The following is a 279253-nucleotide window of genomic DNA, read 5'->3' on the forward strand; positions in this document are numbered from 1 at the left end:
CGGGTCGGGCGGCGGCGGGCGCGGGCGGGGAAGGAAGCGCACCGGCCGCTAGTTCGTGGCTTCGCCTTGGAGGGGAAGGAGGCCAGGCCGGCGCCCGCCCGGCCGGGAGGAGAAGAGGGAGCAGGAGGGCAGAGAGGAGGGGCAGCGGAAGGGGCTGGAGGAGCCGGGACCTCGGCCTCCCCACCCCCAGCCGTCCCGGCCCCGGGCTCCGGCCAGGCCCCGGGAGCGCTGCTCCGCGCCGCGGGCCACAGCGCGGGCCTCCCGCACGTCAAGGGGGCGGAGGACACCGAGGGTGGCGCCCCGAGTTTGGGGACCACGGGGCCGGGCGCTCGGAGGGCCGTAGGCCAGGGCGCCTGACCGGACGCCTGCCCGGAGGGAACGGCGGTCCCGAGGCGGAGGCCCGCTCGGGGCGCCGGGTCCCCCAGCGCGGGGCTGGGGACGCCGCTCGACGCGGGCCGGAGCGGAGGAGCGACACGCTCCTGCTCTCCGCAGCCGCCTGTAACTCTACACCAGGCTCTGCGCCGGGTGGACGCCGAGGAATGCCTTTTGTGTAGACAACTTTTTGGCTGACATCTCGGTCGCGCCATCTCCGTGGTCTTAGGGCGCCCTTCCCTCCGAGGTCAAGGTCATTGTCTCCCGCTTTGTAGAGGAGCTAGAGTAACCCGCTGGGGACGTGGGTTCGCTGGTCCGGTCTGCCAAGGCGAGAACTGGTACCTGCGTTGCCCGCTGCTTTGGGCGGGGATGGGTTCTCAGGATCCTGGGGACTCGTGAACAGACTTGTCACTTTCTCCATACCTGGGAGAAAGGAGCAGCAAAGGACTTAGCCTACAGCTGTGATCCAAACTTGCGATGGACTTCTTTCTCTCTCCTGGAAGGAGGTGACCGAGTCTTACCTATTACCGAGCCTATTTTTCCACAGAAGACAGAAACAGTAAGAGAGGATCCAGGAGATTCCAGAAATCTCTACAAAAAAGGAAGTGTTTGTTCATCCATCTTTCCTTTCCTAAAAAGTTTCACTCTCAGGAATGGCGTACTTGAACCTGTGAACTGAGTCACCTCTCAATGGCAGGTATAGCAACAGGAAAGGCCATGGTAGTGTCAAGTGCATGAGCAGAGCATGGAAGGGGAGGTTCCCAGAGGGGCTGGCCTCCAATAAGGAGGATTTCCCTGCAGAAGGTGGGGAGGGGCAGCTGGGCAGGCAGAGGCATCCAGGGCTGACAGCCACCATTGGGGAACTGCCAGTAGTTTACAGTTACTTGGCCTGGGGCCAATTTAGGAACCTGAGAGATTATCCAGGGTAAACCCTCTATGTAAAGGAACAGAGCCAGGGTCACATTGCTCTGTTACGGGTAGTCTTCAGGGTCTGTGACCACTTCCTCCATGTTTCTAGAACTAGTAGTTCCTTAAACTGGGCCTTTACTGCTCTGTTTATTAGTACTGATCCCATCACAATATGGTACCATCTGTGGATGGTGTACCTTGCACCAAATGTATGGCTAAGCACTTTAATCCGATTGCAATCTTAAGTACTGTGGTCTCCCTTTCTTCAGATAAGGAAACTGAGTCTAGGTGAGTGTCCAAGGACATAGGGACAGTGAGTGGCAGGTCTTCTAGAGTTCAAAACCCTCAGACAACACACTGCACAGCACTGTCACCAGTATCTACAAGTTCAACATGGAAAGACGAGTTAAAAAAAAAAAAAATCAAAGAATTTGTGAAAAAAATCACGAAGGGTTGTGATTCTAAAAACATGCTGCCCAGTGCTCTGGCCCGTCCTTTCTAGTTTCTCTGATTTTCCTTATTCTTGTAGTACAGTGGTCAAATCCTGCACACCACACGAGACCCCTTCTTTTCTTCTACAGGCAATGTCAAACCTAACAACATTGCTGTTACTATTACTGGGAACCTCCTATAAGCGAAGGCACTTCAAAGAGGTTCTTCTAAATCTTTACAACAACCCTGCAAACTAAGAGTAGTGGGTCTCCATTTTAGGGATAAGGAAACCTGGGACACAAAGAGATTGAGGGGCTTACCCAAATCCACACAGCTAGCAGAGATAGAATCTGGACCCAGTTTTGCCTGCTTCCAAGATTTTCAGAGAGGCTTCTCTGAACTCAGACTCCAAGAGGTAATTTCTCACCCTCCCCTAGAAGTTAATGATCTGTAAGGAATTTCTGAAAATTCCAGCGAAGGTTTAATGTTTAAAGGAAACCTGCCCCCCCCACCTTTGGGGATGCAAATAATCACCTTTGGTTTACTCATTAAATTTGTTATTTTGCAAGGAGAGGGATGGGGTATCACATCTATTCAGAGGCTATAAAAGTCACCCCTCCTAAAGATACCAATAAGCTTTGTAGGATGCTATCAGATTATCATGGCATCCACATTTCAGAGGGCATTTCTTATTCATCTGTATTCTGCTTGGTTCAGCAGACATTTGTTGAACTCCTGTGTGTCAGGGACTGGGGAACAACATGTAGCACCACAGATCCTGCCCTGGAATTCTGGTCAAATTGAGCAAGGCAGGGGCCGGGGCAGAGAGTTCTGTATAAGTGCTCCCATCTGGGGTTAGCAAAGGGTGGCACAGGTAACTCTCAGGAACAGCTAGGTTGAGGTGGGAAGGGTATGCTGGGTGGGATGGAGGTCAGGGAGAACTGGGTCTCAATGAGCAGATAGAGGGGGAGAGGGGTGGGAGAAGCCATTTCAAGCAGAGATTAGCATGTGCACTAACATGGAGGTATGTAGGCCTGATAAAAATGAAACTAGAAAATGCCCAGAAAGGACAGGATGAGACTGTGGGGCAGGGCTGGTGTGGGCCTGGTTGAGGCCTCAGGAACTCTTCAGGTTGAGAAGCTTGGTCTCCAGAGTCCTGTGAAGTGGGAGCCCTGGAGGGTGGTCTAGTCCACCCCCTCGCCTTAAGCTTGGTGCACTCTGGGCTGGGGCTACTTATTTCCTTGTAGATCAGACTGTTTTGTTACTACCTTTTGGAGAGAAATCAAGGAGAAAAAACACATGGCAAATAGTGACCCTGTAGCCCTCTTCCTTCATCTGAATGAACAGGGAAGGCCACCATATCCCGAGAAGCCTCAGATCAAGCGCAGCCTCCCCTCTCCCCGCCTCCCCCAACATGCCCTGAACACTCAGCCTGAGCTAGGAGGAGCAGTGTGGTATGTGAATTCAGGCCCCACATAGGATGAAGGGAGAGATGAGAGAGATGGCCGTCGAGGTCATGCAGTAAGGGCCCAGATGGGGTAGGAATGGGGTGGGGCAGGGACATCTCTGCCATGCCTCTACTGTACAGTATAAAGGAGTTTGTCCAACGGAAAACTTGAGTTCCACCGTCACTCACCTTAGCCATGGGCACGTGTTGCCATGAGAACAAGAAGGCTGTGCAGACATTATTCACAGCTCCAGGGCCTTCATCAGCCCCATTAACAGAGGGACAAGAGAAGTCAGGGCAGGTCAACCATGCACCTGCTTTGTCCCTGCTTGAAACCCTCCCGGGGCTCCCTCAGAATTCCAGGGTGGAGACTGCCCAGTTCCTGTGTAAACTCTCTGGGGTGCTGCTTAAGGCTGATTCCAAGGTCTCACTAATGGAGATTCCAGTTCTGTAGGGTGGAGGAAAGCCCAGGAATCTGTTTTCCAGTAATGCCAGGTGATCTGGAGGCCGTTAGTTTGGGGAGGAATAGGTCCTTGGGTCCTCAGCCTCATCTCTCACTATCACCAACAGTGCTCTTGTATTCCCGCCATACTGAGTTGCCTCTGGATCCTGACAGGCTCTGGTGGTGCTTGTATCCTTTCCTTTGTCCAGGCTTTTCTTCAGCCTGAAAGACCCTGCTTCATTCCCCACAATACACATCCTGCTATGACTGAATTATGCTCCCCTAATTCATAGATTGAGATCTAAGCTCCATCTTGGGTTCTTGGGAGTAAAGTGCATCATGAGGATGGGGCCCCCATAATGGAATTAGTGGCTTTATTAAGAAGATACACCAGGGAGCTGGCTCCCCACCTCCACCACTATGTGAGGGCACAGCAAAAAGGTGGCCACTTGCCAGCCAGGAAGTGAACCCTCCTCAGAACCTGAGCAGGCTGGCACTTGATCTCTGCATTCCCACCTCCTGAGCTGTGACAAATACATTTCTGTTGTTCAAATCCCCAAGTCTGTGGTAATTTCGTATTGCAGCCCAAGCTGCCTAGCACACAGCCCCATCCCAACTTGTCTATCTCCTGACCTTCCACACGCAAAGCTCCAATGTCCCCTCCTCAGGGAAGCCTACCCCCAATACACCCTTCAGTCTTAATACGGCACTCATTATATGGAGTTGTTCACACCTGGTGCTGTGTCCTCCATGATCCAGAGAGCTTCTTGGGGGAAGTATTGTGTCTAATCCTTATTGTGTCCCTGGTCCCTAACGTGTACTTGCCACACAAGTCTTGAATAAATGACAGATGGCTTAATGAAGGAAAAATATTCCCACTGGGTAAGGATACCTAGCTAAGAGAATCGAGGCTACTTCCAATGGATTTGGTTTTTCCATTCAGTGTGGCCAATCCTATCCCAGGCCCTGTGACAAAAGTGACCACAGGCAGAGCCAGGACCAACCAGTACCTGGGCTTCCTGAACAACCCCCAGGTACACACTGATCACAGAGAGTGATGGGAGCTTTGCACTTTGATTCTGAGTGAGCCTGAAAATTTGGGGGTAAAAGAGCTCTCCGATGAGATGAGGGATGGGAGAGGAGATGACAACGAGAGAGAGAAGCACAAATAACAGGCTGGGAGAGAAGACCAAGATGAGTGCAGTCAGATGACATGACAGCCGGACAGCCCCAGCCAGCAGCGCTAGGTTTTCTTGCTGTGCCTCCCCATGCACTCCAACACACACACACACACACACACACACACACACACACACACACCTCACCCAAACCACACCAGCCTGGATCCTCAGACCCAGAAGTATGGTTCTTACCTTACCTGGTCAGGGTCAGCCTGCTCCACTTCTCCATGCTGGCAGGAAGGAGCCCACTGTGAGGGGACAGGGACCTTCCCCAGGAACTTTGACTCCAGACTTTATTGCCTTTGATGCCTGCTCACCCTGTAGGAAGCTGACTCTGCCAGGCATTGTTCCCTGGCCAGAACCCAGGCTGCAGCTTTTCATTTAATATCCTCATCCCAGGCAAAGGTCAGGATTGGGAAAGTATTGTAACACTCTCCCTCCTAGTTCACCATGCCTGTTCAGTGCAAGGTCATCATCAATACGAAGAGAGGACGTCTGAGTTGGATCTGTCAGTCACTGTATCTTGGCCAAGTCAGTTTTCTCATCCATGACAGGGAGGAAGATCTTGTGGGATCACTGAGGCCTGATGGTATTTTTGTGACACCTTTTGCTCTTGAGAAAAGTCAGAAAATGATTAATACTGTACTAATGATTGGCTTGATACCCATGAGAGACTATGAAAAACTATATTAGTCAGATACTCACACCTACAGTTAAGTGAAAACAACAAATACTTCAAGGGAAGCTGGAAGAGTATTTGGCAAAATTCAATACTTGTATGGAGAAGTAGAAGCCTTTCTTAACACGGTAAAAATGTCCTTCTCAAATCCAAAATGTAACAGCCAACATGTTTCAAGATGGTACAACTCCAGGATAGGCCCATCTTAGTGAGAATGTTTCCCATCACCATATCCATCTATAGTGGTCTTTGAAATGTGTCATTATTTAAAAGGAGTAGTCAAATCATACACTGTGGTTGATCTGATTGTTTACATGGAAGACTGAAGCAAACTGGACACAAGAAAAATGTTAAAATCTAGTTTCCCTAATACCAGCACTGATAAAGTAGAAGACAGAATTGAAAGAAAAAATACTCAGAAATATAATCCCCTATTTAGAAATAACCTTTATGCTAAGACATTTACAAAAATGTTAACAGTGACATTGCTCATAACATGAAAACGCTGAAGACACCTCAAATGACCATCAATGGTAGAAAGGATAGTTTTAGCATAAATGAAAAATGAAATACAATGCATCCATGGAAATGAAGAAACAGTAGCTATGCTGAAAACATGACTGATTCTCACCAACATCTTGCTGAACAAACAAAGCAAGTTAAAAAAGAAATATAGAACTAAGTGATATATTTTTGGGGACATACACATATGAAGGAAAACTAACAAAAAGCAAAAGAATTATTAATAGAGATTCACGGTGGTATCCTTAGTGTGGGATGAGAAAGCAGATGGCAACTGGGGAGAAGGACTCAGAGAGGTTTAAGTGCAGAGGTGAGGGCAAGGGACAGAGCTCAGTGGTAGAGCACCCTGGGTTCCATCCCCAGCACCACAATCAACAACAAATGCAAATGAAATGCTTTATTAAGTGGGTGGGGATACATTTTCTTCTTCTCATTCACATTGTCATACATATATTTATTATATATAATATTTCATATGCATATAGAATACATTTCATAATTTAAAATATGTGGAAGTCATATTTTGAAAAAACTTTACCATGGATATGACTAAAAAATCAACAAATGGAAAAATATTTACTCAGTGCTGCTGGACATTTACTAGATATGAAGAACATGGTGCTTTTTTTTCAAGTTAATTAAACTATGTGATGTAACTTCAGTCAAAATTCCATATATCAGTAAGAATATTTGAGAAAAAAACTGTGAAAAAAGAAATACAAGAGGGGCTGGGGATATAGCTCAGTTGGTAGAGTGCTTGCCTTGCATGCACAAGGCCCTGGGTTCAATCCTCAGCACCACCAAAAAAAAAAAAAAAAAAGGAAATTGCATTATAAGATTACGATAATTAAAATAGGTAAGATGTAAAAAAAAAACAGATTGATATAACGTAATGGATAGCATTACTTTGAGATACCTAAGTTTAGGTATCTAAACTTTGAGATACCTCTCTGATAAAAGGTATCTTTTAAAAAACATGAAGTTAATCTGATACTTTGGTGAGATTTTGAACATTTCCCTAGTTCAGGTACAAGGAAAAGATGTTCTATTTCTATTTAATATTGTAACAGAGGTCTTCACCAGCATAATAAAGCTAGAAAGTATAAATGATGAAAGAAATAAAAGTGTGATTATTTGCAGATGACATGATTTTGTATGAAATCCAAAAGAATCTCCAAACTCTTAAAATTAAGAAGTAAACTATCAATTTTTCTGAATGCAAAGTCACAAAAAATCAATTATAATTCTATACACACTTGGCAACAAATAAATAGAAAATGAAATTTATAAAGCAATGCAATTGTCAGAAAACATCAAACACCTAGGAGAAACCTAACTAAAGGCTTTTAGCAAGACCTTACAAAACTACATAACATTACTGAGAGAGATTAAAGGAGATAAACAAGGAGACAAATAAATGGAAGGATATCTCACATTCATGGATTAAAAGTACCATAAACTGCACGATTTAAACAACAGAAATTTATTGCCTCACAGTTCTGAAGGCTTGAAATCCAAAATCAAGATGTCAGCAGGACCACGTTCCCTCTAAAGATGCTGGGGAGGGTTCATTCCAGGCCTTTCCCCTGGCTTCTGGTAGATGGTTATGGCAGCGTAATTCCAATCTTCACGTGTCATTTTCATGGTGTGCTGCTTGCCTGTATTCGAATTTCCCCTTTAGATAAGGACACAGTCATGTGTCCACCCTACTCCCTTTATCTTAACCCACTACATCTACACAGATCCTGTTTCTAAACATCATTACAGTCTAAGATACTAGGTTTGTGACATATGAATTCTGGGAGGAAACAATTCAATCCATGAGAGTGTTAAATGTATTCCCGTGTTAGTTTTTTTGTTGTGGTGACAAAAATACTTGACACAAACAACTTGGAGGAGGAAATGTTTATTTTGGTTCACAGTTTCAGAGCCTGAGGCCAAGCAGAACATCATGGCAGAGGGCATGGTGGGGGACAGCTGCTCAACCAGGAAGGGTGGGGGAGACATAGTCCCCAAGGGTGTGTTCCCAGTCACCTGCTTCCTCCAGTCATGCCCCACCTGCTTATAGTTTCCACCACATCCCAGGAGTCCATTCAAAGTATTAATCCAACAAATAAATCGATCAACTGATAAGGTCTGAGAGCTGTCCTGTTCCAAGCATTTTCTGAATGCCCACCTCTAGACATTGCTGCACTGGGGACCACACCTTCAACACATGAAGGCAGAGGCACAAGTCTTCTTGAAGAAGTGAAGTAGTTTTCACAGGCAAAGGGCAGAAGGGAGAATTCTCTGGAGAAATCGGCCTCATGCATGGAGGCAGGGAGAGATCTCTTTTTTCTTTGGTACTGGGGATTGAATCCAGAGTCACTTTACCACTGAGCTGTACATCCCCAGTCCTATTTACTTATTTATTTATATTTTGAGACAGGGTCTAAGTTGCTTAGGGCCTAAGTTGCTGAGGCTGAGTTTGTGATCCTCCTGCCTCACCCCCTGAGTGGCTGGGATTACAGGTGTGCACCACCGCACCAGGCTCATTTTGAGGACAGACAAAGATGAGGTTGGACTGCATAAGGGCCAGATCCCATCCTACACAATATAGGATTCATTGTAGCTAACATTTTAAATTAGATAAAAGAGCAAAATTGAGCCTTTAGGTCAAAAGTATGTATTTTTGGCTTCTCACATCTCCTGGTACACCTATCAGTTGTGGCCCAGAAACTGCCCACAGCTGTAGAGGCTGGTTCATCTTGCTAACCTCCCCCTCCTAAGCTTCCCTCAGGAAGAGGAACCCCCAGAATCCTGCAGGAACTGCTGTTGAATACAGTGGACAAGGGAGCCACGTGGCACAGAGTGAACTGAGGTGGACACAGCAGTGCACGGCCAGGTCAGAGGTCTGTCTTCTAGGAGGGCCTTGCTGGGGGGAGAGGAGTGCCATGAGCACACGGGCTCCACTGGCCACAGCTGCAGGGGCTGTCTCAGCAGACAGCCACTATGCCCCACACTATGCTACTTCTAGTGGCTATGCCCAAAAGGCACAAAGCCCAGCCATCTTGTCCCAGCACTTGACCCTTCCAAGGGGCAACACTCGCTGGCGAGTTCCACACTGGGTTGCCTGAGGTTTTGTCTGATCTCAGTGCGGTTCAGTTTCTCCCTCTGCCCCACCCTGCTTCCTCCCCACCACTTCACAGGTGTTGTCCTCTAATAAACACTGCACACTGCACACCTCAAGCTCCTCTCAGTGCCTTCTGGGGAATCCAACCTGTGGGGCTAGGCCTCTTGCTTCTAATCCCACTAAAATCCTGAGTTTGTTTTTGAAAACACAACCATGTCATTTCCAGGCTCAACATGACATTTTTTTCTACATCTATGTACCAGATATATTCCTCCTTTTTCTCATTGTGTAATAGCAGACCCGCCTTCTTCTAGTGATCAGGGCCAATTACCCTGCCAAAATGAAGTCACTCTCTGCCTGTGGTCCCTGGTCATGGGCAACCTAAAGATCCCTACCTCATAATGCAAGAGGCCCAGGAATTCCCACTCTGCAGCTCAAAGATAAAGGGACAAAAAGAGAAAGTGAATTAGTGGCCATGACAGTGAGGGGCTACTTGGTCCACTTCATGCTACTTAGATCCAGGTGTCCGTCCTTGGGGGTATAGTAATGGAGTCCTTGATTCAGTGCATACACTGACTCTTGCAGAATATCGCTCATGCTCATGGAGTCTTGTTCATGTCATCAGTATACCATTCCGGTGCCTTTCAGATGGTGCATTATGTGCAACCATCACTAAATCCCATTTTCATGGGCTCATTGTCACCCCACCTATGGCTGTCAAGTTGGTTCTCTGGTCTGAGGTGGTGTTATATGGAACCCCACAACAGTGGATCCAACATTCTCTAAGCCTTTGGAAGGTCGTTCAGGGTGAAGCTCTGATTAGGAAGAGCAAATGTTTGCCTGTTCTTGTGAGAATTAAGAACAAACTGCTGGGCCTTCCAGGAGGGCAAGGTCTCATTTTGCTGATGAGACTTGGCTGGTTGGTTTTCTTGAGAAATTGTGTCATGTTGAGGACTTTGGTAGCAGCAGTAGACAAATTAGTGTCTTACTAAATGACACTGTTTGCTGTTGCCTGTGAATAGTTACCATCTCTGCCACCACAGTCACTTTGTTCATCTAACCATTGTGTCAAAATTGGAGTGGCCAATGACAGAGGCTGGCTGAATCAGGGGGTTGAGGCCACCACTTGGCTATTCAGTTTTTTGTCAGTGTTAGCTGCATAACTTTTGGTAGGATAAGAATCTTTTCCTGCTTCTGTAAGTCTGTCCACATACCTCTACCCGACTACCTTCCCTGATCTACTTTTTCTGACCAGAAAGATGGGCCATTTGCTACTAATATGCAGACTTTAGGTCACTTCTTTTTCCCTGAGTGGAGGGGAGGTGCTCTATTCAAAGCTCTGACCACTGGGAGGATTTTTTTTTTTTTTTTTTTTTTTTTTAACTACCATCTGATTTCAGCTTGCAGCTTGCATTACTCCCGTGTGGAGCTGACCCACCCATAAAACAAACTAAGGATTTTTTCCTTTTCTTTCAGCAGGTCTAATAGGATCCCCCATAATGCCATCAGTATGTCCTGAGGGAGGAGCTTTGGTGCAATAATTTGGCAGGTGACAGGGAGGTTTAGATATCTGCTTATGCCCTCTGATCCTGCTCGTGCTCAATCCTGGAGGTATCATTTCCATCTTATGGTGGATTGTGGCTGGATCTGCTGATCAGCATTTGTTGGGAAGTTCTAGTCACTAGGTCCTTGGTGACCTATGATCAGACATTCTTTACCAGGTTAGGAGTTGTCTTTCAAAGGTATACAATTCTTCACTGCATGGCACAGTCTTGCTCTGAAGCCTGAGGGGCTTCAGTGGGAGAGGCTTTCACTAAGGCTTGCCACAAACTCTATACTTTCCCACCATTTATACTTCCACAGGGTCTGTAGATCATAAGCTGCAGGATTACTTGCATGAAAGCCTGGGCCAACTGCAGAGATCTTTCTTGTTCTGGTTTCAAAGATGGGTCCCAGAACAAGAAAGAGCAAGGATGGTGTGGAATATGTTAAGAACTTGAGGCTTATCTATGCTGTGCCACCTTCTTCATAGCAGGAGGTACAATTTAATAATTTGCTTTGGGGATGATGTCTGATTACTAGACCCATGAAAACATTGACAGGTTCCTAATGTTTCTAGGTTTAATTTTCAACCCTCTGGCTCATGCATATCTTACTTGTCTCCAGCATGCTAGCCATCTCTTGCTCAACCCATCCAATTAACAGTGTCATTGATGTAATCAATGTGATATTCTGAGGATGTTCATCTGGTCCAGATCTCTTTGGACTTACTATGACTCTTTGGAGCAAAACTATTAATGTATATTGTTATTTTCATGGAAATGTTAACCATTTCTGATTGTTTTGATTAGAAAAGAACACCACATCTGGTGCTGCATCTAATCACTCCCCCTAATTCATTTAGCTTCTTCAGGGACCAGATTTGTACAAGATGTGTGATCATTTCTATTCCTCTACCTCTTCCCGCACAATATGGCCCACCTCCCTTCCTGCACTGTTGCCACTTCCCTGACTGGAATTTCAACTTTGCTCAGCCCAGGCCATCACATTTTCCGTGCCTCCAGGGGCCATGTTAGTAGCAAGTTCGCACCAAATCCTGGGATCCTAGCTAGGGAGTTAAATTCTGTGTCTCAGGGGAACACTTCCATATAAAAAACTGTCCTCTATCAAACCTGCTCTGCTCTAGTATTTGTTTCTTCATAAAGAAACTGCAATGGTTCATTAATCCCCATGAAACTTCAATGCTATCTATTTGGAAAACGTAAGACTACAGGCATTCAGTGTTGAGTATGTTATCAAACTGTAGAAAGAGTGTTCAGTATCAAGTGATTCATATTCATAGCCTATCTTGACTTTGGCTTGGAGTCTCCATATTAATTACATTATTGTTCAGCCTACATAGAAATATAGGAAAAACAGAGCTTCTGGTATTAAAATAAAATAAAAAGTACCCCCCGCCCCTGCACTGGGGACTGAAACCAGGGGTGTTTTTTCATGAGCTACATCCCCAGCCCTCTAATTCTTTTGAGACAGGGTCTTGCAAACTTGTCCAGGCTGGCCTTGAACTTGTGATCCTTCTGCTTTGTATGCCACTGCACCAGGCTCCTGAAAAGGCTTTAATGCTTTACCGAATAAATTACTTTTCTCTTTTCATTTTTGGAATATTCATCTTATGGTCAGGTAATTTTAGAATTTTTTCTAGACAGATCTTGGAAGTACTAATTAGTTGAGAAATTCAGCAGAAAATGCTATGCTCCCACATAGGGCACAGAAATGTTGTGACAAGTGTCCAGCTTTCCAAGATGTAATTAAACATATCATTTCACCTAATACTTGAGATTCTTTGTTTTGTGAGTTACTAAAAAAAAAAAAAAAAAAACCCACCAAATTTGTTGGATTAATCTCAGTGCTTTAGAGTCATATCTCATGTAAAAGGCCCTTTAAAATTATTTTTTAATTTAGTAAAATGTTTTTAAAAAATTTCACCATGGTAGTCTCTGTTTTCCCTAAACTTATATGCTAGTAAGTCCCAAGGGGAACCAAGTTCAAGAATTTAAGACTCTCAGGCCAGGCATCATGGCACATGCCTGTAATCCCAAAGGTTTGGGAGGCTGAGGCAGGAGGATGATGAGTTCAAAGCCAGCCTGAGCAAAAGTGAGGCACTAATCAACTCAGTGAGACCCTGTCTCTAATAAAATACAAAATGGGGCTGGGAATGTGGCTCGGTGGTCAAGTGCTCCTGAGTTCAATCCCTGGTACCAAAAAAAAAAAAAAAAAAAAAAAAAAAGAATCCCAGAGAGAAAAACACAGTAAGACAAACCATTCACTAGTGACAAAGGAGTCAGCAAACTATTAGAAAACCGAGAGCTTGTAATAATGAAAAAAGGACAAAGTTTTGTAACCAATCACTTATTTTCTTTTAAAAACACATAACCACATTAACTTTTGCTTTATACAACCATCTAGAAACTATAAAACAGTACCACATTGTGCATTTAACCTACTTATCAAGAAGGGAAATCCACGTCTTAAGAATTCTACCCATATAAGAAGGAAAAAGGAGACAGCTAAGAGCACAGTCACAGATACATCATGGTCCAAGCAAGCATCAGTTCTTTGACGTCACCTTTTCCATTTACTAGAGTGGAGAGTAAGAAAGAAAGCAAGGGAGAAAAAAGAGAGAAAGAAAGAAGCACCCACAGAGGACTAATCACAATCCATAGTTACTTTGACAAGGGTAGTTCAGGGTTTCATAGTATTATTTACCAACACAGCGTGGAGGAGGTTGGGTATGTGAAGGAAACAGAGGGAGAGGGTTTGAAAAGAAAAATACATTTTCCCACCCCATTCCTCTCCTAAATACTCTTCATTGATACAAGCTTCTGTGCTAATGTAGAAAATGGCAAGAAATTAATCTTTACAATCTGATAAAGCTTAGTTTTGTAGTAAATGAACTGAGTGGCTCACAATTTTACCGCAGTTTGGAGCAATAAGTGTCATGAATAATTACTCTTCAGTGATTTCCCACAATTTCTCCCTGTTCCCACCATGCTGGTGTTGCTACGGACAATCAGGGAAATGCAGGCAGGGATCTGAGGTAACAATCAAGGGACAGTGAGGTGGAATCCTTGCTCTCTCTTAGAAGTCCACATCTATCTAGTAGTGCTGCAGTCTGTCCTCTGATTTGCCATGTTACAGAGAAAAGGGAATAAAAGGCAAGTAACATAACTGTTCTGAAGGTACACAAGGTGAAATTGTGTAGCTTGCAGACATACTGAATCCAAGGCAGACAATAGGTTATTTGATTGTCCTTCGGTTGATGGCACCGTACAAAAAACTGAAGGTAGCATTGATTTAATAATAAATAGGCCAAAGTTTTGCTACAAGGAAACACACTTCAAAGGAAAATTAGCATAACGATTTTCCCCCCTTCAGGGAAAACTCTTGTCCCTCATGCTTCCTCTTCCACCCTAAATAAGAAAGATTGTTCTGAAAGATTGTTTATGAGGGGCAACTCAGTGCCAGAGTTTTGACAGTCGGTAAAAAAAAGGTTTCAGGAGCCATACCAATCAGCAGGTTCTTTCCCATTCCCAGACAAGATCCTATGTTGCTTAACTTAAGCTTTTCCAAACCTAATGAGATGCTTTTACTTTTTCATATTTGTTGACTGGTGTGTGGTTAATGCTGGTTAGAAATTGTTGATCCGTAACACTGAGCAGCAGACACTTCTTACGCTATAATACAATTAACTCTAACCCATATCACCATTGCCTTAACAAAAAGACTTGAAATACAATACAGAAAATCAGGAGCTTTTAAGATTTAGTATCAAGACTGACATTTGAAATGCAGAAGTGTATGTATAAGTAATTGAGAAAACTTTAAAATGACGAGCAAAAAAAAAAAATTATATCAAGGAGGAAAAAAAAAACTAAGCTGATGTAATTTATTTTTCTTTACCTTTTTCAAAAGTCCTACCAAAACTTCTATTTCACCTGGTCACTTTAGATATTATCTGTAATGTACTGGTTTCTTATTAGATTTGAGAAAAGTATGGTGATTTTTGTAGTTGAGACAGCCACGGATTCAACATGATTTTGCTTTAACCTAAAAAGCTATTTTAATTTAAAAAATTCAATATGTTGTTTATAGTAAGAAGTACTTATTTTTTGAAAATTAGGCACTTTTTATGCAAACTGTTAAAATAACAATAACCTGAAACGTGTTTATCAAATATAGTGGTAATCATTTCCAAGAATCCCAAGTTTCTGAATAAAATAACACTACGGATAGGGTTATTTTCTGAATTCTTTTCTTTAGAATAAGAAAATGTTCTAGTTACCTGCTTAGAAAATTTCACGTGGGGATAAAGAACAATTTTGTGAATAATACAAAGTAATGGAAAATAATGATAGGAGAGTAATGGCAGCTCTTTCTGGGCAGCACAACAACTACTGGTGAGGGATGGAGATTAATACCTGCATACTAGGCTCACGTACCTCCTACGCCACCCTGCTTCTGCTGCCAAGGGCCAATATCCTCTTGTATTTTGCTATTTCCAAAATTAATTTACTCCTCTTCAACTAAAGGTCTGTTAATCTGCTGTTTGACTCAGTACCAGGTGACTTTCTTCTATTCTTATCTTGCCTTAGTTTATCACTTCAGAAATGGATGAATTGTTTCCTCTAGTTGTGAATGTACTTCAGTCAAACCATGGGGCAAAGATACAATGTATCAACAAATTGCCATAGTAAGAGCTCAGTTAAATAGTAGAAATCTCATGTCTAGTATATTTAGGAATTGTGGATCCCCATTCTCCTTCCTTAAGGGTTTATACTGGTCTCTACTGGCATTCTCCTCCTATACCCTTGCTTCTGAATCTGAACTTACGCAGTTCACTTAAGGAGTCTAACAACAAAGTACTGGAAAAGAAGATTGCAGGTAGGGTTTCAACTTCTTCCAAATTAAAAATGACCATCATGATTAATGATGACTTAATCTTTGACCATTTTTTTCTCTCTATATGATATGAAATTGCCAATTATTTGTTATAATGGTATGGGCAGTCTTAAATATAGGCACTCATTTGTGCATAATAAACCACTTTTCTGTTTTTCCATTTCTCTATGTACATCAATGCTTTCCATATTATCATAAAATAAAAAATAAATTTTAATTTTTTATTAAACACCTTCCTTTTCATTCTTCTGGGGTAGGATTTTAACTGATATTAAAAATTGAGTGGCTCTCAAAAATAAAACTAGAATTTTAAACCTAAAATCAGATCAAGTTTCTTTCACCTTTGGTTAGACTGTAAAATGACTCTGTGACAGTTGTTTTTAAGAAAGCCATTGAGAGTTTCAGTGTACAGGAGTCTCCAGTAAAATTTTAGGTAGGACAGAGCATTCACACTGCTTAGGCATATACAACTGAGGAGAGAAAAATGAATATAGACTTTTTTGAAGGAAAAAATTTAAATATATACTTTGTCTTCCAAAGTCTCTTGATGAGAAATTTCCTTTTTTCTATTTACAGCTTTAAAAGGAATGTGGAGCTGTGTGTTTAAATACATATTTGAGCATCTGTCATGATAAGCTGAAAGTTACATATGCCTATTTTTGAGTAGACTATGCCAGTAGGACAAATGCAGCAGAGAATACATTCTATCATTGTATTTTATATTAAGAAGTAATATGGATGAGAGCCTAGAATCATAAGAGTTGGAGAAAGACCGAAACGGCCATAGGATACACTGAAGTAGAAACACTGGGGGGTTGAAATACCAGAAGCTAAGTGTAAGATTGTGTGTGTGACATCATTTAAATTTACTAATAGAGAATGAAGCTGACAATTCAAATGGCTCTGGATACACATTAATATCACCAATTTTATTTGTATAAGAGATGACTGGTCACTGGACTTTCTCTATATCCTCAGGATAATTACTGCTATTGCTTGACAGACCAGTGATATCTCCCTCATAGTTTTAAGGTACAAAACCCAGAATAATCAGGGGAAAAAAATCCTAAATAGAAAAATGCATTCTTTAATCCAACAAGGATCACTAAATTGGTACCACTGATTATTATCAAGGATTCAATTTATTTAACTTTTTTTCTTTCTTTCTTTTTTTTTTTAATAAGCACTTTCTCTTCAGTTTTGGGACAAAGGGCATACTTGGCAAAACAAACAAACAAAAAAGCAAGAGAGGCCACAAAATTGTATGATTTTTTTTTTCCAGAAAAAAAAATCTTGATTCAGAAAGGGAACAAAGGGAAATTTTGGAGAGTTGTCAGAATAAAGATGGAAGAAACTCCTTTTAAAAGAAACTGTCAGTTAATTAGAATAATTTTGGTAATAACAGTGACTTTAATGTAATCTACTGGAATTATGACAAGGGTTGAGTAAAGATTTATGATGCACACAAGAAGAGCTGGTGACAAAAGGGGTGAACTAAAGGGCAGTAGCCATTTGTTTTTAAGACAAAACAAGTGACAACAGCTGCCTTCCTACTTATTTGTTCCTTTGACTTAAATGAAGCTGAAAATGACAGAAGTAAGTTCAAGTTAACAAGTCTACAGATGGTGACTCTGGAATCTTCACCTGCGTCTTGGAAGGGTAATTAAAACACACTTTACTTTTTCCTGGTATTTATGTTAATTTTGTTAGATAATGAAATGCTATTTTTAACTATTTTTGCCAGGCTGGAGACTGAGCCCCAGGGTCCTGGGCATGCTAGGCAGAAATTCTACCACTGAGCTACATTCCTCACCAGGCCTGAGATGATAGATTTAATGCTAATTATATTCAAGAAAGTAAAATATCTTATAGTTTCAGGGCTTATTTGGGAAGAAAGGGAATAAATGAGACAAAAAAGTGAAAATGGGCACTGCATATAGACTATCATAGACTGAAATTTGTAAGAAATATATGTTTTATGTCTGACTAGTTTTAGGCCCTCAAAAATTTAAAAGCAGGTTTCTATCATGGAGGGCATGAAATTCCTGCATTAACACTGCTGGGAGAAATGGCTGCCAAGATCTTCTGTATAAATGTAATATGAAGGAGGAAGGATAATTTGTTTCACATGCTCAAAAACATCCCATTAATGGACTTTTAATTTGATCAGACTCTGGCTTAAATGGGTGAGACCAGAGGAAAAACTGTCTAAAAAGGGAGTAAAATAGCCCTGCTTTCCAGAGTTAGTAAAGATTACACTACAATCACCCTACATGCTGAAGCATAATAAAGTGTAACTTCAGTTGTTATGGTTGGAATATGAGTAAATATTCCTAAACGAAAAAGTATCAGATTCTCTTATGTGAATTTCAATCAGTGGGGTAAAAGTGTGTGTGAAATACGTGCCTTGCTATGAGAGATACTCTACAGCAGCAGCAACTTAAAAATTTAGTAATAAAATTTTGGCTTAAATTGAAAAGAAAAAAAAAAAAAAAGTCAAACTGGTGCAAGTTGTCTCCCTAAAGAGGTATGTGGGACTGACCCTCATAAATGTCATCCACATTAGTTTCCCCCATCATCTTTCACTGTTATCATTTTCATTGCACAGGAGTTATAGCATTCTTTTATGGTTAATTTCATAAATAATGAGAAAACTATATGTAACAAATACATCATATTTCCCACCCACCCAGCAACCCTTCCCAAATAAGAAAAGTTACATCAAATTAAAAAGTAGCTTCATGAATGAAGGTACTGCTCCAAGTTGCACTTTCCCTGCAAGTGCAGCCAGTGCCTTTGCGCTGGGTATGAAGGAAAGGAAAAAGATTCTCCACATAAACTGACAAAAAATTTAAAAACCAATGTCCGGTTTCAACCAGTCAAAACCGGGCCAAGCAGAAGCCAAGCTATCTCAGTACCATCCCATCAGAAGGTCCTTGCAGTGCCTGTTCTTCCTGATAGGTATCTGTGTCCTTGTGATTGTAAACAATCCATAAGGTACAATGTTTTTGTTCCTTAAAACGTCCTCTGATTGGCAAAATGAAGTAAATATTTGTTTTAAAAATAGAAAATTAAAATTAAACCAGAAGAAAAGAAAAGAAACACAGTGAGCTTGTTTGGAGTCCATAGGATCCGATCTGGAAGAGCTCGGAAAATGTGTTACGTGTTTTCTCCTGTTTTCAGCTGGAAAAAGGTACTAGAGGTTGCGTTGGTCGAGGAAAGAATTGTAGAGTAGGAAAACCAAGGATGTTAATCTAGACTTCAGAGAATTCAAGTGTTAGCTTCATCATCTGTGTCTTCTATCAATACCTTAGTGTCACGAGCCTTGGATCTGGTGGTAAAAAAGGAAAAGAAAAGCATTTAGTTCATTACTACATTATAAACACACCCACTCACAATGTTAGGTACATTTCTAATCTCACCACCATTAATATATATCCTAAACAGGTACCATCTATTGCACAAGACGATCTATTCCTGAAGTTATATGCTCAATTTCTGGCATTATTAGAAAAACACTAAGAGGAATGTAATAAGAACAATAGCAGGACATGTTTAACAGAGAAGAAATTTGAATAGGACCATCTGAGTTTGAGCACTGAATTTGATTTATGACATTAAACTCTTATGAGTGCCCCTTTCCATATCCCTAAGGAAGGAATAAAAATAACTATTTCACTTAATATCCCTTTTACCCTATGTTCAGTATGCATATCAGGTGAGAAAATAGATGTAAAAATCAATAAAGCATAAACAAATAAATCAGGATGAAAGAAAGAATACCATTTGAAGTATGCCTGAAAAACTAGGAGCTGGCTAGCAGAAGACAAGACCTAAGGAAAGGCATGATAGTTGTTTGTCTTCAAATAGTTGTCAAAGCCTGATGCAGAAGAGGGAGGAGACTCATGTGAGAGAGCCCAATGAGAATCAAACTGATGAAGTCATGGTTTAATCATAAGGACATACATTTCAACCCAATATAATCTATCCACTGCTATAATTATCCAACTATAAAACCAGGTCCCTCAGATTATTATACAGTTCATTAACAATGTTGATTTTCAATCAGCATAAAATGATCATCTATTCATTTTATACAGAAGGGATTCCTAAACTGGCTGAAAAATGGGATTAGGTAACATTAAAGTATTCTGGAACTTCTTAAGAGTCCATGAAGTCAAGTAGCAATTGGGGAAATAACAGTTAATATTCCTACTTGACAGAAGGGGAAATTTAATTCCAAAAGGTTAAGGATGTGCTAAAGGTTGCATGAGTCGTAAGAACTAAGATCTTATTTTAGATTTCCTTCTCTCTCTCCATCACACATAACCTATTCCAATCTAAATGTCTTTCCTTGGTTGCAACCTAAATTCTCAATGTTTTCCCACTAAAAACCTGAAATTGAATATTATTTATTGCCAAAGGGTCTCTGTGTTTTTCAAACGGAAATTGTGTATGTTCAGATTGCCCTCTGCTGGTAACTAATAAGGATTAGACTTTCAAAATCAGGAGCTCAAGAAGACTCTAGACTATATATAGCATTTTCTTCCAGCCTGCTGTGCTACTTACCTTTTCTCTATGAAAAAAATGTGATTTTCCCCCATGTACAAGATCAAGCTTTAACTTTTTGATATTTGATGATATTTCATCTAGTCAACTAAAATTTTCTCATTATAGTTCTGTCACATGGTTTTCCTTTCTGCCCCTCGTTTCTACCTTGATAGTCTTCACTATTTCTACCTTGATAGTGTTCTAGCCTATTCAAACACTCCTTATCCGCCTCCAAACTGCTGCTCATGCTTAAATCTCCTCCTTCATTTCAGTCTACTGTGCTATCCACTATCTCTAAACTTCAAATGCAGTCACCATATATCCTACATTCATTATTTCGGGAACATACAAAGTCAATGACTGATAAAAATATTGTAGGTATTTAATAAGATAAAATAGCCATTGCTTATATTTATTGGGGACTTTCTGTGAAGGAACTGGAGTAAGTTCCATGTGATAATGAACTTAATCCTCTTAATCACTGTATGAGCACAGGCTGTATTAATCCCAATTTATAAAAGAGAAATAATATTAAAGAATTTAATCAAGGCTACAAAGATGACACGATTCCTATAGTTTATAACTGTATAAGTTTTATACAAAACAACTGAAGAGTCAAGTAAATCCTTCCCCAACAATTTTGTCCCCAGTGTACCTTGTAATGTTCATTAGTGCACTAATAACATTTACTCTTTTTTAAGAAATATTTTTTAATTATAGATGGACACAACACCTTTATTTTGTTTATTGTTATATGGTGCGGGATTGAATCCAATGTCTCATGCATACTCAGTAAGTGCTCTACCCCTGAACCACAACCCGGCCCTATATGCGCTAAGACATTCTGTAAGTTGGATCATATGAAACTGCTATTACTATTTTTTGTAGGTGAACAATGGTTAAATGCCTGTAATTTCATTCAGGCATTTAACCATTGTTAATTTGATAGCTTCTTAGTCTAATGTTACTTAATGCTAAAAAACAGAGGAATGCCTTACACTAGTAGCAGCTATACATACTGAGAAGCGAGGCGAGGCCGGCGCAAGGAGATGCTCTGGTTGTACTTCCATGACCGATTCTTCTGGCGGTTTCGTACCCCATCATCCTGATCCATCATCTGTTCTAGCAGTGTCTGATCATCTGCGTTCAGGGGGGCCACAGAGATGTCTCGCACAGCACGAAATTCACCACAGTTATTTAGATGTTCGTTTTCCAAGCGGAAAAAGTTCCACACAAACCGCCTTAGTAAAATGGGGTAGAGCAAACACACTAATTATGAAAGTTGAATATACTACTACTATCTGTAAAGCTCCCAGAATATCAAGTTTTTACTGATGAAAACAAAACAAGGAATTAAGAGCTAGAATATTTAAATGAAATGGAGAAAGACAGCATAGAGGTGGGAAAATAAGAGTGGACTATGCAAAAGGAAAGCAGTTTTAGACTACTCATTCTTTCACTTCATCCAACAAATATTTACTGAATGCCAACTGCAAGGGAGGAAAAGGCATTGAATGGGATAGATAAAACCTTTGTTCTTATTTTATGGTGAAGACAGATATAAAAATCAACTGATGAAAAGCTGGGGAAAGTAAAGCAGGAAAAGGGCACAAAGTGTGACATATGGCTGGTGAAGGAGAGTTGTATGCATCTAGCAAAAAATCTGAATATAAGTAAGCAAGTCATGGAGAAAAATATACTCATTGTGGGCCTGCTCTTAAGAGTATACTGGGATCCCTGCTGCTTTCCTTCTCTTTCTCTGCCTTCTGTCTGCCTGAAGGTGAACAGCTTTGCACCATCACATGCACCTGCCCATGTTCTGCCTCACATTCTGGCCTGGAAACCATGGAGTCAGGTGACAGAAATCTCTGAACCATGAGCCAAAATAAATCTTTCCTGCTTTAAGTTGGCTTTTATCACAAGTGTAATAGCTTTAACTCTGGGAGACTGTCTAGATTCAAATCACGGTTCTGCCACTTACTAGCTATAATGATCTTGGATGAGTTTCTTAGCCTATGTTTCAGGGTCATCAGTAAAATGGGATAATGGAAGCTACTTTATAACATTGTTGTGAGGATTCAATAACTTATTAATTATAAAGAGCTTAGAACAGTGCCAGAGACATAACTGGTACTACATATAGCATTTGCTCTATCATCATCATCATTAGTACAGTTATTAATAAAAATGATATAGTTTGAATATTGGGAACAAATACTTGAATAGCAGATGATAAAAATGGAGAGAGAGAGAGGGAGTGGAAACAGGAAGTGTAGACATTTCTTGAAGAATTTTGTCATAAAGAAGAACAGATAGATGGGCAAAGTTGGAGGGGGTAAGAAGATTCTAAAGTGTTTTGTTTTTGTTTTAAATGGGTGACAGAAAATTAAGCAAATGAGTTCTTTACATTTTTTTTTAATTTTCTTTTTTATTGTTGCATTTGAATTATACAGAATTATGGGTTTCACCCTGGATATTCACACATGAAATAACATACTTTGAACATATCCACCAAGCAAATGATTTCTTAAAAAAGACTACCAAGAATTTTAAAAAAACTTAAAAAGAAGTGGGTGGAAGAGATGGTGGCATGATATAAGATTCAGGCCCTAGACCTAGATATTTGGGAGAGTCAAGAAGGGAAGAAAGAGGAAAAATGCTCTGGAGAGAACACTGATAGCTACAAGAACACTGATTCCAGAGTTATTCTTTAACTTACAGGCTTTTAGTTTTATGTTTCCAGCTTTGATTATATTTTTATCAGGCAGTGTATGCCCACCCTGACTCAGAAATGTTATACACCTATCTGAGAATATCTTAGTATCATTTCATTTGTGAAAGATTCTCACTGGGTGAAGAGTTCTCATTTTCTTTTCTGCACACTGAAGATTTCATTTTAATGATTTCTGACTTTCATTGTTGCTGTTGAGAAGTCAGCTGTTAGTCTACTGCCACTCCTTTAAAGGTAAACTTTCTGGCTGCTTTTTTTTTTTAAATAAGCATTTTTATTTTATGTAATATACATATATAAAAGTTTATAAATCAGAAGTATGCAAGCTTAATTATCATCAAATGAAAATCTTACGTAATTAATATCTAGAAATATGAAATTTATTAATTACCATATAACTCACTGAAAGCTACCTTTAGAGCACCCTATTATGCTAACTTGATTTTGTAGACAGTATACAGTAGAATTCAATATTTATTTTTTTCCATATAGATATCCAGTTGACTCATTTTTTTGAGGGGGTGGACTGGGGTTTGAACTCAGGGTGCTTTACCACTGAGCTACATCCCCAAGCCCTTTTAAAACTTTTTTATATTTTAAGACAGGGTCTTGTTATGTTGCTTAGGGCCTCACTAAGTTGCCAAGATTAGCCTTAAACTTGTGGTCCTCCTGCCTCAGCCTCCTGACTCCCTAGGATTACAGGTGTTAGTTAACTCATTTTTAAAAAAAGGTCTTTCTCCTATGTTATGTAGTTATCTTTGACATAAATCAGGCAGTGTCAATATATACATGGGTATGCGTCTAAATTCCCTGTTCTGTTTCAGTGGACTTTCCTTTCATCAACATAGTACACTATTTTATTCACTATAGTTACATGATCAGTTTGTATCTGAGAGTATAAATTTTTAATCTTGTTCTTTTCAGGATAGTTTTGGCTATTCTTGATCCTTTATGATTCCATATAAATTATCAATTTTTACACACATAAATTTTTCATTAGATTTATGTCTAGGTAATTGATATATTCTAGTGTTATTCAAATGTATTCCTTGTATTGAGGGGTATGGAAAAATCTAATAATTTATTTGTAAACTCTTTTGAACTTTCTGTATATGTAATCATGTCAGTGAGTAGTTTTATTTTTTTCTTTCTAATCCTTATATTAACTTTTTTCCTCACTATACCAGCCATACTTCGAGCAAAATGTTAAATAGAAATGGTGATGGTAAATACCTGCCTCATTCCTAAGCTCAAGGGATATTTCATAGTGTTTTATGTGGAAAATATTTTTTTCATGAATAGGTGTTGAATATTGATTAAAATTTCTTTCTTTCTTTCTTTTTTCTTTTTTGAGACAGAGCCTTATTGTATTGCCCAGGCTCACCTTGAACTCCTAAGTGCAAGTCCTACCTCAGCCTCCCAAGTATCTGGGACGATAGTCGCACAGTCCCGGCCAGGTACTGATTTTTAACAATGGCCTTTTCTATATATAGAGAGGTTCTCTGCACCCCCCACCCCTTTATTCAGTTAAAGTAGTAAACTATATTAATTTTTGAATGTTAAGTATTATATTTCTAGATGAACCTAATATGCTGGATTCATTACCTAATATTTTATTAGAACTTTTGAGACTATATTGCAAAGACAATACAGTGGTTGAGACAGATTAGTATATTTTCTTAGAATATTTTTATAGGTTTAAGTAATAAATGCTCTTTCACAAAAACAAACTGGAAAGTGTTACCTTTTTTTGTCCTTTTTCTCTGAAGCATCTTCTTAGTAAAGGGTAATATTTCACCTTCAAATATTTGGAAGAATTCCCTGGGCCTGGAGTTTTTATTGTGGGAGGTACTTTAGTAAGAATTTTATTTCTTTAATATATTCAAGTTTACCAGCTTATCTGTTTCTTCTTTATTGGTTTTGGTGAATTATGCTTTTTGAGGAATTTGGCCATTTTTTGTCTAAATTTTTAAATTTAAGATATAAAGTTGCTTCTAATATCATCTTACTCTTTAAAAAGAAATCTTTAGGATTTTTTAAAATAATTTGTGCCTTTTTTTCTTTATTCCATCAATTTCTATTCTTCATATTTTCTTCTGGGTTTGACCTGCTGTTTTAGTATTTTTTTTTTTTTTAAATTTCTTACACTATATATTTTTCCAATATACACACCCTCTAAGGCTGGCTTTAACTTCAGTTGACATTTTCCTTTTGCTATATTTTTAATTTCATTCTATTCAAGATATTCTGACATTTGCATTATAATTTCAACTTTGATCCTCAGGTTATAAATTTCTAAATATTTGGGAATTTTATCTTTCTGTGATTTGAATCATCTGAAATCTGTTGTGACTTCTTTTATTGTACAATATGTGCTTAATTTTGGTAAGTGTCCTATATGCATTTAGAAAAATGTTTGTGTAGTAGTTTATGGATGCAATGTTCTATATATGTAAATCATGTTAACTACTTATTAATCTATATTAAAGGAAATACATTAAAAATCTTCCATTAAAATTCATCTACCTATACTTTTTAGCAATGTCAACTTCTGCTTTCTATATTTTCAACTTTTATTTTACATATTTCCAAGATATGTTATTAGGTATATATAAATTTAAATTGGCAATCACTCTGAATCCCAAAGCCATCAGATCTAGTAAATTTTTAGTAGTGCAAAAGTAGCTTTAGTGTTCTGTTTATCTTGGGGTTCCTATTTTCACTTAGATTTTGTGCTATTTTGGCAGAGCACTGATACTTTCGGAAGACTTATTAAACCTTTTTTTTTTTAAATTTTTTTTTGGTTGTAGATAGACATAATACCTTTATTTTATTTATTTATTTTATGTGATGCTGAGGATCAAACCTAGTGCCTTACACATGCTAGGCAAGCGCTCTACCACTAAACCACAACCACAGCCCCCATATTGAATCTTTTATCCAGCATTTTTGCCACTTTCAAGTGAGAAAGTTTGTCTGAATAACTGAGGCTACCAAACTGCAAAATATAGTCCCAAAATATTTAAATTTCTTTTTAACTAACACCCAATTTTAATTTATCACTCTCAAATGAATTAAAAAAAACTTTAAATCATCATCAATAATTATTTTAACTATAAGAATTAACCTCTGCTAGGTGTGGTGGTGCATGCCTGTAATCCCAGAGGCTCAGGAGGCTGAGGCAGGAGGATCGTGAGTTCAAAGCCAGCCTCAGCAAAAAGTGAGGTCCTAAGCAACTCTGTGAAATACTGTCTCTAAATAAAATACAAAACAAGGCTGGGGGTGGTCAAGTGCCTTGAGTTCTATCCCCAGTACCAAAAAAGAAAAAAGAAAAAAATTAAAAAAAAAAAAAAAAAGAAGAAGAAAGAATTAACCTCTAAGTCTTTTAGATAGGATTTTCCAACTCTGGGGCTGATGAGAAGTTTGAGAAAAGTTGGAAATTTAAACTTTTTAAGAATAAGTTATATTAAAATCAAATTTGTAAGTACTGGGCATTTTTTTGGTAGAAAGAATCTTTGATAAACTTTTCAATGGTTTGCTTACCGGAAAACCTCGAGAGGAGCAAAGACAGTAGCAATGATGTCCCCAGCATGAGGCAACAAAGTTGTAGAGGTAATTGAGATTTGGATAGTCCAAGCAAAGCGTAGTATCACATCCTCTATGATGGCACAGTAGTAGTAGGCCTAAGGAATAATAAGCAAATTGAGTATGTTTTCCATTATCTTTCTCACAAAGAAGCATACCTACCAAAAGACTCATGCATGTTCTACCAATAGGCATAGGTTCAAGAGGAAAAAGTTATATTCTATTTAATTTTGCATAAGTATATACTATATTTTAGGAAAAACTCATCAATTAGTTTTCTTCTTAAATGATGTAATATTCAAAACAAAATATTACTGAGTTTCAGTAATCATTTAACAAATATATTTCATTCCCATATTATATACCAACTCTCTTCTAGGCTCCAGAAAGACAAGCTAGATGAGAAACTTGATCAACTGAGGTTACATTCTAGCAGCTACATGACAATGTCTTAACAGATAATATTAAGGATCATTAGCAGATTTACTAACTGTGCTTTTTGCATTTGTGTTTTCAAATTGCCTTACCTTGTATCTGAAGAAAGTTTTGCCTTGTTTTTTGCTGTTAGTAAATGAAATTAAACTAGGATAAATTTTTATTTGTTCTAATTAGTTTGGATGAGTTTTTAAAATGATCTATTTTTTTTACATGGAGAACATAGTACTCTATTAATACTTCTAGGTACTCAGCATGATTTAGGATTCTAGTTCTAGCTATACAAATGTCTTAATACACAAAATGCCAACATATATTTCAGGAATTTGCTCATTATTAATAAAAATTACCTCTTTAATACATTTATTTAAAGGTTGTGATATTTTGGGAACTAGAATTGCTATTTATTAAGATATAATATTAATTTAATTTTAATATTATAAAAAGTAATACTAGTCGTTAGGCTATTAACTAAAAATAAACAAAACAATTAACCTTGTTACCTTCTTTTTCCATTTCCTAGAGATATTTTCAAAATTTGTAGTTACTCTACTAATTACCCTGTATATTTCTAAGTAATGTGTATATATGACTTCATCTTGATTAATCAATTTTATACAATTTCCGTTTAATGCTGGTTATTTAGATTTTATGAGGATTTTAACACATTCTCATATCTCTGTATCCTTCCCCATCTTCTCTCTATAGTGATAATGCAATTTTTGGACAAATCCACATTCACTACATTCCTTCTAGACTTAAGCAAATAACTACAATTTCATGAATCTTTAAGAGCCAACTGATATGCTATCTATAGCTGAGTGCACTGTGAGCTTATGTTATCAAAGAGGTGAAAGAGTTTTGGGAGAAAACACAAAACTTGGGATAAAGAGACACAAAACTTAAGTTTGAATATGGAGATAACAAAAATGGTTCCTGGACCTGGGTGCTCAGTATGCATTGCTAATTTCTAGGAACTAATTAATTTTTAATGAAGGTTCATTGAATTTCACAAATAGTTTCTTCACTTTTCAAACTGGATGGATTTTTACCTCAATAGTTTCCTTTTTAAAACTGACAGGGATATGGTGATTTAATAGAACATTTTTCTTATAAATTTACAAACTAAAATACAGGAAAACATATTCTTTTATTTCCTAGCACCATGAAAATATATAATAATCAAGAAACTAAAAAGATTCTATTCACTTTTTAAAATAATATATTTTTTTTAGTTTTAGGTGAACACAAAATCTTTATTTTATTTTTATGTGGTGCTGAGGATTGAACCCAGTGCCTCATGCCTGCTAGGTGAGCACTCTACCACTGAGCCACAACGCCAGCCCTATTCATTAATTTTATTATATAGAAACCAATGTCATAATTATTTGAAAAAAATTAACATTTATTTAAAGATATAAATAGTTCATCTAAGCAATCATTATAGTAAAAAACAAATATAGCTCTAAGGCAAGAATAATATAAGCAGTAATAAAATACAACATTTTGTGTGCATAAAGGGCCAGTTTTATCTGAATGCATGCTTATTCTCTGATTACTGATTTTTTTTCAAATGAGATTTATAAAAATACATCTGAGGTCTTGAGCATATGTAAATTTTCACATTGGGATTATTGCTATAGTTTTAAGCTTAAAAAAAAATATATCAACATCAATGAATGCCCATGCCCATCCCCTTCATTTGCTTATCTGAAGTTAACTTATATATACATCATTTATCTTTGCTTTCCTATCATTTATCTTTTAATCTTCAGGCTTGAAACAGCCCTCCCTACTTAGCAATTGACACATTCACATACTTTTAAAAATATAATTTTGAGTTATTGAAGACATTTTGGTATAGTATAAAATATTTGTGGCCCAATCTATACTTTCTTACCATAGAGGAATTTCAGAACTGGAAATACCTAAAGAAATAATTTAATCTAACACTCTTACCTTTTAGAATCTTTTGTAGTCTGGATGCCCAATGAGACACAATTGGTTAGTCAGAGAGCTGGGACCAGAATTCATGTGTCAGGATTCCCAATTCATTGTTTAATCTCTTTCAAGGTTATTAGAACATCTGAGTAAAGATACTTTTGGTCTTTTGACTTTTAAATTCAGCCTCTCTTGTCCTTATTTGTATGTAGGTTTAAATAAATGAAAGGAGAGTTAGGCCCTCCCTTTCCTTTGAGTGTAGAGTTAGGCCCTCCCTTTCCTTTGAGTGTCCATAACACTGCTCCTTCAGGGATGTAAACATTCATTCATTGCATAAACATTAAGTGTACCACACACCAGGAACTATGCTTGGCAGTGAGAAATAGAGATACCTAAATAGATAATTATAATACAATGTGATAATTGCTATAATAGAAGTTTATATAGGTCAAAAAGGACTAGTATAAATGGCTAAATATGCTAGGAAAAATAAAGGCTTTTTAGAGACAGTAACACTTAAACTAACTTAAAAAGGAGGAACAGGAATTTATAAAGCAAATAAAGAGGAGAAAGGGTACTTCAGACAGAGGGAATTCTATCTTCAAAAACAAATCACAAACTGTAGTAAATTATTTATTCTTCTAGTCTTTATCATACTGTACTGCAATCTATTTATTTATCTGCTTAGATATAGCTTATGGCCTCCTGGAAAACCAAAATTTTATTTTATTTTTATTTCTTATAGTGCCTATCATATAGTAAGCATTTGATACAATTTTGCTAACTGAAAAATTAGGTAATTATTCTTCTTCTGTATTAGTTTAGTATAATTAGGGACTGGGTCTATAATTCTGATAGGACTTAACTAATGATTATTTATTTATTATTTTTATTTTTTAAATGAATACAAACACTTTGTACATACTTTTTGAGGGTATACAATCTCTTCTCGGAGGAAAGTATTTTCTCCCGCATTCCTGTCAAAGAGACCCCAGTCCATCTTTAGATCCCAGATGAGGGTATAACAGGAACTAATGATATAAAAGACAATCCACAGGTAAAAGAATACCATGGTATCTGAGTGACCTCGTTCTGAAGAAGGAAAGGGGAAAAGGAGAAAAAGAGAATTACTAAAGTTAAACAAAATTCTTAACTAAATAAAACTATAATTAAACAGCTGATAATTTTTATAGTGCCCCATAAAGAAGTAAAACTTTAAATGAATCTCCTTAGTAGTATCACTGTTTAACAAAGGTTAAATAATACCATTTTTTTCCCCTGTGGTCCAAAGTAATCATAAAATAATCAATGGGGCTGGGGATGTGGCTCAAGCGGTAGCACGCTTGCCTGGCATGCGCGGGGCGCTGGGTTCAATCCTCAGCACCACATAAAAATAAAATAAAAGATGTTGTGTCCACCAAAAACTAAAAAATAAATATTAAAAAATTCTCTCTCTCTCTCTCTAAAAAAATAATAATCAATGAACATACAGAATTTGTACAATGTGAATTTGGAATTTAGGAAGCTCTATACTGAATACATAAAAATCCAAATAACTGCAAAAGAGGTTTTAAAAATGTCATTTTAATTTTTACCATCAGGTGGCAGCTTAGGGTAAAAGATGAAAAAAAAAATTAGAAACAAAGAATGTGTTGCATTTGCTTTAAGCAAGTGTTGGGTTGTTTTTGCTTTAGAACATTTCCTTTGTACACTTACATCTTGTCAACACTTAATGTGGAAACAATCAAATAATCCTAGAATAAATGTCAGAAAGCAAATTTTAAGGACATATGAAAGTCAAATCATAAAGCAAAGCATGATATTTTTCTTTTATGGGTATTATTGATACAGAGGCCTAATTTGGCTTTATCCTGGAAACATGATAAAATAACTTTGACTTTGTGCTGAGAACACTATCAAACACACTAAATCAGAATAAAAATATTTTTCAAATGTAGTTATACAATTTAATTTTTTTTTTGGCTTTAAGTGTTTCACATATTCTCTAAAATATTTCTTTGGTAAGTTCTAGAGTCATCATGATGCTCTAAGTGTTCTTTAGATGCAGGATACAGGTATAAAAATATTAATTTGGTTCTGAATTATCAGAAAAAAAAATGTAAAACATCTAAATTTTTAAAAAAATGTCAATTTTGATCAGTTTCTCAAAGGTAGAGAAAACAAAGTCTATATCATGCATTATCCATAATCTTTTCTATGTACCTAGATAAGCATTTATTAATCATTTTAAGGCTATTAATATTATGTATAGTATGATTTCAAAGGTAATTATTGTAAATTTGTAATCTAGTATGTGAAATAGACATTTGTTATCGATGATAAATTTGAGCTCAAAATGAAGTACACACAAAGTTCTCTGAGAACATCAAGAAGAACAGGAATATTTCCAACAGTAGGAAATGAGAGGAAGTAGCCTTTGAGTTATTTCTAGTAGAACAATAAACAGTATTATAAAAGTCAGATGAGGTAAGATCATTCAAGAATGAAGGAAGATAAAGAGAAGGCATGGGGCAGGAAAGCACAAGGTATGTTTAAAAAGCTACAAGTAATCAACATCAAGTGAAAGTGACATACCGAGGATGTGAGAGAACTGGTATGATTTGAAATGAAAAGGAATTTTGGGTCTGACTGTGGAAGGCCTTCTTGGGTCTTAGGAAAGGGGAAAAGATCTGTATTTTGTAAAAATAACTGGTTGGTAGGTTACTCACATCTGTATTACTTAGTTGTTTTAAAAAAATAGATACCTCAGAGCTCTAATGTTATGTCAAAGTCATTTTGTATCAGCTCATAAGAATGGATTTGCTGAATTTTTAGAAATTTTGGATGCTGGTCGTTAAATACAAAATTAAAAATCAAGTCACAGTGATTTATTATCAGCTATATTAAAAATAAAAGTAATAAATATAGTTCATCACTTCCTAATAGTACTAAATTTCACTATTATCTATTTTTTGAGGTTATATATATTTATTCTATTTGTATGATGGAAATACAGTGCTGTGTTCCTGTATACCTTTTCCTAACTCTATATATTCAATGTTATTATTTTAGTGACCTAAAACTGGCTACAGTGGAAATATTTATACCATGGAAATCAGCAAACACTACAAATCAGTGCTCCCTATCACCACTCCCAACTAAGAGCTGGTTTGTTAAAGATATACTAGTATACATCACTGTTGAGCTTCTTCTCTTAGAAAGTTAGTGGTAGGGAAAAGCATCTGCTATTCAAAAAGTGGTTCACAAGTGATTCTTATGAACACCCCAGCTTGGATAAACATATTTTCAGGTTTAATTATTTCCATAAATACTTTTCTTTATCAAAAGCATACTGGGAGTCGGGTGCAGTGATGCATGGCTGTGATACTAGCAATTCAGCAGGGTGGCGCAAGAGGGTCACAGGTTCAAGGCCAGCCTCAATGAGATCCTGTCTCAAAAAACAAAATCACCATGTTGCTGCACACATGTAATCCTTGTATCTCTGGAGGATGAGATAGGAGGATTCCAAATTCAAAGCCAGTCTCAGCAACTTAGTGAGGCCCTAAGCAACTTAGCCAGACCCTGTCTCAAAGTTAAAAAAAAAAAAAAAAAAAAAAAAAGAGGGTTGGGGGTGGGGGTTGAGTTCAATCCCTGGAACCAAAAAATAAAATAAAAATAAAAACAACTAAGATATAGTTCAATGGTAGAGTGCCCCTGTGTTCGGTTCCTATTACCACATGCACGCGCACGCTTGCACACACACAAATGTTGAATTGGATATCTATACGACATTGTATATATGAATTATTAATTTAAAATGTCAAATTATTTATAACTAAATAGAGTTGGATGTATTCTGACACGTTTATTTCATTCTATACAGAAATACAGTCTTGCTGAGTAGAATCATTTAATCACTCCTATCATGGTTGTTTTAAAAAAGAATGCTATAATTCATATACAAAGGTTTGCAAAGAATAAAATAAATTTAGCAACTTAATAAAATTCATTCTTCTCATGTTTCCACAAGATGAACACAAAGAGATGAAGACAAGCAACTTAACTATAAATTATACCAACAACTTTTAAGTTGAATTCCTAGCATGTGCCACTTACTCTACAAATATTACTAACTTTTCCAACACAATGATACCATTTTGTTTGCTAGTACAAGTGAGGACATGAGAATAGAGTAATAGATACATTAGGTAGGAAATTACAAAATGACTATTTTCAAATGAGCATAGGTACTATCAAGTCCTACTAGTGAAAACTGATTCTTTCCTTCTTTACTAATTACTGAAGAAATAACTGAGTTTAATTTATCAAATAAAATGAGATTGTAGAAAAAGTGAAATAAAAACAATAGATAATGAAACTAAAAGCAATGTACTAATTTTTCAGTATTCCTAGATTTTTAATCCTATCCTTACAGTATAATTCTTAAAATGGCACAATGGGTCAGGTATTTCTCTTATTCAAGCCCATATTATTTCTGTGAAACTTTAATGAAACACATGAGGAATGACTTTTAAATAAATATGTATTCTTACAGAATATTTCACAGGAAGCAATATTTATCTTATGGACTTCCTCAACAATTAGCATATACTTGGTCTACATTTTAGTCTCATTTTAATTATTGCCCTCATTTGATCTTCCCCATTTCCCAAATGAAGACTGCCTCTCCTTGAAATCATCTGCCTTCATTGGTATTCAGAGGATATACTGAAAAGATATTATCACTTTAGGCAAGCAATTACATCTTATTCTCTCTTGGCTAACCCCAGTAGTCCACTTTAGTGATGTTCAGAATCACAGAAAATCAAGTCATTGCTATTCTACCCTAAGCTTATATCTATTACACACCTGCCACATTAGAAGCATAATTCATACTGAACATATTTATGGTAATAACATCTGCTGAATCAAAAACAAAAAAAAATAAATTTCTTAGAGCTGTGTACCCATAGTCATTGTAGGAATGATAAAAGTGAAATAATGAGTCAGGAAAAGTGGTAATAGAGAAACCAGAAAAATTACATACAGAAATTATTCTAAATCATGTTTCAGGAAAGAAATTTTGAAAAATGAAAAAAAAAGCAACACCATGTAAAGAGAGAAAGTAAATAGTTTTCTTTTCACCTTGTATCTTTCTGCTGTGGTAAGCTTATTAGTATTTAATCTGAAATTAAACACAAAAATGAAAGAGTAGACATACTTTCAAAACCCCAGCCTATGATTGAGCTTTAATATCTGGCAAATCCTCAATCTATTCTTATAACCTAAACAAACAAAAAACTTGCTGAATTATAATTAGTGATGTTTTCTGAAAAATGAATTAATACACAATAGTTCCCAACTTATGATGGTTTGACTTCCAGTTTCTGACATTATAAGAGCGTGAAAGCCATATGCATTCAGAAGAAATCATTCTTTGGATTTTGATCTTTTCTTAGGCTACTGATGACAGGCAGCAGCAGTGAACACAAATATGGTAAACCATGAGACTGTGATTGTAAACAATTAACACTATATTATATTGTGTTTCTAAGCAATGATGTTTAGATGGTTAGGTGTATTAAATGCATTTTTTCACTTTGCAATAGTTTCAGTCTACAGTGCGCTTATTGGGCTTCAAACATACAATAAGTTGTAAGCTGAGAACTCAGTAAATATTCTCCTGATCTTTACTGTGTTTTATTTAAAAGGGGAGATCACATGTAATTACTCCCTTGGTGATTACCATTTTTAGCCTGAGGGCATTATTATTCCCATTTTACAGTTTAAGAGTGTCAGTAAGTGGGAAGATAACTGAATTTGAAATCAGAGAAGACCTGGGTTTGAATCCAGACCCCAACTTTGTGATTATAGAAAATTTATACTCTTAAAATGATTGACACAAAAATGGAACTGATTAGGACTAAGTATAAAAGGGAGAACCAGAAATAGGAATCCTCATGCAAGAAGTGTTTTGTACTAGATGGTGTTGTTTCTCCAAGTTCATCTTGACTTGAATATGAAAAAACAGTTTCCCAAGACTATGAACATTAAAAACATTTCTAAGAGTACTGGGGGAATGAATCAGAGGTCAAGTGCTTGTTTAGCATGCAAAAGGCTAGGTTTGATCTCTAGCATTGAAAAAAAAATTTAAGATAGTGTAGAAAAATTGAATTTAAAAGCCAAGCACATGGGCTAAGGGTATATAATTCAATGATAGGGCACATGCTTAGCATGAGTGAAGCCCTGAATTCCATCCTTAGCACCAACCCACTTCATCCTGCCCCTCCAAGAAACCCGCAAAATCAAAACCCATACACAAACCCCCCAAACTATATACATATTATTATTTCACATTGTATGGAAAATTATGTCTATAGGAAATGATTAAAGTGGTCATCCTAGATGAAGGATAAGATTAAAGGGTCTCTATTTCTAAATTATTTGAAGTTTATAGTCATATATGCCTATCCATGTTTTAATTATATAATTAAAACTAAAAGAAACAGCTAAAGTTCAAGAAATAAAACCAAGAATTAATAAGTATGATAGCATAAAATTAAAGTTTCTTCACAGTAAAGGAAACAGAGCATGAATAGAGAGCCTAGAGTGAGAGAAAACCTTTGCCAGTACTCTTCCATCAGGGATTAATATCCAGAATAAAGACTTCAAAAAACTTCACACACACACACACACACACACACACACACACACTCCCCCAAATAACCCAATCAAAAGACCTGTTTAGATAAGAAATACAGATCACAAAAAAAAAAAAAAAAAAGCTTGACATCCTTAGCAATCCATGAGATCCAAATCAAAACTACACTGAGATTTTATCTCACTCCAATCAGAATGGTAACCATCAAGAATTTAAATAATGACCATTTCTGATGAGGATGTGAAGGAAAAAGATAAACTTGGACATTGTTGGTGGGACTGCAAGTTGGTACAACCACTGTATTCCTAAAAACACTAGGAAATGGAACCACCATATGACCCAGCTATCCTACTCCTTGGTATTTATACTAAAGAACTAAAATCAGCATCCATAGTGATCAATGTTTATAGCAGTATAATTCACAATGGCCAAGTTATGCCTAAACAGCTTTTTTCTTTTTCTTTCCCTCTCACCTCCTCACCCACTCCTCTTCCTTTCTTCCTTCATGCCAGGCAACTGTTCTAACACTGACCCTATAATAAATAACTCCTATAATAGCCACATTATGGAAACAACCTCGGAGTCAATCAACAGATGAATGGATAAAGAAAATGTGGTATATATACATATAATGGCCTCACACGAGCTAGGCAAGTACTCTACTGCTGAGCCACAACCCCAGCCCTGATATATTGTTTTTTATAGTAAAAAATGGCATGTAGGTACTCCTTTATTAATCTAACAAAGGTTTACTGAGTGTCTACTATAAGCTGCTTTGTTTATTTTTTATTTTTGGTACTGGGGATTGAATCCAGGAGATTCAATCCTAGATCAAACCTAGATTTACCATTGAGCTATTATCACCAATTATAAGGAAGAATTATATTATGTCATTTGCTGGTAAATGGATGGAACTAGACAACATCATTGTAAGTGAAATAAGCCAGACTCAGAAAGTTAAAGGTCAAGTCCAATGAACTTCTTCTATTTTCCCCTCCCCTCCCTTCCTTAATGGATGTTAGCATCCGCATATCAGAGAGAACATTCAACCTTTGGATTTTTTGGGATTGGCTTATTTCACTTAGCATGACAGTCTCTAGTTCCACCCATTTACCAGCAAATGCCATAATTTCATTCTTCTTTATAGCTGAGTAATATTTCATTGTGTACATATACCTCATTTTCTTTATTGACAAAGGGGAATGAAGAGAAGGGGGGAGGGAAGGGAATAGTAAAGACAGGAGAATGAGGGAAGGGAATAGTAAAGACAGGAGAATGAATGGGACCTAACTTTCCTACGTCCATAAATGAATACATGACCAGGTAACTCCACATCATGTTCAACCATAGGAATGGGATCCTAATTAGAATAAATTATACTCCATGTATGTACAATATGTCAAATACATTCTACTGTCATACAGAATGACAGTATATTTTAGATATACTGTCATGTATATCTAAAAAGAACAAATAAAAAATTTAAAAAAAAGAATTTTAAAGGTGGAATATTTTCTCTCATATGTAGAAGGAAGGGAGAGGAAGGAAGGAGGAGAAAGAGAGATAGAGAGGGAGGGAGGAAAGAAGGACACTGGGAACTACCGGGGTACAAAAATCTACCAAATTATGCTATGTCTATGTATGAACATACTACAATGAGTCTTGCATACATATATGAACATATACATATTTATAATCCATTAATGAATATATAACATGTATAGTACACTAACTAAAATAATAATAATAAAAGGGAGATTAGTGGATGAGGGAGAGGGAGGAGGGGAGAGAAAGTGAAGGTACTGTGGCATAAGGCTGATCAAATTATGCTATATATATGAATATGGCATAATGAATCCCAGTACTATGTAGAATTATAATACACCAATAAAAAGAAAAAAGAAAAAGGAAGACAGTGGACTAAAAGGAAACAGTTGTTATTAGGGTGGTTACATTAGTGATTTAAACAAGTCTTTAACATATTGGTTTTTTCCCCTTCACCTTTACACCCATTGTATTATGACACTGTTAACAATAGTCAAAATGTGAAATCAGCCAAGGTGCTTAACCACATATGAACAGACTAAAGACTGTGTTATTGTGGTGAATAAATTGATATTACTTGTTGCTATACTGTTTTTTAAAAAAATATTTATTTTTTTAGTTGTAGCTGAACACAACACCTTTATTTATTTATTTTTATGTGGTGCTGAGGATCAAACCCAGGGTCTCACACGTGCTAGGCAAGTACTCTACTGCTGAACCACAACCTCAGCCTTGATATATTGTTTTTTATAGTAAAAAATGGCATGTAGGTACTCCTTTATTAATCCAACAAAGGTTTACTGAGTGTCTACTATAAGCTGCTTTGTTTATCTATTTTTTTTAAAGAGAGAGAGAATTTTTAGTATTTATTTTTTAGTTTTCAGTGGACACAACATCTTTGTTTGTATGTGGTGCTGAGGATCGAACCAGGGCCGCACGCATGCCAGGCGAGCGCGCTACCACTTGAGCCAGATCCCCAGCCCTTGTTTGTCTATTTATTTTTGGTACTGGGGATTGAATCCAGGACCCCTTTACCATTGAGCTATTATCACCAATTGTTTTTTATTTTTTATTTTGAGACAGGGTCTTGCTTAATTGCTGAGACTGGCCTTAAATTTGTGATTCTCTTGCCTCAGCCTCTAAGTTGCTGGGATTACAGGTGGTGTCTGACTCCTGTTTCGTGTAATTTATTACCTAGATAAACACTTAAGATTAAATTTAAAGGAAAAATCTGCAACCTGGTATGTTCTGCAAACATTGGCTGAATGTCTACGGGCAAAGTAAGTATATTCTGGTGAATTAGGATGTACAGAAGAACCATTAACGGTTAGCCTAAAAGAGGAGAGACAAAAACACAATGTTTAAATACAATTTTAGAACTATGCTTAGAGGATTTAGTTAGCCAGGCTTTTAGGAGGGAATATAGCTAGGAAAGGCTTCCTAAAAGTTTTGTTACTTGAGCTGAACCCTGAAAGGACTTGAGTTAAACAGGTTTATGGAGCAGAGACCCATTTCCAGCAGAGTAGAAACCATTCATTCATTCAACAAATGGGCACCTGCTATATGTCAGGCACACAGTAGTGAATATTTTTCACAAAAGGGCAGACATATTCCCTGACTCACTGAGGCTCACTATTTATCATGGGTAGATAATCATCATATATACACACACAAAAATCTAATATTTCAGAGAGCAGAAAGTACCACGATGAAAACAGAAGAAAGTGATATGATTGAGATGGGCAGAAGTGTTAAGGCACAGGAAGAGAAGATCTTTTTTTTTTTTTTTTTCCTGATACCAGGGATTAAACTCAGGGGTACTCAACCACTGAGCTACATTCCTAGCCCCATTTTGTATTTTATTTAGGGACAGTGTCTCACTGGTTTGCTTATCACCTTGCTTACAGGAGTGCACCATGCCCAGCAGAGAAGATTTTAAGTAGGGTCTGGAGGAAGAAAAAGGAGCCAGTTATATGAAAAACTGAAGCAAGAGTCATATACGTAATAATATATTTTTTCAGTGGCCATATTTGAAAAGGTAAAAAGAAACAGGTAAACTTAATTTTAATAATATATTTTATTTAATTCAACATATTTAAAATGTTTTCATCTTAGTAAACATTTGATATACATTCAATGCAAAATTATTGAGATCTTTTACATTATCTTTTTTATACTAAGCCCTTGAAGTTGAGTTTGTACTTTATACTTACAGCATGCTTCAATTTAGATCAGGTATATTTTAGGATAGGGGAGCTAGAACTCCGTGGTAGAGCATTTGCCTAGCATATATGGGGTCCTGTGTTTGACCCCATGCACTAGAAAAAAAAGAAAAGAAAACTGATAGACTAAGCACATTTCAAGTGTCAATAGTTACATGTACTAGTAGTTATATCACCGAGCAGTACAGTTTAAGATATTGTAGGGGAGGGGCTGGGGTTGTGGCTTAGCAGTAGAGTGCTCGCCTTGCACACATGAAGCACTGGGTTCCATCCTCAACATCACATAAAACTAAATAAATAAAATAAAGGTATTGTGTCCACCTACAACTAAAAAATATTAAAAAAAAAGATATTGTAGGGGAGATGAATTGGGGGGTAAAGACTGAAAGGGCCCTGCTAGGCAAATGCTCTATCACTGAACTACGTCCTAAGTACCCAAGTATGTTTTAATTATTATACTAATAAAGTTGTCAGTTCAGTGAGAGAAATGATGAGGACTAGAATTGAGCATGAGTATAAGGCACAAATATGGAAGGTAAAATCTGAAAAACATTTAGTAACTAAAACGGGCAGAACTTGGTACATTTTGAAGGTGAGATAAAGGATGCTTCCTACTTTTTAACCTGGGTAACTGAGTGGGATGGTACCATGAACTGAGAGACAGAACATGTCACCTAAAGCAAGCTTAGGAAAAAAAAAAAAAGAATTTTGTTATGAATATTTTGACTTTGAGGTATCTAAGGGACAACAAAGTGCAAGATGTCCAAAGATCAAATAGAAATAAAAATAAGAAGCTTAAAATACAATTTTGGGAGTCATACAGACAGAGATTGTAACCATTTGGAATCATCATAATAATTGATACTCCTTCAAGTTAACATTTCTGAGATAAATAAAAACTCAATAGTATAAGTTAGCAAAGGACAAAATGTAAATTTAGAAAGAATCTCTCATTCCTATGATATTCATTTTTGCACAGTTCCTTACATTTCAACAAACATTTGGAGAAGGCAACAAAGATACTGAGCAGTCTACACATAATGTGTTCCTGAAAACGTGTATAAAATTAATGTGAAAAACACAATGAACAGACTTATATGTTACACAGAGATTGTTTCTCCAGAATTAAAAGAAAGTAACATAAGCTGAGCATGGTGGCACATGCCTGTAATTCTGGTGACTCGGGAGGCTAGCAATGTTGATGTCAGTTTCAGAAATTTAACAAGACCCTGTCTCAAAATTAAAAAAAGGAGAGGGTGCTGGGGATGTATCTCAGTGGTACAGTGCTTGCCTAGCATGAGCAAGATCCTGGGTTTAATCCCCAGTACTGTAAACCAACCAACAAACAAAAGTAATAACAAAATTTAATAATACTGGATAATACTAGGCTGGGATTGTGGCTCAGGGGTAGAGCGCTTGCCTAGCATGCATGAGGCACTGGGTTCAATTCTTAGCACAACATACAAATAAATAAAAAATAACAACTAAAAAAAATTAATACCACCATACTTTCCCTCTAGTACCATCTTTAATGAGATATTTATAAAACTTTATATCCATTATTTGTTTTTCCCTTTACAACAAACTACTGTTGAACTTGAAATCCAATAAGCACCATATTGATAAAAAAAATTTCTGATTTTTTAACGTCTTATAATTTACATCTTTGTTTAAATTGTGTTTATGATATTCTGTATACTAAGAATTCCCATGCATTTCAAGAAAAATGGACAAAATACAATAAATATTCAATTACATAAATTCATTAGTATTTGTGAAGAAGTGATGTTGCCAAAACTCACTAGTTGGCAGTTAGTCCTATGAAGAAAAAAAAAAAAGAAAAAAAAATCTTAATCATAAGAGGTGTGTGTGTGGGTGTGTGTGTGTGTCTTTCTTTCACCCTCTCTTTCCAATCTCATAATACCCAAATGTCCAGGTTTCAACTGAAAATCATTAGTCACACCATTAACCAAGAAAGATCTCAAACTGGATGAAAAAAAAAAAAAAATTAAAAGCTGTCAAAACTGAGATGCCAGTGATGTTGGGATTATTGGATAACGATTTTAAAGTAGTCATGATAAAGAAGAGCCAAATGGAAATACTAGAACTGAAAATGCAATAAACAATCAAATAAATAAAAAAACCCAGGAGCTCAGCAAAACAGAGGGGCTAAAGGAATAAATCAGCAAGTGAAAAGACAGAACAACAGTAATTTTATAACTTTAATAACAGAGAGAAAACAAACTCCAAAACAAACAATGTGCCCCTGCAACTTGGGGATCAGTGAGAGCATAAAAAATGATCTAATATTTGTTTTATTAAGATCCTTGAAAGAGAGGAAAGAAAGGATGTGAAAAAGTATTTGAAGAAATAGTGACTGAAAATTCCACAAAATTGGGAGGAGATATAAACCTATATTTCAAGATGAGCAAACCCCAAATAGAATAAATCCAAAGAAATCCATGCCCGAACACATAACTGAACAATTGAACTTCTGAAAAGTAAAGACAAAACAATAACAACAACAAACAAACCAAAAAACCTCAAAGTAGCTTAGCACCCCCACCCCCATTGAGGAATAACCATTTGAATGACAGAAACCTTCTAGAGGCCAGAAGGAGGCAGCACAATATTTATCAAGTACTCAAACAAAAGTCCTGTCAACCGAGAATTTTATACCCAGAAAAATATCCTTTAAAAACGAAGGAAGCCAGGTGCGGTGGCGCACACCTGTAATCCCCAAGTTTCAGGAGGTTGAGACAGGAGGATTGAGGGTTCAAAGCTAACCTCAGCAACAATGAGGTGCTGAGCAACTCAGTGAGACCCTGTCTCTGAATAAATACAAAATAGGACTGGGGATGTGGCTTAGTGGTGGAGTACACCTGAGTTCAATCCCCAGGACCAGCCCCCCACCCCCCGGCAAAAAGGAGAATTCCAGACATCTTCAACATAAAGGAAAGCTAAGAGAATATCACAGCAGCAGACATACTTAAAAAAAATAATAATAATAATAAATAAACCTGTGGAAATTCTCCAAACAGAAAGGAAATACCAAGAGAAAGAACCTTAGGACATTAAGAAGGAAGAAGACATTAAGCAAAAATATGGGTAAACGGGGCTGGGGATGTGGCTCAAGCGGTAGCGCGCTCGCCTGGCATGTGTGCGGCCCGGGTTCCATCCTCAGCACCACATACAAACAAAGATGTTGTGTCCGCCGAGAACTAAAATAAATATTAAAAAATTCTCTCTCTCTCTCTCTCTCTCTCTTTAAAAAAAAAAAAATATGGGTAAACACAATGGGCTTTTCTTCTTCTAAATTCTACATTACACTTAACCATTGCAGCAAAAAATATAAACACTGTTTGATAGGGTTTTAATATGTGCAAAGAAGGCATTTAAAACCATTATAAATGGGCAGGGCCAAAGAGATCAAAGGGAGGTAAGATTTCTACCACCATTCAAATTGGTAAAATGATGGTTAACAGAACATTCAGTCATGTATATTTAATGAAATACTTAGAACAACCTCTAGAAAAGCAACATGAAGAGGTATGCTAAAAAGTGCTATACATAAATCAAAATAGAATTATAAAACAGTATAAATAAAATCATAAATAAAAAATAAGAAAAAAAGAACATGCTTCAACATCTAACATTCGATAATTACATTAAATGGCAATGATCTAAATACACCAATGTAAAGAGAGATAGGCTGAATGGATTAAAAAACATGATCCAACTATATTTTGTCTATAAAAGGTTGGATGTAAAAGAATGAAAAATACATATTATACAAACATTAATAAAAGGAAAGCAGAAGTGGCTGAATATATAAAACTATCAGATAATATAGACTTCAGAGCAAAGAAAATTACTAGAGACAAAAAGGGACATTATGATACAAGAGTCAATCAACCAAGATGCAACAATCTCAGTTGTGTTTGTACCAAACAATAGAGCAACAAACTATATGAAGGAAAATCTGATAAAGAGAATTCAAAAAAGAAGCTGACAAATCCACAATTGTAAGTTTTGAAATTTCAACATTCCTCCTCAATAATCAATAGAACAAATATAGAAATAAACAAGGAAAACTCAACACCATCTACCAACAAGATCTAATCAATATTTGATACTAACTCACCCAATAAACAGAACATATTTTTCAAGTGCCCACAAAATATATACCAACATAGACCAAATCCAAAGCCACAAAACAAACCTTGACAAATCTAAAATAGTTCAAATCATACAGAGTCTCTTCTGTGATTATACAAGTTAATCTGAACTAGAAATCAATGAGAAAAAGAGAAGAGGATTTGAGCCAGAAATTAGCATCAGACAGATGGTAGGAAAATCTCCAAACAGTTGAAAAGTAATCAGTATACTTTGAATTAATTCACATGCCAAGGAGGAAGTCCTAAGGGATATTTTAAAAATAAAGAATTTAATAAAAAGGGAAGTATGTAATCAGAATTTGTGGGGAATAGCTATAGCAATGCTGAGAAGAATTATTGCATTAAATAGATATATTAGAAGAGAGGGAAGTCTCAAGTCAAGAATCTAAGCTAAGCCCCTATCTGAAGAATCTAGGAGAATCTGCTTCCTGGTTGCCATGTCCTGAACTGCTTTCTTCCTCCATGTCCTTCTGCCATGATGCTCTGCCTCACCTTGGGCACAGAGCTACAGAGTTGCCCTATGGTCGGAGACTTCTGAAACCACCTGATTTCACCCAGTACAAAACAAAATAAAACACGAGAAGTCTGAAGAGTGGGATTTTTCCAGGAAGGCAAAATAGTATATGGATAAGAGTCCCATTTGCTCCCCCGCCCCCAACTTACCTCTGGATCTTGTGCCCTATCCCGAAGCCAGGTCATCTCACAATTGTAAGACCATGGGTTCCCATGGACCAAAATCACTGGGCAATGATGATAATCACTGTTGAAGATACACCCCAGAATAAGGAATGGAGCTCTGAACCATACTGCTACATGGATGAACCTCAGAGACACTTGGAACTGAAGCCTGTCACATATTGATTAATTCCATTTATAGAAGATATCCAAAATAGTTAAATTCATAGAGACAGAAAATGCATTGGTGGTTTTGAGGAGGGAGAAGGGGAAACAACTCCTTATTAAGTACTGGGTTCCTCTGGGGATAATTAAAAATTTTGGACTAGATAGGTGGATGCACAACAGTATGAATATACTAAATGCCACTGAATTGTACATCTTAAGGGGTGAACTTAATGTTATCTGACATTGCCTTTAAAAAAAGCAATTTACAGATTAACTTTGTATGTGACTTCAGGATGTGGTTTGCTCTATAAACCAGTTCCAATGCTTTTGAAGATGAGAAGTGAAAAGAAAAATAATGGTGGTACTTGAATTTCTCTCAATTGAAATGGTACTTGGTGCAGAACATTCCTGATGTGAAAGCCACCAAGGATTTCCTCTATTTATTCAATGCCTATTACTTGGGTTTGGGGACTTCTTTTTTCCTTTGGTGCTACAATAAAGTTCCATTCCATTAAAAAAGAAAAAAAAAAAAGGTATCTAGGAAAAAAGAACAAACAATCCAAAAATAAACAAACATCCTACAGTAAGCAGAAGAAAGGAAACAATAAAGAGCATAAATTAGTAAAACTGAAAATAGAAAAACAATTGAGGGGAAAAAAATCAATGAAATAAAGATCTGGTTCCTTGGAATGATAAAAATGACAACTTCTAGCAAGTCTGACAAGGAAAAAAAGACACAAATGATCAATATCATAAATGAAACTGGAAATATCATTAAAGTCTCTGCAGAAGTCAAAAGGATAGCAAGAAAATACTTAGAGCAACTCCATATGCATAAATTTGGTGACTCAGATGGAATGGGATAATTCTTCCAAAAAACACATATAACAAATTAACAAATACTAAGTAGATTACCTGAAATAGCCTATTAAGAAAATCAAATATATAATTTAAAAGACTCCCAACAACCAGTCTCCAGGCATGGATGATTTACCTTGAGTTTAACACTGTATCACTGGGAAAGGATCAGAAAATTCTGTAAACTTAGAAAGCAGTATTGGGAGAACAAAAACAATCACAAGGTCTAGGTGTAAATTCCAGCTTTGACACCTACTTGCTATTTGATTTTGAAGCTATATTGTCTGCATCTAGATTGATATCCCAGGTTCTTCTACTTCTTAGCTGTATGAGTTAAGCAAATAACTTACCCACTCTGTTTTCAATTTCCTTGTCTGTAAAATGAAGATCAACTGCTGACCTATACTCTCTTTTACCTAAGTCTTACAAAGACTCTTTTTTACCTAACTCTAGTCAGACTTCTCTACCCTCTAGATCTCTACCCTGGCATCTTAGTGTCTGCATCAGCCAGTTGCATAAGAATCTTGCTAAGTCAGTTGAGAATCCTACCACACTGTTTTTCCACCCTAGGTATCTGATCACCATATACTGCCATCAGCAAGAATCCTGTCAAGTCAGTTTAGCCAGAAATTCCCCCTAACCCTAATGTTTTCTTTTAGTGTTTCCCACCCAATGACCCTCACTCTGCTTCTTGGCTAGAAATATACACTTTTTAATGACACAGTTCTATGTGGAGACCATTTTTCTTCAAAGGCAATAATTCCTAAATAAAATGCCATTTTACAGTTCTGTCCAATTCTGGTTTTAAGACCTCAGCTTTCTGTGAGCATTAAATGAATTAATACATGTTAACTGCCTTAAAATAAAATATTCCATAAACATTAGATTTCAATAACATCACTATTCTTTATCTACCATTTGTACATGCTTTGCATTACTTTTTTATATATATATATATTTTTTTAGTTATCGGCAGATACAACATCTTTTGTTTGTATGTGGTGCTGAGGATCGAACCCGGGACGCACGCATGCCAGGCGAGCGTGCTACCGCTTGAGCCACATCCCCAGCCCATTTGCATTACTTTTTAAAAGGCTACCAAATAATATTTTTGTTACTATACATAAACTATTCTATTGCTGGACGCCTATTAGATGATTTCAGTTTTTCACTATATAATGCCATAGTGATACACTCATTTTTGTCAACTTTTTTACTTGCTTCTGGAGAAGTTATGGAATGGGAGTTACTAGGTCAGAAGGAATGAATGATTTTAAGACTCTTACCAGAATCTCCAAATTGCTTACCACTTTTTACTCTAACAATAGATTGAGGGTTCATCTCTCCATACCCTTGTCAACAATGAGCATCATAACTTCTTTGATTCAGTATTATTTTACCTTTCATTTCTTTGACTATTAGTGAAGTTTAATATTTTTCATGTTTTAAAAAAATTTTTTAGTTATACATGGACACAAGATCTTTATTTTGTTTATTTATTTTTATGTGGTGATGAGGATCAAACCTGGTGCCTCACATGTGCAAGGCAAGCGCTCTGCCACTGAGCCACAACCCTAGCCCTATTTTTTATATTTATTAGCTATATGTATTCTGCAAAATGTTTATGTCCTTTGCCCACTGAAATCAGTTAAATTGTTTTCCATATAATAGTGGATTAGATTATTGCTAAAAAATAGCATCTGGACCACAGAAATATTCCACAAATGGGGGAAGATAGCAGATATAAAGCAAGTACAGGTTTTAAATGTACTTGTGAAGTAGGACTTGTTTTTGTCAGTGACACTTGAGAAGCTTCCCTGGAAAAATGCTGTTGCTTTAGTTGGGGTTCTAGTATGAACACAGAGCAGACCTGAACCTAACCTGCAGTGAGGTGCCAAGTTCAGTTGAAAAAGAAGCTGGAAGCAGTGCTATCAAAATAAGCCCAGTCTTGTTCAGTCAATTCCTAGCAGTCCTGAAGATGCCCAAACAGGAATAAATTATAGCTGTTTTAAGCTACTGAGTTTTGGGGTTGGTTTAATAGGTAAAAGTAGCAGATAAGCATACTCACCATATTAAACTATAAAACTCTGATGGAAAGAGATTCATATACACTCGATTACTAAGTACCCTAGAGTAACACATAATAGTTCTTAGCAGAAATTCAAGGCCTATTCACCTATTCCTTTGTTTCCTTTCTCTTTCTCTCTCTCTTTTATTTATTTATATTTTTTGCTGAGAACACCTAGACACAATAACATATTTGATGTTTATTCTGATCACCAATAGCATTCTCATGTAAAACTATGTATGATATAAAACAGTACATAATAAAAATTAAAATTCTGTTTTCAAGCAATGGTCTTCAAATGTCTTTCCAACAGACATTTCCAACATTTAAAAATGTCTTTTTAAACAACAAAATAGTATAATTTTTTGTGTATGAGTGTTTTAAAGAACATAATTATACATGGAAATGCTAACTCTATCAGTTGTAAGAGCATTTAAGAAAACAAAGGTGACTAGAGAAAATACAACAAAATGGTATCAGGTGTAAGCACATGTGTCATTTTTTTTTTAAGTCCTTTTTTAAAATGACAGAGCAGACACAAAGGGAATTTAATTTACTCAAAGCTATAATTTTTATTATACACACATATTTAAGCATATTTTAAACATTTTTTTAAAAATTTATTTTTCAATCATTTTATAGAAACAATTTTAACTGATTTTAATCGGGAAAGGACATATATTTTATATACTTATTATTATTAATTTTTTTGTATGATTAAATCCAGGGGCACTTTAGCTTGAGCTACATTTCCAGCCCTTTTTTATTTTAATTTTGAGACAGGTTCTCACTAAGTTGCTTAGGGCCTCACCAAATTGCTGAGATTGACCTTGAATTTATGATCCTCCTGACTCAGTCTCCCAAGTCCTGGGATTACAGGCTTGTAATTAATATTTTAAAAGTTATTACTAGATATATTATAACCATTTTAAAATTAGTACAATGCCAAGTAGATAAAACTTACTCAAAAAGCATTTTTTAATTAAAATCAAAATAATCAGAAAAAAACAATATCTTTTTTGGCTTTATGATGTCAGTAGGTCTCAAGCAATACTGTCAAGATGAATACTAAAACAATCCATTTCTTTTCTGCATTATTAGTCAGACTAGGACAATTACAGCAGAATATATCAAGTTCAAAAGCATTAAAAGTTTTGAGCTTCTTTCAATAATAAGGGAGAAATGGGAACATTTGTCCAAATGAGTTAAAAAAGTTTTTAAAAGCTAATGGAGCAAAAATTTCCCTAGAGAATTAAAAAAAAAAAATTACCATTTCTATTAAGACTAAAATTTGAAAATATGGCATAGTAGCCTATTCCCAAGGGTAAAAAGAGGGTAACAAACTGACCATACCCCAGAGAAGAAGTACTTCTGGACTACGTGGATTCAATCAAACCAGTGAAATGGCTATTGCACTGAAGGCACTTGACTCCTGTAGAGGAATCCTTATTCGGTAGCACAAGACCCCTAGGGAATGTTAAACAAGAAGGGATCTGGACGCTAGAAAACAATCAACCTCTCAGATATAAATGAACCCGGAATGTGCACAGAACCTCTCTTTATTTTTAAGTATTTAAAAAAGTTTAATAGCAATGCTAACAACAAAAACAAACAAACAAGAAGTCTATAGGAAAATATGTAATATTTTTTAAAAGAATGTCCCTTCACCTAGTTAAAATAGCAGCAAAGAATTTAAAAATTAAGAATTTATAACTATTTGAGAATGTTAGGAACTAAATAAAAAACAGAAAACCCAAGAAGTGCTCTCCTTTAAAAACTGGTTAGAAGTAACAACATAATGGCCTTTTCTGTTATTGTACCTCCCACAGGCTTTTCCCTTGCCAAAGCCAAGAAACCTCAAGGACATTTAAAAAAAATATTTAAAACAATTTCCTGTTTCCTCTAATCCCAATTCCAACACTTGTGAGTTGGCTTCAAATTTAGCCATGTACTGAAATGTGAATTCTTAAACACAGAGACTGGCTGCTTCCTAAATTCCTTTGCTTTTGAAACTCAGTGAAATATTTCAAATGTGCTTTCTTCTTAATATAACAAATGAGGACTGACTACAATATTATATTCAGTCCCCCTAAAATGGGTTGCCTAAACCTTTTCCTTCACTTTCTAAAAAATGATTCTAAGTGCAGAGCTAACTCTTATAACTCCATCAAAAAAAAAAAAAAAAAAAAAAACAAGTCATGCAGTATAACGTAAAATACAACCTTTGAAGCAATCTTGAAAATTCCCCTAATATAATGCTGTTACTATGGTAACTCTTGCAGGCTAGTTCTTTGACTAGATTGTTGAGTGTGAACAAGGTTACCTCACTATCTTTTATTCTATTCTTATGAAATTTTATCCTTTTTAATAGCACACACATTTAAAAGAAAAGTTATCTACCCAGTTAGCCATACTGAACCTATTCTTTTGATTCAATGCTTATTTCTAAAGTCTATGTTTTCTGATGACTTTTCTCCTTGAATACTATTCAAGAAAACAACAGAAATCAAATCTTAGCTGTGATCATCAATCAACACCATATTTTCTGTTAGTCATCCCTCTGAGTTTTCTTTGTGACATTTTCCTATTCTAGGCTTTTTGGGTAGAAAATTTCAGTTATAAATATTAAATATGTGGCAATTCAAATTATTTTTTAAAATTTTGTTGTTGTTGATTGACCTTTATTTTATTCATTTATTTATATGCGGTGCTGAGAATTGAACTCAGTGCCTCACACATGCAAGGCAAGCATATTATGTTAGTGAGCTACAAACAACCCAAGCCCTGAAAATATTTTTAAAAACATTAGGGATAGGATTAAGGTACATAACCAATGATTCCTTTTTAAAAAAAGCTTTAAAAAAATTGATGGGTATGTGAATTGTGTTCAATGAGTAAACAGCTATATTACTTAGGTAAAATGCCAAAGACATTCCTAACTGATACTTCCCCTGTGCAACCTCCCAACCCATGACAATCATGAGTTTCTCTTAAAAAGACTACAAAGGAAGACACACATAAACCAGCTCTAGTCAGCAAAAGGAGCTATATTTCATTTTAGCCTAAATTCCACTGATGTAGTACATTATAGTCTATAAGGTAATTTCATGAGTACTCCCTTACTGAATCCCATGACCAATGTGTAAAGTATACAGGATAGGTACTATTACCTCCATTTTAAAGATGTGGCTTTTTGTGAAGCACCTCCCCTCCTCCCCCACTAAAAAAGCCCTAGCTGATGAACAGAAGTAGGAAACTATCACTTCTACAATGCACAAATCACATGGCTAGCTCCATGGCCGAGGATTGTCTAGCATACAGGAAGCTCTGAATTCAATCCCAAGTACTACCTACACACACACAAAAGACAAAATAAAAATCATGGCTTTGGGCAAAGCACATGATGAGATAATTAGAGTCCTCTTAATATAAACAATAGGATGTAGTTCTCACAGATGTTACCTTACATACACAGTTCTTCTCTAAACTTCCTGATTCTATGGCATACAGGGCTGGGTCAGAGACTTGTGTTATTGGCTCTTCTGGTATCTTGTTTCTCTCACTGCATTCTATGTAAAGTTTTTTTTTTTTTTTTAATATTTATTTTTTAGAAGTAGTTGGACACAATACCTTTATTTATTTATTTATTTGATTTAAAAAACCAAAATTTACCATTTTAACAATTTCCATGTGTACCATTTGGTAGTGGTTAAGTATAGTCACATTGTACAACCAATTAATGCCTTTTCAGTTGTCTATTTTCCATTTTCCCCTGGTAAATTATAATTCTTTTTTTTTTTTTTTTTTTTTTGTAATGCTAGGGATTGAACCCAGGCCTTGTGTATGCAAGGCAAGCACTCTACCAACTGAGCTATATCTCTAGCCCTAAATTATAATTCTTAAGGGAAGAACTATGCTATGTTTTTAGTGCCTAGTACACCCTATTACACAGAATAGTCTTATATACTTCTGTGTGTATGTGGGGGTGGTACTTGGGATTGAACCCAGGGGTGCTCTATTCCTGAGCTTGACATTCCAAATCATTTTTATTTAGTTTTTATTTTGAGACAGAGTCTCACTAAATTGCCCAGGCTGGCCTCAAATTCGCAATCCTCCTGCCTCAGCCTCCTGCGTGGCTGTGATTACAGGCATGTGCCACCGTGCCCAGCTTAATAAATACTTTCTGAATACAAGTTTCTGCTGCATGTTTGTCTGTGTCTGTCTATCTATCCATTCACCTAATTCAGAATCAGAACTAAGGAATGAGGTATTTCCACAAAAATGATGCAAATATGTTAACCAGAAGGAAAAACTTTTTTGACTAGTTTCCCAATTAGGGTATGAAGAGAATTAGATTATGTCCCCTCAAATATGCCACCTTGTCTAAAGACTAAACTAGAGCAACTGAAAAAACAGCAGATGCAAGAGAATCTCTTTGCCCTCTTCTTTTCTGTCTAAAAGCAAGGCAACAGAAGTTTTCATTCAAACAGAAGCAAGGCAACAGAAGTTTTCATTCAAAGTTGTCTCTCTCTCTTAATTATTACAGAGAGATACCACTTGAGTCTGCACAACAAACATTACTAAAAAATCTTTTTCTTCTGTTAGTTTTCCCATAAATTTAACCTCCTACCATTTATATTCCCTAGAAACCCAATCACCTCACCCATGTCTACTTACTTTTCCACAATTTATTGCTCTCTGTAAAAATGATATATAAGCCCCTTGGTCTAACCACTTCTTTGGATCTTCATTTCTTTCCTATGAAGACTTCTTTATATATAATAAACCTTTTCTCCTGTTAATATATCTTCTGTCAATTTAATTTGCAGGACATCTGTCATTAATCTAAGTTTGGATCTGGAGTGTCCTCCAAAGTTTCATGTGTTAAAGGTTTGGTCACCAGTCTGTGGCACTAGTGGAAGGTGGTGGAAAGTTTAGGAGGTGGGGCCTAGTTGGAGAAAGTAGGTCACTGAGGCCATGCCCCTGAAAAGAAAAACTTTTCTCTCCCCTTCAGGTAAATTGCAGATATTTTCATAAATTTGGATGAGTATAATCTGTAGTTTCAAGATTTTTCTCAAATATACATTTAAATAATGTGATAAAATCAAAGTAGTTTAGCAAACAGGTATTGATATTAACATGTTGCCAGGTATGGTGGCACACACCAGTTATCCCAGAGACTTGGGAAGCTGAGGCAGGAGGATTGCAAATTTGATGCCAGCTTCAGCAACTCAGCAAGACACTGTCTTAAAATATAAAAGGCTGGGAATATAGTGAAGTAGTAGAGTGTCTCTGTCGTCAATGCCCAGTACCCCCACCCCTCCCTGCCAAATTAATATTTTAACTTTCCTATTATTTAAATATGTGGGGCTAAATAAGGATGGACTATTGTTGAGAAACTAAAAATGTTAATAACTAATGACTGGTTAACATATCAATTTTTATTCAGTTTATGATCAATTCTTTGCTTTAGTTTATTTCTAATTCTGTTTTCAAAAAGGAAAACCTGCTTAGTATAAATAATTCATAGACTACTATGTAATTTTGTTGGCATATAACTGAATTTGTTCAAACACCTGAGTGACATCTTCAACATTCTCCTCTTCACAGCAATGTTAATAAGATTTTTCAGACTTTATCTAACTGAAAAAGGGAAAAGTAACATAAATTTATTTTATCAACAAATATTTATGTGCACCAGACACAGAGGCACATGCCTGTAATCCCAGCAATTAAAGAGGCTGAGGCAGGAGGATCACAAATGCAGGTCAGCCTCAGCAACTTAGCAAGACCCAGTTTCAAAATAAAAAATAAAAGGGCAGTGGATATCCCTCAGTGGTAAAGCACCCCTTGTCAATCCCCATATAAAAGAAAAACAACAACAAAACAAAACAAAACAAAACAAAAAAAAAAGGAAGAGGAAAGAAAAGAAGGAAGTTTGGTTGACTTATGTACAATTTTTATTTTATTAAAACTTGTAATATATTTGTAAAGGTGCTTTGATCAACCGTAGATAATAATCAGGATAATAATAATTACAACCCAGAAAAGAAAAAAAATAATCTTTAATCAGCACCTTGTAAAGAAGTAAAGAATTTAATTTCAATTTATATACATACATAGATGACAAAAGTCATTAAAATATAAAAATGTATTACATTTGTTACATATAGTTTGGAACTGGAGTGTCCCCAAAGTTTCATGTGTTAAAGGTTTGGTCACCAGCCTGTGGCACTAGTGGAAGTGGTGGAAAGTTTAGGAGGTGGGGCCTAGTTGGAGAAAGTAGGTAATTGAGACCATGCCCCTGAAGGATATATTGGGATCTCTCTCTCTCTCCCCCTCCCCTCTCCCCTTCTCTCCCCACTTCCTTGCCCCCATTTCTGGTTACCATGAGCTGACCAGCTTTGCTCTACTGAACATTCCCTGCAACGATGTTTTGCCTGGTCACAGGTCCAATATTGATGGGAACAAGCAACCATGGACAGAAACCTCTGGAATTCTAAACCTAAATAAATCCTCCTTTAAGTTGAATTTTTTTCCCCAGGTATTTTGTCATGGTGATGGAAAGATGACTAACACAACATTAAAATAAAAATATATTACATTAAAATAAATGGGAAAGAGATAAACTTTCTATCGTAGACTGCTTAATTTTTTAATAAATTATGCTAAATATCAGACTTTTTTATTTAGGCAACCTGGATATATTTAGTAGAAATACTTAGCAGTTTTATTTTAAAATATGTTTTAAGTGTACTAGTAATGACATATTTTGTATTTTTTAAAACTTCAGATGAAAAATTTCAGCTGTAAATTTAAAAATGTTCAAGAGATAATATAGTATATAAAATTAATTGTAGGGACTCATGAATGGCCAAAAATGTCTAAAGACCAGAAAACTATTAAAATTATTATTTTTCTAGCTTTGACTGTTTTAGATTCGGAGTGCCCCCCAATCTTACCTCCATACTAGGGATTTAACCTAGGGGCTCTCTACCACCAGGCCACAACTCCAGTCCCCTTTTAAATTTTGAGATAGGGTCTCACTAAATTGCCCAGGCTGTCCTCAAACTTGGAATCCTCAGCCTGAGCATCTTAAGTAGCTGGGATTATAGAAGAATGCCACCGTGCCTGGCAGGACTTAAGAGTGCTTACAGACTTAAGGAATTCAGGTTTTTGGCTTCTTAATGAATGGCATTAGTATAGTCATAGCTACATTATATTCTAAAATATTCAACCAAAAATCCAATGTTTATTTTCACCTAGGAATGGGAGAATGGTTCTTAATAATTTAGTAAAAGGAATCATAAAATACCATGTATCAAATCAGCTGGCTAATTTATAAATTTATTATAACAACCTTCAAAATAATAATGTATTCCAACACTGAAAGATGGCATTTCTCAGCAAGAGTTAAAATTATGGGAGCTATGGGGATGTGTTTCCTTCACTGAGGTCCTTAAATTATATCAGTTAACACGAGTACCTATTAGTAGTAAAATTATTGGCACATTTATCACTACTACTCTAACCACAGAATCTATTGCAAAAAAATACAAGTATGTTATAATGTGTTCTGCTGGACCAAATCTCAAAGCTTACTAAAATAATGCCCTAATCTTTCATGACTATCAGACACTTTTGGTAAGTATTTTGTAGCACTGGCTAAGGTTCTAAAAATACAGTCTTTCAATTAAAAAACAAAAATCACTAAAAAAATTTTATGCAAGTATTTAAAAATAACTACAATAATTTTAATTAGTTACATTTCCTTTACCAACTATAGATGAGAAGCACAGTATCTAAGGTGTGGGCTAATATTGATTTAAATAGATAAAGAAGGAATGCATTTTAGTAAAAGGAAGTGAGATCGTTGATTGACATTTCTTGGAAAAAGGTTAAAAATTCAAAAGGAGTGACTGCATGTAGTTCAGAACTTAAAAGCTTTTTTCTCTTCCAAACAGAAGAGCAGGAGCAAGTAATAACGGGTTGCCATGGAGACAAAAAACTAGAGGGATCTAGGAACTCAATTTGCAGTTAAATGGGCTGGAAACAATCTTTACTACTTGGTGAAGGAAAGCGATTAAAAGTATACTTGATTGTCAGAGGGACTCTTTTTTACCTAGCCATTTCCCCACCTCATTAATGAGCAAGGAAGTCTAAAAAACCAAATGAAAACCCAAGGTATCCTTAAACTGAACCCATTAAACATAATTCAGAATTTCAAACATTATCACAATCCTTCCTATTCTAAGTGACTATATTACTTTTCAATGGTATTCATCAGTAAATATTAGAATGAGACTAAAATTACGTTTAAGAACAAACTGATATAAATGAAGGAACTATAACTGCAGTGAGAAAAAAGAACATGACCAATGGAAAAGTAACCAGAGTGAGAAATAGATGCAAGAAGTGAAAATTCAGACCCTGAAAAGTCTCTTTAAGTCAATTATAGTATACCTTTGTGAGTGCTGTAAAGGGCTGCAAACGTCACCATGAAGAAAGTTGTGGAGTATTTGCCAGCATTAACTAAATGAGGAAAGGCCCTTCTTGTGTCACGGTATCGACGCAGGCACTGGATGAAGCGAAGCCAAGCAGGAATGCACTGAACAATGGCTCGCACACCATATGAATATTTATGGCAGATTTCTGGTTCTGTGAAGATTCCAAAAAAGAAAAAAATTACAACTAAAAAAATAAGCATGTTTACAACACTTAGTCATACAGGGTAACCATTAGCAAGTTCACAAAGGCAAAAGGCTTAGGGTTCAGAATTACTTCCTTCCCTGCAACTATTATATTCTCAAGCCTTTTAGTGGTAGTTAAACCAAGGAAAAGAGGTAAAAATCTATAGAGTGAACTAGAAGGAAAATCTGCTCTCAGATTTATGGATATGTGTTCTAGAATCACTTTCTTTGGAGTTTGCCAGACCTTTAAGAAAATTAGAAAATGAGTACACTATAAAGAGGGGAAAACTAATTTGCTCTATAATTTGAAACATCTGGAAAACTAAAAAATGTCACAGGTGACTTCAGATAATTCTGCAAACCATCACAGATAATACATCCAACAGTACATGTTCTTGTGCTAAAAACAAAACAAAACAAAACAAAATAAAAACCCCAACCAAGAATAAACGTTCTATTTTTAAATGAAAAGAAAAAGTTAATAAATTGTTTCTTGAATTCTGGTTATATATTGTTTTGTGTTCAACATACAATAGGGTTGTGATCCACTGGAAATCACTGAAAATGTGTATGACACAGACTTTATCAAACTTTTATTAGTCAGATGTTACATAATCTATCTAGATGCTTGTCATGAACATAAAATTGAATTCCTGGCACAAAATAGGAGTGGGACAAAGAGCCAGAGGAAAATCAAGGTCCCAAGTAAGAATTAAAAGTCATTATCATGAATTACTTGAAGCACTTATTCTGATTCCATATAATCAGAATTTTTGATCGCTGGTATAACATTCTAAAGCATACTGTGATGACACTTCGTTGGCATTACAGTATTTGTGATATATTAGAGCTTTAAAAAAATGGTTTTAGAATTCTTTAAGTATAACTTGTAAATCTCTTGGCAAACAGATGACTAAAATCATAGCACAATTTAAAAGCCAAATTATTTCAGATAAGGAATTGTTAACATAGTGCCAAGTACATTTAGTTAAGTTTGTAATATTATTGGATGAGTTTTCACCATGACCTTAACTTTCTCAGTTATCATTCCCGATATTTCTTGGTTTACACTGGCAATTTTGTAGTGGGAATGCAAATTCATATCCTACCTTCTGAATCATTTGGCAACAGGCCCTTACTTTTATTCCATTCAAGCTCAAAACTGTAGAAGCAGATCATATATTCCAGGTCCATTAGGATCACTGACAGGCTGTTCAGCTGATCAGCCAGCCAGAAATCAGCAAAGCCTACCTTATGAAAGGGGGCAGTAAATACTCGAAACTGAGAGAAAGAAAGAAAAAAAAAATCAGAAAACACAGAAAGAAGAAAAGACATATTAGATTTCTCTAATTCATGTCTGACTACTCAGCATTATTACTTTAGTTGATAAAATGAAAATCAGTGGATCAATCACAGACAAACACAAGGACCAGGAAACTGGCTGGGTAGGGAAGGGAATGAATTCAATGGACAACTAAGAAGGAAATGGGCGTGGAGGCAGGATTGCTACAGTTAACGAACAAAGTGAAGAGGTAGAAAGAGTTGAAGCTGAAAGTGAAGAGTGGCTGATGGTATAGTACTGAGAGGAAGTTTAATGTTAGGCTCTAATGGAAAATTTACTGGACAGGTGATACTATGATCATTTCCAGAATGTTTTACTATCTTAGATAAATGAATACAAAGCTCTGTGCCTGCAAAAAAACAGGTAGGAAGGAACACTATTTGAGGCACACTTTATTCTCTAACCAAAGTGAATTTCATTTCACTAATGTCATGGTAATAGTTGTGTTCATTTTGAAATCAGCCCTCTTCACACTGTTCTAAAAACAGTGATAAATGTATTAAACAAATTAAACATTAAGATAATAAGTTACAGGGCTTATGTGTGCTTTAACCCTCATAACAATTCTATAAGTTAGATACTATTCACGTTCTCATTTTCCAGAAGACCTACACAAACTTAGTCTGCTCTATTCTGTGGAAGCCTGTTTACCATGGCAAAGGGGGGGATTAATGCAATCATCAGAAACAGGTTCAATCTGCACAGACTGCCTTGATAAGCCTGTGTGAAATAAAGATGAGATGAAGGTAGCTTTATTCACTCTTGGACCTCTGCTATCTTACTACAACAGGAGAAAATGGACTCCTGAAACAAGGAATTCTGACAAGCAGCAGTTTTGAAAAAATGAGTAATTCTCTTGCTCCCTAGAAATCTAGCTATATATATTCTTTTAGTAAACAAAATCAACCTGGGAGTCTATGGCATTTCCCTTTCAGACTTGTTTTTTTTCCCCCTAAATATTTCTCTTTATTATTTTAGGAGCATAAATGGCTATATATAAATGGCTACATTATGAATCAATCCTGGGTGTCAACTTTCTATGACAGATATTGTCTTGGATCCTTGGAGAATTGGAAGCTAGACCAGGTATTTGTGGGATACAAAGCGGGTTTTGAGATGTTATTTTTCTGGAGCTGATATATCTTGGTTCCATGACTCAGTCTCTTGATTACTCTGATACTTTTTCAGTGAATCTAATAAACCAGAGAGAAAAGTTATACTATTTGTGACCATAAGCTCCAGATACAGAAAATTCTTTTGGATGGGTGTTGTAGGGTAGTGTGGGATGGTAGTTATCTATGCAAGTAGAGATTCTGGTGCCAGTTTTTATAATATTTTAAGAAACTCTAGGGTACAGGATAGACTTAAGACCAAAGAGACAAAGACTGGAGGATAACTAAGGATATTAATGCCAAAAAAAAAAAAAAAAAAAAAAAAAATCAGGAAGTTTACTCAATCTCTTTTTTAAAAATAAAAATATATTTTTAGTTGCTAACAGACCTATATTTTATTTATTTATATGTGGTGCTGAGAATCGAACCTAGTTTCTCACACATGCTAGGCAAACGCTCTACCATTGAGCTACAACTCCAGTCCAAGTTTACTCAATCTCTAGTTATAGACTTTAGTGAAATTCATAGCCTAGGAAAATTCTTCTGACATAAAGACATTCTTTCACAATCTGTCAACCCCATCCTCAAAACATGGCTGATATAGAAAGTCTCCATTGGAGCAGTAGCAAAAGATAATGCATTAAACAAGAAGCCAAGGGATGGAGAGATGGCCTAGAAAAAAAGACTGTTATGAAAATAAAAATGAGAGGAAGGGAAATTTTACAGAAGATGAAAAGAGGAAGAAATGAGGGAGTAGTAAATGTTGGTTTAAGACAACTAATGAAGGAAAGAATGCAGTTATAATCATTAATGCATTTAACAAAGACTTATTAAGTATTTATGTCAGGCACTGTGGAGGTAGAGATAAATAAAACATAATCTCTATCTTCAAAAACACAGTCTAGGTGAGCAAATAAATACCCAGACATAAAAATTATAACACCATATAGTAAGTGCTGTAATAGAGATAGACATATACTACCCTGGACATACAGAGAAGGGAACAAGTACATCTGTTAGAGGTAAGGTGACATGGAGAAAACAAATAGATAATACTTACTCTGACATTTACACATAGTCAAATTCATTTCAGATTTATCTGAACTCTCCTTCTGAGTGAGAATCTAGTAACTTGCCTTTCCTTTTTCTTGTTCTGGCTAAGGCCTTTCAAGTTCTCCACTTCTACTTTGTGATTATGATAAAAAGGATAAAGATTTCTAGAGTAGTAGTAGTATGAAATCTAGAGTCAGTTCTGAATATCTGATGTTTTACTATATACATATAAATTACCAATAATAAATTAGTCTAGGATGAGTATTCCTTATGTGAAATGCTGGAGGGCCAGAAGTATTTCAGATTTTGGAATAGTTGTATAGATGTAATAAGATATCTTGGGGATGGGACTCAGGTTAAAGATGAGACTGAGATTCATTTATGTTTTATATATACCTTATACACATAGCCTGAAGGTAATTTTATATGACAGTTTTAGTGTGGCTGCATTCTGACTATGAAATGCAGAATTTTTTTCAAGTAGCTTAATGTTAGTGCTTGAAAAGTTTTGAATTCTGAAGCATTTCAGCTTTTCAGATTTGAAATATTCAGCCTTTGCAAAGAATATGTTAACATGATCTTCTAAGTTAATATGAATAAACAGATAAGAAGACAAAGTTTTAATTTCTACTTTTTAGAGGTTTGTCAATAAATACAATACCTTTCCAAATTTGATTTTTATATTCCACTACTTTGATCCACTAGATCAAATAAAGTATTTTAGATAAAGTGACTAACAGGTCTAACTGCTAAATGTTAGTGTTCAATAGAACAGTTTATGGAGCCAGATGGCCGGGTTTCATATCCCATCTCCATTACTTACTATGTGATTTTACACAAGATGTTCAATTTTTCTGATATATAAAAAATGGGGATTAACAGCAACTCCAATCTTAGGGCTTACTAAAAAATTTAAATAAATTATTACATATAAAATGCTTTATTAACTAACAATACATCTCTATACACTTTTTTCAGTGCTGGGAAGGAGCCCAGGACATTGGGTATGCCAGGCTAGTGCCCCACCATTGAAGTACATCCTGAGCCTTCTATTATAATAGACATGTAAAAATTTTACTATAGAACTAAAGAAAATACTGTTAAAAACTGATTTCTAAATTATATAATAGAGAACTCTTAAGTTAAAAATGAATTAGCCTATTTTAAGTTCATGTTTTTGTTAGAAAATTGGATTTCTGATTGGGGCAAATACAGATTTAGAGAAAAGAATATATGATTTAATGGATGTAAATAATCTGCAAAAAAACCAACTTGCACTAAATTTGACATACAATATCAATATCAAAATAAGTCAGTATCTCAAAAAATTTTTTCATCTTTTTTTGGGAGGTGGGGAAAGAATAGCATATATCAATTTCATAGACTCCATTATAAATATGAATATAATCCAGCTGCAGTGGTACACGCCTGTAATCCCAGTGACTGCGTGGCTAGGGCAAAAGGGATCACAAGTTTAAGAACAGCCTCAAAAACTTAGTGAGACCCTGTTTCAAAATAAAATAAAATAAAAATAGGTTGGTGATGAAGCTCAGTGGTAGAGTGCTCCAGGTTCAATCACCAGTACTGGGGGAAAAATACACACACACACACACACACACACACACATACACACACACACACACAGCACCCAGTGCCTACCATTATGGTCAAGTGACAAATGGGTTTTTCCCACTAAAAATTAAAAGGGGGGTAAAAAAGAGGAACTAATGAAATATAGTTTATTTTAGGATGAGGCTTTACAACATAACTAAAGTGAAAACATTCTTGTTAATTTACTAAAAATAAACCTGGATTTCTCAGTGAGATTTGAATTAAAATAAGTCAACAGGTCAATTGATATTAAATGACCTATACTTAATAACATTAATAACAATAATAATAACAAACCACAATGTTGCTTTCTGTATCTCACTGTTTTTTGAAGGAGCATTTTATTATTCTATTATTTCTTCTTATATCATCATTGCCAACCTGTTTCATAAACAAGTCCTCATTTATCAACAAACATACAGCAGATACATAAACAAATGTCTACTCAATGGAAAACCCTTCTCTAATAAGAGTTGGTCATGCATAAATCACAGCTTGCTATTTAAACAAAGAAGAATGCAGGGGGGCATGTTCACTTCACACATAATGAACACAACTATATTATTATCCTGTTGTTAAAATGATGTAATTACAGAAACACCTGAGTTTTCTGAGTCTACTGAAATCTCATTTTACAATAATTTTACAGGGATTTCACATTGAGGCAATAAACAATAGTGTTTATAATCTAAAAGATATTTCTCTGGAACTAGAATAATACTACATCTTTTGTGGAAATAACAGCTGAAAAATTCCAACTCTAATAATAAAATGACAGATCATCTGAAAGAAGAAAGGTAATCTAATATTAAACTGGCAATGATTTATTTTTTTGTACTGTAAACCTCAAGAGATAAATAAAGGTTCAAATTTGTCTTCTATCTGCAAAAACAAACACAACCCCTGACAAAATGTACTAAAGAGAATGATTTTCTCATGACTGATCAAAATGCTTTTGTACATTTAATTTCCACAAGCAGAAGTCAAAGGTGGGTCTAGTGGTACTATTACACTTAAGGTTTATGTCCCACTCTCCAATGAAATGGGAGAAAATCCCTATTTGTAATAAAAATCTTGATGAAAGATGAATAAATTCCTATAAGAAACACAAATAGAATTCAGTCAGCTTTGGAAAATAAAAGCCAAGGATCTGAGGTCCATTGCTTTGCCATAAACACTTGTCTGTAACAGGAATTGAGCCCAGGGGTGCTTAACTGCCAGGCTACATCACCAACCTTTTTTTGTTTTTTATTTTGAGACAGGATCTCACTTGCTAAATTGCTGAGGCTGGCTTTGAACTTTCGATCCTCCTGCCTCAGCCTCCTTAATCAGTAGGATTACAGGTGTGTACTTAACATGCTTGGCTTTTTTTTTTTTTTTTTTTTTTAAATCATAGACTGTTAAAGAGAAAACAAACAGCAGCAACAACAACAACAACAATAATAAAAAAAACACCAATAACAACTCCTCTGCTAACCCAGAGGGGCATAAAAAAGGCAAACAAAACAAAATCCAAAAAAACCCTACATTTTTCAGGGAGTTATACTTGTGTGGTTAAAGAGAGAAGAAATTATGGCAATTCTAAAGTTTATATGGGGACTTGTCATTTTAATCACTAATTCTCACTCTTGCTGGTTACAGTTTACAATCTAAGAAGTAATTATATGGGCTGGGGTTGTGGCTCAGTGGCAGAGTGCTTGCCTAGCACGCATGAGGCACTGGGTTCAATCCTCAGCAACACATAAAAAGAGATAAATAAAATAAAGGTATTGTGTTCATTTTTAAAAAAATTTAAAAAGAAGTAATTATATGACAGCATTCTTAATTGATTTTTAAACAGAGCTGGCCTAACTTAGGAGTAAGCAGAACAACTCTTCCAGAGCTACCTTTATGCTACCACAAAACATACAGCTATCATTTTTATGGAAAACTTCATATCCTATTATTGAGAATAAATGATTTTGGAGACCATTAAGAAACAGGTAAAGTGGAAGAAATGATATTTATTACAAACAACAATCAAAGTTTGTTTCTCAAACTGATTGTGGTGATCTGATAAGAAATCTATCAGTTTTAGAAAACCAATCTTTCCTAAAATAAAGTACTGACTACTTATATCAATAACAAGAAAGTCACAATAGTTTTAACAATTTTTTTTAAAAGAAAGAAACTGACAAAGCCCTACATGTTATCACAGCTGGTTAAATAATCTGTGTAATGAATTCATAAATCACTATAATTTGCAAAATAATTTCAATATCTGACCACTTTCCACTTCATTATAGGAGGAGGGGAAAAATGCATGAGCCCTTTTTCCAAGGGCCACCTTACTACACACCTTTCAGGAATCTCTGCTACATACATTCTTTGCTTCTCAAGCTGAGGTGTCACTCACACAGACACAATGTGAATAGTGCCTCTGGAGTTGTACAACCACACAGCCTTAGTTTTATCTTAGAAGAAGCCAATAACCAATATACTATTCTAAAAATACTACCAAGTTTCTGGACTTACCAGCAGTTTAAGCAGCCAAAATCGGGACTTATAATAGAAAGTTTTAGTGGGATTGATAAGAAAGAAAACCATAAATCCATAAAGGGCAAGTGGATACACATATGTGGGGATGACACTAATTGGAGAAAAGAAGCATGCCAGAAGGCTCAGGCACCACAATATCCCCAGGAATCCAGCAATCTGGTAAAGGACAAGGAAGACAAAAAGAGAGAAAATTATTTCTGTTTTTACCACTTACTCAGAAATATCTCTAATAAACAAAAGTAAGAAAAATAATTAGTAATTAAGCCAATAATTCCTTTTAAGTAGAAGATGGATTTCAGTACTCTAATAAACTAGCTATACATATAAAGCAAACTACATTCACGGGTCTAATGTCTTGCTTTGATTACCTCAAAGAGATGCTGATGAGACAAATTGTTTCTTGGATTAAGTTCAAAGATGAGCACATGATTTACTCCAGCCTGTCTCCAACCATACGTGTTGATGCCCAGTAGAAAAAGGAATTCGATCAGAAGAAAGCCACCCCGATAGATTCTTACCAAGGGCCATATACTTTGATTTGTTTCAAGTTTAAAAATAGCTGAAAGAATATTAATATATTAGTTAGTTATAAAACCCAAAAAGTCTCCTTTAATTATTTTCTTCATTTTCAAAGACTCCGCTAGGAATTTTTCATGAATAAAACCCATTCCTATGTTATTTCAAGAGCTGATAAAGTTGCCTCCAGATTCTTTCCCTTCCTTATTTTACTCTGCAGAATATTATTACAATAATTTTTTTTATTCCATTGGTTTCTTATATTAGAGTGAGGTATGGTGAAATAACTGAGAATCATAAGATCAGCTTTGTCAGTTGGGTATTTTGGGTATGCTACAAACTCTTTGGTTTTATTGTCTTAATGGTGAACTATAGTTGCACATAATGATGGGACTTCTTGATACCCATTCATAAATGTACACATACAATATAATTGGGCCAATATCACTCCCTGGCATCTCTCCCCTCTTTCCCCACCTCTTACTCCCTGCTCCCTTTCCTCTACTGGTCTCCCTTTGATTTTCATGAGATCCCTCCCTGCTTTTCTTTTCATTTTTCCTCTTTGGATTTGTTTTCTCCACCATCAAACTAGATAGAATAATATCTACCTCACAGAGTTGCTGTATAAAATAAATCTTTGCCCCCTGCACCTCAGAAAGAGCATTAATCTCCAAGATATATAAAAAAACTTAAAAAAAAAGTTAACACCAAAAAAACACAAATAACCTAATCAATAAATGGTCAAAGGAACTGAACAGGCATTTCACAGAAGAAGTAATACGATCAGTCAACAAATATATGAGAAAAAATTCAACATCTCTAGCAATTAAAGAAGTGAAAATTAAAACTACATTGAGATTTCATCTTACCCAAGTTAGAATGGCAATTATCAAGAATACAAGGAACAATAAATGTTGGTGAGTATATGGGAAAGATACACTCATACATTGCTGATGGGACTGTAAACTGGTACAACCACTATGGAAAGCAGTATGAAGATTCCTTAGAAAACCTGGAATGGAATCAGCCAATGACCCAGTTACCCCACTCTTCGGCATATACCCAAAGGACTTAAAATCAGCATACTATAGTGATGTGGCAACATCAATGTTTATAGCAGCTCAATTCACAAGAGCCAAGCTATGGAACCAGCCTAGGTGCCCTTCAACAGATGAATGAATAAAGAAAATGTGGTATATATGCACAATAGGATATTACTCAGCCATAAAGAAAAATGAAATTATGGCATTTGCTGGTAAATGGATGAAACTGAAAACTATCATGCTAAATGAAATAAGCCAATCCCCACCAAAACAAAGGCTGAATATTCTCTCTGATATGTAGATGCTAACAAACAATAAGAGGGTAGGAAAGGGAAGAATTGAAGTTCATTGGTTTAGACAAAGGGGAATGAAGGGAAGGGATAAAGGTGGGAACAGGAAAGACAGTAGAATTAATCCGAAATAACTATCCTATGTTCATATATGAATACACAACCAGTGTAATTCCACATCACGTACAACCTCAAGAAAGGGAAGTTATAGTCCATGTATGTATAATATGTCAAAATACACTCTACTGTCACATATATCTAAAAAAGAACAACAACAAAAAAAGATATGGAAAATACAAGTTTGGTGAGAATACACAGAAATAGAAACTTTATAAACTGCTAGTGGAAATGGAAATGGTGTTGCTTCTACAGTTAAGAGTTTGGTGGGTCCTCAGAATGTTAAAAATGTACTCAAATCTAATTAGATCCATGTTTGCAGCAGCATCATTCAAAAAAGCCAAAAGGTAGAACTAACCCAAATATCTGTATATAAACAAACTGTGGTATGGAACCTTATTCAGCCACAAAAGGAATGAAGTACTGACACATGCTAATGGACACTGAAAACATATTTAGTGAAATAAGCCATACAAAAATACCACATATTATATGATTCTAGTTATATAAAATATCCAGAATAGTTAAATTTATAGAGACAGAAAGAAGATTGGTAGTTGTTAGCAGCTGTGAGGAGAGAAACTCAGGAGTGAGGTTTCTTTTTAGGGTGATGAAAATGTTTAGTTAGATTGCAAAAGAATGTCAATGTACTCAATGCCACTAAACTGTTCATTTTAAAATGATTAATTTCATATTACATGAATTTCATCCCAATAAATAAAAATAATTGCAGAGGGAAAAGTAATAGATACAGTAATAATACAGTTAGCATTACTAACTCCAATGCTAGGCACATGCTCTGAACTGGTAGTAATGATAGATTATGATTCAAAATTTTCTAACTGTATCTAGTTCGCATCTGTGGTCATGGATAAAAGAAAGCTAAATAGCTTACTCAAGTATTTATAGCCCTAATAGCTGGAGTGTTCTGCTCCACATATGAAGGAAATTTCCACGAACAGGAAAATATAATACATATTTATAAAACCTAAATGCAGTCTGGCACAGGGTGCACACCTATAATCCCAGCAGCTCGGGACACTGAGGCAGGAGAATTGAGAATTCAAAATCAGCCTCAGCAAAAGCAAGGAACTAAGTAACTCAGTGAGACCCTGTCTCTTAACAAAATGCAAAATAGGGCTGGGGATGTGGCTTAGTGGTCGTGCACTCCTGGGTTCAATCCTCGGTAACCTCCTCACCCTAAAAAAACCCTATTAAGTTCTACTTAATAGTGTAAAAACTGGAAAATCTCTAAAGCTTTTAGTAACTATGATCTTAAATAAAATAATATCCTTGAATTCCACAATTGGTAAGAAAAGTTAGTAAAACAAAACAAACAGCAACAAAATACCAAGGATTATTTGTAAAATAAAAAAAGATAAAGCCTTCTGAATGAAAATATAAAACTACATCTTGTAAATGAACTGATTTAGTTTCAAAAAATACATCACAATCTTAATGATTCAGAGTCAAGTTATTAATCAAAGACCAGAAACTTCAAATTGCTCAAAATATAAAATCTAAGAATATAGATTAACTTCTTTCTGAAGCAACATTTTGTAGAGGTACTGGAGATTAAACCACAAAAATTCTTGCTAGGATACTAATAGATAATCTGGGAAATTCCAATATATTAAAAAACAGAATGAATTAGCATCATTCTTTTAAGAATAAGGATATCATCTCTGTGATCCATTGTTCCACAAAATAAAACATATATATTGTTCCATTTCAAACTCTCCATGGCTTTATGAATTTTTAATTAAAAAACCCTAACATTCATAAAGCATTTATTCTGGGCTAAGCAATGTGCTCAGTGTCATACATGAATAATTTCATTAATTCTCACAGCAACACTCTAAATTGGTTTTCCTTAGCAGATACATGAAGAAACTGAGGCTTAGTTAAATTAGGTTCCTTGCCTAGGGCCACAAGGATTTAATATTGGCAATGTGGCTCCAAAGCCTGCACTTTTAATAATAGGGTTATACTGTATAGAAAGTAATATGTGCTTACAGAAAAACAAAATAAAACAGAGGCTCATCCTAAAACTTTTTAAAAAACTAGTCTTCTCTTTACTGTACCAAGTTGCCAAATCAGTTTTCTTTAAAAGAACATTAAAAAATTTTTGAACAATTTTAAAATTAATTTTTTTTTTTTTTTTTGGTATTTGAGAAAAAGCTGTTCAAATCATTAGAAAGGAGATAAGAAGCCTCTTTGTGCTCTAGATCCTATTCCCCTCTTCTGGAGGTTAACAATTTTGTTTATTATCTTCCAAGAAATTCTTAATGTACAGAGAAATACTCACTGAATAACTTTAAAAACAAAACAACTCTGGGCTGGGGATGTGGCTCAAACGGTAGCACGCTCGCTTGACATGCATGCGGCCCGGGTTCGATCCTCAGCACCACATACAAACAAAGATGTTGTGTTCGCCGAAAACTAAAAAATAAATATTAAAAATTCTCTCTCTCTCTCTCTCTCTCTCTCTCAAAACAAACAAACAAACAAACAAACAAAAACAACTCACCAGATACAGTAGGAAGCATGCTACACATGGTCTAAAACTTGCTTTATTCACTTATATTCTGGAATGACTGTATCAGTACATAAATTCCTTTCTAATGTAAAGTTCAAGTGTTACATGCATGTAGAAAAATGGATAAATTGTAAGTACACAGTATAATGAAAAATGGGAAAGTATATTATGCTGGGAGCCATCAGCCAAGTAGGTATGACAATTTCCTTGCCAGCAAACCCCCATGTTTCTTTAGTGGAAGGACTCATGGAAATAGGACATTCTGCAGGACATTGCATGTAAGGTGACCTTGCTCAAGGACCAGGGCGGATCCGTGTTTAGGGTGTTCCTGGTTTAGCATAATAGGAGACTAGGGTGTTTCCCCTTTAGAATAGGGTGGTTTAGCATAATAGGAGATTAGGGTGTTCCCCGTTTAGAATAGGGCGTATCCTGCTGCTGAATTCCTCTTGAGTTCTTAGGGTCAGACAGTATATTTGGGAGACAGAAGCCCAGGAGTGGTGGATTTGGGCAGAGAACGTGGATTTCCCCAGAACGTGTTTGTAGACTGCCGGTGTGAGTTCGGGAATAAAGAATTGCTGTTTGAATCTACAAGCTGTGTGGTGGCTCGTGATTTGTGCCCAGCCAGAGACTGCGGCAATATTAGCAACCAGAAGAAAAAACAGTATAGTACACTGTAGCATTCCAAGGCCCACTGTAATCCTCTTTGATGGTGCTGTCCATTCCAAGGGTAAACATAATTCTTTCTAACATTGAACTAGAAATTGCACCCAGGGGCCTTACACATCCTAGGCAAGTACTCTACCACTGAACTATATGCCCAATCCTTCTTTTTTTGGTGGTGCTGGGGATTGAACCCAGAGCCCTTCTTAGTTTATTTTTCAGACAGTATCTTGCTAAGCTGCCCAAGTTGGTCTCAAACTTGTGCTCCTCTTGCCTCAGCCTCCCAAGTTGAGATGGAATTACTGGTGTGTACCACCATGCCCAGATGTGTCTGGCTTCTTTTGCTCAATATCTGAGATTCATCCATGTTCTTGTATGTAGTTAAATTTAATTATTCTCACCACTATATACTATTTCACTGGGCACAGATGTACTATAATTTATCCATTCTATGGCTGATGAAATTAGGGCCTGTTTCCAGTTTGGGGATAATTATAAACAGTAGTGTTATTAATGTTCTCATACCTGTCCTTTGGTGAAAATACGTAGGCATTTCTATTATTAGAGCTGGATCATAAGTTACTATATGTTCGGTTTTGGTAAACAGTGCCAAAGGGTTCTCCAAAGTGCTATGTCCATTTTCACTTCTACCACTATCTCCTTTATTTTAACATCTCCATTGTATTTCATTGTACAGGGACAATATAATTCATTTAAACAGTTCATGACTGAAAGGTATCTAAAGTGGTTTCTAGGATTTTGCTATTATAAATAAAATGGCAGTGAATACCCTCCTTGGATATATTTTTTTTGCAACCATGTACAAGTATTTCTGTAGGTTAAATTTCTAGAAATAAAATTACTTAACTGTATTTAAACTTTTTACATAGACTACTAAATTACCCTCTAAAGAGATCACAACAATTAACATTATTACCACTAGTATACAAGTGCCTACTTCACACCCTTGTATCTACCATAAATGGTCATACTAATAAGTGAAATACGGTATATTGTTATTACATGAAATTAAGGTTACTAGGAATCTGTAAGAGAGACAAGTTTTTAAAAATTTATATAGGAAACATAATTTCCAAGAAACTAAATTCTGGAATATGTGATTTTTCAGACAAATTATCAAACACCAGGTCATCTCCCCTTAAGAAACCATAGCAATTATGCACATAATTTTTTTGATGTGAGTGCTGAAAAAAAAAAGACTCATGCTTGTACATGCATTATTACTGCTGTGTTTCTTTGAGACTCTCAACACTTATCTTCTGAGCACCAGCTGTGAGACAAATAAGGATTGACAGCTGGTTTTCACAATATTTATCCCGCCCCCCCATCAAGACACACAAAGATCAAACAAAGGTAGGTTCTGAGGTGAGAAAATACAATGCACAACACTAAATGCATAAATCACATACATTTAAAAAACACACAAAATTGTATCACAAAAATATTCTATACTTACTATACAAAACTAAACCTCAGATTGTCCTGAATTAAAAAGATAAACCTTTCTTTTTAAAAATGAAAAGAAAGAAGTTTGTTTTTTCTTATGTCGTACTTAACTATGATGATGATAATACCACCATAGCATCTTGGAAATAAAAAACAATTCTACTCACAAATGATTAAAGGTGTTTTCCAACAGAAATAACAACCTCCACCACAAATACCACATATACCTTTTATTGATGTACTGCTCTGCAACTAAAAGCATATTTTACTAACACTTCTTATCTGATCCCTATGAACTGTTATCAAAGCTAGATTTTCACCCTTTTCAACTAACATTCCCTGCTGTAGGTGCATTTATCATTTTTCTCTTTGATAACCATTTGCTCCTCCTGTGTACCTCCCTTACCCAAGATCAACTAAGTATGCTCATTTCTTTCCTCCTCTTGGAATGCCTTTAATCCAGTAATGTCTAGCATAAATTCCCTTTCTTCCATAAAACCTTTCCTAATGTTCTCATTTCAAAGTAATCAGGGCTAGCTTGGTGGCACATGCCTGTAATCCCAGCTGCTGGGGAGGCTGAGGCAGGAGGACTGTGAGTTCAAAGCCAGCCTTAGCAAAAGTGAGGTGCAACTCAGTGAGACCCTGTCTCTAAATAAAACACAAAATAGAACTGGGGATGTGGCTCAGTGGTCAAGTGCCCCTGAGTTGAATCCCTGGTACCCACTCCCCTCCAAAATTAAAAAAATAAAAATAATCAGTTGTTGGGCTGGGCTTGTGGCTAAGTGGTAGAACACTTGTCTAGCATGTGTGAGGCACTGGTTTTGATCCTCAATACCACATAATACACATAAAAAAGTTAATTAAAAAAAAGTAATCAGTTGTTCTTTTGAACTGCTAAAATATTTAACATCTTCAATATCATAGTGTATTATTATTGTTTTAATACATACCTTAATCTCTTTAGCACAACAAAGTTCATAAGGAAAGTGATTTTCTTTTCTATTTCACCGGTATCAAGTATAATCATGAGACACATAAAATTTACTTGTTGAATAAATGAATAAAGTCTAAAACAACCCTGTAAATTTAATATATTAAGTTCATTTAACAGATGAGAAAACTGTTTTTAAAAAGTTAAGGAATGCCCTTAAAGCCAAAACAACTAACAAACAGTGGAGCTGGGACCAAAACTCAGGCAGACCTTTCGTTGTTTCCACAACAGCTAGCTAGACAATCTAGACTTAGATTTTTATAAATTTCCATGTATTGTAAATATGTAAATTGTGTTCACCCTAAAGAAACAGAACAAGCTTAAAATGTTATTATAAATTACATCAATATATTAAATCATAAGCTTAGGTGTATAATACTTATTAAAGTTAATTTTTAGTAACTGGTCAGAAGAACTCAAATACAGGTAAAAACACACTATTAATAGGTTAAGTTCATATATTCTCCAAAAGCATTAGAACTGTAAATACAAAAATTATATATATATATATATATATATATATATATATATATATATATATATATATACATACATACACACACACCCCCTGCAAATCAAGAATAGGAATACTGTGATAGTATATTAACCGTCTTTGTTCAGGTATTATTATGATTACTAAAAATCCAAAATGGAGTATCATGGATATTTATATAGTAACGTCTATTTTTAAATCATATTTCTTTGCACACTTTACTGAGCAGAATTTACTTTAATTAATAATCAAGCTAACATAAACCTAATTCTATGACTCCTGAGGTACATCATGATTACTTGCTCTTAAATTTATAAAAAAAAAAATACTTAACCTTGACAAGTTTCTTTCAGTAACATTGGTAGATGTACACTTGATTCTTTACAGAGGAACAGAATTTGACACAGAATTAATTCAAAATTTAAACTACTTGCCTGCAAACACAAGGGTAATATTCAGCACAATGAATATTCCACAAAATAGCCCAACTCTAAAAGTAGTCCATGCTGGTGCAGGCTGTGAGCAGAAAAACAGAAGTGTAAATTAAAAAAAAAAAATCAAATACATTACTTATATGCTGTAAATCAATAGTAATAAGCCTCAAAATTTTATCATGAAATAGTACATTATGATCTGAATTTTTATAATCTGAACCAGAGAATCATTCACCCCTCATTATCCTATAAATAACTACAGAGTTGCCAGTTGAATTCTTTTACAGAAACCTGAGTCAAGAAATAAACAAGATTATAATCTTAGGCATCAAATTATATATACATTGCAGTTTTCTAATGAGATTTAAAATGTCATTTCATTTTTCCAATGTACATACCTCTAAAATTTCCCAAGTCATTATTACTCAGAGCTTACATATCTGGTACTATGAATAATTAGAGACCTTGGTAAAATTAAACATTTATTTCATGAATTTTCTGCTAGTATTTAATTATTAGGATAATTTTAAGTAAAATTTTCAAGACATACTAGAGATTTTTGACAAACTGGTATATCAGAATACACAGAGTGTGCAGGTTCAAGTAATATTTTTCTTTATTATAATTTAATTTTATATTTATAATTGCCTTGAAAACTACTATTTTCTAAAAATAAAGAACAGAAAGAACAGATTTTAAACATAAAAGGATGAGAAACACAGATAATCTTATGGACTTTTCAGAGGTGATATTATACTTCCTATATTTTAAATATTTTCTAAAAACTTTAAGCCCTCTCCCCCCCAAAAAAAAACATTGAAACTTTGATCTTTTCAGTAACAGATATCTGAATTAATGAAAGCATCCAAAAGGAAGATGGTCATAAATCTTAAAAAAAAAAAAAAAAGCTATCTTTAGTTTCAAAAATGATTCAACATATACATATAAAGGAATGTATTTAATGTATTTGGATTATAAGAAATGATAAATAAAATAAACCTATATAATGCCTAACACTCATCTTTTTTTAAATATTTTTTTTAGTTGTAGATGGACACATTTATTTTATTTGTTTATTTTTATGTGGTGCCAGGAATCGAACCCAGTGCCTCCCACATGCTAGGCAAGCACTCTACCAATGAGCCACAACCCTGGCCCCCTACCACTCATCTTTAGAAGGAAAATATTTCCATCAACTTTGAAGTCCCTTATCCCTTATTAAAAAAACCTTCCCTACTCATGGGAGAGAACTACGACCATGTTTTCTTCAGCTTCACCTCCTCTAAATACATTCCTATTTTCTTCTTCTTCTTCTTTTTTAAAATAGTTTTAATTGTATATGAACACAATATCTTTATTTATTTATTTTTATATGGAGTGGAGAATCAAACCAGTGCCACACATGTGCTAGACAAGCACTCTACCACTGAACTACAACTCCAGCCCAATATGTTCATTTTTTAAAAATTAATTTTCTAATTTTTAACAGCTTTATATTTATCCAAATATAAATGACACGCAACAAACTGCATATATTTAAAGCATACCATTTGTGATTTTTCCTCTCTAGATGCTTTTAAGATTTTTCTCTTTATCTTTAGCCATTTGTGATATAGCTATTTTTATAGTTTATTGAATTAATTGATATGCAATAAACTGCATAAACTGTATTTAAAATATACAATTTGGTAAGCTTCAATATATATATAAAAACACCTATGAAACCATTACCACAATCAAGACAATGAACATAATAATGACTCCAAAGTTTCTTCAGGCCCTTTTGTAATCCTTTCCTCTCAGCCCAACTCATCTGCATTTAACCACTAATCTACTTTCTATTATTATTGATTTGTCTGTTCCAGTCTCAGTAAATAAAATCATGCAATCATCACTTTTTAAAAATTATTTATTTATTCTAATTTGTTATATATGATGGCAGAATTCAACCCATTTCATAGTAAGTACTTTATTTTAAGTCTTCTTTCTTTCAGCATAATTATTTTGAAACTCACCTTGTTATATGTATCAATAGGTTATTCCTTTCTATTGCTGAGAAGTATTCTGTTGCATGGATATATCACAAATTGTTTATCCATTCACCTACTGATGGATGTTACGGTTGTTCAGTTTCCGGCTATTATGAATAAAGTTGCTATGAACATTCATGTAAAAGTCTTTAATGTACATATGCTTAGATTTATCTTGAGTAAACACCTAAGAGTATAATGGCTAGATCATATGGTAGGTGTCTATTTAACTTTTTTAAAAATTTTTTAATATTTATTTTTTAGTTTTCGGTGGACACAACATACTTTATTTTTATGTGGTGCTGAGGATGGAACCCAGCGCCCCACGCATGCCAGGTGAGCACGCTACCGCTTGAACCACATCCCCAGCCCATCTATTTAACTTTTTAAGAAAATGCTGAACAGTTTTCCAATGTGGTAGTAACATTTTACATTCTACCAGGGATATGAGATGAGAGTTCCTGTTCCTCTAACATTTAATATGATTGTTTAATTTTAGTCATTCTAATAGGTATTTTCTCACTGTCGTTTTAATTTGTGCTTTTCTATTGCCTAATGATATTAAGCATCTTGTGACATACTAGTTTTCCACCTGTATATTTTTTATGAAGTATCTGTTCAGGTCTTGCCCAGTGGAAGTTGTTTTCATTATTGAGTACTGGAGTTCTTTATATATATTTTGTATACAAGACCTTTATCAGATATGTTTTGTAAATATTTTATCCTAGTCCACCGATTTCCTTTTCATCCTCTTAACAGTGAATTCTCTTATATATTTATTTATTTATATGTGGTGCTGAGGATTGAACCCAGGGCCTCACGAGTGCGGGGCAAGCGCTCTACTATTAAGCTAAAACCCCAGCCCTTAACAGTGTCTTTTAAAAAGTGTAAGTTTGAGCAACCAAAAATCACTAGGATTTTCTCTTACATGTCCTTCTAGAATTCATAGTTTTAAGTTTCTTTTAGGGCTATGGTACATATAGAAACACATAATGTAAAATATGGATAAAAGTTCGCTTTTTTTTTTTTGCATATAAAATCCAATTGTTCTAGTACCATTTGTTCAAAACACTGTTCTTTCTCTAATGACCTGCTTCTTTGTATTGAAAATTAATTGCTCATATATGACTATGTTACTCTATTTTTGGACTCTATTTTATTCCATTGAAGTATTTGCGTACCTTGATACTAATATCACATTCTTTTTTTTTTTTTGGTATCAGAGATTGAACCCAGGCATTGGTACTTCACTACTGAGCCATATCCCCAGCCCATTTTTATTTTTTATTTTGAGACAGGATCTCACTAAGTTACTTAGTAGGGTCTCGCTAAGTTGCTGAGGCTGGCTTTGAACTTGCCAAACTCCTGCCTCAGCCTCCCGAGCTACTGGGATTACAAGTGTCTGCCACTATGCTTGGCTCACACTCTTGATTACTGCAGTTTTAATAATAAGCTCTGATACAAGGTAGGTAGTGTGATCTTCTAACTTATTTGTTTCAAAGTTGTGTTGGCTGTTCTAGGTCCCCTGAATATCCATATGTACTTTAAAATTAGCTTGCCAATTTTTATATGCATACTCAAAAAATGCCACCTGCTAAACTTTTTAAGCTGAATTGTTGGTATCTATAAATCAATTTAGGAAATAACATCTTAAAAAAACTGGGTATATCCATTAAATCTACATGAACATGATATGTTTCTCATTTAGGTTGACAATGTTTTATAGTTTTCAATATAAAGATCTTTTACATCTTTTGTTAGAATTCCTCCAAAATATTTCCTATTTTGATGATATTATAAATAGAATTATTTAAAAAGTTTTGGTTTTGTAATTTTTTTTTTTTTTTTTTTTTTTTTTTTTTGGTATTGGGGATTGAACTCAGGGGCAATTGACCACTGAGCCATATCCCCAGCCCTATTTTGTATTTTATTTATAGACAGGGTCTCACTGAGCTGCTTACTGCCTCGCCATTGCTGAGGCTGGCTTTGAATTAGCGATCCTCTTGCCTCAGCCTCCCAAGCCACTGGGATTACAGGTGTGCTCCACCACACCCAGTGATTTGTAATTATTCTTCCTAATTCACAGATGTACAACTGATTTTTTTTTTTGTAAATTGATACTGTATTCTGTAATCCTGCTGAACTCTCTTATTGATTCTAATAGCTATTTTATAGATTCACTGGATTTTTTACATGGGGAAAATTTACACTGGATTTTTTACTGGCAAAACAAACAAACAACAAAAACTCAATTCACCAGTTTCACTTCTTCCTACCTATATAGAAACACATAATGTAAAATATGTGTTTTTATATAAAAATCTGAATGCCTTTTATTTCTTTTTCTTGCCATATCACACTGGCTAAGTCAGTACAATGTTGGATTAAAAGTAGTAAGAGTTAATATGTATTTTTATTTCTAGTCTTGGGGAATACGTTCTTGGTGTTATACCACTAAGTTTGATAGTAACTCTAGGTTTGTTCATAGATATCTTTTATTAGGTTTTGGAAGTTTTTTCTGTTATTAGTTCAATTCCACTCTGGTCACAGAAGATACCTTGTATCAGTTAAATTCTTTTAAATTTATTGAGACTTGTTTCTGATACAGACATGTTTCATTATCTAAACCTTCCATACCATCAAAAAAATCTCATCTTGATGGTTTAATGAGACTAAGAAGTTCACATGTTAATAAGAGTAAACAAGAGAAGGAGTACAGAATAACAGAAAAGCCGGAAGGAATTTAAATTTGTCATGAAGCAAAAGCTGACATCTAGTTGTTTAAAAACTTGAACAACAATAGTAACAACTATTTATAAGTTTTGGCTCAAAAAAAATGTAAGATAATAATGCCAGTTAACAACCAGATTGTGCTGATTATTAAACAAGCAGAAGCAAATACTAACCTGAGCAGCTCCCAAAGGGGGGACACGTAAACGCTTCATAGCCTTTTGTCTGTCACCATCTTCAAGTTCATTGGTCACTACAGCCTAAAGAAACAAATTATTAAATTTCAACACAAGTTATTCTATACTTTAGTAATGCATAGATAATTCTGTACCATTCTTATAAACTATATTTTGATAACCTCTTGATTAATGTACACTGACATATAGCAAAAGAAGACAAATCACAAGTAAGACTATACATATCCAAAGCTAACAACTATTTACAAAAGAATAGAAATGCAGACCTCTTTCTTTCAAGTAAGACATGAATGTTATTGAAAACGAGTTTTAAAAGGTAGGATTATTATACCTCAGTTTCAGAGATGAGCTGGTTGATTTTTTTGCATGTATAAAATGGAGCCACTTCTACATGAGCCACTCGCCAATCTGCTCCACGAGAAGTTTCCAGGATCTTGTCATGCTTTTTAAGGATTTTTCTAAACCCTGTAAAATTCAAATTCTACAGAAAAAAAAAAAAATCAGAAATACAACTGTAATTCTTCACCATCAAAAAAGATGAAAAATAAAAATCACTAAGCACTGACAGAGGTGACTGGATAAAGATTGAGTACCCAGGGAGATAGCAATATTTTCATAAAAGTACTCACTACTAAAAGGATAAGATTCTTCTGTCTTATTTCACTCACTCGTTTCAAAGTAGTATGTTACTAGTAACACAAAGAGATACTGAACTACCAACAATTTCCCTTCCAAGTAAATTATTAAAGACCTAAACTGAAAACATTTTTAAAAATAGTTTTCTTTAGTTGTAGATGGACACAATGACTTTTAGTTATTTATTTTTATGTGGTGCTGAAGATTGAACCCAGAGCCTCACACATGCTAGGTGAGTGCTCCACCACTGAGTCACAAGCCCAGCCCAACATTTTTACTTTCATATTTTTTATATACAACTATTGTCAAATTAGCTTAATTATGTTACTTTACTGTTTTGGTCAAAAATATTTTCAGAAAATGCTTTTTATTTATTGTGCTCAGAACACATTTATTTAGTACTTTGCTTTTTGAAGGACTGGTATAGAAGTGCATTTTCTCTTCTATCAGGTAACCCATGTAAGCACGTGCAAGGAAAATGGATGCTCATTTAGTTTGCTCAACTTTCCTTTTCCTTTCATTTATCTCGATTGGGGATAGGAATGCAAAAGTCAGTAGGAAGAAAGAAATGAACTCAGTTGATAGTGTAGAAATTGAGGAAAAGTGGGTTCGTACCCTATAAAAATAGTATAAACACTAAACTTTTCCACATTTTCAAATTCTGTTGTTGTTTGCCCATTGTTTGAAAAAGCTAGAAATCATGGATTTCTAAGGCTAGATCTATAAACTAAACATCTCTCAAATCTGATGATTACACACTTCATTAATAAAAAAAGAATGAGCACACACTCTAAAATAAGCTCTGCTTTTGTATTTTTAAGATTTTTTTTTTCCCTCTCAGGCTCAGTGGTAAAGTGCTTGCCTAGTACTTGTGAGGCCTTGGGTTCAATTCCTACCACTGGAAAAAAAAAATTTTTTTTCTTACCATATTTTACTGTTTGATATTAAACTCTCTTTGGGTACACATATTATAACTTGGACACCACTTTTAATTTCCCCTTTTCCCTGATTCTCAAAATAAATATACTCTTATAGTATAGAAACCCCCAAAGAATAGAGACTAGAGCAGAACTTTGATGATTAACAATTACTTTTGTTTTCCCAAGAAGCTTTTTTATAATTTCCCAAACAAAAGTTGCTGGAAAAAATTGATAAAACAAAATTTAACAGGGTATTTTCCTGTAACATAAAAGCATGTTAAGGAACTATGAAATATTGTTTTTATAACATATGGGAAAGTATTTTGTTTCTTTTAAAGGTTATGAACTATAAATTTAAAAATTAAAATTAAGTTATAAAGCTATGGGTAAAGTTTCAAAACAAAGGAGTTTATCATTATACATATTTTATTTCTTTTCTACTGTTATTTTCCAATTGAGTTCTTCTTTAAATGATAAAATATTAAATCATCAAAGAAGGTAGAATTATGAGGGGGCAAGTTAGAAATAAGTATATGCATTAATGACAGATTACTATAAATATGGGACTTTAATTATTTTTTATTTTAAAATTCGAATTCTTATCTCAGGCAATACTTCTGTTTAACTATCTTTACTTCTTACGTGTTACACCATCCTATGATGGTCTTAATCACTCAATACAATAATCACAAGACTAATTAGATGCATTTGCTTATTTAGAAGTTTATAATTGAAAACAGATTTTTAAAAAATATATTTTATTTTTTAGTTGTAGATGGACACAATGTCTTTATTTTATTTTTATGTGGTGCTGAGAATTGAACCCAGGGCCTTGCACGTGCTAGGTGAGCACTTACCGCTGAGCCACAACCCTAGCCCTGAAAACAGATTTTTTGTTCAATAATCTTTTATAATTTAACCATGTGAACAAACTTATAAAAAATTATAAATGAATAAATGCTTTGTATTTCCATAATTTAGCATACTTGGAAGTTCAATTTTTTTCAGACAGGTTTTTAAAATATTAAGTGATATAACAGCCGAGATGTTCAGGCTCAACACATCTGCTTCTAATTCCTCTCTTTAGATTTTTTCTTTTAATTTGGTTATATTGAAGTCTGTGAACAATAAAATTGAAAGGATTCTGTTAGTGGCAATCTGAAAAAGTCAAGATCTTTTGTTTTATTAGTGCTAATTGCAGGAATGTTAACTGTCCAAATTTTTTTGTGGAAATTTTGCTATTGGTTAGCAGGAACATAAATGCTCTTACATAGCCCAAAATGGTTAGATAGATACTACCAGAACTGCTTTAAAGAATAGAGCGTAAACTGTTAGTCCCTGAGTCAAGGGATAACCCCTCATGTAGAATGGTTTTTAGAAAATTAATGTTCAAAAATACAAGTCTTTCCTACCATTTTTTTTGCTCCATGGTTTTTAGTCAATAAGGACATCTAAAATCCCAATAAGAACATCAAGAATAAATGTATGCTAATGACTTTCCTTTTTGGATTGACTCATTCGTAGAGTTCAAGATAGTTCTATTAGAATTTCTCATTTACTTAAAAATACAATTCTCCAAGATGAGAATCTAAGTACCTGATAGTTCTGCAGCAGGATAAGACTGAGGTAGAACTCGCTGAAGGCCAGTTTAAGGTCTTTAATATTCCTATGTTGGACACGCTCTTCATGGGACAGGTGGAAGACTGGCTTTCTGCGTTGTCGCAGTGTAGTAACACCAGTACTTTCTTTCTGGGCATCCAGTGATGACTGAAGCTCATTCTGAAGTGTAGCAAATCTACGCTGAGCCTCTGCGAGTTTCTCTAATAGAAATAAAACAGAATTGTCAAATCAGTTAAATATTTGATAATAAGAGTTCTCACTGGCTTATGAAGTTTTATTAATGATTATAATTTGCTTTCCTAGAATTTCTAGGGGAAAAATGTTACATGTAATATTTAGAACTGGATAGAAAAAATATTTTAATGTAGTATATTTTTCATTCTACCCCATAATTCCCTTCAAACAAAAATGCTAGTACCCTTTCTTTATACAGATGAAGAATAAAATGTAAAGAGTTACTAAGAGTCAGAATGCAGAATGGTACCTCCATTCTGAAATTTGAAAAACAGTTTGATCTCAAAAAGTAAAACAGAATTACGATATGATTTAGCAATTCCACTTCTAGGTAAATTACCTAAGAAAACTGAAAACATACACTGAAACAAACAAATATACAAACTTGCATTCACAATAGCCCAAAGTGGAAACAATTCAAATGTCCATTAATTGATGAAAGTATAAACAAAATGAAGCGTGTGCACGCGCAAACACACACACACAGTCTCTCACAGGAATATCAGCCAAAATGAGTACTAATTCATGTTATGTTGGATAAACTTTGAAGATATGCTGTGAAAGAAGCCAGACACAAAATATCACATATTGTATTATTCCATTTATATGAAATGTCCAGAACACAGACATTCATAGACATAGAATATAGATTAGTGATTGCCAGTGGCTTGGGGACAAGGATATTGGGAAATGACTGCTACCAGGTATGTAGCATCTTTTGGGGATGATGAAAATATTTTGGAATTAGATCATGGGGATGGCTGTATATCCTTGTGAATAAAAAGAAAACCACTGATTTATACAGTTTAAAAGAATATCTTAATTTAAAAAAACTAATATGAAATGTTTCTGTTTGTACAGTTTAGTAGAAAAACAGGATTAGAATTTGGGGCTTTAGGTTTTTAATCTTGTATTTCCTACCATGTATTATTACTTCTCTAAAGCAGGTATTCTAGGAAAAGACCAAAACTAAAAAATTATGTGTTTAAAAAAATTAGGTATATCTGGATGTATGTGCTTATACAGTTGTCCCTCAGTATCCCTCAGTATTTACTTCTAAGGACATACCAGAAATGATTGTGGGGAAATGATTGTGGAACCCCAAATCTGTAGATGCTCAAGTATCATTTAAAATGGTATAGTATTTGCATATAACACACAATTTATTTCCCAAATACTTTCTTTCTTTGCAGTGCTGAGCATTGAACCAAGGGCCTCATACATGCAAGGCAAGCTCTTTACCACTGAGCTATATCCTCAGTCCTCTCCCATAATATAAAGTGTCTCTAGATTACTTGTAAAAGCTAATACAATGTAAATTATTCATTATACTGTATTTTATTTAGGAAACAAGAAAAATGTCTGTACATATTCAGTACAGATGCCATTTTCTCCAAATATCTACCTATTTATAGCTACATATCTAAAATATTTAATTTAAAAATATATATTTCTTTTTGCAGTGCTGGAGATTGAACCTAGAGCTGCACTTATGCTAGGCAAGCATTCTACCACTAAGCTACACCCCCAGCCCTCCTAAATATTTTGGACTTATAATTGGTTAAATTCATAGATGCAAACCCACTGACATAGAAGGTCAACTGTATTTAAAAATAATACTCTGGGGGAAAAAAAACCAGATAAACAAACAATTACAGCAATTACAGCAATTAAGAATAAAACTCTGTAACTTTACTTCCAAGGACATACCGGAAATAGGCATATTTGGTTTCAAATCTTTGACTCATTAACTAGTCAATTTTAGTCTGGAGATTTTTTTTTCAATTTTTCTATTCCTTTCATAGGTGAAAGAGAGAATGCTAACTCCTTCATAAAATGGTTGCAAAACTGAAAAATGACAAGGAACTTGGCACTCAGTAAATAATGATGTTAATAATTATGTAATAAAAAGCATTATTTATGACTCCTTTCTCAAGTTCTTCCCTTCCTTTTTTTTTTTTTTTTTTTTTTAAACTGTTATATGATCTTGTCTTACCCTAATCTTTAATACTGTTGTCTTGTCTGGCATTGCTTCTTTATTATTCATTGCTCTTTTTCTTTCAGTATCTTTCCTTTTTTTTGGGCAGTACTGGGGATTGACCAGGCCTCACATGTGCTAATAATAATAAGCAAGCCTTATCCACTATCATGGTATTCCATGTAGTCTTGCTTTTAAAGAAACTATTTACATAGCAAAGGCAACAAAGCCATGAGTTCATACCCATGGAAATAAACTAGTCACAGAAGAACTTATTTCTCATATTAATGTCTGTATGTGACAACCCAAAGCCAATGTCATACTGAACAGAGAAAAACTGAAAACATTTCCTCTATAAACAGGAATAAGACAAGGATATTAACTCTCAACTCTCCTAATCAATACAGTTTTGAAACACAAACCAGACCAATCAGACAACACAGAAGCAAATTAAAGAGATGTGAACAGGAAAAGAAGTCAAATTCTCTGTTCGCTGGTGACATGATTTTATACCTCAAGGACCCAAAAAAGTCTATCAGAAGACTTCTAGATTTGACAAATTCAGCAAAGTAGGAAGATACCAAATCGACATACAAAAATCAATAGCTTTCTTGTACTCCAACCATGAATCTGTCAAAAACTAAATCAAAACTACTCCATTCATAGTAGCCTCAAAACAAACAAACAAACAAAACAAAACAAAAAAAACCTTAGGAATAAATCTAAGAAAGTGAAAGATCTCTATGAAAAGTATTATAAAACAGCAAAGAAATAAATTCAAGATGACCTTAGAAGATGGAAAGACCTACCATGTTCATGGATAGGTAGAATTAATACTGTCACAAAGGCCATATTATCAAAAGCAATCTATAGATTCAATGCAATCCCTATCAAAATACCAATGACATTATTCACAAAACCAGAGGGGAAAATCCTCCTAAAACTTATAGAGAAGAACAAAAGATCTAGAATAGCCGAAGTAATCCTGAGTAGCAAGAGTGAGACTGATCTCCAATTATACTACAGAGCTAATAAATATAGCATGCTACTGGCATAAAAACAGATGCAAAGATGAATGGAAGAGACTAGAAGACAGAAAAATCCACAGTCATCTGATCCTCGACAGAGATGCCAAAAGCATACACTGGAGAAAAAATAGCCCTGTGCTGGGAAGACTGTATGTAGAAGAATGAAACTAGATCCCTACCTCTCATACTGTACAAAATTGACTCAAAGTGGAGTAAAGACCTAGGAATTGGATCAGAAACAGTGTAACTTCTAGAAGAAAACATAACTCCAAAATACTGGCACAGGTACTGACCTCCTTAATAACTCCTAAAGTTTAAAAAATAAATCATGGGGCTGGGGATGTGGCTCAAGCGGTAGCTCACTCGCCTGGCGTGCGTGCGGCCCGGGTTCGATCCTCAGCACAACATACAAACAAAGATGTTGTGCCAGCCGATAACAAAAAAATAAAAATATTTTTTAAAAAAATCATCAATCAATAAGTGGGATGGCATTAAAATAAAAAGCTTCTGCACAACAAAAAAAATTTTTAAAAACACTGTGAAAATTAAATAATAATAAAAAAGAAATCAAGAGCATGAAGAAAGAATATATAGAACAGAACAAATTCTTTGCCACCTACTCTTCCTACAGGCGATTAGTAACAGTAATATATAAAAAAACTCAAAAAGCTTAACCTCCCCCCCAAAAAAACTAATAACCAACTCAGTAAATGGGCAAAAGATCTAAAAAGACATTTCTCAAAAGAAGAAATACAAAACATTCAACATCCTTAGCAACTGGGGAGATGCAAATTTAAAAACTTTGAGATTTCATCAATGGCAATCATCAAGAATCTAAATAATGAAAATTGTTGGCAAAAATGTGGGAAAAAGTATGGTAGTTTATACATTGCTGGTGGAATTGCAAATCAGTACAATTAGTTTGGAAAGCAATATGGAGATTTCTCAAAAGAACAGTAATGGGACCACCATATGACCTAGCTATACCACTCCTCAGTATTTATCCAAAAGAATTAAAATCAGCATATTATAGTGATACATGAACAACAATGTTTATAGCAGCACAATCCTCAATAGTCAAGTTACAGGTACCCATCAGTAGACAATTAGATAAGGAAAATGTGTTATATATACACAATGGAGTTCTACTCAGTCATAAAGAATGATATTAGGGGCTGGGTTGTGGCTCAGTGGTAGAGTGCTTGTCTGTCATGTGTGAGGTACTAGGTTTGATCCTCAGCACCACACTAAAAGCTATTGTGTACATCTACAACTAAAAAAAAAAAAATTTTTTTTTTCTTTTTGCTAGGTCCCCAGCCCTTAAAAAAAAAAAAAATGTAAATAAGAGATTAATGCTTTAATGGAGGTGGCTATGGTAAAGATTTTCTCCCAGTCTGTAGGCTTTCTCCTCACTTTATTGTTTCCCTTGCTGAACGAAAAAAAAAAGGCTTTTTAACTTGAATCCGTCCCATTTACTAATTCTTGATTTTACTTCTTGAGCTTTAAGAGTCTTGTTAAGGAAGTCAGATCCTAGGCCAACATGGTGAAGATTTGGGCCTATTTTTTCTTCTATTAGGTGCAGGGTCTCTGTTCTAGTGCCTAAGTCTTTGATCCACTTTGAGTTGACTTTTGTGTAGGGTGAGAGATAGAGGTTTAATTTCATTTTGTGACATACAGATTTCCAATTTTGCCAGCACAATTTATTGAACAGACTATCTTTCCTCCAGTGAATGTTTTTGGCACCTTTGTCTAGTATGGCACCTTTTTTTCTAGTATGACATAATCACATTTATGTGGGTTTGTCTCTGTATCCTCTATTTTGTATCACTGTACCACAAGTCTATTTTGGTGCCAATACCATGCTGTTTTTATTACTATACCTCTGTAGTATAGTTATGATGCCTCCTGCTTCACTTTTCTTGCTAAAGATTGCTTTAGGTATTCTGGGTTTCTTATTTTTTCCAAATAAATTTCATGATTGCTTTTTCTAATTCTATGAAGAGTGTCACTGGGATTTTAACAGGAATTGCATTAAATCTGTATAACGCTTTTGGTAGTATGGCCATTTTGACAATATTAATTCTGCCAATCCAGGAACATGGGAGATCTTTCCATCTTCTGAGGTTTTCTTCAATTTCTTTTTTTTAGTGTTCTATAGTTTTCATTGTAGAGGTTTCACCTCTTTTGTTAGATTGATTCCCAGGTTTTTGTTTTTGTTTTTTTAAGGCTACTGTGAATGGAGTAGTTTTCCTAATTTCTCTTCCAGGGGATTCTTTGCTGATGTATATGAATGTGTTTGATTTATGATTATTGATTTTTATCCTGCTATGTTGCTGAATTCATTTATTAGTTCTAGAAGTTTTCTGGTGGAAATTTTTGGATCTTCCAGACATAGAATCATGTCATCAGCAAATAGTGATAGTTTGAGTTCTTCTTTACCTATTTGTATCCCTTTAATTTCTTTCTTCTGTCTAATTGCTCTGGCTAGAATTTCAAGGATGATGTTGTATAGAAGTGGTGACAGAGGACATACTTGTCTTGTTCCAGTTTTTAGCAGGAATGCTTTCAATTTTTCTCTATTTAGAATGATGCTGGCCTTGGGTTTAGCAATATATAGCTTTTACAATGTTGAGGTATGTTCCTACTATCCCTAGTTTTTCTAGTGTTTTGAACATGAAGATGTGGTGTATTTTGTCAAATGCTTTTTCTGCATCTATTGAGATGATCATATGATTCTTGTTTTTAAGTCCATTTATTGATTTCCATATATTGAAACAACCCTGCATCCCTGGGATGAATCCCACTTGATCATGGTACATTATCTTTTTAATGTGTTTTTGTATGTGATTTACCAGAATTTTATTGAGAATTTTTGCATCTATGTTCATCAGGGATTTTGGTCCAAAGTTTTCTTTCCTTGATGGTCTTTGTCTGGTTTTGGTATCAGGGTGATATTAGCCTCATAGACTGAGTTTGGAAGGGTTCCCTTCTTTTCTATTTCATGGAATACTTTAAGGAGTCTTGGTGTTAATTCTTCTTTGAAAGCCAATCCCACAAAACCAAAGGCGGAATGGTTTCTCTAATATGCGAATGCTAATTCACAATAAGGTTGGGGGCACTAGGGAAGAATAGCATTACCTTAAATTAGTTAGAGGGAAGTGATGGGAGGGGAAGAAAGGGGATGTGGGGATAGGGAAGATTGTAGAATAAAACAGACATTATTACTGTATGCATATATGTGACTGCATGACCCGTATGATTCTGCAACATGTACACTCAGAAAAATTAGAAATTATATCCCATCTATGTATATCAAAGTGTATAAATGCATTCTACTGTTATGTATAACTAATTAAAACAAAAAAAAATTTAAAAAGAATGAATTCATGTCATTTGTTGGTAAATGGATATAATTTGAGAATATCATGCTTAAGTGAAATAAGCTAGACTCAGAAAGTCAAAGGTTGGGTATTTTCTCTCATATATGGAACCTAGAGAGAAAGAACAAAAAGGGGGCTCTCATGAAAACAGAAGGGAGATCAGCAAAGGCAGAGACCAAGGGGGAAAGGAGGAAGGAAAAGAAAGAGTAAGAAGTAGGGAATGAAGCTGGCCAAATAGTTCTATGTGCATGTAAGAATATATCACAATTCATCCCAATTTTTTATAACTCTAATGTACCAATTAAACAAATAAATAAACAGAAGGAAGACTGATAGAGTAGAGGAAGATGATTAGGAGAAAGGATGAGGGAAAGGAAAAAGAATGTACTGCGGAGTGAAATGGAGCAAACCATGTTACATGTGTTTATGAATATATCAAAATGAACCCAACTATTATGTTTAACCATAATGCACTAAACAAAGTTAACCAACCTTACCTGTTCTTTGCTTTTAGAAAACAGTTATTTCAGAATTACAAGCTATTTTCTGAAGAGCAAAGCTATTATATTTTTAAGCAAGTAAAAAATAATTCTTTATAAAATAAAGTTAGTGTCTAAGAATACTTTTATTACTTGTCTACCAGTCTTGCAATGTTATTATCTTGCTGATTCAATTTATGGACTTCAGTGTTGAAACCTATAAGAATGTTCACCTATCACAGATGATTCAAGATAGTTAATCTTGTTAGATTACAAGCAATGTTTATACTGCTTTCATCTGAAATTATTACCACTTGATACTCTACAACTCAAATACCAAATATACCAAAAAGACTTCTTAGTCACAGATTAGTAATGTTTCTACCACAAAGGCTCCCCTCCTTTTAAAATTCCCTGCTCCTCTAGTGGTATTCAAATACTAAAATACTTTATCTATTAAGATAAATAAATGCCCAATCCTTATTAACCAACAACATAATAAAAAAAAAACAATAACTTATATCAGGTTTCCTGAATATTGACTGAATATAGCCTTTGACTGGTAACAAGTGGAATCCCAGAGGGCTAGGATCATTTTGCTCAGTTTATAAGCAAGCACATGGAGGCCTAGGGAGTTTCAATAGTAAACTTCTTCTAAAGAAAAAAAAACAACATAAGACTCAAAAATTCAAATTGTAATAGGTAGATAATGACAGGTACTTTATTCAGTTTTGTTTGGCTTTTTTGAGTGTGATTAGAAATAGAAACAATAAAATGTAATTTAGAGGATATTTAGAGGAACATATGTCACTTAAAAACTGATCATTTTTAGATATAAATAATTTGGTAGATGTAAGTGGATGGAGGTAAGTTAATATTATCCCTATATTATTTATTATCCCTATATTATTTATAGTTTTTCATGTGCCCTAGAGTCTGAAGATTACAGTCTACAAGACAATCTCCCTTAGAGAAGGGAGCTAAATAAGAAGCAAAATGGTACTGTTTACATCAAGTGCCAAACTCTATTTCTGTCAATCATGTCTTCATATTACCCATTACGTCCTGACCTGACAAAAAGTCAGTCTGTAGACTATCAATTTATACCTACTCTGATGACATCAAGAGATATGCCCCTGCCAATACACACAAAAAAATGTAATACATCACAGCATCCAAATTTTTAATAGCTAGCCTAAAATTATTTTTAAGAAGTGGCCTAGTCTAAGACACCATTTTTCAAATTGAGTGTTACAACCCGTTATAGGGTCATAAAACCAAATTAGTGAATCATAACCACATTTAAAAAAATAAAACAGAAAAGTATGAAAAACAATATATTGCAAGTAGTAAGGGTAAGTATCTTTTCATGAAAAATATTTAAATTATTTAAATATATTGCATACTCACAAATATAAATGCACATAAACATACATAAAACACAATTGAATATACGTACTGAATCATAACATGGATGTATTTTATTGTACCTTAAAATATAAAAATTATATAGTGCTAAAAATAAACATTCTTTGTAAACCAAGAGGCATTATCTATAATTTGCGATATAAATCATCCATTTAGAAGTAGGATCAGAGATCCTTCCCAAAAAACAGCACAGTAAAAGAAAAATGCTAATCCAGGAGTGCTCAACCAGTGAGCCACATCCCCTTCCCTTTTTGTATTTGGAGACAGGGTCTCACTGAGTTGTTTGGGGCCCAGCTAAGTTATGGAGGCTGGCTTTGAACTTGTGATCTTCCTGCCTTAGCCTCCCCAGCCTCTGGGATTACAGGCCCTTGTGTCATCACATTGTGTCATTCTTAATTTAAACACTCTTTCCAATGCAAATAACTATTGTTTTAGTCATTTCTTCTTCTGCCTATCATTCCTGCCCTCATTCTCTAAGGCTGGTTCCTCCTTATCCTTTTACCTTCTAATTGTGGAAATTATTTGTCCTTGGAACATTGCAATTCCTTCTGCATATTTTTCCTTGTAGAAAACCTATCTATTTGCAAATAATATTTCTATTTTGTCCTCTATTTTGCTTCCCTAGGTATTTGGAATGTAGCAAAAAAGACATGCATACACACCACAGCTTTTCATGGCTCTCTTTGCACTAGTTGTTCCCTTTGACTAGGAAGAAGCCTAGCCGTAAATGAAAAATAATTATGAGGATACAGAGTGAAAAAATTTGCTTGTTTACTTTTGTTTAAAGGGAATGACTTGCTAAGAAGACCAAATCAATAAAAAGAAGAGTTTAAATAGATTTATATTGAATCATTCTCAGAGGAAATCATTACTAGAGCAAAGTCTTAAAGCTGTAATTCAGTCAGTAGATATAAAGATCAGCCATAAAATAAAGAGGGACAGCTATTCTACAAAGATTAGAGAAAATTACATAAGGATGAGAATGTTTATAGGTACTTGGGGAAAAGGTGTAATACATATTCATGATATTATCCATCAACAGAAGTTGATGTCCTTCATTTATGTTTGCGATGTGGGGGGTATAATGAGCATGATGAAGAAGATAGTGGGGTTAAAGAATTAAGGAGACCATTTATGTACAATGTGTCAAAATGCATTCTATAGTCATGTATAACTAATTAGAACAAATTTTTTTAAAAATTTAAATAAACAACAACAACTAAGGAGAGAACCTGAGGTATAGCTCAGTGGTAGAGTGCTTGCCTGCCATGTTCAAGGCCCTGGAATCACCCTTAGCACCACCAAAAATAATGACGATAATAATAACAATGGTGACAATTCAGGAGAATGGGTTAAGGTTTATAAAAACACATGGAAAAAAATACTAAGTAGGATTCACAGGCAGTTTTGAGGACATAGTTAATGGTGCAACAATGAATTTATAGTGGTTCCAATTTGTTCTCCTGTATTCCTAAGCAGTTCTAGAAGTAGGCATGAAAAAAGGCAAAGGTTATAATGGTCTAGTTTTGCTAGGCATATGTAATATAAAGCAATGAGGGTAAAAGGATTAAAAACACAAGGGACAAAATGGCTAAAATGATTGATGAGAAGGAATTAATTCTGGGAGGGGCATAATTGACTAGAAAAAAATGAAGGAGTTAAAGAAGTTGAGTTCTGTGAGACTGAAAAACAGATGCTAAAGGAACAGGAGGATTTAATATTTTAAAGCAGAGCAATTCTGGGCAATGGGTGTGGCCATGGGAGTATATAGCCAAAGTAGAGTGGAACTAAATATGGATTGGAAGTCAAGAGTCTGAAGTTTTCAACGAGCAACCAAAAAAATCAACAGATGTAAATGTAGGAACAGCTCAGAGTAGAAAGCTCTAAAAAATAATGAATGCTTAGAAGATCCATTTTTGCACGAATATGCAGAAATACTGATTTAAAACAACAATGGTAGCTAAAAGAATGCTGGACTTAACTTCTTGTGTTTTGGCAGGTTCTTATTACTGCCATTTCATAATCTCTCTCCATGTCTCCTCTCCTACTATGTCATAAAAGAATAATCAGCCTGCTTTCAAAGGGCTGCCAAGAAAGGACACCTGAGTAAGATGCTTCCAGAAGTTGTAGACAAGCTAGGGAAAAAAAATCATCCTCTGAAAAAGAAATTAGTAAAGGCATGAAACTATTCATCCTTTGACTAATCCATACTAATATTTGGTTTATGATTATATGTGTTAAGATTATGGTATTTCCAAAGTTTTTGCCAAGAGATGAGGGTATATTCTCAATAATCATGGCTGATATAAAATTTAAATCTCTTCTAATTTAATAAAATGTTAAATAGCATTGATATAATTTGCATATTAAATACCAAAAAAGCAACTTTATAGCTCGATATCATAAAATATAGAGCAAAATTTATTTATCCATTGCTATGATTTGAATATAGCAAAGCAGGCTGAAGATTAATGTCCCCTCCAAAACTCATGTTGAAGATTAATCCCTATTGTGTGGGGGGAGAACTTAATCCAACTATGGTATTTAGAGGTGGGTCCTTCATTAAGGGGTTAGGAATAGACGAAGTCTTCAGTAGAGCCCTTGTGATTGAATACTAGTGTCTTTAAAAGAAGGAGAAAGACTAGAAGACACATACATGTGCATGTTCCCCATTTCTTGCCATGGATTATTCTGCATTGCTGTGAAATAATGCCTGCAAAGCCATCAACAGTCGTGGCTCCTTAACCTTGGATCTCTAGAATCATTAGCTAAAATAAACTCTTTTCTTGAAAAATTAGTCATGGTATCACGTTCTTAGCAATAGAAAACAGACTAAGAATTCATTACTGCTTAAAGCATGGAGATATTATACCCAATAGGTATTCTAGTTATTAGGGTATAAACTCAGCAATATTGGGATTACATGTAAGTTTTTCCCCAGAGTCTGGATGAAATGGCCCTATGAATCTAACTCACTTTTTTTTCTGATTGTGTACTAATGAAACCATCTGATCATCACCTAGGTTTCACAGGAATTATGATGTTTAAGGCAATACTCTCTAGAGTTTTAAAAATTTTTCATCATAAACATATTGTTTTACTAATCCATGTTATATACCTTGCAATATATATGCAAGTGAAATTTTAAAGGGTCAGACATAAGTACGTAGAAGTTCTAACATTTTCTTCCACCATTCCAATGGCATCTTGTAGACAGCACTCTGGAGACCAGTGCTCTAGAGAGATAGGGATAAGTGTTCTAGGCAATGGAAAAGGCAAAAAACTGACATAAGTGATAATCTAGAACTGTCTAACTCAGCTCTGTGTAATATGATAAAATCATTCAGCACTGTGTAAAAACAATAAGATGATTTTCAAAGGTCCTGAAATCTATACAACTACAAGAGAATCTAGGCAATGGACAAATAAAACTTTAACACTGAGGAACCAGATGTGTCCTATTCCAGCTAAACAAAATATTCCTTTATTGCAATATAACAAAGAAAGCAATTCTCAACCAAACAATATAGATATGGAAGTTTGAAAAGTGCTTATAGAATCTCTCCCCTCCCTAGCAACAGAAATTATCTTTTGTAACTACTCACCTGAATAAAATGTGTTGATTTTGGCAAGTTCTTTTTCACAGGTTTGGAAAAATTTTTCTTCAAACTTGGCAAAATACCTCTTTACTGTGTCCTCATCTGTAACTGAAAGGCAAGAAAAACTACTGAATATAATGTCAGAAGGCCAACTTGGAAAACTAGAAAAATAAAAATTTACATTCTAACTTTCTTATAGTCTTTAAAATGGCGACTATATATGTATTATCAGAGAAAATGAATTGTAAATTATATTAAGAAGAGAATAATCAAAGGTCTTTTCACAGGAATACAACCCTTAAGTTGAATGAGACTAAATCTCTACTACAATAAAATTTTTAATGTTGAAGAAAAGTATTCTAAGATGTCAGAAGAGGAAGAAACATCTATAGAAAGAGATAATCTGAGCTGAGTAGGATTCATTCAGCAAGAAAGTAAATTAATTATTTCAGGGAAGAAAAAATATAATAGCAAAGCATGAAGACATAAATACATGGTAAGTTTCTGGAAAAAATTGATTTTGTTCTGTTAAATTGCTACCTAGTCTTTGTACCTCAGCTTCATGAAACAGAAAAAAAGTGTAGACTACTCACTGTAAATTAGATGCTCCAAAGTATCAGGAGCTTGATAGGTAATATAAAGGAGTTGAGCAAGTAGATGTGGCAAGTGTAGTGATAAATGGTAACTGATACCTTCAGGATAAGGAGTGGTATGGAGTCTGGCAAACTAGAAAGTACATGTCTGTTTGCTGCCATGTGGTGATATGGGGCCCACTTTGTTAGATCTTCCAATTTTTTAGGAGACACCATTAGTTCAGATATTTTTAAAACACTGTGTGGGTCAATCAATATGTTTCTGCAGCACTGATCCACTTTGTGTTGTCTTACTGAATACTGTTATGGTCTAGATCTTGAATGCCATCCTCTCACCCCCTGCCAAATAATTCATGTGTTGAAGGCTTGGTCCCTAGCTGATGGCGTTATTAGGAAGCGATGGAAGCTTTAGGAGGTGGTGCGTACTTGGAGGAAGTAGATTATTGAGAGGGTGGTCCTTAAAGGGTATATTGGGTCCCCAGCCACTTTTTTTTCTCTCTCTGCTTCCTGGCCACTATGAGGTATACAACTTTGCTCTACCATGCACTCCCCACTATGATGTTTTGCCTTGCCACTGACCCACAAACAATGGAGCTAAGTGACCATGGACTGAAACCTCAAAAACTGTAAGCCCAAATAAATCTTTCTTCCTTTAAATTGATTTTCTCGGGTATTATGGCATATTAATGGAAACCTGACTAAAACAAATATCAATCTACTAAATCCCAAAGTACAAAATACATGTAGCTTCAGGATTCCTAAGAACAAAAGGGTATATTTCTTCCCCCAGTGAGATTCAAATAGACTCTCCAGATGGTAATCATAATATAGAACTACCTTATTTCTGGATCTCTTGGAGTACTCTAAGCTTGAAATATGTAGAAAACAGGTTCCTTTCTCTTCCCCTCATCCCCCAAATCTTAATGTAATCCCAGAACTCTTAAATAATGACCTGAGAACAAGGGAAATGGTATTTCCCTAAATGACATGCAATATACACATACATACAAATTCATAGTACTACAGATATTTTAAAGAAAAACAAGAGCTTTAAATAAAATTCTAAAAAACATATCAAATATATTTGTTAAAAAATTGACATTGTGTAAAATTTTTATATATACATGTCAACTTCTCTAGACATGGAGAAGATATGCTTTAGATCTGAGCACATAAAGCAGGATATTCTATTGATTTTACAGGGAAAAGGGGGAGATGGCTACTTTTATGTTTTTCATGAAACTTAACAATTTGGATATAATAATGAAGTCAATTAGCTGCTGAAGGCCACTGAGAATTACTTTCTTAAAGCATAAAACAGGCCCCAGCTTTCTAAAACCGCTGACCTTGAGTTAAGGAAGCTCCATGGTAACAGATGTGGCACATATTATAACAGCATCTAGCTATAGCTAATTTAAAACAAGAAGAGTTATAATTATTTTACTTAATTACCTCCTTTTTCATTTTAATTTGTTTCCTATTGTTAAGACAATTCAAAATCAAAAACATGGGCTTGTTCAAAATAATATATTTAGCTTTCCTATTAACAGGCAACTTTCATTATTATAAAGTGACTAAATTAAGTTGTTCAGCAAAATGACTTAAATATAGTTTCTGTTCTTGAAATAATTTTAATATAAGTCATTTATATAGAGGTTGCATATTCAGCAACATATACTATATAAAATGCTACTAAGAACTTAGAAATAAAACATGTAAAACAAAACATGTATTAAAGTGGGACCATTCTACCCATGAATCAGTTTCCTACGATTTCATTTCCTCACTTTAGAGATTTTTTTTATCTAAAATGCCAACAGTCTGTTATATAGTTTCCTAGTTCATATACAACTTAATAGCCACAAATTAGAAGATGGTATTGTAATGTTAAAATATCCCAAAGAAATAACAGCTGTGAGAAAAGAGGAAGAAAATCACAAATAAAAACAGCAAGAACTGTATAACTAATCACAACAAATTTAAAAGACGAAAAACAGTAAGGATAGCTGTGCAAAATAAATTAAATGAATAACAGTGTTCTTTATCCTCTCAGATTTCAAAAGACCTAGTCAACTACTAAAACTGAAAGTATACTATTGGTAAAGGAATTAGCAAAATACAACAGAAAAAAATAAAGTCCAGAAATAGATCTACATACATATGGAAATTTAGATTAAGATAAAGGGGCTTCAAGTCAGTGAGAAAGGAATGGATTTTGAACAGAGAGGTTATTTTTACACTATACAAAATACAAAAACCATGAAAGGAATGACTCATACTTTCACAAAATAAAAAGTCTTCATTCCACAACATACTATAAGCAAAATTAAAAGAGACAGGGAAAACATACATCTGCAACATGTAAAATAAAGGATTCATATACAAAATTTATTTTAAAAATTCTTACAAATCAGTATTAAAAAGACATTCAAGTTCATTCAGAAAAATGGGCAAATTACAGCAATTCATAGAAAAATAAATAAAAGGCCAACAATGAAAGGATGCTCAACATCCAAATGTCATACAGATGCAACTTTTAAAAAATGAAATACAATTTTTCAACCTCAGATTAGAAACACTTCAAAACAGTGTTATCATTTTGGCAAAGATGAGGGTAAATGAACATTCTCACTCCCTGTCAACAGATATATGAATTTGTAAAGTCCTTTATGAAGGCAATTTGGCAATAGCTATCAAAATTTTCAGTATGTTCAATCCCAGATGTAGGAAACATATTCTAAAGGAATTTTTGCACAAACAAATACAAGGATGTTCATAGGCCATTATTTTTTTTCAAGTGATAAAACAAACTGATGTCCAATAAAAGGGGGGTTGGTTAAACAAATCATGATAATATTACATAACACAATAGTCATTACACCATAGTAATCATTTAAATAAGTGACATACATACATTCTGGCATGTATGAAAGAATCTCCACAACACATTGTGGTGGGAAAAAATTTAAGTAACAGAATAAATATATAGCATGATTCCATTTATAAAAAAATATGGTTATAAATACTCATCTATACATTCATAGAAAGAAGATTGGAAAGAGGCATAACAAAATGCTAATTGAGGTTACTTCCCTTGACAAAGAAGTATAAAAGGGATTCTCAAGTTTTGCTATCTACAATTATTGTATTGCTTATAATTAAGAGGTATTCATGAATACAGATAAATCACTTGTATAAATAAATGGTATTATATGTTAGAAGAAGAAAAAAAAAAACACATGTCACATCCAACCTCTACATTATACATAGTAAAAGCTAACCAGCATAGCTAGTTAAAATGACTGTATCAGAATCTAGAGGTATTTAGAATGATTATACCTTCCATTCCAGTTATAGGAAGTTGGTAGAAGGCTGACTTATAGAATATAAACTTCTGTTATACAATGCTTTCTAAAACATACCTACTGAACAATGTAGGAAAACATTAACTCTGAATTGGAGAATCAAAGAATTTCAGAGTTCAAAAACTAGTATAATGTCCTTATTTTGTAGGTGAAAAAAGCTGAGGTGTAGATAGCCTACTATGAGAGAGGATTCCTCCCTCCAACAATAACAATATACATTTCATAGAAAATCCTTCTATTTTCTTATAATAAAATAAAAAAACTATCTACATATCAACTAAATGAAAGTGACCACTGAGTGTTATATGGTTTTATGGCTTGAATATGTACCTCCTCCAAATTCATATGTTGAAATCCTGACGCTCACTGTGACTGTATTTAAAGTCAGGGCCTTAAAAAAAAAAAAAAAACATGGTATGGATGGATATCTTCCTATTAAGCAAAGAAACAAAATTTTAAATAATTTACTGCTTAAAAAAAAAAAGGGCCTTTAAAGAAGTAATTAAGATTAAATAAGACCTTAAGGTTGGGCTGGGGATGTGGCTCAAGCAGTAGCGCGCTCGCCTGGCATGCATGTCGCCCGGGTTAGATCCTCAGTACCACATACAAACAAAGATGTTGTGTTCGCCGAAAACTAAAAAATAAATATTAAAAATTCTCTCTCTCTCTCTCTCTCTCTCTCTCTCTCTCTCTCTCTCTCTCTCATTCTCTCACTCAAAAAAAAAAAAAAAAGTACCTGACTTGTAGCATGTACTCAATTAAAATTAAAAAAAAAAAAATTTTAAAAAAGATCTTAAGGTTAATGGGGCCCTAATCCAATAAGTCTGGTGTCCTTATAGGAAAAGGAAGAGACACTGGAGTCCTCCCTCCCTCATTACATACAGAAGAAAGGCTATGTAAGGACACAAGTCTGCAAAAGTCAGGAAGAGAGGCCTTACCAGAAGCCAACCCCACCAAGCATGGACTTCAAATCTCTAAACATTGAAAAAGTAAAATTTCTCTTATTTAAAACATCCCACCTGGGGCTGAGATTGCAGCTCAGAGGTAGAGTGCTCACCTAGCTCCCGTGAGGCACTGGGTTCAATCCTCAGCACCACATATAAATAAAATAAAGGTATTGTATCCACTTACAACTAAAAAAAAATTGGAAAAAAAAATCCAGCCTGTGGTATATTTTTATGGCAGCCTGAGCAGACTAATACAATAAGCTAAATATGTCAACCATTAGTCACTAAAGTCACAAAAGACTAATTCTAGTTCAAAGAGAATTAGTGTTTAAGTACAAATGTTAGCAAGATACAGTAACAACAAGAACAGCATCAACAGAAAAAGGGAAGACAAAAGGGTGAAAAAAAAAAAATCCAGAATTGGTGAAGAATGATTCAGAGAACATTGTTACAGAGATCCCTTTCCTGAGTTAAGTAGACATGAATTCAATCAATTATACTAAAGGGGGAGGGGAGAGCAGGAGGTAATACCAGAGTGAGAAGCAGACATTGATTTCTTTGTCATTTGTATTGTGGTCTTATCTTCACCTCACATTTATGGATGACAATTTTTTCTCATCCATCCCCCTAAATGACTATGTTAATAGAAATTACTTAAGAGCACCAATCAGGGCAAAATACTGCTACTGCATAGTAATCACCACCAAGTGCTTTTTACAGCAACTTTCAGGAATATTTTAACTTTTAACTTTTTATAACATAAATGTCACCTAACCTTGTCATGCAATCTCTAAGTTAGATAAAAATGAAGTCTATTAAGATTTAAACCCAATTAAGATTTAATGCAATTGCTCTTTCTGCAGCATAGCTTGTTGATGATGGAAATACCAAATACTGTATTATTTGCAACAACAGTTAAACATCCACTGCTATACAGTAACGCAGAAATTTTGATATTTTCATTAACTTGACTGATTAAAAATTTATGTAAATTAAAATAAAATAAAATCTCCATTAAAGCTGATTCATAGTGGGATAGGGAGCGGGAGCATGGAAGGAATAGACGATCTCTAGATAGGGCAGAGAGGTTGGAAGGGAAGGGAGGGGGCATGGGGCTATTAAAAATGGTGGAATGTGATGATCATTAATATCCAAAGTACAGGTATAAAAACACAAATTGGTGTGAATATACTATGGATACAACCAGAGATATGAAAAATTGTGCTCTATATGTGTAATAAGAATTGTAATGCATTCCGCTGTCATATATTTAAAAAAAAACTCCATTAACTCCATCACGTATGTGATATTACATTCAAATTTTTTTGACTATTCTCAATTTCCTTAATTTCCAGATCTATGAGATATTGAGGGTAGAATTATGTCTATTTTATTTTTATAGATCCTATACTCAACATAATGTCTTGCACACAGTATGTGCTCCAAGATGGGCATGGTGTTGCATACCTATAATCCCAGCGACTCAGGAAGCTGAGGCAAAAGAATCCCAAATTTGAAGTCTGCCTAGGCAACAGAGCAAGACCCTGTCTCAAAATAAAATTAAAAAGGGCCCAGAGGCAGAAAGCTCCTGGGTTCAATCTCCAGTATTACCAAAAAGCAATCATCAAACACAGTATGTGCTCTATACACTTGTTTTTTAAACTGCAAATTTGATATAATATTAATATTTTGTGAAAAGTATGATTTATTAAAGTGAAAAAATCCAGCAATTCAATAGTCATTTACAAAAAAACTGAAGATAGATCTCTATCATACCATATACAGAAATTTAGTCAAAATGTATCAAAGACCTAATGAAACAGCAAAAATTATGAAACTCGTAGAAGAAAACACAAGCATAAATCTTCCTGACCTTTGACAAGGCAATGGTTTCTTAGATATGACACCAAAAGCACAATCAATAAAAGAAAAAATAATCAATAAACTGGACTTCTCAAAATAAAAAAAGCTTGCCTGTTTAAAAAGGCAATATCAAGGGGCTCGGGATGTGACTCAAATGGTAGCATGCTCACCTGGCATGCATGAGGCACTGGATTCAATCCTCAACACCACATAAAAATAAAATAAAGATATTGTGTCCACCTTAAACCAAAAAATAAACATTTTTTTTTAAAAAAAGGCAATATCAAAAGAAAAAAGAGTGTCAGAATGGAAGAAAATATTGTCAAACCACATAGCTGCTAAGGCTCTAGTAGTTAGATTATATAAAGAATTCTTAAAACTCAACAATAAAAAGAAAACCCAGTTTTCAAAACAGGTGAAGGATCTGAGTAGACATTTCTCCTAAGAAGATACACAAAAGCCAATAAACCCATGAAAATATTTCAACATCATTAGTCATTAGTGATATGCCAATCAATGCTGCAATGAGATGCTTACTTCATATCAGTAGCATAGCTATGATAAAGGCAGGCAAACAATAACAAATGTTGATAAGGAAATGAAGACATTGGAACCCTAAAATATTGCTAATGAGAATGTAAAATGGTACAGCAACTTTGCAAAACAGTTTGGCAGTTCCCCGCAACAGTTAAATATAGAGTTACCACAGAATTCAGTAATTACACTTCCAGGTATATATACCAAAAGAAGTAAAACCATAAGTTTAAGGAAAAACTCATATCAATGTTCATGGCAGCATTATTTAAATAGCCCTCAAATGGAAACAACCAAATATCTATCAAAATGTGGCATATTTATACAATGAAATATTATTCAGCCATATAAGCAAGGATATACGTAAAATGCTACACTGCAGATAAGCCTTGTAGAGAAAAAATGGGAAAGCCCTACATTACAAAGGCTGCATATTATATAGCTTCACTAATGTCAAATGTCCAGAACAAGAAAACCCAGAGACAGAGAAAGAGACAGAAAGGAGATTAGTGGTTGGCAAGGGCTAGGGAAGAGGGAGATGAAAAGTGATGGAAACTATTAGTGGTGATGGTTGTACAACTTTGTGAATTTGTTAGAAACCACTGAACTGCATAGGATGAATTTTATGGTATGTGAATTATTTATCAATCTCCCTTTCTCTCTGTCCCTCTCTACGTGTACACACACACACACACACACACATTTTTTGAATAAAATTCAAACATCTTAACATGGCCTTTGTACATGAAAGTCCCTTGTCAACCACCCTAACTTTACTCTATCATCACCTGTGGTCAGACAGTAACATCATTAGCTTTATTCAATTGTCCGTCATGTACCCTAATTTCTTTCCTAACATGCTGTTTCCTCTGTTGGAAACCATTTTGTCTTTGTTTTTTCTTACCATTTAGGTTAAGGTCCCAGATTAAACATCATCTACTAAAGAAAGGTCTTTTCTGATTATCTCTTACCCTGTCAGAAAGACAGTATCCATGTGGAATAGATAAAAGAGAAGAATTCTGTCCTTAAATAAATTTGGGAAATGTGTGATAAACAGTCACACTGATTTCTTTAAATTAGCAGTTCCCAATGATAGGCAAGTCTGCCTCCCAGGGGACTCCAACAACATCTGGAGACATTTTTGGTTGTCAAAACTGGACATCTGGGAGGATGTGATTAGTCTAATGGAATAGAAGCCAGGGACAATGCCAAACAACCTATAATGCCAGGGACAGCAATTCCTTCTTTGCCTCCTGCCCCTCCAAAGAACTAACCTGTCCAAAATGTTAACAGTACCAATGCTGAGAATATCTGCTGTCAGACAAAAGAAGCTTTAGTATGCTACTGTATTTCCAAAAGTTATGTATAAGAAAACCATCCTCCTTGGATATGAAGAGAGTAATGGCAGGAGAAAGATATGGAAGGGGATAGAGAGCATCAATCAAATCTCCAGGAACAGTAATCTGTGGAATACTTGAGAGACATTAACTTCAATATCACCATGACTACCTCTTTGCATTTCAATTACATTCCATATACAATAGTTTCTATGACTTTAAAGTTTCTCCTATTTATGAAAGAGATGATAAATAAAAATTAAATATGTAACTATGCTCCATCAAATATAGAAAGTACTTAGTATTACTGGTTTCATGTTTTAAGAAAAGGGGGTGTTTTTTAAATTATTTTTAAGTGTGAATTATAACTGGGAATAGCTAACTTGAAATTTTATTTTTTTTCCAGATACTATTACATCAACAGATGGGGGAATAAATTACATAAAGCATATGGCAAAGATGATTTCAAAGATAAAAATGTTACTCTGCAATCACTGATGTAGTAAAACTAGGGATAATTTGGGAATCATTCACTTAACAAATATTGAGTCCTTCCTATGCACCAAAGCAATCAATGTAGCAGGAATAGAGATAAAATAATAAGCAAAATGAACGCAAATTCTGCCTTCAGAGAATACAGTCTACCTAGGGAAAAAGACTTTAATTAAAGGATAAATTACACAAAGCATATGGCAAAGAGATTTCAAAAATTAAAAATGTACCTCTGAAATCACTGATGTAGTAAAAACAGGGATAAATTGGAAATCATTCATTTAACAAATACTGAGTCCTGCCTACACACCAAGCAATGTGGCAGGCCAAATACACAAAAACTCTGCCCTCAGAGATCACAGCTTTCCTAGGGGAAAAGACTAATTAAAAAAAAAAAAAAAGACACAAAAATACAAAATGAATTTTGAAGAAAAAATGAACATTAGAAAAAAAAAAAACGAGTACTGGAACCTTATAAAGAGAGCAAGGAGAGGTGTTGGAGTCTCAGAAGAAGTGTCACTTGAGATGAAATCTGAAGGATAAACAGGCATTTGCTAGACCAAAAATGGTCCAAATAGCAGGAACGACATGTAACAATATGCTATAGACAGAAAGAAACATGGTACATTTGAAGAACTGAAGAGAAGTCCTATGGAACCAGTCCCAGGAGCAAAGGGGGATAGTAACGGCTGTTAAGGCTAGAGAGGCAAGGGGCCTGATTAGTTAAGGGCCAGGAAAAAAAAATGGGTTAGCCTTCATCCTGAGATACATGAAACATCTTTCAAGGACATTAAACAGAGGGATAATTATGATCAGATATGCTTTCCAGAAGAGGGGATGTCAGGAGACCAACCAGACTTAGCACAGCAGATATCAAGTGAGAGATCATGACAGCCTGAACTAGGGTAAAGGCACTGGAGACACCAGTGAAAAAATTCAAGAGATATTCTGAAGGTAAAATCCACCTATTTTAATGATCAACTGGATATAGTTTTGTTGCCAATTACCTATGTGAGCTTGAGTAAGTGATTTTTTGGCACTGTGTTTTCTCTTTTAAAAAGGAGAGCATGTAAATAAGCAATCCTAAGTCCTCTTCTAATGCCAAATAATTAAAACTGCTAATTTCTACAAAATAATTCTGAATCCAGCCAGGATTAAGTGATCTCTAACAATATTTTCTGATTTTAGTCTATTTTGGAGTTTAATGATATGAGGTTTATTTCACATATACCCTCATAAATATTATTGAAGGAACACACACACAATCTTCTAATCCATATTAGTGACATGTAATTGAGATGAAATGAATCTCACTGACACTAGCTCTTATTAATTACCCCAATGAATAGTTACCTAATGTCTTGCTAGCCAAAGAATACCAACACTAGAAATACTGATAAATAATTCAAAGAAGGGCAATAAATCAATAGTAAAGACAGTGGTACATATGAGTGATTTTTCAACTTTTTTTTTGCTCTTGTAACCTCTAAAAGAATTATGAATCTTGCATATACAATGTGATTTCTGTTGCACTGTAACTTTAAAAAAATGTCATTATTTAAAGTATATAATGGAATTTAAATGCCTCAGCAATTTGGTAACTACCATCATTATCAAATACATTTAAAATATTATATATCTCCACACACATATACATGTGTATGTGTGTGTGGATATATATATAAATGTATATGAATATTTGATACTAGGGAAAGAACACAGGGGTGCTCTACCAATGAGCCACATCACCAGTCATTTTTATTTTTTGAGACAGGAACTTGCTAAGTTGCTAAGGTTGGCCTTGAACTTGTGATCCTCTTGCCTGAGCTTCCCAAGTAGTTGGGGTTGGTATTCTTTAAACCTCCTCTTTAACAACTGGAAAATAAATATTCCATTTTCTTCTTTAATTTTTATTCCCAGTCAACATAGATTACAGAATTTACCCTGATATGTTTTTATGTTTGAAAGCTGTTTATGAAATATAGCATCATACATTAAATATGTATATAAATTAAAATTTAAACATAAAACTTTCCTAGCCATAAAGTTAAATATTAAAAATTCTTCTGCATTGGAATATTATTACAATTTATTAGAATATACTGCATCAAAACAATATAAATATTTACAAATATTAAACATAAAAACTTAGATATTATTGAAACTTTAAATCTCATATTTAAATAGAGCATTTTCTCCCAATTGGCTCACATTTCAATCGACAAATGTTACATTATTAGAATGATAAATGTTACATCATTTGCTAGAATATTAAATACTATAGACAATTATTCATTTCTATCCCTATTTTTCAACTTATCCAAGTAAGTGCAGAGAAACTTCATATACATAAATAAGTAGATCAAAATGGAAGTTTATTGTAGCAATGAAATGTCACCTTTCCACATATTTAAAAAAAATCACACAATAATTTTAATCCTTAAAATTAGTTTTAAGGATTTTTAAGCTTCATGATTAAGTCTTCCTTCAATTTCACTGAATACAAAAACTTGGACTTGGAAAAGTCCAATACCTGCAATGAATACTGGAGTACAGTCAATCATCATGATGAGGCAGAGCAGGAAGGGTACTGAATCCTCTACCAAGGTTTCTCCCTAATGCAAACTGCTTCCAAAAATATGTTTCCACCACCGACCAGGTTCAGAAGCTGCTGACTACCCTCCCAAGCTTTCCCATAATCCCCGCATACACAATATGCCTGAACTAGACTGATAAATGACCTTCCTTGGATGGCAACAGCTAGCACCTTTACTATCTTTTACAAGCCCCAAACAAAAACCTAACATGCATGCACAGACTGTCAGTCAAGTGCAGCCTCTGATGCTGAGAGCAAAGAACTGACAAGATGTGCAGAAATCCTGAGATCATGTATAATAGCTACCTGCGCGGCTGTGCGAACTCACCCTTTGTCTATATGAACTTTGCACAAGTTGGGTCCAGGAGCCCTACCCCACACAGTGTCTTCCTTGTGCTCATGCATAAGCCCTAATGAAGTCTCACTTAGATGTACTGCTAGCCTTTCATGATTTCTGCCTTGAAATAAGGAAAAGAACCCTGGGATGAGCTGGTAATACCAAAAGCTAAGAGCTGGTAACATCAAAAAGAGCTGCCTTTTTGTGATTTCTATCCTGAACTGAGCCAAAGAATCCCACATTTACTGGTAACAACAATGGGATTCATTCTGAGAATGAATCATTAGTCAGTTCCTTCACTGTGCAAATATCATAAAGTGTACCTCTACAAACCTAGAGAGTAGAGCCTACTATATACTTTGGTGATATGGTAAATATTGTCATATATGGAATCTATCATTGACTTAAATAATGTTAAGCAGTGCATGACTAGATTGAAAAGTATTCTTTTGCTTGGAGGCCAGATTGGCAAAGTATATACCAAAACTCAAAGTGAGTAAAAGATGAGTTTTTCTTTCATAGAGTCAGGGAAAAGCAATAGGAAAGGGAACATTTTGACTGCAGGCAATTCATTATTCAGGCCGAACAATTCCAGGAATTAGTATATATGGAAGATCTGGAAATAGATTCTATTAAAAGACAATAATAAGAACTTCTTCCAGCACTGTTCTATATTTAACCAACATGACAAAACTTGTATATAGATGATATTTTTAAGAGAATTATCTATTCTTTATTAAAAGATTTCCATCCACTAATTCTGTTAGTTTCTGTTAGATCCTTTTTAGAGGATCCAAATGGCAGGCTATAGGGTGGCTGCATGCTGTGTCGCTTCAGGGCCTGGGAGTCAAGTAGTGGGAATATGTTTCTCTGTGAGTGATTAGAGGACCCCTGACAGCTGCTCCAGTGCAGGAAACATGGCCGCCAAGCCATGCAGGTCTCCAGGTCTTAGTGCTAGCACAGGACTCCTGGCCACTTGTCCATGCAGGTCCTCCGGGTACCCAAGTAGAACCACCAGCATTAGCATCCATGCAGGACTCCTGATTGCCCACCTGTGCAGGAATCACAGCTGTGCTCCCAAGCAGGATACCCAGCTGCTGCCCACATGCAGGAAGTCTGGCCACTCCTGTGTGGACCCCCATCTACCAATTTGGGGCTCCTATGGTCCCCTTCATATTGGGGCACTGCAACTATTGCCAGTCCCTCTATAGGCGGTGGCACCTTCATGATTTCTACCTTGAATTAAGGAAAAGAACCCTGGGATGAGCTGGTAATACTAAAAGCTAAGAGCTGGTAACATCAGCCGCCTCCATCTTGGGACACCTTTGTGGCCATCTTTAGTTGGGGCAAGTCCCAGCTTGGAACACTGACTGGGGCTTAGAAGCAATATCAAGGTACCAAAAGTCCCCAACTCCCCACTCTCCTGGCAGCCGCTAACCCAGCACAGTGCCTGTGGCTACAAGGTTGGTCCACAGCTCACAAAACCTTGTCCTGAGCTGCCCAATATAAAACAGCTTTCTGTGACAGCTCCCAGAGTGCAGCCCACACGGCCTCTGCAGAGAAAGGTTCCTGACTGGGAAGTAGAAAGGAATGGGGATGAGTGAGATACAGTTTAGAGACTAAAATAGAGAGCAGGAATTGTGGGGTCTGCAGGCGATATAAGGAGATAAGACCAGGTGTCTACATCACATGAGTGGGCTCCAAAAGAGAACCTTGAACCAACCCTCCTACCCTAATAACCTCCACCACCCTGAGGGTGGAGATATCAGCAAACAAAAGACAATCCCACCTATTGGATGAGAAGGAAGCTGGAAAGATACTGATCTCCAACAAAAACAATCCTTGTATCTTCCTTTGAGATTTTCTCTCTCTTCCTTCTCCCACCATCATCATATCCCCAATATTTGTGAAACCAAGTACTTTTCATGAATTAGGTTACTGAGGACTGAAATGTCTAAATAGTATATTACAATGGTGTTGTATATTCTTTTATCTTCTATTTATACATTTTTATTTTCTTAATTTTTATGTTTGTATTCTCTCTCTACTGTCTTCCCACTTACTTGTCTCCCCCAAATCACTCTCTCTCTCTTCTCTTCCTACTAACCAACTTCTTTAGATTCCTCTTTCACATTTTCTAAAATCTAATATCTCTATATCCTCATCTCCTACCCCCTAAACATCTCATCCTACAATTCACTTCCAGTTCTTTGTCCACCATCAGAAACTGCAGACCCTTTTGCAAACCTTTTGTAAATAATTACTGGACTTACCTTTTCTGTTTATTGTGATAAACTCATAAACGTCTTTATAGCAGCTGTTTGGTTTAAGGTTGTATATTGTTTGTATTGGGATCTATTCACATTATTCTCCCCATTAAAAGAAAGGTATTAGAAACCTTCAGGGATACTATAAGCCTATAGGGTAAAAACTGTAACGGATCTGTAGGGCTAGAAGGGAAGACACACAAACAACATGAAAAAACAAGGGAAGAAAGTGCCCCCAACAAACCAAGATATTATATTATTAGAATCCATGGCCAGCACAACAGACGAAATGACAGAGAAGGAGTTCAGGATGTACATAATTAAAATGTTCTGTGAATTAAAGGATGATATAAGAGTACAAATACAGGCTGTAAAAGATCATTTTAATAAAGAGCTACATAAGCAAATATAGGAAGCAACAGATTACTTCAATAAGGAGATAGAGGTTCTGAAAAACTATCAAACAGAAATCCTTAAAATGAAAGAAACAATAAACCAAATTAAAAGCTCAATAGAAAGCATCATTAACAGATTAATCACTTGGAAGATAGACAATGAAAACAAAATATATAATCTTGAAAAGAATGTTGACCACACACTGAAGATGGTCAGAAACCATGAGCAGAACATTCAAGAATTATGGAGTAACATTAAAAAGTCCAAATTTAAGAATTATTGGGATAGAGGAAGGCATAGAATTCCAAACCAAAGGAATGAATCTTTTCAATGAAATGATTATCAGAAAATTTTCCAAACACAAAAAATGAATTAGAAAACCAAATACAAGAGAGGCTTACAGGACACCAAATATACAAAATCAAAACAGATCAACACCGAGGCACATTATAATGAAAATGCCTAGCATACAGAATAAGGAGAGAATTGTAAAAGCCACTAGAGAAAGGAATCAGAAGAGGGAAACAACCAATTATAATATCTGTAGGTTTTTCAACCCACCCTGAAAGCTAGAAGATCCTGGAACAACACATACCAAGCTCTGAAAGAAAATGGACACCAACCAAGAACCTTATATCCAGCAAAATTAAGCTTTAGATTTCATGATGAAATAAAACCTTACATGACTAAAAAAAAAGTTAAAAGAATTTACACATAGGAAGCCTATAGAATATCCTCAGCAAAATATTCCATGAGGAGAAAACAAAAAACAACAATGAAAATCAGCAAAGGGAGGTATTACACTAAAGGAAATACTAATCAAAGGAGAAACCAAGTCAAGTTAAATACCAAAAATAAACAAATATGACCAGGAATATAAATCATGCTTGAATGTTAATAGCCTAACCTCACCAATCAAAAGACATAGACTGGCATAGTGGAATTAAAAAAAAAAAAAAAAAAAAAAAAGACCCAATAATACGCTGCCTTCAAGAAACTCTTCTCATAGGAAAAGACATCCACAGACTGAAGGTGAAAGGTTGGGGAAAAAAACATACCACTCACATGGACTGCAGAAACAAGTAGGAGTTTCCATCAAATAAGTATACGGAAATAAATAAGTTAATCCAAAGGGATAAAGAAGGATATTTCATAATGCTTAAAGGAACCATTCATCAACAAGACATAAAAATAATAAAATTTATATGCACCAAACAATGGAGTGTCTACATTTATCAAACAAACTCTTCTCAAGTTCAAGAGTCAAACAGACCACAACACAATAATTCTGGGTGACTTTAACACACCTCTTTCACCACTGGATAGATCATTCAAACAAAGGCTGAACAAGGAAACTATAGAACTCAATAATACAATCAATAACTTAGACTTAACTGACATAAAAAGAATATTTCAGCCTTCAATTAATAAATACATTTTATTCTCAGCAGCACATGGATCCTTCTCTAAAATAGACCATATATTAAGCCATAAGGCAACTCTTAGCAAATATAAAGAAGTAGAGATACTACCCTGCATTTTATCAGATCATAATGGAATGAAATTAGAAATCAATGATAAAAAATAAAAGCTACTCCAACACTTGGAGACTAAATAATATGCTATTGAATAAACAATGGGTTGCAAAGAGATTAAAATCAAATAAGAGATTAAAAATCCTTAGAAGTGAATGAGAACACAGATACAATGTAAATTCTCTGAGACACTCTGAAGGCAGTGCTAAGAGGAAAGTTCACTGCATGGAGTTCATTCCTTAAAAGAAAAAGTCAACAAATAAATGACTTCACATTACATCTCAAAGCCACAGAAAAAGAAGAATAAATCAACACCAAAAGCAGTAGAAGACAGAAAATAATTAAAATTAGGGCTGAAATCAATGAAATTGAAAAAAAGAAACAATTGAAAAAATTTGACAAAACTAAAAGTTGGTTCTTTGAAAAAATAAATAAAATTGACAAACCCTTAGCCATGATAATAAAGAGAAGGAGAGAGAAAACTCAAATTACCAACTTCCATGATGTAAAAGGAAGTATCACAAAGGACACTACAGAAATACAGAAGATAATTAGAAATTATTTTGAAAACTTGTGCTTCAATAAAATAGAAAACATCAAAGGCATTAACAAAATTCTAGGATCATATGATTTGCCCAAATTGAATCAGGATGATAAACATAAGATAAACAGATCAATTTCAAGCAATGAAATAGAAGATGCCATCAGAAGCCTACCAACCAAGAAAAGACCAGGACAGGATAGATACACAGCCGAGTTCTACAAGACTTTTAAAGAATTAATATGAATACTCTTCAATTTATTTCTGGAAATAGAAAAAAAGGGAGCACATCCAAACTTATTCTATGAGGCCAATTATCACCCTGATTCCAAAACCAGGCAAAGATACATTAAAGAAAGAAAACTTCAGACCAACATCACCAATGGACATAGGTGCAAAAATTCTCAATAAAATTCTGGCAAATTGAATACAAAAACATATCAAAAAGATAGTGTACCATGATCAAGTGGGGTTCATCCCAGGGATGCAAGGTTGGTTCAACATATGGAAATCAATCACATCAATAGACGTAAAGAACCATATATATGATCATCTCAATAGATGCAGAAAAAGCATTTGACAAAATACAGCACCCATACATGTTCAAAACACTAGAAAAAACTAGGGATAACAAACATATCTCAACATTGTAAAAGTTCTCTATGCTAAGCCCCAGGCCAACATCATTCTAAATGGAGACAAATTGAAAGCATTCCCTCTAAAAACTGGAACAAGACAGTAATGCCCTATTTCGCCACTTCTATTTAACAAGTTCTTGAAACTTTAGCCAGAGCAATTAGACAAAAGAAATTAAAGGAATACAGATAGGAAAAGAAGAACTCAAATTAGCACTATTTGCCACTATATGATTCTAATAAAAAAAAAATTCCACCAGAAAACTTCTAGAACTAGTAAATGAATTCAGCAAAGTAGCAGGATACAAAATCAACACCCATAAATCAAAGGCATTTCTGTATATCAGTGACAAATCGTCTGAAAGGGAAAAGAAGAAAACTACCCCATATATAATAGCCTCAAAAAAAAATTGGAATGAACCTAATAAGAGGTGAAACAAAATAAAAGACTTCTACAATGAAAACTACAGAACACTATAAAGAAAGAAATTAAAGACAACCTTGGAAGATGAAAAGATCTGCCTTGTTCTTGGTTAGGCAGAATTAATATTGTCAAAATGACCATATTACCAAAAGCATTATACAGATTTAATGCAATTCAGATCAAAATCCAAATGACATTCCTCATAGAAATAGAAAAAGCAGTCATGAAATTCATCTGGAAAAATAAGAGACCCAGAATAGCTAAAGCAATCCTTAGCAAGAAGAGTAAAGCAAGTAGCATCCCTATACCAGACCTTAAACTATACTACAGAGCAATAGTAACAAAAACAGCATGGTATTGGCACCCAAATAGACTGGTAGACCAATGGTACAGAATAGAGGACACAGAGACTAACCCACATAATTACAGTTATCTTATACTAGACAAAGAATCCAAAAACATGCATTGGAGAAAAGATAGCCTGGCCAATAGTGCTGGGAAAACTGGAAATCCATATGCAACAAAATGAAATTAAACCTCTATCTCTCACCATGCACAAAACTCAACTCAAAGTGGTCAAGAACCTAGGAATTAGGGGCTGGGGATGTGGCTCAAGTGGTAGCGCACTCGCCTGGCATGCGTGCGGCCAGGGTTCGATTCTCAGCACCACGTACAAACAAAGATGTTGTGTCCGCTGATAACTAAAAAATAAATATTAAAAAAAAAAAAAAAAAGAACCTAGGAATTAAACCAGAGACCTGAGTCTAATAAAGAAAAAGTAGGCCCAAACCTCCATCATATAGGATTAGGTCCCTACTTCCTTAATAAGACTCCTAATAGCACAAGAATTAAGAGCAAGAATTGATAAATGGTATGGATTCAAACTAAAAAGCTTCTTCCAAGCAAAAGAAACAATCAGTGAGGTGAATAGAGAGCATACAGCTTGGGAGCAAATTTTTAACACTTGCACATCAGATAGAGCACTAATCTCTAGGATATCTAAAGAACTGAAAAAGCTAAACACCAAAACAACAACTACAAAACAATCATTAAATGGGCCAAGGAACTGAACAGACACTTGATATACAATCACACTTGATATACAATCAATCAACAAATATAAAAAAAATGTTCAACATCTCTAACAATTAGAGAAATGCAAATCAAAACTACTCTAAGATTTCATATCACTCCAGTTAGAATCAGCAGCTATAAAAATACACACAACAGTAAGTGTTGGCGAGGATGTGGGGAGAAAGGCATATTCATACAATGCTGGTAGGACAGCAAATGGTGTAGCCAATATGGAAAGCAATATAGAGATTCCTTGGAAAACTGGGAATGAAACCACCTTTTGACCCAGCTATACCACTCCTTGGTGAATACCTGAAGGACTTAAAAACAGTATACTCCAGGGACACAGCCACACCAATGTTTACTGCAGCACAATTCACAATAGCTAAATTGTGGAACCGACCTAGATGCCCTTCAGTAGATGAATGGATAAAGAAAATGTGGTATATATACACAATGGACTAATATTCACCATTAAAAGAGAATAAAATCATGGCATTTGCAGGTAAATGGATGGAGTAGGAAAATATTATCCTAACTGAAGTAGTCAATCCCAAAAAACCAAATGTTGAATGTTTTCCCTGATATGAGGATGCTGATCCATAATGGGGATGGGGGTGGGGAGGAGCATGAGAAGAATAGAGGAACTTTATTTTTTTTAGATAGGGCAAAGGTGAGGGAGGGAAGGAAGGGGGCAGGAGGGTAGAAAAGACGGTGGAATGAGATGGACATCATTACCTCAACTACATGTATGAAGAACCGAATGGTGTGACTCTACTTTGTGTACAACCAGAGACATGAAAAATTGTGCTCTATATGTATACTTAAAAGCAGAGAGTAAGCCCCTACTGGACAACAAACCTGCTGCCACTGCCTTGATTTTGATCTGCCCAGCCTCTAGAAATAAACTTCTATTATGTATAAATTCCCCAATTTAAAGTATTTTATTATAGAAGCAGGAATGAACTAAGACATATAACTAGAGAGAATACATTGCTGATGAATACATTTCAATATTTCATTCAGATATGAAATGTTAAGAAACAGAAATTTATTTTAAAACGAGAAAGAGCACACAATTGAGACTGAAAAATCAAGACATGGTTTTTAGCCTTTGTTAACTCTTTGTTTTAAAAACAAACATTCCTCAATATTTCCAAAATTTATTGACTTCACAGCAATATTCCAACTTAAAAAATTAAATTCTTAGCTTGAATTCCCTCAAAGCCAAAGTTGTGTATGCTTCCCCCATCCTCAACATTCTGGAACATTTTAATATTCTTCAAATTAGACTAAAGAGGCAGGCACTTATTTGGTAAAAGAATACTTCCACTGACTGAAAGAAAACTGACAAATTGCCTCACAAAATCAATATATGCTAAGAAAGATGAGAGAACAAAGGAAAAGTACATAAAACAATAAAATTAAGACATAAAAAACTGACTACAAAAATGCAATTTTAAAATAAGCCTAGTGGTTTTATATCAAAGACTTGGACAGGTAGTAAAGTCTCTATTTTCTTGAGAGTAAGAGAACATATATAATTCAATTTTAAAATCTTAACAATTTCTGATCTAAAAATCACTGTTTGGGCTCTTAATTACATAAAGATAAACTGAACATATACCACCTACAGCATACTTTATAGTTGGATTACTCTTAAAACATGCAAGTAAAACATGCCATCTTAGATAAGAAGGGAGAAAATAATTCTCAGTATTTCACTGACACATTCATTGATTCATATAACTGATTAAACTAATCTCTCTAAGACTCTTTTTAAAGAAATTATGTCAATACCTTTGTAAAATTATATATGGGATACAAAGAAGCATAAATACAATTTTGTCCTTTTTAAGTCTAATAACAAAAAGTTATGCTAAACATGCTTTTCCACTGTAGAAAGGAGGAAGTAAAGGGAGTATAAATATTCAGCTTAAAATACTATAATTGACTCTATATCTAAACCTATATAGCTATGCTAAGCTATTTTCAGTTCCTGGATTCAATGATCCTTTCCTTACCTCTTGAGCTTAACGTATGCCATTTTTCTCCTAACCACCTTCTCCCATTCCCAATATTCATATTCATTTATCTTCCCAGTTCACAGATACCCTCTTAAGTGATCCTTCTTAAAGACATTACTAGCCAAAACAAACCTGAGCCTTATTAACATACTAAATAAGTATTTACCAGTCTGTATCTCTTGACACAGAACTATCAGGTAAATTTCAGGCACAGGAAACATGAAAGAGTATTGGGAAACTATACCTTAAGGAGCTGGAAAAGGGGGAGAGCTATAATAATTCTTGTGTGTTAGAATGAAATCAGAATTCATGGTAAATGGGTACATGCTGATTGGCAGATACAGAAATACAGGTAAGTATATGCAAAGTTCACTCTCTCTCTCTCTCTCTCTCACACACACACACACACACACACACACACACTTCCTAGCTCAATCCACTTCCCAGTTTTGGAACAATGATACTCTAGTAATAATGCAAACCCCTAACACTCAGATTTTGGTTTCTAAATACCATTCTCCAGTAAGAGAACTTAGGAATCTAAGGAGATGAAGCTGATTTCCAGAGCTGAGAAGGGGAAAATATAAGATATAAGACATTAAAAAAATAAGATATATTCACAAAAGGATGGTGATATACCAAAATGACATAAAATGAATTCAACCAATATGAAGAAACTCCCAGTGCCCAAAGCAATAAAATAAATGATGTAATGGATTATAACCCATAAAATATGCATATCCATATTGATATAAAATAACTGAATAATAGGTCTGGGAGGAAGGATAGTTCCTCATTACAGAGGAATTCTAATTAATAAATGTAGAAGGAATGAGAGAAATACAAAATCACCATCAGGCAAACACCACAGTATTATCTGTCAAAAGCAAGATGCATTCATGGATGCTAAAATCAGTGTGCAAAAATTTTGAGGAGCAAGAGGATATTTATCAGTCCAAAAGGAAAAATAGTAACTTTACAGGGGATAAATTGGGCATATACCACTTTGAACAGATAATCAAGGTTAACACTAACAATAAACAGACAACAGACAGATCTACAACACGTGGTCCCTGAAATGATGCACTGTGAAGGACACAACATCACTTTTCTGAAACTCCTGATATAAGTCATAACCTGAATCTAATAATTAGAAAATAACAGACAAAAATATACTGAGATATTATATAAATAAGTCATCAAAGTACCAAAGACATGACAAAGGAGCTGTCTCAGATTGAAGGAGTCTAAAGAGAAAAGTCAACTGAATAGAAAGCGGGATCCTGAATTGGGTCCTGGTACATAAAAGGACATGAGAAAAAATCTGGTAAAATTCTAATAAGGTCTATAATTTAGTTAACAATGCTGTATGAACATGTTTCTTTCCAGGTTTTGAAATCTGTTCTGTAGTTATTAACATTAGGGAAAACTGGGTGAAGAGTATATGTAAACTTTTATACAATATTGTATCTTTTCTCTAAGTTTAAAATTATTTCATATAAAAAAAAGTTAATTTGAAATTCCTAGGCCTTGAAAGCCTAGAAAATTTAAAAGTAAAAACAATTCAAACCTCATTAAGAGACTGACTTAAGTATAATACCATCCCCTGAACTACTTCATAAGATAATCTAATAAGGTATCTTAAATATCAATGTTATATATTCAATAGTAAGTGGTGGGGGGTATAGGGATTGAACTCAGTGGTGCTCTACCATTAAGCTATATCTTCACCCCTTTTTACTTTTTGGAAAAAAAAAAAAAAGTCAAGTTGCCAAGGCTGGCCCCCAAGTCGTAATCCCCTGCCTCAGACACTGGAGTCACTGGGATGGTAGGTATATGCCACCACACCCAGCTTCAACAGCAAGTTTTTAAAAACTGTCTACTATGTGCCAGGAGCTGTGTTACTGATGAAGGACACAGTGATGAGGAAGGTGAATTTAGTTCCTGCACTTCAAGAGAAAACAGATTGAATAAATAAGTAGAAGAACAAAGTAGTAATGAAAAGGGAAGCACAGGATGGGAGAAGGGCAGGCCAATAGGCATTAACCCATAATAAAGAGGTCAAGCAAGTCTTCCTGAGGAAGTGACATTTCAGTTGATGCTGAGAGCCATTGCCAAGTAGGAATTTCGCATGGCAATTTCTTTGTCAGCCTACCCAATGTTGCTTAGAGGAAGGATTCTCCATATTGGACCCAGGTCATTTGCAGTGACATTGCATGTAAGGTGACCTTGCTCAAGGACCAAGGCGGATCCAGGTTTAGGGTGTATCCTGCTGGGACTAGGGAGTATCCTGCTCCTTGAGTTTAGGGAGATTCCAGGTTTAAGGTTATTCCTGCTGGGAATAGGGCATATCCTGCTGCCTCAGGCGCCTTGAGTTCCCGTTGAGTTCTCCTGGGATTCAGAGAGTATTTGGGATTCAGAGCCCAGTGGAGAGTGTGGATTTTGCCCAGAACGTGGATTTTGCCCAGAACGTGGATTTCCCCAGAACATGTGTAGAGTGCCGGTGTGAGTTCGGGAATAAAGAATTGCTTTTTGAATCTACAAGGCTGTGAGTGGCTCGTGATTTTGTGCCCAGCCAGACTGCGGCAAGTTGAGATATAAAGAAGGAACTGAGGGATGAGGAGCACAAAGAGTTTTTGTAAAAGTAAGAACTGAGAATATGGCCCATGTTATGGTTTGGATATGAGGTGTCCCCCAAATGCTCCTGTGTTAATAATATAGGAAAGTTCAGAGGTGAAAAGATTGGATGGTGAGAGCTATAATCTAATCAGTCCATTCTCATTTGGGTGATAACTATAGGAAGGTGGGATGTGGCTGGAGGAGAGGGTAACTGAGGTATGTCTCTGTCTTTCTGCTTCTTGGTCACCCTTAGTGAAGCAGCTTTCCTCCACCACTCCATTCCACTAGGATGTTCTGCTTCATTCCAGGGCCAGAGCAATGGACATGGCCAACCATGGACTAAACCTCTGAATCCATGAGCCAAAATAAACTCTTCCTCCTCCTAAATTGTTCTTGTCTGGTATTCTGCTCATAGCAATGAAAAGCTAACTGACACAGCTGACTTGAGAGAAATCCAATATTGTTGAACAATATCAGAAAGTAATACAACATGAAGCTGAAGAGAGGCAGGAGCCAGAGGAGGGTATTATGTAAGACTCAGTAAGGAGAGTAAAATGGCCTGATGTACTTTTTAACAAGGTTATTTTCAGCTAATGGTAAAGAGATTGACTCTAATTTCTGGAAACAAGGGAGACACCATACCCTAAACACGTAAAAATGCTGCATGGAATTTAAAAATCATTTAAATTTTAGTTCCCCAGTTCATATGCTGAAGCCCTAATACCCAATATGATATAATTTGGGGCCTTCTAGGAGGTCATTAGGTTCAGATGAGGACAAGGGGCAGAAGTTTTTAATGATGGCATTAAAATAGGAAGAGGGGCAAGATCTCTCACATAAACAAACCAAGGAAATGCCATGTGAAGAAACAACCAGAAAGAGTAACCTCACTAGAACTTGACCATTCTGGCACCCTGATCTTGAAATTCTAGCCTCTGAAACCATGAACAATAAATGTCTGTTATTCAAGCCATTCGGTCTATGGTAATTCATTTTTTGATGGGGAGAGGGGATTGAACTCAGGGGCACTCAACCATGGAGCCACATCCCCAGCCCTATTTTGTATTTTTATTTAGAGACAGGGTCTCACTGAGTTGCTTGGTACCTCACTGTTGCTGAGGCTGGCTTTGAACTCACTATCCTCCTATCTCTGCATCCCCAGCCGCTGGGATTACAGGCATGCACCACCATGCCCAGCCCAGTCTACAGGAATATTCATTTTAGCAGCTTGAGTTAAGCCAACATCTCTTTAAATATGTAACTATAAGAAAGCAAGGGACAATTTCAAAGGCCAAAAATATGAGAGAAAACAAAATACAGAAAGGTTACTGAGTACTGAAGCAAGAGATTACATCTAGGATGACTGTAGGCTGATAAGCTGACTAATAAAATAATAAAATCATTCAAATTAGCAATAGTTATATGTAACCATAGTAATAAACTCAAAGCCAAAGCAATTATTTGGAAAAAATACTGAATTAAAAAACGTATATAGATATCCTTTGTTATAGACAATTTTAGATATATTCTCCGAAAGTAATTCCATGATTTGTATTGCTAGGAGTACCTAAGTTGACTGAGATTTGTTTGTGTTTTGTTTTTTTTCGCCCAATTGATCTGGCTATTCTATTCTTTCAATTCCATGTGCTATCATAATATCCCTAAATAAATCCTCATTTTATTTAGTCATTCAACTTCAGGTGCTTGAAACGAAAGAACCCACTGATACTTATTTCTATAACTAAAGTAAATCAGAAATCCATGAAGGTGAGTTAATTTCTACCTACATTTACAATCTCTGTCGCTAAGTGAAATCACACTATTGTTTAGGGAAGTCAAAACTAAACGTTTAAGCAACTTAACTTGAAAACAAGCAAAGGAATAAACTCCTTAGTATAAATGCACCTCTTCAGGTGATTTAGCTATTATAATAATATTCAATAAATCTAAACATCTTTTAGCTTTCACTTTTGTCTTACGCCAAGGGCAAAAGACTTTATATATTCCTTGGCTTGTGGATTCCTCCCAGGGATTTGTGTTAGCATATACTTGTTGTTCAGTAAGTCCTAAGAGAGATCATAGTTGTTTTAATCAAGATTACCCTTAATTTAAGGGTAGAAGGCATTTAATCCTGTTTTTGCTTTGTCAATCTCACAGTAATGATCTGTTCTTTGCAAAACAAAAGGACTCTCTAGGTTTAACCCTGAAATATGTATTTTATATCTCATTCATTCTTTCACAGGAAACAAACTTTTAAAAAATACTTAAAAATCATCAATAAAAAATAAACAATTAATGTGATTTCTAGGAAGCAACACAGTGGAAATTCTCCTTTTAAAAAGAACAAAATCTGTGCAGAAAGAGTTCCTAAAACACAAACAAAATCAAAGATAGCCCTAACACTGTTATTCCTTTTTTAAAAAATGTTTATTTATTTATTTATTTTAGGTGTAGATGGACACAACACAATGCCTTTATTTTTTATGTGATGTTGAGGATCGAACCCAGGTCCCGCCCGTGCTAGGCGAGCTCTCTACTGCTGAGCCACAATCCCAGCCCCAACACTGTTATTCTTTATCAAAGGCTCCCCAAAAGAATATAAGGAATTCCTTCTGCAAATAGATGTAAAATGTTATAGACTCCAGAGATGGTCTATATTTTTCTTAAAATATTTAAAGTAATTCATTTATCTTAAAGAAAGTTAAGACCCACTGCTTCAAATGCTAAAATCTCTAAAGAGAAGCAGATACACAACTCTAGTCTATCTTCCCTGTTCCAGAATGCCTGGAACAAATTAGTCCAAGCAGACTGCAGTTGACTAAACTTACTAAATGTTAGCCAGTGAAAAAGTGTTGCTTTTCTGAGCTTATTGAAATCTGTAGCCATCAACTTTTTTATTCACATACAGGGAAAGAAAGTTCTTTTATTTGGGTAAGATTCAGAGAATCAGTATGAATAGACAGCTTAGAGCCTTAAGGATATTGAGAAAGTTCGTGTAACTAAATGGAAGGACTCTAACTTGTCTAAAGAGGTTGGAATAGAAGCAGTGGGATAAAGAAGCCTTTGGTTCTGGTAGCAAAGTTTATGCATTCTGCAGACTCATGAGTTCTACATTTAACATTTTCTATTTACCTTTGTTAAAGGGTGATGTGGTCAAACCCTGTAAAGTGAAATAGCTATGATTATGATTTCATTGTACAAAAACCTCTTCAGAAAAATCCTTCTCACAGTCAAATTATATAAATGAAATCACAGTCATGTTGCCAATGTAAACTCAGCTGGCATTCCCCGAAAGATTATAACATAATTAAATGCCATTATGGGGCTTTAGGATCTCATACAAAAGCATCAATTCTAACAGTTAATTTTTGATGTACAAAGTCCAAAAACATATGAATCTTCTTTGAATGAAGTAGATCCTCCTAGAAAACTACATACAACTTACAGTTCACAGTCTCTGGAGTTAAAGAAAGCACTCTAAATAAAACTCCATAGTAAAAACCTTAGTTTTAGATCACATCTCTACTCACTAACTTTAAACAAACAAAAAACTTTTTAAGTTTTTGTGGTAAGAATAATAAACCTTTGCTATCAGTACGTGTAACACTCATGACAGTTTAAGTCACTATCTTCTCCTTTTTTTATTTTTGGTTACTGGGGGGACTGAACCCAGGGATACCCCACTAAGTCTCAGTACTCGCTGTTGCTGAGGCTGGCTTTGAACTCCTATCCTCCTATCTCAGCCTCCCCAGGCACTGGGATTATAGGCATGCACCACCATGCCCAGCCCAGTCTATGTTAATCGTTTTAGCAGCCTGAGTTAAGCCAAAATATCTTTAAATATGTAACTATAAGAAAGCAAGGGAAATTTTCCAAGGCCAAAAATATGCTGACTAATAAAATATCCCAGGGCTGGGGTTGTAGTTCAGCGGTAGAGCGCTTGCCTTGCAAACGTGAGGTACTAGGTTCAATCCTTAGCACCACATAAAAAAAAAAATAAACAAAAATAAAGATATTGTGTCCATCAACAACTAAAAAAATAAAATAAATAAAATATCCCAGGCTTTTTTATTTTTCATTTGAGACAAGGTCTTGCCTAATTGTCAAGGCTGGCCTTGAACTTGTGATCCCTCTGCCTCAGTCTCCTGGGATTATAGGCATGTGCCACCACAACTTGCCATTTTGGCACATTTTTTTTAATAAATATATATTTATGTACATGTGTTGTATGGAATTGGGATAACAATTTATAGTGTGTGGCTTATAGCCTTTTATATAATACTGAATACTTCCCCATGTTATTTTATCTTTTAAAAAGCAAAATTTTAATGGCTTCTTAATGTTCTTTCACATGAAAATTCTAGAGTTTATTTCATTTTCATTTCAGTTGGAATTTACATTGTTTGCTATTTAATTTTTGTTTGTTTTGCTACTTTAGACAGTGCTAGAATAAACTGTTACCCATGCATTTTTTGCTCATAAGCTGATTAGGATAATTACAGTAAAAATGTATGTGAATATTTACGATTTTCTTATTTTATTTTATTTGGTATTGGGGATTGAATCCAGAGGCACTTTACCATTGAGCTACGTCCCAATGCCAGCACCTGGCAATAATATTTATAATTTTAAAAGGGGACCTTGAGAAAATGCTAGCACTTAAAAGTCACAAAAATATTTCTAAGAGGCATAACATATTCCTCAAAGTGATAATTTATTTACAGTTCCTGAAGAATTTATCTTTAAATTTCCTGCTCTATTCTTATACTGGTTTAATATTCTTAAATAAAATTACATACTGGACTTAGAGTAATCAAATAGCAGAACCAAAACAGTGGTTGAGACACAGTGCTACTTAATAAATGGATGAGCTCAAATAAGTCACTTGAAATTCCCTGAACTTCAGTCTGAGAGCACTTGCCTAACATGTGTGAGATGAAAAATTTGTATGAACTAGTGACACTGAAACAGATATAACATCCTGATATATTTCATTACTCACATGTTTGTGGTAAAGCTGCTAAAAACAAATGAATTACATTGCCAGTCACATAAAGGAACAGCACAAATCATTATGTACAGTACACAATATCTGATAATGATAATCAATTATTATGTTATTGCTTTAGGTATTTATATGTACTATGCTGTACTTTTAATCATCATTTTAAAGTGTACTCCTTCTGATTAAAAAATACTTATATTAGTCAACTTTTTATCACTGTGACAAAATACCTGAGAAAAGCAACTCAAAGTGGGAAAGATTTATTTTGGCCCCCAGTTTCAGAGGTTTTAAGTCCGTGGTCAGCTGTCTTTTTTGCTATTAGCCTGTGATAAGGCATACCATAATGGCAGAGAGGGACTGACAGAGAAGAGCTTCTCACTTCACCACAGCCAGGAAGCAGAGACAGAGAGAAGAAAAGGCTGAAGACAAGAAATGTCCTTCCAAGTCACACCTCCAATGACCTACTTCTTCCAACTAGCCCCAACCTCCTATAGTTTCTACCAACTTCCAATAACACCATCAACTACAAACCCATCAATGAGGTCAGAGCTCTCATGATCCAATCACTTCCCCAGAGTCCACCTCTGAGCACTGCTGTATTGGGGATTCAGTCTTCAATATGTGCACCTCTGGGAAACATTCCAGATCCAAACCATAATGCTGTAAAATAATATAGTGTATTGCAGCAGTAATAGCCTCAGACTTCTTGTGTTCACTTCATTTTTGATTGCTCAAGAGGCCACATCAAATGACTGACCTTTACCATCTAGTTTTGTGTTAAGTACTACAAGATGTTTGCACAAGAAAAAAGTAGCCTAAAGGACACACTTCTCAGAAGTATCTCTGCAGTTAAAAGACATGATTAATTATTATAAGTGCTGGTACAACAATATCATTTAGAAAATACACTTAAAATATCCTGGAAATAATAATTCTAAACAATGACTAATTAAAAACTCAAAGAATCAAGCTCAATCTTGTCCTACTGAATTAGCAGATGTTGCCTGCTTTTGTTTGGAATGCATGTTATTTCGTGGAATTAATTATTTAGCTAATATTTTCTTTCTTGTAAAATCTGGTGTTAATTGGAAATCAACTTTTGTTAAGTCTAAACAAGTTAAATGTCTAGAGAAAACCATAATGTAATATTCAAATCTGTTTAAAATCATTTTAAAAGACACAATCAGTTTTCAAACAGATTTGGACTATTAAATATAGAACAGACACAGTCTGTCTAGCAATATGCATCTCTGGACTGAAGTGTAAGTCTGCACTAGAACTTATTCAATGGATCTAGAGTAAAACCATATTAAAGACTAATTATCCCTCTGAGTAATGAAGGGAACTAATTTGCATTCCTGTGAGGAATGGTTCATTCTGTTTCCAAATAAGGGCACTTGATGGGTCACAAAATGACTTCCCTACTGCTATAAAGACATTGGATCCTATGCTACATTTCACAAGTCTGACCACTCAGAGTTCTTCGCAGTACCCCCCATTTTGATAATTCATGGCAGGTTACTTCCTCCTATTAAAGACTGAAGTCTAATATGACAAAGACTCCAAAATCTTTATCTCTAGTCCACCACTTTATTGGGCTCCAGACTGATATACCACGCTGAACATCTGCACTGCACCCATAAACTCACCCATGGTGCCCATATGCACCTTAAACTCACCATGTCCAAAACCGAATTAAGCAATTTGGAAGTATAATGATTAGAAGAAAAGGTTCTAGAATGAAGACTACGTGGGTTTAAATCCAGCCCTGTCCCTTTTTTATTAAATGCCTGACCCTGAAGAAGAAACTCCAGTCTTTGTTTTACTCCTCTGTAAAATGAAAATAATAATCATAATTATCATGAGAGGACTGGTATGAAAATTAAATGAAATAATGTACATAAGCATTTAGAATACTTGGCATATAGGAAGCAATGAAAATATCATCTTCTACTCCTCATCAATCAATCCCTAATTCACTTGTCTATACTGACTATGGATAATGCCTAAGGAAGAAACCAGAAAGTTATCCTTGACTCCTTCCTCTTATTAATACAAAATAAAAGTCTGTCTTCTCTAGTTCTTTTAAGAGTTCTTAAATCTGACCATTGCTCTCCACTTCTACTCCGTCTACTTCAATTTAGGCCCTCTTCACTTCTTGTTAGATTATTTACAGAGATTCTCAACTGTCTTGTTTCCTGTTTAGCCCTTCTATTAATTACTGTCAAACCCTCCTTAAAATGGTTTATTCCCACCATTAGTTAAAACATTTAGCTTGGTGCATACCTCTATACAGTGCTTTTTATCTCTTCTATATCTATCAAATCTGTCACTGAGAGCAAGAGCCAGAGATTTGCTAGGCAGTTAGGGCAGAAACCACGAATGCAATAATACCATATTTCTTATCCCACCTTGCCCAGTTTCATATACAAAGTATCTGATGAGTCAGACAGCAAGCACACCATCAGCACTGTGATCAGTGGCTGATCAACATCCTATTGGACAAGGAATGTAGGAACACCACATGTCTCACTCTGGATATAGAAACTCCCCTCCTTAAAGTCATTAATCAATAGCTTTAAAGGTCATCTCCAGGAACTCCTAAAAACCTCTACACAATAGCAGCCCTCTCTGTTCCCTCCTCTGTAGAAGCTCCACTTTTTTCTGTTTCAAAAATACATTCTCTTACTTTGCTCTCACCCTCTATTATCCATGGATCTCATTCTTCAGATCAGGAGAAAAAGAACCTATACTTTGCAGCTTCTAATCACAATACTGACTGTATTTGCTTTTACTCAATCACAAGGGAAAAAACAAGGAAATTATTCAATTTACAAGTCACCTTATAATTTCAAAGTCAAAAGAAAATTCTTATAAAAAAAATCACACCTATTATACCAATTTTTTGCACATAATTTTTAACTATGATGTACTTTTGAATAGTCAATTTTAAAATTTTACTTAAAATTCTAAAAATATCTAGTGACAAAGCAATAAGGAAAAAATATGCAAGCTTTTTAGAAATCTTACTAAGATTTAAGCATATTACTTAAGATACAAAATAATCTTGAGAAAATACATTAAACAGAGTAAACTGTTTTAGTTATCAAGTTATACTAAAAACAAAATGCTTTAGTTAAGAAATCCCAAAAATATTATTTAAGGGGCTGGGGCTATAGTTCAATGGTAGAGTGCCTGCCTTGCACATGCAAGGCACTGGGTTTGATCCTCAGCACCACATAAAAATAAATAAAGATATTGTATCCATCTACAACTAAAAAAATTTTTTTTAAATATGATTTAAAATTTTAGTTGAATTATGTAATAGTTTTGACCTCTGGTGTCCTCTCAACAGGTCTCAGAGAACACAAAGGGGTAACTGGACAACATTTTGAGAACTACTGACTTATAGATTCATTAGATATATTGCCAAAATTTATTAAGAATTATATGCCAAAAATTTTGTTAAATATTTTATATATATCATCTCATTTAATTCTTAAAGCATTTTGAAGTAGTTTATACTGTATTAGGGCTCTCTAAGATGAGAGTGCTAAGGCCTAGAGAGTATAAAACTTGTCCAACAGCATGCAGCAATTAAGTGGTAGAGCCAGGATTTCAATCCTGTTTTTCTTATACTGATGCCCATACTTGTAACTTATTTGTAATATTTCCTCTAATCAAGGATGCCAAAAATTCAGATTCACTTACAATAAGAGTGTCCAAATTGACAGATATTATATCTAGGTAAGTTCAAAAAGACATTGGTAAATTTATTCTTATTCAATAAAAAGAGTTAATACATGTAGTCTTTTCCAAGAGAATGCAAAACCATGCTCTTCATTAAGTCAGAGTGATGTGGTTCATAGTGTTTAACTATCACTAAATCATTACACATCCTTTCTTCCTCAAATTTTCACTTTCTCTTCCTATTCCTATTCTCAGTGACTTTCATCAGGAAGACCAGGCAGATTTAAAAAAAAAAAAAAATCACACTAACTTACTGGTTCTCAAACTTTCCAGTTTTAAAAGTAATTTTTAAAAATGCACATTCCAGGACAATCCCTAATCAGGTCCCCTCTCAACCTTCAAGAACTCTCTCTTCTTCCCACTTGAATAAATCCTACTCTTTTACACTCACTCTTCCTAGTCTGTGGATTTCATTCTTTGGATTCATGAAACAAAAACCCAGAAAGAAAAAATTGTAGGTGAGCCGCTGGAGTCTGCTGTGAAACTCAAGTGCATAAACCATCATTAAGAGCTGCAATAGGTACCTGAGAGTGGTGGAGAAGAATCCAGCTTTACCAGCTGTGACCCTCAAGCTGACAGGGGCAGGAATCCCCTGCCTTGATTAGCTGCTAACACTAAAACAGGTTTTCTCAGCTGCATAGGCCTGCAGCTTACATAGACCCCTCCCACCAGCAGAAAATTGAGTTTAGTTTCAAACTCCAGTTTCAGCATCACTATTTGAAGGCTTACATAGTTATGTATCCAGTTCAGCATAATATCTTACATATCCTCTAACCAAGAATCTCACTGTATGGCTCAGAAGAAATTGGAGTCACTGAAGCATTGTGCAATGGTCTTACATACTGTTCTTCACTCAGAAACTTAATAATGATGATAAAAATAAAATGGTATAGTCCGTTTAAGACTCAGAGAAGCATCAAGTCAGTGACAATTGCTGCTGGGTTAGATGGTCTAGCATGAAAACAAATAAATTAATTTTAAAAATGCACATTTCCAAACTATATCCACTGAAATCCTCATTCAATAAGTCTTGAATATGGTTAAGTCTTGAATGTGGTTAAGACTTTAACAAGTATGTTTTAAGGTTTTTAACAAGAATCCTCAAATAGCCAATCCTCTGAGAAACAAAGTGTTGAAGTAAAGCCTTATCTCAGTTTTTCTAATTTATGCTTGAATACACAAGCTGTCTTTTCAGAATTCTTACCCAGAATCAAGAATAGTCAGGGTCTGCAATGTTCAATCCTTGTTTCACCCTGGAAGTTCATTCTATGTCTGTTAAGATGTGATTATGACAATGAGTTTGTGAAAATGAAAAACTACAGTGCTTCTTAGAATGAAAGATGTATTCTCCACATCACCACATTTAAACCATGGCTCTGTTATCTATGTTGCATACATCTTACAATGTTTCGTATTTTGAAAAGCTAATATTAAATTGATGATAACTGGGGAATGAAGATCTTACCTCTCAACACAATAATTATTTCATTGACTAAACTAGTGGCATCTTAGGATTTATTAGTTCTAGCTAAGTGCTGTTTATTTTTCTAGTCATTGTTGTGCTTCAAGTGGTAGTAGCATATAGAAAATAAACAATATTTAAGTTCCTTAAAATGAATTATGGTTTACTTATCAATTTCTTACTCCAGGTTTTGCCAATCTTGGCTCCTCACATTCACATATCTTTACTTACTCTTCTAGGCAGGGGATATTATAACTTTTGCAAGACCTAGGCACTTGTGCCTTTGTAAGCCATAAGCCACTTCTTCCATTTAAAAATATGCTAAAATTATATTTTACAACCACATTAGTACAAAGATGAATACAATTCAGGCTGGATTCATTATTACATATCCATCCCATTCACATTCATTTTTTTACCGATTTTAAAATAAGTTAAAGTTAAAACATATTTTGTGGGCCCAAGGTACTGTTTTCTGTGTCTAATGAATGATGGCTCTGCTTCTAGGCCCTATGGCCCTGTTTAAAAAAAAAAAAAGTCAGCTCCTCTAGCTATTCTTTGATCTCTTAAATGTAACCTCAAGAAAGAATGCCACTCTCATACTTTTATAAGAACACTTGATTCTCTTTTCTTACAACATTTATTTCAGAGAACCCACTCTTCTCTCCATCTTTATAGAAAAAAGGGCAAATATAAGAATTTTAAGAACCGAAAGAATTGAGGAGCAGAAATGGTGACACATGCTATACAGATAGAGCTTTTCAACAGATCATCACAAAATAGCCAAATGTCTCATGAGGCAAGCTAATTGCCTCTCCTAGTAAATTAAGAATAATTTTATAATAATTTGTTAGTTAAATTAAATAAAAAGGAACATAATGAATAAAAAATTGATAGTTTTGGATGACTAGTGTAGAGAGAAGATTCTAGAAGATGAAGATACATAAATGCCGCAGCACATAAAGGGAAGAGAAAAGGAGTAGGTTATTTTACTATCACTATCTTTCACAATAGGATTACATTATGTCCCCTAGTTTCTAAATGAGAGTAAGTTCTCAAAAACGTGCACTCTCAAAATGATACAAGTAGTTCCTGCTACAAGGAAGAGACTTAAAGTAGTTTATGCATGGAATTTTATTAGAGAAGACAGCTACTATATTTAGACTGACTGAAAAAATTTCATTTGATATTTGGATATATTTTGTGGCAAAATAGCATCAATGCATCAACTCTAAAGTTACCTATGTAATTAATATAAAAATGAATTTAAATCCCCCAAATAGGTGCATATGCTAAATTTCAGGATTTCTCAAGTTTTAAAGTTTTAGCATGCAGTATAGCTAATTTTGGAATGAGAGAATATAACATCAAAGTTTTAATAATGTATGAAGCTATAATTTCTACAGGGTTAGGCTGTCTAAAAAAAAAAAAAAAATCCTATAAAGTAGAAAGCCAAAACTGCGAGAGGGAAGTGGTATTTAACATTTGTATACTCTTAAGAAGACATAGAGCTGGGGATGTAGCTCCTTGGATAGCTTGCCTAGCACACAGGACGCTCTGAGTCCAATTTCCAGGACCAGGGCGAAAAAAAAAAGGAAGGAAGGAAGGAAATAGTCTTTAAATATTGTCAATGACAAAGCTATGTGGTCTATCAGTTAGCCCAAAGCTCTGAAAATTTCCTTATAGAGGAGATCTGCTGTGCTGGAATGTAAAATTAAAGAGGATATTCACCATCCACCTACATACTTGTTTTATTCTTTTAATTACAAAAACTGATGATAAAATGAAATGCATTCACATTAAAGGTCCTGGGGGACATTTAATTCTACTAATCTATGTAAACACACCACCTGTCTAAAACACACTACTCTATAAATAATCACAGCTTTCCCCATCCCCAAAATGGAAACATTTCAGGAGGAAAGCAAAGCAAGGAAAACAACTGTATCAAGTTGAAAAACAGTCTGAATGCTATTTTAGGATTGGTATTCTGATGGTCAGGCATTTAGTTTTATTACATAAGTAAAAAGTTAACTTACCAGTTAATAACAAAACTAATGAAATTATATATTTGTGTTCCATTAGGTTACATTATATTTCAGATCATTTATACTATAGGCCAATGTGAAATGTCTATAGTTATTTCTAATATAATTTCTCATTTTATTTAAACCTTTCTTTAAATGAAGGTTCTAAATAAAATCAAAACATATAACTAAGTGTAAACCAATTAAAAAGGAAATTAAGTTAATTTAAAATGACAATTTAAATTTTAAACACTTCTAACTCTTCTCCTTGAACTTTTTTGTTAATAACAAAACACAACACTGTGTCTTTGAAAGACATTTTACATACATTAAAACATGACTTCCAAACTGTGACCCACATAACCAGAGGCCAAACAACAGATCAGTTCCTATTCAAATGGCAGGCACAATTTCTTCCCTTACCTTCCTCAAAGAGACCTAGTTTGATACTAGCTCAAGTGATATTCCAACCAATTAAGAACAACTACCTAAGCCTGCCCCAGTTTGTTAAATGCAACACTTGTTGACTAATGTCAACAAATGATATCAAAAAAAGTAAAAAAAAAAAAAAAAGATAAATTTATATAAATTTATCTAAAACATCAAAATCTGACAATCTAGATTTCTCTAGCGTCTGAGCAGAATGGAGGAATTTTTTCTAAATTCAAATGATATACAACCATACCATGCTCTGATTTCATCCTCTGATCAATTCTCTTTTTGAAACATTCTTATATAGGTGGTAGAGATGATTAAGATGCTCTATAAGGGCAATAATGTTAAACAGTATATATAGAATTTTATTTACTAACTGGTACAACAAAGGGCAATAACATTTAAAGTCCCTGGTTTAAAACTTAAGCATACCTTTGAACAGACTATTTAAACCATAGATAGCTAGGACCCTATCCCAAAGTGTCCTAATTCTGGTCTAGGATGCCATCCAAGAATTTACCTACCTTTCTCTCCTTCCTTCTTTCCTTCCTTCCTTACATTTATTATGCTACCATAACCATACTTAGGGGCCTCATACATGCTAGGTAAAACTCTGCCACTGAACTACATCCCCAGTCCCTGCTCCTCAAGAAATTACATTTCTAACAAGTACTCAGGAGATACTGATGTTACTGGTCCAATGACCATACTTTGAAAATCAATGATCAAGCAATGTTAAATTATTTTCATGTCATACAAAAATTGTACCTCAGATTGCTCTATCTCACCAACTTAAAAATTTACTTTATGCCAACAAGTTTTCAAATTTTCTCTTATTAGATGACATACAGTTATGGATATATAATTATCATTGTCTATTTCTTTAAGTGTTTTATGCTATTCCTCTACCAAAAGAAAAGCCTCCTAAAAAGCTAAGAGACCATGCTCTAAGATGTTGGAACTTGAAACTTCCCCAGAAATTATATCCTATGTCAATATATTGTTGTGTTTGCCATTCCTCATTAATCAAGTTTATTCTCCCAAACATTTTGGTTTAGTTTAAATAAACTACATTTATTTTTGTCTTACTAGTTCTTGAATGATGTTATGGTTGGATAAGAGGTATCCCTCAATAAGCTCATATGACCTATGAAAATGCAGGAATGGAAGAGGTGAAATAAGACTGTGAGAGCTAGAATCAAATCAATGGATCAATCCATTTGATGTATTAATAATTTAATGGAATACTGGGTGGAAACTGTAGGCAGGTATGGTGTAGCTAGAGTAAGTAGGTCAAATGGGAGTATATCCTTAAGAATTATATCTTCTCCCCTTGGCTTCTTGCACTTTACACATTCATCCCCCCTCTCCCCGCCCCCACACACTGTTTTGTAGCTGCCATGAGTGAAGCACCTTTCTGCTACTACACCCTTCAGTCTTCACCTTCAGCTTAGAGCAATGGACTCAGCCAACCATGGACTGAAACCATGAATCAAAATAAGTTGCTATTGTGAGGTATTTTAGTCACAGCAATGAAAAGCTGCCCAACACAAAAGAAAATCTAATAAACTATATTTTTAAATTCTCTATCTCCTAGCATTCACATTCCTCTTGTTTATTTTAGAACCATTTACCTTTTTATAAACCACTTTCTTGATCCCTACAAAATAAATATTAGCAAGATGCTAAAATACATCAATATTTCTTAAATATCACATTCAAACTATGGAAGAGATTTTCTCAGGTTCAGAAAATGACAACATGAAGCCATCTGTATCAATGTGAGCTTTCCATAACTCAGTTGCAACATTGTTGCTACTCTACAGTATCAAAACAGAATGCCTAACCAGGAAGATGTATTACCTCATATGAAACAAAGAACTGGTATGTAGAAGAAAACTAATATAGTCTGGCTGCCCTAGCCTTTATATAAGAATGAGCTGAGCCTGTGCCCCACAAATAAACATACTGCTTCCTGCTGAATACCCTGGTGTCTAGCATCTCTGTGTGAGAATTTTGCAACAAAACTAGACCAAGTTCTAATTTACCTCTCCAACCTATCTTTTCAGATTCTTTTAAACAATCTCTATGTCCTTGCCAGTTTAACTGCTAAACCTTCCAATAGATTTCATCCTTCTTAACCATAAAGTTCCACGTACTCCTTTTATCAATTAATATCACTTTTAAAACAAGTTTGAGCCAAGTAGTAACTCAATTTTCCTTTACTTTATTCATTTCAGTATTCTTTTATCTGTAAATATATAGTGTTTGAACTATGTTATTTTGTACCTTTCAAAAAACTGCTTTTTTTAGTCACTCATTGTATATTTTATTTTTAAAAAAACTATGAAGCCCTTTGATTTCTTTCTTTCATTCCTTCATTTAAAGAAAACTATATTAATATAAGAAGGCATGAAAGAAGTGCGTACGGAAGATAGTGACTTTGAAATAAGCAAGTTTACTACACAGAACAGAAAAGAGAGCTTACTGATATGACTATTTCCTCCTCTGCCTGGGCACACAAATGAATTATGTTCTTTAAGGTTTTTTTTCTAATTAGATATGGCAATGTGACAAAGTTCTGGAAATGATATATTCCACTTCTAGGCATAATACACACAATATCCTTTGCAATATATATAATATATAGTATATATGTGTGTGTATACATATACAAAAACAATATCCTTTTTTCTTTTTTAATACTTCTGTGGTGACCCTGGAGGTCACAGACTGAAAATGGTAGAAATACATGAAGGATCCTGATCAGGACTTCGTGTAAATGAGAATTAAACTTTCACTGAAATTTTAGTGAACTATTACAAAATCAGAACTACTTACACTACAATCAATAACGTTTGAGAATTTTAAAAAATCTTTGTATATTCCCAGAAATTTAAGTTAACTACACAATGTTCTAAATATATCCTGGGAGGATTAATAGCCTTTTTCATGCATCAGTCAACATGTCTTTCCTATGTTCATGTTACAGCAGGTTATGTGAGAAGATAATTAATTATTTGGGAGATGTGAGTAAAACCCCAGTTCACAAAACTTTTCCCTGCAGTTCATATATGGATATGTGGACAACTTAGATAGCACAGAGTATAATAATTAAATCACACAATTAAAGAATGAAAGAAATCTATGAAGTGATTTCTGGTAGGCAACTTATTACACAATACACCAAGAGCAAAGTCACTGAGTGAAAAAGACCATACAGAATCCTCTTCTCTCATTTGATTCTCTGGATGAAAATATTGCATTAAACCTTACAGAGAAAAGCACTTGATATGAAAAATATTAAATTTGCATAAATTAGTCCATTCTTTTCATTGTTACATATAATTTTCCTTCAGTTTCCCATCCCTATACTATGTAAGGTATGATTATTTTATAATAATTAAATAAAAATAATAATAAAAGTTATGGTTGAATTTTATTATAATAAATTTTTAAACAAAGGGTAGTACTCTTCTTTCTTGATTGTACTCTTTCATATCAACATGCCAATTTTTTTAGGTATCTGATAGATTTAGCTAAAGAAATATGATACTCATAAAATACTTATTTTTTTCCATAATTTCTTTAGCCTCATTATGCAAAAACAAAGTAAGCCAGATTAAAACTATAAAAATTTCTAGACATGTTTGAAAAACATATATTTAACTCTTCTATTATACATTAAAATAACACTTAAGAATTAAAAAAGAAAATGTTTGTAAGCTGTATTCACCACATTTTGGGAAACAGTGCTTGAAATATATATTAGTCTACGTGGCAGGATGTAACTCAAAACCACTTACCTAGACTAAATTCAGGAGTAAACGTTAAGAATAAAAATAAAGAAAAAAAATGAACATTACACAAACCTTGAAATTATTTGTTGGACTTAAATAAGGAACCATAAAGACTCTTGAATAGTGCCACAATTAACATAATGCAATAGTGTCTATAAAATAATATTTGTTGAGCATCTATGATATAAACAGAGGGTACTTCCTTCAAATATCTGATAACTACAGTACAAAGTTGGTCATTGTCATGAGGGGAAAAAAAGGCATTAGGAAAATATTATTTTAGCCTATAAGTATTACAAAAGGTTTTGGTGGAGACATTTTAATTTTAGAATTTTTATTGGTAGATATAGAAAGACAGTTATGTTTATACTAGAAAGAATAGACAGCACAAGCAAAACTCAATGAACTAAAAAAAATGCTGAGTTTTCAAGGAACAGTCAGTAATTTAGTTTAACTTCATAGAGAACTAGGAGCTCTGGCTAAAACGTTAATTTGGGGTAAACTCATGTGAAAGCTATGCAAACAAGTAGGAGTTCTAAACAACACACAATAAAAGATTATTCTACTTTCTGCTTTTTTAGTTTTGAAATTTTAGTAAAAAGCTAAAAAAAAATCATTAAAAATCTAAATTAGTTCTAGTCTTATGACAATGAAAGGGAATGTGTAGTAGGCATGTCCTGAAGACAAAATGCATTAAAATCTGTTATGTTCCCTTTTAAATTTGGTTCCTGTGTAATTTTATGTGGTTATAATATTTCTAGGAAAAACAAATTATTGGCACATGGTATTGTGTGCTTGGAGCAGAGAACCATGGAAGCCTACAAAGCTCTAAAATTCTGAGAATATTAATATTAGCAGATTGTACTTCCTAATCATATGGGGGGAGAGAGAGAGAGAGAGAGAGAGAGAGAGAGAGAGAGAGCGAGAGCGAGCGCAGTCTACCCTGTGGTCAGAAAACCCCCTAGTGTACAGAACTCAGTGTCATTAATAATGATTTTGATAATTCATAGTTCTTTTTTCATGCACTAGTGGACTATAGGGTTCATGCTTTTAAGTAATGAATTGATGAATGCAATCCCTGTTTCCCTGGATGGAGGTGGTGTGAAAGCAAGAATCCCTAAAGTCTGTTCCTAAAGTCCCTAATCCCATGAACTTTTACTTTAAAAAATAATAAAAGATAGAATAGACAGACAAAACATAGTCCTGGGAATACAGCCCAGGGACAAACGTACTTGGCAATTTAAAATCTAACACATATTACACATTTTCAACAAGGCTACTTCATGGAATACTTGCTTAAATAGATGGAATGAATAATGATCCAAGTTGTGTTTTTTTTTTAAAAGGTCCTTTTCTTATTAACACTTTTTATCTGCTAATTCTGTGACTAATTTATAATCCTCTCAATTTTTCCTCCAATATCTTAATTGTGAGTATCTCCAAGATTATACCCTTGTCTTTCTCTTTTCTACTAACTTCTTCTTAGATCTTAGCACACTTGCCATCATTTATATGCACATAATCCCCAAATCTACATAGCTGGAGCTATCCTGACCAATGCTCTAGTCCCAGAGTTTCCAATTTTCCTGGTCACAATCTCAGATATCCTGACCCATGGCCATTACTCATGCTTATATTATTCTAGAAGCCTCTGAGTTATCCTCTCTGACTCAGTCTCCTTTTTAGTAGGCCTTGTCAAAGTTGTTATTTCATAACTTTAAATGTATTTTTATTTTAAAATGATAAAAAAATCAATTATCTTGCTACTAATCACTATGAAATTATCACACAAACATTTACCCAGTGTTTCCAGAATTAGAACATCTATTCTGGGATTGAATTAAGTCTATGTCTAAGCATTTCCTAGGTACCTATATATCCCTGAAAATTTTATATTTATTTTACAAATTAAAATTGCTCAAAATTTGTTCCAGGAAAACAAAAGTACTGTCATTATATGGTCAGAAGTATAACATAAAATTAAGTTGGAAAACTCACAGGATTTATATGTATGTTATCTGTAATCATGCTACCATTCTTACTCTTCTACAGATTTTTTAAAAATATTCTTTTAATTGTCGATGGACCTTTATTTTAGTTATTTATATGTGGTGCTAAGAATGAAACCCAGTGCTTAACACATGCTAGGCAAGCATTCTACCACTGAGTTACAACCCCAGGCCCTTCCTATAGATTTTTTAAAGTTTGCATCTATTCAATTCTATTAAATTTAACTAATAGTGTGCTTGTAGTTGTTTTCTGGGGTGGTAGGCTGATCTGTATGTTTATCAATTTCTGGATTGTAAATACTCCTGCTGTTAGAGCTAATTTCAAGCCACCAACACTGAACACAGAATTTCCAAAGAGATGTAGCAGGAAAGATGGTAGAATGAGATGGGCATCATTACCCTAGGTACATGTATGACTACATATATGGTGTGATGCTACATCATGCACAACCAGAGAAATGAAAAGTTGTGCTGCAATTGTATACAATAAATCAAAATGCATTATGCTGTCATATATACCTAGTTAGAATAAGTAAATTAATTAATTAAAATATTTTCCATAAATACGAAGTCTGGAGAGAAAACTAAAGAGAAAGAAAACAGATGTAGACAACTATCTCAAGCTTATGTGAGATAGCTCAGGGACACCACCAAGTATAATTCAACATTCTTAGTCAGAACCTTCCATTACAGTCTCTAAAAATATGTTTGATAATAAAATTTCTCAACACACCCCCAAGATTCTGATACAGTAGATACAGACTAGGAGTCAGGCACTTGTATATTTTTAACATTCCCAGGTAGTTCTGGGGTATACACTGACTAGTCACTTTCAGCTGCCACAAATCTGTTAACACTCTAAGGTTAAATTCCCCTAATTATTTTATCATTCATCTCGAATTTCTTTCCTTCTTCCATAAGCACACCCTACCGGGTTTTTAAAAACTGTCTTCTTGAAATTTTATGCCTATGGCATTTTCCTATTTAATTAGGAGAACTAAGAACTAATTTTCAAAAGAAAATTAGGTGAGCAAATCATATAATTTGCTTTTGTGAACTAATATGAACTGCTAGAATATAAGCAAATTACTGAATACTCAAAATTAATTCATTTACGAGTCCACATTTCCGTGTAAGAAGTGGCTAGAGATCAACTGCCATTCGTGTTAATACCAAGAAAAATGAATTTACCTAAAGCATCTGTTTCAAAGTAGCAAATGGCTGCTAAAAGAGTAGAATCTAGAGGTAAAGGACCCAATACCAGGGGGGCAAAGAATCTTAAAGAGGTAAGTTGACCTTCTACAGCTGCTTAGCCTTGCACACTAATTTATCTGGCATTCAGGCATTAGGCCTAGAATCTGGATTTTGCACATGCACAGGACTACTGCTGGAAGCCAAATAAAGCAAAAAAACACTTTTTCTTGTGAGAGTGGGGTACCAGAGATTGAACTCAGGGACACTCAACCACTGAGCCACATCCTCAGCCCTATTTTGTATTTTATTTAGAGACAGGATCTCACTGATTTGCTTAGTGCCTTCCCATTGCTAAGGCTGACTTGGAAATCGACATTCTCCTGCCTTAGCCTCTCAAGCTGCTGGGATTACTAGGCATGTACCCCCATGCCTACCCCCATGCCTGGCAAAGCAAGAAAATGTTTTAGCAAAGACAAAAGCTTACTTACACACACACACACACACACACACACACACACACACCAAGAGAAAACAGAAAAGGGTAAATCAGACCTAAAGAACATAAAAAGGAAATAATAAATCAATTAGGAACAGACAAGCATTAAAAAAAAATGTGTACAAGAATAAAACTGATAAACTTTTGGGGCTGGAGTTGTGGCTCAGCAGCAGAGTGCTCACCTCCCACAAGTGAGACCCTGGGTTTGATCCTCAGCACCACATAAAAAATAAATAAATAAAATAAAGGTATTGTGTCCAATTACAACTAAAAAATTCATATTTAAAAAAACTGATAAACTTTTATTCATACTGATCAGGAAAAAAAGATAATATACAAAATTACCAATCTCAACATGAAACAGGAGATATCACTGCAGATGCTAGAGACACTAAACTCAATCAAGAATAAACATTACTCCTACTGAAGAAAGTGAAGCTCTGGAAGGGAGGATAAGGCAAGGAAAGGGAGGATGTCAAGGAAGCTATCATGGCCATGCAGAAGAACCTGAACAGAGCCCTTTTGGATCTTCATGCCCTAGGTTCTGCCTACATAGACCCCCATCTCTGTGACTTCATGGAGAACTACTTCTGGATGAATAAGTGAAACTTATGGAGAAGGTGGACGACCACCTGACCAACTTTTCATAAGCTGCCAGGCCACAGGCTATTTGAAACACAAACAGGAGCCTCCAGAGTTCAGCAGCTTTTGAGGGGCTCCTCTGCATCTCCTGCAATCAGGGCTTCTGCCTGAACGAGACCTCCAACCACCAGAGGCAGCTTTTTAATTACCCTGGAACCCTCTTCCAAACACTGGATCAAATGAAAATAAAGCTTTGGGGGTGCGATGATGCATGCGGGTTGGAGGCAGGGGTGAAGTAGGGGTGTGATTCATCCTATCAGCAAAAGAAAAAGAAAAAAAAGCCACACACACAGTTGTCCAAATAAATGCAAGAAAAGCATTTGAAAATGTCTTACATTCCCTGCTGGTGAAATTTCTGATAAAATAGGAACAGAGGCAATTTCCTCAATGTGATAAAGAGCATCAAAAAACACCTGCAGTAGTAACTCATGCCACCAGTATCTCCACACTCACTTCTGGGACTTTACATAAGTATTACTTCAGAATGATAATCAGAAGGTACATAACAGATCTGAAAAACAGAGTAATAGCAACAGTAATAACTATAAAAATAAATTATAATTATACTATTTCACTCTGCAAACTGCATCATTATCTTATTTGCAGAGCAAGCTCATTATGAGAGTTAGATGACAGTAAGCCTCCTTCTAAATTTACTTGCTGCTTATTGTCTAACATCTTTTTAAAAACATTCTGGTATTCTGATCTAAAACAGTCTGATTTCATCCTCACTTCCTACAGTAAAAACTTTGAGAGGCCAAGGCTAATTATTAGCCTTGGAGTGAAAGATTTTCTAAATCCATGAGGTGGTTTGTTGATTAATGGATTTAATCAGTTAACATTCATGAAGACATCAACACAAACCAAAGGAAACCTATTAAATTGCACTTCTGGCAGACTCAATAAGCTTACAATATACTTGGGGAGATAATCAAGTAAACATTTAAATAAACATGAGATATAACTACTTTAAACAACAAATAAATAAGTACCAAAAGTTCAACCTAATCCATAGGAAAAAAAAAATGCCCTGAAACATCCTAGACCTAAAAAAAAAATAACAGTAATAATAATAAGCTATTTTTATTTAAATGTCTCCCAAACTTTTTTGGCCACAAAACAATGCTCTGCTCATAAATTATTCAATATATCAGAGAACATTCTTTACAAAGTAATGGATCAATTAATCTCTAAAATCTATTGATTATTTACATACATGCATCTAAGTATATATTTATCATACATACCACTAGACACATCTCCAAATGGTAAAATGAGTAGAAACTCAAATACATACAAAATGCAATGAAATTGGGGCTCTAACTTGGGGAAAAAGGACTGGAGTAGGACACAAACACTCTAGAAGAAAGTAATCTTCTAAACAAAATAAAGTATTTCTTTTTATAAATTAGAAATAACAAAACTTTCCAGAGATCTTGTTTGATATGGGGACTGGGGCTGGGGAGGGAATGGCCCTAATGTGGGCAGGAAAAGGCAATCCTTAACCCTGCCTTAGAATTGAAGAATGTGCCTCTTACAAACCACCCCCTGGGAATTTCAAGCTGGTATCAGCACTATTTTATTACTGGGGGCAAAGGCTTCAGCAAGAATGCTCATATCGGTGACTGGCAATTACCAAAGAAACACAGATTCAGATAGAAACAACTGCACGATGAATGTAGTCAGAGGTTTATGTAGTATATGGATACATCTATGACATTCCACTCTAGGAACTGTCCCATCTCTCACTAACTACTTCTAAGAACTGGGAACCATGTTGACAGCTCAATTTTTTGTTAAGATTAGAACAACTTCTCTAACTTTTGGTTGTTGATCACGGATTTTTTCTCATGATTTCAAGACCTCTAGCAACACTCTTCTGAGCCATATTTTGATGACAAGATAGCTTAGTAGAAAGAATGCTAAAATGATCTCTAGAAACTTGAAATCCAATCTTCAACATTTATCACTGATCATTTGTTGTTAACATTAGATAAACAGTTTCTGGTTTTGTTTCCTAGCTGAAAAAATAAGGAAATCTCTAAGATCTATAGCTCCTCTAATATCCTACGATTTCCAGAATTCATTATCACATGGTTTGTCCATTTACAAATTTGTTTACCCTAGAAAACTGTTATAGTGAATCTGAATTCTTAAGTTTGGTGCTCCAAATTAGAATCCAAAAGTCTACTGAATAAAGAAGAATGAAGTCATTACTTTCCTATTTCTATTTACAATAATAAAGACTTTGATCAAGTTTAATTTTCTGAAGTAACATTACCTTCAAATAACTATACCTGGTATCTAGACAAATTAAACTCAAGGAAAGCAAAAGAAAGGCAATAATAAAGATCAAAAAGGAAATCAAAAATCAATGAAATCAATAACTAGTTCTTTGATGAGAATAATAAACCTGATGACCTGGATTGATGATGATGGTGAAGAAAGACAAAGAGGGAGAGAAATGTAACAAAACAAACTGCCAACAGGAGAAATGATAGAAATCATTAGAAATGATTTCTATTTCTAAGGATATAGAAATGACAAAGTACAGATTCTATTGCCATTAAAAAGATAAGGGGACAGGCATGGTGGCACGTACCTATAATCCTAGCAGCTCAGGAGGCTGAGGCAAGAGGATCACAAATTCACAGTCAGTCTCAGTAACTTAGCAAGGCCCTAAGCCACTTAGTAAGACCCTATCTCAAAATAAAAAGAAATTTTTAAAGGTCTGGGGATGTAGCTCAGCGTAAAGTACCCTTGAGTTCAACCCCCCATTACTCCCCGGCAAAAAAGGGGAATATTATGAATAACTCTGTGCCAATAATTTTGACAACTAAGATTAAAATGAACAAATTCCTTTTAAGGATAACAATAGTTCACTCAAGAAAAATGGATAACCTACACTTACCTATTAAAATCTTCCCACAAAGAAAACTCCTGACTCTTTCATTGGTGAATTCTATCAAACAGTTAAGGAAGAAAATAACAACTCAAAACAAACTGTTCAAAAGAAAATTAAGGAGGAAAAAGAGGTTTTCCTAACACACACTCTCTCCCTTCCTCCCTCCATCCTCATTGGGACTAGGAAATCAAACCCAGAACATCATGTGTGCTGCAAGGACTCTGCCACTGAGATACAGGGTCTCACTAAATTGCCCAGCTAGCCTCAAATTTATAATCCTTCTGCCTCAGTCTCCTAAATATTTGGGATTACAAGTATATTGCTACTGTGCCTGGCCCAACTCATTTTATGAAGTCAACACTACCTGATGCCAAAACAAAATGAGACTCTATAACAAAAGATACCTACAAATATCTCCTATAAATATAGCAAAAATGCTAATAAAATGTTAGTAAACCTAATTCAGCAATAATATAAAGGCTATACAATGACCATGTAGGGTTAATCCCAGGTATGCATACTCAATTAACATATGAATACCAAACAATGTTATTCAGCATATTAACAAATTAAAAAGAAAAAAATCATGACCATCTCAAAAAATATAGGAAAAACTCTTAAAAGGAGTAGAAGAGATGTCACCACTTCCACCATAGATTTTATTGGTGATTTGGCCCAGTGAAACTGGGCAAGTAAAAGAAATAAAAGGCATCAGGATTGAAAAGGTAGAGATAAAAGTGTCTTCAGTAACATATAACATGGGGAAAAAAACTACTAGAATAAGTGAATTTTGTAAGTTTTCAGGTTTCAATATCAATATATAAAAATCAATCTTACTTCTATTTTTATATCCTAGCAATGAACCATTAGAAATTGAAATGAAAAAACAGCATGATTTATACCATTAAAAATATAAACTACTTAGGGATAAATTAAAAAATGTAGAAAACTACAAAACACTATTGAAAGAAATTAAAGAGAACCAAATGAAGATACATATCTTCTTCACAATCAAAAGATCAAATGTTAAGATGTCAATGATCCCCAAATAGATCCTAGAATTTGATACAAACACATCAAAATCTCCGGAAAATTTTTTGTAGAAATGGACAGTATATTCTAAACTTCATATACAAAGAATCTAAAATAGCCAAAACAATCTTGGGAGGGGGGGAAGCCAAGCCAGAGGACTAAAACTGCTTGATTTTAAGACCTATTATTAAAGCTACAGTAATCATGAAACAGATACACAATATATAAGGATAACGGATTTTTTGACAAATATGCAAAGACAATGTAATGGATAAAGGATCATCTTTTCAACAAATGATTCTGTAACAACTAATATGTATGTGCAAAAAAAAAATGTACTTCATTCCATACCTCACATCATATACAAAAAAAAAGAAAAAGAAAAAAAAAAAGACCAAAATGGTCATGGCCTAAGTATAAGATCTAAAACCCTAAACTTTTAAGATGAAAAAACAGAAGAAAATTTTTGTGACCTTGATGAATTAAGCGAAGAATTCTTAGATTAGACCAAAAACACTGTCTTATAAAAGAATTTAAAACTTTCACTCTTATAAAGATTGTTCATGAAAAGACAAACCATAGATTGGGAGAAAAATCTTTGGAAAGTCTACATCTTTTATCTAAAATATAAAAAGAACTCTCAAAACTCAAGAATAAGAAAATAAATTGGGTGAGGTAACACACACACCTATAATTCCAGCAAATCAGGACGCTAACAGAAGGACTGCAAATTCAAGGCCAGACTCAGCAAACTTAATGAAACCCTATCTCAAAATAAAAAGAAAAGAGCTGGGGGCATAGCTCAATGGTAGAATGTCCCTGGTTTAAACAGAGAGGAAAGAGAGCAGTGAGGCAGGCAGGCAACACAATTTTTAAAATGGACAAAAGATTTGAATAGACATTACCCCCAAAGAAAATACATAAATGGCAAATAAAAGGAAAATCTTCAATATTGTTAGTCATTTGGATAATGTAAATTAAAAACATAATGAGATATCATTACATTCCTATTACAATAGCCAAAATTAAATAGACTCTCTATACCAAGTATCGGTGGAGGCATGGAAAAATGGAACATTCACAAATTGGAGGTGGAAATGTAAAATGGCAGAAGCACTCTGGAATCTGAAAATAATTAGGTTGAATGAAAAAGTCAGAGTAACAAAAATTCATAAAACTTTATAAAATGGAAACTAATCAATACTGAAAGAAAGCAGATCAGTAGTTGACTGAGGAAGGATAGGATGCAATTATGAAAAAAGTTTGGAGAGTGATAGATGTTTACTATCTTAACTGGTGATTGTTTCACCAGTGTATACAAATATCACAACTTATCAATTGTACACCTTAAATATATACATTTTTAGTATCAATTATAACTCAATAAAGCTGTTAAAAGTATATTTACCTGGAAAGAAAAACTGCTTTTCTTGACACTACATGCCTATAAGACTACAGCGTTTTTAAAATTATCTTTTTAAAATGTACACTAGACATTTCATTCTGGGGGAAATTTTTCTTTAAAAACAAATGCTTAATTATACAGATGCTTAATTTGCTGATAAAGGGCAGATCCCAAAAGGGAAAAAAACACAACTATGAGAATCATTAGAAAAAAGGACAGCAGGAGACTACATGGTACCATAACTGAAGTCTGCATTCCTCTGTGAAATCAGTTCAAAATAGCACCAAGCTTAAGTATTTAAGGATTCAAAGAACTCACAAAAGTCTCTAAATTCAATCTGTATTAAACTAATGAACCCTAATGTCAGAGTATACTAGTTTACCAAATAAAGTTCAACTTCTTAAATTATTTAAGGTCCTTGGTAACCTGGCCTCATATACTCACAGCTCACTATTCTCCTATACTTATTCTCTGTTCATTTAAAGTGTTCTAATAAATCTTCCCTGAATGTCTCATATGTTTGTACCCCTTTGGCTTTGTTCTATTTCTTTTCTGTACCTAGAAGGTCCTCCCCTTCAGCTAGAACAATCACTATGAAAATCGGTATAAAGATTCCTCAAAGACTAGGCATGGTATCATATGATCCAGCTATACCTTGTCTTGGTATATATCCTAAAGAATTAAAGTCATCATACTGTAGTGATACATGCATACCCATGTTTACAGCAGCACAACTCACAATCGGCAAACTATGGAACCAGCCTAGTGTCTATTAATGCATAGATGAATAAAGAAAATATGGTACATATAACAATGAAGTTTTCTTCAGCATAAAGAACAATGAAATAATGTAATTTGAAGAAAAAGGGATGAAACTTGAGAATATTATTTTAAGTGAAATAAGCCAAACTCAGAAGGTCAAGAGCCATATGCTTTCTCTCATATGTAGAAGCTTGAGAGAAAAATGAGAGAAAGGTGGCAAGAGGGATCTCATGAAAATCAAAGGAAGATCAGTAGAGGAGAGAAGGAGGTCCAGGAGGAGAGGGAAAGGGAGAGCAAGGGGAAATAGTGGGAAATTATATTGGTCAAATTATATCGTTATATTGTGATTGTGTCTTTATAGGTAATGATTTTATAATATAATTTTCCATAGAAAGAGAAAGATAACTGTGCTCATTTAAAAAACCTTAAATTCCTTCTCCTCCTTTAATCATTCTCTTACTACTTCATTTATAAAGATTATTTTATAGTCATTATGAATAAATTATTTCTGAAGATATCTACCTAATATGATATATTATTTTTGTGTTCTTAAAAATTCCTGTTTTAAACTTATTTACCTCATTTATTTCCTGTGTTGAGTTAACCATATCACATTTCCCTTAAGTGAAAATGAGTCACAGTCTTTTGGAAAGATTACAACACATTTTTTTTACTAACATGCAAGAGTTCTATATTTTTCTGTATTTTTAACATAAAACAATAAATTTTACAATATAAATTATTTTATTTTGATCTATTTTAAAGGAATGCACAAAATTAGCTACTTCATTTTCTTACTATAATGACCCATTCTGACAAACATGTTTTAGAATTAAACAGTAATTGTGAAACAATAGAAACTCTTAAATATACTTAATAACACTAGATTTCCAATGGTTACAGACATTTCAATCTCAAATAAGATTCATGTGCCTTGGGTGTATATGTAAAATTAATTGCATGTGATAACACACCAATATAAATTCAATTTCCTTTTCTAATCTCACTGATTGCATCTCTTGGTACAAGCACACAGCAGGTCAATTTTTCATCAGGAGCCACAAATTGGCACTCAATCTCCTAGGTGATAAACAATGCTTCACCTCTCAACCTTCAACTAAGAAAATGAAATTTTAATCAATATACATTCCCCACCCTCAACACTCTAATCCTAAAGAGCTGTATTTGTGGTTGCCATGCCTAAAAACATTATTCAATTCTAAGCATCATAATGTCTCAGCTAGAGCAGATGCCTTTTCAAATCCAAAGCATATTTATTAAAAATCCAAACTATAAAGAACGATGTATTTTATCTTTAATTATGCACATGCTTATCTCTGTGTGTGTGTGTGTGTGTGTGTGTGTGTGTGTGTATTAGTATGCACGTACAGGTATATATGCATGCATTTCTTTCCAGTTACAAAGAAAGCTAAAACAAACAATTACCCAGTAGCAATGACACTTCCAAAGCAGTGCCCAATACACAGCTACTAAAGGAAGCAAGACTCCCTAGTAAATCACAGAAGAACTAAGATAGGTCCCAGATTGGAAATTTTTGTCATATCACAAAGAAAAGCTGTATTTTTGGTATCAGGGATTGAACCCAGGGACACTTAAAAACATTGAGCCACATACCCAGCACTTTTCTATTTTTTTTTTTTTAATTTTATTTTAAGATAAGGCCTCACTAACTTGCTGAGGCTGGCTTTGAACTTGTGGTCCTCCTAACCTCAGCCTCCTAAATTGCTGGGATTACAGGCATGCACCACTGTACCCACCAGGAAAACTTTTCATAAAAGACTAGTAGGATTGTATCAAAAAGGACCAGAAAACCACCTGAAGAAAAGTTGAGAATTTGATCATGAATGGGGATAAAACAGCAGTGGACAAAAAAATACCAAATATGCTTAAACATATAAGTTCATTAGAATACTTCAAAGAATCAACATTATATTGATAACTGTAAATAAAAGAAATAAGCATTCATCTTACCTTTCCTACACAATCTATATCTAAGAGTAACTAAATCACTGACAAAACGGAAATTGCTCTTCACAGCAGAATTCTAACTAATAAACACAGGTACATGAGAATATAATCATTTTATAATCCTTAACGAATTAATGGTTTTAATGGTAGGCAACAATCATCATAGCCAATAGCATGACAGAGAGAAAACCTGATTTTTTTTTAAAGAGAGAGATTTTTTTTAATATTTATTTTTTAGTTTTCGGCGGACACAACATCTTTGTTTTATTTTTATGCGGTGCTGAGGATCGAACCCAGCGCCCCGTGCATGCCAGGCGAGCGCATTACCGCTTGAACCATATCCCCAGTCCCAGTTGTTGCTCTATTAAATTATTTTTCGAGAGTGATAATTAACTTGAAGGAAGGAATTTTTCTGTTATTCAATAATATATACCTAGTGCTGGAAAACCATCGCTGGTTATATCTTCTTATGCTTCTTTCTACCTTTTTTCACTGTTTCTTCATCAAACAACTAAAGTAGCCTTACCTAAGGAAAATGAAAGGCCAAAGAGGAACCTGTCTTACTTTAAACTTCACCTACTTTAAGCTTTAACAATTGTTCTAGCTTTCTAATGGCTGGTTTAGAAAATTCTACCTGAAATTATCAGATTCATTCACATGGTTGCTATCTTTTTCTCCACAGTTGAGAGTCTACACCAATAATTCCCAGAGTTTTTTTGTTTCATGATAGTTATCCTTTCTTTATTTCATGACCTTCCCTCAAACTTAATAAAAGAAATAGCACTGTGATAATTAATGATTTTTAAAGTTTTAAATTTTTATAAGTGAAAATTTTAAACACTGAAGATATTTATTAAGTGCTCAACAGTGTCACAAAATAAATTATAAGCCTGTATTCAAAGCACTTCATTTCCTTCAGCTTTCCATCGGCATGCTACTCTAGGTTGTATTTATTTTTATAATATAATTTTACTGTTCCTATTATTATTTAATGTGTAAGAATGAGCATTAAATTACATCTGATTCTCTAATTCTAAAGTGAAGTAGATATTTTTTTCCATTCAAATAGTAATGCTATTTGTTCTTTAGAAGCATACCTTTCCTGTAAGTGAACTACACTGAAGTTGGCAGTAGCTTTAAATACACAAGTCTGTTTTTTAAGGTAATAATCCTTGTTATCTACAAACTGTCATTTCCACAATACAAATGAATATGCAATCCTTCTCTAACATAAATATGAAACAAGGATCAATAAGGCACACCCTTCAGAAATAACTCCATTACATGACTTCGAATATCAATCAGGTCTTTTCATCCCTTTTACAGGAAGCTAATGAAAGAAAATATGTCATTCTTAAAGAAATGACCATTATCTTGCTGGCTCAGCTCTTCCACTCTTAGCCATCTATATTTCTTTGTGGTTCTCAAAACAAAGTTGCAGTGGTTAAAGAGAAATTCAGCATTTCATTTTAGAGGTTTAATTCATTACCAATCCCTGGCATAGTCTTCTCATGAAACATTAAACCACTTTAAGCAGAAGGATTTTTTTAAAGAGACGATAAATGGCTAATGCACAATACCAGCAAAAGAACACTAACAATGGATTGGGGTTGTTGCTCAGTGGTAAAGTGCTTGCCTTGGACACGTGAGACCCTGGGTTCAATCCTCAGCACCACATTGATAAATATATTGTGTCCATCTACAATTAGAAAAATTTTTTAAAATAAATAATAATAATAAAAAAACACTAACATAAAACTTTTAGAAAAGCTACCCTTCACAGTTACCCAGTTAAAAATGTAGCAAATTAATACAGCTTTCCCTATTATAAATATCAAATGTTTTTATTTCTGGTGAGAAAAGTCATGTAAATAATGTTTTTGAGAGAGAATGATGCAGCCTAACAAAATGGAAAACTGGGGAGAAAGGACAAGATTATAGCTAACATGAAAAGGTAATGTATTATATATGTACATAATTAACAGTAATCCTATACATGTAAAAACTATTTCATTAATTTCAGAAATGCAATCCAATCTTCCATTCTCCAGAATTTAAAAAAAAAGCTCATATTTGTTAAAACAACAGAGATCTGGGGACATAGGAAATGAAGAAGATGCCTGAAGTAGAGTGAACTCTGTTCATTCAAGCATATAATCAGAATAAATAATTTACAAGCATACTTTCATCTTCAATGTCACTAAAAGCTGAATTCTAAGGAGCTCAGGAAAAGACATCTGCTAACCAAGGAGAATAAACAGAATGAACCTAAATCAAAATGTTCCTCAAAATCCTGTACTCAAGACTGAGGAGAAGATGGGGAAACTAAACAAGAAAAGGCAGAAAAATAGCAAGAAGCAAAATATAAAAGGAAAACTATCAAACAATAAATCTTTTTTCTTTCTCCTTCCTTCTTTCCTTCTATCCTTCCTTCTTTCCCTCCCTCCTTCCTTCCTTCTATCCCTCCCTTCCTCCTTCCTCCCTTCCTTCCTTCCTTTCTTTCGAAGTGCTGGGATCCAATCCAGGGCCTCATACTGGTTAGGCAGGTGTGGTACTATAAAGCTATATCCTTACCCTCAAACAATAAGTCTTTCTATTTTATTTCAAATAGAATCCAAAATTTATTCAACTGAGTAAATATAATATGAAACAAATCCTCAAACAGCTCAACCATGCTCTTTCAAATCATCTATCTTTGAAAGGAAAACATGAAAAAGTGGTTTAGTGTCTTGTTATTAAAAAAAAAAAAAAAAAAAAAAAAACATGTCCCTCAACAGTTTGCAGAATAAGGTTTCTCAACATGGCCTGGCATCAAAAAACACAATGCTACAAAAACACAAAACCTTTAAAACTAGGATCTCACATCATCTACTCATTTTAAAGAATACTACCTTTTGAAATTACAGGTTCAGCAACAATGTTTAACCATCCAGTCAGCAGGTAAAATGCTATACCAAAAAGTGTTAGATCAGGAGAATTTTTAAATGAAAAAAAGAAAAAAACAAAACCACAAAGAAGTCAGGTTAATTTACTCTTTTTAAAATAAACAATACTTTGGCTTCATGTAAGACTGAATGTAAGGATTCATTTTTATTACTACTCATTGATGTGCTAAGAAGTAAATATATAAACTTCATGCCTCTTTGAGATACTAGATATGAAACAGTTAAAAGATAAAAATCCCTGGTCTTGGGAACTGAGACTGTGGCTCAGCGGTAGAGCGCTTGTCTGGCCATGAGTGAGGCACTGGGTTCCATTCTCAGCACCACATATAAATAAATAAAAAATAAAGGTCTATCAACAACTAAAAAATATTTTTAAAAAATCCCTGGTCTTAAGACACTTATATTCCAGAGAGATACAGAATTAATAAATCAATCTGAAAACATGCATACCTACAGAAGAGATTGGAAAGTGGAAAATACTATGAAAAAAAAAAAATAAATGAAACAAGGTGATGTAATATAATATGATTGAGTGACTGACTACGTTAGACTAGATATTCAGAAGGCTCCTGAAGGACATAGCCATGAACACTCTAATGAGTCTCAAGAGTGGGACAGAGCAAAGCTTTAATGCAAGGGTAAGCTCAGCCTGATTTAGATACAAAAAGAAAAGCAATGTGATAGGATCCTAACATACAAGGGAAGAAATGCAGAAAGTGAAATGGTTGGCACAGGACCAGATGAGGAATTTCAGGTCACAGTAAGTTTTTATATTACCTCTTTGAATTACAAGAAGCCAGCCTTCTTGCATGCTTTTTGTAAAACTGTTACTGGAGATACTATTATCACACAAACCAAAGCAAGAATGTTTCTTAAATCTCAGGTTCAGTAAAAGCTGACCTTTCCTGAGGAGCTGGTATAAATTTACCTTGTGTGAATTTCTTTTAAGGTATAGTTGTATCCTAACTTTTTTTCCTCCCCAGTTCTGGGGTTGTAATCCAGGGCCTCACACATTTATTTTATTTTATTTTTAGTTGTTGACAGACCTTTATTTTATTTATTTATTATATGTGGTGCTGAAAATCCAGTGCCTCCCACATGCCAGGCAAGTGTTCTACCACTGAATCACAATCCTAGCCCCCTTATGTGAATTTTGAAATCATGTTCTCCTCTATCCTCTGAACTCTAAAAATTCAGTTAAATTTTACAATTGGCTTCTGGCAACTATATAAATCATTATAGTATCTACTTTCTTTTTAAATAAAGTATTTACTTAAGCACAGTTTTAGATTTACCAAAAAATTCCAAAGATAGCAGAGAGTTCCCATACGTTCACTACCCAGTTTCCCCTATCATTAACATCTTCCAAGAGTATGATACATTTGTCAAAATTAATGATTCAATAATGGTACCTTATTATTAAAGTCCACCATTTATTTAGATTTCCTTAGTTTTTTAACCCGATATTCTTCTTCTCTTCCAGGAACTGATGGTATCTAATCTGTCATTATTTCATCTTCATTTTCATGTTCTCCTTGTTTTAAACTCTCTACCTATTGTTACCTAATGTATTTTATCTAATTATAGAATTCTGGGAACTATATGGAGTAATAAAGTTAGCAGAAATCAATTTATTTATTTTAAAATTCAGCTATTTTTATTTTTCATTTTGGGGGAATTTTGAATAAAGTTGGTACAAATATTAATATATAGGTTTTCATGTAAACATAAGTTTTCACTCCTTTGTGGCGAATGTTGAAGAGAACAAATGCTGGACAGTATGTTAATTTTGGAAAATACTGATGTAGACTCTTCTGGAGTAATCATACAATTTTTTATTTTCATCAACAATGAATGAATAATCTACTTTTCTTGCTCCTAATGAACATTTAGAAATTTTTTTATTATTATAATATTCTTTCCTCACTTTTGATTAGTGCATTATAGTTGTACATATTGATGGGAGTTGTTATTACATATTCATATATGTACACAAGGTAATAATAAAATTTGGCTAATATCATTCCCCAGCATTTCCCCCTCAATTTTTGAATAAACTTGTTTCGATCTGGAAACTATAGATAGGTTTGGGGAGAAATGAGTCTACTATTTTGAGTCTTCCTCTCCAGTAACATGACATGTCTCCATTTATTTAGGTTTTTGTGATTTTTTTTACATCAGTAATTTATAATTACCAATTCTGTGCATATTTTGTAAGATTTACAATTAACTGTTTCATTTTATTTAGAAAAGTTGTAAATGACATTGTATTTTCTTTTTCATACTACAGAATCAATTTATTCCTATGTATTGATAACAAACAGAAATTAAAAAAAAAAAAAGTTATGGATAGTCCCCAACTTAACAATGATTCAACTTACTGTTTTTCAATTTTATATTGGTGTAAAAACTATATGCATTCCATCAATTTATGTCCTAAAAGATAAAATTAGCTTTTTTTTAACCAATAAGTTAAATAGTCTAATACCATGCAAAGTAATCTTATAAAAGCTTTTTAAAAATACAGAAATTCAAGGAAATGTACAATTAAAAATTTTATTCAAAGATAACATTTAGGAAAAAAGGTTAAAATCAACATACAAAAAAAGTCTAAAAGGTTTAACCTCTAAAATTCTCTTTTGTTGACACACTGATCAACAGTAATCCTGTCATTATTAAGCCACGCAACCTTCACTTGGTCCCAGAAGGCACAAATCTAAAATGATATCTTAAAATCCCTTTCAATTAAAAATAGCAGTGACTTTTTTGTTTCAATTCTGTGACCTAAGTTGAGTGTTAAAGAGTTTCATGTTTTCATCACAAATCAACATTGAAAGATATTAATATTTCCAAATAAAAGAGGCTACCTTTTTCCTCTAGAGCTAGGGATTGAACTGGGGCATGCTAGGCAAGCTTTCTACTTCTGAATTGTGCCCCTAGCCCAAGACACTTAAAGATGGCAAAAGGAAGTTTAAAAGTTCCCTTGAAATTAATTCAGAGTGAAAAATTAAAATAGATTTAAATATAATATATAAATTTTATACATCTGAGTTCAGAAGTATCCTTGGGGAGAGAAGAGGGCAGATCATTTCCCACAATCACCACCACCACCAAAAAAGGTGTGAACATTTATCCAAGTAAATTAATTCCATAAAGTAACTCATACAACATTGAAGAAGAAGAAAAAGGTAAAAAAAAATACAAAAACTTTATTTTCTACTGTTCTTTGTCACTGAAAATTTTTAATATCTCTAATGTCAAATGAATACTGCAATTAAGAGTTCTGTTTTCAGCCAGGCATGCATGATAGAACACACCTGTAATCCTGGCTACTCAGGAGGCTAAGGAGGAGGATGGCAAATTCAAAACCAGCCTCAGCAACTCAGTGAGATCTAACTCAAAAATAAAAAATAAAAAAGGGCTGGGGATGTAACTGTGTTGTAAAGTCCCCCCGGATTCATTCCCCAGTACCTAAGCACTAAGAGAGAATTCAGTAAAAAACTAAATATTTTCAAATCTTAAGTGTCTTGAGTTAAATGTTGACGAAATAAATACATTATAATCCAAAAGTAAGTGACATGTTATAAAACTAATACCTTGTTGCCAATACCTAGCTGGTTTATAATAGTAAGAGATAAAATATTGACATGGTGTGAAGAAGCACATTTTTAATTCAGAATGTTTCAAGATGAAAAACATGTATTTCTGTGTCATTAAACAAATAAGATTTATATTTATAGAGCTACAGTCTTATTAAATACTTTAATCATCTATCATATGTCATAAAAAATAAGCCTCTAGCAGCAGCATGCCCCCAGAATGACTTCAAAGAATACTAGTGAGCTCTCATAAAAATATTATCCAGGATGCACTGTAAGAATATTCTTCACAAATATGTTTTCACATCATTCCCCTTAAAAAATCTGATGCATACTTTTAAAAGAATATCCAGCCTCAGAAGGAATACTCTCTCAAGCATAGTTTCTAAATTAGTTCCTAATTATTTTCTGACACAGAACTCATACAACTTTTACATGCATCTCTCCAAACCTATCAAAACTTAACCCTGTAAATAATAAGCTAGTGAGTAGAAACTGAGGTAACGAAAAAGAAAAGATTTAATAAAGATAATTGGAGAGGTAACCACTGCTTTCATGTCAGTTGTTTTATAACTATGCACATGCTTGCTTACACACACACATACCCAGTAAACATCCTCCATTGTTTTACTAGTCCCACTCTAAAGGTAGTACATACAAAGGAAAAACTTGCTGCCCTAACCAATTATGAATGAATGATTCACTGAAAGATAGATTGGTGGTTGAATGGAAGACAGATATAAAAATACACTGAAGGATGGAAGCAAGACATAGATAAAACTTTGATTAAAGTAATAAATGAGTCACAGTTCTCGGATGACATACAAGCATAATACAAGACTCACCATAGGTAAATACGAATTAGAAAAAAATGGATCACATTATCAAAAGCAAAAAAGACAATGGGTAAAGATATATTGGTTTCAGACTTTGCCGTTTATCACAGCTTTCCTTTAAAAAAGATTTTACGTCACTAACCCTAAAGGGTAATTCATCTTACCTTCCACTGAAGGTGCCTGGTCCTGAGCTGAATACAGCATTTCCTTGAAAGCCTATCGAAAGAAAGAAAAGCAATACATGAAATAAGTAGTAGAGTTTATATCAAAAGCATCTGAAGCTAAACACTTCTTTTTTAAAAAAGAAGTTTTTAATTAGTTATATATGACAGTAGAATGCACTTATATATTTTGATATATCATATATAGATGGGATATAATTTCTCATTTTTCTGATTATACATATTGTAGAATCACATTGGTCATAGTCACATACATATATAAAGTAATAATGTCTGTTTTATTCCACTATCTTTCTTATCCCCATATCCCATGCCTTCCCCTCCTTTTACTTCCCTCTACCTAGTCTAAGGTAATGCTATCCTTTTTTTTTTTTTCATTACAATTCTTAATACACATATTTACTTCTTTTCCAATATCCAGTATAATGACTACTTATAGCTCCTTAAATTGAGAATTTAATGAAATACATCAATTAACTTTACTAATCCATTAAATATTATCCAATCTTTAACAAGAGAGCCAATTTGTAAACTTTAAAATTAAAGGGCATTTGGAAAAGAATGAAAAAAATCACTTGAGAGATCATAAGCCCTTTAGACTGAGAAAAAAGAATGAAATAAACTAAGAGCAAAAGTCCTGGGGACTGCATAAGAGAATATGAAGAATTGGACATAAATACAGTTTTTGAGTGGGGAAGTAACATTTATATAACATAAAATTCAACATCTTAACCATTTTTACATGTACAATTCAGTAGTGTTAAGTATATTCACACTGTTGTGCAACGTATCTTTAAAATTCTCATCTCTACTTTCCAGGAGAGTTCTATAAGGTCCTCCAGAAGAGTTTAGAACTATAAAGATATTACAGGTTTTATAGTTTTCTTCTTAGTTAACAACCATATTTAAATAATTTGGATAGTTACAGTTTGTTCTCTCAAGAAGTAGTTAGGCAAAGGTGTAAGAAGTAGTTCTCCCTATCAATCAAAATGGCTCAAGCAATGAGTAGATAAGGCTCCAAGTCTGAGAGGTTAGTCAAAAGCTTAGTGACTTTATCCAGTACCATTGCTTCGAATATAATCTAAACACTGACAATTCCCCAAAGGACCTATAGCAGGGTTCCTTCACCTTTATTCTTTAGGGGTAGGGAGTGTTGTGCATTCTAGAGTTTTTAGGGGCATCCCTGGTGATTAGAGGCACATTAGATATCACCTCCTAGTTTTGAGATTACCAAATATCAAATATCCCCTGGGAAGGAAAATTGCCCCTCCTCAGAACCACTGGTGTAGTTATTCAAGAACATATGTACCAAAAAGGAAGAAGTAAACCTCCAGGGTAATCTACTTTTTTTTTTTTTTTAAGCATTCAAGTCCAATAACATTTTTCCAAGTGAATTTACTATTTGTTTTCAGTTAGTGATCAACCTGTTAGTACCATGACTGACTAAGCCTAACAATGTACAGTAAAAAGATTTCCAATGAAACAATGAAAATTAAAATATTTAAATCAATTTATGTCTGTTCATTCTAACTCATTTTATGAAAGTGTTTGTAGGAAAAGTATACGTCTATAACATTTTAATGTTACATATATTTAAATTCAAAAATATTCAATAAGATTCACTCTATAGTATTTAAGGCAATATAGTAATGCAACTGTGGTATAATAGAAAATAAATATTTGGTCTTTGTGTCCAGTTCCTGGCATAGAGCTCCTAAAACCTTTGGAATGTATTGTTTTACTAATGAAATGGATCAATGGTGGGAGGGACCCCAGATATCTTCTGGATAAGGACTGGCCACCAGAAAAAACAAGCAATTAGAACATTATAACTTGCCAGGCACAGTGATTCACGCCTGTTAATCCCAGGGAGTTCAAAGCCAGCCTCAGCAAAGGCAAGGTGCTAAGAAACTCAGTGAAACCCTATCTCTAAATAAAATACAAAACAGGGTTGGGGATGTGGCTCAGTGGCTGAGTGCCCCTGAGTTCAATACCTGGAACAAAAACAAAAAAAGAATATTACAACTTAAGCCCCACAACCAAACTTCTGAAGAAGGAAGAGGTGCTAGAGATAGAATTCAATCACTAACAGAAATTATTTCAAGTCTGTACAATGAAACCTCCATAAAAGCCTCTGAACATCGAGGTTCACAGAGCTTCCATGTTTGTGAACACATCAAGGTGAGAAGTGTGCATGGAAGCTCTTATGCCATACTCACCATTATACCTTGCACTATGCTTCTCTTCTATTAGATTGTCCCTGTTATAATCCATCTGTTGCACTCAGTATTTTTCTGTGGGAATTATTCTGGCAAATTGTCAAATCTGAGGGAGAGTTCTGGGAAACCCCATATTTGCAGTCAGTCAGGCAGAAGTCTGGCACCCCACTTGTAGCTGACATCTTAAACAGGGACAGTTATAAAGAACCCTTACTAATCTATGGAGTCTGTGCTAACAGCAGGTAGGTAATGTCTGAAGTGAACTGAATTGTCAGACACACAGTTGCTGTTGGAGACTTGGCTGTTGTTGTCAAAAAAGAAACGCATTTGGTGTTAAAAGAAATGGTGACACAAAACACTACACCACACTGTAACACTTTAGAAAACCTTTATTAGTCAAACACAAATTTTCTAAGATTACATTTTAATATTATTCTCTTTTTTACCAAGCAGTTATTCTTAAACTTGTTTGTAATCAACCCTAGGTGACGGTGACAAAAATCTGGAACCTCTTTTAAGAACATTACATACACACTCAGTATTTTCTTTACAATTTTATGTCTCAGGGACTAACTTCTAGACTAAAATAAGAAGTTATTTCTAAAGAGCTTATCAAACATTAAAAAAAAAGTCTTTCATTCAGTTGACAGATTTAAATTCTATATCAAAGTCCTACACAGGTAGAGTATGGTCATATTACTGTTCTCTGACAGGCTATTTCAAGAGGATAAATAAGTAAAAGATTGCTGAATGCAGAACAAATTTCTACAACTAAAAAAAGTAATAGAAAAATATGAGGAAAAAGAATTTTAAAAAACTAGCCAGAGAATAGTTACAGAAATAAATCTATCCCAACAAGTAATATCAGAGGCTCAAATGTCTGAATGTAGATTTACTATTTGTGCGGTATAACAGGAATGTGTGCCAAAATTAAATAATGCTAACAGGAACCAAATAAACTGTCAACAAGCAAAGTGACTTGTATTCAGTAGGAGCTTAATAGTTCTTGAATTCAAAAGAGTTTCCTCTCTGGAGAAAATTAAAAAGGATTCACAAAGCACACTAAGTAGAATTTCTGACATATGATGAAAATGAATTAAATTTGCAAAAGCAAAGCTTACCAAATTAAGTTCAAGTAAATTAAAGTTTTAAAAAAAGACAATAACAACAGTCTTCATTCAGATTAATTAAATCAAGACAAATTTCGGCAAAATCACTGGCAACTCATTTCTGCTACTTCATTTTCTGCTGATTTAAGAGACATTCTATATTTTTGGTAGTAACACTGTCTAGAGAACTCCATATATAGGACCATTCTATAGCCTGTGATAAGAGATAGTCCACATCAGGAACAAGGAAAAAAAAACCTCCCGGGTATTGTCTACATTAGTACTTATGGACTGTTCATCTATGAGTCCATTCAAAGCACTTACCTGCACTGGGAATTCAAAGGAGTTTCTTCAATTCATTTTTACTTTAAGAAAATCCAATACTTTATATAAAACTCTGAATTTATATAAATCAATATGAATTCATGTGCATTCCTGAAGTTTTTTGATTTTCAAAGGCTTAAAAGCAATCTTTCTTATCATTTGACTCCCTTCGAGTGATAAATTATTTTTATGTTATTGAAATCTATATAAACATAAACTAGGACAAAATTCCTAGTGCTTAAAACAACTCATGTTAACAGCAAAATCTTACAAATTAAATAAATAAAAATAGCCACAAACCAATACTATACTACCAATAATATTAACATAAAGGAAAAAGATTCACAATCTGTTGTTGTTTCTTGGTACTGGGGATTGAACTCAGGAGCTTATATCCGCAGCTTTTTTTATTTTTCACTTTGATACAGGATATCACTAAATTGCTTAAAGCCTACATTGCTGAGGCTGGCCTCAAACTTGAGATTTTCCTGCTTCAGCCTCCCAAATGGCTCGAATTATAGGTGTATACCGTTGCACTCAGCTGAAAGTGATGACTGACACAAATATACCTTCTTTTGAGTTTGGAATGCCTATCCTACTTTGATATAATTTTCTAAGCACTTAACTATACAGTAAGGCAGCACAGCAGAGTGGTTAGAAGTTTTGGGGTCAGAAAATGTGTATGAAAAAACAACTCTTAACACTTAGGAGTTGTGCAATCCTAGGAAAAGAACTATCTCTGTATTTCAATAGCCTCATCTGTAAAACAGGAATAGTGATTACAGATCTATATTAAGAATTAAAAACTCTTAAAACATAAATTCTTATACTAATTTTGACTTATAATCATACATGAAAAGTACTGAGGACATTGCCTAGAACATAAAAATATGTTGAAAAAATGTTAGCTAATAATAGAATTTGAACTACGACAAACTACATCATACCATGGGCTGTGGCAGGAATACATCAATCATGCATGAGATATGCCTCAACCAGTTATGCTGTTGTTGCAGTGCTGAGGATGGAACACAGACTTCACAAATACTAGGCAAGCATTCTTAAATTCAGCTATACCCCCAAGTCACCAGTTAGTTGTTAACAACTCTTAGTAGTATAGTTAAACATGGAGCTAATATGATGAAACAAGCATAAACATAGACATTGCAATCTCCTGGCATTGCTAGTTTATAAAATAGTAATCTAGATGACCTAGAATATGTTCCCATTTTATTTTCAGATGATAAATTATGTAACCACAAAATATTTTTAGTTCTCATAGGAAACCTACAGACTCCTGAAGAAAATATATGCAGATTCCAGTTGAGTATGCTTTCTTTCTATAATATCTCCTAATTAGATTATTCAATATAAAAAAATTTAAACTTTGTACAATATAATATAAATGGGTGTAGTTCAAACTTAACATGTATGATTAATGAGAACATTAAAATAAATTTCTTAATGCTGTTAATTTTTAATAACCCAAAATGGATCATCTCTAATCTCCTTTCCAGAACACAGAGAGCTTTCACAGACCTACTTCCTACTTCCCCATTAGGCTCATATATAACATATTATAAATATTATCACTGCCATCAATAAAAATATCTAACTTGGGGTTGGAGATATATCTCAGTTGGTAGAGAGCCTGCCTCACCTGCACAAGGCCCTAGGTTCAATCCCCAGCACCACACACACACACACACAAAAAAAAAATTTAACTTGTCATTTCAACATTCATTTAAACTCAGCACATCACAATCTAGTGGATTAATAGACAATAAAATAAACAACAGGCATTTGAAGAAGAGCAAGGAATATTTGTTTTCATAAACAAAGTAGTCATAACCTATTAATAATAGTTCCCAATGTGATGAAATTTATAGACACATTTTTATCTGAATCAATTTACCAAATGCAGCCCTTAAATAGAAATTTAGATATATTCTTAAAAATATATATTTTATATGCTGACCTACAGGCCCCTAGAAAAATTCTCCAATTATCTCGATTTTTTCAGTTTCCAATTCCTGTTTTTGCATTCCCTTTTAGGTTTATTTCACCAGAAATACTGGATAGTCTGTGACTAATGTGCAAGTCAATTACATCTAACATAGTTTATCTCGTCATCTACATATTAAGTGTTTTCCTGATGCTAAAACACACAAAGCAGTCTGTAAATCAAATTATAAACCTCAAAAGCAGTAATCTAGCATTTTCTCGTGTCCTATACAAGAATCAACATTTTTTAAAATTTTTGTTATATATGGCAACAGAATGCAATACAGTTCATACTACACATATAGAACACAATTCAACATCTTAAATTATATTCATTTCTATCCCTTAACAAAAATAATCTGTTTTGGTTATAGAAATAATCCTTAACATCAATAAAAACCTAACATAAATTCTTATAATCATACTAATTGAAAAGTGCTTTTGTACATTAACCTAAAGCCTACAGTATTATAAAACATCACACACATTAAAAAATTTTTATGGCATTTGAAAGTACACAGTAAGAGGCAATTCAATATGCAACAGTTGTTACAACATTAAATTGTATTGACTTTATTAAATGTATGTTAAATATATAAATATACATAATTTGTAATAAGATGAACTAGTTTGGAATACGTCATGTTATAATCACATTTATAAATTTCTGCACCATATACTTTAACACCCCCCTACATGGTTTTCACTATTTCCATATGGACATCCCTGAATGTATTTCCTTGGCTACATATCCAGTAGCACAAATTCACAATGTTCAGAATTTTCCCCCAAAACCTGATGTACCCATGATCTTTATTTCTATTAATGTCATCACCAGTATCCAAATCACAAAATCATAATCTCATTGTGAATAATCCCCAACTGGGATTGTGGCTCATGGTCTCATTCATTCCAACAAAAAATTATAAAGTCCCTACTGTGTGCCAGGCATTGTTCTAAACAGCTGAAACATATCATGAGGAAAATAAAAGTCTCTATCCTAGAGGAATGCACATTCTTAAATTTTTCTTATTTTCACTTGTGCATTTACAGATCTGGTTCAGCCAATTTTGCTACCAAAACTTCTCCTGCATTCATTCTCTTCTATACTTTTATCTAAACTATTTCAATAGACTCTCAACTGGTTTACCCACCTATAAATTTTCATTTCTTTAACACTTTTTAAAAACTGCTGCCAGACTGGGATTGTGGCTCAGTGGCAGAGTGCTTGCCTAACACATATGAGGCACTGGGTTTAATCCTGTGTACCACATAAAAAACAAATAAATTAAATAAATGTATTTTGTTCATCTACAACTAAAAAAAAAAAAATTAAAAAAAAAAACAACCCTGCTTCCAAATCAATCTTTCCAAAATACCAAAGCACTAGTCTGATTTTTCTGCTCACAAAAATAAAGTCCATACTGGCTTTTAAGTCACTCAGAATTATCTCCACTCTACATCTTTCCAGGTTTATCTTCCAAACCGGTTTCATTTTTACAATTTGACTAACTTTTTTTCATTTTTACAATGTGACTCCCAAGCTAAAATAAATTATTATTTAGAAACCTCAATGGTTCTTCCATCTGTATCTTTGTTTACAAATATTGCTTCCACTTGAAACACCTTCTCCTTAACACTGTTTTAAATCTAATTTCCAAGAAATTCTGAGAAGATGGAGTAGGAAGCACTGGTCTCTCTATACAACTTCAATGGCAAAATCTGTCTGTCATAACTATTTTGGAACTCTAGAGTCTACTGAAGGCTTAGATAGTAAACTGGAGTGAATCCTAATCAATTTCATCGCTTAGCACAGCAAAAGCTATTCATTCCTCTCTCCTGGCCCTATGGCAGGTAGTTGTGCACATGTTCCTGGACCAGGGTGCAAACACAGGCCAAAAGGACACTAACCCTACAAATGTCAGGGATCTATGCTGTAATTATTCATTGTGTAACAAAGACTTGGAACTGGTTTTGCTAAAAACTCTCTTACCTTGGGCCTGCAAATGTAAAAACTCTAGCATCTCTGTCTCATTTTGCATCTGTTTCCTTTGCTTTGAGTCAGTCACCTTGGATTCCAGGAAGAACAGGTCTGATCAATAAACATCTTGTGATGATGCAAAACTATACCCCAGACATATATCACTGCTTAACCAATCCTGAAATAATGATCAACCAGACCATAATTTGACCAAGAAGGTTTACACTTCTAGTCCCTTTTTATATATAATCTTGGAGTTTATGTCAGTACTCCCAAAGAAAAGGCTGGAAATGCTGGTGCTCTTGTCTTCCCAGTATAGCTATATAGATTAAAATTTCTTTCCTGTTTTTTTTTTATTTGTTCTTTATAGTTATACATGACAGTGGAGTATAATTTGACATATTACACACAACATGAAGTATAACTTATTCTAATTAGGATACTTTCCTGTTTTTAATGAACTGGAAATACTATAAAATAATTCAATAACAAGAGCTGACATTAAAATTTTAGCAGAGAAGCTGATTTTAAACATTTAGATTTTGCAATAAGAAAGTCTGTGCAGTTTACAAACATGTTTTGAACTTGTGCTTTGAGAGATGCTGTGGCCTATAAAAGTTGAAGTAAAATTGCTCTCTGTCCTCACAGACTTTATAACTGATACTATAATAATGTCAAAATGAGTTATATAGATTTAATTAGTACAAGAGAAAGACCAAAACCTTCTCCTCTGAGATCAGGAACAAGACAAGGATGCCCACTTCCTCCACTTTTATTCAACATAGTAATGTAAGTTTTAGCCAGAGCAATTAGGCAAGAAAAAGAAATAAAAGGCATCCAAATTGGCAAGAATAAAGTAAAATGATCTCCTTGCAGATGGATCTTATATATAGAAAACCCTAAAGACTCACACACACACACACAAAAAAAAAAAATTAGTACTAATAAATGAATTCAGCAACTAGCTGATCAAAGTCAAAGACAAAGTCATGCAAAAATAAGTTGCATTTCTATATTAACAAAATAATTTGAAAAGGAAACTATTTGAAATAACAACCTGGAAACAAATTGATTCTATTTACAATAATACCAAAAACTAAAATAAAGCATTTAGAAAGTGAAAGACTTTCTACAAGAAAACTATAAAACATTGTTGAAAGAAAATTAAAGAAGACATAAATAAATGGAAAACATCCCATGCTCCTGGACTGGAAGACCTAACATTGTTAAAATGTCAATACTGGGGCTGGGGATGTGGCTCAAGTGGTAGCGCGCTCGCCTGGCATGCGTGCGGCCTGGGTTCGATCCTCAGCACCACATACAAACAAAGATGTTGTGCCCGCCAAAAAAACTAAAAAATAAATATTAAAAAATTCTCCCTCTCCCTCTCTCTCTCTCTCTCTCTCTCTCTCTCTCTCTGTCACTCTCTCTTTAAAAAAAAAAAAATGTCAATACTACCAGAAGTATTCTATAAATTCAGTGGAATCATCTATCCCAATATTTTTTATAGAAATAAAAAAACTTATAATGAAATTCATAGGGACTCTCAAAAGACCCTGGATAGCCACAACAATCTTTAAAAGAAAGAACTAAATCAGAAGACTTATGCTTCCTGATTTTAAAACTTACTACAAAGTTATAGGTATAGTAATCAAAATAGTATGGTATAAAAAAACACTAATAATTTTATATTATATAATATTTGCTGTTCTTCAAAAAGAGTTTTTAAAAGATACTATATGAGCCAGCAATTTCATTTCTGAATATATACCCAAAAGAGTTAAAAGCAGGATTTAAAATATTCATTTTCATGGTAGTCTTATTCCCAAAAAGTAGAACACAGAAGCAACCCAAGCATCGAACAACAGATGCATGGATATTATTCCCTCAAAAAAATGGAAATTCTGCATTATGCCACACATGCATGAACTTTGAGAACATTATTCTAAATGAAATAAACCCCTCACAAAAGATAAATACTGTACGATTGGTACTTTCAAGGTTCTTAGTCAATACCCTAAAGACAATGTAGAATGGTGGACATCAGGAGCTGAAGGGAGATGGAAATGGGGAATTGTTGTTTAACAAGGGAAAAGCTTCTTTTCTACAAGTAAAAAGTTATAAAGATGTATGGTGATGGTTCCAAGATAATATGAATAAACTTATGCCACTGAACTGTACACTTAAAAATGATTAGGATGATAAATTTTATATGTATTTTACCACAATTTTTTTAAAAAGCAATTTTTTAAAAAAGCCAATGGGAAGTAAAAGAGCATTTTAAGAAGGAAGACATATTAAAAACTATCAAAAGCTGCTTACAGACCAAGATAATTAAAAAGAGGTAATAAGATTTGAGGATCATTGCTCACTGGTGACTTTCAAGAATTAGTTTCAGTAGGGCAATGGGGCCAAAGCTAGATTAGATCTGGCTGAATATATGTGACAACTAAGTATACGATAGCCACAAATACTGATGAATAAGAAAAGTAATACTAGTTAATTTATTGAACATCTACTATCAGATATTGTTTGTAAGCATTTTAAACACACTACTTTAACACTACTCTCTAAGGTATAAGACTCCCATTTTACCAACTAATGGTTAAAAGTCCTTTGCCCAGATATTATCAAGTACTACTCTTTTGACAATTCATACTTCTTCAAGAAAGACAACAACATTTCAAAATTTACCTCTTATTTTGGGCTCTTACATATTGATATTCTCCTATTTATTTCCAAAACTTCCCTATACTATTGGATTTTTATATTCTATGTAATAACCAGCCTCTGAGATGACCCCCTGATGATTCTTTCCTTTTGGCAGTAACACTTCAATACTAAATAGGGCTGAACTATGTAATTAAATGGATATTGCAGGGGCTGGGGTTGTGGCTCAGTGGTAGAGCACTTATCTAGCATGTGTGAGGCACTGGGTTCAATCCTCAGCACCACATTAAAAAATAAATAAATAAAATAAAGGTATTTTGTCCATCTACAATATATATAAATATGTGTGTATGTGTATGTGTGTGTGTGTGTGTGTGTATACACACACACACACATTTTTAAAAAAATGGCTATTGCAGAAATGGCAGAATACAACTTCCAAGGATGGGTCATAAAAAACAGTTTTTCACCTTGTTCTCTCTAGGATCACCCACTCTGGGGAAAGCCAACCATGAAAAAACTCAAATAGCCCTAAGGAAAGATACAGTGGTGAAGAACTGATACCTCTTGAAAAATGCCAGCACAAACATGCAAGCCATCTGAGTCATCCTAGAACTGGATTCTCCAGCCCTGTCAGGCTTTATAGCCCCAGCAAACATCTTGACTGCAACCTCACAAAATACCCTAACCCGGAACTACTCAGTTAAGTGGCTCCCAAATTTTTGCTACACAAAAACTGTTAGACAAGAAATGTTTATTACCGTTTTAAGCCACTAGGTTTTGGGGTGACTTGCTATACAACAATAGATAATTAATATAGCAAGCTAGATTTGGAAGACATTTTTGTAGTTATTAGATCATAAGCAACATCATTGATTTTTCTCAAAGTAGTTCAAATTTTATTCCTATAATGAGTAAAAACCATGGAAAGAAATACTATGACATTCAAGTGATTTATTTGGCAATAATAAAGAAAATCACGTTCCTATGTCAAAGTCACCAACAGTATGATTTAACTTAAATGTCCTTGAAAGGTCACACAGTCACACTCCTGAACTGGAACAGATCTGACAGAAGATTAAGTCAGCTTCTTTTCTATCAAAGGATCTTACCCTGATAATAAAATAAAACTTTAACAAAATGCTCTCTTGTATTATAAGTCTGTATAGCTCATTCTTACATTATTACAGTACCTGCTATGAAGTCTCTGAGGACAGACAGCAAAATTACCTCAACTTTTATAATCCACAGTATCTATCAAAGCACAAATTCAAAATGTTTACAAACCACACAGACTTTACTATTGTAAAAACCTAAGTGTCTAAGATCAGATTCTCAGCTAATTTTAAATGTCAGCTGTTGTTATTTTTATTGAATTATTTTATAGCATTTCCAGATCATGAAATATCAAACTACAAAGTCCCTTTTCATTTCTCCCAATTTTCATTTATATTTTCCCTTTTTGTACAAAATTCAAGACTCTTTAATTTGCTAGATACAAGAGAAGTTCTTCATGTTTTTGCCTTCCAGCCCTCCTTAACATATAGTAAAGTTCATCCAGGTTAGTAAAGCATGTTGATTTTGCTCAAATAGAACAGCTGACACAACATAACATTCATTCTCATGCTCTTAGTAAGTTTGCCATTTTCTCTGAAAGAAAACAAAAAATAATAAAAACTTTCTGCAAAGTTATCTCCTACGTGATTATAAACATGATTTTTTAAAAAACCTTTAGAAGTTGATTAACCTTTATTTTATGCATTTATTTATATGCGGTGCTGATAATCGAACCCAGTGTCTCACACCTGCTAGGCAAGTGCTCTACCACTGAGCCACAACTCCAGACCCATATAATGGGTATCAGACCAGGTTTTAGTCAGCTTTTTTGCCAATATAACCAAATGATGAGCAATTTTAGAGGACGAATGTTTATTTGGGGACTCATGGTTTCAGAGGTCTCAGGCCATAGATGGCCAACTTCGTTGCTTTGGACCTGAGGTGAGGCTAAACACCATGGCAAAAGGATGTAAAGGAGGAAAGCAGTTTAGGCCATGACAATCAGGAAGCAGAGAGAAAAAGAGAGAAAGAGAGATTTGCTCACCAGGTACAAAATATACATCCCAAAGGAATACCCTCAGTAACCCATAGCCTCCAGTCATGTCCTACCTGCCTACAGTTACCAGCCAGTTAATCCCTATCAGTAGACTGATGCACTAGTTAAGTTAAGGCTGTTATAACATAATCTTTTACCTCTAAATTTTCTTGCATTGTCTCATACAAGATTTTTTGGGGGATACCTCATATCTAAGCCATAACAGACCACTTCATTGCAAACCTTTAATAAACTAACCATTATCTATTGGCCAAATAATGTTTCCTACAAATATGCTACTGCATTACAATATATAAGATGTTTATATTAATAAAATATTGTTTAATCAAATCTAAGATACTATTAATTGTTAAGGTGTATCATTATTTTATGTACAATTAAACTATGACATCTGTAAGATGCATTCCAATGTTACTGGTGATTGGATATGAAAGAGGGAAATGTGCCTCTTAGAATCTATGAAATAAAGTGACTCATTTTGTCACAATGTAGTATCTGAGGCAATGGTTTTATTTCTGTAACAAAATACCTAAGGGTAAGAACTATATTTTTAAAAGAGATTTATTTAGATGGATTTATTTAGGAATGAATATGCTGGAGATGCAATAGCATGGAACTAGTACTACTGAGCTCTGGTAAAGATCTTCTGGTTACATCACAACATTGGCAGATGGTATCATGATCAGGGCTCATGTAAGAGGAAACAATCACATGGTGAGAAAGGAAGCCAGTAAATAAGGGAGGAGCCTGGCTAGCTCTTTTTATAATAACACTCTCATAGGAATTAATTAGCATCCTATGAGAATTGACATTAATCCCTTCCAATGGTAGGAACCCAATAACCTAACCCCCTTTCTCTAGGCCACACCTCTTAAAAGTTCCAACATCTCAACACTACCACACTGGAGACCATGCCTTCAACACATAAACCTCTGAGGTCCAACCATATTCAAAACATACCAAATGAATTCTAAATGTCCATCTACAATCATTTGGTTTTCAAGAAAATGCATGACCCCAAAAAGAGGTTTGGTTATACAAAAAGACTGAGTATCAACATACTAAAACAAATACCCATTAAATATACAAAAAAGTTATTTCCATGGCTATTTTTATTGATACAAAATAATAACTATAAAATGTATCAAGTCAGGCTTTCCTGTATTTCAGATATTATTACATCTAATTCTCACTACGGTCTTTTTTTTAATATTTATTTTTTAGTTGTAGCTGGACACAATATCTTTATTTTATTTATTTTTATGTGGTGCTGAGGATTGAACCCAGGGCCTCGCAGGTACAAGGAAAGCACTCTACCACCGAGCCACAATCCCAGCCTCCTCACTATAATCTTGCAAGGTAAATATTATCCCCACTTTAGGCACTAGAAAACCAAGATTTGGAGAAATAAACTGGTTTTTTAAAAGTGTCATAGCCAGTAAAATGAAGAAAATGCAGTTTAATCAACACATTTAGTTAAAATTAAAGCTACTTTATTATCTTCAAATATGAAGATCTTATATAACCTGAAAGAACTTCTTGTTTTTATTTTATTCATTCCTAAAAGTTCATCCTATCTTCCTTACCATTAGTTGGACAAATTTATCAACAAAGAGTACCTATGTTTTGTCTCAATGCCTGTAACCTCTTAAAATCTAGAAGAAAGCAAAAAACAACTGTGTTCTGAATTTATCAGCAAACTCCTTTTGTCATATCCAAACCAGTCAGTGTATTCATTTTTGAGAAACACTACTCAACGTTTTAGAAATAAGACCCTGGTTCGAGGCAGATGAACAGGCATTTCACAGAAAGGCCTAGAATCTTGGCCTCTGCTGTCACAGATGCTAGGAATCCCAGAATGACCCAAAAAAAAAAAAAAAAAAAAAAAAAAAAAATTTGTATACACACAGAGACAGTGCAATAAAAGGAAATTAAATTGAGATAATTTGTTGTAAGCCATCTAAGTTTTAGAGGTATGCAGTAGCTGCTAGTGACATGTTGCTATTAAAATTATAATTCTGAGTAGCTAAAATTAAAAATTCAGTTCCTCTCTTTCATTAACCATATTTCAAGTACTTAAAAGCGACGTTAATTAATGGCCACATATTGGAAAATGAAGATTCAGAACATTTTCTGTATCTCAGAAAGCTCCATTATATTCTACAGTTTGTCTATCAAGAACACAGTAAGATTGCCCGTGATAAAACCTATAGTAGTCAAGCGCCTGGTCTGGTTTGACAGTAAAATAACATACTATTATTGCCTACAAGATATAGCCTAGAATGTGAATGCTAGGTACATTTCCCATTGTGAATTAGTAAACTGGCACATCACTCCGTTGTAAGCTTAATAACATTCAGTAAATCACTTATTAAATACCTACAGTATCACAATTGCTGAGAAAGTTGGTCATTTACACTGTTCTACACATAGATGTCAGATTCTAACAGTAATAAAATCAGAATTCATATTAGTCTTTTAAAGTCCAACTAAACTCTAAAAGCAACATACAATATATTAAAAGATACATGCAGAGTTATGAAACAGTATGGAACCATACAGGTAGTATTAAGGTTTTTTTAAAAAGAAACACAAGGCAGGGATCAGAGTTAGGAAGGTCTCAAAACAATAAAAATGGCAGCACATTAAAAGCATCATACAGGGGCTGGGGATGCTCACTGGTAAAATATTTACCTGGCATGCATGGGGCCCTGGGTTCAAATCCCAACATGATGAAAATGAATAAATTCATTCATTCATTCATTCATTCATTTCTCCTTAACATGATGGGAGAAAATGGTGTGTGTGTGTGTGTGTGTGTGTGTATTTTGTGTGTGTGTGTGTGTGTTATATCCAGGGAAAAAGATATCCCACCAAGAACCTGACCCATCCAAACACCATAGGACCTTGGCCAGACAGCATTACATAAGTGGGTGCTTAACTCTCCCTTTCTAATCACATACTTAGTCAGTCACTTTCTGGTTATCATTCATCTTCCCTTGTATGTTGGTGGAAGGAACAGGGAAATAACTTGGTGATAAGAAAAACATTTGAGCCTAGAATGTGAATGAGGTACATTTCCCATTGTGAATTAGTAAACTGGCACATCACTCCCTTGTAAGCTTAATAACATTCAGTAAATCACTTATTAAATACTATTGCCCAAGCCCATCAATCTAGAGTCACTGAAAAGACCAATTCTAATCAGAATTTGAACCACAGTGAATTCACCAAGATAAAGAAATTCTGTGAGGCTTCTTGGCAGCCAGTGAAAGAATGTTCTCAAGAATTGTGCTGATCTCAAATAGTACCTTTTATCCAAATTCCATGAGTATTTATTAGTCCCTGTAGCAAATGTCCTGACAGTTCTGACTACCAAATTTATTTTAAATCTATCCTTCCCCTTCAACCTTTCTCTTACCTCAATGGAACCACAGCACAGAAAACCTACAAAATGATAAAAGATTGGAATCTGGAGCACAGACCTTGGTTCATAATCTTGATTCCACCACGAACTAGTAGTGTGACCTTGCCTAATTATTTAAATGATATTTTTTATATAAAATGGGATATAAACATATATCAACAGGCCTATTGTAAGGATCACATTCATGTGAGTTACTAAATGTGACAAATGCTGGATGACTGTATCTATTACCTTCCTGACACTCAGTAACCATTCAAGAGATGCTATATATTGTTACTAACACATTTCACCAAATCTAAGATACTACTAGTAACTTACATCATTGTTGTGTATATATATACTTCTAAGAATGAAAAAAGTTTACCAACTTAACTGTGACATAGCATTAATTGGAAGAAAATCTGATTTCAAATGTGAAAAAGTACATATAAAAATCTATTAAAATTTTAATTTAAGGGCTGGGGATGTGGCTCAAGCGGTAGCGCGCTCGCCTGGCATGCGTGCGGCCCAGGTTCGATCCTCAGCACCACATACAAACAAAGATGTTGTGTCTGCCAATAACTAAAAAATAAATATTAAAAAAAAAATTTAATTTAAGCCTTCATTATCTTTGGATATACTATTTGGTTTTTATGTCTTTGATGTCGATCTCTCAAAATCATACATCTTATTTTGAACTGATTTATTTAAAACCCTCTATAGTTCACACCCAGGAATATGTTTAAACTCCTTAACATAATATTCTAAGCCCTATCCCCCTGATCCTTCCCAGCTCCTTTCCAACTTCATTCTGCTGGCTCTTCAACATATCCAGTGAACCAGATTTCCTTAACCATGTCTGGATATTTCCACATATGCCTTTGCTCTTTCCGTCTAGACTGCCCCCAATGTCCTTTTTCCTCTTACCCATGTGATAGAATCACACTCAATCTCTAGTATCCAATTTATATATACCATTACTATAGATACTTCCAATATAAATGCTTTGCTTTCTAGGGCAAAATCAATTAGCTATTCCTCCATAACAAAATTATATTAAACTATGATTAAAAACCCAAAGTTAATAATTCCTCTAATACAAGGACTAAACCTTACTTATTATCTCTCTACCTCCTATCATGCATGATTCAACAGTATAACAGCATGTTAACAACCCAGTCTATGAAATAAGACACATCTGTGTTTGAATTCTGGGCTCTACCACTTACTAGTTACATGACTTTGGGTAGCTTAGTCTAAAACTCAGGGTCTTCTGAAAAGGGGGATAACAAAACCTAATTTAGAGGGTAAAGATTAAATGTAAAATGGCTGCCACGCAAGAACACCCCATAAACATTAGCTGTAGTTATTATCATCATTATTGTTTTATTATCTTTTTTAAAAAAAAAGAGAGACATTCATGAATATTTAATAAGCAGGTTTAATACACAGTCTGATATTCTCTAGACCTATTTGCCCTTACTTTGGCTTGGCAATTTAGGGTATAAGGGGTAACACATGTAACCAGTGCTAAAAGTCAAACACAGGTGTATAACCAAGTGTATAACACAGGTGTATAACCAAATCTTCCTTTCGCTGCTACCTGACTTCTCAAACCTTACCATAATTCCTTAGTTCTGTCTCCTCACTTAATATGTGTTTCTACTTGTGACCATACCTAAATAGAATAATGGCTAATTCTATGTAGGTGAATAAAGAATAACACTGTTGGCATCTGAATCTCATAATTCACTCAGTCTTTTAATTAGCATACAGAAGAACCATTTTATATCGTTAATGTGATCTAATGGATGATTAGATTCAGATAAATGTATTAGTGCAGAGTATTTGAGCAATCATTTACCAAAACATTCAAATCCCTACTGAGTCTTACAAAGAAAATTTATTCTTAAAACTTAAAAGCAAAGGAATGTTTATATGGCAGTAATATACCTCAGCAAGGAATAGCAGTAAGCAGAAGGCCAATACCCCTATACCAGGTTTTGCTATCAGCTAATTTTAAGACTGACCACATATCTTGCCCTCTATAATTTATTCATCTATAAAACAAAGGGGTTGAGAAAGTCTTTTGCAATTCTAAAACTAACTGTAGAATTAAATATTAAATTTTCATTAGACAATTGAAAAGAACTAAAATTAGATATACCTGAAAAATTCAAATAACTCACTTAAGCTATATTTAAGAATACACATCTGAATATCACCTGTTTAAAGAAAAGAATTCAAAGACACAGGCTATAATCAAAATGAATACAAGTTATAAATGACCTGGACAACTAATTTTGACCAAGACAACAGCTACATAACTGTTCTCATCTGGTTTTCTTACTACACACAAAAAGGTAAGAACAATTTATTAACATGAACATACCCATAAGCAGAAATATTAGCCAAAATCAATAAAACCATTTTCCAAGAAAATCAACACTGAACACCCTAAAGGCCTCATTTCTCTCATATAAATAATGTTCCCAATCATTATGTAATGCCACTGAGCTCTATATGAGAAATAATTTTAATAGCAAATATATTGTTTTTACTATGTACCAGGCGTTGCTTTAAGAACTTTTCACATTTTAACCCATATAATCCTCACACCAGTCTCATAAGTACTGTACTATTATTTTTCCCATTTTACAGATGAGGAAATTGAGGTACAGAAAGGTTAAATGACTTGCCTGAAATCACTCAGCTAATAAATTGGTAGAACTGAAATATGAACACAGGCAGTCTAGATTTAGAGTCTGTTGTCTGAATGTGTTATCAACCTACTAACATATGCTATAAATTAATAAGCAATAAAATGAACCAGTGTGACTGTATTAATTCAACCACTAACTAGGCCACGTGACCTGATTCACTTAACCTATTTGACCTATATTTCCCATGAAAGTAAAAAAGGAAAATTGAGCTAAATATTCTCTGAAGTTCCTTATAGATCTAACATTCCATGACCTATAATCCTAAAGCCACAACTATAGTACAGCAACAGCTTTAACCACTGTTAGCTTCCTCTTTTCACCCTCATCACTACATCTCATTGCCTTTTTCTTATGTCTCATCCTCATAAGGTCCTCTATCAGTTGCTTGTTCAGTAATAGTTACTATGATAATCTTAAGGAAAATATAAGTCACAGAGGAGAAGTTCATCCTACTGACCACACTGTACCACCTTCCAAACCCTGCAGGCTGAGACCTGGAACTAAAAATAACCCAGCCATTATTGCACGGTCCTACCAAACAGATGCTACAGAACAGTCAGTGGTGCTTGAGAACAGGTGGAACAGGCCTAAATGTATATGTTAATAAAGAGATGGGTTTATTTACTTTTTATAAAGCAGTATGATGTAGGACTTAATAGTAGGAGCTCTTACAATCTCATTCTACTTCCACAATTAGCAGTATCAACATAATCAGTTACTTAATGGCTCTAAGACTCAGTCTCCCTCTTCTACAACAGTGATAACAGCCCATATAAAAAGCTTGCACAAACAGCTTTAGTTCTTTTCTCAAAAATAAAAAATAAAAATAGGGCTGGGGTTGTGGCTCAGTGCTAGCGCACTCGTCTGGCACATGTGAGGCACTGGGTTCAATCCTCAGCACCACATTAAAAATAGATAAATACATAAAATTAAGGTATTGTGTCCATCTACAACTAAAAAAATATTTAATAAGTAAATAAAAATAATCGGCTGTTACTGCCACTACTACCACCACTGATATATTTACCATTCCTATACAAAAACAAGAGCTCTAGAGTCTGAGAGATTTGATTTCAAATTCTGGCTCTACTTAGTTACTAGGTGTATAGCCTTGGGTTACCTCCTCAAGTAAAATGAAGATAATATCTATCCTGCAGAACTGTTGTAAAGACCAAATGAAGATAACATAATGTAAAGCAGATGACACCTGGTTCCTAAGCACTCAATAAATGTTATTTCTTTTCTCCTTAATGACAAGCTGACCACATTTCTGCTAATTCAATTCAAAGAAAGGAAAGTAGAGTTAGGAATCAGATGAAATCCCGATAAGCCAACTTTTTTTTTCTCTCTATTGTTCTTTGCTGTGGAAAAGGTATCAGAAAATCCTCTTGCTATGTTTCTTTTACCTCTTATGGGATTCATAGAACTAGAGAGAGATTTTTCATGGCATCTCCAAACTTCCCTTGGGATCCTCAAAACCCTCTCATGGAATCAAAGATGTCAAAAATATTTTCATAATAATACCACAACTTCATCTATTCTGTTTCTACTGGCTGGTAAAAGGTGCACTTGAATAATCTTGTGGGGTTTTTGTTGTTGCTGCTATTGTTGTTTAAAATGGTATTTGTATGTGTGTATGTTTGTTGTACTGGGAATCGAACCCAGGGTCTCAGACATGCTAGGCAAGCCCTCTACTACTGAGCTACATTCCCAACCCTGCTCTTGTGTTTTAAACATTTCTCAGTTTTAGTTTCTAATAGAGTATATATTAATAGACATTGAAATCCTCAGTATTTTTTAAGAATTTCAAGTGGTTCTGAGAGGAAAGAATTTGAGAACCACTGCTCTTACTGCTCTTAAAAAAAAAAAAAAAAAAAAAAAAAAGCCCACAAAGCACATACTCTGTGAAATTACAACTTTATCAATTTAGCCTAATAAGTAACTCACACAAAAATCTAAATATGTCCCACTTTCCTCTATGATTATATTCCAAGTCTTTCAATCTTCGAAAAATCACTTGTCCACTAACCATCTGTGAAAAGTCAATATCAGAGCTATTTCTGAGGATTTATCCCCACATTTCTAGCCTAAGGTCTTTGTAATATTGCAGGACACCTTCAATAAAAGACTATTTTCTTAATCAACATGTTAATCTTGTTGAGGGAGTCAGGTGCAGGTGGGGCACACCTATAATCCCAGCAACACAGGAGGCTGAGGCATGAGTTCAAAGCCAGTTTCAACAACTTAGCAAGACCATGTCTCAAAATAATAAGGACTGGGGATATAGCTCACTTGTAGAGCATCCCTGGGTTCTATTCTCAGCAACAAAAATAAACAAACATTATTTTATTACAGAAAATTTGAAAACTGTTATGTTTACAAAATAAGATTATTTATATCTTCCTTTGGCCTCTATCAAATAAACAATTTTTAAAGGATTTTCTGATCTGTCTGAATATATACTATATTTGGTGACAGGAAGAATAGATGACCATATTTCAATCTGACTAAACAAATCAGACTTCAAGATATATAAGCATCATTTACAACAGTGATCAAAATGTATAAACACATTCCAAGTCCCTAATCGACCATCTTCTCGTTCTACACCATTTTAAATTTTGGAAACACCAAGTTGACTGAAATACAATACCAGAAAAACACACATGTATTTCATTTTTTCCTCTATTTTTTAAGGTTATGAGAGAGCCAGAATCTATCAGCCTATATAGCAAATAATAAAGTTCTATAAATATTTGTTGAATCAATAAATGATTTTTAAGATTTTTGTTTGTGAACATTGTGTACTTGGCTTTTTTTTGCATTTACTCAGTAAGAAAAGATCTGAAAAGGCAAATACACAGGGCAAGAGAAGCCTAGTAACTTTTAACTCTCTCTCAATCCTAAAAAACGATTCAACATCAGGCAACCCATAAACCAGCTTTGGTTAATCTTGGGCAACATCTTCCAAACTTCTATAATGGCACATGCCTACCCATTTTTTAAAAAATTTTATTATGCACCTCCAGTATATGTATATCTATTTATAACTTATACCCATCTACAACTGTGTATGCTATAAAACAAAGAATTTTAAATTTTTTTAGTTGTGGTTGGACACAATATATTTATTTTATTTATTTATTTTTATGTGGTGCTGAGGATGGAACCCAGCGCCTCGCACATGCTAGGCAAGCACTCTACCACTGATCACAGCCCCAGCCCAAAATAAAGAATTTTTAAGTTAAAAGTTTTACAAAGATGAAACAAGGATAAAATAATTTTTATCTTTCATTCACAAATAGTACAAAAATACTTTATATCTAAGAGACAAAGTATTTCAAAGGTCTAATTCAAAATTCAAGTCCATTTTGAACTTAATTATAAATATATTGCTGGGAAAACTAGACCTTACAAGGCAGAATATTCATAATATATAACACAGAGTGGAGTTAACTGTGGATGACAGTGGCTGTAACTTTATTTCAGAGTTATCCTAATGTCGTCAAAATTTTGAAATTTCTCAGTAAACTTAGCATTAAAATGTTCTTGTTTGTATCTGTAATTCGGATGACCAAAAGCTAGTATTAGAAATAGAACTGTCAGTTCTGTTATTTTCTTCTTGTTTACTAGTGCTTGGTATTATTGATATTATTATTTTGGCTTCCTTTTTGTTGTTGTTGTTATTGGACACAATACCTTTATTTATTTTTATGTGGTTCTGAGGATGGAAACCTAGTGCCTCACACATGCTAGGCAAGCATTCTACCATTGAGCTTGACACCCCCAGCCCTTGTTTTGACTTCTTTACAGGGACTTTTTAAGTTTTGTCCACTTCATAAGGTTAGTTTGGTTAAAACTTAATAATATTTATATATTAACTTAATTAGGCTCCCATTACTGGATTAATTGCTATCTGCTGAAAGAGAACAAGTAAGAAAAACATGAGCAATCCTGTTTCCCTCAGAATTCTTGTGTATAGGTTCCTTAGCAAGAGTACTACATCAATCCAGTTGCTAAATATTAGTGAAATTTTATTTCTTCCTTTCCATATGCATAAAAATAAATAAAATGAACAGTTCTAATACTATCTTATTTTATTCCATGGGGGTACTGGGTATACTGCTTTGGGGCCTTCAACTCAAATATACCTGAAATCACTTGCATGACTCGATCAGTCTCTCAAATACTTTCCAGAACAGGACTAAGTTTGAAGCCAGGACTAATTTTCCATGGTCACCTCAGGTCAAATAAGATTCTTAGGTTCTTATGATCTGGGCCTTCACCCAAAAGTTGATCCAAAACCAATCTTCAGGGATGGATGGACAAGGATAATCTTACTAGCATACTCACCCTAGCATACAATGATAATAAAGAACAGTTACAGCTTCCTATCTCTATAACATTCATTCACTCATGTAAGAAACATTTATAAATGCCAGACATCTAACTACCATAGTCATTTACAAGTGTTATCTTAAATATACTATACTATACTTTCATTTGCAGAAGTGCCTTAGAGAAAAAGTGTGGCTTGTGCCCCATCGGGTGGCCAAACTGGAAATTTCAAACAAGTTCCAGCAAGGCAAGTTAACCCTAACTAATCAACATAATACCTTTGAGAAATTGAAGCCTGCAACACAACTGGCCTCATGGGAGAGTTCTATAATTGAAAATCATAATGTTATTTCAATGTTTCCTTATATTTAAAAATAAGAAAGTACAGTTTATGCAGGATCTCTCCTTTCCCAAATCCTGCAATTAAAAAAAAAAAGACCAGCCTTTTTTTTATTTAAGTTAAAAGTTAAAATTTTGAGTTTCATCGGGTTAGCTTTCTATTCAAAGATCAAAACCTCATCAAAAAAATTTTAAAGGGTATTTATTAATTTAAGAAGATGATTTATAAAACAATCCTTTAAGTTCTATCCTTTCATGAAACAAACATGATTAAACTATAATAAAGCACAAAAATTTAAAGTTAGATGGGTCTTTAGATAATAAGAGTCTGTGAGCTTAGAAACCATCAAGTTTAGTTCTCTTAGCAATATTGATGAACCTTAAACAAGCCAGTGAGAAAGTGATTAAATCAGGGTCACACAGCTAGTGTGACCTGACTCCCAATGCTTACACATCTAAAGCCAAAGAGACTAGCTGTGTGTGTGTATGTGTATGTGTGTGTGTGTGTGTGTGTTGGGGGGAGGGGTGTGCATGGTGCCGCATGATTGGGGGCAGTGCGAATAGTGGGGTGGGGGTGCCATACACTAACCAAATGGCTGAACCTCTTTGGACCTAAGTTTTCTTGCCTGGAAAAACAAAGAGGGAAATAATCTTTCAATTCCCTTTCAGCTCTAAAATTCTGTAATGTAAAGGCCTCATCATTTTATTATCTTACACAACTACAGTATACCTGGGGGGAAAAAAAAAATTCTGGATTCCTGAGAAACCAAAAAAGCACAGGACCCTAGGGAAGAAAACAAGTCAGCCGCTTAAGTACCAAATATGTTTGCTTCTTTTGCTAATATTCTGTAAAATATTAACATGGTCATAATCTATTTGGATGAAACTGGTCTAAGTTAATTTTGATTAAACTATTACAGAGCTCTAAAAAACACAATCGCTGATTCTAAATCAAAAAAGTCTGATAAAGACATTCGTGTGTGTGTGTGTGTGTGTGTGTGTGTGTGTGTTGCTGGGGATTGAACTCTGCATGTGAGGCAAGTATTCTACCAACTGAAATATATCCCCAGCCCTCTATTTTATATGTTGAGATGTATAATTAAATATATTGCTGGGAAACAGATAGTCTCTGCTCATTTATGTTGTTTCTTCATAAAAATTATTCACAAATGCAAATAGATTTTCTTTATATGGTTTCTTCATGTTGTTCTATTCTTTTATGCTTTTATGCTTATTATTTTCCTAGTAAGACTAATCCATGAACTCCACATTTTAAATTACAAACTTTAATAATTTCAGGATATTGAAGGGCTACAATTGTTAATAATTTTAACAATCCATTAAAAGTGTGGTGGTGCATGCCTATAATATTAGCTACTCAGGAGGCTGAGATAGGAGGAGCACAAGTTCAAGACAGCCTAGCCATCTTAGTGAGATCCTATCTCAAAATAATCTAGGGATATAGCTTGGGGGTAGAAAATTTGCCTACCGTGTGTGAGGCCCTGGGTTTGACCCATCCTCTCTCACACACAAAATAGTTAAGTAAAAAACTTATGAAATAGAAGAGACCTTGAGAACTTCTGGTCCTATATTCATTTTTTTAATAGAAAAGAGTTCTGGAAAGACAAAAAGATTGTCCCAGGGTCTCAAGGCTAACAAACACAAGAACTAGCACTTATTATGCCGCCATGTATATAAAATGTTGTATATAACTATTACATAAAATTATAGTTGTGAACAAAATTTTCAGCTTCTATCTAAAGCTCTGCTTAATTCAAGTAATATTTAAAATAGTAAGATGACATAAAAACCAAAGAAGCTGAATAGGTCACATTGGTTCACAGCACTAGAAAGCAGCCTAGGCTAGAAATCAAGAGTAGTATACCAAAATGTCATCACCAGTGCCTGAAAAACAAATCCAAGTGTCTGTTCTACTAAATGTGTTTTAGGAGCATCATGTTCAGACATGAGAAAGTACGTATCACTGAATTATGATAAGGTCCTTTTCTCTAGCCAAGTCCTTTTTCCCTAAACTTTTAAGCTGCTCACATTCCTGGAACCTATAAATGTGCTCACTCATATCCCTTTATTGTTTTTAAAGGAACAGCATCAACTCTTCAGAAACAATACAACACAAAGATTCCAACCCTCTACAAATTTCTCTAATGATTTCAATTAAAAGAAAAATGCCCCTTATTTAATTTTGCCTATCAAACAATAAGTTTTTCCAGGACAGGAGTCACACAGTAGGAACTCTCTATAGAATCAAATTTCAAGTAATTATAACTGAAAGCAAATTATCCACAATATGTGAATTAAAAAAAAAAAAAAATTGGCCTCAGAAAGATAATGCAGTCACACATAAGCTCAAGAATTTTGTCCCTATGTGTCCAACCAAAAGTAATCATTTAGAAATAGAATCCAAAAGGACTATATGAATGAGGTTACTCTATGTACAAAGCTGACATTACAAATCAAGAGTTAATTCCATTTTCAAACTAAATCTTTTGCTTCTCCTTTTGGCTCCAGATATTCCAAATTAATTCTATGAAACAGTGAAGTGTTGAAATACTTAAAATGAATCACAGAATATCCAGCCACTGTAACTTCTGCCCAAATCAAGCATTCCACACTATGTAACAAGAATAAGCTGTGGTTCAGCATTCTCATGTCCTAAGCCTCTGTGAAGAACTGGCAGTGGTGCTGAAAATTACTACTAGAAAGATGGAAGACCAATACCCTTCTTTCAATAAAATTCATCATCTGGACTCTAGCCAAGGTTTTAAAACTAACCGAACATATTACAAACAATAAATCAACAACTCTACATACCAAAGTGTTAGCCCTTTCTCTTACAAAATGTGGTCACAAAACACTACAAGAAAATTAAGTGACAAGAAGGCATTGATAATTCTAGAGCATTCTTTTCTGACAATTATCAAATACTCTGTTATAAGTAAATTTAAAATCTTTAAGATTCTGTTTAACCTACCTACATCTTTTTATCTATCTTCTTCAATTATTAAAATTAATAAATGAACTCACTGTTGTTACCTAAACATCTTATTACTAAACTTATATAAAAATTAAATAGAAAACTAAATAGTTCAATTCATAAAATCTGGCTAGTATATATGTATTCATATTGATTTTATACTCTTTGTTCCTGCACATAACATAAATGTGAATTCCTGGAGGTTACAGATAAGTCTTTCTCTATCCAGGAGCTGAACTAGCTACTGAGAATAAGCTATTGCAATGCTTAAAGCCCTTCAGGTATCTTACCTTCTAAATATATAAATATATTCTAAACATATAAATGGTTTCATTATCTTTACTTTTTCCTGTATTGACATAGGATCCTTATCACTAATGAATACCTTCCAGGAGCTGTTATCACAGAATCTGGGAGGAAAGGGGAGCATAATTTCTGTAATACATAGGTAAGATACAGTGTTTACAATATAGTAATAATCTCCCTAGCTAACAAAACTTAGCAGACAAACTGAAATTTTTATATAATTTTTCCTCCCTCCTCATTCTTCCCTTCATCCAAAACATATTAATATAAGAGCCCAAACCAAAGATGTGTGATTACTCTGTACACTTCATGCAATCAATAAAAAGACAAGCCACTGTCTTAACAAAACCGAATCGCTGGTTACAATACGTTTGTAAACTATAACCACTGCATTTGTGATATACAAGTTTCAATCCTGTTACAAAGCCTTTGTCAACATTGGCCAAGTGGGGGAAAGCCAAAGCGCTCCGCTCGGTGGCAAGAAGGAAATCAGTGGAGGGGCTAATCTCAGAAAAGCAGGATTCCTTGGTGAGAGGTGAGCGGAGTGAAACGAGACCTAACCTTGTCGAGGGGGCGCTCGCCCAGGGTGGGGACGAGAGGTCAGAGTGAGCCGGGAGGAGGTTAGCGCGGAACCGCGGCAACCCGGGGCTGCCCTCACACCGCGACTCCCCCACCTGCGGCTCGCCCTCCCACTAGCCTGCCCCGGCCCCGGCCCCGGCCCCGGCCCCGGCCCGGGCTGTGCCCTTCCTCCCGCCGCCGCCAGCATATCCGTTACCCCGGCGGCAGCGGGCTGCGGGGGAGGGGAAGGACAGCGGGGCCAGCCGCGGCGGGGATGCCGCAGTGGCTTCCCGCAGCAGCGGGTCAAAGTCCGCCCGGGCGCAGGGAGGCAGCAGGCGCGGAAGGCAGCGGTGGAGGTCAGGACTGGCGAGATGGTGGCCCCTTGGAGTCCTCCCACACCCCGGCCGCCGCCGGTACCTCATACTGGATGTACTGCTTCCTCCACTCGGGAGTGATGTGCGCGGAGAGGTGCTCGGCGAACTTCATTCTGCCGTTTCCCCCTCACTCCCACCCGGGTCCAGCAGCTACAGGCGGCGGCGGCGGCGGCGGCGGCGGCAACAGCGACTCCGACTCCTCCCCACATGGGCCCCGGCGCGGCGCGGTTCTGCGCTTCTCTCCTCCTCCGCCGCCGCCGAGGTCTCCTCAGAGCCGCCCTCCCGCCATCTTCCTCCTCCTCTCCATAGCCCCGCCCCGCCCCGCCCTCTAGACGTCATCGCCATGGTAACCGCCTACGCCGCACCGACGAAGAGGCAGGGTAGGGGGCGGAGTTTGGGTGAGTTCCTTAATTCTCCGCCCCTTCTGGGCCGGACGTACTGGAGGCACCTCCCCTGACCTCTTCCGTCTGGCTCTCGTTGGCCTACAGCTGCTCTGTGCCGCCTGCCTGTGAAGCATCAGTGTTGTTATTGTAATTAATATTAATACTGTAGCAACAATAATCCAAGCAAGACGTTTATATTTGCAAAGAAAGAACTGTGCAAATGTTTTTCTATTTTAATACTTATTCTTCATAAAACCCTCAAGGATGGATTAGCATTAATCCAAATTGAGTAGTTAAAACAGGTAAGGGCCAAATGTATTTAAAGAAACAGTATTATGTATGCTCAAAAAATGCTTGTTGAATTTAAAAACAACACCAAAAAGTGCATGATGCTTCGGAATTTCAGTGTAATTTTTAGTTCCAGGGCTACCAAAAAGCTAGTAAAAACCTGGATCCAACCAGTACTGGGGACACCAACTAGATCTGTGACTGAGCTTCCTGGATGGTTGGGAGTGAGGGTCAAGAGGAAAACTGATGCTGGGAGGAAAGAGAATTCCATAGAAGTACAGTATCTAGCCCACCCCTAGTGAGACCAGAATTGGCCCAGCCACTAGGCTTAACTGTGTCCCTGGGAAACACGGGGAAGAGATCACTCATGCAGTTCAGCACTACATTGAATGTGGGAGTGATTGTCCAGAAGGGCCTTATTTGAGACAGAAACCCAGGTCCCGCCCTGGGTGGAGGAACCCTGGATAATATAATAGTTAACATTTATTGGACACTGTCCCTGCAACCACTGCTCTAAACCTCTTACATGTACTTTGACTTTTAATTCTCACAATTTTAATGAGACCTAAGATTTACTAGGAGGGTATTGTGCCTGGAACAATATCCTGAGATATAAATCCTTGCTATTGGCTTCTCCCACCACCCCCTCCATGTATCTTTCCCCTTTCTCCCCCACTAATTTATGCCAGTGGGAGTTCTGCAATTGTTTCCTCAGGGGAAAGATGAGGCATGATGGAAAATAGGCATAGGCTTTGAGTCTTTCTGGGTTTTTATTATACAAAAGCCTCACTCTCTAGTGAAAGAGTAATGAAGGACAAAAACAAGAAGAAAACGATGAGGAGAAGAAGCATGAAGTCTCCCCTCACTTTAGCCTCGCATTGCCCCCACTATAAAAATTCCCTTCTACTGGGGGTGAACATCCTGGGACACAGGCAAAAGAGAGCTAAGCTACCAGGATGGAGGCACACTACAAAAGGAAAATGACTGCCTGGTGTCGTTTTCTGTCAGAAGACAGAACCAAGGCCAGTAACAAGAGAGATTCTTGGGCCTTTAGTCAAATATGACCTAAAATGTGGACTCTTTACAGCAACCTTTATAGACCATCGCACACTGCACCCAGCAGTATAGTATCTGCATGCCTTAATTTCACACAGATCCGTGGCTCAATCAAGGGAAAAAGGAAATCCTCAATACTAGCTCTAAAGCCAATAATTCTTATTTTTTCTCATACCTAATCCAGAGCCCTGCCACCAGATAGACATGAAAATTATAATTTATCCACAAGTAAATTTAGTAAGAATGCTCCTTATTCCTAGTAATATTTCAGATATCTCACAACAAAACCATCAAATAACGTGAATGGTTTTTATAGAATACCCACTCTCTGCAGAGCATCATGCCTTGTGCTATGAAAGACTATCCACATAGTTTTACTTGAATCAGAAGAGCTTTTTGTTTAGACTTCCATTTTTGAATAGGCAAATAATTATTCATTTGATAAAACTTTATTAAGTACTATAATATTACAGTTATTCTACTTTGGGAATGAAGGACAGTTTGAAAACGTTTAAGACTCTGTCTTTTCCTTGGAGGAAATCACAATCTAGTCAAATGGTGGGCATATAGATCAACAGCTAGGCTACTATGTCATACGTTCTGTAATTGCTTCAGCAAACAAATGTCCAGGTGACCAGAAAGTAAACAATGGTATCACAGGGAAGGTGATTTTGAAATCCAGGCTTAGATAAAAATTTGACAAGGAAAGGGACACCTCAAAGATCTCAAAAACAAAAGGTAAGATGCCAGGAGTGTGAAAAGACTTAACAAGAAACCCAGGCACAGTGGTGCATGCCTAGAATCCCAGCAACTTGGGAGAATGAGGCAGGATGATCGAAAGTTCAAAGCCAAACTCAGCAATTTGGCAAGGTCCTATTGTCTCAAAATAAAAAGGGCTGGGGATGTAGCTCAGTAGTTAAGTGCCCCTGGGTTCAATCCCTGGTAACAAAAAAAGAATGACAAGAAGTTATCTGACTAGAATATCATTTAAGGTAGCAAAATTTCCCCTCCTCAGTGAAACTTTTCCTACTCTGTCCCTTTCCCCAGTCTGGCTCCTACATCACCCTACTGTATTCCCTTCAATATATTGTCATTAATAATCTGTATCAGACCATGCACTCCTTGAAGACAAATTGCTTATTTTTCTTGTCTACAATTTAGTATACTGCCTGGGCACTCAAGCATTCAATAAGTGTTGAAGGAACAAGGGAAAGGAGGAAGAAAAGAAGAAAGGGAAGAAGGGAAGGGCAGACCACATGGAGGGAAGTTGCAAGAAATGTGAATTAGAACAAAATTGTGAAGGAATTGATTGGCATAGGCATAGAGGTCTTTGAAGAAGTTTAAATGGTAAGCAACTAATGCAGGCTTGGGAAAGCGGTACATATAGTGTAACTTTCTAGTTTTGAACACTGACTCTAGTAATAGACAGACCTGAGTTAAAATTCTAAATCTGGCATTTACAAGCTTTGAGACTTGGTCAAAGTTCATTAACTCTTAAAGTCCCGGTTTCCTCGTCTCTCAAATGGGGACTAGAACACCTCCCTTGCTGATTATTTTAAGGATTAAATGAAATTATGCATATAAAGCATTTATCATGATGACTGGCCCCTAATTGAACATTTGATAACAAGTAGCCCCTCAAAAACTTCTGTCAGCTGTGTGATGGATACATGAGAGTTGGGACAAATTTATTTATAAGCACTCACTATGCAGGATGTGCTGGCCTAATAACTTTGCAAATGCAAACTTTGTTTAATCCTCACAAGAACCCTCAGTGTTAGCTCTATCATTATCTTCATTTTAGGGTTGAGTAAACTCAGAAAGAGAAGTTATGCATCTTGCACATGATCACCTGGGTTTGAACCCCGGCAACTCAACTTCAGGGTCCTTGGTCTTGCACACTACATTATGTGATTGTTGATGTAACAACTCAGGTTCATCATGGTAATGAACTGAAGGAGATGTGACATATGACTCTAATGACACTGTAGATGTGGCTGCTATGAATTGAGATAAGGAACACAAGTAGAGAGCAGGTTGGGGGTATTATCAGATGTATTAAATATTTAGGAATCTATGGGACATGGAGTACTCTGATTGGATATACAGATCTAGAACTCTAGAAAGAGAGGTTAAGACTGAACACTAGGGAGCCATTCACATTTAAGTCATAATTAAGTCTGCTTAGTCTGCTTGAGGAGAGAGTATTGAAAGTGAAATGGAAGAGGCTAAGAGAAGATCCTGGTGTGGGCCAAATGGAGAAGATGGGCCAGGGAAGGAGGCTGAGATATGTCCAGAACAAGAAGCAAAACAATTGGAGAGAGTAGTGTCAAGGAAGCCATAAAATGATGAAAGTTTCATAAAGGAGGCAGTGATCCATAAGTTAAATGTCATAGAGAAATCAGGGAGGGTGACTTCTAAGCCACTGTGTTTAACAACTTGAGAGTCATTAATAACCTCTGGAAAAATGGTCCAGGCAGCATGAAGGATCGCAGAAGCCTAAGCAATGAACAGTGTTTTGTCTTCAAAGATCCCAAATTGCATTTATGCTGGTACATGTTGTAGGATGACCAGGAGTGAGAAGTAATAACATACGCAGCAATTAATCTAGAAATCCATAAGTGCTGAGTTGGAATGCTTTATATTTATCACACATAATTCTAAGTTTTAGAACAGTTATACTTACCACAAAGTAACTGCTTTAAAACTTAGAATTATGTGTGATAAATATAAAGTTAAACTGTTGCTTGAAAAAACAAAACTAGTGATCATGCTGAAAGGTGAGGAACTGACCTGCAGATAAATCAAATCTTAATGTACACATCCCACTGAAGCTGGATAAGCTACCGTGTCACTGAAGTAAAGCTCATGTTCAAAATACAGCCTAGTCACAATAATTTGGGGCCCAGTCCAGATTTAAAATATGATAGATTTATAAACCCAATAGGATTCAGGAGATGAACTTCAGATGGTCTATGACTCCCCTAAAATCACATGCAAAACTTCGTGTGCTCCTTGAACACTTTTCTGGAAAGGCTCCACCTACATCACTTCTCAAAACTTTCCACAAATCAAAAACATTCAGAACAAAAGTACCAGAGTACTAACTTCCACTTCCTCCCAGTGGGGGGCGGGGGTGGTAGGGAGGGCTAACAAAGGATACACAAATGAAATTTCAAACTACTATTCAATTCTGCAATTTTTAGAAATACTTTTATTTTGACACAGTTTAGATTAAGTACACCTCAAGAATTTGTTTTTAAGGAATGAGGTTATTTTGCAAGTTATGAAAGAGCACTTATAATCTAGGGATGAATTAGTAGTGGAATGCCTGCTTAGATGCACAAGGCCCTGGGTTAAATACCCATCACTAAAAAAAAAAAAAAAAAAAAAAAAAAAAAAAAAAAAAAAAAAAATTATAATATTCATTCGTTCTATCAACAAATATTTGTTGAGCAGCAACTACTTACCAAGCACTCTTCAGGGCACTGTGTATGATGGAGCAGCATCCAAAATTTCCTGACTTCATGGAGTTTGCTGTCAAATGAGAGAATACATACAATAAGCAAATTAACCCTATGCAGCAGGTTAGATGAGATACACATGTTAAGAGGATAAGAGTTTTCTATATGATTTTATATAGGGTAGTCGGGAAAGGCCTTACGAGAAGGTGATTTTTAATCAGAGATCTGAAGGAAGGGAGAGAGAAAACTATGTGAATATGGGCTAGAGATGGGAGTGGGAGGTGAGAATAGAATTCAAAGCAGGGGAATCAGCAAATGCTAAGGCCCTGAAACTAGGAAGTGCTGAGAGTGTTGGAAGAACAGCAAGAATGCCAGTGTGGCTAGTGTTCCAAGGAGAAAGAGAAGGTCAGACAGGGAATTAGGAGCCATATTGCTTAGGATCTTACAGGCCAAGATAAAGATTTGGGCTCAAAGTGAATTGAAGCCTTTGGAGATTAAAAAAAAGGAAGAAAATTGTTTTGGATTTTTGAAAATTCGATGTGTGTGTGTGTTTTTTGGGGGGAGATCTTCTTTTTTTTTTGCCTTTATAGGTGCCACCTTACTTCAATGCATTTAGAAATTGCAGCCTATATATATAACATTAAAGTTACCATTTCAATCATTTTTATGTGTAACATTCAATGGCAGTGGATACAAGTCAACCCACACTACAGAGACACTCTATGGACACTACTAAAATGATCAAAGTGAGAGATGATAGCAATTGGATCAACACGTTCACAATGTTGTACAATCATCACCACTATCCATTTCCAGAATTTTTTATCATCACCAATTAAAACCTTACACTCACTAAAGAATAACTCACTATCCCCACTTCCCCATGTCCTAGTTCCTAGCAGTCTCTACTTTCTGTCTGTATGAATTTGCCCATTCTAGGTACTTCATATATATGAATTTATACAATATTCATCCTTTTGTGTTTGTTTAATTAGCACAATCTTTCCAAGGTCTACCCATGTTGTAACATGCATCAGAATTGCATTCCTCCTCAAAGTAGAGTGGTATGCTATTGTATGGAGGTACACACTCTTCATCTATTTATTCATTGATTAACATTTGAGTTGTTTCTACCTTTTCATTATCGTGAATAATGCTGCTATGAACATTGGCGTATAAGTATCTGCTTGAATCCCTGATTTAAATTCTTTTGGGCACATATCTAACAGTGGAGTTGTTGAATCATATGGTGTTTCTATGTTTAACTTTTTGAAGAAATGGAGACTTTTTGAGTGATAGCATTAATCAGATAAGTCATATATATTTTTTTGCTGTGTGGTGGAAAATAGTCTTCAGAGGAGAAAAGGATGACAAAGTGTATTAGTTTCCTAGGGATGCCTTAACAAATTAGCACAAACTGCTTAATGCACAGAAATTTATCTCTCACAATTCTGAAGGCTAGAAGTCCAAAGTCAAGAATTCAGTAGGTGGGGCTGGGGTTATGGCTCAGCGGCAGAATGCTCACTTAGCATGTGTGAGGCCCTGGGTTTGATCCTCCTCAGGACCACATAAAAATAAATAAACAAAATAAAGGTATCGTGTCCAACTACAACTAAAAAATAAATATTAAAAAAAAAAAGAATTCATCAGGGGGTCTGGGGTTGTGGCTCAGTAGTAGAGCACTTGCCTGGCACATGTAAGGCACTTGGTTCAATCTATAAAAACAAATAAACTACAACTAAAAATTAAAAAAAAAAAAAAAAAAAAAAAAAGAATTCAGCAGGGTTGTGCTCTCTTAAAGGCTCTGGTGCAAAATCTGTTTCGTGCCTTTCTCTGAGCTTCTGTTGTCACTGGAAATCCTTGGTATTTCTTGGCTTGCTGCTGCATAACTCCATCTCTGCCTTCGTTGTCACATGGCATTCTATGTGTATCTCAGTGTCTTCTCAGGGCATTCTCCCTTTTGTCTCTGTTTTCTCTTATAAAGGCATCAGTCTTCTTGGGTTAGGACCCACTCTAATTCAGAATGAGCTCATGTTAACTTTATTACATTAGCAAAGACCCTATCTTTAAATAATATCACATTCCCAGGTACTAGGGATAGGATTTCAACATATCTTTTTGAGAGGATACAAGTCGACCCACAACACAGAGACATTCAATGGACACTACTAAAATGATCAAAGTAAGAGATGATAGCAATTGGATCAGGAGGTAAATAGTGGAGGTGATGAGAAGCAGATGGAAATTGAATATATTTTGAAAGTGTAGCAAATATGATTTGCTGGTAGGTTAGATGTAGAATGTGAGTAAAAGAGAAACATCAAGGTCTACTCCAAGGTCGTTTGCCAGGGTAACTTGAAGAATGGGGCCGAGGAATGTTGCAGAAGGAGCATGTTTGGGGTGGAGAGTGGAACTCAAATGTTCATTTGGGGATGAAATGTGTTAGGGATGCCTGTCAGACAACTTGGAGTCTGGAGGTGAGCCGAGAAGCCCTGGATGGAGATATAAATTCATGAGTCAACAGGATAAAAATGGTATTGAGAGCCATGGGACTCCATGAGATCATTCAGGGAGGGAGTGTGGATAGAAAAATGAAGAGCTCTGAAGACAGATCCCTGGGGCATTCTTGTGCTTAAAGTTTGGGAAGATGAGGAGGAATCCACAAAAGGACTGGATCAAAGGAAGTCAAAGCAGTGAAAATTGATCATTCCTTCAGGAAATGTTTTCATAAAGGGAAGCAAAGTAATAAGGTGGTAGCAGGATTAGGATGTAATAATAGAGGTCTTTTTTTTTTTTTAAGATGGGAGAAATAACCGCATGTATACAATCTGATAGGAATGATTCAGTGTGGAAAGAAAAAAAAATGATTATACAGGAAAGAAAAGAGACATAAGTTTTCTCTACATAACATACCCATATGTTTAACTAGTAACCAGACTCAAGAAGGATGTTCAGAATAATTTTCTCTGGGTTAGAGATTTCGAGTGATTTTTACTCCTTGGACTTTTCTGTGCTTCTTTTAATTTTTATAAAACTGCATTAATCAAACTACAACGAGAGTTCCATTTTAATAACCTCAGACCAGTGATGTCCAATGGGCATGAAAAGATGTCTGGAGCATTTGACCCTGCAAGCTGCAGGGGAGAAGCCAAAGATGAATGGTCGAGCAAGGGCTCAGAGAAGGCCCTTACAAGGAGGCAAAACCTGACATCATTTCAGGCTTGGAGGTAGGGTTAATGATAATAACCAGGGCAAACAGGTAGTAGTAGAGGTACTCCATGCATAGGAGGGAAGCTCAGGGAGGTTTCATATAGACCCTCTCTTTCTTCTCAAAAGCAGAGGAGTTCATCCATTTGCTTGAGCAGGAGGCATGAAGGGCCTCTTGAGTTTGGAAACCTCATCTGTAGTAAAATCAACTGGGATGGTTTCCTAGTTATTCCAGTATTCCAGAATAGGGGTTGAGAGAAAGGACCGTGGGATTGACCCAAGGTTAGGAATTTTGAAAGTAGCTTCTGCATAAGGAGATAAAGACATTGGAGTGGTAACATAAACATTAACAAGGAAGATTTATTATATTTCATGGGCATTATTTAATCCTCATAGCAATGGATAAAGATAAAAGAATATTAAGATAAATATCATAACAAAGGACAAGGATTTTAAAAGGATATTATTATCTCCATTGTACAGATGAGAAAACTGAGACTTAGATGGTATAGAAGACATTCATTAGGTCTTGGCTATCTACATTGGAGCTGTCGTTTGGGGGGGTGGGGTGGTACCAGGAATTGAATTCAGGGGCACTTGACCACTGAGCCACATCCCCAGTCCTATTTTGCATTTTATTTAGAGACAGGGGGTCTCACTGAGTTCCTCAGTGCCTCACTTTTGCTGTCTTGGAATTCATCCAGCTGGAGTTGTCTTTCCAGGTAGTGGGATCTCCTATCTCCTAAGTCTCAATGGGAGACAAGACCCCAGCTCCTACTAAGCTTAAAGTGAGCATATGTCCCTATCTTAAGCCCTTGACAAGAAGCATGTGGCCCAGATTTGGCCAAACAGATGCTCCTGCCACAGATTTTGCCTTATGTTGAAATACCCAAAGACACAGCAGTAAGAAGAGCATATTCTCAGAGGCTGAAACTGATTTAAGTGTCCAGCAGTGAAAATAGCAGAGTGTCTGAAGTTAACTGCCAAAGGTAGGGAACTACCCTGACTTATCTCTAGCCTGACTTCTGCCCTGTCCTTGGCTATGAGCTTTCCTTGGCTTCCACCTTTTTCTTAGATTTGTTTACCTGCCCTCACATTAATACTGCAGACTACCCAAAGCTATCCAATAAAATCTATTTCTGTTTAAGTAAACAGAGTCAAATTTTCCTATTTGTAGCCAAGAGCCCTGGATGGGTCATAGGGATTAAGAAATTTGCCCATAGCTATTGCCAAGAATGTATCCAATAATCAGATACACAGAATGATTTTCTATAGATGTCAATCAGCCCATTTTTACACCACCTGGGGCTTGGCCAAGGGACTCATAAATAAACTGGCCACAGTAGAAGGGATATGCAGGGGGGTTTCCTTACCAAGGCTGTTCTGGCTAAGTGTAATTTTCTAACCTGACAGCAACAGGGACCAATGCTGAGTCCCTAATTGAAGCGGGTGGGGAGGTAGACCAGTCAAACACATAGTAGCAGGTTAATTACATTGATCTCTTTCCATCATAGGGGTGGGGGGGGCAGAGGCAGTGATTTATCCTCAAGGGAGGAGATACTGGTTCTAGACGTGGATCTGCCTTTTTCTGCCAGCTATGTTTGCATCAATAATATGTCTGTGAACGCCCTTAATCTCCATTCAATATTGCTCCTGCCAAAGAAGAGAAAGAAAAGATGAATTTGATTGGTCTCACCAAGTGTCCCATCACCTCCAAGCACATGCTCTTACAGAATGATGGAATAACCCGTTGAATACTCAGCCATGGTACAACAAGGAAACATCACCCTAATGTTGGGGGTGCTGTGCTATAGAATGGGATAATGATTTAACCAGTAGCTGATATATGGTGTGGTTACTCCCAATCTGATGGAAGGGTCTGGAAACCAAGAAATAGAATGGTAGAATGGTAGTATCACCTTCCATTATTACAGATAAGAACCCAATCGCCAAGTTTTGGTGTCTGTTTCTTATCACTCTTGGCTCTCTTGTGGTTTAGAAGGCTTAATAACCTGAGAAAGATTGCTCTGTCCTGGAGATTCAACAATGGTTCCATTAAAGTGGAAGTTGAGGCAGTTGTTCGGCAGGTAGGGGTTATTCATGACACTAAGTCGACAAGTGAAAGGATTTCCCTGTGTTGGAGCGAGTGATCCTGATATTCAAGGGGAACCAGATGAAAATGAAATGGATGCATCGGAGTCTAAACCCAAGGGGAATCTCCAGGGCACCCTCTCATGCTGCTCTGTCAGGTGGTAAAATACTTGAATGTATATCAGCCCAAGAGCAAAATTACCAAGAGTTCAAACCCCTTGGGATGAAGGTCTGAGTTGTCAGGTAAAGAACATGAGCAGCTGCAGTGCTGGCTGAGGGTAAAAGAGGAACATGAGAAGGGAGTAGAAGAAATTTATAATCTCAACTATGGACTTGGGAGCAGGTGCAGAAATAAGATCTGTCTGAGGGACCCCAGTTTTCTTTCCTTGCTTTGTTATGCATATCGTAATGAATTTCCTTTGTTTACTCTTTCTTTCTCTAGTGTTTTATATTACTATGTTGGAGGTGGTGGAGTTTATAAGTTAGACCTCAGGTTACGAGGTATGAATGGCATTATGACTAGAAGAGGAACAACATCCCTTTGGAGCCAGGAGTCCCTTTTAGGGCCTTCCTGATTTCTCATCTGGCAGCCCACCCATCTAGCCCTTCCATGAATCTGTAAGCAGCTAATTCCCTGTATTCAGCCCTTTCTGCTTGAAATGGCTAGAGTGGTTTTCTGTTATCTGCAGTAAGCCCTGGCCAAAAAAGCAAAACAAACAACACAACCTCCACAAAGAATGAAAAGGTAAAAGACAGGGTTGTTTTGTTATCGAATTAAGCTGATTAGGGAATAGTGGTTTAGATTATTTGTTTGGGTTACTTAAAAGAACTTTTTGCTTTTTATTCAGGCTATAAAAATTGCTGCAGGCCATTATGTAGCTCACGTTGACATGGCTTTGTCTTTTATTAGTCTCACAGATGTCTTGATCAAAGAAGAATCACTACTTTCTGCCAAAGCTTTAAAGTTGGAGGAAAAAAATCTTTCCCAAATTGCAGCTGGCTCCTTAGGGACAGGAACCTTATTCTCTCTTAACAGCACTTAACACAGTAGATGGTACATAGTAACATAAACAGGTTCTTTAATACATGTTTGAGGTTGTTCCCCCCCCTCCTTCTCTTGAAGTGATTAGCGTGACAGTTTGGGGATCCATATAGATCCATTCTTATTTTGGAAGCAAATTGTCAGAATCTGGATTCTCTTTTAACACTTAGGATGACCAGAAACTTAAGCTAGAGTAAAAAACCTGTAAGCAATGGGGGAGACAGATTCTAGAAAAGAAAAAATCTAAAGCTTGCAGGGAGTGAGGGTCTTGGGCCAGTGGTATCAAATTTGCAATGGGATCCCAAAGTCCTACAGGGTTACATAACAATCTTTGTATTCAGTTGCAAATTGGGTACAATTAAAAAATTCCCAGTTAAAAAAAAAAAACAAACACTTGGATTGGGGGTGTAGCTCAGTGACAGGATGCCTGCTTAGCATGCATGAGGCCCTTGGTTCAATCTCTAGCACTGCAAAGAAAGAAAGAAAGAGAGAGAGACTGAGCGAGAGACATTCCCAGTCTCAGGGAAGCCTAACTTTAAATTTGGGTTTTTTTCCTTCAATTCTCAAATTAATACACCCTAATTACAGAGAATTTAGAATGCACAGGAAAGTGCAAAGAAGCATTAAAAAAAAAAAAAAAAATCTCCTCCCAAGAAGGAACTGATGTCAACATTTGGACATATTAATTCTGTCTTTTGAAATGAAAATAGTGTTGTTTAGTTTTTTTGCCGTGTTGGGGAATTGAACCCAGGACCTTACCAAATGCCAGGCATGCACCCCATCACCAAGGTACACCCTCAGCACAAATTAACATTGTTCTGAAGCTAGGCAAAAGTGAAAGTTTAGGAGCAAAAGCATCTCTCTCTCTCTCTCTCTCTCTCTCTCTCTCTCTCTCTCTCTCTCTGTCTTTAGTGTCCCTGATATCAGCGTGCATGTCTCTGAGGCAAGAGTCCCTTCACAAGACTCCTCCACAAGCTACCAAAAGCCGCTGACTTGGATCTTAAAACAGAGTTATTTTGTCTTGACTGTAGGGAAAAGGAGTTCCTCTTCTTTGCATGACAGATTGATATTAGGAAAAACCAGTTAGGGAAGCCCATCGTGTCCTTCCCACCAGTTTATAGTGCATTCCATCTCACATCTCTCCAGCTGTTTTGTGAGAACCAGGATCTAGGCAGGAGGGAAGGAGAGGGCCTGAGAAGGACCGGTTAGATCCTGGGAGTTAGGAGAGTACGTCCACGTGACCATATGACTGGCAGTACATCAGAGTTCAGACTTGGTTATACATTGGGCAGGTATATTTAGAAGATAACTCCTGCAGACTCTTGGTAGTAAATGTCAAGAAAGAAGCAAAGAATGGGGAGGAGACTGTCAACTTAATTAAAAAACACATTAGTTACTTTCTACTTCCCTTTTCTGTATCTCTAGTCTCAAAAGCTGGATTCAGATGACAATCACAAGGTTTTTTGTTGCTTCACTTTCTGAAATCCTGAAATGGACCACAAAGCTCCAGGCAAAGCATACACTGAAATAAAAACCAACTTTTCAATCTGTACATGAGTTGGGAGTTAGGGTCTCAGTGGAATATCCTTGAGAAACACTGGAACAGATTCTCAGTGATGACTCCAGTGCTAAGCAAGTAATTCATTTCTAGGTTCTTTGTATCAACACCTATATAGTTCAGTAAATCTATATTTATTAATGATTTCATTTCATACTCCTCTAGAAAGAAACTGGTTGACTTTACCTCCAAAATGTCTCGTAAATCTGTTTTCTTCTTCCAGACTCCATAGCACACTAGCTACTGGCTTCTCACTTCAACCATGCTAACAGCCTCCTAGTGTCTCCCCAGTCTGGCCCTACTCCATTGCCCACAAACAGAATGATCTTTTAAAACATAAATCTGATTGTGATTTTTTTTTTCCCCTTAAAACCCTTTGATGTTTCCCATGGCACATGTGATAGAATCAGAATCTTTACCGTGGCCATTCGGGATCTGGACCTTGCCCTCCCTCTTCGTCATCTTTTCTTACTTTCCTCCTAGTTGGCTGTGCTCCAGTGTAGCTAGCCTTTTCCCAGTTTCTTTAAGGCATCAAACTGTTTTCGACTTCTATGCATGTGCTGCTCTTCTGCAGAAGATGTTACTCTTCCCCCTTTCTTCCCACTCACCCTTCAAACCAGAGATTAAATACCACTGACCGTCCTCACCCAATCTAACTGAAGTTCTCCCTATCACACATAGCACCCATATGGTTCTTTTTAAGTTTATAGTTCTTCTTAAAGTTTGTGACTATATATTTCTAAGACTGTTAAGGATTGGGTCCACCATCAGACGATGGATTCTAAGAAAGTACAAATGTTTGCTCCTGCTCTATTCCCTAGTGTCTAGTACAGTACTGATACACTGAGTTGATGTTCAGTGTTTCTTGGATGGAGGGCTTAGATAGTCTAAGTTTGAAGAGTCTAAAATTGCTAATTAACAAAAAAAATAATTTGCTGTGTCAATTTTCTGCTAGTACAGGATACATAAGAAACACTTAATAAACATTTGTCGGTAGATTGATTAACTGCAGGTTGAGATTCTGGGTGGGAAGAGGTATTACACCTAGAGGTAAGCAGGATCAAGGTCACTTAGGTGTAATTAGAGTCCACCCTTATTGTGGTGAAAGTGAAAACTGTCATGGTGAGGATTAGGTACAAACATTTATAATTACTTTAATGATAGGGGCATTCATAAGAAAAAGAAATCAAGACATGTTGTAGCTGACTATTATTGGGCATGGTTGTGTTATCCACAGTAAGAGGCTATGACTGGCCAGAAGGGGCTGTGGGCTGGAATTAAACATCTTAGTGGATTTTGCAGACTTGGAAAGAGAAGGAAAATCAACATTAAATGTGAGGGGCATGGAAAAATCCTTTTCTAAAAGACAGAAGATGGTGTTTGATATCTTCAGCAGCAGCCCTAATAAATAGCAAAATTTATTGTTATTGATCATAACTGTAATTTTTGTGAAAAATTAATTTAAATATATGTCATAGGAAGCCAGAGTCTTGGCTAGAAAAGCTAAACTACCCTCACCCTCGGATTCCTCTTGACACTTCCAGGCTTTTATGGGTATAGCTGAAGTTTTATTTGTACCAAAGGGCACCATTACAGCTATTGAACTGGGGAGAGATGTGAAGCTCACAAATTTGTTTCAAGGGCCCTGGTTCAAGGTCAGTGTCAGCAGGAGAGATGATTAAGCTTCAAATAGCATCTGCCATTATGAGAGTCCTCTAATCTAGCTGAGCTTAGGGAGCAGGATCTGTAGAAGTGTGGACAGTAACAAATCATAACACAGAAAACTACTTTGCATGGGGAAGAACAGGTATAAGAAGTTTAAGAATTCAAATTACTTCATGGCCTATACATTTGCTGTTCTTCTGCAGAAGATGTTACTCTTCCCCTTTTCTTCCCACTCATCTTTCAAACTAGAGATTAAATACCACTGACGGTCCATGCCCAATCTAACTGAAGCTCTCTCTCACACACATGGCACCCATACAGTTCTTTTAAATGTGTAGTTCTTCTTAAAGTTTGTGACTTATATATTTCTAAGACTGTTAAGGATTGGGTCCTCCATCAGGCGATGGATTCTAAGAAGGTACGAATGGATCAGAGAGAGCTCAGGTGCTTTTTTGTAGGCTTATGAGCATTTGCAGCAGTACATTGACCATGGCAGCAGCACAGGAGACATCACTATAATAAACCAAAACAGGAGAGGAGAAATGCTTGTGGAAACCAAGTACTAATCCATGACTACCTGGGAGGACTCCTGGGCATTTTCAGAGCTAATTGGAAGAAACATGTTACTGGTTACATTGTGTGCCCTAGAAAAAGAAATGTTGGAGGCCTAACCCCTAGAACCTCTGAATGTGACCTTATTTAAAAATAGAGTCATTACTGATGTACTCAAGTGAGGATGACAAATCAGGGTGGTCTGAGTCCAATATTACTGGTGTCCTTGTAAGAATAGGGAAATACCATGTGAAGACAAAAACACACAAGAAACTCATGAGATGACAGAGGCAGAGACTGGAGTGTTCAGCCGTAAGCCAGAGGATGCCAGCCACCACTAGAAGACAGGAAGAGGCAAAGGAGGAGGCTCCTCTACAGAGTTCAAAGGGAGTCCCTCAGCAACCACCACCAAACCTATCAACCCATATAGATCCATGGCTGTCCTGGATTCCTGTTGTTTGGTACCCTGACTCCTTTCTAATCCAGATGTTCTTTCTTTATTCTTCCCGTTTCTTCATTCACACTTTCAATCCATAAGCAAAATTTACTAATTCTACCTCTTGCCAATCCACACACTTTGGTCTGTCTTCATGACCACCAGAGTGGCCCATGCAAATCTGATCATCTTACTGTCCTACTCAACATTTTTCAATGATTTTCTGTTGCTCAGTGGATCAAGAAAATCTTTCACATGTTTACAAGAATCCTAGCCTGGGTCCCCCATAATCTAAGCTCTATTAACTTTTCTCACCTCACCTGTCACCCTGCTCTATATTCCTACATGCTGCACCTAGACACGAGAGTAACTCAAAATACCTTCACTCTCTTGTTAAAAGAACTGACATCTATATGATGCTTTCTATTCACTGAGAACATAGCAACTCATTTACAAAGACCATACTGAGATTAGTACTGCTGCTCTCCCCATTTAAAGATAAGGACAGCGTGGAACAGAAGTGACTTGCCCACAGTTACAAGGAAAGTAGCGGCAAGACAGAATTTGAACCAAGAACATTGGCTGTTCAGTGCATGCCACTGTGCCATTCTCTGACCTGCTCTCTCCCCACAGATTATTCCCTGGGCCCCAGCGTTCATCCCACCCTCTTCATTTGGTTGGTTTCATGTGTCTGGGGAAAGTTCCTTCCTCAGGATGTTGCTCAGTGTCCCATGTCTTCTTGTCCATCCCTCGTTATTATTAATATCTATTTTCTCTCCTTGACTGTAAGATCTATAAGACCAGGAGACATGTCTGCTTTGTTAACAGCCACACCCTCACTTTTAATCATATGCCTTACATAGCAGTTGCTTATTAAATATTTCTTGATTAAATAAAAGAATGGATAATTACTAATCACCTTGAAGAACTATGTATTTGGGGCACATAACACAATACCTGGCACACAGCATGTATATAATAAATATTTGATTCTGGGTTCAGGAAATGGCAGGGAGTCCACTTTGACTAATATCAAGGGTTCGGAAAGGTTTAGTAAATGGTTCAGGTTTGTTTAGTGAGCTAAGAAAAGGAGATTGCTGTGTGATGAGGGGGTTATCAGCAGTATGTAATCTTGCAAAGGCAAATATTAGCATTTCAAAATCCCTCCTTCCCAGCCCAAGATGGTTTTGAATTTTTCTTCAACCACACCATCCAACTGTGTCGTAGCAGACTTCAGCAAAATGTAATTGGTATAAGCAGGGGACCTTGGCATAATCAGAACCACGCACTAATGACCCAGGCAAAAATAAAGATCTACTGTGATGTACTCTGACACAAACAGCTACCACCTCAAAAAAGGTCTGGCTATCTAAAAATCTAATCTCTGTGAGCACAATTGAAGATTTTCTATTCCTATCTCCTTTGAAAAAAGTAAATAATTTATTACCCTCAAAAGGCTTCCTGGACACTGGGTTAATCCTTTTAAAAGGATACATCTGGCCACCCTAACTTCATTATAATTCTAGACTCAAACGCTACCAGGTACATTTTTTTCTTCCCCAAACTGAGTGGTGCCAGGGAGTCTAGAGACAGCAGTCAGCAAGCCAGGTTCAAATCATTGTTTCTTTGAGGCTGTGTTTTGGCAGCCGCAGCAACAGCAGCCTCAGCCTCCACCGAGCATAAACTTCTTGTCACCCTTGAGTGACCCTCTATGGGAAAACCGGAAAGAGAAGAGGATGACTTCAAGGGAAAACAGCTGACCCACCTCCTGCACAAATATGCACCTCGCTGGCCTGCCATGAGAGTCCTCTGAGAAGCGATTTGGTGAAACCCAGGAATTGCCAACATGTGGAGTCGAGCCGCGGCACTCTGCGCGTGCCAGGACCACAAAAGATCTCACTCTCTGCCAGAAACCACCAGCATTACAAAGCTGCTTTATTCCAAACCGTTTTGTAAAATCACATTCCCACCAACTAAGGGTAGTGATTGTACAGGACTCTTGTCATAGGATCAGCATATTTGGTTCTATTTTCACACCACAGGAGACATCTACCCGTTTACAACATTCTGATCTCTGGCTAGCTCTTAATTATATTGGCCGCCAAGAACCAGTTAATGAAGGGCTATTTCGTGGCCCTGGGCAGAAACCTCAGACTCAGCAACCAAGGAACTGAAAGCCCTGACCTCAAGGCATTCTCCACACCACGCTCCTGCCTGATGCATATTTCAAAGGTTTCCAGGTTTTAAAGCATGGATTACCTTTTCAAATGAAAAACTGAACAAGCAAAAGCATTTAGTGGCATGTTATTGCAGTTCCAATGTTTTTGAAAAGGCTTTTCCATTTAAGTAGAGACAGAATTTCAAATGAACATAGGAATAATTATCCTTGATTTTTTCCCCCACCATTTTCTGTTTACTCAAACCATGATTTAAAATATAGTACATATTGATCCCCACCTATGGTTTCTTGACATTATGACATGCATATATCAACCTACTGTAAAATTATGCATATTGATAAAATAGCTAATAGCTTCAGGGGCATTCAATATCCAGCCACCCCCTACCCCCCAATTGTTTGTTTGTTTTTATCTAGCTAGGATATTTTATGGTAAAGCTATTTTAAACTTCATTCAGAAGGTAGTCTTATTCTTTCAAATATTTCACACTTTTCATTTATGAAAAAAAAAATTACAACAGAAAGTAAAAGAAATCAGTGTTATCTTCACCCTGAGAGCAGTTAGTCATCACCTGCCAGGTAGGTGACATTTTACTAGAATCCATTCATCACAATGCCTTCATTTTACATTTGTGATGTATCAGGTACATCTTCAGGTGAAAAGATAACAAACATGCAATCTCTGCCCTCAGAGAACTCAAATCTAAGAAGAGAAACCAACAATTATAACAATGTGGCAAATAGTATAGGAGCACAATAAGTGTTAGTAGATATATAAATGTGTAAATGAAGGAATAAATGAATGGGTGCATTAACAAGAATATTTACAGTGCATTTAAAAATCAAAATGGAAGACAAGCAACAAATATATACCTTTCAGCAAAAAAAGAAATGGAGCATGGAATATTTTTAAATGCAGCATTTAAAGAGAATTCTAAACTAAAGACTAAAGATGCAGGGTTACCAAAGAAATGAAAAGTCCTGTCGGGCGTGGTGGTACACACGTGTAATCCCAGCAGTTTGGAAGGCTGAAGCAGAAGGATTGGGAGCCCAAAGTCAGCCTCAGCAACTTTGCAAGGCCCTAAGCAATTTAGTGAAACCCTGTCTCAAAATTAAAAAGAAAAAGGAGCTCAGTGGTAAAGTGCCCCTGATTTAAATCCCTAGTCTCAAAAAAGAAAAGAAATGAGAAGTCCTACATTCAATTTACCATAATGTGCTGGTAAAACCAGACAAACACAAAGCACATGTGACAGTGAAGAGCTAAACTGTATAACATAGGAAGAATAACAGGGATGGGAATCAGATTGTCACCTAATGGTATTGTTACTCAAACTGTAATTTTGGATTTATGAGTATTTATTATATTCAATTACCATGACATTCTTATATTAATTTCTCCATTGTTGCTGCAATTAACCACAGTTTAAGTCAAGTGAAGGCTCTGGAAAGAGGTAAAAGGCATAATCAGGCCTTGAAAGTACAATTGAAAATGCAATATAATATCATTTTCACAACAAAAGGAATAAATCCTCATTTTTTCACTCCCGCAGAAGAGAGAGAAAAAATGTGTACATCAAACAAAACTTTTCAAGGACTTCTTCAGGCCCAAACTCAATGACAAAGAAAAGAAAGAAAATGAATATAAGTTTGTGCCCAGAAACCTGGTAAGGTTTTGGTCTAAAGAGGCCATATCTTGTGATAATTTAGATGTTTAGGAAGTGTGTTCCAATGTTATTATAATTTTGCTGTGTGATCTCAACCTCCATTGCCTTGTCAATAAAACAGGAATAATAATACATGCCTATGTACATGATAAGAATATATGCTTATCAAATAAAATAACATTTTTGAAATGTTTAAAATATTGTAAAAATAGAAAAACTCCATATTGAATTTTTTGCACATCTGAATGATAAAGTTCCAACAGGAGAGTAGTTTTTCATTTTTCAAGGTAAAAAACTTTTACTATATGGAAATAAAAGCATATTATAATGTATATAATATCTTCTAACAACCTGTGCAATAATAGAAATGAAATAATAGAAATAGACATGCATCTATTTCTAATCTAGGGTCGTTTATTTCCTCATTCCTCTTCCAAAGATCCCCTTGCTAACCCTTTCATAATGTTTTCATAAACATTTCTTTTTTTTTTTTTTGCTTGTCTTTAAAATATTATTTTGATTATTAAATCTTAGTGGAAAATGTGAAGGAAAAAAAGATAAAACTGTTCTTTCCTCTAATAAAGTCTGGCCTGGGTTCTGCCAAGAACATCTAGAAGTTATTAAAAATAGCACAATTCTTTATTTGGATTCAATTGACTTGTACTTCTATGGACCTGTCAAAATGTTAAATAATAAATTGTTATCTCTGAACAGATTATTCCTTGCCCAAGATACGTCGAAATGCGTGTTCTGCATGAGTCATTTAAGTGGAATAATTTCCCTTTGGATTATTAGAGTCATTGGCGGGGGGTGGGGTGGGGGGTGGGAATCAGAACCATGTGAGTAATTTTCCATGTATCTAGGGTTCAATATCTCAACTGTTTTGCTGGCCTTCAGCATCACAAGGCAGCTTATTTAAAAATATGAGCACCTCCTCCTCTCTGCTTCTCCATGTCCCTTCCTCTTTAGCAGCCGAAGGCAGGCTCGTCAGCGATGAACAGTGTCATCCAGGGCCCCTTGTGCTTGTGTGTCACCATTCTGAGCTAGGAACAAGCATGTCTGAAAGAGCCAATGCTGAGAGCCCTCCTCCTCCTTTCCATCATCATCCTGACCTTTAACAACAACAATCATACCACAAAAATAACAAAAGTTATTAACAACCATCAAAACAGCATGTGCACAATACAAAGGTACAACTTCTGTAGCTAGATAAAGCTGCAGCCAAATAGCCACCCACACATTTGCTGCTGTTAACTGGGGAAAAAAGGGAATGTTGCTTTGGCTCAAAGAAGAGGTGGAGGGAAAGGAGGGAGGGAGGCGGAACCCTGCGTTTGACAGCAGTGTTCCAACTGAGAAAATCATTTCTCACTCCCAGTAAGGAGCAGGTGAACCAGAAGCAGGAGAGCATGTTGTTCGTGACCTCTGCCAGAAATTACAAGGAGATCCGAACACTCCTCAGGAGGGGTAGTGCCCTATGTGGAGACTCAAGCTTTGTTTTTTTTTTGTTTTTTTTTTTTTTTCAGTAAAGGAGACATTAAAAAAAAAAAAATGATAGCCATCATTCCATCTTACTATTGTATATTGCGTGGATGCTCTGCTAGGGAAACTTGATCAATATATTAGATTCCTGGCAGGAAGATGCTATCAGACAATGCATGTATGCCTTGACATAGCTCAATTTCCATCCATCCAAGAAGGTATTGATTTTTCTCTCACGGAAGTGCACACATACATACTAACAGCACTTGCGGAGGAGGAGGGTTGGGCAGGCACTTACTCGAGAACAGATAGCTCTGCCATTCCCCAAATGCATTGCAAATACCCTCTGGCTTGGCAACTTAATATTTGGATGATCTATATAAACTCCTCACATCAAGAATAAATCAAAGGCTGATGAGCAAAGACAGTATTCCTATGCTCACTCTTTGAATATCGAGAACTCTGTCAGACTCAGGAACATTTCATCAAATGTGGCCCCACTCTCTATCATCTATCTATCTATCTATCTATCTATCAATCTATCATCTATCTATCTATATTTGTCTATGTCCATATCCATCCAGAACCACATCTATATGTATATCTTTATATATCTCATTGGTTCTGTTTTTCTGGAGAAACCTAATACAACATGCTTCTTTTTTACTTTCTCCCCATGTTTCTGTGTGATGGAAATATCCTGTAATTAGGTAGTGGCATTGGTGGACAGCATAGTGGGTATACTCAAAACCACCGAATTGTATTCTTCAAAATGATGGATTTTATGTTGTGTGAATTATATCTCGATTTTAAAGAAGAATGGGGTAGATATATTTGTGCACGTACAGAAAAATGTTAAATGAAAAAAAGCAATCCACAAAATGATAGAGACAGTGTGTTTCCACTTATGAAAGGAAAACAATAGATGTGTTTGTCAACCTATAGGGGATAGTCCAGAAGAACACACACCAGTCCATCAGTAGAGGTTTGCACCTCAGAAAAAAACTTATTTGGCAGAGAGAAATGAAAGAAAGCTCACTTTTTGCTCTACATACTTCTGTGTGAATTTCTTTACCATAAACATATATTGCTTTTATACTTTTAAAAGTAACAGAAATGAAAACAAAAAGCACTTAAACATAAATGAGTGAACAAACTTGTCTCTGAAAATAAACAATAGGTAACATTATTAGAATGTCATTGGAAAGCCCCAGACTTGTAGCTAGGAAGCAGAGTATCCTGGTCCAACTCTGCCTAATGCCAAGACTGTCTTTTAGAAAATTTGTCTGGCCTCTCTGGTCCTCAGTTTCCTCATCTGGAAAGAGGGCTGGACTAAATGACCACCATGAAGCTTTCGGCTCTAGTATCCTTGGATTCCACACAGGCCATTCTCCCTCCTTGCTTTGTTGCCAAGGATATTTGAAGCTCCAGCCTTTCTGACCGTATTTTAAACAAGACATCAAATATGGCCGTGAATTTACACACATTCCAAGATTATAACCTTGAGGGGAAAAGATCATCGGCCTCATTGCTTGGCTTCTACTTAATTATGACCCTTTTTGTTTTATCCATTAGCAGTTTGTTACATGGACCTTATGACTGAATGGAGTAATAAAATAATTCTTGGACAAAGACAGTAATTGGCCAGACAGTTTACGTTTTGTTTAATACATTGAAATCTCATTTCAGAAAACATGCTACTCTGAAATAAATTATTTTCCTTTCATCATGTACATAACCTTTCAGTTGTCTTTTCATTAAATTCTGCTGTCCCTGGACAGAAAAAGAGGAAGAAAGGAAGTTAAAAGAATGACAGAGAGAGAGGGGGGGGTGGGGAGGAATTGCCCTGGGAATTCAGAGGTGCAGAGGAAGAGGGTTCAATTAAATACTTATATGAATGAGCAAATATATATGAGAGGAGGGACATTGCTGTCCCCGTTTTCACCAGCTTTCCAGCTGTTCTGCCTGGTGCTAAGCCTGCTGATTTGCACAGTGGAGATTGGGAACATATCTGAAGAGCTCAGAAAAGGACCCTCCAGAAGCAGAAGCTCCTTCTCCAACAGCTGGACCAACACCATCAAGCACAGTGCTGGCCCCCTAGATGCTCAGAAAGTACAGCTTTCTACCCCATCCCATCTGCCCCACCAAGGCCTCACCCGTTTCCTTAACCTCTTTCCACCCCTCAACTGGAATAGAAATAACCCAGATTTTGCAGCCGGTGACACGTTGGCTCATGTCCTATGTCTGCCAGTCTTACTATCTGCATGACCATGTAAAACCTACTTTAAACAGACCAGAGGGTTAAACAGAATAATATATGCCCAATGCCTACCCCAGTGCCTGGTCCTTAGTAGACAGCAAATACAAAATATACCTGGTTTTCATCTCTAAATTTTTGAAGGACACTGACCTTGGGTTTATCCAAAGTGGGCCTCAAGCCTATTTTACTAGGATTTGTTTCTAACAGCAATGGTACAGTGGTACATTTTAAAGAAAATAACAATTTAGTTATGTTTTTAAAATTATTTATTTATTTATTATAATTATAGGTGGACACAATACCTTTATTTTATTTTTATGTGGTGCTGAGGATCAAACCCAGTGCCTCATGCGTGCTAGGCAAGCACTATATTTTTGAGTCACAACCCCAGCCCTACTTAGTTACTTTTAGTGCCATTTTTCCCCCTGCTTTTTGAACAAGGGTCCTCACATTTGCATTTTACACAAATTAGTTAGCTAGCCATGAAAATGTGTCAAAGTAACTGTGTTCCATTGAAACCTCTTCTCCTGGGCCCGAGGTGAGAAAGAATCTGGCTCCTGTCGCTGGTGGATGAGCAGGACGCACTGCACACCACCCATTCTCTCCTCCCTAGTCAATCCTCTTGACCAGTAAATCGCCTTCACTCTTTTCAACAGCTAAGGTGGGTGATGGGTAGGCTGGCAGGTTCTGCAGAAGTGGTCTAGCCCTGTGTTTTGGAATGGGTGTATCTTGGTGCTTATTTTTTTTTCTTTGGAACCTGGAGATTGTGACTAGAATGATTCCATTTTAATATCCTTTTACTTGGCCATGTTCAGAAGCCCCTAGATATATGAGTTCCTGAAGGACTTGAACTCTACCTCATCTGTGTATACAAGAAATTTTAGGATGCTGTCCACATCTGTGTATATGTGTGTGTGCAGAAATATAACCATGTAACTAAGTCCTGTGAAAAGCTAAATGCCATAGAGTTTCTTATATCAGTATATTTTTATTGTACAAATGAGGCACTGGGATTCTTGTTCTTTCTATACAACCCCTTTCCCTCTTCATTACACTTCTAGGTTTGATTTTATTCTGAGATGGGTTAACTTTTATTCTGATTGGTTAAATAGGGTAGACCAAGGGTACCTATGTATGTAGGTGAGAGGAATTTAGTATGTAGCCACGTGCAGTTTGTGAGTGCGCCCATACTATTTTTTTAAATATATTTTAGTTGTTGATAGACTTTTAATTTATTTATTTATATGCAGTGCTGTGAATTGAACTCAGTGCCTCACACATGCCAGGCAAGTGTGCTACTGCTGAGCCACGGCCCCAGCCCCAGTGCCCGGACTATTATTAAGCTGACAAGTCTTCTTGGCCTTTTTGTTCATAACATAATTGTGTTAGTCACCGATTCTGAGACCAGATCAGGCCTCATCTGCATGAGGAATTTATGAGATGCAGGGCTGCCTACACAGGATGCAGATTATGGCAAGGTCATGCATTGGCCCACACGGGCCCATCAAGAATCTGAAGGTACACATTATCAAAAATGTGACTGTTACTTTTTGATCCTCTGCCCTGACCAACAGAGTCAGATTTGGAGCAGTCAACCCAGGAAAGATATGATATATTCTGATAGGCAGGTAGCTGTTTATTCCGACCCACATGCAATCAATAGCAAAGTCAAGCTGCAGAACTCACAGGGCCTTGGCCATGAGATAACTTTGGTCCCGTGAAACCGCAGGGGTGCCATTCTCAGAAAGGTAGATGGACAGGTAAGGAAAAGAGGTGGGGTCCCTTCAATCCTGGTTGGCTTCCTACCCTGCTGAGGAAACAGGCAATTCTTGATGGTGGAGGTGGGATTCCCTGAACAGGGCACCCTTGTGTGAAGTGGTACTTCATTCCAGAAAGTGATAGTAGCTGTGCTGTCAGCCCCTGAGAATTCTCAGACAGTTCATCATGGAGGGGTCAGCCAGGCTGTTGGAAGTGACACTCGAAGCAGCAGCACTATTCCAGGCAGGTCTTGGGCCAGGATCCAGAGGCCTGCTATGGAGTGGCTGACATGATCTTAACCTGCCTGAGCTTGCGAATGGCCCAGCCAGTGCTCTCCACTTGGATCAAATTTCTGCACAAGAAGCACAGCTTACCCAAAAATACATCATGTTCTGCATGGCAAAGAGACCAGGGAAGCCACATGCTCAGTTCCACTTGAAAATGGGCAGCCTTGGTCATGAGGATTATGAAAGTTTCCAGTGGTAGCAGGAAGTAGAGTGGATCTCGATCAGGGCTCAGTCAGGACAAAACTGGATAGGCAGAGAGTGAGGAAACTGACCTTGGTCAAAATAGTAATTCCTCATATAATCTACTACTCTCCCCTCAAATTCATGCATGTTGCCTGCAGGGTATCTACTCCCTCTCACAGAGCAAAGAGATGAGTTGAAAGGGCCATTAAGATTCTTCCATTTGGACTCCTCCAATGTTCTAAGGATAGTGCATTTGACCCTTGGGCTTCAACCATGGGAGGCCTGGGAACTCTGGCCTTCACCACCAGGACTGATGACCTGCCTGGATCATAAGACATGGTCCTCATGGGCTAAAGTGGAGCAGGAGGAAACCACACACTCGGGTAGAAGACCTGGATACAAGTGTCATATCTCTAGCATCCACTGGCCTCACAGTGTTACTCAATAATCCTGATCCTTGCTTAAGTCGCTTTACCTTTTCCCTGAGTGACCATCCAAATTGTCACTAGTCTTCAAACCTCTTGCCTAATCTCCATACCCCTTGCTCTCAGGGGAATCCTCACCCACAAATTTAACTGCACCCATCTTGACTGTCATCTCATATCTTAGAGGGTGAGTTTTCCCATCCCTTGGCCAAGGCCTCTACCCATTTTCTTAAGCCCTTTCTACTCAGAATTCTATCCCATCAATTTCCCACTTTCTGCCTTGAATGTCATCTAATGGTGCTCCCCTTTAATTAATCTCAGAGTGAGACCCTTTCTTTGGCTCTATTCTTTTCTGTCATGTGCCTTATGTATCTCCCTATGAATCAATTCTGATTCAAACTAGGGCTCAGGAATTCAGGGACCAGGACTGAGATGCTTATCTGGGAAAGAAGTAGGATAGAGCCTCAGGACATGGAACAAAAAGGGAAGTGCAGGCGACATCCCAAGCCAAATAGGGTGAGAACCAGAGAGACAGTCACATACTGTATCAATCCAAAATATTCTAGGCAAAGAGGGGGAAATGGTGGAAGTTAAAGAATCTATAAGTAGGATCAGAAAATAGAGTCAAAAGTTTCAGGAGGCTGGGGGAGAGGCCAAATAGGAAGATTTCTCAAGGTGCTGATGCTTAAAGTCATGCCTCTATTTCTAGGGCATCTGTAGTCTGGCCCATGGGTGGGTGGACAGGGAGCATTTAAGGATGCCAAGCCTGTCTGGAGCTTCCTGCTCTATAATCCCCTTAAAAGTGTTATTAATGATTACTGTTCTACTCTCTTCATTCAACTTCATTTTGAAACACACAGCCATCTGAATTCTGTGTCTACCTTCCCACCAAAGTCTCTTGGGAAAGGATCAGGAGTGGTATCTATGCTGGACTGTTCTCTAAGTTTCTCCTCCTCCTCTGCTGCCCAGCGTGTATTTATATCTGCCAGGTTTGTTCCAGGCCCTTCCAACCACACTCACAATCACTGGACATTTTCCTCTATTCTTGTGGATTTTTTTATATTTATTTTTTAGTTATAGGTGAACACAATATCTTTATTTTATGTGGTACTGAGAATCAAACCCAGTGCCTCACACATAGTATCCGAGTACTCTACCTCTGAGCCACAACCTCAGCCCCTCTTGTGGATTTTAAATCAGCAGTTATGTTGTCAACTACCAGATCTAGATCTCTGGTCCCTTCCTCTCTCCTGGACATGACACATACATCTGAATTGTTTGGCTCTGAGGTCCCTCAAATCTTACTTGTGTCTACATTGCTGATCAAGTATGTCGTGTGGTAATGGGGAAGAGTGGGAATCCCTGCAGAGCCAGGAAGGATCAGGATGGTCAGCCAGAAGCAAGCTGCCGGAAGAACTTATTTCAAAAAAGTGAAAGAGGATCTTTGAATGACCTCACCACAAAGATGTGATAAATGTTAGGCATACACAATGCATACATGTATCAAAATGTCATATTGTACTCCACAAATATATACAATTATTATGTGTCAATCCAAAGTAAAATTTTAAAAAAGATACAGTGATGAAACAATATGTTAAAAAAAAAAAAAAAAAAAACAGAACTTTAAACTTCTCTCCAAGATGCATAGACACAGCAAAGTCACTTGTCTTGGAAGACTAAGTGAAGATATGCTTGCATATACGTCTGACTTGACTTCTTCGCTAACTGTGGGAGCAAACATAGACATTGTCACAAAATTGTCCCTTTGGGGTACTATCCACAGGAAAGTCCCTCAGCAAGTGGGTTCCTCTCTTCAATGGCAAATTCTTTGATTCTATTAGTTTGATTTCCTCCGAAAGAGAATCTGCTTGGCCCAGTTAATCTTTACATGCTAGGCTCCATTAGATGGGGCACCTTGGGTTATTTTACAGCTTGTTTTGTCTAAGACTTACAAATCCAAATGCAGTAATGATTGTTACAATACATTGAATTCAAGAAACTGAGGCTCAAAAGTGTTAAGTCATTTATTCAAAATCAAACTTCAAGTATAATAGGGGGAAAGACTTGTGTCTATGTTAACCCCTCTAATTCCTATCTACTTTTCTCCAGACCAGACCAGGATAACTCACAAGCCCCAGAGAAACAGTATGCTAGATCTGACATAATTAATTGATCTATGTATCACTAATTGGCATAAGATACTACTAAGCAACATCTGACATATTCTAGCCGAACATTTTCCTAAACTGAGGGTTTAGATTATGGAGTCAAAATAATCTTTGAATTTTAAAAAGTTTTCTAAACAGATTAAAAAACAAGTTTATTTTCAAACAAGTTTATTTACTTAATGAGAAATACCCAAAGGAAATTGACTCTACAGAATTTGTCTTTTCCCCTTGCCCTGAGAACACACACACACTTATCTACACACACACATCTACACACACACACACACACACAGATTATATATTATATATATAATATATATATATTATATAGAATATTATTAATATATAACAACGCCATCTTCTATATTATATACCGTTCATTTTTTGTCACTGCTAAACTACTCATGTTTGCATAGTTAGCTCAGCCAGTTTGATTATAAGCTAAGAAACCAATTTAATCCTTCTGAGTAACTTTATTTTTGCATCCCCCTTCCCTTTCGGATTGGAAAAGTAACAGATGCTTATGTAGAAAAGGCAAACCATACAGATGTCTTAGGAAGTAAAAAGCCCTGACAATCCCACCCCCAGACTAACAGCTATTAATAATGTGGTGCATAGTCTTTCAGATTTCTCCTATTCATATATTAACACATATTATATTTACACATGTTTTTACATAAATGGGATCTGCCATCCACACTACTTGGCAACTTTTATTTGTTTTTGACTTGACAGCTTCACTATCTTTGTCAGTACCTATAGGTTGGTTTCAGCTTAACAATGACTTATTTTTGTCAATGAACATTTATTTCATTTATTTGTATGCAATACTGAGAATCCAACCCAGTGCCTGACACATGCTAGGCCAGTGCTGTACCACTGAGCCACAACCCCAGCCCTTTATGGGGACTTTTGACAAAGGAAAACATTTCATTTCACAGAAATAAACAACATTTGAAATATTTTGCCAATGGACACCTTAATTAAAGCAAGGTCTAGGAGAGAAAGTGGAGGTAATGCTATCCATTGCATCTGTAGCCATTCCTGGAAAAAAAAAAAAAAATTGAAGTAGATTAATAGTTGTTACTATAAAACAGGAGATTGTTGTATCTAACTCAGCCTTTGAAAAACAGCGAGGCAATCACAGCTACTTTTTGAAATAGCAGCCAATGGAGCAGAGCTGAAATGAGGAATGTTTGGAAAATCCCCTCCCATGGAGTCGCCTTCAGGTGGTGCAGGGTGAGGCTCCCAGGCATTTTCGACAGCTTGCCATCAGCTAGAAACACACTTCTCAACACCTCGGCACTGATCTGTGAAAGCCTCTCATTTAGTGAGAAACACAAGACAGATGATTCAGTGTGCTGGGCAATTCATTAACCCGTCAAGGGCTTTCTCCCTGAGCCCGGGATAAGAGGCAGAAAAAGGAATGTAATCCTTAAGGAACAACAAAGGACGCAGCTGGAGGGTCGGGAACACACACAGGCAAGACGGGAGATGGGCTTTCCTTTTCCATCTGGAAGGACCAATCATCCCTTGAACTCACACAGATTTTTACCATAGATCGATCCTGCCTGGCAGCAAAATAAGGTTGTCTCACCCACCCCCCAGCTGTCTTGGAAATGGAAAGTGATATATCTGATAGACCACATTCGCAGAAGGCAATGTGTCCAGTATCCTAGGGCTTGGGCTGTCCGCAAAGAACCAAAGAAGCAGACCGAACCCTGACAGAATTTTACAGGACACTAAAGTGAATCCAGGTCCTCAGCTGAGCCACAAAAATTAGCATTAGTCCAGGGACTGACTACCGGAAGTTTGATCTGCTGGAACTCCAGCCAGAAGCCTCAGAAAATTGAATTGGCCCATGTTCTTTTTTATCGCTTTTATACCACTTATGGGCATATCAGGGAATGCTGTAACTAGAACTGTAGGAAACAAACGTTTTCTGACAATTTTCATTACTATTTTCCAGAACATTTCCCCCTCTTTCCATAGTGTTTATTTGTTCCATGAGATCCTTTGCCATCCAAATATGATCCTTGGTTTGGGTTCTCTTTTAACTGAGAAGTTTAATAGTGCAAACTATTTAAAACTGAATCCTCTCCTTTTCTTCCTAAATCTTTTGTTTGCTGTCATTAACCCAAGATCCAACAAGTAGATTTCTGGAATATTCATATACTCTCAATGTAACACTGTGAGAGTAGGAGAGTAAGTTGGAAGAATAGAAGAATAATTGAAATTTCTTAAGCTATTTGCAGACCTGTTTTAAATTTATAATGATCTTATTCTCATTAATAATGTTTGTTTGTTAATAATTTTTAGGGTGACCAACCATTCCAGTTTGCACAGGATAATCTTAGTTAATGCCTACGAACCTAGAATAACAGTTAACAGCATCCACTTTCTTTCTCAGAAGTGTCCTGGTTTGGATGCTAAATCATATGGTCCCTGTATTAACTATATAAGATAACACTTCACTATTACAATAGCAATAGATTCATATAACAACTATTTATATTGAACTATATAATAACTGTATATTAAATAATGAGTTTTCCATTAAGATTTTATGTGCACCTATCATTCACCCTTCTATGATTCTATTCTACAGAAATTATCCTATGATGAGAAGACACACAAACAAAAATATAAGAATCAGTGAAAACTGGAAAAGATCTAAATGTTTGTCAATAGGAGATTAGTTAAATATGGTGGAATTCTATTATCAAAGAAGGTGGTGGATGGATATGTGTTGGTGATCTGTGAAATGTTCAAGACGTATTTTAAAATCACAGCAGGGAGCTGTGGAAGCAGGCCTTCATGGCAGGGCTTGCAGTGGCTGGTTCCAGGAAGCCTTGAGCTCCTTGCACAATCTCCACCAGCTCCCACCCCACAACTCATGCCAAATCACCATTAACCTAAAAACCATGTGCTTACTATAAAACTTAGCTTCTCCCCTAGCCTTCCCATCTCACCAGATTGCCTCCTGTAAGCCTCTCTGATCCAGAAATTCTGGAGATGCCATGAGCTACAATATATCCTGTTGTAAAATATGAATATTGGAAGAAGATCCACAAAGCTGTTGACTGTGATTACTTATGGGGAATGTTATCACCTTCTGTACTTTTATTTTAATTCATAAGCATATATATCACTTACAATTTTATTTAATCCCTAAGCATCACTTACAATTTTAAAAATCAGTTGTAAAGGAATATATTTGCTCTATACAAATATATATGCATATATATGAGAAAGTATATATATATAGATATATGTATATATATGTATGTATATAGGCACACACACACACACACACACACACACACACACACATATATATATATATTAGATTCATCTAGGGCATCAGGAACACTTCATTTAGAGAGAAAGACTAGAGAGCCAGATCTCTGGCATTTTTCCGGTAGCTATGCTTTGGAGTGGATGTGGCATGCTGTATCGTTATCTTCCAATTATCAGGCTAATTGAGGAAAGGGATAGCTTGAGGACATAAAGTCCAAATGTAGCTTTACATTTCCAACTTTCTCATAGTCATTTTAACCAAATCAGTTAAACAGATACATTAATTGTTTCCTCTGAATATCTTCGAAAATAGATTATAAAGCATAAATCAACCACTTAAAAAGGATCGGATTTCACCCCCCCTCTCCCCCCTCATTTCTCTGATCTGGCTCCTAGAACTAGTGTAAATCCAAAAAGGCTAACCGCAGAGGAATGAAGATTTGAAGAAGCTCAACTCTGTGAAATTAACAGGTCAGATTGTACCATTTCCATTTTCAAGGGCTACCAAATGTCATATCCATTTAATTCCGATTTTAGCACTGAATGAAAACAAAAGAAAAATAAGCTGATGAAAAATATAAAAATCTAGGCCTGGGGGTCATAGCTCAGTGGTAGAGCACTTGCCTAGCATATGTGAGCCACTGGGTTCGATCCCAGGCAGCACATAAAAACAAATAATTAAAATAAAAATATAAAAAAACACATTTAAAATATATGTCAAGAGTTGGAACTCTCTTTAGTAGATGGAGGAGCTGTGGTCTCTTGTGTCCCCTTTCTCACTTGCCACTCTCCCACTCTGGGGTTTCCTGCTCCTCCCTGCCCCAAGCTTCCCTTCCCTCCATCCACCCTATTCCCACCTCCACCTCAGTCCCAGCAGGGACCTTAAGCCCTTTCCCACCTCTGTTCTCCTGTAGTGTCTTACAGGACTTAATTATTTTATTATCTTATTTCATCATTTACACCAATCCCAGTTTCCGCCCTAACTAGATGATAGCTTCCTTCAGAACAGGGCTGAGCCACATTACAAGCATCAGTTCCTGACACAATGCTTGGCACATAGAAGGTACTAATAGACGTTTGTTTACTGAATGAAACCTGGAGAGAAATAAATATATTTCCATATCCCACAGGTGTATATACAATTCCACCTCTGCTTCATGGACAAAAAATAGAAAAAGAAAGGCAACGAACACTGTCCACAGGTGCAACCTTGTTTTGAATTGACTCACTGGCTAAAGGGCAGAAGCTGGTCTGCATTTCTCGTCCTGTCGGGTGCTGGTTTGAAGTGCTTTTTGTAGCTGCTTCACTTTGCAGTTTCCTAACCTTTTTTCCTGGTAAATTGGAGTAGATTTTTGGAATTAATGCTGGAGACCGTGTGTGTTCTGCATGCACCTATTGTTATTTGTTGGCTTAGCTGTGGACAACATTCTGGATAAGCTGGCTTAGGAGACACAGTGACTCATGTCATTTTTCTCCGTAACCAGGGTGACCTGGAGCACTTCGGGCCAGGAGGAAATTGGTTTCTCGCACTCCAGCTCTGTAGCTCCAACTGCAGATGAGTCTGGGCACCATCTCGGCATCCATCAACATGACTGAATTAGTTGCTGCTCTATCTGATATTAATAGCGATGGCGCCTAGCTACAGGAAACCTTCCCTGCTTGGCTAAAAGAGGTTGTGACCTACTTGCACATGGATTTAATGGGAGCGTGAAAATCTGCATTCGACTATAGCTTTAACATCGCCAATTAGAGACACAGTAACGTGAACTGGGCAACCTCTTTTAAAACCCAGTGAGTATAAGCTATTAGCTATTCAAATATTCTAAATGAGTTTAATATGTATTGGTTCCATTTCAAACATCTAACTGAGATCCACCTGGGAAGTCGATACTGGTGTAGAGGGTGGGAAGATGGAACAATATAGAAAAGTGCCAGAGGGGGACGGGGCAGGGGATGAGGAGAAAAAACAGATTTGGAAGCACAGGAATTGGTTACTAAAGACCACACACCTGGTACTGCATAGAGGACTACAGGATGCAGAGAGGCTGTCCTGAGCACTTGGAAAGCAAGGTAAGTAGTAGAGAAGTGTTTAGAAAAGAATTCTGAAAGACAGAATCAGAAGGGCTCTCAACTGTGCATAATAGTGATCCCTTATCAGTACTTGTGATCTCCTGGGTTTAGTAAGATGAAGACTACTAGGGTGATCTAAGGTGGGACTTGCACAAAACACTAGTGCTAATAATTTGGGGGAGATGGATGAAATTATGAGAACCTTTCCAATAGAGCATAGTGCTTTTCTTTTCTTTCTTTCTTTTTTTTTTAAAAAACATTTTTCATCTTCATTTATTTATTTATTTTTATGAGGTGCTGAGGATCAAACCCAGTGCCTCACACGTGCAAGGCAAGTGCTCTATCACTGAGCTACAACCCCAGTCCCTCTTTCTTCCTTCCTTCCTTCCTTTTTCCTTCTGAGAAGTAATGCAGAAAATTTGGAAAACATAATAAAAACAACAGGAACCAAAGAAACCAACAAAATCAGGAGTAATTCCACCCCCACCCAGAGATAATAATCTTTGCCATTTGGGACACACACGCTCCTGGTCCTTTGTCTGTGTGCACGTTCACACACATACAGACCTTTCTTTGAATGTAAGCCATAGGTTCTGCACACACAATCCTACAGCCCAGACACAGAATATCTTGGCACATGCTGGTAAGCTGACTGTGAGCAATTGTTTCTCTTTCTGCCATTGTGTACCCTCCGTCCTCCCACCCCACCTCACTCCCCGACTGCAGGACTGAGCCCATGCAGACTGCCTGTCGTAGACCACCAGGGACCTCCTGTGTATTGGCAGGCAAAAGCGCTGCACTGAGAATAATGACGTGGCTCTGCTCCGTACATTCCTTTGCATATATTTTCTTTCTAAGAGGCTTTTAAGTTAGCATGTAAGATAAAACGAAATAGATTGATTAATGTAATCTACAGCCTAACATTCAGGGAGTCCCATTTGTGAAACTAAACCATGTAATCACAGCCTGGGGTAAGAAAGCCAACTCTGCACCCAAAGACAAAGGCTGAGATATGCGGACAGGAGACACATTTACAGTGTACCAAAGGTTCCCGCCCTACACCTTTTTCTCCCTCTTTTATGCTTCATGGTTTAAGGCTGGCCAGAGAGCAGAAAGTGTGGAGCCTGAAAGTTTCTCAGTGGACCTTTCTCTTGCCTGACCATTGCCTGCACTGCCCTCTCTTGCGCTGAGGATCAAACCCAGTGCCTTACACGTGCAAGGCAAGTGCTCTATCACTGAGCTACAAAAGCCCCAGACCTTGTCTTTTTGCCTCCAATCTTACTCCCTTCTACTTCCTCTTTATCTTTTGCAGCTACATGAACTTTCTAACATAATTATATCTCTGTTCCTGTTGTCTATCACTGGGTTACAAGCCACTCCAAAACTTAGTGGCCTGATACCACCACCATTTTATCATGCTCACAGATTCTGGGGGTCAGGAATTCAGACAGGGCATAGCAGGTATACAACTGTATTTACCCAGGGCAGGCCACTCTGAGAGGCTGGAACTGGCAGGTGTACCTCTCATGGGCTTCTTCACTGTGAGCCCTGCGTCCTGGCCTGCAATGGTAAAGAACTGGCTCAGCCGAGACTCCCACCATCATGGCCTCGGGGTAGTCCCATTTCTTCCCTGGTGGCTCAGTGCTTCAAGTGCCAGTGGCCCCAGGAGCACAGTGAAGGCCTCAGAATCTCTTATGACGCTGCCGTATAAGCCACAAGCTTCATTTCAGCTGTATTCCATTAGTCAAAGCAGTCACAGCCTGCCCCAATTCCAGGAAAGGGACCATAAACTCCACCCTTGAAGGGGGAAATGTCTAAAATTTTATAGCTATGTTTTTGGGTTTTTTTTAAATATTTTTTTTAGCTGTAGATGGACACAGTACCTTTATTTTATTTGTTTTTTAAGTGGTGCCGGGGATCGAACCCAGTGCCCCACACATGCTAGGGAAGCGCTCTACCACTGAGCCACAGCCCCGGCTGTGTTTTAGAATGGTCTGTCTTTCTGCCTAGCTAGAGCTTCTAGATTTGTGTAACCATGAAAGATGATTTTGAAGGATATACACCAAATCACTCAGGTTGAGAGGAGGAAAAGAGACGTTACTGTTTAACCCCTACACTCTAAAAAAAGGAAAGAAAAGAAATACTAGTGGGATTATGGGTAATTTTTTATTTTGTAAAGAAAATTCCAACTTCTATTTTCTAAAGTCTTTAAAAACTAAGAATTCTATGGTAAGTCCCAAGTTGGCACATTCTGAAAAGATGTGCTAGACCATAGAGCTATGTGTTGGGCGTGCAAAGAGATTGTGACATGGGCTCATTAATGTAAGCCTGCTACCTACCTTCAGGAAATGGAAGACAGCCAGAAACATCCCTCGGGAGGTTTAAGAGACCAAAGTCAGGGCTTCTTTTTAGGGAGTGGCCTTGGTGCTATTTTACAACCCACCCCACCCCTATCCTGACAAGAGACTTACCCTCTCATCTTAAATCAAAAAAGGGGGTTTCACAAAGTCATTTGGAGGTCTTGACCTGTATCTCTTGGAGGTGGGGGATCATAGCACTGGTGACTGATTGTCACCAGAGGAGCCTATAGGTGAGAGACTGGAATAGGATAAAGAAAGAGGACTCACTGGCAGAGAGCCACCCTTTTGCTGACGGGTGGTCCACAGAAGGAGGCTATCTGCTCACAGGCAATGTTAAAAGGGATACCACCCAAGATAACCACCAGCAGGGAGAAGTGACCTGGCAGAAGGTCAGGATAGCCAGGGCCCTGGTAGAAGAAGCTGCAAGGTATAAATGTCACACCATACAACAGCTGTATTTATCACATAAGTGTGGGCTATCTGCCCCTAGTCCTTCCCCAAGGACCTGACTAGGGAAACAGCAGCTAGTGGGAGAATAGAAAGAGAGAAAAAGCAGACCATGTCCTTCTTCTTTACTAGAAGCTTCCAAGACTGAAGCGAGCCTGGCCAGAGTGTGGAGAAGAGTTTTAAAATTGAAGGATCAACACTAGACTTGACGTAACTTTGACCATCCTGGTTCAAGAGCATGCTTATGACCAAAAGGACTCAGAGAAGCTGAGGATTTCACTTCAGAATGGGTTCTCTCGAGTAGCAGGAGAAAGAATTTAAGAAGTCCCTTCTTCCCAGAGTCATAATGTGCCCAATACATTAAATAAACCTTATACTTTTTTGTACTTTTCTGATCTTCAAAATCTTACTTGGAACATGTACTGTTTGTTATTATTATTTTAAAGATATGTTCTGGATTCACCAAGTAGGCTTAGAAATGCATTTTTAATAGAAACATTGCTCACTGCTCCCCCTTTTTAATGTTTTATTTTTTAATTGTAGATAGACACAATATCTTTATTTTATTTTTACGTGGTGCTGAGGATCAAACCCAGAGCCTCACACGTGCTCTACCGCTAAGCCACAACCCCAGCCCATGTTTGTTATTATTTAAATACTCATCTAATTATACCATTTCTGATGCCTTTGTGCTGGGATCAAAACTAAAACTTGCACATTATCAAAACTAACCTGAAACATGGCTTGCTTGGCTTGTCATGACCTAGCCACCATCTGCCCCTTCTCTCCCAGCCCCACCTCAGCCACGTCCCTCCTGCAGTCCAGCCATGTGGTCATAAAGGTTCCAAATGCATCAGTTTCCTGTGTCTCAGTTCAGATTGTCCTTTGGCTTGGAATGTCTGAGTCTCCCTCACCTCACCACTGTCTGAAGGGCCAACTCTGTCCTGTCCAACCTCAGGCTCAGGCACTACCTCTGCAGACCAAGCCTCAGTCAGGGAGTTCCGTTAGGTGAGAGGTTGGGCTTCCCAGTTGGTACCTCCAGTGCCTGTAACCAGGTAACACCTAGACACTGTTTACAACCCTGTGAACAAGCCAGCACTCAGAGGTTGGTTGGTGCTCAGTCACTGGTTAGTATGCAAGGTAAGTCAGCCAGTCCCAGAAGCATTATTTTTTATTATCTGACTAAAGATCATCAAAGGAGTTAAGTTCTTCCCACCTTGCTAGAAGGAAGAGAATGGAAGGCTTTGGAAGGAAGAAGACTCCCCAGAATTGCTGGAGGGTATCTTCTGCCTGAGTCCAAGCCTGACCACTGATCTGCCCACTTTTACTTGAACTAGACCTTGAAATCTGAAAGGTTTTTTCCTTGGTGTGTATTGCTGCTCTGTTCTAATTTGGTCTCAGTAAAACTGCTCTTTAAAGTTTTCAACTTTTCACGCTTTCACTCAAAACCTGCTTGTCCACTTAGAGAATTTGACCATAGACATGGGGACCCCATGGAATCTCATACAGTTTTGGTAACTGATAATTTTGCTTAGAAGATCATGCCACACCTGTATTACTCTCGCTCTCTCTTTCTGCACTTCAGTCTAATAAAACACATCAGTGTTTCTTTGTTTTTGCTTTATGCATTTTGTTTGCCAGAGAACCATTACTTTCTTATGAAATAGAAGGTTGTTACTTAGTCAGAATCCTCTGCTGATGTTGTAAGCTTTAGCTCTAACTTGACGTAGGTCTGCTTCTTGGTAGCCTGATAATTTGAATGTGTAGTTATAGACTTCTCAGATTCTCAGATGAGCAGTGTTATAATATATCATATTTGTGAATTGTTTAAAGATTTACAAATATTCTGGAGTTTAAAAATGCATTATATCACCAGAATTTCACAAAAACCTATAAAGAAAGCGTCATTATCATTTTAAAGATTTTATAGATGAAGAAAGCAAAAACCAGTAAGGTCACAGAGTTTGTCTGAAATTGCAGAGTTAATTAGTGCCAGGTTCAGGTCTAACTGTGCTGACTCTGCTAACACCATAACTTTCTCTATCTTGGTTAGCACATGTCAATATGATAAGGTCATAAATAACTGACTGTATAGTTTCCTGTGGTTAAAAGTTCAGAGTAAAATCAACATTGACTGTATCTCCAGGATAAATGTTTCAAAATCCTTCCAGGAGGCAGTTAGGTTGTGAAATGTCCAAGAGAGTAAAAATCATATCAAAAGGGGCTGGGGTTGTGGCTCAGTGGTGGAGTGCTTGCCTAGCATGCTTGAGGCACTGAGTTCGATCCTCAGCACCACATAAATGTAAAATAAAAATATTGTGTCCACTTAAAACTAAAAAAAAATATTAAAAAAGGTGTAAAATTTAAAAAAAAAAAGTCATATCAAGAATTGAGTTCAATTCCAGCAGCTCCAGAGGCTGAAGCATAAGTATTGCAAGTTCAAAGTCAGCCTCTAATTTAGTGAGGCCATAAGTAACTCAGGGGGACCCTGTCTCTAAATAAAATATGAATAGGGGCTGGGGATATGGCTCAGTGGTAAAGTGTCCTTGGATTCAATCCCTGATACTGAAAAAAAAAAAAAAAAAAAAAAAGGAATTCACTTAATGTGCTGGCACAGGGGCACATAATACCACACATACCCATAATCCCAGCAACTATGGAGGCCAAGGCCAGGAAGATTGCAAGTTCAAGACCAGTCTGCAAAGTTTAGTATGACCCTGTCTCAAAAAGTAAATAAATGAGTAAAAAAGGCTGGGGATGTTGCTCATTGGTAGAATGCCCCTAGGTTCAATCCCCAGTACGAAAGAAAGAAAGAAAGAGGGGGGGAGGGAGGGAGGGAGAAAAAGGAAAGGAAAGAAATAGGATTTGCTTAATGTATTTTTCTTGAAGCCTGCAGAGTGGTTCAAATAATTTTGTGATAAATTTGAAAGTATGCCCTGTATCTTTTCTGAACAATCACATTCCCTTTCTTTTCCTTTGCAGCAGAACTTGGCCAATGACTTATTGGAAAGAGAGTTCTACCTCCACAGAGGGTAGAACTACTTCTAGCCCGTCCCCTCAGATAAATTTACAGGACAAAGTTGGGAAAGATTTTCATTATGGAAAATTCAACATTAATTCATTTACTCTAGTTATGCATTCTTGTTTTTATTTAAAGATCAAACACATTTACTCTAAATAAATGTAACAACAAATACAGTGTCAAATAAAATAGGATTCAAGTCCCTGTTTTGACAATTTCTTGCAATGACCTTGGGCAAGTTTCCTAAGACCCCTTCCTCAGTTTCCTCATCTGACAAACACTTAAAAGGGTTGTGAAAATTTTGTACTGCCAGCATCTCCACACACTCATACCCCTACCCCGGTTTCCAGCTGGGACTGTTTCTCCCCTATTCTCTATCCCTCTGGTCTGGTTGGGGCTTCATCACCTTAATTCAGGAATGCAGAACATGACCCTTAAAGCCCCTGGCCACGAGGCCAATTCAGAGCTGAGCACGTGACCATGTGTAATTAGAGGGCATCTGAGCACTCAGGCGGAAATCGAGTGCTGCCCCTAATGCTGCTCTCTTTTTCCTGCTGATACAGAGACACTGGAAGACTGTCTGGCTGGAGCAGCTCCAGCCACCTGCCCCCATAGGGAACCTGAGAACAAAGCCAACACACAAAGGAAGGTGGAGCCCAGCCAGGAGACAGAGGCTGACAAGGTTCTGATGACATTGTTTAGGTTCAGTCATGTCTGAAGCCAGACCTACGTGGACTTCCTAATATTTTTAAGGCAAAACTCTTTTATTTCAATTTAGAGAAACCATCAGCTTTTTCTCCACATTTGGAAGGCACTCTAGTCAAGAAGGCAGTGGCAGAGGGCATGGCCACCATGGGTTGCTTTCTCTTCTGGTGAAAAGCTGCCTTGCCCTCCTCAGAGTTGCACACAAGGGTGGAAGCATGCAGATGATATGATACAGCTGCTGGGGGCTCCCCATCACCAGTTGGTTCCCCCTGATCTCCAGCAACAGCCCCAGGTCTCCATCCAGTTGTGGGAGGTCGGGTACCTACAGCCAAACGGTAAGGTAAGGCTTCTCAGGTCCTCCCTCAACTGTCTGGGAGCCAGGGGCACACAGGCTCCCCAGCTCTTGGATCCTAGGGCTACTGGGAACAGATGTTCTGCTGCAAGATGGAGCCTAGAAAAGGCTGATTTTTTTCAACATGTGCTGTTATGGATTCAGCTACAAGCTGTATTTGTTCACAAGGTCCTTCCTGGCAATGGTGACCACGACTCCTGCAATAAATCACAGTTCTGCCATAAACATTGGCCTTTTGCATCCAGTTCAGCCTGTGACTCTCCCAGATACATGGGGATGTAAAACCAGCTTGGTCTTCCTCCAGCATTTGAAGCAGCTTGTCCTGGATCATGTCACTGAAGGAGAGGGTGGAGGGAGAGTGACAGATGTTAATAAAAGCCTTCCTTTCTGAAGAGTTGGTCTTTATGCAGAAACCAGGTTGGGGTTGGGTCTGTGTAGAGTCTGATCTAGTGGTCTAGGCTTGCTGGAGCTCTTTCAAAGGCTGTAGCAGCAGCTCTCTGAACCACGTTATGCCATCACCCCTTGTCTCTTAGCTCTGGTGCCAGCAACTCTGAGGCCACCATGGCCTTCAACCAATCCAAAGTCCTGAGACAAGATGTCCAAATGTCACACTTCCACTGATACCTAACCACCACTGTTGACCACGTTACAGTGCCATCAAAGCTTGCCACACATTGGATCCAAATCCCCAGTAAATGTATTATGAACAAAATTCTGCACTTCTTCTTTCCAATAAAAAATGGGGCAGGAAGACACATCAATACGGCCACCCTTCTAAACCCAGAGCCCTTGTGATAGCAGGGCACTCTCATATCCAGTCTCCCCTGCCTCCTCATTTGAGTTTACCCGTTCTGAATTACATTTCCTTGTGCCACTGAGTTTCCCCATTTATTATGAGCCAATAAATGTCCTTTGCATTTATACCATTTTGATTCAGATCAGAGATTGCTATACACCTGAATATGAAGAATTAAAAGAAATTAATGTCTTATAAAGTGCTTTGCAAAATACCTGGAAGATAGTAAGTGCTTCATAAAGGTCAACTTGGTTGTGCCATGGCAGAATTTAGTTCAGAAAAGAGAGGATTCTGTGCTTACCAGGGATGGTCTTTTGGGTTGACTGAATCCCATGAAGTCTAATATCATAAAACCCAAGAAGGCTTTCCTACCTCTCCCCCAATACCCTTCTCTTGGCACTGACAGTTCTAGATGTCAGATACGGACATTGAAAAATTTAAGACCTTTAAGGAGAAGTTCTTATTTAGCCATAGTACCTGTGTGAATGGACTCACTATTCCATTCCAGAAGGCAGATTAAGAGCAGTTTATAGAGTAGTAAAGTCTATTCAGTCCCCTAAGAGGCAAAAAGAGACACTGTCACACCCATAAGAGGCCACAGGACTGAATATCCAATAATCTTGCAAATTTTTGCTCTGGCTGTCCTTGCTAGGCACACTCAAGAAGTTCCAATCTGAGTTTTAAAGGGCATGTAATTTTTTTTTTTTTTAATTCAAAGAAGAATACTTGGTTAAAATGACCTGGCAAACCTCTGTAAAACAAGCAGTCTGCAACCCAGTGCCCCTTTTCTGCCCTGGCAGCCCCCAGACCCTGCTGGCAGCTGTCAAAGTTCCAAGGGAACCAAGGACCACAGGGGCTGTAGCAGCCCAGTGGGAGGCGCAAGGAAAGGCCACAGTGACAAGAGAATCAAACATTTTCTTCTGGCAGGCCTGTGCGAGGTGGATACCTCAGTCACCTGTGATTCTTGGCCTGTGAAGGAGATGGTTGGAGACAAAGATTGGAGAAGCTGCCTGGATTGAGTGCAGAGTAAATATTTTAAAGTTCTGTCAGAACAAGGACGCACATGCCCCTGGGTAAGGACCTGAGTCATATTTCAAAGAAATTAGGCGGCGCTTCCTGGAAGCCCACAGTGTAAACAGCTACCGACATCCAGTTTCACCTTTGAGATTTTGATGTCTTCCTTCTCTCTTTCCTCTTTCCTTCCTTTCTCCCCTCTTTCTTTCCTTTTCTTTTTCCTTTTTCTTTCCATTGACAGCCTTAGTCTTCTTTTAAGCAAACCCTTACAAGAAGCATACCCTTCTCTTCTTGGCACTGAGAGTTCTAGATGTCAGGAATAGTCATTGAAAACTTTAAGACCTTTAAGGAAAAATCTCTATTTAGCCATGGTACCTGGGTGAATGGGCTCACTATTCCAATGGAGCACCTTCTTTTACCACCCTCCACCAACCATGAGAGTTCCAGTCTGTTGATAAAAGTAGTTTCCACCTCAAAGTCCCATTCTGTGACTATGTAGACATTTTCTGCTGCTTCTCATTTGCTAGTTAATACCTGTCGGGTAGCAGGCAGGGGAATGCCAATGATTTGTACCATCTGCTTTGCTTAAATGGCTCTAAGCCATTGTCAGCTTGGTCAGAGCACAGATCTTCAGAGAAAGGTAGACTGCTACTTCCTGAACCTGGAGACTTGTGAAAACAAATCTGTCAAAAGAATTTAGAGAGAATCATAGAGGGCATAAGCTTTTTGTACATCATTGTTATTGAAGGCTAAGTACCTGCACCACCTAAAATTATTTTGAATGTGCTTCCCACACTCTGAGATAAATTATATTCTAACATTTTATCATTTTCTACTTAATATCCTTGCTGCCTCCCCCCCAATACTACTTCTATTTGAATACATTTTCTGTACACATCCCCCAATTAGTTTTATCCCCAATACAAATTAGCATTTCTAAGTATCCCTATCTCTATATAACATGCATAAAATAATCTGTCTGACAGCAAGAAAATGTATGCAAGATACCCAGCAGTGAAAGGGAATTATTTATCATAGATACCATGGGAAAGAATACTGAGACTAAACATCAAATTAGGGTATGTTAGCTTCCTCAAAATCACATCCCATAAAAAAACAGGTTCTTGATTAAATTCATAAGCAACTTGATCCCACTATTTAGAAATATTTTTATATACTAAGGAGCCTTTTAACTGGCTCCATGATGAAAGTAATGATTTTAGCTGAAGTGTAAGCAGTGGCTTATCTGAGGTCTCAAAATAGCAGCACACCTCAATGATGTAAAGATTCATTCACTAAATACTATAGTGTTCCAGGTGCTATATGGACTAGGTAAGGTCAAGGGTGACTGACCCTGATTTAAAGGATCAAGAAAGGTTTTACATGGGGCTGGGGATGTGGCTCAAGCGGTAGCGCGCTCGCTTGGCATGCGTGCAGCCTGGGTTCGATCCTCAGCACCACATACAAAGCAAAGATGTTGTGCCCGCCGATAACTAAAAAATAAATATTAAAATTCTCTCTCTCCCTCTCTCACTCTCTCTTTAAAAAAAAAAAGAAAAAAGAAAAAAAAGAAAGGTTTTACAAAGTTGGTTATACTTCAAGTCTGGTTCTCCAAGAAGAATGGGAGCTATAAGATTACAGGGAAGAAGTATTCTCCAGGTTGGGGGAACAGCAAGTGAAAAATCACAGAAACCTGTTCTGGAAAATGTGATTGGTTCTGTATGACCAGAATCAAAAGGGACCACAAAGGAGAGGAGCAGAAAATTCAGCTAAAGAGCTAGATAGAGGCCAGCTCACGAGAGCCTTCCTAGGTTAGGCACATACCATAGGTTGCCATTCCTTTCGCCATTTCTCTTTCTTCAGGACAGAACTTTGGTTTTTGTTTGGGTGGTGGAACACCCAGGGGCACGGCATAAATCACAATTATCTTAATTCATTTTGTACTACTGTTATAGAATACCAGAGGCTGGGTAATGTATAAAGAAAAGAAATCTATTTCTCGGGCTGGGGTTGTGGCTCAGTGGTAGAGCGCTCACCTTGTGTGTGAGACCCTGGGTTTGATCCTCAGCACCACATAAAAATAAATAAATAAATAAAGGTACTGTGTCCAACAACAACAACCAAATCTATTTCCCATAGCTCCAGAGGTTTGAAAGTCTAAGATTTAAGGGCCAGCATCTGGTAAGGACCTTCTTGCTGGATCATTCCTTGGTGGAAAGGAATGGGGTTGGGAGAACAAACTCATCCCTTTGTAAACAACTCACTCCCAGAATAACAACATTAATCCATTCATGAGGGTGGTGCTCCTTGACCCAGATACCTACCAGCAATTAAGCTTCAGCTCCCAACATGACTGCATTGGGGATCAAGATTCCAACCCGTGAATTTTGGGGGACACATTTAGACATGGCAGTTATCATAGCAGTTCCCTTTGCCTTTGGTAATAATGCTTGGTCTGGGGCTTGGTATGGAATTCAGTTCTGGCCAAAGAAATGTGAGAATTCTGGTGGAGGACACCAAGAAAAGAAAGAAAGACAGAAAGGGAAGTTCTCTGTTTTCTTCCTTTCCTTCCTTTGTGACTTGGGTACTGTCATATAAGGACATGATATCCAAAGTTGCAATGTGTGTGTGTGTGTGTGTGTGTGTGTGTGTAATTTAAAAAAAATTTTTTGATGCCAGGGATTGAATTCGGGGGCAATTTTAACCACTGAAACTCATCCCCCGTCCTTTTTTATTTTGAGACAGTATCTTGCTAAGTTGCTGAGGTGGCTTTGAACTCATGATCCTCCTGTCTCAGCCTCCTGAGCCACTGAAATTACTGGCATGCACCACTGTGCTGTTTCAGTAGCCATATTTTGACAATAGCTAGAAGCCTAAGAGTGAAAGAGAAGGGACAGAAAATAATGAGGTCTCCAGGGACAGCACAGAGTCTCCAGACTGTCCACCTTAGTTGGGTTCGCCATCAGATTTATCACACTGGCTGTCATGCCAAGGATAATATTTGTACACATGACTGAGGAGTTTGGCCTTAGCATGAAGAGGACTGAGAGCTTCAGGGAGGCTTAGGTAGGAGAATGAGCTGTCAAATTTGTGCTTAAAAACGGTCACACTGGCTGCCATGGGCTCAACGGACTGGCCAGGGGAAACCAAGGTGAAGAGACCAGTTATGAAGCCACTGAAAATCATCCAAGGGACTAGGTCTAACCTAGGCAAAGGCTGTACCAATAATTGGGGGTTGGGGTGGATAAAGCTGAAGACTATTAAATCAAAATAACCTACATTGTGACTTTGTGCACATGAGAGGTGGGGAAGATGGGAGAATCAAGGCTTCTGGCTGGGTTGACAGGAGATCTGACAAAAGTTCTGGCTTTGCCAGGAGCTATTTGAGTGATCCTGGGCCAGTTTCCTTGTTTCAAGAGGGTTGCATTAAGTGACAGCGGCTCTCCTGACAGCTCCAGCTCCAGGAGTACTTTTTTCAGCTGTGAAGAGGAAAAAAGGTCAGGATGACCACTCTGGGCAGGAAAACAGCCCTCTTCCTTGATTGGAGCCTTGAATATATTTGTAAAGCTGGGTGGTAGGCACCTTTGAACTTTGCTCTGCTTTTTTCATTTAAACTGACGACGGTTCGAGAAGTGGGGCAGAAAGCTCAATGATGCATGGGTGATGATCAGATATGTGAATTAAAACCAGCAAAACCTCATTTCCCATGTACCCTCCAAGTTATTCTTTATTTTTGTTCTCATACACAGTCTTACTTGCATCCCCTTAGATTCACCACTAGGCATGGGTCTGCCAGCTGCAAAGGAACCCTGCTTCTTCTTCATAAGCGAAGAAAATAAATCAGGTAAAAGCGATGCTCTTACCCTGGGGGGAGGGGATGATGCAAACCAGGCAGAAAGCCCAGAGACTGTTGCCAGGTTACATGGATGCTGGGTGGCAGAGGTCACAGAACATGGCAAGGGTTTCACAAATGACTAATTAGTTTTGTTTTACTTGTCCTTATAGAAGGATTGCCTCAGGTGCATGGAGACTCACAACAGTTCAAATATTTAACCTCTCCTATTTTCACACCAGAGCTTACATACATGTTTCTCACATGATCTCATCTGATGGGGGAGGGGAAGGCAGATACAAAGGTCCTTCCTTCTACTCAGGGCAACTCTGAAGGACCATCCCGGCCCCAGAACTCCCCATGGGACCAGCTGGAGCCTCTGTTGCAATTGCATCATAATTTAATACCTCTCACCACCAACTGGGTTTCCCTCACAGCTTTAGAAGTGTTGTTTCCGATAGTGCTCCCCAATAAAATTTATGTGGGGCTGGGGATATGGCTCAGTGGAAGAGCACTTGTTTGGCATGCATGAAATCCTGAGTTCAACCCCCAGCACTGCAATAAAATAAAATTCCCTCATGTGACAAAGACCAGGACTGGACAGTAAAGTAGTAAAAACAGATTTTATTTAGGAACTATTGTAAAAGGGTGGCGGGGGAACCTCAGTCTGCAGCCAGGCTCAATTCTGAATACAATAAGGACACTTGGGAATTTCTAGCCAAGGAGCAGGTTGAGGGTTCAGTGGATGGAAAACTACTGAGATAAAGAATCCGGGGGAAAGGAGAATCTAGCAAAACCAACTTGACAGGATTCTTGCTGAAAGCACACCAGGGCAAAGGTAGGGGGTGAGGAATCTGATCAGATACCAAGAGTGGCGCATCTCTCCACGGGAACTTAAAAGGATTTTTTTTTTAGAGCTGGGCCATGCAGGCTTAACAAGAAAGGACAACGAAGCCCAAGGTCCAAGCCTAGTCTAGAAGAGGACTCAGAGGAGCCCGCCTGAATGTTGTCCAGGAGAGTTTCTGTCTCCTAGGGGACCTGACCTGTGACACCAGCATAGAACATAAGCTGACGGTTTTACTAGGCATACACATGCAAACGTCTATCTGTTGTCAGTGTCATAACTTTATTATATTTAAAAAGGTACTTTGTGGTGGAGCTGAGGCAAGAGGATCGCAAGTTGGAGGCCAGCCTGGGCAACTCAGTGCGACTGTCAAAGAATAAGAACGGCTGGGGATGGGCTGAGGTCCTGGCTCAGTGGTAGAGCACTCGCCTAGCAAGCGTGAGGCTCTGGGCTCGATCCTCCCGCACTACAAAAAATAAAATAAAGGTATTGTGTTCACCTACAACTAAAAAGCATATATTTAAAAAGCAATGACTGGGGATGTAGCTCAGTGATCAAGTGCCCCTGGGTTTAATTTCCAGAGCTTGGGAAAAAAAAAAAAAAAAAGGCAAAGCTTCCTTCATCAAAGATCTTATAAAAAGATGATCCATGTCATTTATCAAGGAAATGAATATTAAAACCACACAAAATAATAGTATACACATTAAGATGACAAAACAGCAAGCAAACAAAACCCTGACAGTACCAAGTGCTGACAGGGTGTGACTTGAACAGTCATGCTTTACTGATAGGAACAGAAAATGGTACAGCACTATTGTTTTTTGTTGTGGGTACTGAGGATTGAACCCAGGGGCACTTTACTACTGAGCCACATCCCCAGCTCTTTTTTAAATTTTTATTTGAGTCAGGGTCTCATTAAGTTGCTTAGGGCTTCACTAAATTGCTAAGGCTGGCTTTGAACTTGCCATCCTCCTGCCTCCGCCTCCCAAACCACTGGCATTACAGGCCTATTCCACTGAGCCCAGCGGTATGGCATTATTGGTAGTTCTGTATAGGAATAAACATTGCGTTGCCATAAGACCCAGCAATCCTACTCCTCAGTATTTACCCAACGTGGGTTCACACAAAGAACTGTACACAAGCATTTCTAACAGCTTGTTCATAATCTAAACGTCCAGTGGATGAATGCATAAACAAAATGGGGACCTACCACACAATGGAATCCTACTCAGAAATTAAAAGGATGAAGCAGTGAACCACACAAATGGATAAACCTCAAAATTATTATACCAGGTGAAGGAAGCCAGTCTGAAAAGCCTCCATACTTTAGAACTCCCCTTACATGACATTCTAGAAAAACCCAAACCAAGGGACGAAAATTAGATCAATGTTTGCCAGAGGCTGGAGGAGGAATTAACTTCAAAGGGGCCACATGGAATTTGGGGGACTAGATATTGATTATGGTGGTGGTCACACAACCTATATGCTTCTTAATACTTGTGGAACTATATGCATAGAAAGAGTGAATTTAGTATATTAAGTCTTACGTCAGTCAGTAACTTAACTTTAAAAATCCCTCTCTGCACTGTACTTATTGATTCGTCCTTATTTGACATTTTGCTTTTGCCTTTGACTAGAGAAATACTTCATCACCTGCAGCCCTGGCTTGTGGAAACGGAGGAGATGAGGGAGAACAGCAGTGGCTACAGGGAGAAAGAGGGTTTTGCTAGCCAGGTGGAGCCTGAAGCGTGTGTTTGGACTGAAGAGAAACCGTTCTGAGAGGCCAAGGTTATTGGAGAAATCAGGGAGCCATTGATGGAGAATTAATCAAAATTCTGGTGGCAAACAACAGAAACCTGAATCACACACTCAATTGAAAAGGGAAGTTCTTTGCTCCCGTAATTGAAAATTCAAGGTTTTGTAAACAATGTTGAGTCCTCTGTTTCACAGTATCTCGCCTCTCCTTAGCCCTGTTCTCAGGCAGGCTCACTGCAGACAGGATGACCAGGCTTACATTGGTCACATAGCTGGAATACCAAAGAAGACATTGGAACTAGCTTGTTGTCCTCCAGGGTCCAGATCCACCCTGGACACAGACTCTGGCCTCCTTTGGGACTGGGGCTTACTTGTGCGAGGCACAGTAGTGTCACATTACTAGTAGCTCAAAGCAGATAGAAAGAGAAGGGAGGAGGGAGAAAATGATGGCGTGCCCCAAAGACAAAGAAAAGGTGATGGATATTTGTCCCGGAACCACATTTGGGAGGGAAAGGAATTCAAAAGGCATGAACTCATTCGGCTAGGGCATTCCTTCTATGATGGCTATTTTTTTCATCAACTGACTGGGCCAAAGGATGCCCAGATAGCTGGTAAAGTACTATTTCTGGGTACATCCGTGAGTGTGTTTCTGGAAGAGATCTGCATTTGATCCGTAGACTAAGTAAATAAGATAGTCCCTCGCCAGTGTAGGTGGACATCATCCAATCCATTAAGGGCCCAAGTAGAACAAAGAGACAGGGGAAGGGTGACTTTTCTCTTTCTTCTTGAGCTGGGACATCCATGTTTGGCTCTTGGACGTGAGAACTCCTGCTTCTCAGGTCTTTAGATTCTAGGATTTATACCAGCGGTTCCCCTAGTTGGAAGACCTTCACACTTGGGCTGAATTACCCCTGGTTCTCCAGCTGTGGACAGTATATGGTGGGACTTCTCAGCCTTCAAAAATCACATAAGCCAATTCACATTATTGATACACATATAATTATTTTTACATATAACCCATTGGTTATGTTTTTCCTGGAGAATTCCCAGTACACCTTCCTTTCTGACAGATGGGAATGAGGTCGGCATGGATACAATGTAGAAGGATCAGGAATTTTACTGGGAAGAGGGGAGTATGGCTATTCACAGTTGTCTGTCCCTATTGTCTCTAGTAAGTAAGAAGTAAATGGTGGGATAGAGGCAGGGGACTTAAAAAAGAACGGCAGAAGGTTTAGAAGGGAGAGTTGGGGGGTGGAAGAGGGAGACAAATAAAAGGATTGTCAACTAATGAGGTTGGAGACAAAAGCCATGGCTACCCAAGACTCAGTTCAAATAGGTTCTCCATAAAACTGTACCCCACTGGAAGATATCTCGCACCACTGCAAAATTTATGGCATTGGGGCCACTCCTGGTATCTCTTATCATGTTTACACAGTTCCGAGTGTCTGCGGGCCACCTCAGTCAGGTTTCCAGGTTTGGTCACTGGCTTTGACCAGGAACTGATGACCTGAGGTTCTTGAGTTTTGGAAAGAAAGTAGTAAAAGTTGGGCTAGAGAGGGATTTATTCCAAAATGGACAGAATCTATTTAGTTTTTGAATTTAGGTGGCAAAAGTTCTGATAGTGAATTTGATTATTTTGGGTAACAGGCATGGGTGGGTGGGTGCCATGTATGTGCCTACGGACCTGCCTCTGTGTCTGACCCTCTTGAAGGTGCACCTCTTGTCTGACAGGTCCTCACGTGGTGCCCTCCACATGCTGGGGGCTCGATATTTGCTGAATGAATAAATAAAAACTTCCAGCCATCCCTTTCCCCACTTTTCTTTGTTCCTACTAAACATCATAGTTCCATTAAGATAATTCAAGGTGAAACCGAAAGAATAACTTTAAAGAACTGCTCCTGTAATTGGGACCGCTTCCAAGTGCAATTATAATCACATGCCTTTTCTTTTTCTGACCCTCCTATCAGAGAAAACCCGAATCCATTTCAGGAGATGGATTCCACGGCGCATATAAATATTCTGGCGTCTAGTCAAATGGACATTGCAGGAGCATGTAAAAAATGGCTTTGTTCTCCATACAAATGAATTCATGTAGACAGTTTCGATTTCTTACTACCTTTTGGGAGGGAACGTGAAGGTATCATTATTGTATGAAAACTGCTGAACAGGGAATACCTGCGTGGTAAACAACTCCTTAAACTGCCTTAGTGCATCCGAGATAAGGGAGTCCATTGTTTATTGTACCTGAAACCTGTTTCCAATACAAGGATTATACACGCCTTGCTTAAGAAGGAACGATAATAGCGTGTAGCCTTGAACATACCCTCACAGCTCTGAGGCTTGTCCTTCATTTGTAACTGTATCCTAGACAAAGATGACCCTGACTCCAACAAAAAAGAGGCAAAGATTCTGATAATGACTGAAAAGTCTTAGTTTCTGCATGTTTATGTGTAAATGAGGCTAACACTAACACAGGGTGGATGTTTAATGCATATTCAATGCAAGAATGGGTGAAAAAGAAACACAGACTCCGCCAGTAGGGATTAATGAAAACATTTTCCCAGAGGCAGGCAAAGAAACAATGTCTCAGGACTCCATTTTTATAAATGTCCTAAAATTGGGTTAATAAGATCAGGAATTTGGAGAAAGAGACAAAATGCACACCTCGGAAAATGCACTCGGGACAGAGGTTAGCGGAGTCCAAAGTGACACATGTTTCAATTCAAAACAGCCATAAATGAATTTGTCTAACTAGGAGCATGTGAGAGGCAAGAACATTGGATTTAATATCTACTTGTGCTACTAACTAGCTTTATGGTTTTTGACACATCATGCCATTCTCCTGAGCCTGTTTCCCCCTTTATAAAATGAATACACCTCATAGGGCTTTATTGGAATTAAATACTTAAGACTGGGCGGGGCAGCATTACACCTATAACCCCAGAGGCTTGTGAGGCTGGGGCAGGAGGATCACAAGTTCAAAGTCAGCCTCAGCAACTTAATGAGGCCCTAAGCAACTCAGTGAGTTGCTTAGGGCCTAAATATCTCTAAATAAAATATTTTTTAAAAAGGGGCTAGGAATGCTGCTCAGTGGTTAAAGACACCTGGGTTCAGGGCTGGGGTTGTAGCTCAGTGGTAGAGCACACATCTCACATGTGTGAGGTCCTGGGTTCGATCCTCAGCACCACATAAATAAAATAAAAAGGTATTGTGTCCACCTACAACTAAAAATTTAAAAAAATAAATAAATAAAAATAAAAATAATTAAATACTTAATATAGTTTGGGGTCTTAAATGTGCCCCAAAGGTCCATGTGTCATTGGTGTCATTGGCAATTGGTGAAAACTTTAAGAGGTGATACCTAGTGAATGGTCTTCTATCAAGGAGGGCATGTCCTCAAAGGAGACATGGTTAGAGCCCCTTCTCTCTCTTTGTCATCCCTGGCCATGAAGTTAATGACTTTGTTCCACTACACACCCTTGCCATGACGTGCCATCCTAGGCCCAAAGCATCAGGACCAGTCATGGATTGAACCTCCAAAACCGTGAGCCAAAATAAACCTTTCCTCTTTGTGAGTTGATTATCTAAGGTATTTTGGTTATAGCAATAGAAAGCTATCCACCAGAAAACTGGGATCAAAACTCTGACTAAACTTCATGATGTGGAAGAGACTTTGGAACTGATGTTCAGGAAGTATTTGGAAAAGTTTTGGGGAGCAAATTAGAGAAAGCCAAAATGCTGTAAGTGGAGTTTAACGGGCAGTTCTGGTAAAGGCTCAGAAGACCATAATGCTGATATGTGGATAGTAAAGGCCAGGCTGATTGGGTCTCACTGGGAGATGAGGATTCTACTGGGAATTGGACTCAAGGACACTTTGTTAAACTGAGGCAAAGAAGTTGGATGCATATCATCCTCCCTGAAATTTTGTGAGAGGTTGAGCTGACTACTCTACCTGGTGGAAGGAATTTCAAGGTGGCACAGTGAGAATCAGAAGCAAAGAGGAGCAGAGGGGAACTTGAGGAAAAACTCGAAGTTTCCTAAAAGAAGCAAGTTTAAAGCTCTGTCCAAGGTGGGGACAGTTGCAGTTGTAATGCCCTTCAGAGAAGCCAAGTACTATTTTTTTTTTTCTTTTTTGTACCTGGGATTGAACTCAGGGAGGCGCTTAACCCCTAAGCCACATCCCAACTCTTTTTATATTTTTATCTTGAGATTAGGGCTTCGCTAAGTTGCTTAGGGCCTTCCTAAATTAGCTCTGAACTTGCGATCCTCCTGCCTCAGCTTCCCAAGCTGCTGGGACCGTAGGCGTGGGCCACTGCCTCTGGCTGAAGCCAAATACTTTGAAAGAGGCCTTGAGCACTTTTTGGGAATCAGCCAGACCCCACCCATCACATTTTCTACCCCCATTCCTTTCGGGAAGGGAACTTTTACCCTGTACTAGTGTAAGTTGGAAGTATGCAACTTTCTTTTTGATTTTTATAATAGTTCACAGCTCGGAGTTTGCCTGAGTCTAGAGGAGACTTTGGACTTGGACTTGGAGCAATTCTGGAACAGATAAGATTTGGGAGACTCTTGGAGATGAACTGAATGTGTTTGGCATCGTGAGATGGACATGAGCCTTTGGGGAAAGGGCAGAACACTATGCTGGAATCCTAAATGTGCTCCAAAGGCCCATGTGTTAAAGGTTTATCCCCCAACTTGGTGGTATTGGCAGGTGGAGAAACTTTGAAAGGTCTTCCAATCACCAGGGTCATACACTCAAAGGAGACAGTGGGACCCCAGCTTTTCCCTTTCTCTCTTTATGGTTCCTGGCCATGAGGTGAATGACTTTGTTCTACCACATGCCCCTGCCATGATGTGCCATCACAGACCCAAAGCAACAAGGCCAGTCATGGCTGCAAAACTGTGAGCCAAAATAAACCTTTTCTCTTTATAAGTTGATTATCTCAGGTATTTTATTATAGAAACAGAAAGCTAATTAACACAATACTACATATAAGCACCTGTAAAGTTGAGCCTGGCATATTTATTCACTCAACAAATACTTAACTGCCAGGTATTAGGGAAAAGACTGCAAAAAAAAAAAAAAAAACAAGATCTTAGCTCTTGAAGAGCTTATAGATGAGTGAGAAAGACAAACAAATAAATGAGTACTGATATACTTAGGAATGGTGTAAGAGGAAGAATGTCTAAATCAGATTGGGGAACCCAGGAAAACTCCCTTGTGGGGGGAAGTGCTTGAGCTGAGATTTGAAGAGGAGAACTACATAGAAAAATGGGAAGGTTGTTTTAGACCAAGCAGCAGCATGTGCAGAGGTAAAATGAGGTGAAACAGTAACTAGGGAACTCTGAGAGTCCACTATGGCTGGAGCAAAGGTTGTGTGCGGAAGAGAGCAGCAGATGCGGCAAGAGAGGCAACAGAGGCCACATCTTGAAGCGCCTGGGGTGCTATGCTTAAAGAAAGTGAACCTGACCACATAAAGCATGGAAAAACAACTGGAGAGTTTTAAGGAAGGGTAGTTGGAATCAGGTTAATGTTTAAAAAGAACACTGTGGTCCGAGGTGGAGAGAGCCTGCAGCAGGAAGTTCAGTTTAAGGGCCCTATCATAATCCAGACTAGAAAAGCAGGAGACTCGGAGCTCACGTATGGGAACAGGGAGGAGGTGAGGATCTGAGAGCCGTTTGTGAGACAGGACCAGCCGAGCTGGAGCCGAGGGCAAGCAGTGAGAGGAAGAAGGTGTCTAAGATGATTCCCATCCAACTGGCTGGGCGAGCGGCACTGGCTGGGGTGGAGATCTCAGCAGGTCAGAGCTGGGATGGCAGTGTGTGGGCAACACGCTGCCATTTAGCCAGTCTCCTCGACTCTGAGTCATCTGGGTAGAGACATCCACGAAATGATTGAGCATGTGGATGTGGACTGAAAGCATGGCTTACGAAGAGTGGCTAAGACTGTCCCTGTTCACATTACCTTTTCTTCTAGGGACAATTCCCACCTTGTTTAACTGAGTACGTGGCCACCTGGAATAAAAACTACATTTCCCAGTGGCTCTTGCAACTCATTATGGTCATCTGATTAAGACGAGTGGCCTAGACCCTGACACCTAAGTGACGTGGTGTGCACTGAGATCTAAAGCCTTACTGAAGATTCAGCCCTGCACCCCTTCTTGTGCATTGTCCCTACATTTTGCTGCCTGGAAGACAGATGCTGCCACCTTGGACGAAAGATTGAGACCATTTATATAAGAACCAGAGAGTGGGATCCTAGGCAGGGCCATTGCCTGGCACTAATCCAGAAGAGACCGTTCTCAAAGAACGTGTGACTAATACTTCCTGGAGTCCCGTGGCACTCAGGCTTTTTTTTTTTCTCGAGAAAGATGATGATTCAAAACTTCCTTTTTTTGAAGCTTTTAGACCTCTGGTATTTTAGTTTTATCTCCCTTGCAGCAAAATCTCATCCTGAATCACATAGGGAGTCATCAACCACGGGAGGAAGCCAAAGCCACAGAAAAGGGTCAGGTCACCCAAGGACCCTGCAAGGCCAGTAAGGACAAACTCTGACAACGAAGGCTGGAGGGCAGAGCTGGAAGTGTCCCTCTTACCCTCTCCAGCTGTTCTAAAAGGGGCCTTCACCATTCATTCTTCTCTTCCTCTCCCCCACCCCCATGACGCCAACTGTTCCGCCATCACGGTCCGTCACAGCCTTTCTCACTCTGACCATGAAGAACCCCAGGTGGGTGCGGTTGGGTGTGGGCTGAGAAAAGCAACAGCAATGGTTTTTTTAATAGTTTTATTGAGCTATAATTCACACACTATATAATTCACCCATCTGAAATGCACAACCCAATATCTTTCACTATTGTGGGGAGTTATTCAGCAATCCTCCCCAATCTAATTTTAGAAGATTTTTGCCCCATAAAAAGAAATGGTTTTCAATGTCCATTATAAGCAGTCAATCCCATTCCATGGCAATGATTTTTTTTTTTTTTAACTGTTGTCATTGCTGGTTCTTTTCAAATCTGAAGTAAACCAACTTCACTTCTCTGATTAATGCTGAAAGCATTCCCTAAGTAGTCTTTGAATGGAAGCAATAAGTTACTACAGTAGGACAATGACGTTGTTTTCTTTTTAACTGTTTATTTAGAAATGATTTCAAACTTACAAAAATATTGCAAGAATACTGTATGCCCTTCACCCAGATTCCTCAAGTAAAAATATTGTTACTGTGTATAAAGCACTAAAAAATTGTGCCACATTTGTCTTTTGTTCTCTGGAAATTTATATACATTATTTTTCTGAACAACGTAAGAGGAAGTTGCAGACATAATGACCCATTATCTTTTCATACTTTAGCATGCAAAATCAAAAAACAGGGACATTCTCCAACAGAAGTGTAACACAAACTTTGATACAAAGTTAACATCTAATTAGTAAACAACATTAAAATTTTTACCATCTATCAGAATAGTTTCCTTCATGGGTCCGGAATCCAATCCAGGGTCACACAGTGCATTTGTTTGTCATGTCTCCTTGGTCTCATTTGATCATTTAATTTGGAACAGTTCCTCGGCCTTACTTGTCTTGACATTTTCCAAAAGTACAGCCAGTTATTCTGTAGAATATTACTCAGTTTGGGTTCGTCTGATGGTTGCTTGTGATTAAGTTTAGGCCACACATTTTCGGCAAGAATACCACAGAGTGATGTTTTGTTCTTCTCTGCATAGTACACATCATGTTGATTTGTACCATTACTGGTGGTGTTAAATTTGGTCACTTAGTTAAGATTATGTCTGCCAAGTTGGTCTAAAGAAAAGTTGATTAGTGTCTTGTACTTATTAACAAGGAATTAATAACTGTGATTTAAATACCCTGTTTCTCATCAAACTCTCATCTGTTGACTTTGCATCTATTGGGAATTCTTGCCTAAATCAATTTTTATTATCATGGTGATTTTTCTAACTCCATCTTTCTTTCTGTGCTCATTAGATGGTATTATACTGGGAGGTAGACTTTTCTCTTTTGGAAAAGTTTTCTCTTTTGGAAAAATTGATGCTACTTGGGACTCTTTTTATTTATAACACATTATAATACATTATTCTTTTTTCATATTTTTATTGGTATGTTATAATTGTACTTAATGGTGGGATTCATGGTTACATATTTGTACATGCACTGTAATATACTGTCTTGATATTTATTTTAACTCTTAATTGTCCTCAATTTGGCCTGTGGAAGCCACTTCAAGCTTTTCCCTGTGTCCTTTTGACCTGTTTGTATCATTGCTGAGTGGTACCTTACTTTCTGGGAAAACAAGATATTTGGGCTCATCTTGCACACTCCCTAATGCTGGCCTATCTATTAGGTTCCTGTGGCTACTGTAACAAATGACCACAGATTTGGGACTCTGGGAGTCTGTTCCTTGCCTCTTCTAGCCCAGGGTTATGGGTTTGTGGCTAAAACCCTCTAACCTCTTCTTCTGAGGTCACATTGCCTCCTCCTCTATAATCTCTCTTGTTTCCATCTAGGGATCTTGGGCTCATTGTCTCTGTTCAGTAAAGACCTAAAGAACAGGATACAGAAATAGCAAGCAAACAGCAGGCTCATTGCAAAAGCGACAGTAACAGACATCTTGGAAGAGAAGGGGCCCTGGAGCCAGGAATCCAGTGGGGGAGTTCTGAGTTGATCTTTTCATGGTCTCCGGATTTGCCTCCTATCCTTATCCCCACCCCACCCATTTATGCTCTCCTCACTATTGTTCACTGGGGTCTCCCATGTCCATGTGTCCATTTTAGATTTACACTGGATTCCCTGCTCAGGAGCATGAATATGAAAGTGTCTTCTGACTGGATCCCCGACTTGTGTCCACTTTCATCAACCAGGAAGTTGCCCTATTAGAAGACTCTCGCCAGGCTCCTTTGGCCTGGACCTGCCCCTGACTTCCTACCACCTTGCCCTGGCCGCCTCCGCCCTTCTCCATCTCCCTCACTCTGTCTCTCTAAAGACATCTAGGACCCGCCCAGAAAATCCAGGATAATTTCTTCATTATAAAACCCTTAATCACATTTGCAAAGACATTTTTCCAAATGAGGTGACACTTACACATTCCAGGCAGGGATCAGGATGTGGATGTCTTTGAGTGGACCAGTTTTAAGCCTCCCACACCCTGGAATCAGACATTTCTTGAAGGAACCATTTTTCCTTTTAATGGAGAAGTGCAGTTAGAAGGTGAGGTGTGAACCACAGGGATCCTCATTGCTACTTTGGAATCTTTACTTCCAGGTACTCTGGAAATAAATAGAGCCAGGAACTTAATGTACAGATATATACGTTGATGTATGTATCTAAATATATCCATACAGAATCTACGTAAATCTATGTTAATTAATTTGTCTATCGATTTACATTAAAACCTAGGAGCTCACACTAATACCTTCAATTCTAATCTAGCACTGTGGGGCTTATTTTAGACTTCCTGCTTTCTATGTTTGTAACTCAAGTATAGATCTCTCCAACAGCAGGAGACCTGGCTCCTGCTATGCTCAATACGTGTATGTATTTGCTCAGCTCCCCTGTAGCCAATCGCCTGGCACTCCCACTGAAGCCACTCAGCCCCGCTGATGCCAACCGCACTGACTACAGGTGACGAATCCCATCAGCCCTGGGGAAGAAGGGCAGATAGGTTGGTCTAGAAAAGAGGCACCATGCAATTTTATTAGAGAAGCAAAATTGTCTATGTTGAAGGCAAACCTTTCTTCCATTGAGCTCAAAGAACCTGTTTGTGAGCTCACAGTTGTTATGCTCAGAGAGATGTCCTCAGAAAAGGGAGAATGACTTTTATAATCCAACATCCTCAAGAGCTTCCATCACAAAGACTTAGATGACAGTGAAAGGTTCAGTAGTCCCCGAAACAGCATCCGTGTTCACATTTCATGCTGCATTTTTTTTCATTCTTTAATAAAATGTGAATTGCTAGACATGCTGAATCTTAAATTGCTTATAGACATGAATTTTTTTTTTCAGTTGAATGAACACCTTTATTCTTAAATCCCCTAGGAGATTGTAGGGGGAGCAAATTTAAAATCTACTCAGAGACAATAGCAGATGATTTTGTCCCTCACTAACTCCCTTTCTGATGCTATTAGTAGGAGGAAGGGTGGAATTTAGCAGTGTCATTTAAATTATCCTAGACAAACACTGGATTTATATTTCTACTCTGTAATATCATTGTAATACCTAAAGTGGTTCTCCTATGGGAAAATAGAGATCAGGCAGTGGGGTGGCCACAGGGGGAAATCAGCAGATAAGAATGCATTTGTTGACTCTCCCAAACACCATTGTTTTCCTTCTCTGGATAAAAAAAATAAAATTAAATGAAAAGTGGGGAGTAAGGATTTCTCTCTCAGCCGTCGCCATCCCTGAGCTGCTTAAGCATTAATAACATTCCAAAAATGCAACAGACTTTGTTTTTGCTGCAATCGCGTATGCCAGGCATCTGGGGTGAGATGAGGAAAATGGAAACCTGAAAGTCTCTGAAACTGTGGGGTAATCACGGTAGCTTCTGGGAGCAGGGACTGGAGGTTCACTTTCCTGTGTGATTACAAAGGTTCAGAAAATCAAAGGGAGGACAAGGAAAAGGAAAAACCAGTCTCTCTGGCTACTACACATCACTGTTCTAAAAAGCAAGACCTACACTTGGACCCGAAGGCAGTGACAGACAGGTTTGCAATAACTAAGGGTCCTCATATGTGGTGTGACCAGGAAGCAGGAATTTCCCCAGTCCCACACCACTTATTTAAACAATTTAAGGAGCCGAATCCTCTCCAAAGTGGCCACCCAGCAAGCACAGTTCCAAGGACAGTGTGGTCCTGTGGAGCATTTTGGAAACATCTTTTGAAGTTAACTTCAGAGTCACTTAACGAACTACAAAAAAATTTTAGGCTCGTGACTATAGCAACATTTTTTTCCCCACCCCGAAACTGCCAGCTACTTATTATTCACTTTTACACTCCTAATTTGACTTTAAGAGACTTGTCTGTTTTTTTTTTTTTAAACCACTCTCAGAGATCTTTCAATGCTATTCAAAAGACATGTCATTAGTGACAGTTACAATATTAATAACTATTTACTGGGCTACCTGGGATGTACAAACACTTGACATTCATTTTCTCTTATTCTTTTACTCATTTTACCAATGAAGAAACTGAGGCTCAGAAAGAGATTTTTCAAATGTGGTCAAGGTGGCAACAGCTAAAAAGTGACAAAACCTGGTTTGTGGCAGGTCACCCGCCTCCAAAACTCAAAAACTCATACTTTTTTCTTGTGCCACATTATGTAAGAACCCCACAACTTTTTTGAGCAATATGCCCGGATGCCCCAACATGGCCATTTCAAAGGCACAATGCTAATTTATTGCACAAATTTTTGTTTTGTTTAAAGTCAGCTTTATTATTCCATTGGTCATATCTCATATTTTATTTTGCAAAAGAAAATGTCTACAACTGAAAATGTTAACAGGAAATTACCCATGAGTGAACATGGAAAATGTTAATATTACCATTTAGAACAATGATTCTTAGGAACTGGAGGTGGGGAGTAGGAGTTGGGGCGTAGGAGTTGGGGCGTCCACACACACACTCCAGAATCTCAAGGGAACTGGGTTGGAGGCCTGGCTTGAAGACAAAGTAGTGCTTTCTTTTTGTGCTTTTGTTCCCCCTGATATTTAATTTATATTGAATTTCAGAAAATGAGAGAACATGAGAGATTTTAAAATCTATCAAAGGACATAGGATTTTAAAAGTTTGTAAAATACAAGACTGACCTAATTTGCTTTGGTGTTGTACATATCTTTGCTTTGATACAAGAAAACTCTTGACAAATAAAAGCTAGAGATACTGAAGTTAAAAAAAAAAAAAATCCTTCATTGTTTATTTTTCAACAACCCAGTGCAAATCCTCCTTATTATGCTTCCTCCCAAAACAATTCTTATTGTTTGGAGAAGAGAGGTGGGGAGAGAAGCCACTGCCTCTGGGCACAGTTTGAAGATGCAGCATGAGGCTGCAGGAGCTGCGGATCCTGAAGCTGCTTTTGTCTTGACCAGGACCCTGCTGGTGAGATGCAGCGGCTTCTGCACATCTGTTCAGGAGACAGTTGTGAATGTCCAGGATGCTTTCTGAGCCGATTGGTCACCAATGTATACACAGTTGGGTGTAAGCAATAGCTCCATTTGCACTAGCCTATTGTTTGGTTAAAGAATTTGAGTTTGTGACCTTGTACCTTAAGAGTCTGGGCATTGCTTGGTGAAATGCCACATTTGAAAAGCACTGTGAGCTCAGGCACTTCAGTGCCGTCCCCATTCTGCTCAAGTGCTTCCATCCCAGTTTTCCTCTGTATTCTTCTTTTTTTCAATCATATGTGATGGTTGTAAGATTCACAGGCTCCAGGGACCACAGCTGTTTGATTTACTTGCATACACTCAGCATATAGCTGGTGTGTAAGACTCAGTGAAGAATCCAAAAGCTCCTTCTGTATCCTGCAAGGGCCTCTGAGAGGTCATTGTCCAAATCTCATCTGAGTCATTGAGTTGAATTACAAGGGGAGCCCATTTTCAATGACATCTGGGAGTGTGGGCCACGCCAGGCCCTTCTGATTGCCATTTGGAAAGCAAACCACTGCTGACCCCTTTCTACTGCCCATTAGCAGAGGCCGCCCCAGCATGCTGTAAGGACATAGGCACTTACTTTGGCACACACCAGCCTTGAAAGGCTCACCAATCCCTTCCCTGGAAATGCAAAATCTGTATTTTTACCCCCTCTGGCTAAACATATGGGGCTGGGCCCTCCTGGGGCAGAAACTGGGGAGAAGTGGAACCCTGGACAGTAGCTAGTGTCACCAGTATGGCCTGCAGAGGCAGTTCTCCAGAGGGGGTCCTTGATTCAAGCCAGGGGCCAGCATGGGCCCGACAGGAAACCAGCTGCAAACTGGGAACTGATATAGTCTGCTGGAGAGAGGCTGGAACAGGAGGCAGCGTGGACAGAGCCAGGAGTCAGGACGAGACAAGGTCCCGGATGGACAGGGTCTCTTCAGGTCAGTCCCATCTGTGCCACTGTCTTGACATGGAACAGGCGCTGGATTGTAAAATGGCCCATCCTGGGGTATTTGAAGGCTAGAAATCAAACAGCCTCCACTGAGGCCACTGAGATCAGAGTGAGGGTACAGGACCCTGGTTATCATGCAAACCACCTGGGGAGCTTTGAAACCCTTGGATGCCAGGGTCCACCCCTAGAGATCCCCATTGAATTGGTCAGGAGAGCATCCCAAGCACCAGAGGCTTTTAAAAGCTCTTCAAGTGATTCTAATGTGCAGCCAGGGGTGAGAACCACTGGCCTAGCAGACGGAGCAATGGTGAATGTCAAGCAGGGGAAGTTTATCCACTGAGTTCCTTACCCCACAGCCTAGGACCCTCACTCACTCACTGGTTCAGCTCATCCTAGGCACTGAGATCTAGCCCTGGCCATTGCTAGTCTGGAGAAATGTAAGGAAACTGATTTCAGTTAGGTGAGTGAGTTAACTGGAACAGGCCCCTCCACTTTCTCCTTTTGGAAACAAGTCTCTTCCCCAAGTCAGTTGAAGACTGATTGCCTTACATTGAAAGCAGGATGGTGGAATTAGAGTGTAATACTGTAGTTTAACTTTAGGCTAGGGTTGCCAGCAGCAAATAAATGCAGGATACTTAATTAAAGTTTAATTTCAAATAAACAATAATAATTCTTTTCTATGCCTTGGGAAGAATTTAGGATATATTTATGCTAGAAATATATTTATCTTAAATTAAAATTTAACAGAGAGTATCTTGTATTTTATCTGCAATCCCACTTTAGACCCAAATGCTATGTTTGAATTTAAGAGGATGATTAACTTTCTGTGATGGAATAGAAAGGACTGGGTTACTCTGTATGAGTATAGTTCTTGATTGTCCAGAGCCATCCAAATTAGCACTAGTTTTGCCCATATAATGAATAGTGCTCCCTCCACTCTCAAAAGTGTCTATCTTGAATGATAAGTGACATGGTCTCCTGTGCCTGGTGCCCAGGCTATGAATATTTGTTTAGTCCTCTAAAACAGATAATCTCTGGTTTTCTTTCTGGAAGCCTGAAGTGACACAACGTGAACTCCTGGGCAGTTCCTGTTAAACCCGTTGTAACTCGCTGACTCACTGTTCCCTTTCCTGACTGGCGGAGTGGACCCAGGCCACCCAGAGGCCTGCAGGAGGTTGGCATGACTAACGCCTCTAGGCCTTGAGCAAGCCTGCACCCTGCTAGAGTGGCAAGCTCGGTAAGGTTCATTCTCCTTTGGAGGAGGAAACTCTTCTTAACCACTGGATCTGGAGACTAAGGGACACATCGGTGAAGCAGTGTTTGTATTTACCTATGACAGTCTTTAATCTGCCTGGGAAGGATCACTTGGCTAGAGGAAAAAGAATGTGCCCTCAATTCTGTCTTTGGAGCTAGTAAATTAGTCTTTCACCAGCTGAAAGCACTGGGCACTACACTGACTCTGCTGTTTGTTCCTTTCTATCACTCTGCCCATTGGTGTCCCTCTAACTATAGTGGCCTGACCACAGATCCCACCTTAGGCAGCTCAGAAAAATCAGCCTAGATTCACATTTGTTCAGACTTCCTCCTGTGTGCACGCCCCACCCGTTACTGAATAGCATGTACTGACTGGGTGTTTGGCTGTGCAGGTGGCTCCCAGTAGCAGCCTCAGTGGCCTCCTTGCTTTGGTCACCAGACTTCTCTGGTTTATTCAGTTTGCCCCTCCCTCTGCAGGTTCCTCTGCTTGACTTAGGACTCTGCAAATCCCCAAGTTATGGCTTCTTAAAGCTCTAAGATGCATGAGAGATATACCCTCCATTACTTGCGCTCTCTAGGGACTCCTCAGGTCTTACACTCGAACCCTCAGCACTCTGGCTCCCTTCCTGCCACTTAATTGGAAGCAACCCTCTGTGTGGGTAATTCACAGCACAGACAGGTTACTCAATTGTCCCAGATCTCACCAGCTTGGAAGTTCCATACATACATACTTCTTGCCCAGCATCACAGTTAGTTCAGCTTCCCTGGTCGGTGTATCAGCATCCTGAAAAGAAATAAGGATTCGAATGAGTCCTTGCAGACCAGTCAGTCAATCCCCACACTTGTCGGTCTCTAAACTACACCTGGTTAAAGTGGATGCTGGCCTTCCTGCTGATACCTGGACAGTCTAGGAAGGCCAAAGGAGAAAAAGGAACCCCAGTTCCAAAAAATTTAATTATTATATTAGACCCACTTGCTGATCTTTAATTTGCCAGACTGAATGCTCTTGGGGGTGTCTACGTTTTTGCAAAGATCAGGATGAACAGTGACAGGGAAGGACTTCCCAGATCACTTCAGGGAGGCAGTGTACCCAACCTCTTCATGTGGGCCATGCAAAGCTCCTGCTCTGAGCTGCCAGACAACCCAATGCTGAGAGCTGTCTGCATGACTGGATCTCCATGGATCTCCTGTTCCCCAATCCCTGCTGTGTATTCCACCCACCTTCTGCAACACCACCTGTCACTCTGGCTGGATTGTCCCAACAGTGAATGAATGCCAGTTCCCCAGTGCCACTCCATTCTCTGTGAGCAAGGAGACTCCCCGGCTTGGCCACTTCTTGCTGAGACTGCTGTTAAGCATCTGTCTACCTTGGAGGTTTAGGTTTGGCCTTTCCAAATACTCACAGTCAAATACCTACTAAACTTCCACTTTAGCGGTATGCTGGACAGAAAAAAGAAAGCGGATACATAGAAAAGAGGAGGTGCCTGGGGACCGCAGTGTAAATATACCAGATAAACCTGGTTCCTGATAAACTTTCTCTGTGCCCTCTCCTCTTATCACCACTTCATAGAGGCTGTAACATGGTGACCCAAACCCCACTGTAGAACTGAGAATAGAAAAGCCAATACAGAGTTTTCCTGCCTTAAGATGACTTACAATATTAAACCTTTAAAAAATGTAAGCATAGTGTTCTTCAATATTAAACAAAAAAAATGGGGGGGCTGGTGTTGTGGCTCAGTAGTAGGGCACTTGCCTAGTCCGTGCAAGGCCCTGGGTTCAATCCTCAGTACTATATAAAAATAAATAAATAAAATAAGGTATTGTGTCCAACTACAACTAAAAAATAAATTTAAAAATGGAATTGGATTAAGCAGATATTAAAAAGTAATTTGTTACAAAAATTGTAACATATACATTTTCTTTTATAGTGCTGAGAATTAAGCCCAGGTTTGTTTTTTTTTTTTTTTTAAGAGAGAGTGAGGGGGAGAGAGAGAGAGAATTTTAATATTTATTTTTTAGTTCTCGGTGGACACAACATCTTTGTTTGTTTGTATGTTCGATCCTGAGGATCGAACCCAGGCCGCACGCATGCCAGGCGAGCGTGCTACCGCTTGAGCCACATCCCCAGCCCCAAGCCCAGGGTCTTGTTGCACAATAGACAAGTAATCTACCACTGAGCTATAATGCTATAGTTCTTTTTTTTTTTTTTTTTGGTACCGGGGATTGAACTCAGAGGCACTTGATCACTGAGCCACATCCCCAGCCCTATTTTGCATTTTATTTAGAGACAGGGTCTCACTGAGTTGCTTAGTGGCTTACTTTTGCTGAGGCTGGCTTTGAACCTGTGATCCTCCTGCCTCAGCCTCCCAAGCCACTGGGATTCCAGGTGTGCACCACCATGCCTAGCCAGTGTACACACTTTTTAAAAGGAGCTTGATTACTGTGTAAGCTAGATGCTAACTTGTCGGAAGGCCAAGTTACAACATTTGTAAAATAAGTAAGTAGCAAATTTAGTGAACAGAACTTTCTCTGTTAACTTAGCCAGTAAAGGAATATACTATGCAAAATCATTTCAGATGTAGTCCAACCACTCGGAACTAAACAATAAAATGTAATTTGATTTACCAAAAAAATTTAACATATACATTTTCTTTTATAGTGCTGAGAATCAAGCCCAGGGTCTTGATACTTTCAGGCTGGGTATGGTAGCTGAAGCCTGTAATTGGAAGGCTGAGTCAGAAGATTGCAAGTTCGAGGCCAACCTGGGCAATTTAGGGAGACCCTGTTTCCAAAAATTGAGAAACAAACAAACAAAACATTGTAGTGTTCTTCAAAATAGCCCAATCTCACTTTCACCCAAGGGGCTATAGGTCTATGAATTGTTTAGATATGGGAACCAACTGAGGAGCATATCAAATTAATTCTGGATACCAAACACTAAATAACTGTAACATACACCTAAAATACATTGACAAATAAATTTTTTAAAAAAGAAACTAACATTAGGTTGCAGAATTTTCCAGTATATTTAAGAGTGTCATGTAACTGACTGTTTTGATATATTAAGGGGAAAGTCATCAAAAAAAAAAAAGTTAAGCCTAACAGTCAAAGTAATAATAAAAAGGAAAATGACGAGCCAGGCATTGTGGTGCACACCTGTAATCCTAACTACCGGGGAGGCTGAGGCAGGAGGATGACAAGTTCCAGGTCAGCCTGGACAACTTAGTGAGACACTGTTTCAAAAAAAAGCACTGAGATGTAGCTCAGTGGTAGAGCACACCCAGGTTCAATACCCAGTGCCACAGTAAATAATTTAAAAAAAATTTTTTTAGTTGTACATGGACACAATATCGTTATTTTTATTTATTTTTTTATGTGGTGCTGAGGATTGAACCCAGTACCTCATGCTTGCAAGGCAAGCACTCTACCACTTAGCCACAAACCCAACCCCATAAATAAAGTTTTAAGTCAAAAGCCATTTTTAAAAATTTTTATAGTTGTAGATGGACAGCATGCCTTTATTTTTTATTTTATTGTTTTATGTGGTGCTGAGGATTGAACCCAGTGCCTCACACATGCGAGGCAAGCACTCTGCCACTGAGCTACAGCCCCAACCCAAAATCACAATTTTTTAAGTGAAAAAAAAAAAAAAACTGAAACAAAAACCAAGGAAATAGCCCACAGTCCACCAGGCTTTCTCATAACTCTCCCACTCTCAGCTCCTAATTACATTTTCCTTTTTCCTGATCAAAATCTGGATTAAGGAGTGTTCCAGCTGGGTGGATGCCCAGGGCATCAATTAATAAGTAGGCAGTGAAACATCAATAGAATACATTGCCTATACGGTGTCAATTAATGCAGTTCTCCACAAGAGAATTTCTTATACAACGGGCTAAGATGTAGCCAGTTGTACTCCCATCAAACTAGGTAGTGATCTGATATGTGAATTTGAAATATTCCTCTCCCAATGAATAAATAGTGAATAAATATTTCAAAAGTATTGGTCTAAAAAGGGGCTACATTATTAGCTTTCTGACCTGTTTTGGTCTAGTCCTGCCCACCTGTCCCTGTCAGCATCATGGCCCTTAGCTGGCTTTCTCCATGTCCCAGCTATTATCAAAATTCTTCTGAGTTAATCTCTTTTTCATTTGATGTCCTGGTTAATACTCAGGAGGTATTTAAAGTAACAGAACATAATACATGGAATTGCCCTAGTAGAGTTTCCCAGTGCCCCCTTTTGGGGAAGATGGCCACCGTTTTAGAAGGAGGCAAGGCAACTGGTTAGATTTTTCCATTATTAACTCAGACAATACACCTACAAAGGCTGGAGACTTACAGCACTTTGTAAAAAAATTCAGGCAGGATTCTGCACATGTTGGCTGCTTCTTGAAGCTTTAATAATGTCTTAAAAAGAAATGAACTTTCATCTAAGCTGGACCATCTGAAAGCGGAATGAAAAAACAGACAACTTTAAATACAGACTCTTTTGCATAACTAAAAAATCATGCACCTTTCCAGGCTAGTGGTATGCTCCTCTAATCCCAGCAATCCGGGAGGCTGAGACAGGAGAATTGCAAGTTCTCACCGTCAGCAACTTAGCAAGGTCCTAAGCAACTTAATGAGATCCTGTCTCAAAAAAAAAAAAAAAAAAAAAAAAAAACAGGCTAGGAATGTAACTTAGTGGTAAAGCATTCCTGGGTTTAATTCCAATACAAAAATAAAAAATGCATCTTGCAGAATTGTAGCCAAATAGTAGCCAAATCAGCCAAAATTTCTGGTTTAATCTAAATGACTGTGAATAAGGTCAGGGATGCTAGGTACAGAAGAACCATAAGACTAAGGTTTGGAAAAGCCAAAGTAATAGAAGGGACATGGTTGCCTATGCCAATTCTAGGTAGTCACAGGCACCTATATAACATAGTGACCCTGTTGTGTTAAAGTATATGGAGTGGGGCTGGAGATGTGGCTCAAGCGGTAGCGTGCTCGCCTGGCATGCGTGGGGCCTGGGTTCGATCCTCAGCACCACATACAAACAAAGATGTGTGTCCGCCAAAAACTAAAAATAAATAAATAAATAAATATTAAAATTCTCTCTCTAAAAAAAAATTATATATATATATATATATATATATATATATAGAGAGAGAGAGAGAGAGAGAGAGAGAGAGAGAGTGTAATGGCATAACTAAATATTATAGTACCAAATGTTATAGTACCAGGGAAAGGGTAGTGAAGCAGACCACTGAGGGTGCAGGCAATAAAAGGGTGCATTGTCAGTAGAGAATTTTAAAATATTAACAAATGTCTATACCAGTTTGACATCATCTATGCTCATATGCTGTAATATAGACTATTACTATAGAAATTGTAAAAGTCAAGGAAAGAGAATTTGAGTTTCTTGAATTTTGTCATTCTATGTGATGTTTTGGGGTGTTTATTTGTGCTTAAAATTGAAAAAATAATGAACCAGAATGAACATCAAGGTGTAATACGATTGTTGACAAGTAAAAAGTTTAGTTCATACATGAAACATGTTACAGATTTTGAAAATTTTTAAAACTGAAATTTATTTTCCATTTTTGATTATTAATTATTTAAAACTGAAAAATAAATCAAGATAATGAAAAATGACATTTTAATGATTTAGCAATTTAATAATTTAGCAATGCCTCAATTGAGCCTTTTGTAAACATTTCAGTTTTATTAATATCCATGTATTAGTTACTAGACAATTATGTTCATAAAATATTATTACATATCAAAGGATCAAAGTTTAAATTACCAGATAGATATAAACACTTGTACCATTTTCTTTTTTGGTACTAACAACATTGTATTTATTCATTCATTTATGAGATGGGGGTTTCACTATGTTGCCCAGGCTGGCTTTAAACCCCTGGATTCAAGAGATCTTCTTACATAAAAGGGAAATGTTTTCTGATAAAAACAAATATTTATTACAGGTTCTTCACAAAATAATTACAAAATGAGTGTTGTTTGTAAAATAACAAAATGAGCTAGAAAGATAAATTTATCATGTTTTAAATTAGGTTTGTGAGTAGACAGATATAAAGTTCTATTTTAAATACAAAATTTATGAAAATAAATACTTTTGTATCAAGAGAGAGAGAGAGAGAGATTGATCTTCCTGCTTCAGCCCCCTGAGTAACAGGGACTATAGGTGCATGCCACTGTGCTGGCCTCATTTCATTTTACATTTTTACTGGCATGATTACATCTATGGAGTTCAACAGAGAAAAATTTTACTTCCAGCATTTGTCTCCTCCTCCTCCCCCCTTCCTCCTTTTTTTTTTTTTTTTGGTACCAGGGAGGGAAACCAGGGACACTTAACCAAGCAGCCAACAAGTACAGAATCCTGCCTGAAATCTTTTATAAAGTGCTCTAAGTCTTCAGCCTTTGTAGGCGTATTGTCTGAATCCCATAAGACAATGGAAAATCTAACCAGTTGTCTTGCCTCCTTCTAAAACAGTGATCATTTAATCACTTAACCAGCCCTTTTTAAATTTTTTTATTTTGAAACAGGATCTCACAAAGTTGCTTAGGACCTAAGTTGCTGAGGCTGGCTTTGAACTTGCAATCCTCCTGTCTCAGCCTCCTGAGCTACTGGGATTACAGTTTTGCACCACCACCCCCAGTTCACTTTCTGCATTTCTATTGTGATTATTATTACTATTTTTAAATTTCACAATATTAATAAAACTTATGTCATTGTATAGAGGACAAGAATGTTTAGAATAATCTGGGCTTCAAATTTAGTTGTGTGTCAAATAAGTTGGTAACATGGAAACTCAGTGATAGGTACATTGGGATTTATTAAACTATGTTCTCTACTTCCCTAGGTTTATTTCATAGTAAGATTTTTTTGTTGTTTTTGTACTGGGGATTGAACCCAGGGGCACTAATCCCCCAAGCCACATTTCCAGCCCTTTTTTGTATTTTATTTAGAGACAGCGTCTTGCTGAGTTGCTTAGTGCCTCACTAATTTGCTGAGGTTGGCTTTGAACTCGTGATCCACCTGCCTCGGCCTCCCGAGCCACTGGGATTACAGGCATGCGCCACCACACCCAGCTCATAATAAAAATTTAAAAAGTGAAATTATAAATGTCTGAAGTCATAGATACACCAATCTCTCTGATCTGATTTTTACACCTTGCATAAGTGTATTGAACTATCACACTGAGTCCCATAAATATGTACAATAATTATATGTGAATTAAAATATTCTTTAAATAGGAAAAGAAGCTTTAGAAATTGCAGAGTTCACACACAAGCCATGAAGGGCAGTATCTGGAGAGTTTGAGGGCCAGGATTATGAAGGTAGTCAGCAGTGCAATGAAACAGTAAACAGATGAGATCTGAATAAATTCCTGGAGAGGTGGCATTTAATGGACCTGCTCAAGTGTGAGAATCTGAAGAAAGCTACATTCAGAGGTTCAGGGATGGAACAGACTCAGGGAAATTTGTAGCTGTCAACATGAATTTTAAAATGGCAAAATAGCTCTCAGGTCTTTATCACTATTGTACATACCCTTAGGGACCCTAGAATAAAAGAATCTAGAATAGAGAATATATTGTTATTTTCCTTTGTGGACTACACCCGAGAAGTTAATTAGGGTAAAGGGAATAGCAATAACTGAGGCTCACTGATAACAGCAAGAACTAAGGAGTCCTGGTGGTAAATAATCTTCCTCTGGAGCCTGCTTCAGTTAATAAGATCCTTTATTATCCTAGGAATTACCAGGTGCTGGTAAAATAAAATTCCTGGATCCCTAAAATAAAGAACAAAGGACCAGGGTTATAGAGTTCAGAGTAAGGCCAGTCCAGGCAACAGTGATGATTTTTGCTTCCTCTAAGCGACATTGTGCCATGGTGCAGTAATTTCCATGAATCCGCCTTTGCAGACCTGAGTGCTAAACCCAGGGTTTCCCACCGACAGTTTATAGAAGTGCAGTCATCTTGCTTTGTTTGTTTGTTTGTTTAGAAAATAAGCTATGTGTAAGCGCATTTCAAATGAATGGGTTTCGGAGTCGCTTCCTTATTTAATGTTATCTTTTTTAATGTCACGGTCATCTTTCCCCCATATCGTTTCTGTTCTGCAGTCAGTTGGTTGTCGACCAGGCGCTGGAGGATCTCACCCTGGCTGCCTTTCCTCTTCAGAGCTTGGCTTCCACATTATTGGTTAGGCTTTCTCTGCATCTCTCCGGTCTCCCCCACTGTTGTATTGAATAGTAGCATTTTAGAGGCTAAAGTTGCTTTAGAGCTAATTTAATGCAAATAGTTCATTTAATAGATGAGAAACAGAAGTCCCATGAGGTTGGGCAATTTTCCCAAAATAGCTCAGCAAGGCCATAGCAGAGCTGGGCCTAAAAATGAGGTTTTTGCCTCCTAATCTGGGACTCCGGCACAAAACTATGCTGTTGCCATGGTTCTACAGCTAGCAAGTCAGACGGATCTGAGGTGCTTATGGATGGATGAATGCACAGCATCAAACAATAGCTCTCCCGATGAAAAGAAAACCTGGCTAGTAATTGAGCCCTCAGAACCACAAACGTGAAGAGAAGTAAAAGGCTCTGTAGGCTGCAGCCCTGCTTGGGGTGGGGGCAGGCAGAGTTGAGGGTGGGTGGACCGAGATCGGGCACAGCCCTGGCTCCACTATGTCCCAGATGGACCATGTGGGAAGCCCTTTGGCTGCATGACACAGTTGTAGGCACCCTGTGGATTTTACATCACCCAAGGCTATAAATGGTTCTGTATGAGGAAAAAAAAAAAAAAATTACAGGTCTCCCATAGCCCACAAAAATATGCTCCACCTAAAAAGAAGCCCATAATTTGGCTGCATCCAGCTGGGTTAAACAAAATCAGAGCCAAGGTTGCCCTGTATTGTCCTGAGAGGTGGCCTAGCATTAGTAGGAATGAAAGAAATGTAAAATTGCTCACAATGGGCTAGCTTTTTTTCACAGGGAAAGCTCTCACTGAGCAAGACCTTGGCGTCAGCCAGGTTAGGTCTACTAGCTCCATTAAAATCACTTCCAAGCTATTATTTATAATTTTATAGCATCTCACATTTGCAAATTGCCTAGCGATGAATTGAAACAGTTTCTTACAACAATTCTGAGTGGGAGGTTGGGATTTTAACCCTTCCTTTACTAACACAAGGAAATGGAGACAAATAAAGTATATCAACCATGATAAAACCTGGAAGGTTTCTTTATTTTGGCCATGGCCAGAGATCTGTGACTTGGCCCACTCAAGGGTGACCAAATGTTCCCATTTGCCTAGGACAGAGGTTTCCTGGGACTTCCAGTGCTGAAGCCAAGATGATAATCCTGGGCAAACCCAAGATAGTCACCCCTACCCCCTGTGCACGGAGGAGCTAATTCCTGGCCATGTCTATCTGCATATCTTAAATGAATATGGGCTCCTTTTTGGCTTTTATCCTAATTTTCCTTATCTTGTGTGTTCAGAAGACAGAGCCTAAAACTGAGGGGTTGTTGCCTTTTCATGTAAGAATCCCTTAAAATGGTATTTACCAGCTGATTGTTTGTGGTTGTTCCATTTCAGAGGGTACAGATGCTACCACTGGCCTCTGAAATGTTCCTGGCATTGTGTGTCCAAAAGGTGGCTGAAAGCAAAACACAGTAAGAGAATATGATTTTGTTTTTATATTAAGTAATCCAACTCAGATAGCACTCTGTCTCCCTAGAATACCTTGGCCAAAGGTCACACTTTGTGTCTGGTTTATTTTCTTTGACAGGAGAACGTTTAAATGTATAAAATTCAGATGGCCTCCAGGATAGATAGAAAGAACTAATTTACCGCTGGCTAAGAAATCCCTTGAGTCAAAATCATTTCCAACTAGCATTGCAGACTATTGTATCACCAGCCAAGAGGATAAGAAAGGGCCATGCATGCCAACATTTTTATAGTGGGATGTCATAAATTGGATAAAGCTTTCATTAGCATTACAGGATTCAGAATCCGGAAGGGTCTAAGTGAAACAATACAACTACTGGCAGGACCTAGTGACGTGACAGGTCAGTAGGCAGGCTGGCTCCAAAAATACTGAGGGTAACAGTGACAATTGCAGATTAGGCTTTATCTGCAGAATTCTGTTATTAATACATTCCATTGCCTTCTGGCGAGAGATAGCATGACCTATTTACAGAAGGTAGAGAAAGCACACAGGGTGCATAGAAGGAATCCCACCGATGCAGAAACGGAGCAGTGGGCAGGCTGGACTGTTGCCTTAGGTGCCCCTTTTTTTCCTTTTCTTCTTTCTTTTTTTTTTTTTTTTTGTTTGTTTGTTTGTTTGTTTGTTTTTTGTTTTTTTTTTTGGTACCAGGGATTGAACCCAGAGGTGCTTAACTGCTTAGCCACATCCTCAGTCCTTTTCTAATATTTTATTTTAGAGACAGGGTTTTACTAAGTTGCTTAGGGCCTTGTAAAATTGCTGAGGGTGGCTTTGAACTTGCAATCCTCCTGTCTCAGCCTTTCAAGCCACTGGGATTACAGGTGTGTGCCACCATGCCTGGGCTGAGATGCCAATTTCTAAAGAGTAGTTTCCAGAATAAGGTACAAATATGGTGCCAGGTAAATTCATCCCATGCCTCTACATAGAACTGGCTGAAGTGTCAATTGGCCTGACTCCCATGAACTGGTTAAATGTCAATTGGACTCACTCCAGTAGACTGTGTCTTCCAGAAAAATTAACACCTTTCCCCACGGCCACCTCCCACCAGCTCAGCCAATTTGAAAGGCACTACACTCTCAGTCCACCAGGGATCCCCCTGTTTCTTGGTCTGTCCTATTTCTAACACCAAGTACATGCTAGTCCAGAGTGCCTCATCTCCAATTCTGGATATGTTGTCATGGGCGAAACTGTAATTTTCTGAAACCTTCACATAGAAACAGTTGGGATAAACACTGTGGGCCTCAAGAGAGGTACTTAAAAGTTGTGACGGCCTAAGCAAAGTGTAGAAGTGACTTAAGGTCATCCTCTGCCTCTCTCACAGAGCTCCTCCCTGGGGTACATCTCTTAGCCTGGACAAAGGGTAATGCTGGTCTTTTGGGATCTGCTGAAGTCAATCCATGTTCCTTTATCTCAAGGATCTTTAAGTCTCGGCACAAAACTTAGGCTTCTGGCCTCAAATCTTTCTTCTTTGCTGGGGAGTTTCTCTTTGAGGGCTGTGCAGGAGAACCAAACTGGTTTTCTCTCCACTCACACTCAACACAGAGGAACACTTCTGAAGTCAGATGTGTGGGATTATTTTTCCCCTCTCTAAGCAGCCTCCTACTTCTCAGCAGGCACTGACCAGGCATCCTGTAATTTCACTCATTTTGACACTACCTACCCGGAGTTAGCATCGCATCTCACAAGTGAATGGCTTGGTCTGGCAAGGCCGCTTCAGATGTCAATTGCAAATAGTGGGACCCTAGGTCACCCACAACTTCTGTCTGACCTGGCTACAAATCAGAGGTTACCCTGGCTCTTTCCTCAGATTGATCATATGCTCCAACAGCTCATATAACTCAGGGAAACGGCTTATTTATTAGATTACTGGTTGTTACAAAGGATATATTAAAGGATACTAATGTATAGCTACATAAAGAAATAGCTAGGGTGAGGTCTGGAAGGATCCTGGGAATAAGAGCCTCTGCTCCTGTAGTATCTGGGGTTATGTCACCCTTCTGGCACATGGATGCATTCTTGTCTGCCATCTAGAAGCTCTCAAACCCCATACTTCAGGCATTTGCATGGAGACTTTATCATGCAGGCATGATTAATATCAACTCAATCTGCTCCTATCCCTTCTCTTTCCTGGAGGATGAGGTGGGGCTGAAAATCCTGTTTCTGATCATGGGAGGTGGTAACAGAGAGTATTGGTTCATCCCAACCTCAGCAGGTCCAAAAGTATTGCATGAGGTCTGACTTTGACAGACCTCAGGAGGTTCCATTTTCCTGGAACCCTGACCATGTTCCAGTCAGCATAAGACTGGCTGAGCATCAAGAGTGCGAATGTACCTAGGAGCTGGCCAGGGGTCATTACAGCAGGGAGCTGGGCCAGTGGAAACATGGCTGCAGAGAAAACCAGCTCTGTTGGATTGTGTAGTCCCAGGTTCTGAGTGTCTAATTGACCTACTTGGGCCATTTGCATACCTCACAACTGCTGACAGTGGTCAGAATGATGAGCTTGATCAACGTGGGTCAAAATATTCCCCAGTGGAGCCAGGAGAGGGATAGGATACTGTGATTGACAGCTTCCTAGGGACCTGAGTAGGCAAGGAGGAATGAATTGCCCAAAGAAAACAGAGAGCATATTATCAAACAAAAGGGGAACTAGCAACTCTGAGTGAACTCCTGTTCTTTCTGTGTTCTCACTGTCCACACAAAACCAGTGTTCTTGCAAGATTCCCATTTCTTGTAGTCAATGGAAGATCTACAAAGAGATAACACATCCCCCCTTGTTCCATGTAAAAGATTAACGCTGTTTGTCTACGACCCACTTGGAACACTGCTATTGAACTGCTAGTGGGAATACAACTCAGCTTTTCTCTAAAAATAAGATTGAGTCAGAAAATAATATAATGGACTGAAATAGAGAAGAGACTTTTATGCTTCTCAAAAATCAGGTCATTAATGGAAAAGATAACTGAGTAAAATGTACAAAGAAATGGCATAATTCCTGCCACACATAAAGGTGTTTTTTTCCCAGGGACTGGGTGCAAATAACTAGTTTATTAATTCTTAAGAAGCACAGAGTGGGAAGAGGTAAATGCAGAAGTATGGTGTCTCTCCCTGGCTCTCCCAATACAGTTCAGAAGTTCAGGAACTGAGGTTGAGGTGGCACCAAGGTGATCTCATTTACTATGATCATCTTAAGTATCTGACCTTTTTTTCTGAATAGGGCGTGAGAGAAAACAGCCATCTTGGATGCCTGAGTCCTGAATGAACTGTAGTCCTCTCGCATGGTCTCCTACAAGATCCATCCGAGTGATGTCTGAGAATAGGCCTGGGTGCACCCTCCAGCCACTTGCATTTGTCCAGTAGGTATTTGCTCTCAGCCACATTGTAAAATAGGTAATTTATAAGTATGTTTTCATCCGCCCTGTGCTGTTTCTGGTTTTCCCCAGCAAGAGAGAGAAGAATGTGGTCTTGGTCTTTTTCTCTCTGGGTGAATGCATGACAGTCACAGCCTAAGAATTTAAACGCTGTAAACCAAACTCCAAAGAGGAAAAGAAAGAGGTTTCTTCGCTCTTTATCGATAATTTTAGAGAGGAAGGGGAAATATTCCTGGAGCAGAGGCAGCCTGTCCCAAGCCTTGCACTGTTGCACCAAGCCAATTCAGAAAAATATTGCTCAGAGAATCTCATTTTAGGGCATGTAGACTCTAGGGGAAACAGTAATTTTTTTTTGTTGTTGCTGTTGTTGTTGTTGTTGTTGTTTATTTGTTTTTTCCATCCCTACATGTTTTCTGTTTCCAGAGGAAAGGCTAGCAAAAGACAAGTCCCATGCTGCTGGAAACAGGCTAGCACATTCCAGGGTGTGCCTAGGGGCACAATGGCCTGGACGCCACCTGCGGGCAGCGGTGTTTTTCTACCTTCAGGACCTCTTGCCTCTTTTCCCAGTCTACGCCCCAGAACTGGTCTGCCTCCCACCCACGCCCCAGGAGTCCAGAAATCAGTTCACCAAAGCGCTTGACCCCTGTGACCCCTATGCTTTTGCTTCTGGTCCAGGCATCACCATCCCTTATTGCATCCTTTGCCATCAGCTGCTCAATCCCTTTGCTCACAGCCTCACAGCATTGGGTTTCCATCATCAAAAAAATGGTTGGTAACACCTTTATCATTTTTTTTTTTTTTTGGCAAGAAGGCCAACTTAGTAAAGCAGAGAAAATAATATGCCAATCACCATGTTCAATAATTATCAAGTTTTTGTGTCACTGACTTGATCTGTTTCTCCCTTTTCTGTTTTTTATTTGCCGAGATACTTTAAAGCAAATTCCAGACAACATATTATTTTACCTCTGAAGTCTCAAAATACTGACTTAAAAAAAATCATAACCACAATGCCATTATCCCGCCTAACAAAATTAACAACAGTATTTTGGTATCATTGAATACCCAGTCTGTAATTAAAGTTCCCTGATTGTCTCCAAAATGTCTTCTTATGGTTGATTTGTTGGAATCAGGACCCAAACAAAGTCCCCACATTATATTTGTTTAGCATTTATGATTTAAAATTAATTTTCCCACCCCAGAGTAGTTTCATTTTGAGTTAATGTTTTTAAAAAGCAACCTAAACAACACACTGTGGCATATTTGATTAGAATGCTTATTTGGGTTTTTTGTTGTTGTTGTTTGTTTTTCATTGAGTAGAGACCTGGTGGTGACAGTGATGGCCAGGTGGAAGATGTTATTAAGACTTAGCATCTGAAGAGACAAATGGCACTGGCCTCATCACATACCAGAAACAAAAATAATAATTATAACTAGCATACATTCAGTGCTTAATGTATGCCAGGCATTGTTCTGAGAGCTTTATATGTAATGATCTCATTTTAAAAAGATAACCCAGGGAGGTATTTGGATGCTGGTGAAACAGGAGGAAAGTGCTGCCTGTTTTGGTGAGAGGTACCTAAGTGAGTCACAAAGCTTGTGAGTGAATCAGGAGGCCAGATAAATTGTCCCCTCCACTGCCACTTGTAAATAAAGTACAGGAAATGTTTTGTTATCACTGGTCTCAGGAGAGAGAGGAATACTGGTAACACTTTAGTCCTTTGTCCTGGACAGGTCTATATCTTTCTCTCCCCATTGTCATCTTGTGTCTTAAGTCATATGTGCATGGTCTGAAAATGTCACATCCCTGGCGTTGGCCTCTGTGATTCATTACCCACGGTGGCGGCAGGAGGCTGCCTGGAGTTACATGGCCTGGCAAGGCTTTCTCAATGCTCCCGTGAGTAAGTGGAGTTCTGTTCACTGGCTGCAATGGTTTTGGTTTCTGATCCCTGAAATAGGACTGCAGGGCATATTGCAAAGATTGGAGGGCCCTGTGTTGTCAGACCCTGCTCTTCACACTCAGGGTGGTCCAAAGTCTGACCTTGAAAAGAGGAGTAGACAGCTTAGCCAGAGTTGCTGCCTATGGACTCCAGGCAGAGGCCCCATGGGAGATGGGCCTACATGTAGGGAAACCTCTGCGACTGAGGGGAGGCAGGGTAAGGGGCTTTCTGGGAACCCTAGTGCCTGGGACACTGTGCAGATAAAGTCAGGGGCAGGCCAAGATTAGCGCTGGGAAAAGCTGGGTCTGGACACTAACTAGAATCTAGTCTGGAACCAAGGAAGGGTTGAGGCAGTCCAAGTTCTGGTACCTGCTTACATTAGAATCCCAAGTATAAAATCTAGGGTATATCTGAGAACCAAGTTGAAAGAAATGTCAAAAAGATAAGACATCAAACTAGAGGCGGCACCAGACTATAGACCTGCTAGATTCTCTTCAATTTGGCCCCCGTTGAAAATGACCTGACTCCACAGCAAATTGACATCCACCTTAAAGGTGGATGAACTCAGTGCCGGCCCCACACGTCTGCCCTTGCAGGGCCTTCCCCACCTCCTCCTGCCATAAGTGTCTACACGGAGCTGAACATTGCAGTGTGGCCAGGTAGGTGATTGAAGGAAGGAATTCTTATCTTGGACAGTCCCTGGTCATCTTAAATAACTAGAAATAAAGCAAGGAGTCATTGTTCTGGCTCAATATCTGGGTGTGAATTTCCACCACTTGTTGAAGACTCCAAGTCTTCAAGGAAAAAAATACATTTTTAAGATCCATAAATGCCATTATCTTCTTTTCTGCCTCAGGGACACAAATCTATATACAGATTCACCACCAAAATAAATAGAAATTTAAGGCCAATGGGCTTGCACCACTAATGACCCCCTTCAGAGGTAGAAACGTTTAATGATAGTTTAGCTTATGGAAACCCCAGCGACCAGGTTCCAAACAGTCTCAGCTGGGAAACCCAAGTCTTTTTCTTTTGGATATTCTCAATGATAGGTTTTCAAAACAGCTGATAAAACAGTTAATTACAATGAGGTGTTTGGCTCCCCTGCAACATACACTTTCTCCGACTCTATGATTGGAGCTTCTTGTCATGTACCCTAAGTAGGGTTAGTAATGCTACCATCTATTCCCCACCCCTAGTCGCTGCCTTGGGCAAGAGACTCCTTAAATTACAACATAGGTAGAACTTCAGATCAAAATGCAAAATCTAGTTCCAGAACATTCCACTGAGCCTCCGGGAGGGACTTTACCTCCTTCACTCCTCTGCTACCCCAGGCTTGTTGCACTCTATGGTCACGTTGGCTTCTTACACAAAAGCTTTCACACAACCAGGTAGACCTTTGCTCTAGCTCTGAGGCGCTCCAATATTAGGGAACATCATAATCTCCTAAGGGAGCTTGTTAGGCCTCTCAGAATTCTAAATGGGACCTGAAAAGGGTGCGTTTCTAAATATTCCTCACTGATGCTGATGCTGCAGGTCTGGGTGGGACCCCCACCTCACTCCTGCTTCTCCTCATCACTCTGCCCTGCTCTGCTTTTTTTCCATAGTGATTACTGCCTCCTAACATTCTATATAATTTATTAATTTTTGTACTGATTGGTAGTCTCACCCGCTAGAAAGAAACTCCTCAACCTTTTAATTTTTCACCAATGTGTCCCCAGCACCTAGAACAGTACCTGGCACAAAGAGGTGTTTTGTGCCAGGCACTGCATGAATGATCCAATAGTTACTGTTCCTATAAATTTGCAAAAGCAAGAACCTAGTTTCTTTACAGGCTCTGAAAGATTTTTCTTCCTGCCTCTGTTCCTATTTTCATACTATTTTCCTTATATAAAATGGCTCCCTTCTCTCAAGCTCTTCCTCTTAAATCTATCCTTTAAGCCAGATCATTCTAACTCCTTTCTACTACAGCAGTAGCTCAGCTCTTTCTAACTATTCCCATTAGCTTCCTGGGTGTTATTTTGACGTCCCTGTTTATAAAGCCTCTGAGCACAGAAACCATTGTCTGAATACATAGCCGAATAGTAGGATCTGAATAAATTCATGTGGGGGTGATTGAACATTCTTTTCACTGTACAACATAAAGAGTATTTCATAAGACAATAGCTATTATATTCGCATTTATAGGAAATGGCAATTTGCAAAGTCCTTTCACATTAAATTCTTTTAATCCTCATAAGAATTCTTTGGGCTAGGTAGGAAAGATATTATTAAGTTCCTTTTACATTGGGGAGAAGTGAATTTAGGTTAAATTTAGATAACAGCAACTGCTTCATAAATTAAATGATAAAGTCATGGAAATTTCTGATATGAAGCTGGACCTCAAGATTTATCAGATTCCCCTCACCAAGCTATTTTAGAAAAGCTACCCAGATAAACTAATATTTATTGTGTTTCTACAATATGTCAAGAGCTTAACAAATCCTGAGCTTTGTTTCTCTAAATCTTAAGCTACAATCTTGTGAAATATAGTTTATTCTCATTTACTGGTGAAATAACAGCCTCTGAAAAATTAAGTAGTTTGCACAAAGTCACCCAACTAGCAGTAATGGAACCAGAATTTGAACTCATCTCCCAAATCACAATTTTTCCACTCCTGTAGGTGCGATGCCCAAAGAGGCTGTGAGTCAAAATTTTTACTGTGACAAAATCTCTTTGATAATCCATTCATTTGTTAATCAACTTGAAAATAGAAAAGGTTGTTTTGGCTCCTGGCGTCAGATTCAATATTAATGTTCTTGTAAATTACAAAGGCAAGAATCCTAACTTCATATTTTTCGAAAAGAGAATTTTGTCCTGTCTCTGTTCTGATTTTCATGCTTTTTGTTTGCATAAAATGACTTCCCTTGGTTATTTGACCTGGTGGCCTTTGGGTCTGTGACAAGGTGAGATCATGTGGCAGAGTAAGCTGTTCCCCTCCAGGTTGCCTGGAAGCAAAGAGAGACCCAGAAGTGAGGAGAGCCCCAAGTGCCCTTCAAGGGCACATCCGTCCCCCCCCTTGCCTCCACCCCTGCTCCCCTCCCCTTTTCCCCTTCCCCCCTCCCATCCTCCCCATCCCCTCCCCCCACCACCACCCTGGACCTAACTTCTTTCTACCAGGCTCAACCCCCTAAAGGTTCCACTACCTCCCAATAATGCCATGGCTGGGGACATTTAGCACAGGGCCTTTGGGAGACAATCAAGATCCAAACTACAGCAGGTGGCTTACAACTCATGGTGTTTGATTCAGAGTCCAGAGTTTCTCTGTGTAATCAAGCATTCATTTTTATGCTGTCCTGGTACTAAATGTCTGAAAAATATTAACACTGATTCTCTTGGTTCAACTACAGGGCAGTGACTGAATAGCTCCAGCCGGATATAGTTCTCTTTGACTTTTATATACACAGAATCATGAAAAGTTAGAGCTGAAAAGAACATTTAAAGTCATTTGTCCCCCCTCTCACCACACTTTATTTTTTTTTGAATAAGGAAGGATAAAACGAATCGCTTAAAATCAAGATTAGGGGCGGGGGTTGGGGGAGTCAACATGTGTTCTGCCCTCTGCATACTTTGATGTTGGCAGCGGGCCATTTTGAAGGTCTGTGATTTGGGCTGGATGGACCTGCGGGTTTGGGTTTGCATGTAAAGCTGACGGCAGTGCTAGTGGTGTGGGGTGGCCCTGCTCTTTCCTCTTTCAGTCACTGCTGTGGCTGCTCTGGTCTCCTGTCACAATTGCTGCATGATGGTGAGGAGATCCGGATCTGCATCACAGGACAAAGTCCATGCCTGAAGAAATGGTAGATAGAAGCAGCCAAGACCCTCACTGCAGCAGCACCCAAAGGACCATGCTCAGAGGAACAGGAGGCTGTAGAGACGGCTGAACAATGGCTGCTCTCTGCAATAACAGGCAGGTGTGCTAGTGCTGTGTGCACTCGTAAGATCCCAGGCACAGCCTTCCGACCTCGGAAGACAGGTTCATTTGAGATGGAAATCCTAGGACCCTTTAAAATGCCCACAGGGGAGGTGTTCTTGCCATTCACTAGTAGATGCGAACACGGAATCCACAACCATCGTGCTGAGGACATTTCTCTTAAGCAGATCACACAGCTCAGACCATGACTGAGACTCCTATTTGACCTGTATCATCACAGAGACATTGAAATGCAGTTAGTGGGGCATCTCTCAGAGCAGGTTGTGGTGTTGAGAATAGGCAAATGCTACACTGACCAAAAGCCTGAGTGGGGGTTTACCCACCTGCTCTATCCTTAAAAAAAAAAAAAAAAAAAATTCTGGAAAGGTTTCCAGCAAATTCCACAAGTTGTTCTGTAGTGGATTTAAACTGTAGCATTGAGTATGATCTTGGGAGCGGTACTAAAAGCAACCCCCACCCAGCACTACACCCGCCAGTACCTTATCTCTTTTGCACTTCTGTATAACTTTGACTATATTATCAATGAATCGGGGACTAAAAGCTACTTATCCACACCGCAATGTATCCATATTTCAATTTGGAGCCTTGAAACTTGTCAAGCGTTCCCATGGCACAGAGTAGAAGCTCAGTAAGCCTTTGTTAAAAAACCTCTTAAAAAAAAAAAAAAAAAAACTTCTTTATTTGAAATAGAAGCTTTTCCAAGGCATAAACCTTTTGAACAAATCATTTAGAAAGCTTATTTCTTAGACAAAACTGTGCTCTGTGTTGAGCATGCAACAGAGAGTCAGCATACCTTGATGCTACCCGGTGGGCCATGGGAACCGAGGAAGCAGGAATGTCAGCGTAGGTACCCTGAACACCTTGTCCTCATGGGCTGCACTCTCAAGCTGGCCCTCCCTCCCCAGCTCAGGAACTTGCCCATGACGTACACCTTCAACACACACCCTCTGCCATCCATCCTGTGCCCTGGCACAAGTGAGGGCCACCTGAGTACTTCTTCTATGTGGATTCATCTGAGGGTAGATCTCTGCCAAATCATTACTTTCCAGGAAGCTTACAACTCTCTTCTGTTTCTGTAATGCAGCCAGAGTGATGTGCCAACGCGCTCTGTGCAAAGATGGATCTTACTCGTTAATGCCATTGTATCAGAAAAACCCGCCATTGGGCTGTTTGCCCATTAATTAAATTGCCTAGCGGAAGGGTGGAGAAGGATCTAAGCAAGCTGTTTATTCCCATGTTTCAATGACTGTACATTAAACTTTGAAAGGGGATTATGAGACTTTCATCCTTGGGAGTAAAACCATTTTACGAGTAGAAAGAGGAAAAGAAATGTGATTATGTGATTTCCTTTTTCTATTGAATTATTTTTTACCGCTATTTGTCATTTTAATGTCTTCATTAGGAGATGATCTTCCTTCAGAATAAAGGCTGGGTCTGATTTCAGGATGGTTAGAGCGCACTAGCCATAAGGGCAGAGGGCCTGCCACTTTGGAATCATTTCAGGCTTCAGGTTGGATTTCACCTCTCCAAGCCAAGGTGGCAATTCTATAGAAAGATGTTCAGCAGGGGTATTACTCCTGAATGCCTTCAGAGGGGTATTACTCCTGAATGCCCCTTGAAAACTGTGTGAGTGCAATGTGTTGTTTTTCAACCTGTTAAATATGTGGTCCTTGGTTTTCTTCTTAAGAAACTGCTGCGATTGGTAATGAACATTCTATTGTAAGAGGGACCAGAAACCAGGTCAACAACTTGAGAATCCTGTAGGGGAAGGCAGGCGGGAAGATGGCATGGAATGGGATGAAGGCATTAGACTGCCCCCCAGTGGCAACTTGGGCATGAGACCTGGAAGGCGGGAGGGGGCGACCACCCTGCTAGCAAGGCCTGTAGAGAAAAAGGAGCAATCTAAAGAGGTCATGCTCATCTCTCATAAGAACATTTCCATATCATAGAGAAAAGCAGGAAATAATAACATATTTCACACAAATGGTGCTGCAACTCGCTGACTTCCCTTTTAAGGCCTCCCACTTGATATTCAATTCACTGCTCTGGTGAACACAATGAAGTGTTTAGATTCCATTAAGAAACCTCAAAGAAAACAAACCTCGGGCCTTTGGAGTTAGCAGGAAAGCACTTTAAAAGCTTCAAACCAGCTCTCATTTGTGCATCCAGAAAACTATCAAGACTTCCTCCTTTGAAAATACGTGTGATTCTTTAGCTTTTGATTTTAAACATTAATATTTGCTTACAGTGACCCTGATCCTCAAGAGTGAATTTCCCACGCCTCAGCAGACCACGCAATCAATTTCTGACATGTGGAGATTGTGGGCCAGACTTCTAATACTAACGTGACCTATCTGACGGGAGGAAAACTGGAGTCAGGAGTTGGGATAGTGGAATGCAAATGTACCCTGAATGCGCAGAGATGCAGAGGATGCCAGAGGACTCTGGGAGAACAAGGTGGCCAGGAAAGGTGCCTGCCAGTTGGTGATGGGGATACCAGATGACCAGACTGATCATACTGCAAACATCTCCTTTTCCCTCCCAATGCTCTCAAGAAACAGGACGTGGGCACGTAGTGGCTGCAGAAGCATGTATACACTAGGGCAGGCTCCTGGTTTGCTCCCCAGCTCTGTCACTGCTCAACTGGCCAGGCATCATAGTACCCTATCTCACATATCAAGGATGAAAATAATAAGCTGCCATTTATTGAGTGCTTACTCTGTGCCAGGTACAGAGGAAGAATCTGGGGGAGAAAGTGGCCACTTAACTAGTAGGTGGTGGGATTGGCATTTGAACCCTGGCTGGCTGGCTCCGAGGCCCACACTCCTCACATCTACATGAACTTGAGCATCATGGCTGCATAAACTTGAAAACTGAGAGAGGGGTGTCTGCAATAGTCCTGAGAGAAAAAACCCAATGTAACTCAAATTGAATTCCACAACCTTCTATTTAGCAAGACTCATATCCCCTTCTTTACCCATCAAACCAGGTTTTACTGGGCTGGGGATGTGGCTCAAGCGGTAGCGCGCTTGCCTGGCAGGCGTGCAGCCTGGGTTCAATCCTCAGCACCACATACAAACAAAGATGTTGTGTCTGCCGAAAACTAAGAAATAAATATTTTTTAAAAAATTCTCTCTCTCTCTCTCTCTCTCTCTCTCTCTCTCTTTAAAAAAACAAAACAAAACAGGTTTTACTGAGTTCACAAATTGGATCAGCCCTCCCTGTTCTCCTTGCAAGGGAGAAAGCAAGTGCATATATAGATGTGAGGAATATGGGCCTTGGAGCCAGGCTGCCAGGGTCCAAAGGCCAATCCCACCACCTACTAGCTGGGTGGCCACTTCCTCCCTCAGATTCTTCCTCTGTACCTGACACAGAGTAAGCACTCAATAGGTGACAGCTTATTATTTTTATGTTTTATATGTAAGACAGGGTATTATGATGCCGGTCAGTTGAGCAAGATTGGGTTGTCAAAATATCACTTGTCTAAAGGTTTAAATCACAAAGTCTTTCAGCGTATTTGACCTTCCTGTCTCTCTTTTTAAAAAGCAGATTTAGTAGCTTCTATTCCTAATTACAGCAGTGATGCATGAATGCAATATAAAATTTAGATATTTTAGAAAAGAACAAAAAATAGCCATTATAATTATTTGATATATAACAGTTCTTAAATATGTAAATATATGCATATGTTTTGAATAAAACTGAACTTCTACTATCCAGTTTTATAATCAGCATTTTTTTTCATTCAACAGTATGGTTTGAACATTGTGACATTTATGCTTTATGAAAATATGATGTTTAATTTCTGTGTACATTTTACTGATGAATATGCAATGATTTAATCAAGGCCATAGCATTGAACATGTAGACTGTTTCCAGTCTTTATCTATTATAAATTATGCTGCATATTTTTAAGTTAAAAAATCCCAGTAGAGAAAGCTATGACCCTTCTAATTAAGACTTATTAAGACTTTTGATCATGTTGTCTGGTGTCTCACCTGAGAAGTAGGGCCACTTTACATTCCTCTAGTAGCATAAAAAAGTGTCCATTTTTCTGAATAATTTAAAAAAGTTTATCAATTTGATAAGTGAAAATGAGATCTCATTCACTATTTTGCATTAGATGTGTTTATTGATCACTTGTGTTTCTCTTTTGATGACTTCTCTGTCCATACTTCCTTTCCTAACTCTTAAGTGTTCCATTTTTCCTCTTTAACTTGTAAGAGCCCTTATCTATAATAATATTAATCTTTTATCTTTCATGTATGTTGGAAAGTCAGAAGGGAAGTGAAGACTTCCTTTGCCAATTCTCATGGCAAATGAGACTAAGTAGAAGATGAACATAAAATTTTATACATAGTATACTAGTTTTATTTTTTAAAACACCTACATATGAAGAAAAATACTTTGGAGAGCCCTACGAAAAGTTAAAAGTTTTCTGATACTTTTTGCTTTCCTCCAATTTTCTACAAGGGACATATTTACATTGCAATTATTATGTACTTTTCCTCCCAATTAGACTATAAGTTCCTAGGGATTCTTCCACAGTTGCCAATAAATATCTGTCAAATAAATCAGGGAAATAATATTTTTATTGTATTTGATCATAAAAGCTTCATTCTCATTGATATTTTCCTGTGGAACTGCCTCTGCAGTATTATTTAGTTGACTAAGGAGGGAAAGGAATTAGCTTAAGAAACTTATTTTAATACCACACCTCGGTGTTTATCCTGAAGAATTAAAATCATCTTACTACAGTGATATGTGCATTCCCATGTAGCAACACAATTCACAATTGCCAAACTATGGAACCAGCCTAGGCCTCCATCAACAGCTGAATAGATAAAGAAAATGTGGCCTATATCCACAGTGGAGTTCTATTCAGCCATAAAGAAAAATAAAATTATGTCATTGGTAGGAAAATGGATGTAACTAGAGACTATCATGTTAAGTGAAAAAAGTCAAAATCAGAAGGTCAAGGGTCATATATTTTTCCCTTATGTGGGAGCTAGAAAGGAAAAAGGAAAAGAAAGGTGGGGTGGATCTCTTAAAAATCAAAGGAAGATCTTAGAGGAAAGGGATCAAAGGGTAGGAGGTAGGGAGGGAGGGGAGAAGTGCTGGGGAGTGATATTGGCCAAATTATATTGTTATATATTGTGTGAATGTACAAATATGTAACAACAAATCCCATCAATATGTACAACTATAGTGCACCCATTTAAAAATGTGGGAAAAAAGGCAATTGGTGGTGCTCAGGTTACATCCAGAGAAGAAATAAGCATCATCAGTTTTGAAGCTTTCAATAGACATCATCAACGAACTCCCTTCTCTCCAAAAAGGTTTATCCAGGCTTGCTCACACCTATGACAATGCATTGACACAAGCAGGACACAGTCTGTAGCTAGGCAAAATCCTGCTCAAATAAAAACTTCCTTACTTCTCTACCTTTTTCAGAGAAAAATCAGTGTCAGAGCCATCACAGGTAATGATAAGACCAGGATTTGGGACTTCTGGTGGGTAAGAGATGCAGCCGCAAGAGATGAGAGAGAGAGTGTGAGTAGAGAAAGTGGTACTTGAAAAACACATGGCCCTCCTGGGTCACATTGCTACTTGGCATTTCCTCCACCACACCCCTTTCCTCCTCCACAAGGAATTGGAAGGAAATTTCTGGGGTTACTTTGTTTCTCGAAGCGTTAGGACTATAGCAACTGGGAGCCACAACTGGGTGATGAGGAACTGGAAGGTTCCACAAGGAGGGCTCAGGACTGGCGTTTCTGCAGATGGGTGAAGGCATTCAAGTAACGTTGAAGAGTGTCTGAGAAATAATATGGCATTTAGCAAAACTGGGGCCACAGTTGCAGCTTATTAGAATCAACTAGTGCAGTGTTTTTGCCTCAGGGGGAAATGAGTTAGAAATTGAGCTCCTTGAGGATAAGTTCCAGGTGGGGACAGTGAGCTTTTGGGTATTTCGGGCACATTACGCTTGAGACAGCAAAGCTACTCCTCGGGAGATGGGGGTGTTGACATTGCTTTGAAGGCTTCCCTCTCTTCTTGAGTAACAGATCATGGCCTTCTTACAAAAGTGCTGTCACATTCTTATCGATCAACCTTCAAAAGAGAGTGGATGAGTGGGTGGGGAGAGGTGGGCCAGGCCCCCTCAGTCCTTCAAGCCAGGCTGAAGCCAGGAACCTTCCCAGGCTGCGGTAGACTTGCCAAGCGCCATACGACTGGGGGACCTTGTTGATCTGACTACATTTCTGAAGATACCTCCTATGGTTGCCTGATGCTGCTTCTCCTGGTCTGCTCCTCTCCATCTTCTTTTCTCCTTCTCCTATATTCTCTCCTCCACCTGCCCTCCATCTGACTTGCTGCAACACCCTCGTTTCCTTGCCTTGTGTGAAAAACATATTATATTGTCAGATAAATCACCAGACTCACCAAGCGCGCTGCACTGGAGGTAGAGCCGAGAAAGCCCTTTGTCTCCAGGCAGAAGACACTTAGAAAAATCTCACCCCATTATCTTCCAGGTGATTTGTCTTGTAAGTACTTTACTTCAACAGAGAGAATTCCAAATGACAAGGACAAAGAGAAATAGTTCCTTTGGAAGGCTTAGTTAGAGCGTAACAGTATTTTCCTAGGGTATTAATTAATGATCATCTAATTGCTGCATTTAAATCACATAAAATGGTAGATATTACCGTCACATTTTTTTTTAAAAGAAGCTTTGTACATCTCTCTTCCCCCGCCTCCCCAAATAGTCACCCCTGTGATTCCTTAAAGTGTTCTAGGAAATACTTTTATATATATCCTCAATTTGCTTGTTATGTGTCAAGGCACAATGGGTATTTTTCCCCTTATTTTCTAAATGAAGTTGCCAAGACAGGCTGAGGACCTAGTTCAAGGTCGCCCAGCTCCCTGCAGCTCACATTTGCTCACTACTAGTTCTGGGCAAGTTCACAGGTCCAAGCCGTTTTGTTGTTTAAAAACAAAATGGAAACCAGTGTATTAGACTTGGCACTCTTTTGTGGCTAGGTTATACTTGGCTTAGCTTTGCACCTAGGTACCCTTTGAAATATGATTCTGAACTGGGAAAAAGGCTATTTTAATACACCCAAGTGAGGCTTAGTTGAATTTTTCCTAGTATGTGCTTATGACTAAGAGAACACAATGTCTCAAGTAGTCATTCTTTCAGTACTCTGATAACATTTGTTTAGTTTTTTATTTTGCTAAAATCATGAAGTGAGGAATAATTGCCTTCCTAAATACTCTGGAAATAGAATGTCCACTTAGGAAAGTTAGGTTATTTTTTAAATAGTTTTAAAAGATTTTTTTTTTTTTAAAAAAAGGAGTTTCCTATAACTTTTAAGTGAGAGGCTGCTAGTATTCTTCAATAGAAAGTACTGGGATGACTGGTACATCCTTAATAGAATACCAGAAAAGCAAAAATCTTCCTGTTTCTCTCTTGGAGGTGGCTGACTCAGTGCTGGCTGGGGAGCCTAGCCCAGCAACCTGTCAACTGGCCACCATGAATACCTTCGGAAAGACCAGGCTGCACCCAGAGCAGCCCTCTAATCCTCAGGAAATGCGTCCTAAAACACACTCCACCACAGCTGAGGATGGGAAATGGCTAAGACGTTTGTGTAGCAATGTCACCAGGATTAGTTTCCTCATAGAGACCTTTCCGGGCTCCAGATGGTGTTCAAGTATTGCAGCCTGTGGAAAAGTTTGTGATCAACGATGACCAAGGCAAAATAATCGCTGATGCCATGCTTAGTAATTCAGAAAAGATTTGACCAAGTTATTTTTAGATCTTCCAAAGAACAGACTCCTGAAGCATAGCACTCAATTGACAGAATTCCCAGCAAATGAGGGTGAGAATTTTGTCGGGGTTCAAGTTTACCTTGGGCTCAGGAATTCTCACCTCCTCGGAGTCGCTGACATCACAGGTCTATCTCCTAAATTGAGAATTTGGGTCTCTTGCTTTATTTTTGACATCTTTAAAAAAAGAAAACAATAATAACCTGTTATATGCCTATTATTATGTGGCAGCTGTAGAGGACAGAAAGCCAAGTGACTCATTGTCCCTTAAACACATCACTCACTTTCTGCACCCCGCCCCCCCACCTTTGCTTCTGCCGTTTTTTTTCCACCTCACCCATCCCCCTCCTGGCCTGAGGGAGGTCACAGGCACACCAGCCTCTACGCAGGCCTTGAGTCTCCCTTCCCCAGGTCAGGACTGTCTCCCTCCTCTGAACTCCTGGATTCTGTGTCTGCCCAACACAGTTACAACTTGGTATGTCCTCTGGTTTGGATAATTATCTTTTACTTCCTATCTCCAGGAACAGCCTGTAAGTTCCCTTGGTGCGGGCACATCTTTCTTTCCTTCCTTTTTAAATTTCCCTGACAAGGTGTCTCAAACCAAATAGGTGCTCAAAAAAAAAAAAAAAAAAAAATCTGTCGGTTGGTTCATGACTCACAATCTCTGGTGCTTGGAGAGGGGATTGTGCACTAGTTAGGGGTAGAGCTGTGGTGCTCACTGCTCTCTGGTTAAGGCCTCTGTTGGAATACGGATTGGCCTTGTTACAATGGCTCAGAGCAAGGTCAAGGAGGAGAACCAAGTGTTCATATTGTAGCTCCATTTGAATATCCACTCCTTCTTATCTGTGGCTGTTATCCCAGCCAGTGGCAAGGACATAATTAAGAATTATGAGACTTCTAGAAGGCTGAGGCTAAATCAGAGTGCCAAGCCCAGTTCCAAGAAGGCCAAAAAGATAAGAGGAAGAAAATACAGCTTGGGGGTGGGGAGGGGCTCTCCTTCTCTCCCCGGCCACTGGAAGAAATCACCTGTTGGATTCTCTGTGTCCTGTTGTTGCCTTATTGATGGGAACTGATTCACCTGCTTCAAAATGTGGGTGGGGCATATGGATGGGGCATATGGATCTTACTGTCTGGTATTAAACAAGGATCTTTCCTTAGAAGAGCTGACAAAGCAGAGAAAAGGGGAGCAGGGGAATAGAGACAGCAGAGAGTTACATAGAAGAGTCAGTGAGACTACTCAGTAGAAAGATCAGAGTGGATATGAAAGTTATCTCAGGGGAGGGAGGGCCATTTTTGCAAATGAGCTCTTGGAGAAAGGATTCAGTTGCATGGGAGAAAATGTTAGGGGAATTTTACCTGACTCCACAGAAAGCTTTGCTGAGATAAGGGTAAGTAAAAGATTTGAATTCTGCTGACCTATGGAAAACCAGACTTGGACTATTCAGGGAGGCCACAAGGGGAGCAGTGAGGAGTGCAGGCTTGGAGTAGAAGGAGCTAGGTTCCAACCTCAACTGTGTGCCTCTGGCCAAGTTACTATTTCCAAGACTCAGTTTCCTCAACTGCAAACTAAGAGTGTCTACCACAAGCAATTGCACAGAGAGGATTAAGTGAGATAATGTAAGCAGTTAGTTTGGACCCCCAGCACTTAATAAATGGCAGTTCCATCTCTATACAAAAATGGAAGAGTTCCTGATTTCTTTTTAGGCAGCTCTGGCTTTGGAGTACCCTGGGGGGTGCTAAGATGGGACACAGACAGAAATTCCTCCTGAAGGGAATGGCCCTTGAATTTCTAGGAACACTGACGTCTGATCTTGTATTCGAAATTATTTCCTGCCCCAAGCAATAATAGCTCTGTCTGTTCTCGTTAGCCACAACATTTTCCGAAAAGTCTGTTCTGCGCAACTGCTTTGTGTCAGTGGTGTTTTACAGCGGAGATGAGACAGGCTAGGTCTGCAGCTACCTCAACTGGGACGAAAGAGAGCAAGCAGCAAGGAAGGAGCAGCAAGTGAGGTCTCCGAACCAGGGGTGACAGGCTCATTAAAGAAGCCAGCAGTGTTTCCAGGGTGAATAGCAAAGACGAGTGACCTCAGAAGGGAAATGGACTTGGTGACATCCAGGTTGCCTAGCACATTCACAACTGTCATTGGTAGAAGAAATCTGGAATCATGTTTGGTTATTGAATTAATCAATCCAGAGCTGAGAATTGCTAGGAAGGCTTTCTTGGGCCCTCTGCCCAGTGGCAGTTTATCACTTCTGATTACATTAGATGACTCACCTGGAGTTGTTCTAGCACATTCTAATTAGTCTGTCCCCGCTAAGGTTATAAGACCAGCATCACTGAGTGTCAGCTGTGACTCCATGCATTTGTCCATTTCCCCTATGTGACAGGAAGTTCTCCCCAGGTCGCCAGCCTCAGGTACAGGCTAGATATGAATTAATAATTGCAAAATATGAGTTGACTCAAATGAGACAAGGCTTCCAGGAGGGCTCATGACTGCTATCCGGTTGCATCCTGGGCTGCAGTGTGTCTCCATGACTGGCTCTTCCAGCACGCACCAGGGAAATCAGTCACAAAATCCCTTGGATGGTGCCTCAGCCACCCTGGCCACTGCCCTCTCTCAGGTCACCTCTAGGCAGGCCCTTGTACACATAGGCTTCCTCTGCCCGGGGCCCAGGGTCTGAATAGGAGATTCAGGCAGGAACAGGGCTCCTGCTCCTCCAGGCTCTGACTTTGTTCCATGTCTGTCTTCCCTTTGCCATGATGTATGTTTTCCCGGAGGCAAGCCACCCTGCCAAGGGCAAGAGCTGAGTGGCTGCCGGTCATCGTTTCCTACCTCTTTAAATAAACCTGGGTCACCTCACCAGTGGTTGGGGGCAGGCATCTGTCCAAAGTCTAGAATTTCTCCAGACCATCTCCCCCTTTTCTGCTTATGTTATTCTTAGCCTCCCTCCTCCCCCCTACTCGTGCTCCTCCCCGACTTTGATTCCACACTTCAGCTTCTGTCCTTCCTATGGGAACAGATCCCTCTGTCTTTGACCCCAGCACCCCTTTGGACAGAGCTGCAGATTTCCTCCACCTCTAACACCGAGGGCTGGACCAACCTGCAAACTAAGTGGTGAGCAAGAGATGACAAATCTTAAATCAAAAGCAATTTAAAACCACGTGATAAATATAAACCCTAACTAATTTAATAATCATCTAAATGCTTTTTTTTTTTAACTGTCAAATGCTCTTTCTGCCCAAATATTGTGGAGGTTCTACTTGCTAGTGCTCACAGCCTCTGGTGGCCTCTAGTAGGGAGGCTGCGTGGCTCTCCCCACTGCATGCTCAACTGAACCCCAGGGGCCTGAGAGGAGGGACTAGCTTGCCCTGCTGCTCTCAGAGAGTGAGAGACCAGCACAAGCCTTGCTTCCTGCTCCTGTCCCCGGCAAACCCATGTCTTCTCTCCTATCCATGGAAGGCACTGTGTATTCGTTTTGTCTCTGGCTCACTCTCATCACTACTCACCTATTTTCCCACAAAGACAATTGAAGCACCTGGTGATAAGACTACTTGGAGGAACAAGCTGACTCTACTGATCTAATGCTCCCAAGCACAGAGAGAGCAATTTAAAGCTGACCTGTGTAATCCTAGTGACTGGGGAGACAGAGGCAAGAAGATGTCAAGTTTGAGGCCAGCCTTGGCAACTTAGTGAGACCTTGTTTCAACATAAAAAATACAAAAGTTTGGGAATATAGTTCAGTGGTAGAAAGCTCCAGTATTTAATACTCAATATACCAAAAAGAACTAGCCAAATAAATGAGAGAGAGAGAGAGAAACAATTTGAGCAACAGACTGAGACTGTTGTTCTGAACCCAAGCAAATTTGCACGGGTCACCAGAACATCCATCATTTCTCGCTGCAAGTGTTCGAATGCCAGTGGAGACTGTTATGCATAATTTATCATCTAATTGATGTGACCAAAGGCCACAAGAGAAATAACAGGCACACACAGATCCCTCTCCCTTCTCCCTGCCCCCCAGTTTCTTTCCTTTTTTGTCAGAGCACATTCGAATGCAGGCTTACTTTGATGCATTTTTCCAAGCCTTTATCTCATGACTTCATTCTCTGTGGCACAATCCTCCCCAACCCCCTTCCCAGTGCTTCCTGTCAATCAAGTGGAACTACAGGACCATTTATGGCTCTGTCTTTAATTATTTCCTCCACAACAGCTTCCTCATAGATAGTCTTGCGAGCACGCAGAGGAAGTGTGTTTGCCAGGAAACTCAGGAATGGTGGATCCTTATGTACCAGGGTGGGCAGCCCTTCCCAAGCCCTCACGCTGCCAGTCAAGCACTTTTGTGTTCTTGGCACCCTTGCCTTATTTCCCCATGGAGTCTCACTGTCCCAGGTGCTTTTTCTCTAATTTACTCATTTAAGTCACTCATTTTATTTCTTTTAACTAACATTGATACCTTTGAGGCAGTCTCTTTAGAATTTTTGCCTGTTCATCCCTGTCCATTCTGTGGTAGATAAAAGAACTGTGGAAGACAAGAGGAATCATCCAGTCTAATATTTTGAAAGGATTTAGATATTTTACCCAGAAAGATATATTTTTATTGTATCACAATAAGGAGGTTCTCAGATAAACAATGGGGTTGGACCACATAGAGGAAGCAAAACACATGGGCATAAGGAGTGTATCAGTTTCCTATAGCTGCTGTAACAAAGTACCACAAATGGAGTGGCTTCAAACAACAGAAATAAATTATCTTCACAGTTCTGGAGGCTAGAAATGCAAAATAAACGTGTTAGTAGGCTGTTCTCCCTCTGAAACCAGAAGAATGCTTTCTTGCCTCTTCTAGCTACTGGTGGTTTGCTAGCAATCTTTAGCATCCCCTGGCTTGCAACTACAGTCTCTGCCTCATGGTCACATGGTCTTCTGTGTGTCTCTCTTCACATGGCCATTTTCTTATAAGGACACCAGCCATGTTGGGTTAGAACCATAATGCAGTTTGATCTCATCTTAACTAATTACATCTGCAATGACCCTGTTCCTAAATAAGGTCCTATTTTGAGGCACTGGGGATTAGGACTTCAACATATCTTTCTTGAAGGGACACAATTCAACTTATAGCAAGGAGCATGCCCATTCTCAGAACAGTCAATAATTCAATTTGGCTTGAAAGTTTGTTATCACTGGAGATTGGTAGGACTCTAGCAAGTGAAATAATCGGAGAGCAAGACTATGAAATTATCAGCTTAGTTTAATGTGGCAGTCATTACAATTCTCATTCCAGTGCAGTGGTTTACAAGTTTTTGCCATTGGTCAAAAGTAAGACAGAAAACTACCACGGAGGTGAATCAATAATGGTTCCTCTATCTGTCACTCATTCATTCACTCAATGATATTTATTGAGTACCATGTGCCAGAACCTGTCCCATGCAATAGGAATCAGTGGCAAACAAGACAGTCATGACTTCTGTCCTCCCGGAAAACAACTCTAAATGTTTGTCTTCCTAGTCTTCAGTCATGACCTTCCTTATTAAAATGTAACAGTGTCTAGAAGGGACCGCAAGCTGGAAAAATTTAAAACAGGTGGAAAAATCGCGAGAAAAAACACAAAATATTCTTTTTTATTTTAATAGCTTTATTATTTATTTATTTATTATTTTTATGTGGTGCTGAGGATCGAACCCAGGGCCTTGCACATGTGAAGCGAGCACTCTACCGTTGAGCCATAACCCCAACCCCAGGAAATATTCTTAAAAGCAGAAAATAAGCAGACCCTCAAAGCAAAGCTCTTTCTATGCCCTTTGTGGTATCAGACAACTACCTCTTCCAAATTCCTAAATCAAGCTCTTTGTTCCAATAATGAAAACAGAAAACTCTCAAATGACCCTTCTGGAAGGTGACAATATAACATATTGCCCAATATTAGCCAGAGCTGGAGTTCAAGAGAGAGTGGGAAACTTGCAGCTACTTCTCTGATGCATTAGGGATAATTAAACCAGGCATGGACATGCAAAATGGGTTGGAAGCAAGCCTTCACCTCTAATCTGGGCCTCAGAATTATTGGTAAATTGCAAAATAGCCTTTGTTTCCATGGAAAAGCGGGTGCTCCTGACAAGTGACTCAGTGCAATTATATTCACTAAAGTTAATATTTTCTATAAACTACAGATTGTCTCTGAATTGGAGGTACATTTACAGAAATTGTGTTTTAGTCCTATAAACTATTGCATGGAATAGACTTTCAAGTTAATAAGTAATTTCAAAGTAATAATGTGCATTGGGCAGCTCATTTCTTCTCATTCAGCAAGTGATTCTATCCTGGGAGTTTTCCATTAAATAATAAGTCTATAAATAATAGGTAAAAAGGATGGAATAAGAATAATAGTGTGAATGTCATTAGAGATGTCCACAAACAGTTGGATATGACCTTGTTGACTTACCTTGGCTAATAAAATATGTGTGTGTGTGTGTGTGTGTGTGTGTGTATGTATGTGTGTCCTATGTCACTCCTGAGTGAAAGGTTTTCAGTGCATAATTTGCTACATTCTCCTTATTGCTGTCTTAGAGATTGTGGAAGCAGGTGTGGCAATGCTCAGGGGTAGAGATTTTGGGAATAACTGGATCATGAGGACTCTGATCTCATCTGTGGATGAAGCCGTTGATGGATGTAGTTTGAAGGGACTTTGGGAGGTGGTGGGAACTGTAAGAAGTAGGGCCCAGTTAAAAGGATGACCTTGTGGACTCCATCTTGTCCCTGGCCCCTTCTTCTCTCACTCTTTGCTTCTGGCTGCCATGAGGTCAACAACTATGTTCTGCCATGCCCCTCCTCCATGGCCCTCACCACAGGCCCAGAAACAGTGAAGCCAAATGACCATAGGCAGGAACCTCTGAAGCCATGAGCCCAAATAAATTGTTCCTTCAGAAAGCTGACTAACATACATGCACACTGCCAGGTGGGTATGTCAAGGTGGCCAAGATTGAGCTCCAGATAGGGCATAAAGGTTTTAGTAGGAAACTCCTAGAATACATTTAACCACTCAGTTGTAATGGATACTTTGTGTAACTATGAAGTATTTCAATATGATAAAGGTTAAATTAAAATTTTACGTAGTAAATATTCAGCAAGGGGGTCCTAAGGATGTTATGAAGAACCAAGGGATAAAGGAAAAAGAAAGAATGGAAACCAAGTCAAATGAATGTCACTTGAGTAGATTGTAGCCATCAAGTTAAATTAATGTCAAGCTTTATCCATCTTCCTGTGCTCAACCTCTTAAAAACATGACAGAAAAGGTGAAAGATTTCTATGCTTTGAAGAGAAACCAGAGTGGTGGCTCAGAGGTAGAGCACTTGCCTGGCTTGGGTGAGGCCCTCGGTTCCATCCTCAGCACCACATATAAGTAAATAAATAAATTAATTAAAAGATCCATTGACAACTAAAAAAATATATTTTTAAAAAAACCCATTATGTAATCACCTGTTATCACCTCACCCTTCTACTTCTAGGCTTCATAATGACTTCTAGGCTCCATTAGCAATGAAAATAATTTTACTGGACAAGGTGGGTACAAATGGAAGCACAGGCCACACCTTTATTCTGGGAAAACTTGAGCTTTACTGGTATATCTTTATCACTTTGCCCCGGCTTCCTGATCAATTCCTCTTGCCCCAAACCATTGCCTTGCAAGTGTGGCAGGATGGCATTTCTCACAGGGTGTCACTCACCTGCAAAGCCCTTCCTTTTCCCTTCTTTCTGTTCAAATATGACCATCCCTCAGGGCTCAGCTCCCATCTCCAGGAAGCATTTTTTCTCACCCCTGATTTTCCTCCATCCTGATTTCCTGGAGCAATAACAATTCTGAGCACATCCTTTAGTGCTTATTGTGTAACGATTCACCTCTCTTTTGGGTGCATCAGTCCTGTCCCCCAATCACTACGTGGGCCTGTGCACCACTCAGGAATTCTCTTCCTTTCCCATTCCTCCTTCCCATGGTTTCTTCATGAACAATTTACCCAGCACCCTGTCCTGAAGCAAAACTTACTGTTAGGAGCAAAGGAGCCTAACAACTTGACATGCCCAGAATAGCTAAAACACTGCCTTTGCTTATGATTGATAATGTCCTTTTATGAGCCATATAAAATGACTAGCACACAAAAGCGATTTTACTGGTTTGAATTAGAAAAGGACAAACTATATATTTAGGATAAAGTGTCACAACTATATTTCATTTTATCTGCTGGATATTTTTTAACATCTGCTGGATATTTATATTTTATATAAAATATGGCTCTTAGAATAATTTAGATAATATGTCAGTTAACAAGAAATTTTAGTATGTTATGTTTTTAATTATATGAAGCCCAAGTTACAGGCTTGGTACCTCTGATGTCTCCAAACACTCATAGTCTTAGAAGTGGTCATAAGCTCAATTGGTCATAAGATCAATTGTCAGTGAACTTTTGCTGATTATTTTACCTTCCCTACAAAATGATCTGATTTTGACCAAGTCTTTTAGAACTTGAGGCTTTTACATGCTAACTTTCACTCATGCTATTTATACATCCATGTATTTTAGTCTTATATAATCTGAGTGCGGATGTGTATGTGTGTATGTATATTTTAAAAAAGATTTTTTTGGAAACCTGGGGAAATTTACATACGAAGTGTCAAAATGCATTCTACTGTTATATACAACTAATTAGAACAAATAAAAATTTAAAAGCACTGCATACTAGGTGATATTTATTAATTAAAAGCACTGCATACTAGGTGATATTAACACATTATGGTTTTATTATGTAATTTCTTTATTTTTAAAAGAGATGCTATAGTATTCAGGCTTGACATATTGAGATGCCTGCAATTTATTTTCAAATGGTTAATAAAAAAGAGATTAATTTATAGAGCAAATATGGCAAAATGTAAGTAACCAGTGAATCCAGAAGGTAGATATCTGAGAGATAATTGACAATTCTGCCAATTTTTATGTGCATTTGAAAATGTTCATAATTCGAGCTTGGTAAAAAAAGAAATTACCAGAAAAAAATCAGAAATGAAAACATGAATATTTAGACCAATTAAAGTGACTGATGTCGTGTTTGTGTATCAGTGTATGGTACAAATGTGCAAAGGAATCTCTTTCTCTCAGGTTTACAGGGCTGTTTTTTCAGAGCCATATTTGAGGCACTCAAATAAATGTCACTATTTTCTGACTCATTTGGGGGTTGAGAAAGGAAAGGTTTAATTCGACAGTCAAAATAATGCCTAAAGGCATTCACAGTCATTTGACATTTGAAAAGATGGAAGTTAAAAACTTATAACCAGATGTCAACCAGAAAAATAAATAGGTAATTTAATTTTTAATATAAGACATTTCTGGAAATAAATTACTTTGTTCAAAACAATTTGAATGTTATTTCCCATTTTTAAGCAATACATCTGTTTTCATCTGATTCTGTCTGCCTGACCAGGTTTTCTTGATGATAAAACTCATTCCTGGATTTTGATTACTAAGGTCTGATCAACTCTTCAAGCATAAATGCCACAAAATTAATGAAAGTCACGTTTTCTTCCAGGATGATTCTCAGCTGTATACATTGAATAGCAACAAAAGAGGGCCATTTT

At 37.1% G+C, this 279253-nt stretch overlaps 1 protein-coding gene and 1 pseudogene across 1 annotated transcript; both read right to left on the minus strand.

Annotated features, from left to right (window-relative positions):
- Positions 1-12989: 12989 nt before the first annotated feature.
- Positions 12990-180124, minus strand: Xpr1 (xenotropic and polytropic retrovirus receptor 1). The gene is made up of 15 exons (XM_076873044.2): positions 179888-180124; positions 152368-152419; positions 92335-92436; positions 80179-80402; positions 77358-77507; positions 77006-77089; positions 72070-72151; positions 63888-64078; positions 63496-63675; positions 56973-57144; positions 55637-55831; positions 29724-29890; positions 26381-26520; positions 21126-21347; positions 12990-18886 (listed from the first exon to the last, which is right to left on the minus strand). The coding sequence occupies exons 1-15, from the start codon at positions 179954-179956 to the stop codon at positions 18826-18828; spliced, it is 2091 nt and encodes a 696-aa protein (XP_076729159.1). The 5' UTR covers positions 179957-180124; the 3' UTR covers positions 12990-18825.
- Positions 180125-219955: 39831 nt separating this feature from the next.
- Positions 219956-220811, minus strand: LOC143412141 (PIH1 domain-containing protein 1 pseudogene; annotated as a pseudogene).
- Positions 220812-279253: the final 58442 nt, after the last annotated feature.

The sequence above is a fragment of the Callospermophilus lateralis genome, chromosome 13, assembly GCF_048772815.1.
Source record: "Callospermophilus lateralis isolate mCalLat2 chromosome 13, mCalLat2.hap1, whole genome shotgun sequence".
Lineage (NCBI taxonomy): Eukaryota > Metazoa > Chordata > Mammalia > Rodentia > Sciuridae > Callospermophilus > Callospermophilus lateralis.

Bases quoted from the DNA above. Each gene is read 5' to 3' on its own strand.
- Xpr1 (XM_076873044.2), bottom strand. From the start codon at position 179,956: ATGAAGTTCGCCGAGCACCTCTCCGCGCACATCACTCCCGAGTGGAGG. The intron at 72,152-77,005 runs GTTAGTATTTGC...TTCTGCTCACAG, and splicing joins CCCCTTTGGGAGCTGCTCAG to CCTGCACCAGCATGGACTAC. The intron at 18,887-21,125 runs GTATGTATAGCT...TTTTACCACCAG, and splicing joins CGGCCTCGCCTCGCTTCTCA to ATCCAAGGCTCGTGACACTA.